General features: G+C 44.2%; 11 protein-coding genes across 18 annotated transcripts; 5 read left to right on the forward strand and 6 right to left on the reverse strand.

The window, feature by feature from the left end:
* The first annotated feature begins 15,698 nt into the window (after positions 1-15,698).
* Positions 15,699-20,735, forward strand: LOC148813981 (prostaglandin E2 receptor EP4 subtype-like). Its single transcript, XM_088907611.1, has 2 exons — positions 15,699-16,785; positions 18,436-20,735. The coding sequence occupies exons 1-2, from the start codon at positions 16,000-16,002 to the stop codon at positions 18,922-18,924; spliced, it is 1,275 nt and encodes a 424-aa protein (XP_088763737.1). The 5' UTR covers positions 15,699-15,999; the 3' UTR covers positions 18,925-20,735.
* Positions 20,736-22,049: 1,314 nt separating this feature from the next.
* Positions 22,050-35,648, reverse strand: slc35e1 (solute carrier family 35 member E1). Its single transcript, XM_088907422.1, has 6 exons — positions 35,282-35,648; positions 31,970-32,040; positions 30,714-30,851; positions 29,264-29,389; positions 27,861-28,106; positions 22,050-27,342 (listed from the first exon to the last, which is right to left on the reverse strand). Exons 1-6 carry the CDS (start codon positions 35,607-35,609, stop codon positions 27,106-27,108), a joined length of 1,146 nt encoding a protein of 381 aa, XP_088763548.1. The 5' UTR covers positions 35,610-35,648; the 3' UTR covers positions 22,050-27,105.
* A 4,793-nt stretch (positions 35,649-40,441) lies between these two features.
* On the reverse strand, positions 40,442-57,984 carry crsp7 (cofactor required for Sp1 transcriptional activation, subunit 7). Its single transcript, XM_088907423.1, has 3 exons — positions 57,604-57,984; positions 43,510-43,584; positions 40,442-42,591 (listed from the first exon to the last, which is right to left on the reverse strand). The coding sequence occupies exons 1-3, from the start codon at positions 57,673-57,675 to the stop codon at positions 40,864-40,866; spliced, it is 1,875 nt and encodes a 624-aa protein (XP_088763549.1). The 5' UTR covers positions 57,676-57,984; the 3' UTR covers positions 40,442-40,863.
* Positions 57,985-59,500: 1,516 nt separating this feature from the next.
* smim7 (small integral membrane protein 7) lies at positions 59,501-62,990 on the reverse strand. The gene is made up of 5 exons (XM_088907424.1): positions 62,918-62,990; positions 61,893-61,934; positions 61,340-61,392; positions 60,762-60,852; positions 59,501-60,313 (listed from the first exon to the last, which is right to left on the reverse strand). The coding sequence occupies exons 1-5, from the start codon at positions 62,941-62,943 to the stop codon at positions 60,298-60,300; spliced, it is 228 nt and encodes a 75-aa protein (XP_088763550.1). The 5' UTR covers positions 62,944-62,990; the 3' UTR covers positions 59,501-60,297.
* Positions 62,991-65,240: 2,250 nt separating this feature from the next.
* tmem38a (transmembrane protein 38A) lies at positions 65,241-75,692 on the forward strand. The gene is made up of 6 exons (XM_088907932.1): positions 65,241-65,585; positions 69,966-70,122; positions 72,023-72,207; positions 73,306-73,393; positions 74,121-74,238; positions 74,960-75,692. The coding sequence occupies exons 1-6, from the start codon at positions 65,462-65,464 to the stop codon at positions 75,182-75,184; spliced, it is 897 nt and encodes a 298-aa protein (XP_088764058.1). The 5' UTR covers positions 65,241-65,461; the 3' UTR covers positions 75,185-75,692.
* Positions 75,693-82,503: 6,811 nt separating this feature from the next.
* pik3r2 (phosphoinositide-3-kinase, regulatory subunit 2 (beta)) lies at positions 82,504-128,814 on the reverse strand. 2 transcript variants are annotated; one of them, XM_088907396.1, is made up of 16 exons: positions 128,572-128,814; positions 116,262-116,991; positions 101,347-101,439; positions 98,699-98,773; positions 96,877-97,017; positions 95,811-96,009; positions 93,612-93,697; positions 92,666-92,771; positions 91,785-91,883; positions 91,322-91,502; positions 90,697-90,822; positions 90,116-90,258; positions 89,459-89,635; positions 89,160-89,231; positions 87,724-87,897; positions 82,504-86,764 (listed from the first exon to the last, which is right to left on the reverse strand). In XM_088907396.1, exons 2-16 carry the CDS (start codon positions 116,584-116,586, stop codon positions 86,575-86,577), a joined length of 2,187 nt encoding a protein of 728 aa, XP_088763522.1. In that variant the 5' UTR covers positions 116,587-116,991; positions 128,572-128,814; the 3' UTR covers positions 82,504-86,574. The 2 variants fall into 2 exon arrangements, with proteins under 2 accessions (XP_088763522.1, XP_088763523.1); XM_088907397.1 differs by having other exon boundaries at positions 95,811-96,006; positions 128,572-128,804.
* Positions 128,815-132,655: 3,841 nt separating this feature from the next.
* LOC148813987 (microtubule-associated serine/threonine-protein kinase 3-like) lies at positions 132,656-189,609 on the reverse strand. Of its 6 annotated transcripts, none has more exons than XM_088907699.1 (28): positions 189,435-189,609; positions 184,171-184,260; positions 171,122-171,210; positions 167,328-167,400; positions 165,246-165,266; positions 164,417-164,495; positions 162,302-162,459; positions 160,445-160,520; positions 159,328-159,537; positions 156,126-156,227; positions 154,901-155,033; positions 153,307-153,374; positions 153,090-153,175; positions 149,528-149,736; positions 149,138-149,276; positions 148,755-148,887; positions 148,023-148,188; positions 147,590-147,691; positions 146,752-146,874; positions 146,503-146,615; positions 144,994-145,142; positions 144,391-144,512; positions 143,837-144,037; positions 142,750-142,982; positions 141,116-141,238; positions 140,312-140,448; positions 139,452-139,606; positions 132,656-138,498 (listed from the first exon to the last, which is right to left on the reverse strand). In XM_088907699.1, exons 1-28 carry the CDS (start codon positions 189,482-189,484, stop codon positions 137,438-137,440), a joined length of 4,401 nt encoding a protein of 1,466 aa, XP_088763825.1. In that variant the 5' UTR covers positions 189,485-189,609; the 3' UTR covers positions 132,656-137,437. The 6 variants fall into 6 exon arrangements, with proteins under 6 accessions (XP_088763825.1, XP_088763827.1, XP_088763828.1 ...); XM_088907700.1 differs by having other exon boundaries at positions 134,308-138,498; positions 143,837-144,034; XM_088907701.1 differs by lacking the exon at positions 165,246-165,266 and having other exon boundaries at positions 189,435-189,533.
* A 25,528-nt stretch (positions 189,610-215,137) lies between these two features.
* On the forward strand, positions 215,138-230,553 carry il12rb1 (interleukin 12 receptor subunit beta 1). The gene is made up of 16 exons (XM_088907698.1): positions 215,138-215,287; positions 216,515-216,580; positions 217,264-217,390; positions 218,605-218,777; positions 219,478-219,620; positions 220,002-220,038; positions 221,307-221,417; positions 222,171-222,250; positions 223,223-223,436; positions 224,417-224,563; positions 224,958-225,062; positions 225,988-226,137; positions 226,501-226,653; positions 226,757-226,838; positions 227,346-227,427; positions 229,007-230,553. Exons 1-16 carry the CDS (start codon positions 215,158-215,160, stop codon positions 229,382-229,384), a joined length of 2,178 nt encoding a protein of 725 aa, XP_088763824.1. The 5' UTR covers positions 215,138-215,157; the 3' UTR covers positions 229,385-230,553.
* Positions 230,554-239,387: 8,834 nt separating this feature from the next.
* Positions 239,388-241,504, forward strand: gdf15 (Growth differentiation factor-15). The gene is made up of 2 exons (XM_088907484.1): positions 239,388-239,673; positions 240,714-241,504. The coding sequence occupies exons 1-2, from the start codon at positions 239,388-239,390 to the stop codon at positions 241,502-241,504; spliced, it is 1,077 nt and encodes a 358-aa protein (XP_088763610.1).
* Positions 241,505-247,564: 6,060 nt separating this feature from the next.
* LOC148813990 (uncharacterized) lies at positions 247,565-253,703 on the reverse strand. 2 transcript variants are annotated; one of them, XM_088907890.1, is made up of 3 exons: positions 253,646-253,703; positions 251,808-252,178; positions 247,565-250,115 (listed from the first exon to the last, which is right to left on the reverse strand). In XM_088907890.1, exons 2-3 carry the CDS (start codon positions 252,173-252,175, stop codon positions 249,959-249,961), a joined length of 525 nt encoding a protein of 174 aa, XP_088764016.1. In that variant the 5' UTR covers positions 252,176-252,178; positions 253,646-253,703; the 3' UTR covers positions 247,565-249,958. The 2 variants fall into 2 exon arrangements, with proteins under 2 accessions (XP_088764016.1, XP_088764017.1); XM_088907891.1 differs by lacking the exon at positions 253,646-253,703 and having other exon boundaries at positions 251,808-252,235.
* Positions 253,704-258,443: 4,740 nt separating this feature from the next.
* Positions 258,444-265,021, forward strand: klhl26 (kelch-like family member 26). The gene is made up of 3 exons (XM_088907353.1): positions 258,444-258,572; positions 260,631-260,813; positions 261,450-265,021. Exons 1-3 carry the CDS (start codon positions 258,523-258,525, stop codon positions 263,029-263,031), a joined length of 1,815 nt encoding a protein of 604 aa, XP_088763479.1. The 5' UTR covers positions 258,444-258,522; the 3' UTR covers positions 263,032-265,021.
* Positions 265,022-269,651: the final 4,630 nt, after the last annotated feature.

The raw sequence follows: 269,651 nt of genomic DNA on the forward strand, positions 1-269,651 counted from the left end.
TCAATAAGTTTATAAGTTTATAAGCAAGAAAAGGGAATTGGACCACTCCTGGTTTTTGATTGCAGGTAATTATGTCAACAATTTAGATGTTATCATTTCTGGGCAGCAGCTCTTGGTGTAGGAGGTTTTTCAGTTTGTGCTATTCTACAAAGGGAGCAGGTCATGAAAGTGACCCCCATTGCAAGTGCTTATGTCGTGGCTCATCTGGAAAAACTCTGTGGTCAACATTGTGGGAACCATCCTACAGCTTGGAGTTCACCAGTTTGAATCCAGGCCATGCAACTCATTGACTGTGGCTGGGGAATTTCCAGGAACAATGCAAAATCGTGGAATTTGTTGTTGGAGAACAGGAAATCCCTTCGGAGGAACCTGGAAATTGGCTTCGGAGGAACCTGTTTCTAACTATAATCCCTCAGTTGCCCTCTTCGCTAAGAGACAATCTTGGAAGCTAGACCCAAGATCTCAGATTTGGGAATTACTCAGAAAATTCTCTGAGCCCGCATGCCAGCATACCACCATGTGTTAACACTTGCCTGTCCAGAGGATTAGAGCACACCATCCAGCTCAGATTCCCTCCTCAGCCGAGATATTAACCCCATGACATATTGGCTTGCAAGCAAATCAAAGCAGGATAAAATCAAAGCTTGGTAAACGTGTAACACAAAGGAATTCTCCATTTTTATTATCGTGTGGTTTTATCATGTTCCAGATGACACAGAAGGCATTTCTTTTCACAAAGAGTCATGAATGCTTGGACACAGATCTGGGTTCAACAAACTAACACACAAATAATAACAAAGGCCCCCTTGTCATCGCTAACCATCCTTGTTCTCAAAATGAACAAAAATAACAGCATCCTGTTTATAACGGCTAAACAGCTTGAAGCTTCCTGAACACTTAATTCCAATGACTGTTTCTATGCTGAACTGAACATTTGAAACTCCGCTAAAACAAATATTTGTTTCTGTTTAACCCTAAGGTGGCTCAGATTTCATATTTTGCTTTAAAAAAGCCTCCTGAACTGTGTTTGATTGTTGTAAGACACAAAAATAATAGGAAATTAAGATCCAAGAATGTGCTCTGCAAAAGGGGACCTCTTGCATGAATCCTCTGCCTAGGGTTAGAAAAACAAATCCAATTTATAAATGTAGCAGGATAAAGTGTATTTCTGAAGCGATTTAGATGCTGCAAGCTCATAATTAAAGTTGCACAGGGACAAAAAATTAAATCTCTTCTTGACCTTTCCTGAGACACTGCAAACATCATATTTAAAAATGCCAATCCACCACAGTTCCCCTCTAAAGTAATAAGAGCAGTAGAGACATGGACTCATCTTATCATTTCAGTCCCATTTCTGCAGCATATATTGCTCTGAATGTAACTGATTCCCTACTTAGAAATCCTTACAGTTCTTCCTGTATTTTTAGATTTTTACCTTCTGTGTGACATGCAATCAAGATCAGTGGTTTCCTCCTTGTTTTCTTTTACTGAAGCAGTCAGTCATATCAACCCTCACTTGAAGGAAACTCCTCAAAAACCGTGTCCTTTGAGTTACTGTATATAACTGAAGTGATCTGTGCCAGTTTAATTATAGAACTCAACTATAGACACTGAGCACTGCCTATACAGTATTTCCTCATTCTAACACAGAAACCACTGGGATATCTTGATTAAAGGGATGTAAACAGAAAGCTGCTTTAGGAAAGGAGATAAAAGCAGGTGGGTTTCACACACAGCTCTAATGCGGCACATCATAAATAATGCTTTTTAATCAGCCTGAGAAGGCTGAAGGCAAGAAACCTTAGAGTAAAGCAGGTGGTAGAGAGTCCCTGCATCAGCATGAATGCCAAGGAGTTTCCCAGAATCAAACAGCATAAACCAGCTGACAAAAACCACCATTTCTGAGAAACAGACCAACCAACCTGAGATGCAGAGTGTCCTGTGTAATAATCAAATTTGCTTTCCTCTGGAGCTCCGCATGTAAGTATGCAGCAGATGAATTTGTAGACAAATCAATGATAGCCAGTTGGCAACAACATAAAACGGAGGAGGTCTTTAAAGTGCACTACTAGTCTTTAGATAAAATGAAGAAAGGTACTACCTAGACATTGAAGAAGAGAGTCCAGAGAATCTAGAGAAAAGCTTAGAACATCCGAAACCCAGAGGGATGCATAACACACAGGCAGGAAAAAAAAAAGATATGGGGGAGGGAGAGTCTCCATTCCTCCCCATGTCTTACTTCTGACTCAACACAAGGAGGAGAAGTTAAGGAAACAAAAGCAATTCTGCCAACTGAGGACACCTGTGTAACAAAATGGAAAAGACTGATTTGCCTGGGAAAAGATGAAAACAACAGAGGGTTCCGGTTTAAGAATCACATATTAAGACCAGAATCAGTTTGAATATGAGTGGAATTATAAAACCAATGTGCTGAACACCAGGAATCAATACTTTAACCTAGAAAGGGACATAACAACAAAAATGCAAAGAACATTATAATTGATCAAATAAAACAGTCTGCGTAATTTTAAATCCTGGTGGATGTTTGACTTTTATTATCCATCCATCTGCTAACCTCTTCTTCCCATTCAGGGTAACGGGGGAGCTGGAGTCTATCCCAGCAAGCAATGGGCTCAAGGCAGGGTACAGCCTGGGCAGGACACCAGTCCATCACAGCGCAGACAGTCACAGACACACACTCTCACACCAGAGCCAGATTTACAAGAAGCCAATTAACCTCCCACTATGTTTTTGGACTGTGGGAGGAAACCAGAGCACCTGGAGGAAACCCACCCAAACACAGGGAAAACATACAAACTCCACACAGACAGCACCCCGGGTTCATAACTGAACACAGGGTCCCAACACTGCAAGGCAGCAATACAAACCACTGTGCCACCATGTCACCCAGCTTTTCTATTTTTCTTAATGTTTTTTAAAAAGATCTCAGTACATCTAATAGCTTTTTAATCGCATAGCAGTTTGGGATATTTTAAGTAGCTGCAAAGCTCAAGACCCTAATTCTACAGCCAAAAAATATTTTTTTACTTAACCCTAAATATAATTCACATTAATCTTTTTACAATCATAGCAATTAATTTTGTTAAGCTATGTTTAAGTACTGGCATGGTATCATGAGATTAGCTTATTTTGGACACAGGTTAGTCTGAAATGACTACTAAAGGAGAAACAAAAAACTGATATCCATCAGAATTCAACAAATGTCTGTTATACAGGGATGAGCATTTTTAGCCAGCAGATGGAAACTTTTTTGCTCCTTTTTCCCAGCCTTTGTCCCTAATATATACACTGCTTTTAATGTAAACCACACTGCAGAGTATTTTATACCACTGCAAACTCCAGCAGGCCATGCAGAAAAGCTCACTTTGAAAGAAAGCAGACAACACTGATGGGAGAAATCTAATGGCCTTTTCATGATTCTGGGTTCAATGCATTTTAAATATTATTCTTTTTTTGCAAGAAAAGGAGCACAGTTTAAGTTGATTAATATGCAAATCCATTCAGCCATTTTATCCAATATAGGGTCACTGGATCCTATCCCAGCAAGCACAGGGCACGGGGCAGGGTACACCCTGGATGGGATTCCAGTCCATCAGTGCACACACCCAGGTCAGGAATTGAGCATAGGTCCCAAGCACAGCAAGACTTAAAGAAAGTACTTTGAAAATCCCTGGAAAACCTGCAGACAATATGGCCCTACGGGTCCAGGATTGGGAATTCCTGCTAATGGGTTTTAGAACTTTTGCAATAGCTTTCATATTACATTTCCAATGGCAATCCATTGAAGGATATTTTTTCCTATGGGATTCCCAGTTGTTTTTTTAACTAGGGGGAACTTCAAGGAATGAAACATGCATGATGAGCTCCTAAAATAGAGTTTCACCTTAAGGTCTACCTGTGAGCACAAAGACAGTTTATTTAAAAACATGATATTAGTATTATTTGTGCAAATCAGATCTTAAAATGGAATAAAATGTACCATGTCCCATCAAAGCCAGTCGAGAAACCTCAGTTACATAAACAATCAAATGTGAAGTAGCTTGGTGTCAAGACTAGTTACTCACAACCGAGAGCATCAGACAGGTTGGGCTTAAATGGCAGTGAGCTCTCAGCTTAATGACAAGGCTTTTCCAAGACTCTAATGGTACACCCTGGCATTACCACATAAATATGTTCCTCTTAAAAAGGATTAAAGGTCAGGGGCTGTTGGATTTAACAATCACAAGGGGAGAGAAAGCCAGCAGCTCTCTAGGTCTGGCTTCACTACTGGAGGTCCCATTTACAGAGAAACACTATTTAAAACAACGAGCAAGCAGGTATGTGAAGCATAAACAGTCAATGTGTGGAGTCAGATCCACCATAAGTGCGCGGAAATACATTTCAGCCCCTTAGAAGCCACGCACTTGAAAGAATGTGGTAATTATTGTCTACACAATGGCAAAATCCTTGAACCCATGCCACATGTCTACCACATATGGTCCATTCTGAGAGCTGGTAGGCGTAGATTACTTCACAGAGCCAAGCTCCCAGAGCCCACTCCTGTTGGCTTTACGGGATACATGTTTTAAAAGTTGGGCAAAAACTAAGATCCCGACATATCAGGCAAGTAATCTGTTCAATTAAAAGAACTCCTTGAGGGCTTCGGTCTTATTCCCAAATGATCTTTAAATTACTTCATTAAATGGCCAACCTGTTTAACTGATCACAATGGAATTGTTCATTATCGTCAGAAACTGATGTTTAAATTATGACCTACAAAAACCTGCTGGACCTCAAATTGGAGATCCCTGATCTAGAGCAGCAAAAGTGTGATTTCTACACAGCCTCTGAGCCATCTGACTTCAGTCCTACCCAAGGCCTCAAGGGGTAAATTTGTGTAACGAAGTGATCCACTTAAAATAAATTAGGACTTCTCTAGTACTGGACTAGCTTAATGCCCTTGACATCAAGTGTGTGTTTTAAATCACCAAATTAAAACTGATGTTAAAAAACATGTTCATCTGAGCCACGATTTAGATCAGTTACATTAAACAAAAAAACATAAGAAAGACTCCAATAGGGGCCATCTGGTCCTCTAGCTCACTGGGGCGCTAATAGCTAAATGCTCCACTAGCCTCGTCCAGCTCCCTCCTCGTCGACACCAGGGACCATGGCAGGGTAATCTGGACTTGGCGTTAACTTTTCAAGCTTTTGTTTAACACCCCCTAGAATAAAATGTATCTAAAGTACATACCTAACAATATGGGTAATAGAATTTTTAAAAATCTTCATTTTTCTTTTTGACGTGAAAACATGAGCGCAAACATTAAGAAGCGGTTTTACATCATTACACACGATAAGGGGATGACATTATGATTGAAAACAATAAATTATACCCACTACTACCGACTCGTTTAAGAAAGGCACTATAAATACCAGCTTTTGTATAATGCGTCAGAGTGCTAATTTGTTTATAATACACAGGTTACTAACGTGTAACGAGTTATTAGTCAAGTAAAGGCATTCCTGTGGATCTTTCTAAAAATCTCTCCGCAATTCTCTATTAAGAGTCTGAAGCAATTCTGAATGTTCTGGTTCTTTTCCGTTTACACTTTCAAGACAAGTTGGTGTGACTAAGGGCGCAGTTTGCGTTGCGTTATACTTTTGAGAGGTTTATATACAGTATTTTTAATCCGATTCTCTATGTTTGGTTCGTGTTTTTGGCAGCTCGGGAACAAAAGAAGCTACGTGGCACATCAAAATAAGCGTTTATTGTGGACTTTTCAAATCCATTTCTTGCATTAAAATCACACCTAAAACAATATCGATGTTTCTGGGCAAACTGACATCAAGAAGCTCATGGATGCATTCTAGACACAGCTCGCTTACAATCATACTAGTAACGTGAAGCTATCTACACCAAGCAACACGAATGATCCGGACGTGTATGTAAATAGCCGAATTCCAATCAAAATAAAAGACCTTCAGCTACCACAGTAGCGTATGAGAAGTATAGCAACATTAAGCGAAGTGACAAGCAGCTGAAACACCTGCTTTGTTTTTTCTTTGTGGTTAACTGTAATTCCTTGAATATTCTGCCAAAATTTTAGAGGGTACTTTTTTAAATTGTAAATCGCCTCCACTAATCTTCAAGTTTGACAAATCTAACCTTATTAGAAGTTTTTATTATTTTTATAGCACCTTTCTTCCATTTATACTCCTGTAAAATTGCTATATTTTTTTAGGTGCTGCTAAGCCAGCGTCGCTTAATGTAGTTTGCATCACGCTACCCCTGAACTACAGAAATAGGGTAGAGAGAGGATACAGTCAACAGAAAAAAGTCATTGAATCGTGAGTCGGCATTTAGTCTTATTAGCCACATTATGCGATTAATTATATTGTTATATTTTAAAAATTATTAAAAAAGCTTTGTGATGTAGCCCTGAAACGATTTTGTCAGTTTTCCTTTGTGATACGTGAACAACCTGCGACAGGAACCTAATCCCATGAACTGAAAAAAAAAACCCGCTTGCTTTAACTAAAATGTCAATGAGGCAGGCATTAGAGTATTTGTTTACCCCTTAAATGTCATAAAACGCGAAACTGTCATAAGAGTTATTTAATTTGAATATGCTTAGAATTTATAGTGTTTCATTTTTTACTTATGTTCGTAAGAAGTCAAACTAAATTTATTACATTTTCGTGTCGCATCGCTTTCTGGAGGTCACGTGAGAGGGGCAGCGCACGATGGCCGAACTCCCATCGATCTCCTAACTGCGTCATCCAATCCAAGAAAAACCAGAAGAAATGGAGTAGACCTGGATTTGTGCCTGAGCAGCGCATTAGCCTTGTCAGCCGCTTCCGGAAAGCGGAGCACCCGGAGGAAACCCACGCAAACCCGGGGAGAACATACAGACTCCACACAGACAGCACCCCAGGTCCCGAATTGAACCCGGGGCCCCAGCTCGGCAAGTCCGCCATGCCGCCTGTGGACGGAGGGCTAACGGTACATCGCTTCCGCAATGCGTTTTTGATGAATGTTTCGAAAAGCACAGAAAATGCAACAACAGGAAACATTTAAAACACTGTTAAATGTGAGACTAAAGCTGAATTATCTGACTGCTGTACGTAAATCTATAGCAGAAATTCAGAAGCTTGTGACAGTGAACAGTAGATTTTAATGAAGTGCATATAAGAAACCTCATCACTACAGCCAAAGCCCTCAATCAGCCACTTGCTTCTGCAGAAGCCTAAACTGCAGAAAAATGTTGTCAAGTGAACTTTCCCATCTGCCTTTCTTCAAGGTTTTGGGGGGGGGGGGGGGTGGGTGGCTAGACGTTTTCCTTACCGTTAATCTGTAATGTGAAGCACTCTCCAAATTCTCGGGAAGTCAAGCATTACGAAACAGCTGAGCATCCACAAGGAGTCCAGTCAGCCTCCGAAATACTCAGCAGAGCTCTATCAAATGCCTTGAGAGCTTGGCCAGGTGAGCATCCTTCGTAGGCTGAAAAATATCTCAGAGAAAGCATTTCGTGCTCCATCATGTTTTGAATATTTAAAAAATTAATCTGAAGGATCTCTGTATTCTTGCAATTCCTTGAGCAAAAGCCCACTGAAGTCACCCGAGAAACATATAAGAAACTTAAAAGGAAATGCAAAGTAAATATTTGCTTTGTTCTATTTTGCTACAAAATGTACTCAATAACAGGACATTCAGTTTACGTTCATATTTTAGAATACCCCAACTCTACATTTACACAGGTTCATGTGACGCTACCCTTCCCACAACACCTCCTCCACACCCCAAACCCTCCTCATGGTCAGCTGCGTTCGTTTCTAACCGCTGTGGACCAGCCTGGCTCAAGAAGACAGCATTTAAATAAAGCCAGCGTATACTGAGCCAGAAGGAAACCAGCCTGCTCCACATGTCCTGCTCCTGTTGTAATAATTTAGACCAAATATCAAAACAGGGGTAGAAAAACTTGATGGGTGAATTTTTCCAGCGAGCGCATTAGGTCAAATACGGTATATTTTCCCTTGTTTTCACAACTACACTATTTCCTGTTTGTTTCGCCCTCTTCAGCTCTTCCAGTTACTTTTAGAAAATGAGTAGAAAAAACAGAACAGAGTTTTGGAAAAAGACCCCCCCCCCCCTCCCGTGACAATTCTGAAAGGCTCTTTCGGACAGTCAGGTCGGAGCACAGCAGCCCGTGCCCCGAGTGCAGGGTTTTCCCTGCCTGTCCCTCGGACTGGAAGGCTTCCCAGAAGTGACGTCAGGACTGCTCCTGTGACAGCGACTCTCCTCGAAGGCCGGGGCTGCCTCTCCGACTCCCACAGCCTCGCAGCGCCGCCGACGTCACTGTGACACCTCTCTATCAGGCTGCAACTGATGAGTCAGTAGTAGGGGCCTCCTCCAGCCCGACATTTCTCTCACGTCTGCGATTCCTCTCCACCTCTTTAAGCATCATGGCCCCTAGTCTAAGCAACGTCAGACGTGAAGAACTGTTTTTTTTCCCCATTTTTCCTCTTCCTTAATTTCTGACGGTCACCATCTGGACCCACAGTTCCCCAGAAAGTTTTGACACAGGAAAGGTTTTGCAATTTGAACCAAAAGCACTGAAGTAAAAATCATTGTGTTCCTCCTGCAGAACAGGACTTTTCCTACAGAACAGCTGCAGGCCCCATCAGCAGCTGGCAAACATTCACACGAATTAACAGTCAGCTGGTGTTGGAGGGGATACAGGGTAAAAAATATTTAAACATTTTGTTGTTTTTTTTGTCCTCACATCTCTACAGCCTGTCAAATAAAAAATGTTATCTGTAATGTGGCACAGTAGCAGTCCTTTCTTTTTTTTAAAAATAAAATGTGTCTCTATTTCTCATGTTAAAACATGTTTTTTTGGCCAATTGCATATATACTGTATATACCCGAGTACATACTTACAGCAGTGTTTGTTACAATTAAACTCCAGACCTTGTCTTAGAAACAAGGGATAATGATTAATTGAACAGATGTCAGATCATAAATAACCATGACTCAAAGTACATGTGCTGATTTGCTTTTTGGCAACAAAAATTCTTAACGATATCATAATGAGTGTTTTCTGTGACAGGGACATTTGTTCTGCCAACAAACAAAACAGAGCAATGCAATTAAAGCCTATGAGATTACAACAGCCCAACGCACATGTACTCCAGGGACAGAGGCTGGAGACAGAAGAAACATGGCAAACGTTCAGTACAGCTCTTCTTCTTCTGCCAAAGAGGAAATTGGGACTGACAAACCCGAAAACAGCTTTAATCCTGTGTCTTTTATATAGAAACCAGTTGAAGACAAAATAATAAAAATATTTATGTAAGAAAGGAAGAGGAAAATAAGCAAAAAGAAGCAGAAGTTTTAAACAGAATCGGGCAGGGTGGTCTGGAAATGACAGAGCAGTAAGCTGATCTGGTACTGAAATACAACAGGCCAAATTCAGCAGCCTTTGCAAAGCCCTAATGTAATAACAAACCACTCTGGAAGAAAGGTAGCTTCCAAAATCCAGTATCTGGACCAATGGGCTCTTCCCACCAAAGTGCTTTAGCAAAAGCCCTTTACTTGGCAAGTTAAAGCTCGAGTTGAGCATGGGCCAGACTTCAGGCTTTTACACACTCGATTTACCGTCATCAGGAACAGTGTTTGACGTGAAAACGATAACTGTGCTGATGTTATTAATGCAGCCTGAAGCAGCCAAAAAGAGAGGAATATACAGAATGCATTAGTCTCTTCTGAGCCTGGCTGATGCACAAGGTATTGTATTGCAGCAGTAATTCAATCATCACTGACATCTGCCAACTCTTCTGGTTGATCTGCAGAAAGCACACTATCTTCCCATAGCATTAAGGCTCATTTAAACGTTTACCCAATACAGAGTCATGGGGGAGCTGTAGCCTATCCCAGCAGGCAACTGGCACAAGGCAGGGTTCACCCTGGATGGGACACGGTCCTAAGAGACCCCCAGTTAAGCTCCAGACCTTGTCTTAGATGTATGGGATAATGATTAATTATCACCAGGCCACACACAGACACAAACACACGCACACACTCACAGCAAGACCAGTTTCCAGAAGCCAATTAACCTACAGTACCAGCATGTGTTTAGACTATGGGAGGAAACTGGAGAATCCAGAGGAAACCTATGTGAACACAGGGAGAACAAACTCTGCATCCTCCAGAACTGAACCCAGGGCCCCAGCGCTGCAAAGCAGCAATACTATTCCCACTGCCCAAATGGACATCAAGCTTGTAATTGCTGTAGTCAATTCACTGATGGCAGGTTCCTATCTGGAAACTCTGGCACTGAGGGCCGCTCTGGTTGGTGTGGACTCTAACCAGACTCTAATTCGGACTCTAATTCAATTGCCTGTCACTGCCACCTTTTCCTTGCAAGTCAGTCTTGCCTGTCTGCCACGCCAGCTGCATGCCCTTGTTTAAGTCAGCCTGCGTAGTCAATCTTGCAACAGGGAGTCAAACTCTGTTCATGCCTAACATCTTTCTCGGCTCTGCTCTCTTTCCTGGGAAAACCACAGAAGACTGCCAAGAGCTCACCTGAGCTGTGCTTAAAGCCATTGATCCCCACATGTGGAGTCGTTGATTAAATCCTACGTCCTAAAAACAAAAAAATTAACCCATCTCAGCCAACTCAGCTGATTAAACTCTTTTCCAATAGTCATGCTGGCCATCATTCTTCGAACCCAAAACCAAGCCTTGACCTTCATGCTCAGTTTGCTGCAACAAAAGCTTCTGAGCACACACAGTATTTACTGAACATAGCCAAAAGCCTTCTACAATCTATCTCTCAATGAGGAAATAATTCTGTCCCCATGACTGAACTGCGAGCACAACATCATTTATGACTTGCCAGTTCCTGGTAATGTAGCTGTCTGATGGCACTCAATATGTTTTAAAAACATTTTTCTCCTCAAACAAATAGGCCATACACACAGGTCACAGGTCATGTCTCAAACCCAAAGACTGCTAAGAAGATCTGGCATGAGACAAAATGCCTGTGTGTGTGTTCTTAGCCTACAGACCCCTAGAGTCAAATCCCAATGTTTTACAAGCAGCAGTTAGAAATCCCGAATCCTTTCATGACTGTCCAATTCTCTGCGCCCCCACTCTCTCTCGTGATTAAAATACTCTACCTTTTCTTTTCCAGAGCACAGATCTGATCATGAAAGCACTCGTTCTGATAAGATAAAGCTAAAATCTGAAATCAGTGATCTTTCATATACAATAAACTACTTGCGTGCTTCTCCATGGCTGCCAAAAAACCCATTACATAGTAATGAAAGCTGGTGTCACCACCACAGAGACTAAACTAAGATCTTTGCATTTCGGTTTGACATCCTTAATCTTCATAGAGTTTGCATCACGTTGGTGATTAGCCTTCACTTGTTTCTTTCCATTTCTTACTGCACAGTTATTGTCTCTGGTTTCTTTTATCTCTCCCAGTTTAGAGTTCTAATCTCCAGCTTGTAAAACTTGACATGACTCAAATTGCTTTATAAAAGGAACTTTGTTTCCATGCCCAGAATCAGAAAAGGGAACAGTGCTCTGAGACTGATACTGAGGTGATCGGCTTCTACTTAGTTGAGAGTGCAGCCAGAAGACAGAGGGGTTCACTGCTGTGTAGGCAGTTCTGCTGTGTGAGCTCTGAGCCACACTGAGTCCCACAAAGGCAGAGCAGTGCTCCAGACATTACACCAGGAAACATTTTAGTGTCGTGCCAAACTTCAGATTTACAAATTGTGCACTGCTGTCCATCTAACCACCACCTTTAAAGGTACCCAACTGTCATTAGGCAGCATTGCCAAGCTCTCTTCTAATAACAAGCACTCCAATATCCCCTACATCAAAAGGTCACAGGAAGTGCATGCTTTGCAGATAGGGATTCGAAAGAGAACCACTGGTGGCTCCACTCTATATAAGCAGCCTAGCGTGTTTCCCATCATAGCTGGGTGGGGGGTTCGAGGCTGGTGTCGCTGTTTAACCGCAATGCTGGTTTCTCACAGTGGAGGAAGTGAGCATCAGAAGTGTGCTGGTGAGAGATTAAAAAGCAGCGTGTGCCCTGGCATGTGAGCTTTTCAGGCCCCCAGATGGCCGTTAGAAACAATTCATGGTGAGAAAGGTGACAGGGTTGGGCAATAACGCCGAGAGGAAACAGAACATGAAGGGATATACAATGTGACGGTGGTGCAGTGGTTAGCATTGCTGCCTCACTATGTTATGGCCCTGGGATCAATTGTGGCACTGGGGTGCTGTCTATGTGGAGTTTGCATGTTCTACCTATGTTCGCATGGGTTACGTATGCTCCAGTTTCCTCACACAGTCCAAAGACACACTGGTAGGTTTAATGGCTTTTGTGAAAACTGGCCCTGATGTGAGTGTGTGCGTGTCTGACTCTGTATGTACCCCGTGATGGACTGGCGTCCTGTCTTGTGCCTGTTGCTTGCTGGGATAGGCTCCAGCTCTCCCATTGGATGAAGCGGTTAGAAAATGAGCTTGACAGTCTCACCACAGATGCAGGCGAGCATGAAGATCTCCAGTGAGGAAAGGTGGGGTTCGACATGGGGTGGAACTAATGAATTACTCTCAGCTCTGTTATTTTATCTCAATGCCCCAACATAAAAAATGGAATACTAGAGTTCAACTTAATAAGAACAGAAGAAAGCTTACAAATCAGAGAATGTAAAGCTGCCCAGTCATCTTGTTTGGTTGCTACAAGCTAATTGATGTGATCTCATCCAGCTGTTTCTTGAAAAGGCTGTTTACAGTGCTCCATACTCCCACAACCCTTTGTGTGAAGAGGCACCTCCTGTTCTTAGCCTTAAAGGCTCTTTCCTCCAGGTTCCACTTTGTCCTTAAGCTCTAATCAGGTCACAGAGGTATTTATGCACTTAATAACATTGTTTTGCCTTTCATGACCTGTCGTTTTTCATTACAGTTTAGCTCTCAAATAACATAACCGAACCCTCATTTGACCAAATAAAGAATGAAGGCGAACTCAGTTCCTAAACATGTTGGAACAGGTGATTTTTTTAAATTAAGTTGCTTACGAAACGCATATTTCTAACTTCTGAGAAGACAAAAGCCTCGCGAACGGGTCAATGAATCAATTTGGTAAGTCCATTCAGAATTCAAGGAAAGGGCTCTGCTGGAACACAAACCAGCAGGTACTCGGGGGCCCAGAGAGAAGATCGGGAACAGCGGTGATTGTACCAGCCTTGAAAACCCCCTCCGGGTAACGTGCGCAGTTCGAGCGCTCGGGACGATCGGCGAAATTCAACAAGAATCAGACAAGGCGACATTTCTCCCAGCAGTGAAAGCGGGGGGGAGTTAGGTATGCCATGTCGTATCCAATTCAGTATCCCCTGGAAATCTGTATCCCCCTCCTCCGTTATGCGCTCCACAGAACTTTCCAGGGTACTTCATGGTCTAAGCAGCTCCTGCGTGCGTTTGTGCTTTTGCTTATTACGATATGGTTAGAAAGGAGCCTGTTTGTGCGAGTTTTTATCGGTTTCTCGGCGCATTTAATGCGTTTGGTAGGGATTAGAGTAATCTATTGTTTTACTGCCACCACGTGAATGAAACCTTAAATTAACTTTACACAAGATAGGGCACACACACATATAAATGATTTCATACGCTGACGACGAGAGAGCACCGAGGTGCCGACGCATGCGCAATACACCAAGCAACTTAATCGATCAATCAATCAATCCATCTCTTCATGTCAGCGAATCTATAATTATCTCTACAGACATTCCGTCTACCGAAACAGTGTTTAGTGGGAACGGGTCATTCAAAATCTATTTGTGTCAGATTAAGTTCACAAAAATACACGGCTAAATAATTAAGAACGAGATAATTTCCGATCTTAAAATAATGAAAAATATTTTATTTGTATCCTTATCGGTATTTTTTAAAGTGGTTTACTTTATAAGGTACAAACCGTGCAAAAACAAAACAGATACAGGAGATTACATTAATACCGTATAAAGACTAGATATCTGGTAGCTGAATATATTGTGTCCAAAAGTGCACAAAGCTGGAAGTTAAAACAGTTATCATCTTCTAATCTAGAGTCCAGACAACACAATTTGCAAGGAAAGTAGTTAAATTTAAATCAATAGCATCAGAAAATAATGCTCACAAATCGTTTTGAACCGATACAATTAGCAAAAAACTAGTTTTGCTTTATTAAAACCTAAAAGTACAGTTAATCGAGTGCGGCTTTCATTACTTGTGTAGACAGCCTAATAAAGGGATAAAGAATAGTTTGAATTCCTACTATTTACCTTCAACAAAGGACTTGTGCAGTAGTCCAAAAGCACGAGTTGAACAGGCGAACAAAACAGCTTTGGCGTTAGCACAAAAGGAAAACGCTAGAAAACCATACGTTATCTTTTGTTGATTTTACCACAAAAAGCTGTTGTTTTTTGCAATTTTACAAATTTTTAACTGTATTGGCTTTATGCATTTCTTAATATATATTCTTGTTCAATGCAGTAAAACGGTAATATTTGAGATTCAATTTACACTAGAATACGTGTGATGTCAAGCAGCGCAGACACTACAAATAGACCCGCTGGCCTGTGCAGTTGCAGAACGAAAAGCATCGAATAAAACATAGACTATAGAAATAGAATCGTCATGCTCCGAATCGCTGTGTCCAGTGCATCTCTTAGGCGAGTTTAATTACTATTTTTTTTTCCAAGCACCACTTTCCCCAAATGGATCATAAAATTTGAGACCACAGCAAATCCTATGGTCTCCCACTGTCGTTTGCGTACTGGCTGATCAAGCTCACAGGTGTCCTGTGCGAGTTTGCTTTTAATTGCAAAAAGTAAAAATGGCTGTAGAGTGGGGGGGGGCACGCATTTCCGCTGTTCAGGGACCGAAGATTTAAATCAATGCTAATTTTCATTGTGGGATATTACGCTTAAATTGGAAAAGAATATGGGCTCGTAACAATAATAGAAGATAACCTAGAAGCTTAATGCTAATTGTTGTGTTGTTGCTGTTCTTTAATAATTTTGAGGCTTTTGCTTGGCATACACTTGAATACTTGTGAGCAACTGTCTGTTGAAACCAGACTGAAAATAAAAACTTATTGTGTGTACATGTATGAAGCCTTAGGCGTTTGTTCTCCGTTATGTGAGGAAAGAAAAACTCGACACCGCAGCCGGAAAACACACTGAACAAATTGATTTTTACATTACAGTTCGTTTCTCTCTCGTATTGATTCTGTTTTGCATTAGCCTCTCGGTAAATACATATTAGAGTAATTATAGGAGTCTGTCAATGCATACTAGTACAAGCCCAGCATTAACAAATACGTCAACAACAAAGAAACGGTAGAAGATATTTTCTAGGACTGGAGGGGAGACAGATTGACCGCTTTTAGATATGCTTGGGTGAATTGCCTACTGTACGTATGGACATTACGTCGTGTTAAGTTTTTATTTCCAGCAAAATAATCTTGGTCTGTTACTAGAGTGATAATTGGGTGATCTCATTCAACATTGTTGTGGAAGACCACTGTGGCTGTATTGTAGGTGGGGTCGCAACTTTAGGGGCTACAGCGCAGAGCGCAGCTCTTGCCAGCTTTCACCATTTGTCGGAGCGCGTCACTCCATACAGATGTTCACAGTGTGAGTCTACTGTACATAGTACACTGGAGCTGCGCCGTGGAGGATACGGGAATTATTTAAAGCATAAATAACTCAAAGACTCAAGTCAAACCAGTCGAACAGATCGAAAAACAACCCGGACTCAAGCGGAGAGACGGAAACTGCGGTATCCGTTTTGGACAAACAAACGAGCACGCATCACAACTGGATATGGCTTTGAAATTACCTTTCCCGTCACTCGGGCGTTCACAGCCATACAATGAACTTTAAGGCAAACTTTTTTTCCCAAAGAAAACGGAAAGCTGGTTTCTTTAGGAAGTCGCCATGGTCGAAGAGGCTAACCATACCGCCGCTTCCAATTCAACTACGACGATCGAACAGGGAATGGCCATCCCCGCTTTCATGTTCGCGATGGGAGTCGTTGGGAATATCATCGCCATAGCTGTGCTTTCGAAATCCAAGCGGGAGCGCAAGGAGTCCGCCTTCTACTCGCTGGTGTGCGGCCTGGCCGTGACTGACCTGCTAGGTACGTGCCTCGCCAGCCCGATTACTATAGTGACCTATCTCGAGGAGAAGTGGCCGGGTGGACAGGCTCTGTGTCAGTTCCACTCCTTTCTTCTGCTCTTCTTTGGAGTGTCCGGTCTGGGCATTATCTGCGCCATGTCCGTGGAGCGCTACCTCGCTATCAACCACCCTTACTCTTACCAAAGGTGGTCTATTGACCAGCACGCAGCGCGCTGGTCCCTGTTCGCCATTTACCTGGGGAACATCGTCTTCTGCTCTTTGCCCATGATGGGGCTCAGCAGAAGCGTCCTGCAGTACCCCGAGACGTGGTGTTTTATCGACTGGAGGACCACGTCCTCGCCCCACGCGTTCTACTCCTTCCTGTACGCCGGCGTGAGCTCTCTGCTCATCCTTGTGACCGTAGCCTGCAACGTCGCGGTGTGCGGGGCTCTGCTGGTCATGAGGCGGCGGACGCGGGGTAGACTTGTCGCTACAGACAGTCTGAGGACCAGATGGACTGCACGCACCTCCGGAGCCGAAATTCAGATGATGCTTCTTCTCATAGTAACATCGATAGTCGTGTTAGTGTGCTCCACGCCCCTGGTGGTAAGTAAAACCGTTTATTTGTGCAAATATTTACCAGCATAATTAGGTCTTCATTTTAGCACAACGAAAGGAAACGAACTGCCCGAACCTTCCTCGTTTAAAATGGTTTTAAAATGTTGGTTTACCAGATGCACATGCAGTATTGATTTGAACACAATTCTGCTCCCGTGTGAACCCTCGTTTACTTTCTACGCACCTTTATCTGAACTTTCCAAGAAATTAATGAAGTTTCGTCATGTGTGATTTAACCTGTCGACACTGAACAAGGGGAGGAGTACTACAGCAAGCGTAAAATATGGAAGAAAGGTGCCGTAAATAAGATTCGTTGTAAATAATGGAGTGTAGACGCGTTTCATTAAAATTAAATTATAGTGCTTTCACGAAGCACTTATGAAGCTGAAGCTGCAATTACATGGAGCTACTTTAAATGACAAATAACTTACCAGAAATGGTAGATTGCGCGGTTCCTAGGAGAATTAGAACATGATAGCATTTTCATCTAGTGACAAAATACCTTGTCATGAAGACTGTAGGAACGCAAAGCTATTTGAGCAACAGTGTGCTATTCGCAAACACTACAACCACTCTTATATCAGACTAGAAAAAAAGTTTTTGGAAAATTATAGACAAAAAATATCTATCGGGACTTCAGTACCCGAGAACCTGCTAAAAAGTATTGCAGTTTTTTTTTTACATTTCTTGCGTTCAGTGTGTTAAAAACCCAAAGGAAACAATAACGCAGAGTATTTCAGTGCGTCATCTTTCAAAATTATATATGAACGACATTTGGTGGAGTAGAGAACAAAGATCCAAATGCACGAAAGAAAACGGCAAAGAAAAAGAAAGTTTGATCAGTTTGGAATTCGTTTTTCTTTTTCGTTTTTTCCAGTTCTACCGCAGGACAGCAAAAAATACCTCAATAATCCATTTTCCGCGAATATCGAGTTTCTCTCTTATGCTCAATGTTTTTTTTAAACAAATGACGAGGTAAAGAGTGTTCTATGGCAAAGCTTTTGTAATAAACGTTATCCCTAATTAACGCGTCACAAGTTAACGTTAATGAACACATTCCGATTAAGAATTACCGCCCTATTTAAAAATGTCTATTTAAATGCAATGGAATATTAGCAGCAAGGCCGCGTTGCCTACATATTTCCAGTTCTCATTGACACACTGGGAATTATATAAGACCCCAATGCTTACAGACTAATACCACTAAATAGAGGCAGGAATTCAGCTTCCTATTTAAACGCATAATTTCTTTGCACAATGTTCTTGCATGCGTGTTCCCTTTACACTCTGTGTCCTGCTCCAACTGATCTGTGGTAGAATGATGAATCAGCATACATAATCATTTTTTAAAAAAAAAACTGCAGTGCTGTAACAGCCGGAAACGACTTCCAACACTTTGAAAAGGGCACGTCTGTTATAGGAAGCGCACGCAGTTTTTGCGTGGATGCGAATCCTGTTGGTGTCCCTACTGTTAAAGCATAGCCTACACTGCATGTAGCAGGTCCTAGTCTGCTTCGATTGAACACGTAAAAATGTGCAACAAGCAGCACTAGTATTTTTGGTGCTGTTTGTAGTTGGTTTCATCTCGAAGCCGGTGCGGATCTTAACCACACCATGCCCTTCCTCCTCCCCCATCAGGTGCGGATCTTTATCAACCAGATAGCACGGCCGGAGCCGATAAAGGACCAGAACACCAATCCCGACTTGAAGGCCATCCGCATCGCCTCGGTCAACCCCATTCTCGACCCCTGGGTCTACATCTTGCTGAGGCGGACAGTGTTTCACGGGATTCTGGCTCTTTTCAAAAGACTCTGCCGCGGCCGCACCAACTCGGTCGTGCCGGGGCAGCAGCAAGCAGTGCGCTACCTGTTGGCCGCGGACAAACACGGCGCCACCGAGTCGACGGCGCAGCGCCCTCCGGTGCCGGGTAACCACGCCGCCTCTTCCTCCGGCCCCGCTGCCGCCGAGGAGCCGAAACGAGAACCGGGGGCCGCGTCCCCGCTGGAGACTCAGGACCCCGTTAAGGTGGAGGAGAGCCAAGCAGAGCCCGCAAAACAGAGCCCTTTGTCGGCGTCTGTGGCCGGTCAACAGACGGCCGTGCTGGAGAACGGATATAAATTGAGATAGGAAACAAATGTAATTAAGCATCTTATTTACAAAAGCAGCTTAAAGGCTATTTATTACCTTCCGAGGGTTGAAGTGGATAAAAAAAACACTATAGGTAATCCAAACGGTACATTTAATGAAATTACGCACCGCCCTCAGGTGTTCAAAGACATTACTGCTCAGTTTGTGTTAAAGTATAATGTTACCGCTCTCCATTCTGTTGCTACTAAACGTTGCACAAAGAAACGTGGACCTGCTGTATCAATATATGTGTTTCACTGGACAGGAAACCTGATGTATTTTTTTATTTCTTGTTGCAGTGTTACTGTGCCATAACTCATTTCTTTAACCTACACGGGTATGCACTGTGAAACTATAGCGACCCCCCTGTCAACTTGAATCTCGGCACCAGAACGTCTAAGTTGCTTTTACGTGATGTTCTGGCACCACCAAAGAAAGGCTAAACAAGATCAAATCTTCAACGTGGAATTTAATTTTAAAAATCCGCCAATAAGAAAAAACGGGAAAGTAAAAATGCGCGGTAACCTGCGAAAGGCAGATTGCTGGTTTACTTTAATGGCGACTTTGTGAAGAAAACGATTTTTTTATCCCTTGTGCAAGAGTGGTACACGGGACTGCTCTTTAACTGGGTTTTTAGCTTTGTCAGTTATTGAAAATGTTTATTCTTAATGCAGTTGTAAGAAAGAAACTAATGTGGACAGAAGTTGAGTTTGTCACTGCACCGATCTAAAACTCCAGATCGGGTCATTTAAGACATTTGCTACAGAAGGTGGATACAAATAGCCTATCTGAAAGTAAAGCGGTGTCTAGGATACATGCTTTCAAATGTTGTCAACCGAGTCAAAGTGTTGGGTTTATCCGAGCCCAACCTATGAGCCGGTGTTGTCCCGTCCTGATCCTACAGGCTGCTGTGTTGGTAGGTTTTCATGCCAGCTCATCTGTTGCCAGGCTTAATTGGCTGGTTATTAGAGCAACTGGACTAAGATAATAGCTTCTCCCATCTCTCCAGGTGCTGCTGTTTTAAAGAAACGTAGAAAACCTGCAACCCCACCAGGACTGGACACCCCTGCTGCTCTCAACGTCATTCACAAATAGGCATATCAAAAGTATTTTGTTAGCAGCTAAGAATCATGCTAAACCAAACTTTGAAGATGTAAACCTACATCAACATAATACAAGTGCAATTTAACGCTTAGAGACATTTTATGCAAAAGCAAAAAAACAAAATCAGTGTAAAGGAACTACATACCTAAGAATTCATGCCAAGATGTGTGTTGTACTGCTAAGCACATGGTTTATCACAGACAGTACTGAAGATATATTATTTAATTTCCTAATTTAAACCAAATGATCTTTATTGGATTAATTTTACACTTATCCTGGTCATCCTAGGGCTAGAAGATTGAATATCTGGGGGACCTAATTTCCTCTGGTTTTCGTTCAACCTGAATTGTCAATTAAACAATTAACCTTAGTCTCACATCCTATTTGTGTCTAAGGTCTTTTACCGTTGAGAAGTCCAAACTTTACTTCATTAAAAGTGCAGATTTAATGAAGATAATACATTAAAAAGGATACAACTAAATAAGACCTATAAGGAATAGGTATAAGACTCAATTTCCTAAAGGTTGTGGTGTCTTCTGCTTTTGTACATCCTGACCTCGGCTGCATGGTGGTGTAATAACGTAATTAACTGTATATTGTATTTATATCATATTTATTTCTAGCCTGTGTCCAGAGTGTTTCAGTGTTTTATAATTAACTGTACGTTTGACAAAGTGAATGTTTCCAGTTATAAACTGTAAAAGGCTTTAAGGAACTTCCTTGTGCCCAAGTGAGAAAAGGTTTGCTGTTTAATTGACAGCCTGCACTGGAACACAACGCAGAAGACATGAGGCCCTGCAGAAGCTGGGTTTGACACCCCTGGTCTACGGTCTCTCTTCTCCCCAGTAGTCTTAGCTCGTGAATAACAGCGACGGGACTTTGAAACGCTTCTCTATTAACATTAAACCCTGTGAGGAAGGAATAAACGAAGTTGGTAAAATAACTTCAGAGTGAGGCTCCACCTGGGGTGATGGGCACCGTCGTTCTCACCTGTCCTGTTTCCCTGCAGCTGCCGTGAGCACACCGGGGTGCGGGCAGGACCCAGACTAGCTCAGGGGCAGCCTGTGTGCTGGCTTCTTGACTTCCAGAATTCCAGGGACGGATCAGGCTGCTGTCCAGGTGTTCCTGTGAGCTGGCCCGGTGGAGGTGCCCGAGAATGCCCTGTTCCATGGCCATCATACCCACAACACCATGGAGCGATTCAGGAACGCTAGGTGCCCACCCAGCCACCCCACCACTCCCATCTGTTAGCTCTTGCCTGTCGCGTGACCACTGTACCTCTGGACACCGGTCATTCAGATACTCCCTCCCATCATGGCGACCGTGGTGCAGCAAGGGGTTTTGAGCTAGGACAGTTGTCCACGCTGGGTCCCTGGGGACATTGACTACCTTCGTCTGAGAAATGTACTGCCGGCCCACTGCCCTGCAAGCAGTCTGAAATAAATCTGTGTCTTTAGAAACACATACTGTATGCAAGGTGCCTTCTCAGCTGGGGAGAAATCCATTGCTCTTCAAGAAATAATGGAATTTGTGGGGAGTGGGGTTGTAAGGTTGAGTTTTTATCTAAATGATCAATCTGACCAGTCAATTCTTGAAGGAAGCCGGGGTATCGTCTTTGACCGTGTGGATGAGTAGCTTGTTGCAGACCCCTACAACCCTTTGTGAAAAGTAACATCTCCTGTGCACGTTCACCAGCTTCCACTCGTGAACACCAGCTGTTCTGGTTCAGGTTTCACTGTTGATCTTTGAAGTACATTGGATTGACTCTGTCAATATTTGAAATCGGCATTGAGTTGGGTCCTGCTTCAGTCCCTTGTTCAAGACTAAGGAGATGTTTCTTCTTCTAAGCTGTGCATGTAACATTTCATGCAGTGTATACCTTTAACAAGGCCTGTCTACTAACAAGCAGGAAACTCTAAGAGGGGTTCGAAGTTCCACTAAGAAAGATTAAGAAAAAAAAAATCTGCACAAAACTCTGAACTTTTTGCATCTCTACAAAGAAAAACACCAAAATAACAGAATCAATTCCATAATTCTGTTATTATTTATTATTTTTACATCTTACTTTTTAAAAATAAAAAAATTAAATACACCATCAGTGCATAGATGCACCAATTTTAAATCATTTTTCATCTCCTTGTATCTAGACACCATAAATAAAATCTATAAACCTCGGTTCAGTAAAAATGCCATTTTGCTCTTCGATCATGTTCACATAAAAACATTAAAAACCGAACAGACTAATAATAGCAAAGAAACGTTCCCCATGAGTACCAACCCCACCATATACATTCTGATAATTCACTTACAGCAAAAAGACCTTCAAGAAAAAAAAAATCCTAAGGATATGTTTTTGAATCCATGAATAACAAATGAGCAAGTCTTAAATTGATTTCCCAAGTTTTGAAAACTGTTTCTAAAAGCAACTTCAATTTGCAAGTAGATACCTATTTAAACTAAAGCTGTGTTTTTATAGTGCAGGCCAAGTGAATCTCATAAAAAAAACAGCTTTTCAAATTAATCGTAATCAATCTCTAAATAATCATCAGTACAGTTTTCTGCAGCGTGCAAGGAGTGGAGGAGCTACTGTGATATGTTCTATTTCTTTCCATCGCTGCTGAACTGAACGGTTCACAGCTCATGTTAGAAACGCAGTTACAAGGTTACATGCTGTGAACCCTGCAGTTCTTTGAATCCAATGCCAGCTGTGAAACTTGCCGATATGAAATCGGTTGGTTACAAGAATGCTACAAAATTGGATGTGGCATCCTATAAAATCTCTTCTTTCAAAACATTGTTTTTGATGGCAGATTTGAGGTATCAAGAACAAAAAAACAAATTAATCATTGTAAGAATCCTTACAATGGGATGAAACAGTTACAGTTTTACCATAATAGTGCACCAGAATGGTTGAGTTGCGCAAACTTTAACAATTGGATCCATGCCAAGCCTACACAGTTTAGAACAGTTTTCACCATCACTGTTATTTTTAATGTTACTATGACATTAAGCATTAGAGAAGCTGATATTCTTAATACTAAGCTTGAAGAAAAAATACTGTAACCCAATCAAACTGACACATTATGGTACCTGGTATCGGATTACACCTGGGATGAAAGACTGAGGTGCAGTGGACTATAGGAGAATCGATGGGGACGTCTTTGGAGTAAATGAAAGTTAGAAAAGTCAAGAGGTTGGAGAAAAATCCAGACAATTCAGAACATGAATACAGTGGGGGTTATCCCTGTGGAATTATTATATGGGTGAATAAATCACATTCAGAGGAACTACTGAAACTATGATTTGCTATACAAAATTAAAAAGGATTTTTGTCTCATCAGAGAAACAGTGAACTCACAAGTTTAAAAAAAAAAGCTGTGGTATAACCACCTCCATTTTTTCCCCCCCAGAGCACAACATGGCAGAAGCCGAACAGCTGTCTGCTCATTATGGGACAATGCCAGTGCAGTCCAGCTCTTCCTGGGGAGCTCGTGTTGTGCTAGCAGTATCTTCTGCCATAGCAAAAAAGATTTCTTTCTGGCTAGGCTTTCAAAATATATTTATATAACCCTTTAATCTTTAAATATTCATTGCAACTTTGTATGCATTAATTAATTATCTTTAACAAATAAAACCCCACTAATCTTACCGGTAGTTGGTAGGGGAAATGAGAAAGCAGTCAAGCAAAAATATACTGTAGTATTCTGTAGCCTACATGGGTACTAATCAATGCTCAATGTTTCGTGAAACATTGCTTGACTAATTGTAGCTGGACTACATTGACAAAAGCAGTTTCAGATTCACTGAAGAAAATACAGCCAACACTATTTTAAAAATAGAACCTTGGAAACAAATTTGTGTACTGCTGTTTATAGTAGATTTTCAATATGCTTATAAAATAAGCCAGGTAGTACAGCATCTAAAACTAAATCAATTCCTAACTTCTTTGCAGACATTTTAGGTTAGCTATTAAAAACCAAATACTGCTATGTTCTAATTTCTATAAGGAAAATACCCCCTCCCTTTTTTTTTTAAGATGCTGGTCACCAACACAGGAAAAGAACTGTGATCTATCATGAACCAACATCTCCCTAGCATGTTTCCTATCCTGCACTCACTTCTTGAAGTGGCATTCAGTCTTGACACATACTGTATTCACACATTCTAGACCATATCAAGGATCAAGTTGACCTGATTGTCAGTGACTGATTGTTCCCAAAATAAAAATGCATATGTTCAAACAATGCAACCGAATTACTGTACGTACCTTGTTTAGAATTTATACCATGCTTTTGCAGGTGTTTTCAATTCAGACCAGAAACATTTCCCTGTATTACTCCACTAAGCCATGTAAGGGACAACTACAGGTGGATTTTCAACCCTACTTTATGTTCTTTATGACTTAATTAACCTAATTATGAATTTAATTGGACCAATCCAACACTTTACAAAGGTGTTCAGCAGCTTATTTAAAAAAAGACCTAGAAAACCTATTTTCCTTGTAATCATAAGGACTGGAGTCATATACCTATGCCCTTAAGAAACATCACTGCATTATTATAGACTCAATTGTCTATAATATATCAATACTATGCTCTTTACATGAATTACACGATTTAGACACTTTGCATAATAATTAAGCTAAAATACAGCTTAGAACTAGCAAGATCAAGTTCCATCTCAACCTGAGGGACAAGCAGAGCAGCTCCATTTCCATTTACTATTATTTATGCGACTGATGCTTTATTTTCAAAATGACATACATTTGCACTGATCCAATACAGCTGGATATGTTACTGGAACAATCTGAGTGAAGTACCTTGCTCAAGGATACAAAAGCTGTGCCTCTCCTGGGATTTGAGCTTGCAGCCTTCCCGTTTCAACACCAGAACCCCGGCCACTGTTCCACACTGCTGCCAATGTTCCCTGTTCTGGAGCCAATCTCTACGAATGGCTTTTTACACTCTAACTTACACCCAGATCTCAAGCTAAAGTTATCATCACCCAAGGGTGCCTTAAACTGTGAAACAGGCGAGAGAGGGCAGGTAGCTGTATTATTGGTCTGACGACATCCACTATACATTAAAAGTCTTTAACATATAGACTATACTTACACTGTCCAATCAATTATTCAGTGCTTTTTTCAGCATCAAAAATATAAAAGGAAGGACAGCCACTCCACTATTCTTCCAGAACAATACCAGAGGCCTGACTCCTTCCTCTGCCACAAGGAAGGCGAGGACCAGCTCAAACTCACACAGCCTCTTCAGCACGGAGCTCTAGCTTAGCCGTGCTGAAGGGTAACCTGATCTGGGGGGTCCCACCCCTCGGCCTGAGCACCCCAGGTCTTCTTGCCGTCATGGTAACTGAGCCCCGAATCACCAAGGCTACCTGACCCCTTTAGCAGAACAGTTGGCTTGATTAGACTGCTTTACCCGTTTCTACTCCCAGCTCGTAGTTTCTGAAGTATCTTGCTCTCAAGAAGCATTTCTGTTTTACCCAAAGACAAGAAGGCCCGAGAGAAACGACTTCTGCAGCACAAACTGGCACAACTGGGGCAATCCCGAAGCCCATTTAAAACAAGAGATATCAGACAGCATGATCGACTAACCTCAGCAATTAAGAGATGAGCTGCAAAGCGATGCAGAGAACACAGGGGACCTCAGGGCGAAGACAGAGAGCCACTGGCGAAGGTGGTGCAGGAGGAAAACTCTGCACAAGCCGTTTGCACTCGTAAAACAATCGTGCAGAAAAAAAAGGATTTGTAAGAGGCATGCTGTATAAAGGTCTGCATAAATATTCTCAATATCTATTGTTGTTTTTAGAATTTGGCCTCACCCCAGGTCTGGACCAAAGCAAATATTTCAGTTGGCTGCTTTCTGGTCTCTGTCATTTTGCCTTGAAACAAAACATGTTGAGCCTCTATTATCGGTTTTAAAAAAAAAGCAGCACAGGTGATATCAGAAACGCATTTCAAGAACTGGCCAATTGCAATTCATACACAATGCTATTTGGAAACAAGAAACTCTCCATTATACCCATACTGAGCTGGCTTTGTGGTCAAGTGTTTGGACAAGTCAGCAAATATTTATTTTGTCAACGCAAATTAAAGCCTCCATCCGTCCTCCTCTTCTAAACGTGCTTTTCATTTCCGCTCGGAGCAGGACAGCGACCTACGTCACAAGGGACATTCACGCACAGACTGTGTGCCACTGGGGCCCACGTAACAGGTCCTTTGTTATAAAGATGGGGAGCAGGGGGAAGGGATACTATAACCGGAAAACCTCCTTCAGATTTACGCCTTACAAAGCCACGTGGTTTATTCTCCTGTAACTCGAGGAATTCCACCAAGCGTCTTTATGAAAAAGACCATCTACGAAACAAAGGCTAAATGCACTGTAAACATCCTGCCTGACTGCTTACAAGGCAGCTGTGTTAAAAAAAACAGGAGAAATGTGTGAGAAAGACAACAAAAAAAAAGATCTGCCACAACGACCATTTGTATTTTACTTTCCTATCAAGACACCTGCAGCTATCTTCTGTAAACACGATACTTTTTGCATGATACTGTTCAGCACAGCCACTGTATAACCAGAGACAGGTTTTGTTCTTGAATCAAAGCATCACTTCTTTGCAAAAAAAAAAAAAGAGGGGGGAAGGGGGTACAAGTAGAAGCATTGCAAACATCAACCTCGCTCCCCACCGACAAGCAACGTGATGCTTCTGCAAGGACACTGGCATGTCAAAAAGACTTTGTACAGTAAAACAGTCACTGGTTGTTGTCCTCCCAGTTCAGAAATGACACTGGGGCGCTAAGCACCAGCACAAGATGTGTTAGTTTGCAGTCAGTGAAATGAAACGGGTAAAGAGCTGTCTCGGGACAGGAAAAGAGGGGAGGCAATGACGCCTTGCTTGAAGACCGCTTGAAGAAAAACAAATTGACCGGTCGCTGGACAGCTTGGCCACGTGCACACTGCCCCTCCCAATACTGGCGTTCCTTTCCCTTTCCCCTCTCGGAAGGTTTCCAACCGCGCTGAAGATGACGGGGCTCGAGTACAAGGGCTGACGTGGCCCAGCCTAAATGTCATACTGATTGGAGCCGTACCCCATTGTGTAGGTCTGTCGGCTGTACTGGAAGTGATCCGTTAACACGTTACTCCTGCCGTACTGGAAGTCCGAGCTCTGGGGGAAGGGGCCGGTCCCGTTGGGCTGCATTTTCTCCAAGGTCACGCTCCCGTGATTGAAGGAAACCAGGTCCTCCTTGGAGACGGGGAGCAGTTTCTTCTTGGCCTCTTGATTTGCATCGTATTTAGCCTATTGGGAAATAAAGACGCAAGAATTAACCATGGTTAACAACCCCAGCCACACCATCTAACCCTAACTCTACTCCCCAACTCCAGCCATATTCCTTACTCTAGCAATCCCTATCCTTAGCTCAGACCGCAAACGCAGAGCCAACACAGAACCAAGCTCCAGCTTAAAACTGGAGAGGCATATTAAAAATGCCAGTCCTATGCAGAAACCTGAGCTCTCACTAAGGTAAGAGTGAAGGTCCGTGTGGTCTTTTTCTCCCCAAGGAAAAACAGAAACCAGACCTCAAGCTAACCCTAGCCCTACAGCAGCCTCATCCTAAACCAGAGCCCACTGCCTGAGCTCCAGCCTCAATGGTAACCCTCACCCTAGAGGGGCTCAATCCCTGATGGGAATCGTGCAGACCTGCGATGTGACACAGCCCCACCTTGCATGATCACCGTTAAAGACTGGAAACCAAAAAGATCTACAGTAGCTGCAATGCACTGGCTTGGGGTCGTGCTGGACCAGGCGGGTGTCACCTTATTGTAGAGGAAGACTCCCAGGATGGCGGTCATCATGCCCAGCATGTTGGTGGAGCTGACGGGGTTCCTCAGCATCAGCAGGGAGACGCTGATCACCATGATCCTCTTGGTGGCGTTGGCCACGGCGTAGCTGAGGGGGCTGACCAGGTTGAGCACGCTGAAGGCGATGACGTTCTGGGCAAAGTTGCAGAACCCGCTGATCACCAGCAGCAGCAAGGTCCAGGACGAGTCTGAAACCCCTGCCTGAGAGCCAGCGGAGGAGAGAGGGAGTGAGGGGACAGAAGGGTCAGATCCAGACTCCTGAAGCACCGGGCAGAGCCCTGTCCACACCGTGCTGCCATTATCTCTTAACCGAGTGGCGTTTTTAAGCCAGAAATGTGGGGGGAAAAAAAAGAAGCGATTCTGAAAGCTGTCCCATTCAAAGCCTTGAGAGGCAAGACTTTCCCCGATGCAATAAAATTTTAGTGCTTTTTCAGGCATTTTTTGACAGAAATTTAAGTAAAGGTGGAATGTACAGGTAACCAGCCACACACTTTTACTTTTTACTGATGTGTGTTGCTTGCATTTGTTATAAATGCTTTTGTTATATTTTTAAATGATCCACACATCATCATAATGTGTCAACAGCTTTTTTTGAGTTGCAGAAAGCCTGCTCACCAAGAGCGTTTGGATTAGTCAAGGGCGACCTCTAGTGGACAGATGTGTTTATGTAACGGTTCATACATCTTCCGATTTTATCTTTTGGAAAAATAAAAACATTGAACTTGAAGTAGAATTGGAGCGACAGTGCGATTTTTCTAAATGTAATCTTCAATGTCCACAACGTGGCGACTTGCTACGCCGGCAAAACTTTCAAACAAGCAACGAACAGCAATAAAAAAAAGCATCTTGCTTAGAGAGCACTATTTAAAAAACAATATCCGAGAGTTCTACATGCAAGTGTACGTTCAGACCAAAGATACTGTGAAAATACTCCTCACGTGTTCAGCCAGTAATTCTTTCTTCTGGGAAAAAAAAGTTACAAAATCAAAAATGGAAACATTTAACTTGTCAAAGACACTAACAACTCACTACTCGGTTGTTTTCAGATCAGGGACAAAACCAAAACAGGAGCTCATTTCAGACGGTGATACAGCCTGAGGCATCAAGGGTGTAGGATGAAGGCTTGAAGAGCGATGTGGGCAGGAGCTCAGGTGTCCCACAGCATTTTTTGGGCAGATATTTTTACCCCCAAACGGCCGGAGGTTCAGCGGGCACTGTGTGCCAACGTGCCCGGGAACAGAGCAGTTCTTCAGGCTGCAGTGGGAGGAGTAATGGACTGGATTCCCCTGCTGAAGAGCTGCTCCCAGCGCGCTCTCTCCCTGCTAGCGGGACGGTCCCGCGTGGACTCACAGACTCACCGGGTCGGTGTCCACCAGGAAGGTGGCCAGGTCCACCAGGACCCAGGTGGGCAGCATGAAGAAGACGGCGTTGAAGCCCAAGACGTTGAGGAGTCTCAGGTGGTGGATCCGGGTGTCTCGCAGCACCTGGGGGAGGGGGCGGGGAGCGTCACTGCAGGCAATGCAATTATACAAGTGGCCACATCCCAGTCCATTTAAGCCCTCGAATCCCCATCACAGCCTCAGCCCCAGTCCCCACGACTAATCACACCTTTGCACCAGGCCAACGTGCAAAGCCAATCTGAAAAAGGCACAACAGCAACTTGGATGTTCTGCCGTGCTTAAAGAAAAGCGGTTTGGGGAAGCAGTCTGTTGTACTGTGTTTGTCCCGAGAGATCAGCGCGATTAAGAATTTCAATGTACATGTACATGTGGCAATAAACTCTCTACTCTGCACAGGTACCCAGGTACCCAGCTCTGGCTCCTGATGCCAGGAGCAATACCACCTGCACAGATTGGTGGCTTCCTGCAAGTCAGGCAAAAGGACACTCAGGGCACTCGGGTGGCACAGTGCATTTCCATATCATAGCCTTCTCCACCCGGTCGCAATGCGATCACAAAGCACTCTTTGCACCTCGGCGGCTGGAGTCGCAGTGAATACGCCCCCCCTGGCGGTTTAGGAGCTTGGGGAATAAGAGAACAGGAAAGGCCGACACCTCAGTTACACAAGCCAAGTCCAGGCGCAGCTCAGCTGGGCCACCTGGCCGAGCTGGAGTACAAGGCGGCAAACCGGCCTCCCCCTGCAGTGTGCAGGGCCAGCTCACCGAGGACGGAGCAGCACTGCATCACGGGGACCATCGGCACCACCAGGGGCAGGACAGGAGACACGGGGGGGGGGAAACATTTGGAAGTGGGTTTCGAACCGAGGAGGTGTGCTGTTACACAAAGGGATGTGGGAGACTGGAACAAGCAGCCCAGCTGCGTGGCTGAAGCCCGTTTTTAGGTTCTTTTAAGAGATGACTAAATGAGATCAATCAGCAATCAGCAACCAAATGAACTGTGTAAATAAGTGTTTGTGGGAGAAACCATATTAACACAAAGTACTGCCTTCATCGGTTTGAATCAGTGCTTATTGTGAGTGTTGACACTAGAGGGCAAGCTTAGCCAGGAATTGGCCTCAAAATCATATGATCCAACAAGCCCTCTTTGTTAACAAGCAACATAATACTTTTGCCTTCCCTTTCACCTCTGAGCGAAAATTAAAATAAAATCACTCTAAATGCTAATCAACAGCTGCACACAATGGTGCACTGGTTGCACAGCGGTCAGTTACCCTAGCAACAGATACTGGTAATATACAACCCGAGCTCTGTAGTAAAGCAGTAATTTGAACAGAAGCAAAGTCTCTTCCGTCCCGGCCACCCGCTTCCCAACATCACAGCTCTCCCCCGAGCTCATCGCACGGACGTACCTTCTTGGAGAAGATGTTCTGGAGAGAAAAGCACAGAGTGGCAGCCAAGGCACTGATCAGCCCTGACAAGTCGAAGGACAGCTCGGTCACCGTGGCCAGCAGCACACCTCCTATTATGGGCACCAAAGACAGGTACACCTGAGGAAAGACCAACACAGAGACTCAGACGAGGACTCTTCTGATGAGACCATGCCGACGGCCTTCTTTAGATGACCTCTGGGAGCATAGAGCTTAAAAACACATTAACCACCACATTAGGTTTCTACGTCTTTTGTTCTCTATGAGTCACTGCAGCTGATGGGCAGCTTTGTTGAAATGCAGTCCAACACGGAAACAGAGGAACGGAATTTTAATATTATGAAAGGTGCACATTTATCACAAAGGAAGTTGCCGTAATTTCCTCAATCAAAGAAAGACGCAAGTCAGACTGGATTCCTGGAGATACTGCAGGCCCTTTGATCTTTTTTCATGCATCCAATTGGTTTAATCATCTTCATTGTCTGGAAAGAACAAACACTTCTCTTCAGGTTTGAAAACCTCACTGTTTCACTTTTTGAGCAAAAAAAGGAGAAGAAATTATTCCATTTGTTTCCAACATCAGTAAAGCTCTTATTCTCTCAAATATATACCCATACAATGCATGAATGTCCTTGGCTGGTTCTACAGAGTGCCAGTTCAACAGGTTTTATTAAGTAACCATCAAATCACACATCTTAAAGGCCACTGAACACTTTTCTTATCAGCAATTAAGCAAGCAATGTGTTACATGAACAGATTTAGAGATGATCTGGAATAAAAATCTAAAAACCCTTCAGACCACAAGAATCTGAGCTGCATAATTAAAGAAATTAAAGGTCTGCACGGTCATCAAACTCAAAACAACATACGACTATACTAGGGTACCCATCCCCTGGGCTTCACCTCCCGAAAACCAGAGCGACCAAGTATACTAGCACCATTATACCTAAATTAAATGTCTATTAAATCTCCAGGTTGAGAGAGAATATTTTTTCCAATAATGTGAGGCGAGGTATGAGGGGTCTCATCAGAGTCTCAAGCGCTCACGCACGGACGGCTTGCTCAAGCGCTCACGCACGCACGCACACTCACGGCTTGCTCAAGCGCTCACGCTCACGCACACGGACGCACACTCACGGCTTGCTCAAGCGCTCACGCTCACGGACGCACACTCACGGCTTGCTCACACGCACACGCACACGCACACGCACACGCACACGCACACGCGGCTCGCTCACCTTCGTTGTCTGCTTCTCCTTCATGATGAGACGGGACAAGAGAACAACCCAGATCGGCATGGTGGCCTTGACTGCAGGGACAGAGGGAGAAAACAAACGCCTGGCTCACTGGGAAGGAGGCCACAGTTTTCTTTCTTCCTGGGCTCAAGGAGCAAGACGGACAAATTAAACCCAACACTTCTTCCGTACAAGCTGCAGCTGAGGCTTGTGGTCCAGGTTTCACGAGCCAGAGGCTTACCCATTCAGATGAACGTCACAGCTGGAAGAGCTCAAAACAAAAGTGCAAGAGTGCTGCTGTAGAAGTAATTAGTGCTAAAGGGGAAGGAAGAGAGGGAAAGGGAGCAAACGAGGTCAAGTCGAGCCTTGAGGCTCACCAGTCTGTAGCTGATCCTGGCTTCGGGAGCACAGTGAGCACATTCAGAGTACCTGACTACCTCTATGGAGCAGATGCCAGCCCATCACAATGGACCCGAGCCGCACTGGTAACCACTTACGCACCTGGGTCGATGAGCACACTTGCTCACGTTGTTTGTACAGCAGGGATCCCCAGAACCCCAGTTACAACTTCCCACTGCCCCCGCTGGAAGGACAGGGAGGCCCACTCACATTTGCATCAAGGACGAACAGCATGTTCATTTTTTTAAACGTATAATACCAGGCTTCAAGGCCTTCATCAATACCCTGCAGGTGTTGCTGAGCTTTAAAAACAACTGACCCTAAACATTATATGGTTATCTTTCAACTCCGCTATAAATGTCTATGTACAGCATACTGCATTGTAGAAAATGTTGAAAATACATCTCTGTAACGTGCAAAATTTCCACAACGTACTTTTCACAGTTCGGTTACAGGAATCAGCTAAACTATCATACCACATGAAAAGGTTTCCCTTTCCATCTTCGACTACAGCGGTGCAGGTCAGTTACAGACCATTATACATGCTGTCACAATCAAGCTGGGGCCAGGCGGAAACACAGAAGAACCTTAGAAGCTGCTACCATTAAAACAGCCACCGAAATATCAAAGACTGAGGGCGGCTTCGAAGCAGCAACACCGCAATACCACATCGGAGGAGGGTGGACTATTCTCTGCAAGAACTGGATACAGCAGCTCACCAAATGAAATGACACGTACAAAAGGGAAATGCAGAGCCCCGAAGTAAAAGAGAACAGGTACCACAACAAATGTGTGGACGCCTCTAAATGACAAGCTACTTTGAAAGAAGACTTTCAATACAGAGGGGAAAGTCAAAATCTTCCTATAACTAGTTCCTAGATTATAGTTGGGGAAGCTAGCTTACAAAAGCGAAACATTTCTTTCCACAAAGGCTCAATGTGTGCGAACCTCTACCATCATGATTAAAAAAATCAACACAAACGAAAATTTTGTTCCTCTCTCTCCCAGACTCATTTTAAAACAGTGAAGCGAGTTTTACACACTAACGCAACAGGGAAGAAGATTAAGTTGTCAGTAACGGACGCAGGGTGAGGCAAGACCGGTTGAGAAATAAAAGATTTTAAAAATTGATGCGTTTTGGGTGTCATAACTGAGACATGACCATCACTTGAAATCAGGGGCTGTCAACATCACTCCTCTAGAACTGAGAAAGTCTTCCAGGTTTTCTTCACTGAACTATTTTATGAATGATCTGCAGCTCCCTCAAGAACTCTAGTTATGGAGCAGAAAAGCCCAACCCAGCTTTAAAAGTGTTGTACAGTAATCTAGTCGACAGGAAGAAGCCATTTCCTGAACAGTGCATTGATCCCCTCATTGTCATTTCCAACCTGGCCTGTTTCATCACTGGCACTTCCTGTCTGTCCCAGGAACAATCAATCAATCAAGGTTTATTTATCAATGCACGAAAAGTACAGCATACAGCAGTGTCGTCGGCAATGAAAATGCTTTATCCACGAACAACACTGCACCCCAAAACCACGCAAAAGCAACATGTGAGATACTGACAAAAAACTGAAAAACAAAGAGGTGAGGTAATTAATTAAGAATATGGACACTTTGACAGAATGGAGTAGTAATGTCAAGATCTGAACTAAAAAGGGGGAAAAGGCAGACTCTTGACAGAAGGCAAGAGTTTGGCCCTTAAAGACATTAACCCAGCCAGCTCTGAGGGTCTTTTAAAACCAACAGCAGAAGACCTCAAAAAGAGGGAAACACAACTCCATTAAAACTTAACTGGATCAATCAGTTTAACCCTCCCCCATGGGCCATGTGATATAAGGAACAGATGATTTAAGCAGAAGTTCAAACAGCACCTCCAGGATGTTGCTCTGGGGAGCAGGCCTGTCTAGCCAGCCTCTGCAGACCACACTCCTTTAATTTATGCCCCCCTCCTCCCCCCATAACCTTTCTGCCCATCGCAAACAATGAAGATCCTGTTTCCTTTCCCTATTCAAACGAGCAGACACAGCTCTTTGATTAAGCGGGTCCGCGAACTGTAAAACAGACACTGGCCTACAAGCAGGGGACAGGAGATCTTTCAGAAATGACCTGCTAGGAGGCTGCACTGTGCAGGCTTTCGGCAAAACAGCCAGTTAGAAACCTCCGCCTCCAGACACGCAGGGTCCTTTTCTTATTATTTCTATACTGATTTGTTCTACGAAAAATAAAAAAGGGGTTTAAAAGCGTTTCAGCCCCAAGTAGAGAGCTCTTTTCCGACTATGTGGATCTGTTTTTCCTTTCACGGATACGGCTCCTAGCCAACCAGCTTGACTTCCAGGTGACGTGTGATGCCGTCGGGGAAGTGCGCGGCGCAGGTAGGTCCCAGACAGACAGCGACCGTCTCTGGGGATCGGTGTCTGAGCTCAGGTACGAGCACAGACCCCAGGAAGAAGAAGCCGGCGGAGGAGCGCGACCCTGCACACGCACCTGGAAACAGCCCAGTTCCCGATCCCCGTCGGAAAAGCGAGCAGAAATCACACGGACTGGACCGCGCAGCAGTCATTCACGTTACCCGCTGGCCTTCTACATATCCGACCCCGGCGCTGTGACAACTCAACGTCTAGGACGGTCTTGTGGCACTTAACCTCGTTGCACACTGGCTAAACAAAAGAGGGAACTGGGCGCAGGACGGTCACTCGAAGGGACTTAAAGAGGACAGACCAAATATAGCCTCGCCCGAACAATTCACCCTTAATATTACGTTACGCGATTCCCATGATAGTGGGACTAAGAATACCCCTGCTGCTCCCGCTGGCTCCTGCAGTAACTCCCCCTCAGCAGAACAGTAATACATAGCACGCCAGTATACTGCAGATAGCCAGATCTACATGCATGCCGTCTCGAAGAGAAGGTTACCTGTATGCGCGTAGGAGACTGGTACCTTCCAGATGCTGAAGTGCGCCGACACCGAGGCGAAGTACTTCCCGAAGGCTAGGGGCAAGATGAACCACCGGTAGTATCTGCCAGGCAGCTCGGTTTGAGGTACCCCCCATGCACGCAGCAGGGGAGGGAGGAAGAAGACGATAGATAAAATGTGGAACAGGGAGACGGTAACCGGGTAGGGGAATCCATTTAAAATGATTTTGTTGATGACGTTTCCCCCGGAGCTGACAGCATACCAGCACACACAAAGCAGCGCGATCCGCACTCCCTCCTTCACTTGCGGACGCACCACCGCAGCCATCTTCCAGCTCAGAGTCACCTCACCCGGCGCAGAGAGACGTGGAACGGGGCTACGTAATACAGCCGGCAGATAGACGGCTTGCATCAGACGTCACTTCCTGCATTTAAAGCCCCGGTGGTGCCTCAGGAAATGTGTGCCGCCATTCCTCCTAGACGCTGACAAAGTGGACCTAGTGAGCCGTGCCCCGGGGAAACTTCGGGGACGTGTATTAATGAGATTGAGGATGCACTCGATAGTTGTTTCATATTGGAAGTATTTAGTCTATAAATGCTCATAAGCACGGTTTCCGAGCAGGATCAGAAACGTGCCCTTAAAGATTGTTCATCGCCCGTTCTGCTTCATACGCTGTCCAACTGGTATTCTTCACCTGCTGTGGAAATGGAAGGCCCTTTGTTTCCATTAAGTCGACTTCTGACTACTTACCACATTATAACCACAAACTGGACGCACACGGCGCCATTCAGCTCCAGAATTTAGTTAGAAAAGGATCAGATATGACCTCCAAGGGGTTTTGATTTACTGATTAATGAGGGGCGCACCTGCAGTTCTTTGCAAACCCAAACGGAATTCAGTGCTTTTTTTTTGCAAATTAATGTTTACTTAATGCCGCGGTATCACAAAACTGTGCTCAGTAAAATTTAATAGATAATACGTTTTTTTTCATTTTTATAAATACACGATTAGAACTTGTAAAAATTGTGTCGATGAAACACCTGAGTTAGGTGTATGCATTGCGACGTTTTGTTGACGTCAGCTCTGCGGCTCATTGCGCAATTTAAGTTCCTATGAACAATACAGAAGTTTCCAGTTCCTACGTCCGCACCCTGAGGGAATTAGGATTATCCTCGACAGTAGGTAAGATGATCTTTCACGCTGCAGGGCTTTGTTTGAGGAATGTATCGCTTCCTGAATCACTAACACACAAGATGATGTGGAAGAATTGATCAGATACTGTATGGCTGTGTACAAGATGACAAGCTCTTAGTTTTAAATCAAATCTTCAGATAAATCTTGCATCTTGAGCCCCTATACGTTTTCACATATCATTGGTTCTATAATGTTAAAAATGGTGTCACATTATTCCATAGATGTTTCGTTATCCAGCTGGTCTTTTAGTTTCCCGTTGAGCCCGGTTTCCAGCTCCTGTTGTGCTGCATTGCTCAGTAATTGGTTTTTCCACGAGTCCACAGGTGCTCAAATGTTTCCAGTAATAATGTGAGGTCAGACCGTGGCGGTACACCCACAGTACCTCCCTGGCAATCCTTTCCACAAATTGCCTGTCGTCTAATGTACTTGAGCATACCGGGTAGCGTCTCCGAACACGCTCGCTTTCTTTTTAACGGAGAGCTTACTGCACTGGTAAGTACCGGTTGGCGAGGAGCAGAGAAACCTCCACCTGTTCCTGCTTTGGAGCAATATCGCTTATTATCTTTTAACGATCGCGCTCACGGTCCTGTGTATACCGGCTTTAAATTTACTGCACAGAGAAGTTGAACTGGGGACGCATGTGGGCACGGGGGTCAGTCAGCATTGCTGCCTCGCAGCTCTGGGGTCCCGGGTCCAAAAAACGTTGAACTCTCTTTGGTCTCTGATATTCACAGTACAATTAATTTAGATGCTATTCGTTATTTCTGCAAGCTTGCTCGGAAAACGGTTTCTAGTACTTACACTACAAACAGAGGACAGAAAAGCTAGCTTCTATGAAATAATTCATAGTTATATTTATTTTTGCAATTTTTCCAGCAAAAATAGCTGTTATGCGGTGCCGGCACATCCTCAGAAGAGCCCCTAGATGGCAGCATCTGCACTAGTGGTTTAGACAAGCTCAAACATGCTTGTGTAAGCAGATCTAGGAGTACAAACTCGTGAACAGTAACAAGAGGAGTGCCCCACAGGTCTATAGCAGAGATGGATCTCTGAGCATCATAAGCATCGCTGTGCATCCTTATCCTACCAGCCTTGCCTCGGTTGCTCCTGACTTACTCACTACAGCATTTGTGCCTCAGGAACCAAGCCCTCTGCTTCAGCCCTCAGCTGGTGTGCTTTTCACACCCATGAATCAAACACAGTGATGAGAGCAGAGCTTCTCTGCCAATGGCCTAGACCCTTCCCTGCCTCTATGTTACTTCCACCTTGCTGATCAAATCAGACACTACTGCCTCCCTTCCTGCCTGGATGCCCGTTGGGTTTTCCCAGCTGTGATCCCAGGTCCCATGTTTGGCAAGCAATCAGGAAGTCCCTCAGCGAGTTTAATCGGCAGTGTGAAAAGTCAACAGGTTTTGCCCAGCCTCCAATCCTGGCTTCCAGCCAGAGTCTCCAGCAGGGGTCTGGGAGAGTCGCACTCCAGCTGGATTTAGGACTGTTTCAACAGGCAATAACCAGAGACCTGGAAAACATGTTACAACTGAAACAAGCAAATAATTTGTCCAAGAACACCATTCTGAAGTCAACAGCAATTAAACCCCTCCACACTCTGCATGGGACCGGGTTGAATACTGCTGATTTACAGCTCATTAAAGAATCCACGTAACTGTTAATTTACTACATTTATGGTCACTCTTCCAATATGGAATGCACTGTGGACCAGGTGTTTCCTTCAAGTTATTTAATTCAACAATTATGTCTCACATAGGGATGCAGGCAAACCCTGCTCCTCCAGTCCTCTGTACTCCAATGCAATACTCCAAGGAGTATTGCAACAGCCTTATTAACACTTAATTACTTAATTGGTCTGATTCCTGAAATGTGTTCAATTAATGATTCAACGGAACAAACCCTTGCACTGGAATGGAAAAGCCAAGGTTGTTCCAGTGACAGGCTGATGCGCTCATAGTGCAGTCAACTTCAGGGGGCTTATGGCTGCGATTGCATGGTCACTTTAGAGAAAGACAGCACTTGACATCAGCACAAATTCCCCTGCTTGTTAAATGGGACAGTGGTAGCAGGCATTCGAAAGTTGCATTTCTCCCTTCTTGTAAAATATAACATTTTTAGCTCCTCTACTTCAAAATTATTTTATCTGAAGAAGGCAGTGTATTACAGCAATGCACTGGTTAACTTGTACAGTGTATGTCCTACCAGACGTCACACAACTGAAATGCTACTGTAGATCTTTCCCGTCACCCTGGTTTTCAGGAAAACAGATCCACATTATTAACCCTGACAGTTCAATGGGCTGTGTTGAAGTTAGTATTGCAAGATGGGTATTACGATCAGATTTGTTTCCCCACAATTTGTATATTAAATTCAGAATGTGCTCATGAGAACATCCGCTGGGAAAACAAATCATGGTTTCACCACACTAAACTTCCCCAAAGCATTTCATCTCTGCTTGGGCCTCGAGGGATGAAAAGCACATTTAGAAGGACTAGGTTTCAGGGCACATTTGAAGTGAAACAACCCAAGTAACCAAATACACTGTAAGAAATACTCCATTACAGCCAAGCTCCTTCTCACACCAACTCCTTCACCGGTTCACCCCAATCCCAGGCAGTTCCAAAGTCACCAACGTCACCTCGTCAGCACGGACATGCAACAAGAGTCGGCAAGACGAAATATGTCAAGAGACGCTTCGTAAACTAAAATCGATTGCATGTACAGGAGGTGCCTCACCCCCATGAAATTAGTTACTATAGAAATTACCCATCACCTTCGTGAATGGACTGTCCAAGAATTGCTTACTTTTGGTCTTCCAGGCCCTCCAGGCCCTCCATCCTCATCCATTTGTAGCACAGGAATCTCCATTTCCTCCAGCACAAGCAGAAGCAACAGAATCTCACATGACGTGACCATGCTTTCACAGTTAGCAGCCCTCCTGAAATTTTTAAAGCATGGGGACCACCACCTGTTGCTCTAGAACGTACCAAGAAGGGCTGAGGAACCATTTAGGAGATCGCCACACAGACGCGCTGCCTTTGTAAGGTGAAATAAGGAGGGGAATGTTTTTTTAGCAACATTTTTATACAAATACACTTCAATCCATACATTTATTAAAATACTCATTTGTGCATTTTTTTGTGTTTTATTTCCACATTTATATGACAACGTGTCCACTGAAAAGGACCAAATAGCAAAGTTGCTCACTTCTGCATCCACCTGAAACAGAAGTCTAAGTTCTGTACATTCACTAAGGCTCTGTTTTTTGCAAAAAAATGTGTTATGATTTTTTTCCCATAAGGCAAACGATATCTAAAGGAATGTATAAAGGAACAAGTTTAGTTCCAGCATACAAACTGATCTTTTTATTTTCTTATTTTGTCCTCACAGTACAAAGTTGCCGTCTAGAAACACCCTCCGTTTCGCCATTTTTTTCCTCCTTTGCAAGAGGGATTGGGGGTAGGAGAGGGACAAAGGAACAGCTTCACATCTATCAAACAGGGGAAAGGAAATGCAAAGCAAAAGCGCATGGCTCATAGAAACTGGGGGAAAAAATACACCCTTCATTTTTGTTTTCCTTTTTTAATACAATTTAAAAATAGATTCATTTGTTTTTTTGCAGACTGTCACTTTTCTGTACGAAAGAAGAATCCAATATGAAAGTGGACAGGAATGAAAGGACTGAGGGAGAGGAAGGGGTATGGAATGTTGGGAGCTACCGGTCTGGCCAGCCTTCTCTTATGAGGGGAAAAAAAAGAAATGTGCAAAACCATGGGCGTGCCCAATTTCTTCCCCATTGGTATTGCAGAACATGTCAAACAGAGGATGCATGGTGCAAACAGAACAGCTCTACAGTTTTTTTTTTGCACATTTTGTTTTTAGAGATTCCTTCACTGCCAAATGGAAAAAAAAAACAAACAAAAAAAAACAAAAAAGGTCAAATAAATAGATGCATATGTGATAAGGAAACTTTATTCATTTCTTTTGATGCCACATAAAGCCTCTTTTACCTGCCAACACAATGAGCTCCAGACTGCTGAGCTGCTGGAATGGTCAACCCTGGTTTGTGGCAGACTTTGCTTTCTTTCTCTCTCCCCTGCTCCCCCAGAGCCTCGCCGGAGCTGAACTGGATCGCCCCCAATCTGAACCCCAATTTGCAATTTGTTATAGTTGGTAGCAGCATACTGCAAACAGGGCGCGGTTCTGTCTCCGAGCGGAGGAACTGCACAGGCCAGCCCCTCGCTTCCCCTTGAAGGCAGCCTCATCTCGTTTCTTTAAGTGGCAGGCAAGAAGGGGGAGGGAGTATAGCAGTCCTGCCTTCCCCACTTTCTACAGCGGGCGTGCACTCCTCCATTCCTGAAGCATTAAAACCACACGCTCAGTCTAGGCAGACGTAGGGCAAGATGTGTAGTTTGCTCTCATCCCCGTGAGGGTCCAAGGATATGCACTGCGTCCAATCGTACCAGTTGTCCTTCGTGTCGAAGCAGCCGTTCACCCCCGGCCAGCGCTCCTGGTGTATCCTGTGGAGATCCTCCGTGGTCACGTCCCGGCTCACCCCCGGCAGGTCCGTTTCGGAGCTGTCCGGTACTAGAACGTGCGTCTTCCGGGACTCTTTGATATCGTGTTCCTCCTGTTTCAAATACTCCGTCATAAAGAAATGGGCCCCGGGGGTCTGAGCCCCTGAGGACGTGAGCAAACTGCTCTGCCTGCTCAGGTAGGACTGGATGATTTCGTTCCTGGATAGCTCCTTCCAGTTGGTCTGCTGGAAGGGACTGGGCAGGGGCGCGCCAGGCTTCTGCTTGAGCACATCCGTCCTGTGCGCCTCGGGTAGGGGCAGCCCTACTGGCTCTTCCCCCTGGTAAGACTCTTTGTGTGTCAAAGGTTTGATCTGCCCAGTCACGGGGTCGAAAGTGAGTTTGCGCTCTTTTAACCTCACCGGCTTTGTGCTCCCCTCCATAGCCGGCTGCCCGTCCAGGTTGACCGTGTAGTCTCTGGGTCTGTACTTCTTCTTCCGTTTGCTCTCGGAGCTCGAAGCCGCCCCATCGCCGTCCAGTTTTGCGGCCTCCGAGGGGAGGCTCAGCCCGTGCGGCACCGTGCATTCCGAGTGGTGCAAAGCGGTTCTGGAACCGTGCGGAGAGTTGTGCGGCTGCAGTTCGAGCGTCCCCGTGCTGTGCTGGAGCCGCAGGTCAGCGTCGGCCTGACCATGCCAGTGCCTAGAGCTCTCGGGTCCCGGGGGCTGGGGCCCATCGGTATGCGATACTTGGACAGGGGGAGTTAAAGGCTGGGGCAAAGGCAAGGGAGACTGCACCCGAGCAGCAACATCCAGAAACCTGGAACTCTGAGACGGGCTCGACAGAGTCCCTTTTGGTGCATATGTGGTTGGCCGCTTGGCCATTGTCTCCTCCTTAATACTTCTTGGGCTGAAAGAGGCGCAGCGGGGGCTTCTGGGCTGGGGCTGCCCACTTCCTCCTCCTCCTCCTCCCGATACTTCATCCATTTTTGCATGCTGTTGCATCACAGCAGTTTTGAGTAAGGAGGAAGTGCTGGGAGGTTTGGCAAGTCCAGGAGAACTGGTGTGAGGTCTGACGGCATTCACCGGAATCTTGTTGTGTTTGTCGTTCTCCAGATGTTCCGTTCTGCTCCTGTCGGGACCTGGGTGCCCGCTGACATCCAGAGGGCTAGGGAAAGGCTCCGGACTGCCTCCGATCCCATTCGTAGGGGGCGGGGTGGAGTTCTGTAGCCGGTCATTTGCAGCCTTTGAAATTTTTGCTGACAAATGACCGTCTCTTTGCTCTCCCTTTCGCTTGCGATTGCTGGATTTCTCCAGCTTGGGAGAGTAAGAGTTGTGAATGTCATTCCTGCTTTTCAGTTCTTGCACTGGTTTGCCCGCAGGGCTCACTGCAGGAGGGGCGATCTCCGGCCGGCACGGGTGAGAGCCGCCATTAGCCGAGCCAGGTGTGCCCGGCCCCCCTCTCGGCAAAGTTTCATTTTGGCCGGGCTCAATTAGCTTCTGCCAGTTCCTCAGGAGCTTCTTGGCACGCTTGGCGAGATCTTCATCCTTCGTCTTCTTCCTCACGTCGTTGATTAACTTCCCTAGCCGAGTTTCCTGTATTAAAAAAAGGTATATTATACATTTTCTGCCTTAAAAATCAGGCATATTCTATCTATGCTCCAAAACGGTGGTTCTCAGTCCTGGTCCTGGAGTACTTCCGTCCCTTAATCACCAGTGCTGTGAGGTACAGTAGCTCTAAGCTACCTGTTTGATTGTTTTGTTTTTTTACAACACTCAACGTGCTTTATTTCTAACAATATTGGTACATACAACTTCATGCAGTCTCTGAATTTGCCAGTTCAGAATTTCCTTGCTTATTTCAGCATTTACAAGGTGATCAATTGATAATGAGCAGACACAGGTGATAATGATACTGGGGGCTCCTAAAGCGAGTCAGTGTTTTTCCTTATGTTTTTATTCCAATTGGTCCAGTTTCTTGGTAGCACACCTCAATAAAAGCAGTCCTGAAGCTTACAAATTAGCTAAGCATTCTCACCAATTACAAACCTCTCAGCTTTTTAAAGAGTAGAAAAATAATTTTAAAAAATGCCCAAATTAAAATACCTTGCGATTACAAACCAAAAGAGACAGGGGTTACCCAGGATTGAGAACTGCTAAAGTCTTCCCCTGACAATTGATGTTCATTAGTTACAAAGGTTTAAAAAGCAACATCACATCTCTATGCAAAACACAAGATGTACAATCCTTAGCACATTCCAATATAGAATACTTTCAAAGAGAAATAGGACTTAAATGTCTCACCTTAGAATGGTGAAAAGGGCAGTTTTTAGGTGGTTAAACCTTTAGTAACTCTAAATCTATCATATTTGAAATTATAAGACATTCACAAACTGTTCAACTTTGTAAGAGGCTGAATGGTCCAAGAAGGCAGTTTTATTGAGAGTCTAAGGGGTCTCAACAAGTTAAGGCGCAGTCTGAGGTTCGTCATGCAAGGTGCATGTGGAATCTCACCTCGAGTGCTTCTTTGGTGATGGGATATTTCTCCAGACTGGAGATCACTTCCAATACGGCCACCATGTTGCGGATCTGTGGGGAGTAAAACAAAACCTCACATTAATGAGAACTGTTTGGGTACCCCTTTCTTCATCAACAGGGCAAAGAGGGGGCAGTGGAGAAGGCTGTTGATCAGGACACTGGGGTTTACTCTCCTCAATTCTGATGGCAGAAGATTTCTGGCACACATCTTTCTGTCACAAGCCTTCCGAACAGGCAAGTGTATAATATCGCAGATCAAGAAGAAGAAATGTTTTTTCCCCCCCAACTTGTTGCAAAGTGGGGACCAAACCATACTCAAACAGCATAATCAAATTATGGTCTTATTGTTCTGGTCACATTTCTGAATTCAATTTGCAGGAAAGTCCGTTTTTACCGATCTAGGACAAATAAACGAATCTTGTATACTGAGAAAACTATGTTGGGAAAGAAGGAAAAAACCTGTATAGTACATTCAAAGGCCAAATAAAAACAACACTGAGTTTCATGCATTACTCCGACCTGCTAGGTACAAGGTGAAGGATTAGATCTATATTGCACCCCATGGCGAGAGAATTTTTTAGGCAGCTGGTTTGAAGTATTATAGGCATGTTAAAATTTACTTTCACCAGATGTTTTTGTGTCTATAGGTCACTGAAGTGGTTTACATGTCCCAACAAGTTCAATCTGTGCAGGGATGACCAGTTTATGAAACAAGTAAATAGTATCATACAGGAGTCAAATTACTCTGATATCACAAGTGGTTATTTATATAATGACCCTCAGCCTGAGTGCAGATTGAGATCCAGCGGGCACATTCGGGATTCACCATCTCCCAAGTCTCAGTCCTTCCAGCGTGTTAGAACACAGGCCCCACATTTTGACAACAGCGACTCCCAGTTGTAACCACCATGCAGTTTCTGAGAGAGCTGTCCCCATTCATCCTAAATGTTTTGAAATGGGTATAGTAAGTTCCCAAAAAATTCAGATTTAAGTTCACCCCATTTGCAATTGAATGGCTGTGATGGTGCAGGTCATTATAATTAAAGTTTTTGCAAATTAATGCATTACTTTGAAAGTTTGATGTAAGGAATCCAATAATATGGTTATATACTTTCAGTTATTCATGAATGGAATGGATTTTTACCAGCTGCCTCAACAGTTGTGCAATACAGTAACAGATACAAACACCACATGGTACTGTACACGAGTATACACTTTGCTTCCATGAAGAGATTCAAAAGGTAGGGGCTTAATTCTTAAGATGTGAAATCTGCGTTTATCAGGTATGGATTAGATTAATTCCATCAACCTTGTCACTGAAGCCAAGTCCATCACTCAGCCACAGCATGTGGCACATCAGGTAGCCCAAGCTACATAAAAGTTCACCTGACAACATTTTCACTTTTGCCTTTCTTGTTCTAAAGACAGATTTTTACAAGGGGGGCATTAGACCTAAATACAGAAAAGGATTACAGCATTGTTATTTTGTACTTGCAGTATTCCAGTATCAGTTAATGTTAATCCTATAGCAGTGTGAGTCGCATTCATAGTCATCTCTAAAAGGGACTCTGTAAAATTAAGAATTGGTGGTTTGATTACAAAGACTCTGCAGCACTAGCAATTAAAAGTGGTAATTTAGGAATGACGTGCTCCATTTGTTCCTGCTGATATGATTGCAATGTTCCAACATTCAGAAAGAGTGCCAACTCCCAAAAATCTCAATGCCAAACTCTCAAAAAAAGAAACCTGGAACACTACCGACCCCTACTTATCAAGAAAGCAAAACATTAAAAAAAAAAACAAGATATCTAATGTTTATCCCCGTCTGAACTTTTGCTGTTGCCTTCAGGTTTTGTACTCATTGGTTTCATTGTGTCACAACTGTTTTCCTCAGATTTTCTGTTTTTCCTTTATGATTTAGTTAAAAGTCAGACAATGTTCTGTTTGCCCTTTTTATTACTTCCTCGCATTGTCTGGAAGATGTAATTGAAATGCCAATATAAGCAGCTATGCTGTATTCATAGACATTAAAACTAATTTTTCCCCACCTTATATGTATAACTTATGTTTTTGCCACACTTTGCAACTATACCAGAATCTAAATCACTGATATAAACTAGGACAAACAGCAGTTACAACACAGATCCACTAATTACATCAAGCTGATCTGAGTATTCACCACTAATGTGAGGATCAGGTTTCCCAGGAGCCTCCACACCAATGATCTAGCAAACACCTTGCACATTACCAGCAAGTACAGGTGTTAACCTTTCTTCAGGAATGGTTAGATGCACATTAGCAAAAAATGGAATCAACTGGTGTTGCTGTTCAGAGTAGAGGAACAAAAAGATCAATCAGAAGTCTCTGAACTACTTGGCCCATAAAGCTCTAGAAGAAAAGGCCAATCCAGAGAATTCCAGGAGCGATCGTCATGCAAATAAACCATTACCTATGAAACATCTTTTCTGCATAAAAAAAGCAATAAATCTTATTCGGTCTTTAAAATCTGACTTCTGCCTTCTCACGATCTGCATAAAGCAGGGATAAACATGTGCCATAAAGGTGAAATTAGTGGCTTTGTATGGAGCAGTGTTTGAACCACTGGCACCCAAATACATTTTTAAGAGCATGCTTCCTGTCCTTAACTCTTTAGCTACTTGGACTCAGGATTTATGTGCATGCCTATAATAGCCACTTACCATACAAGACATTAATTTGAATCATGTAAAACACTCTATATAAGACGCGACACAGAAGCTATAAAAAACACTATGTGACACTGCTTTTAAAATATAAAACTGAAACCAAGTTTGCATGGGCTTTCAGGACCACAGGTGTGCGACAGCAAAGTTCTACTGCCTCGAAACCTCACTGCGCAGAAACGGTTCAGCCAGTTTCAGTCTCTAGATCCAGGCACACCAAGATGAAAATAGCAATTGTTTCTGAAAAACATGCAGTCACAAAATGACTCGGGTTTCTTTGAGGCAGTGAAATACATAGCCTGAAACAATAGACAGCGCGATTTGTAAAGAAACCAAGACAGCTAGTACATTTTTTTAGAATGTATAAAAGGCAACAGATCAAAGATATCACTAGTTTAATAATCAGATTTTCAAATCTACTGAAATATTTTTCCAAATTGAATCATATTTTGTATTCACACATATGCACGCTTCTGGAAACTCTCAAAGAAAATCTGCAAAAGGAAAAAAATGTAAAATAAAAAAAACATCTAACAAGAGAGAACATTTAGATTCAATATGTAAATAGATCCACTGCACACTCCTGTCTTTAATATATGCGATACAAATTATCAACAGCTGTGTTGGGAGATTAGGCCCACTGGGATAGTCGTTCTAGTGTCTTCTACAGTCCTTCAAGCATACAAAGAGTTGCAATGCTAGAGAAAGCTACAGGTGCCTAAAAATAGCCAAACCATTCTCCACTACACCTCACACCTGTTTCCAGATCCCTGATGATACATGACAGACAGCACAAATTGCTGCTTTTCCCATTACAGCAACCAACTCACAGTGGTCTCCAACCCAGGAGCTGAAGAACCCAGATAGGCTTCAGTCACTCAGTAAGGATCATATTAGCCTTGACTAAGCAATATCCAAGAACTAATCCAGGGCTTGAACCTCTGGTTTATTACACAATGAACCCAACTTGCAGCTGAGGGGTGGACCTCGTTACACGTGAATGTGGCTATTTGTGACAGTTTTCTGCACCAAACCTTGTGAATAGAGGCTGTGCTGTACTGTTGCTAAAAAAAATGGTACAAAATTACATAAGAAAACATGTTTGCAGAAGTACTGCTGCCACTGGAATGGTTCTGTTCACTCCTAAATACTACACCAGTTCTAGTGCAGCACAATTGAACTATTTTTCACCAAGAGAAATTGACTCAAAGCAAAACGACCTACAGAAGAACTGCAAACAATATAAGAAGGTTTGTTTTTTTTACAAGTCAGTAATCCGGAACTGCTGATGCTAATAAAACTCCAACAGGTGTAAGCTACAAGTGTTCTCACCTCTACGGTCTGCATTATCACAGCATCAAAAAGCAGACCATCAGGTTCAGAAACGTTTTTATCCCCATTTGTTGCAGGTCAATCAAACAATTAATAGCTAAACACGCTGGCTGACTACCGTGCATTACCAATGACTGGTAAGCCTTTTGATCCACCATATCTATAAGTACTTTAAATGGAGAACAACTGAAATAACTCAACATTAATTTTAATGTGCTGAATGATGATCTTTTTCATCATATACTGCACACTGTTGTTTACTATTGTATATTGTCTTCTGCCTATTTGATGTATACCGGATGATACCGTCTTTTTGCGCTACTCACTTACCTTTTTATTTATTGTCTTCACCTAACTGTACACAGAACAAGCATGAATAAGAATTCCAAAGTACTTGTTACAAATGGCAAATAAGCTTTGAACTTGAAGATAACTGCAAAACATAGAAGATGAAATCTACGAAACCTCCAAATTATTTTAAAAGTGTATTGGACATTTTAAGCTTTTAGAGAGTATTTGGAAAGGACTCGGGTTAAGGTTAGGAATACAAGAAGGACACTCATGATTACACGTGCTGCAGATGGCTCACTTGCAGGGAAATTCCTGGCCAGAAAATTATAACTCAGAAGCAACACAAAAGTTTCACAACTGCAAAGCCGTATTTAACTCTGCTCATTTCACACTATCTCTGAAAATTTAATCCAGATAGATTCAGGCCTGCAAATGGTAGGCAGGTTCGCAACAGAATGGAACAAGCTGCCAAACCTTCCATAAACTGCAATTCATTGTGATCGTAAAAGCCAAAAACACGCCAGAGCCAAGAGTCAAAGAACGATCCCCAATAAGACCAAGACAAAGTCTTTTGATCCATCATATGCACAGGTACTTTCAGTAGAGAACTGAAATAAATCCATCATTCAGCGCATTAAAACCTTCCTAAATTTATATAACCTAAGGTTTTGCCCAAATTGGTTTTATCATGAATTTACAAAACGACGTATGCTGTGCATCAGTGAGACGTTCAATGTAGCAAAAGCAATCAGTTACCCACTCAAGCTCTTCTTTACACTGTGGAAGTCTGTTAGGTGTGGCAGGTACTAACTCTTAAACCCAGTGGCTGCCCAGTGGAAAGACCCTTCCCAACAGTCTCCTGCCAGAACAGCCTGATCAGACAGACAAATGATCCTGTTGCATAGTTGTGGCCAACATGTCTGGAAACCACCTGCATTCAAAAAATCAACATTAAATCTCAAACGCCTGTCGCCATTTACTTCTTTTTTTTTCCCCACTGTAGTAAATTAAATCATACTTTATCTAACAGACTATGCTGTAAGTCAAGTGAACAAAGAAAAGGGATAGGCACTCCACTGATGAAGGATGCTATAAAAAAAATGAAAATAGATGAAGAAATTCTCACAGCCTGCCATCCTAATATTATGAATAAGAACACAAATGTATTTTATGAAGGCACTATACAGCAAAACTTTTACACAGAAGCACTATCAGCTGTCTGAAAGCACTTTTCTGTCATAGCTGAAATGAACACATTCAATTAAAAAAAAGACTGTCCACTTTAAAAAATGGTCTTCCTCGACAGTGAACTCATCCTAAGTGTTGGTCACACCCCCCTGAACGGGTGGCTAATTTTGGAAACGCAAATGAGACTTTGATATGTGCATACACTGAAGACAACACAACTAAGAAAACAGAATGGGACAAGTTCTGTAACCCTTCTGTTGGAAAGCATGTGTAAGGCTGTATTAACAAATCACTTGATGAGGCTCTTGGATCAAGGAATTCAATGAGGCTCTGAACAGGTGCCCTTGGACTTTCTTTGGCATGCATTTCGGTGCGTTACATCTGCTTCTACAGATGTTCAGATTGAGTTGGCTCCAGGTGACACACAAACGCATTTTATTTCTAAACAATTTTATCACGTGTGTGTGGGGGTATGGTAACAGGAGCAACCCAGCCATCCACCCCCAGCCAGCCTGAAACCTCCCGAACAACACAAAGCAGTTTATACCCTGGACATATCTGAATAGACTCCCAGAGGGGGAAGCAGCAGGTGTCCTTGAAATGAATTTTCACTCTGCTGTCAAGTACTGCGCATACACACGCTTGCCAGTCAGCTCCACTAGAACAAAAAAAAGAAAAACTTTTGGGGTATCCATTCCCAACACCTTAGCAAAACTGAGCTTGTTTTTCTTTCATAATGAAGAAATTACTCCTTGACGTACAATTTGTCGTATTAATTTGGACCCCTCTTTTGTCCAATAGTTAGGAGGATTACTGTACCAAATACCACATCTATCCATGTTTTAACAGCTTCATCCAGTTCAGGGCTGCGGGGGAGCTGGAGCCTATGCCAGCCAGCAATTGGCACAAGGCAGGGCACACCCTGGATGAGAAGCCAACCCATTACAGGGCAGACATGGACATACACACACAAAACAGGGCTAATTTTTCCTAAAAGCCAATTTGCCTACCTGTACAGTTTGGCTTTAGACTGTGGGAGGAAACCCATGCGAAAAAGAGAACATACAAACTCCACGCAGACAGCACCCCAGGTCTAGAATTGAACTCAGGGCCCCAGCACTGTGAGGCCATAATGTTGACCACTGGGCTACAGTGCCGCCCAGTACACCACAGACACCACAATGAAGCTTAATTTAACACCATGAGTTAGCGGAGAACAAAATCTTATTTATAATAATAACCTGGCCAAGAGGCTCAAACCACTGTGACCCAGAAAGCAACAACAACAACAACAAAAAAAAACACTTGTGTTCACATCAGCTGACATATTAAATCTCAAGCCTGGTGATTTTCTGTTACTGCTCATCTCTTTCTGGATAAACAAAAGAGCAGACAGAGGGTGAATGTCAGATATTCACAGACTAACTGCACCTTCCGTAATCAAACCCGAAGCCCTGTACATGCTGTGAACTGCTCCTTACTTTCATTTTCAGTACACTTTTCATTATGGAAATCTCTAGAATGAAGGGTTGGCTCCAACAAAATTCACTCATTAATTTCCTTTTCTGTGTACTTTCAAGGATACTTAGAATTCACTATTTCTCTATTCTGAATCTTGGGAGCCAACTGCAGAGCTGCCAGCCACAGAGAAGAGCCAAAATGACCTGCGCTCAAGTTAAAATTTAACCATGCAGCATATGGGATCTTCAAAATTTCCACTGCACCCAAGCCAAAAAATGAGAAACAGTTCAGCTCAGTCCAGCTCTTCTACTTACTCGGGGGGGGGGGGGAAATTTAATACAGCACCTGTAATTTCCCAACTTCAAGCTGCTATCACAATAAAACAAAGTCAATATTTATTTGATGCTGTTCGTGTAGTAATCAGTGTACCTCTACAAATAGCTTACTGACATTTTACTTGTTAAAATCTACTGTGCAACTGGTTTGTTACTTTCTGTGTACATTATTGTACTTATGACCTGTAGGTGACCTCTACATGCAATTTAAAAAACTGGGCTTCCTTCATATTCTTTAGGAGGCGCTATGCACTCTACAGGAGAGCTAGGTCTTCCCAGAATGGCTTTCTGAGCAAGGGCCAAAGCAGGCAATTCTACTGTCTCCTCTCTGTGAAATCCTCTCATCCTCTAAGCTACTGTACTGGGAAGCCAGGCTCACAGTGGATAAGATCAGAATTAGCCTAAACTTGAATATATAGAGTAGACAGCACTCTGAGAAAGCAACTTATTAGATCTATTGTGGCTCTATTTGACAAATTATGGCCTTAAAAAACAAAACATTCAGAAAACAAAGTGCATAAACAATCAAGTTAACTAAAAGAGGTTTAGTCCACACTGAAAAGCAGTAAACTCAACAGTCAGAAAATTGCTTTCTACCTTTCAGCAGAAAATTAACCTCACAGACCCCCCCCACCACATCAGTCAGGTTTGTAATAAGGCATTGGAAAATACAAAAGATTTTGTCTGAACAGTGAGTAAATACTTTGGTATCGGAATACAGTTTCTTTCCTAAACTATGAACAAATCTATGAGCAAATTCTAATAAGTAATGAATTAAAATAAACCCAAAATGTTTTTAAACGGATCACGTGGTGGGGTAGGGTATTTCAGCAGATAATACTCTTCTCTACTATATGCCCCTTTTCTGGCACAGTGCTCATAAATTCTACTGCCGACGCGGCTCCCGCGTCTTGTATCCAACCTGGCTGCATTTTAGACCCAACGTTACTCAAACACGGGATTCCCTGGACTTTCCAAGGAAAAGAAAGTAGAAGGGAGTCCCCTGAAGTGAAAAGAATGTTCTTCGTTGAATCTGTGCTGACAAAAAAAAAAGCAACAATGATTTGATTTAGGACTGATCTCACGGTCAAAGTACCGAAACAGAGAGGCTCAAGCCGTAAAGGCAAATGTCCTGCGTGCAGACTGTGGTCCTTACAGCCTGGAAGCTGCAGGCACATATCCCAGCGGTGCCCTTAGTACACCTTGCTTGGTTTCCCACAGAATGGGAAGCACACAAGCGATAGAGTCACTCACGTTTGCCAGGGCATCAGTGTTTTAGCACGGGAGTGACCCTAGTTACTTGCTAAACACCCGCTACAATGACACGTAGCATTGTAGAGTTCTGTCGAACCTCTGTCGAGCTGGAGCTCGATGTTAGGAGCTCACTCCCTGAAGAAAGCCGTACAGCCTGACGGTGCATCCAGCAGAAGAGGCGCCCACTCTGGGTTCATCCCTGCGTGGCTGTGCCCAGGGTTGATGAACAAAAGCTGAAGCTGGAGGGGAGTACACAAAAAAGAAACTGGCCATGCTAAAACTGAACAATTTTTGCTTGAGCCAAACTGAAGGGAAAACTACAGATCACTTGAGGTTAGGTAGCTTGTCTTGTACAACAAGCAGTGCAATTCCATTTCCTGCACAAGACCATGTAGGTATGTTAGTCACAATGCAACAAAACCATCTACACCAGCCATGCTGAAACATACATATACTGCCATGTTGAAAAGACGAAAAGATAATCAACAAACCTAAACATCATCAATAATAATAAATATTAAGTGATTAAGGTTCCTGAATCAACCTTTACTTTTTGAACACTGAATAATGAACATTTTCCACAGGTTCATGAAAGGGGATTTTTTTTGGTGTGGTGAATTCGCGATTCATTGGTTGACAGAGTGGTATTATGTCTCATCAGGCGAGTCAAAGTGAGAAGAGTTTACTACTTCAGCGTGCGGCTGCTCTGCTCTTTGAGGCGGCAGTCTAATTCTACCATGTGCTGTCAAGTAACCCACAAAGTCAGCCATCCAGACCCTGTAGCTCTCATGATGGCTGACCCCATTTACCTGCTGTTAGCGATCCTAGTTAGCAAGAATCTGTGAAAATCACCAAAAAAATGTACTATACTCGAAAATAAACTCTGCTTTTAAAGAAAGGTACTTCTACCCGTTATTAACATTTCTATATCCTGTAATTGTCTCCAGGTTTTCACAGAATCAATTAACTACTGTATATGTCTGCCTACATACAGCACATTACATGTCAGTTTTTCACCATGCTGGTAAACCATTAAAGATGGTCTTTTACTGAACAGCATATAAACCACAATGGTTTTTAGACACTGTTTCTATTCACTTTTGGTGACTTATATGTTGCTTGGTCAGCTTGACAAGAAACCTCTGATAATCGACTCCTTCCTACATTACAGGAATCGGTCTACTGGAACACCCTTCCAGAATGAAACGGACGTCGTTACAAAAACAACGTGATCCGTGGCACTTCAGAGCCAGCTCCAGTGACTAGCTAAGTCCAATCGGACAGGCAGGGGAAAAAGAATTGAAAGGCCAACTCAGCATTCAGCCAACAGATATATCACCCTGCAGCTCACAACTGGCAGCCCACTGAAGCTCAGCAGGTGTGAACCTGGCCAGTACCTGATTGGGAGACCTACGGGGAAAGCTAAGATTGGCACTGGAAGAGGTGTGAGTGAGACCAGTAGGGAGCGCTCAGCCTGCAGTCTGTGGGTCCTAATGCTCCAGTACAGCAATGGGGACACTATAAAAAAAGGCGTCATCTTTTGGATGAGACATAAGACATAAAACGATGTCACGACTCTCTGTGGTCCTTTAAAATCTGAGGGGGTTTCAGAAAGAGCAGGGGTATTACCCCAGCGTCCAGCCATTAAGCACAAAGTGGTAGCATTATAGTTTGTGTTCACACACTGGAATAGGTGCAGTTTATGCAGAGTAAAGCTTAGGAACTCTGGATCTGTGCTCAAATCCCAAATGGGACATATATTGATATATATTTGAGCAAGGCAACTCGCTCATATTGCTGTATAAAAATGGTCGTCAGTGTTAATGACAAGTGGTTCTCAAATCACTTATCCGATGGAAAAGAAAACAGATGCCTGGATGAAATTAAAATGCCAACTCATCTGCCAATCCCAATACCTGATGGCAGCCTGCTTTTCACTAGTGGGTCCTTGTCCCTGCCTAGTGGAAACTGACCATCATGTACAGGTAGTGGACAAAAAAACAATGGTAACACCTGTGTATAGAGCTGGGCGATAATTCGATAACGATAATTATCGCAATATAATTTTCCTCTATATAATTTTAACAAAAGTTTGATAAATGTTCGATATATATATTTATGCTTTGCGCATGCACACAAAATACTGTGCGCGAGTACGCGTGCATGTTGCAGACCAGGCAGGTAACAGATTTGTTTAATGTTTCTGCTGTTTGGCAAGTGTTTGTTGTGTTCTTAAAATAAAAAGTTGTTTAATTTACCAATTAACCGTCTGTTTTTTTCAACTTTCACTCAGGAGAAAAAAACCTGCTTTTAAACTTGAAAGAAATAATGATTTGACATTTATCGCGATAATTATCGATATCGACTGATATGAAAATTTTTATCGTGATAATGTTTTTGGCCATATCGCCCAGCCCTACCTGTGTAAATGAGGGACACCGAGTATATTGAAAGCAAGGGTCTTCCACGCTGGTGTGGCTCACATTTTAACCAAGCAAATAACATCATAGCATGCTTAGGATCAAGTACAAAAATGCTGGACAGACATTTACAGCTAGCATAGCTCCAGAAGCAGACCTTTGTGACTGTGAAAGAAGTGTGCTTGTCAGGGCACACCGTGTTTGACAGGAGCTTGGTCAGGAGAGGACAAAGACAGCTCAGTGTTACACCACTGAGACACCAGCAATGATGTCAGCAATAAGCACAGGGGGGAAGACAACATCAGCAAAGCACCACAGAGAGTGGAAGCCCCCCACTCTCCAGGATCATGATATCCACGCACGAATTCAAACTGCAAGATACAAAGGGTGACTCAACAAATTTCAACCCAGAGTGCAGCAATCAGTCAATCGTCGTAAATGGCCTTCCCACAGCGAAGAGTGCTTCCCTAATGTTACGGGGCGCTTTCGCGTACAAGATGAACGTTACCCACTACTTAAAGGTATCGAGTGCTCATCTTCTCCCCATGTTGCAGCATGTCTTTCCCATAGGTCGGGGGGGGGGGGGTGTCTTCCAGGACGATGACCCCCCCAAGTCACCCCGTGGTTTGATGAGAATGACACTGAGGTTCTCCGTGTGTCATGGCCTTCTCAGTCACCAGATCTGAACCCAAACAGGCACTTCCAGAATAATGCCCGAGACAGTGTTTTCTACCCCCACCAACCTTGCGCGAGTCTTGTGGATGAATGGTGCTGCATCCCTCCTGCAGAATTCCAGACACTAGTAGACGTTATGCCATGGTTAACACGGCTCGAAGGTGGTGGCTACACACTCTATTCGGGGGACTTTTACTGGTGCTTTCATTATTTTCTGTCCACCTGTGCATGCTTTGCAACCTGCAAAACATTTTTCTTGAACGAAGATGTCCTTTAATGTGGATCTGACCACATCTTTACATTGATGTGCTGTTTGGGATGACTGGCTCATTTACTGTATATCACAGGAGCTACTCCTGAAGCACTCCAGTATGAAGACAGCAAGGACTACAAGGCCTTTTCCAATGGACTCCAGTTAAATGCGTTTTCCCTAGCCCATTTTAAGTAGGCCTTAGAAATGACTTGAAAGCATGGACAACATTAATACACCCAAGGGCAACCTCCTTCCTGTGACCCTCAGCAACTAGGAAGCAACCGAAACAAAATCACTTAAATAGACAAAGCATACAAATAAAAAACAAAGTAATTCAAAGTGTTAGAAACTTTCTTACACATGATCTAAACTCCATGTGCCCCAGCCCCATACTCTCAAATTTCGTCAAATTAAAACGTTGTGCCTACAAATGGACATCTGAAGCTCATACCGATACTTCGCCATCCAATAACCTCAGCCAAGTACGTGAAAACACTTCCCGTGTCAAGTCTAAGCAGTTACTTCTTAGTATAAACCCCTGCCGCAGTCCAACTGAAGAACTTAAGTCGGTCTAAAACACTTTAGCACGTGTCTTTAAAAGATATTTGCTCAGACATAAGCAATTCATTTCGATATAGAGTGATTGTCAGTTTTAACGACGTCGAGGGTAAATCTTACAGGAGGCAGTACAGCACTGTAAACACTGAAAGCAGATGTCGAACAAACATAAAAAGCGTTATTTTAAATTATAATTCGACTTCTAAGCAGTCTTTTTATATTCGAATTTCTTTTTCTAAGCGTTAACACAAGAAAGGAAAATATCACCTACATTATCAGCACAAATGGTTGAATCTTTATCAGTTTATTTTACTTAAAATTATTTTAAAAAAACAACTAAATTAGCAGGAGTATCACACGTTCCTAAACTCCTAACTAGTTTCTTGAATACAGTATTACATTACATTAAGATAGATAAAATGTATCGTGTTTTGAGTTTGACAAGCTAATTTCTTATCTGAAAAGAGATACGTTTTAAAAAAACTCCAAAGTGTATTTCTACTTATTTCCCACGGTACCTAACTTGAGAAAAGAAAACGAGACGGGCGGAAAAGTTTTACATTTAGGCCGTAAACACATCTACTTCAGCGGTTCCCCCTTCTCGTAGGCCCGTCAGCTTAAAACCGAAGCCTCGGGCTCGAGTACAAGCCCGAGCCGGGATGAAGGTGGCTCAAGCCGCCGAGATATTTCGACTAGAGCAAGCGCCGAGGACCCGAACCTACGAACTTTTAATAAGGTTCGTACGAAGAATCGGATTGTTAAACGTGGGGAGGCATTTTAGAAAACACTCTTTACAATAAAGTGTGCAACTTTAAGAGTGTTTTTTCTTTAGCCCCCAGATTAAGTATGGCCCTGTCAAAAGAAGAGTGCTGTAGTTTAAAGCAGCTTAGACATTCTTTCAGGCTTTCTCTCTACCCGTGCATATATGACACGCACATTAGGTTATACCCATACTTTGGGGAAAATACGAATGATTTCGTGGGCAGAAAGACTGACATGTACACATCACACACACACACAAGAGAGCTACTCTGAACAGGACAACGTATCCTGATGTATACACACACTTCCACAGGATCAGTATGGGGGGGGGAGACTACCCTCAATTTAACAACCAACACCGAACTGCTGTCCATCACAGCCTGAAATAGGGCTGAATTATGTGTCGTTCGCCCCGTGAGGAGCTTGCAAAGCGAAACCTAAGTGCACGGGTGGGGGGGGAGAGAAGAAACTATCAGCTTAGCAAACCAGCTAGTCAGCATCGAACTTGTCCAGGCGGGGACAAGTCACTCCTGCGCTTGGCTGCACATTTCCCCTCACACTGCATTTCCAACGTCTTGCACAACCTCTCGACCACACTGGACGGTGGTCGGTTCCTGGCTAGAGCCCCTCCAGCCGGGAGTCCCGATGGTGGTGGTGGTGGTGGTGGTTGTGGTGGCAGGGGGGGGGGGTCCCCTTTCGTGTTTGGTGCGCGGTGCTAACCTGTAGATCGCACCGGGAACACCCGGGCGAGCGCAGCCGGAGCACTCGCAACGCACGGAGATACGGGGGGAGAGAGAGAGAGAGGGGGAGAGGGAGAGGGAGACAGCGCCGTTACTCACATTGCTCTGGCTATCGATGGCCTGTAGCAGCCGGTCTCTCATCTGCTGCGGGGTTGCCGAGGCCGCTGTCATTGCCTGGGCTGGTGCGGATCGGCGGACCTGGGCAAGGGGGGAAGATTCCTCCGAAGAGACGGGTAGGTGACTTGCACACACTCACAGGCCTTTCGGGAGATGTGCTAGGAAGTGGCGCGGCATGTTTTCTGTGGCGCTTTTTCTCTCGCTCTCTTTTCGTGTGCGTGTGTATATGTGTGTGTGTGTGCGCGCGTGTGTGTGTGTGTATATATATATCCCGGGAGAAGGAGCTCCGATCTCGCCCGTGCTTCACTATCACTCCGGCGCTCTCCAAACTCCAAGGCTCCCTGAAATAAACTGGAGCAAAACGCTCGCCCGGCGCATGATGGGAACTACACCGGACGCACGAAAGCACTCGACGTAACAGCCTCGACGTCGTCACGTAGCCACCTGCCAGTGAGACACATGCTCAGACGTCTGACAGGCTGGGCCGGCGGTACACGCTGGGACCACTGGGTGCTCATAAAGGGAGGTGGGCCGGTTTTTTTGGGGGGGGAAATTGCAGCGTGCATCGCGGAACAATGAGATTGAGACGTGTGACACACAGGAGCACGCACACACACACACACACAGAAATACATTGCCCTGGAATCCGCGCTCACCTGGTTTAGCACAAAAGGCGCCGAAAGCATGGAGCCGAGATACAGACCGGCCTCTTGTTTTAAGCTAACGTCTCCCCTGGATTCGTGCAAGCCCAGGTCCCGATTTTCACATGAGCTGCGAAGAAAAAAAGTCACAGCCCCGCCGCGCAGTTTTCACGCCACAGCCGACATTTCTCGATTTAATGCAATTACTCGTACTTTCTAGTCATCTAGGCACTGGCTGGGGTGGGAAGAGGGAGAGTCTGCGTGCTCCATTAAAACTGAATTTCTATACTAGGATACAGTGATAAACTGGGTTTGAACATTTAAAAACAGACACGGCTTCGACTGTTGAAGAAGTGGAAGCTGTAATTAAATCAGGGACATAATACGTGGAACTGGGGTGGAAAAAAAAGGAAAAACTACCTACAAAATGACCCAACAAAACACGAGCTGTTCTAGATAAAACGAAAAGTAAATGCAGAAATCTTATGTACGTTCTCCTATTGTTTCTGAAAACAAATTTAAATCTAATTTTCGTCCAACCCGAGCAGTCAGTTAAACAATTCGCTTATTTTCTCGTGCATATTCACGACATGCTGCTCTTATTGCTGTACGTATCTGTGTTGTACTTCTATTTGTTCTGAAACACAGTCCAACCCAAACAAATGGGATTGCCTTATATCGTTTGGGAAGATCGCCCCCTGCTGGCTTCTCTATAACAAAAGGACTGCGGGTTAAAGCACTTCCATTTATGTTATACAGTACATAACCGTTTTAATGCTTCAATTATAGGAATACCCACTGATAACCAATGACAAGGTCTTCATAAGGATCATGGAGTAGTGGCATTTGACTCCATCAACAGGCCACTTTTCACCACACTAAATTGCATGGCATTTTAGAAAAAGGCAGAAGGAAATATTTGACAAATGCTTTTGAATATTCAGATTAGGGTTTTTAAAAATACAAATAAATGCTACTTTATCAGATAAGGGTATGAAGTTAATGACATCAATATACAAATTTGCCCAATTATAGTATAAAAACATAAAACCAAAATAAGGTGCATATGCTTAGAGAACCATAGGTCACATTCGGTATCCTAACAAATGACAAGATTTAAGAGCATATTTTGATTAATTTGTGTATTTCACATCTATACTGTAGTCAAGTTTTCCCTTCTAATCTTTCAACAAAAGTCAGCATACTTTAAAACAATAATGAGTCACAAATATAAGTCACAATGTACAGATTTATATTTACATAAACATGAGACAATAGAGGTTTAATAGAGATCATTGGGGATGAAGGGAGATTTGCATCATGATTATACAACCAATTAACTCAAAAAAGTTTACATTATAGGCTACAGATACAGAAGTGTAAACAATACCCTAAGATTTGTTTCAGATATCTGGTCCCTTGATGTTTGCAATGCTTTAAGATAACTTAAGTAGCCAGGTCTGTTCGATAACTAAATAATCATTGCTGTCTGCAAGGTGTGAGCCTGGCTACAGGGAACATGTGCTTTGAACAAACTACACACATGGGGATCTTGAATGGGCACACAAAGCTGGGAGCCGAGACATTAAGGAAGAAATAAAAAAGTGCCTCTGGGCAGTTCACACCCCATGAAACCACAGCAAGCAGGCTTCAGGTGTAGCTGTGTAGGGACTGTGTGAGCTGAGCACAGCCATCTAACGCTACAGAACTCCACCTTTCTCAAGTACTTACGTCTCAGGGCAAAAAGAGTGTTCCAGCTGGAAAGACTGGGACATGCTCACTTTTTTAATCTGCATCACTGAAAAAGGTGAGCATTTGGCATTCAAAATTGGGGAGGAAAAAATGGGGTACCAGAAGAGTAAACAGTGTAAGAATTCCAATTACATATATAAAGTGATGTGTGTAGCATTTAGAAAGCCCTTTAACTCTTATGACAAGTAGTCTTATACCCAGAAATGTTCATGTATAAAAAGTCTTGTGTGGGAGGTAATTCATGTAGGTATGGTTTTGTGCATCTTCTTGTTACAGCTCATCCTTATGATCCAAATAACCTGTGGAAAAAAAATTAAAACAGGACCAAATTATTCTGAGCAGTAGCAGAGGTTACTCCACAAGAACCTGATCAGAAAAGGAGAAATGTAGAACGTGGCAACAACATTTTATACTGCTGGAGTAAAAGAAGATAATATGTTCTCGTTTACCTTTGTGTGCTACTAAATATATGCATGAAAATTAAAATCATTCAAAGATTTTCAGAAAGCAAAAACACCACAGGTCAACTCAAAAATGTAAGAGGAGGAATTCTCCCTCAACATCTTGTATTTTAATTACTGTAATTGTTATTGTCAATAACTGTATGAAATCCTGGTGAAAGAACTGAAACTAATAGATCACATTCCTGTTCTTAAAACACATTCTCTGTACATTGCAATATGAGTAGTTAAAGTGTTTAAAGACAACAGTACACAGTAACAGTTACAAAGCAAAAACGGTACTTACAAGATCATGCAAAACATCATAAAAATGTTCCATAAGGCAATAAAGATCCGGAAATAGCGGAGACTCAAAAGAAACTCCCGGATGTTGTCTCCTTTAAAAACGAAAGAAAAAAATATGATGTTGTATTTCAGGTCAAACAGTGTAATATGTAGCATGCTGATAGCCATTGGAATGTTCTTCCCCACCTTGCAGCGATGCTCTGATTGACACTCTCTTTTCCAACTGCTTGGCTATAATGTAACTCTCTAAAAGCTATTAAAACCTCACAGAAACCAAACTAAATGCCCCATTTCATTCTTCAGCTACATGCACTGCATGCAAGACACGGTAGACTAACTGCAAGAGCTGTGCATCTCAGAAGTGAACTGTGCCATGAGCGCCCCCATTCAGTCAGATTCCACCCCGTCCTAAAATTCTATATTGAACACCACATTTCTATACTGACCAGATAGGACTGAACAGCATTAATCTCTCAAATTTAACTTCCAGTGGGGAAATTGTATCAAGTTGGCACTACACCTACTACTGATACACATATCCAGAGGCAACAGAAAAGCAGACTGTGGATTTCTTATTACCTGTTGTAGGGCCATGGGACTCATCTCCGAATGCTTGAGACTCTCTCTTCTTTCTGTGGCACAAGAGAAAATAGAATTTCACACACTGGTTTGTTTAATGACATTGCAGACTCAGACACAATATTTTCTAGGACTTTATCTCCTTCATTTTAAAAGAAACTGAAAAAAAGAAGTTCAAATCAGGTGAAGAGACCACAGAGATTGTCCACCTAACTGCCAATACTGTAGAGCTGGATTATATATCACTAGTAAACTGGTATTTCTACAATACTCCTATGTTTTGGCCACTGCATTATTTGTTAATATAGGGGAAAGCCATAAGATTTTTCTTCAGGATCTTCTCTTTATAAGGCCAAGTCATCTTGAAATCATTTTAACATAGTTTGTTTCACTGCTGCACTAAATGCTATAGATACTTCAAAATTCTGGACTTCACTAAAGTGGAATTACCCATTAAAACCAGGACACTGTTAAAACCAGTTTCCAGATGGTAAAAATGGCTCAACACTAATTCTTCCACTAATAACAAAAATATTGCACAAAAGTTACTTACAGTTTAAAATTTAGGACTGCTCCTGCATTCATGAGCAATGTCCTACAAGAAAAAAAAAACAGCAACAGTTGTTATGACAAACCCATTGTTAGGAATATGCCCACAACAGTAGAGCGTTTTCTGATCATAGAGGAAGACCTTTCTAAAGAAATTCCTCTTAACACACCCTCCTTTAAACCATAGCATGCAACAGAACTAGAGATACGCTGCGGAAAAAGTGTGACTGCAGACAAGAATAAAAGCTAACAATTAATTTTCCCCCTGGCCTTTACCAATCATGGCCTCCTCCTAATAATCCCCATCTATGAAGTGGCTTCATTACTCTGCTATTCTCCCCACTGAGAGCTGATGTGTGGTGAGCGCACTGGTGTGTCATCCAGGTGGGGGCTACACACTGGTAGAGTTGAAGGGGAGTCCCCATTACTTGTAGAGCGCTTTGAGTGGAGTGCCCAGAAAGGCGCTATATAGGTGTAAGGAATTCCGATTACGTCAAACACTCAAAACACAAAAGGGGTGTAACCTGTATGTGTCGGGCGGCTGTGACACTTTTCTAGTCTGTCAATGTTTCCATTTCAATGTGGTAACGAAGGCGGGTAACCAGCTGCGGATGTCAAAATGTGTCGAATGAGACACTGATTACGAGTGATCCAGAACTGCTGCATGTCACTGCAACAGCAAACGTAATATAGCACAGGCTTGAGCCTCCAGCAATGCCTTCAAAAGCCATGTTGACTACAGCGACACTACATACCGGAGCCTGTAGAGTACACGTCACTCTGTACAACAGAGCTTCCGTTGAACACTTCACTCTTTGCAAACTGAAACGTGTCACAAAATAGCGTTTTTAAAAGTTATTTAAATACCTGCGAGGCAAATAGGAACCACGCTGTTAAAAATACAATACTGACGTATAACTAGGCGATAGAAATGTTTTCCTCTAATAGCCTTCTGTGAAACTACATACCTTAAAGAAAACATCCATCAAAATCAACATAAACACACAAAAAAGTAGCAAACATTTTTACCCGAACAGCAATATATCGCCGATCATTTTCGTCCAGCTCACCAAGAAAACATCTACACCCAACCCCGGCTGCTGTGATTGATTTCCTGCGAACCAATAAACGCCGACTTTTCCATATATCGTCCAATTATTGTGGGAGGGAGGCGGGCGCATCAAGACCTTTCAGGTTTGCTTGAAAAACACAACTTCCTGGTTCAAAGCAGGAAGTGCTTGAAAACAGGAGAGCGCGGTGCATTTCGGAGACTGTAGTCTGCAACTTTGAATTGCTCGTAGTAATTGACTGTAGTGATTAGGAAGACATTAAAGCTGAACAAAGCATTTATTCGATCCATATATTATATTAATGTATCTTATTATGCATTTGGATTGAATTTAAAATATATCCTTGTTTTAAAGTTTAGTTTCTGGCCCGTGTGTTGTTACAGCAAAGCTATCCTATTCAATTTATTTTTTTCCATTCTAGATCGTGATCTATCATGTTTCTAATTTCGCACTACATGGTACGTCGCCTTAGATAAAGGTGTCAGCTGACTAAAATAAAAAAAAAGACAGAATGGAGCACTTGCACCAAAAGGACTTAACGGGCCCTTCTGACGTTTTCAAAACAGCGTGCTAGTGATTCTCGTCTTCCTCTTTCTGTCTTTCTGTCGCGTGAAATTTGCACTTCAACAGGTCGTGCTTAGAAGCAGTTCCTTTCCCTCCCTGGGGATTCGCTTGTATATTCATGGCCTGCTCTTATGTACGAGCAACACTTTCGCAGATCGATCCATTAGACTCCTACCTAAGACACGCCTCCGCCCACTACTGCACCTCCACCTGGATTGTTATCCGTGGCCTGCCGAGACAGGAGACAGGCTGGTGGGGATTTACTCGTCAGCAGTCGCGATCATGGCTGTAGGCTTCCTGTTTTGGGAACCTTTTACCGTCTTTCCCCCCAACTTAATCCTACCAGTTACTTGCCGAGAAGTCAGTTTCTATATACCCGAAGAAGGCTCCACAGCCGAAACGTTGTTTCTTTTCTTCTCTTTTCAGCGTGGAATAAACCTTTACTTGTTCCTTTGCATTTCTATATACCTGCAAGGGCTCTTGGCCCCGTGATCCCCAGATAATTTGAAAATAGAATAGAATTTTAAAGTCGCTCTGCAACTGTAACGAATTAATATGTAAACAGTAAACCTGTGTCTAATAGTCTAATAATGGACCAATTGCACAATAGTCTAATATGCATTGGAAATCATTTCTCTCTGGGAAACTTTTCGCTTTCCAGGGAGGGGACTTCGGGGCCTTTTCAGATTTCAAACTTAAGGAAAATATTCATTAAAGATGGCGACACCCACTACCTTTATTTGAAGAAGACACTGTAAAAATCTATAGAAGTCGTTATGAAGTCAGCCATGATTGATACCGACTAATGATTCTGGTAGGTTGTAGGATATGTGAGCATGGAATTTGTTTAACAAATGATTAAAAAACAAAAGAGTCGTTCTCCAAGTGATTTGCATCGTAAACGGCGCGTAACGAACTAACTAGAACCATTGTCACTTGAACTTGTGCGTGCGTTGAATTAATGATCAATTAAAAACCAAATTAACGTCTTTTTCAACCTACAAGATGCCACCCTTGAGTTTTCAGGATTGTATTTTTCTGCGTCCACAAGTGTTTATTCCGTTAATCGCTTTTCTACAGCTCGACACGAGTCGATTCTTGTCGATTCGATCGGGCAGGGTGAACTTCATCACTGCATGCCGAGCGCGGTAGCAGAATCAGCTGAGCCTTGTCACGGACCCTGGAGTGCGGACGGTGGAGAATTCCCTTAAGGTGTCTTTTATTTTCAGCTTTGGTCGTCTTGTGTATATCCCTACACAGGATCAAAATAATGTTTCATGTAGAGAGATATGAAGGTTAATCAAGGCTAATCAAGAGGTTAAATATGTTGAAAGAGTGCTGAACACGAGCCATGTTAAATAATGGTTGTCTATCCGGGTGTGAGTTACACAGCGCCTCCAATTCAAGCAGAGCACCTTAATACATAATCCCTTTGCAAGAACAGCATTGTCTCCCAGATCTGCCGTGCGCCGAGGCTGTAGCGCACACTTGGCGAGAGAATGAGAAGCCACCCTCAGCACCGCGGTTTCTCCTTCTCAATGGACAGCAGAAGGCTCCACATGGCTCGGTATCCAAACGCAGGACCAGCGGCGAATACCCGCGCACCGAGCTCGCCTTGCAGCGGGGACCGGAGCTGAACCGGTCACCCACGCTGCAAATAATATTCAGCGCGCTTGGTCGCGGAGGTGGGACTGCTCGTACCCGGAGAGTGACGTCATGCGAACGGGGCTGCCGAGACCCTTGAAGCAATTTCTACAGACAGGCAGACTGAAGCTGTATTAATAGCCGAGCTCGGGTGAAAGACTTTTTACTCGTGGAAACCGGGGGCTACGCAGCGGGACATAGACTGGGGGGGGAACCGCCATCTGATTAACAACATTTTAAAAATATACAACGCAGAGAAAGCGACAGTTACACATCTCTTCATATTTGTTAAAATATGGAAGTGCTAGGTGCTCTAAACGTGGGCGAATTTGCCCAGTATTTTGCAAAAATGTCCATGTTTCCAGTATTTGATCTTGCTTATTATATAGTATCCATACTCTACCTCAAATACGAACCAGGTCAGTAACATCTTTTAATCATTCCTTCTGCTGCTCGTGTGCGTGTGTGACAGATAACATCTTTACTAACTTCAATAACTTTCTTCCGGGTCGTCACTTGGGGTGTTATTATTTTTGGAATGTATGCGGAGGATTCTTTTTAAAGTGAACTTGCATTTAATGATAGATATTCAAATACATATACTGTATTTACATATCGTAAGATATGCGTATATGTATTACAGGCGCACTGCTTTGCAGTGAAGGCAGGGCAACGGAATTAAGCATTTTATAACTATTTACCTTAATTGACATATTCAAATGATTAAACTTAGCCTTTTTGTTGAAAAAACAAAAAAATAATCCAGTAAAAATAAAATTGTTTGAGTTCGTTTGTTAGTTAATTGCATGCATTGTAAAGGGATTGCTAAAAATTACAATTAAATCATTTTTACAATTAGGAATAACTGCCAAGCCAACCAAAATCAATGACCAAATAACTTGTGCCTGAAAACACAAAGACAGCCCTGCATGCCATTTTGTCGGTGAGGGAAATAGCATTCTAGATCGTAATTTTACGTGAATTAAAGTAATTTTTCGAAGCAGTCCTATTGAAATCGGATAGAGGCACAGCGCATTCCTAGGCTCTAGTGACAGAACGTGCAATAAATAGAATTTCCTTAAATAGAGGCACCCAGGAAACTCGCGCGGCCCAAAGTTCAGACCTCCGCCAGAGACGCTTCTTCTTGTTCAGTCTCTAGTAAGATGTAAAAGTTTTAACTCCCCGTGTCGCGTTCCTTAGAGTCTGGCGAGCTTGTGAAACCCCGTGCTGGCTCAGAAATGAACATAACCGACAAATCTAGCGCGCTTTCCTTGGCCAAAGAGGTCAGCGTGGAAAGCCAGGTCAGACTAATAACCCTGTCAAATCCTGCCGAGGCGCGCAACTATGTCCTCTGAGCGAGAGGGCATTCATGCACTTTAATTCTCATGAGCGTCTATCCGCAGCAGGAGAATAGCTCGCAAATAACCTATAGACGAAAATAACCTTTAGACGTCCTGTACGTTTCTATAGATAACTGGGACAAACAGAAACCTTGAGGTTATTTTCAGAAGGTGTTCTGCAATAGATTTGAAATGGTTCTGTATAGTCGTTTCCATTATGCTATTGAAGTGTACTTGACGATTATCAGTCAGTTGCTAGTTAATAAAGGCTATCTTCATTAACATATCTTCACTCTGAAAGTATTTTGCAAAGTCAGAAACGTAATTGAATCAGACATCTAGTGCTCAGGGAAGAGATGCCAAGAAAAGTAACAGGTTAATGAAAGTCAGGGGAGTTGACACACCAGATATCTCCTGTTTCTAATGTTGCCGCACGTTAAACAGCACTTTTCCTAAGAGTTATTCTAATTAAAGAAGAATTATTTTCTTCTGTTGCTGAAATCTGCACATCAGTTGCGTTCTCAGTTTTACCTCAAAAGAAATCTTAGAACTGAATGGTGTAGCCTGTATTACATAAAATATCACAACAGGAAAAACAGTAGATCTTTTACAGGGCTGTCAGACTATGTATAGATTGCAGGAACTGTGAGAAGTGGTATCCACACACATGCAAGTGCACACTTGATTCTGTCCTGGTTAAGTGAGCAACACACACAACACATTAAGATCGGTTTGTATTAGGTTGTTCAGTTTTCTTTTGTGATTGAACTTCCTCTGGGTTGCACTACAAATAACTCTGAAATAGGCTGCTTTTGGTGAAAGAACACCCCATTGGCTATGCTATGTTTTCAGTGGCTGCTGATTGTAATGGAAGTGAACCTGCAGATCTTGTCAATGTTGGTAATAAGCTCTGAAGGACCACAATCATTGGTTTAATCTTGTACTGTTCATTAAAGGGGAAAACTGGATAATGATATTTCAGAGGTTCAGTCAGTATATTGACATAAGAACCCCTTTGTGCTTCACAGTGGCTTCATAGCTGATGTGATTTTATATTATTGTAGCAAAAGCAAAGAGAACCAAGGTCCCTTGCTTCATAGATAAATATACCTTTAACTCTTCAGCGCCTTCACTAGCCCAGCTCGTATTTTCAGTCGGTAAGCATCAAAGGAGAAAAAAACAAAATCTGCAACTCTGTGAGATGTACCCCTGTGTTTTGGACACAAAACCCTTAAAATAATCCCAGGAACATTTTACTGTACATGCTAGTGGCCCGCATGCCACAGCTCGCTCACTCACTGCTGGAAATCCAATGAATGAGATTAGTTGGGTGTGAAGGGTCAAAGGTTATAGGCTCACCCATGAGGCCAGGGAGCCAGCGTGCGGCTTATTTTTAGACCACATTTCAGGGTATCGCTTTCAGATAAACTGCAGGGTAATCATTACTTCTGCTGCCGACATGACAGCACCTGTTTGTGTGGATCTCTGCAGCTTAAGAGACTCGGAGAAACTCAGACCCAAAACAAGTAAGATGGTGACTCACAGTTCCTTATTTTCTGTCTGCAACGCAAGACAAAGATCGGAGGGTTTGACAGACCCCAGCTTTGTGCATGTCTGGGCAGGGGCCCACGTAGAAGCAATGATCATTTATTGCAATAAAACCTTTGGTACATGTGAGGCCATTGACAATCTACCCTTTAACAAGTGTTTCAGTTACATTTCAGTGCCAAACTAAGATCAAATAAAGATCGTTTACTTCAGATTGTTTTTCTTTCCACTGCTTAACTGTTTGTGCAATTAGCTAAAATTCAGAAGATTGCTGCAGATGATCATTCTTCCAAGAAGGAGATAAAGGCAATCACTCTGCGACTCACAACTGGCAAAACACTAAAGCTCAGCAGGTGTGAGCCTGGCCAGTACCTGTATGGGAGACCTCCTGGGAAAGCTAAGGTTGCTGCTGGAAGAGGTGCGAGTAGTACCAGGGGGCACTCACTCTGTGGTCTGTGTGGTTGCTAATGGCCCAGTACAGTGATGGGGACATACTGTAAAAAAAGAAAGACACTTTCCTTCAGATGAGATGTGTAACCAAGGTCCTGGCTCTGTGGTCATTAAAAGTCCTGAGGTGTCTCTCAAAAAGAGTAGGGGTGTTATCTCAGTCTCCCAAATTTCCCCCTGGCCTTTACCAATCATGGCCTCCTAATAATCCCCATCTCTGAACTGGCTTCATCTCTCTGCTCTCCTCCCCACTGAGAGCTGGTGTGTGGGGAGCGGACTGGTGATCTTTGGCTGTTGTCGCATCATCCAGGTGGGGCTGCACATGGTGGAGGTAGAGAAAAGTCCCCATTACCTGTATAGTGCTTTGAGTGGAGTGTCCAGAGAAGTGCTGTAGAAGTGTAAGGACTTATTATCATAATATATAGTTCAGTGAGTAGGAAGACAGTTCAACAGCTCCTGTTTTCTGCTCTTGGTGCAACTCATTTATTCTATGCCTTTTTTATTTCTGGTTTCTGTGGCCACCTAGAATTCTCACAGGACAGGGTGGAGGCTGCAAAGATTAACAAACCTCCTCCCTTTGTTAGCTTTGCCTAAGGCTGTGCCATGAAGTGTGACTACACAATCCAGGGGCAGGATTCCTTTCCTATAAAGAAGATCACCCCCCTTTGTCCTTTATGTTTGCCTTGCATATCACCATCGCAGTCAGCTGTTTGCATATTAACAGACTTCCTCATGACGTCCTATCCTTGCTCATACAAAGTTTCTGGGCAGCTACCGTATTTTTGCACTCTCCCCCAGGTCCATAATTTGCCATGATGCCAAATTTGGCCAGAAAGCCAGGGTAACACCCTTACTCTTTTCAAGAAACACCCTGGGATTTTTAATGACCACAGAGAGTCAGGACCTCGGTTTTCCGAAGGACGGCACCTGTTTACAATACAGTGTCCCTGTCACTATACTGGGGCATTAGGACCCACACAGACTGCAGGGTGAGCGCCCCCTGCTGGCCCCACTAAAACCTCCTCCAGCAGCAACCTTAGTTTTTCCCAGGAGGTCTCCTGTCCAGGTACTGAGCAGGCTCACACCTGCTTAGCTTCAGTGGGCTGCAGTTGTGAGCTGCACTGCCCAACACTGTGCACAAACCCACAACCCCGAGATCATGAGTCTCATGCTCTACTGACCGAGCTAGCCAGAAACCGTAACCGGCAGTATTCCCTGCCAACAAGCAGGAAGAGGCCAAGTTTTGTATTTTCAGAAGCTGACAATACAAGTTTGATATTTTTTAGGGAAGATCACTTTCAGGATGCTGTAATCATTGCATCTGAGAGGTGTGGCGCCAGGTTGAGCATGCTAAAACTCCGTGTGCTAGGCGATTAAGTCCTGTCTGCCATTTTGTCCAGCCTGAGAAGACAATACAACTCAGACAGTGCAGTTTCAGTGGAGCCCCTGTTTCTTCACTCCCAGGCTCTGTGGAGGTGTCCCGCCGAAGCCCAGTGGCCTCCTGGCTCTGTGCTATGCTGTACTGCTTTGGGAGCTACATCCTTGCAGACATCATGCTAGGAGACTCTCCAATCGATTACTTCAACAACAACAGCCACATTCTGCTGGCCACAGCTGTCTGGTAAGTTCACAGGGGGACGAGCAGAAAGAGATTTACTACTAGGCTACCTCTCAGCCTCTCTGATTTTCCTCATAAGGAAACAGCACCACGTAGAATTAAAGAATTTGCAACTCTTTCACGACACTTACAAGTGCATTTAAAATTGTGTAACATGAGGTGAATATGGTTCCTTTCTGAAATTAAGTTCTGCGTAATAGGGGTAAATGCTGTATGTTTGAAGCAGTTTCCTCCAAATATCCGACAAGCACATTGAAGAACCAAGATATTAAAACAGTAAAGTGTGCCTGTTTGTATTAAAGAATATACAGAGAGAGCAGTGTTTCTCTGCTTTTTCAAACTGCCTTCTATCAGTCACTTTTTAAAAGTGAGATTTCCTGTTAGTTTTAAACATGATCAGGGTGAGACAGTGCTGTGCTGGGGTTCTGGGTTCAGTTCCAGACCTGGGGTCCTATATATGTGGAGTTTGCATGTTCTCCTTGTGTTTCCTCCCTCAGTTCAAAGACATCCAGGGAGGTTAATTGTTTTCTGGGTATGAGTGAGTGTGTGTCTATGTGTGCCCTGCAATAGACTGGCATCCCGTGCAGGGTGTACCCTGCCTTGTGCCCATTGCTTGCCTGGTCAAGCTTCATCTCCCACGTGATGCTGAATAAGAGGTTAGAAAGTAGATAGATGGATTAAACATGGTTATTTTTTAACAAATGGTTTTAACAAATGGGATACAATGAGAATGTTATGTCTATATTTACAAAATTTGTCTAATAGAGATTGAGGTGGATTCATGATTTTTTACGTACATTCCATTCCAGCTAATGAATATAAACATGAGCTCACTATGAGAGCCAAGCGAGATTTGGGGAAATTTAGCTCCAGTTACATTCATTATAACTAAAAGTTTGGTCGGTTTTACACTCTTCCAAAAAAAACTAAATAAATCTTAGGCAGATTGGCAAGAACTCCTGCCACAGACTGTTCATGCAGAAGAATGGATATAGAAGATATATAAGGCAATAGATTCAGGAATCAAACCATACAAGGAATTTCAGTTCCAAACAAAACTGCTTCCTTTCCACAGCCCTTGAATGCTGAATTAGGAAGTGACAGAAGTGTAACGGTTTTCCTTACACTCACTGTGAGGCTTCGATTGACTTCTGTCCTAGACGCTGTAGGCACGTCTATTTAATCTGAGGGGCATTGTTAGTTCTGTTTTTTAGTTTGCATTTGAGCTTTTTGGATTTCCTGGATAACAATTCCAACAGGATGTGGCACAATATTACTGCATTAAACTCTAGGCTTAATTCTGAGTTTGATTTCAATTAATATTATTTTTTCAGCTACCTGTAGTAGACACAGATTAGTGCAAAGGGACTAGTTCAAAGTATAACCTGTATGCAAATGAAGGCATATTAGTCACTAGCAAGCAACATCTACATTTTTCCATGAATGAAAAAATATTGCTGGATTGATTTTGAAACACAGTCAGATAGATCATATTGACATGCTTCTGAGCTGGAATTGATAGGCACTCAGGTAAATGAAACCAATTTTAATATTACCATGAGTATTGGGTGGGATTGATAAACCACAGCACCTGGAACAAAACCTACTCTAACATGGGCAGAACATACAAACTCCACACAGACAGGTCTGAGATTGAACCCGGGCCCATGAGGCAGTAATGTGGACCACTGTGCCACTGTGCCGCCCCCAGGACAGAAAGAACAAGGTGAGCATCATAACACTTGATGGCAGTCTAGTCACATACTCACAACAGGGAAGACTGCAACCCTTCTGACACGCAACAGGGCACTGCAGCCGGCCGCGGTGTTCGCAGAGCCAGGCTGTGTGCCGGGGCGAGACGCCAAGCTGTGCCAGTAACCTTTGCTTTTCCCTCTTCCGCAAGGTACCTCATTTTCTTTTGCCCCCTCAACCTGTTCTACAAATGTGTGGCTTTCCTCCCAGTCAAGATGATCCTGGTGGCGCTGAAGGAGGTGGTCCGCGTGAGGAAGATCGCCGCGGGGGTCCACCACGCCCACCACGTCTACCACCACGGCTATTTCATCATGGTCATCACCGGCTACGTCAAAGGTGGGCATCTGTCCCATGGTGCTGTGCCTTGACGGGGGCAGTTTTAATCAGATGAATGATCTGGGGTCTTGGGTCTTTCAATACAGCCTGTGGCACGTCTCGGGAAGGCTGTGCTGACCTAGCTAGGCAAATCAGCTTCAGCCAGATCTCCCACACAAGTACTTTGTGCTTGACAGGGATGCTCTGACTACATTTATTGAAGATGCTATGCTGCAGCACTGCTATTTTATTGTACATGTCATGTTTTGGGAGGCCTTGTGAAGTGGTTGTTCGTGTTCTTGCCTCACAGCTCTTGGGACCTGGGTTTTAGTCCCAGCTGGGGCACTATGTGTGTGGAGTTTGCGTGTTCTCCTCAGGACATTGACACCCTGTCTCGTTTGATCAGCTAGTACAAAGTGTCCATTTCTCCTTGGTCCTTCCAAGGACTGGAATCCTGTCGGGGGCAAGAGTGGTCTTGTGTTCTCAGCCCTGCTTTGCAACCTTCACCTTGAACCTTGAACTTTGCCATGATGGTGAATTCGGGACCTGAATTAAATCTCTCTTTGTGTCTTTTTTAATCCTCGAGATTTGGTTGAAGTCTGACACAAGAAAGGTTATAAAAAAGTGGAGGCCATTCAGCCATTCAGTTTTTTTTGCAATTTTACTCTTGCAAGAAGCTCATATGGTGGTTACTTGAAGGGTCCCTGAGATTCGGGTACTACCAGAGTACTGGGTTGCTTTGTTCCAGACACCTCCAGTTCTTGGTGTAAAGACGGTTTGGATTTTCAGTCCCAAATGCACTTAATTGGTTTCAACGTATAGCTTGAAATACTCCTCAGAAGCTCCTACGTTCGAGGACGAAGAGGTTCAGCAACTTCGATTGCTGTCAGGAGGTGGAGGCTATCCTGTTTCTGTATTGTGTTAACACCAGGAGGATGTACATTTCTGTAACAATTTGTCTGGGATGTGTCGTCCATACAGATGAAATGGCATATGTTTTAATATATATTTCTGAATCATCATTACACAATTTCTTGCATCTTTTTTAGTTGCAGATAGACTCTAGCCAAGCAAGCACGCATCAGAAGTTCTCTCTTTTCTGCTTGTACTTTGCAACAGGCTCCGGAGTGGCTCTCATGGCCAACTTTGAGCAGCTGATCCGTGGAGTGTGGAGACCTGAGACCAATGAGATCATGCACATGTCATTGTAAGTTAGGCCCCATCATCACTCTCTTTGCTGGTTGATGGGCTTTCGCTAAATTTGCTTAGCAGTTGGGGTTTCTCCCAGTGATTCAGTAAATAATGTATATTAGTCACACTGAAAGAACGAACCACTTCAACGTAACCCAGTGTGATTTAAAATACACAAAGGATCCAACAATACTACATCTTGCAATCTTATGTTGCAAAACAAGCATGCACCTGTGTTGGAGCAGCAGTGTGACTCCATGTTACTGAGCTGTATTGATAGATTATTACAGAACAGTTGCAAACCGAGGAAGGTAGAGGGTTGAAGACCTTTGTGATTCTAGGGGGTGCTCACCCTGTAAAATAGGCGTCGTCCTTCGAATGAAATGTAAAACTCTCTCGGGGCAGTTCTTGAGAAGAGTAGAAGTGCTAACCCTGTGTCCTGGCCACATTTCCACCTGGCCTTTACCAGTTACCAGAGAGCTGGTGTGCAGAGAGCGTACTGGCGGACTCTGCACCATCCAGATGGGGCTGCACATTGATGGTGGTGGAGGAGGGAGTCCCTGTTACCTGTAAAGCACTTTCAGTGGAGTGGAGTGTCCAGAAAAGCGCTACTGTACACTAGGCTTTATTTCCCTTATTTCCAGAGGGATTTTTAACACAGTGTGATCGGTCGGCTGTAGAAGTCAGTGTCAGTCGGTGTCAGTACTGCCATGGCTGACTCTCCTCTGTCTTGTGCTCCTCAGCCCCACCAAAGCCAGCTTGTATGGAGCGATTCTCTTCACCATGCAGGAGGCCCACTGGCTCCCCGTCTCCAAGAGCACCCTCATCTGCCTCTTCACGCTCTTCATGGCCACCTCCAAGGTACCTGCTTATCTTCCTCTTCCTCTTGGGGCTGAGGGACACCCATCTCTGCCCATTAGAAACACAAAGATGGCCTCAAGGCCTCTGGGGGTCCAAATGATTAAGTTTGTTCTCAGAGAATTCATCATTGTTCAGGCAGCTGGCAGGTAGGTGCATTGTCACGGGGTAAAAATCATCCATTAACCTCGTGCTGATGTTCAAATTCGGCTCCTCTGTTGCTACAAAGCATTCTCTGCCCGAAGCACGAGTGGTGAACAACACTGTGCTTGAAAGCTTCAGCCACAACATGTCTTTTACCACATTCACCTACTGTATGCACGTAGGTACTGATTTTTTAAATGAATTTTGCTAAAAGCAAGATGAAAAACTTAAAGAAATAAAGAACATTAGAGTCTAAACTATTTAGACTTTAGTCATTTTTGAGTCAATTTAGGCACTATCAGTGTTCGAATCTGTGGAACAGATTAGATTAAAACAAAGCAAAACCACTACTAAAGAATGCATTTCTGTATATTTGAACATTGTATGTACCACCGCCTCTCCTCTTGTGTTACAGGCATTCACCACCGCCTCTCCTCTTGTGTTACAGGCGTTCACGACCGCCTCTCCTCTTGTGTTGCAGGCGTTCACCACCGCCTCTCCTCTTGTGTTACAGGCGTTCACCACCGCCTCTCCTCTTGTGTTGCAGGCATTCACCACCGCCTCTCCTCTTGTGTTGCAGGTGTTCATGACTGCCACTCACTCCCACGGTTCTCCTTTTGCCCTGGTGGAGTCCCTGACCTGCCCCGTGCTGTTTGGCTCACCAGTGGGAGGCGCAGAGCACCGTGACGGTCACGACGCCGCTCACCACCCTGCTGCAGTGCCCCCTGCCCCCGCCCCTGCCGCCAAAAGCAGGGAGGAGCTCAACGAGGGCACGCGCAAGAGGAAAGCCAAGAAAGCCGAGTAGAAGCGGGCTCGATAGCAAAATGAAGACAACACCTGCTTCCCTCCCAAGATAAGCTGGCGGTGACCCGCACGGAACATGGGTGAAGTTTAACTGAAAGATGCACAGTACCATTTCCTGTGGGGGTGCTTCCTGTGCAAACACCCCTACTGCTGCTGCTGCTTACAGATGTCAGCATTAACAAGTATTGGATTGTAAATAGCTCAAAGGGAAAGAAATCGCACCCCACACTGCGGAGTGGCCTATCGTGAGTCTCTTGAATGCTTAAAATGCCTAGTGCCAATTTATTTTGGGAGATTAACATACATCTCTGTGTTCAGTGAGCCATTTTCAATAGCGCTGCCTCTGGAACATGGTAGCCTGGTTGTAATAGAGGTACCTCTGATCTCCATTGTAAGGCCATGCACAGCAAGCCCCCAGCCACTGTACTGCCAGTCTGTCACCCTTGTCATTGTTGCACAACCTTCCATTTATAATAACAGTCATTATTAAACAGTTGTTTGTAACAGTGTGCGATTTTTGTGATTTGTTTTCTGCAGCTCAAGCTGTGCAACTTGTCACGATGATGACAACTTGCAGAAACTGCAGCTGACCCTAAGGTAGCTGACTGTACAGGCAGCCAAATCCCACCAGAGCCACCAGTGTACCCACAGACCAGCTCAAGACAGGCAGATTCGAGGCTGGGATTTTATATTCCCCAATCCAAGTCCCAGTTATAATAGAGCCCATTTAGCTAGTAAAACATGAGGCACCTAAACGTCTTTAGTCCTGCTTGTAACTGGCCTTTGCTCTCTGAATTACTTTACTAGGTAGAAGATTAGGCATAACAGAGTAGCTGGGGTAGGGCTGGGCAGGCCAGCACAGTGGTGCAGCGGTCAGCTTTGCTGCCTCTTAGCTCTGGGGCCCTGGGTTCAATTCCTGCAATGCTGTCTGTGTGGAGTCTGTATGTTCTTCCCATGTTTGTGTGGGTTTCCTTCGGATGCTCCTGTATCCTCCTACAGCCCACAGAAGTAGGTTTTGTATTATTTAAATTTGTTTTTTAATTCAAACATTTAAGACTGAGTCTTTCTCTCCTCTGCTGAAGTCCAATGTAACATTAAACAAAGTTCAAGCTCATTAAATGCCAGATATATAAAATACAATATGTCCTGAAATACATGTATAAAATATGTATCCCCACTCGAACCTCATACATACTATACACATACTATTATATATACCTATTTAATGGAGAACTAATGGCATAATATGTCTTCGCCCTAAGGATGACCAGTCTTGTTCGATATTTGGTTTCACAGAAACAAAAAAAAACGCGAGCAGACCGAGTCATCACTCGTGTGAGCATTTGCCCCGTGTCTTGAAGAAATGCACAGAAATATTTTTCCTGACTCCACCAGAGGGCGCTCCAGAATCGTTTTCCGAGTAACAGCTTAGTTGTCAGGACTTCAAGAACAGAAGCCCATTGAACGTTTTTTTTTAAAACCTCAGCGTCACAAGTCATGGTGGTTGAACATCAGTCATCTTCTAGCAATAAACACTCTGAGCCTGAAGCTGAAATTTAAGTTGCAACTTTTTGTGAAAAGCAGATATCTCCAAATCTTCAGCTTGCAATTTTGTACATCTGTTCACCTCTGTGACATCACCTATATTGGAACTATACACTTTCTTACAGTTTAAAAATGCAGTGGAAAATGCAATGGAGCCCGCCTCTTATCGACAGACCAAGTATACCCCTTGTATTCAATTGCAAATGAGTGTCTGCAGATTGAATCTGATGTCATATTCCATGTACAGTCTTCCTTGTGTACTGTATCTCAGTGTGACCTGCAGGTGATCTGCAGTTGCAGTTGGTCAGCTAATAGGGGTTGTGGAATGATCCTAGGGGATTCAGAGTAGCCAATTAAAACTAATCTGGATGTAACCTTGGAGCAAACTGGAGCACCTGAAGAAATAGCGCACAGATAACATGCAAACTCCACCCAGTCTGGAAGCAAACTCGGGACCCAAGAGCTGCAAGACAGCAGCACACACAGCTACACCCAGATGCCACCATTAATGTGAAAATCTAATGCCATGGTTTTACTATGCCTTTAAACTGGGGAAAAAGATCATGGAGATTTGAAAAAATAAAGATAAATTACCATAAATATCTGCAATCAGTTATCGCTTACCTCTTTAATAGCAAAATTCACCCACCTGGCTAACGTGTGGCAGCTATTCTGCACCAGCCAGGCCACTGCACAGATTGGGGGGAGGAGTGGGGGACCACTTCACCAGTTTAATTCAGGGGATTTTAGGAAGCCCAGTTTCTGGAAGACCAGAGTGGCATTTAGCAAGGAGTACTCCAGGGAGGTTATCACCACTGCTCTAACATTCCTAGGATGGGAATATAGTTTTCCTTGGTTGTCTCCCATCACAGCACTGACTAGGCCCAACCATGTCAAACTTCTGAGAGGAGGCAGGGTCACCACCAGGGATAAATTTAGGTTTCTGAGATTTAAGGAGGTATAATTGTGTGTTAATACCAGCATTTTTACACTGTTCAGGAGAGATTTTAAATACCGAATATTTCTAATGTGATATCTTTAAAGCAATTCTTTGTACTGTGTATAAGGAACTTGTAGCTTGAAAAGTAAAAAAAGAAAATTCACTCCTACAGTAACCCATTTTACTTAGTTCAGTGACTGAAGCATGTGAAGATCTTTTAAATTGGGGGGAAAAAAAGGAGAAAACAGGTCCATTTTTTATTTTATTATTCATTTTTAAGTACCATACAAAACTTAAAAGAGTACCAGTCTGAAACAAACACATCATTCGAGTGAGCTGTACACTGTAGAAATGCTGCATCTGATACAGAACAAAAAAAATACAAATCAGGTAAGTACATAAGGATTGTGCACATATCCAACAAGTATCATACTGGATTCCAACAGTGCTCCCTCTAGAGTTTAATTGCACTTTATTGAAGATCTGGTCTTCACTACACTATTCTAAGGACTTGCACCAAACCTACTGCTCGAGAGGAAGAGACAGGCGCTGACTGTAGCTGGATGCACCTTGCGTAGATTCTATCCCAGTCACTTGCGGACTCCCAGCATGCACAGCGTCATTTCCTAGTCAGCTTATGTCATGCCAGCAGACAGGAAGCCTGCATCCTCCACCACATCAGAGTTCTGCCCGGTCTAGAATTGACAGGGGGTGATGTCACTTCAGTAAATCGCTCAGTGCGCTGGGCCCTTACATGTGCACACAGGACTGCCCCTCTCTAGGGTGGGTGAGCAAATCAGGACAGCTCTGTGTAATATCCTCTAGCTTGAAAATTACATTTAAAAGGAACTACGCTTCCTTTAATAAAGAGAGTGGCTGGGGTGTGAAGATTATGACGTTCCAAAGTGATCGCGTTCACGAGCAGATCTGTAAAGCTGCTAGCACTTGGGGAAGTACTGTAGATACCAGGCATGCACGCAGCTTCATGTAGAGTATTTCAGTTAATTGCTAGTGTCCCTTGGCAACCTTTTCCAAGTAAAAACACTTTCGAGAACTGCTTCAAGTCAACCATGTCTCAAGTAGGGCTGTGTAGAATTCTCATTTGCTTCAACGAGAAGATCTCATCAACCCTGGTTTACAAATTTATTATTTGTAACTGCTGAATTACAAATATTTGCGGAAAGGAATGTGGACTTCAGAATATTTTTAGCTATAATTATAATATATAATAAGAGGCAGAAATAGATGTTTATGATGAACATAAACAGGTTGCTGCTACCCTTGAAGTTTATTTTCATCTGTATAAAAAAGAGGACCTGCACTAATTTGGTTAGGCTACTTTGCCCCCCCCCCCCCACCCCCAAGGGACGGCCCTGCTACCTAATGTTCTACTTGAGTTCAACGTGATTTTGCAGCAAAAGGAGAAGCCTCTATTCATCTCTAAAAATACAAGGCGATACACTAAAACTTTAAAAATGTGTAAGCAAAATCACAAATGAATATTAGAAGCAATAGCATTTGTTGGATTTTTAATATGTTTATGTAGCAATTTGTTTTAAAGGTTTTAGATGCATTTCCTTTGGATGCAAAGTCACATTTTCTAGTTGACTTTGACAATGGTCTTATTTAAATCTAAATAAGAAGAAGCTCATAGCATACTTGGTAGACATCGGTTTGATTTCAGCACTGCAAGCTTGGGATGAGAGCAAATGTGCACAAGACACAGTCAAGACTTTGAGGAACCAAAAACACTCTCTCAGGACTTTAACTAGGAAAACCTAATTCAACTGTTTTTAAGAGACAATCAAATTAAAGAATTATCTTTTAAGCCAGTACAGTCATAAACCTTGGTGTTCCTCAACAACACACCTCTTACACACAAGAAAGGGTTCATACTAAACATTAGTGCAAAATCCTCAATACACTTGAGCCCGTGTATCTTGGAATTTTTATTTACTAGTTTCACTACAGTACTTCGTTTAATACAGCATTTCTGGCAGTCTGTGTGACGCAAAAGAACATTATTAGAACATAGTGCATTTCATTTCTACTGTCCAAAAAGATATTTCTGTAGTTTCTAAAGCAGGGCTACTTAACCTGGTCCCACTCCAATCTGCTAAATCACACAATTTTGTTGCAACCAGCTCCTTAATTATTTCATACCCAACAGGATTCGATGCAGCGTTTAAGGAGCTGGTTGTGTCAAAGTATTTCACTGGAGCCGATAAGAAGAGATGCAAGTTAACTAGCCACGGCCTAAAGCATACTGAAAAACTGATACAAAAGGTTTGGCTTTCAGAAGGTATTTTGTCATTACCAGGAAAATACATCTTGTTAATTGATAATCCCAGATCTCACATTTTTATAAAGATTGCACTTCAATTTAAAAAAAAAATCAAATCCTCTCGGGCTCGCTCTCGAGAACTTAGTTACTCAAATCAGCACCATATTTATAATTAATACTATAACAGCATTTAAATTGCAACTAAAACAGACACCATTACCCCACACCCTTTCGCAGGAGACTGTCCACAGAACATCATGTAACCATAGGCAAGGTAGGTCTGGAAAGTGTTTTTTATTCCAAAAGCAGTAGACTATTTAACCTACTATACTTCTGTAATCTTAAGGGAGCACTGTTTCACAAACATTAAACTAAAACCCAATGGTTTCAAACTTCAAGTTTAAAAAACAGAAGAAAAACAAAACTAGAGCCGAAGATTCTTCTCTACGTTATCTAACGACCGACAGATTCTTTTTTTTCTCAAACTCTTAAAATTCTATTTGGTTAATCAGAGATCGTAAACAAATGCATCTAAAGAATGGAAATGAAAAAGACAGTTCAAGCTAGCTTATTTTATAGAATCTGTCAGGTTATAAAGAACAAACATACAAACGAAAAAATTAAACGGCTTTTTTATAAAAGCCAATTTTATAAACAGACCCAGTCAGACACCATTGAAACTTTGACGCGTCTTTTTTCCAGATTCCACCCATATTTCACAGGCAAAAGCCTGTTTTCACCAGGTTTGCTTTCAAATGTCAGGAGTGCTTTCCTAATCTTGTCTTCCTTTCAAAATCGGTACCTTAACCATCTTCACAAAAGGTAAGGTGGATCACATAAAACAAGATAAAAGGCTCAAATTCTGGAGGGTTACTATCTCTTCCTCATTGTTTTTTGCCAACAACTCTTATCTAACTAATCTTAACTGGCATGACCAGTTTTTCCAGCTCATAAAGGGTAAGTGGAGCGTACAAGATTCTTTTCAATAGAAATGTGTGGCCAAAAATAAATCTTTGCACAATATAAAACCTGCTTTTAGTGTCGATTAAATACGCACATAGTTTTTTTTTTAAATCTAAGTATCACTCCAATTAAACTCAAATATAATACGATGCCCTTGTAATTAAACTCTCCAGTCATGATGGTGACAAGGGACGAATTTTAAGATGATGCAGCCATTATTTCTTTAGCTACTGTATGATCGCCCTGGGTAGATTATCAGGCTCAGACATGCCAAATAACTTTTTTTTTTGCTACCCCTACGCTGAAGGTTCTGAAACGAGGCATCAAAATACCTCAGCGCCGCTTGTGGAATTTCAGGAATTACGTCATGCTCCTCACCTCAAGTTTCATGTGACCCAACGCAGCTGACAAAAGACTGAAAATGAAACGGTCATACGAGGAACATGAAGAGAAGACCTTTAGTTACTGTTCAGTTAATTTTGGGGTAGAGGTGCATTTTAAAGAGCTGACCATTGAAAAAGAACCAATAGACCTTTTTGGATTACAGCCCTCCTGAAGTAACCACAAGTAACGGGCCTTTCCCAATAAAAAAAAGTCCAGCCCCCGCCACCCCCTCACTCACTGAACACGTGTCTTTGTAGTGCATTCAGCAGATTTACACACCCCACCCCAAAGACAGGCCCATCCCTGCTCAAAGTCAGGGGTGAAAATCATTTCCCCTCAAATGATTGAAAGCTAGGCTGTGTGCATATCCAACAGAAACCCAGAAGCGCAGCTTCAAAACTCAAAAGATTTTCTCGGATTTAGCTCAACAAAACTACATCCCCAACTCTCGCGCTCCACGTTCCCTACAGTAATTAGTTAAAAATGAAAATAAAAAAAAACCCACATGCTCTCGTCAAGCTGTTCCACACACTCGTAGAACACCTGTGTGCCCGTGACCAGTCCCACTCTCACAAGATCATTCTCGAGATCTGAACAGGAAATACTGTGGCGAAAGAGCAGAAAGCTTTCATCTCGCAGTGTTTTTGTATTCCCTGTCGGAATATCACCACAGAATGCACGATGGTTGTCGTACAAGCTGCAATAAAAGACGAAACTGGGTTTTCTCGGGAGGTGTGAGTTCCTAGCGTCCTGGAAACCAGTGAATGCACAAGAGACACAGTGGACTTTATTCTAGAAACGTGCAAAGTAGTGTGATCAAACCAGATTCTAGCTGCGCCAGGAGCCCACCTTGTTCGCGTCAAGCTGCAAGATCGGGAGCCTGCATCCCTCATCTCGAAGAGACGCAAGCCTCTTCCATTCTAGTTTTCACATTTCTTAACAGCAAAAACATTTTTTTTTTGCACAGCAGTCAACAGTGGAACCGACATCTACAAGGGCTGAGAAGACTTTTCCTAGTCAGGACATAACGCACATTTTCTGAGTGGTAGTTCTAAAGCAGACGCAAACCATTCTACATTGAAAATACATTTGGCCATCTTCCCCCTCTCTCTCTCAGCATATATATACATGTTTGTGCGTTGGGAGGGGAAAAAATAAATGCTAGACCTGGGAAATAAAAAAAAATAACAAAACTTGGCTGTCCTTAGCTGTTCCTTTTATATTTGACCCAGCTTTGTTTCTTAATTAAAACATTAAGAATTTCACAGTTTGTACCAATACTGGGGAAACAATGCCATTCTCTTTAAGTAGCTAAAAATCCGTCTTGCATGTCAGAGTAGTTTTCAGCTCGTTGACCCTTTTCTGCTAGTGCTCCATTCTCAATTGCAGCCTGAAAGCAGGCCTATTTACAATGCTGCAATCAACAGTCCCCAGGTTTTGCACATCGCTAGAAACAGAAAATTCTACTCATTACAAAAAAAAAACTTAACCTACAAACTATTACTTGCAAAGCATAACTGCTAATCTGAATTGTAGAACATTTAGAAGAGAAACACCCCAAGACGATTTAACACTTCAGAACTCATCGGAGTGAGGAACCTCACCAAGCTCCACTGAAGACTACATGGAGAACAGGTGTGCCAAAAAAGCTATTACTAAAAGTAAATATCATTGTAAGGGAAAACTTCCATATCCAATTTGAATTACAGGTAAAGGGAAGCACAGGTCTTTCTCTCTCAGTACACTAATGCCACTATAAATGTTTTGAATGTATTTCCAACCCAAGACATCGTATCAAAACATATACTAAAAAACAGTTACACTACTAGGCCCTAGACTTTGCAATCAAGTCTAACGTAATCTGTGCAAAATCTGTAAAATCCTTAAGTCCAGAAATGTGTTTTAACAATGGTTTCTTTGGCAAAAACAGTTTGTTACTACTTTAGTGAGCATTTTTATACATTTTAACAATTACTACAATAACCAATGCTGAAAGCAATAGAGCAATTTTTGTTATTTACCCCCCCAAAAAAGCCACAAAAAAGTTCTGAGCTCTCCAGGTTCCAAATTCGAAATACATGTTTTGAAATCACAACTCTAGAATTGTCAAGACCTAGAAGAATGTGTTGCTACTGCTGGGTCTTCTCTGCTTCCAAGACAGGACTGTAACTCTTTCCTACAGCCCAGGGGTAAGGATTTTGAGAAAGTCCACCTGAGCTGCTCCTTGTCTGATATTTCTACCAATCGATAGAGATCATTCTTGCAGAAACTGAATAGAATTCACTCAACTGATGTTTTTGTATTCTTTGCAGTGTCCAGTGGTGGTTTTCTCTTTTTTAATTATTTAAAATTGCCAATTACATGTTGCCCAGTTGGGAGAAGACAACTCTTGTATGTCTCAGCCTTGCAGTGACACACAAGGAGGTCCAGTGCGAACTGCAGAAGGGGCGCCTCCCTCATGGTGTTGCTTCGAGCCTGCAGGGGGCACTGTTCTGCAGGAAGCTGCAAGAGCCCTGGCAGACTAATCCCAACTCTACCCCAAGAGGCGTCCAGCCAAATGCGGACTGCCACTTGGGGAATCTGATTCACAGTCGGCCAGTGGCATGACCCAAGCTTCAACTTTCTCCCTCTTTCCTGCCTTGGCACGAACTGAAATGGTCTCTCACGGAATTGAAAATCCTATTCATAGTGAAAAGTCTGCATTTTTATGCTTCTGAGCATTGTGGGCGAAAAAAAAACTGTGGCAAGACTCCTTTTCTTCTTGATGGAAAGTGCACGATAGATACGCCTCAGTTACGGGTGGAGTAACGAGCAGTTTAAGTAGATGGATAAAAGCGATTTCTTCTGCTTCAGCCTCAACAAGGGTAATATATAATTTAAGGACTGGCTCCAACAAAAGGGGATTTCCTCACTGTTCAGCTAAGCGAAGTGTCTTATTTAAAAAAAAAGTTTTCCTGGTTCCTGGTTTTCCTGTACCTCCCCCAGTGTGATTCCATATAAACCAGTGCCAGCCCGTGTGGAGTACAGGAACAAACAACCGAAACAATGAAACAAGTGCTAACACCGCTTGTCGAGGAAGAGGAAGATCTGAAGATCCGAGAGGCTCGGCTGCCGGACTCACACGGGAGCAGCCGTGTGGTGGGGAAAGACGCGGGGCCGCTGCTGTGGACAGCCAGCTCAGGGTGGAACAGCTCATCGCCAGAAAGAGCTCAAACAACAGTTACTGAAGAGTTAACGAGCCACAGTAGAAGGCACTTCCAACCCCCAGTCAGTTGGTATTCATAAGCCTAAGCTTCTCACACTCAACAAACACACTGTTGTGGTTAATTCTCCAGTAACTTTTTTTTTCCTGAAGGATCCCTTGAAAAAGCACCTGAAAGCCCACGTGATCACAAACCTTCGCAATTCAAGGTTTTTATTAGGAGCACCAGATCCTTGCTTCAGATGGAAGAGGCCCTTTCTTCTCCCTGTCCCCCCGCGCTGTGGCAGCATTTCAGCAAAAAGAAAAAAAAACCTGTCCAGACACCAGCTTCGTAAAACATCAACTGTCTTTGCAAAACGCAAAAAGGCATCCAAATCTGCAATGACTGACAGGTGCCTGAGGATATCTGATTACAAAAAACCCTACTATTCTGCAAGGCGCCAAAACTACCCCCCTTTTAAAAACAGACTAGTTTCTAACTGCTCCTCCTTCTCCTCTCCTGCTGCATTTACACCTGTATTGCAAGACGAACGCTCCTGAAGTTCTGTATTTCCTGTTACAGTGCCTGTAGTTCAGGGCCATTAGTTCATCTGAAAGGAGCTTTTTCCAACAGCCTGTACAAGAAGAAATTTGACCATGCAAACAAAGATACCTCCTCAAGCACTTCTATGGAGATGGGGGATCTAATGTTGTTTGTCTTGTAAATATATATCAATCTATATATATATATCTCATCTTTTAACAGTACAGGTATTACCAAGTGCTAAGATATTGTCTTGGTAAAAAAAAAAAAGTTTCCATGCATATTTTTTATGTTGTATTTTTGTTTTTTTTGCTAACACCGATGTGTTCAAGCTTATAATAAAGGATCAGTTCTTTTGCTACATGAAAGATGTCCTTCATTTGGTTAACGTGTCGTTATGCACCCTCCAGAGGATTCCTCAATGAAAAAAATAAAAATATTCGTGGGCTGATTCTATATACTGATCAGCCCTTTGATGCCAAATCACTTACATGTTGCATATTTCAGTAATCGCCTATAACATCTTTCTGATTTCTTTTAGAATTGCATTGCTACAGCTCTGTATATCAGCTTGTGTCCCAAAAAAATAGCGTCATACGTATGAGTTTGCGAAACAAGTTTAGCAAATGGAAAGTGTCTCTGGTCAGCACCGCATGGGAAGTCACGCTGTTTAAACTGCCCAGTGCCACTGCTGCTGCAGGATATAACACCAGTGTCTGTTCCTTGTTCACCGTCACAGGCTCTGTAGTGTTAAAAAAATAAGATATCTGGACCACTAAATAAAAGTCAAGCCCTACTTTTCCCGAGACTGAGCAACACAAGAGCCCAGGCTGCAGTCTTCCTTTGCCATCAGTGTCAGCCGACAGAACTGGGAGCCCAACACTTGCACATTGTTAAGATCCCCTTCCCAAAAATGGGGTCGAGCAGGAAAAAAAAAACATCTTCCCCCAAAAACGTGCCGCAGCATGGCTCGTCCTGCCCACTGAAAAGACAGCATTTCTGGTTCCTTTCCTTTTTGAAGGAAAAAAAAAAAGTTGAAAAAAGAATTGTGGAACCACTTTGAATCACAGAAATGAGAGATTATGCACAGCAGCCGATGGAAAAAGAAAATAAAAAACACTATTAAGCTGTATATTTCAAGGCTTCTGTTACCCCTACAGGCATCGCTAAGGGCAGGCTGGGTGCACTCTACTACTCTAAGTAGCAGATTTGAAAATGAAAGGGTTTCACACACCCTTTTGCAATCCACAGAACATAAAACACAGCGCCTTCTTTACTGGTGTGCTCCCGTAGCAAGGCCTAATTCACATCTTTTTGTTATCTGAAAGACAAGGATCGGAGCTGTTCTGCTTCCTTGGGTGTTACTGTTGATGTTGAGGACCAGGAGTGCAAAGAATTTAAATCCAACCCCCCCCCCCCCCGTTCGGACCCAGAGTTCAGCATTTACTCGGGGAGGGGGGGCATTTTCTGCAATGGACGTGCTCGGTGTCGCTGCGGTTTTGCGGCGTCCGTTTTTCCAGGCCTTCTCAGACGTGGGTGTGTGGCGCTGTTCACCTGGGCTGTGGGGAAAGAACGGGCCAGGCCAGAGTTACATTCAGGGAGTCGTTGTGCTGGACCAGAGAGGTGTGCTTGTAGTGAAGAACCAGCTCTTTCAGGGAACCGTAGAGGTTGTAGGGTTCAGCGAATCCATACCCCGTGACAGTCTTATAGATCACACAGTGCTTGATGTCCCCATCCACACTAGAGATCAAAACAGGACACAAAGGAAAGACAGTGAGACATCCGCACAGAGCGTCTGCTTGGATCCAGAAAACACAATACGAGAGGTAAGCAACCGTGGCAGCAAGACAGGCGCCGTCTCCTGACCCGCCTGGGGGCTACGGCTTTATCCTTCCTGGAGACCGGAAGCTCTTGCGAGACACAGTGTGGCAAATGCCATCATTAAAGATTAAATTATACATCATGCAGATACCGAGCGGGATATAGATGCAAGAAAATAAAACAAAGGAAGCTGCAAATCCCAAACCTATAGGCTCGGTGGCTGAAGTACCTCATGTACAATATGCACTGAAGCCTCTCTGTTTCGGCCCATGACGTGCTCTGCCTCTCCACGGCGTGTCGATACTGCGCATTTACCACGCGGCTCCGAAATCATTCATTCACCTGCCCAAGTTAGGCTAAAGGGGCCAAATCAGGTGGACTGGTAACAGGACTGGGACTTTTTCCAGCGGTCGTTCTTTACCTGGGGCGCACACCCCCCTTGGGAGTGCGAGACGTGCCAGATTTGGCAGAAAGGAAAACCAATCTTGACAAGCGGTGCGATAATGTTATTTTGAGGCTGCAGTAAAGGTTAAGAACCACACTCCTAGAGTGTGTAAAATGTGCACAGGAGCATTTCAATAAAAAGGAGCTCCATGAAACACATTCTGGAGTTGGACAGAGGGAATCGTACTGAAGATTCAAAGTCTGAATTCAGAACAGACAGGAAAGAAGAGGTATCCGTGGTCACTTTTGCAGGAAGAAAGGTTCCTGCGATTGGTTGATTCACCCGCATACAGGAGTGCATTCATGTTTACAAACATATTAGTGGTTGCACATTTGTACGAGCCTTAATCAGACTTTTAACTTTTTACTGAAAACATTCAGTAAAGTCGTTTCAACAGCGGGAGAACTGGACCAGCGCTCCCTGCGACACTTACACCACGGAGCAGGCATAGGAGCCCTTCTGCGACTGGCTGTCGCGGATCAGGAAGGTCCCGTCGCGCTTGCCCCGCAGCAGGTCCTCGGCCTGCACGCGCTTGATGTCGCCCACGTACCACATGCGCTCGTCGTGGTGGGGCAGGTCGTCCTCCTCGTCCATCAGGGAGTACAGGCTGGGAGAGGCGGGGAGACAGGCGTCAGACGGGGGTCAGGGGGGGGCAGCAGGAGCACGGGGCCCAAGACACAGAGAAGTGTCCACGGGGACAGTTGCCACCCCACTGTAGTGCATTTACAGAACTGACGATTTTCAGCCGCCAGTCAGACTTCAGAATCTGAAACTGCTATTGGTATAATTTAAAGGGGAAAGGCAATGCTAGTTTTAGATTTGGGGGTTAGAAATAATCGGCACGGGTGAGTGCATTTCAAGCCACAATGAAAGTAAAATGTACATAGTAATGTGTAAAACCTCCAATGTACATAGATACAAAATAGATGAAATTTTCAGGTATGTGCAGCAACATATTCTGTGATTCAGAACAATGCAACAAAACTTCCAGTGAGGTGAAGCTCTCCAATTACAATGTAAACAAGCAGGCTTGTGAATACATCGCTTTTAATCCCATAGAAATACTGCTCTGGACTTTGAAATGGTTTTGTCAACAAATACTACTTATTTGTTAACTCTGCATGGAGATCATGTTGGAACATTCCTGCAGTGAAATGTCTGCTGCACAACCTGTACTTATTCGCTCGTACAGCACATTACATTAGTCATTACAGTGACTAGTGAGCAGGAAGGGCTGCATCATGTCACAATTCTCGCCTATTGCAAGACCAGAGGTTTACAACAAAATGTAAACCACACATTACTTTCACAAAAAGGACACTACCTTCGGAATTTGGAATTTGTTCAATTTTGTGGTACCGTCAATTAATTGATTTTATTACCAAGATTTAATAACCTGACCGAGAAATCGGGACTGCAGTTTCCCCTTTAATAATGAATAAAACACGAGGGATGAAAAAGAATGGGGAAAACGCTTTGTAGAAAACTGACTGCCTATGGCAAAAGCAGATACTCCAGATGAAGCCAATCAAGGAGGTGTCGCAACACAAGCCAATACAAGTAACGAGCTGGCCGCTCGACTTCAAAACCTTTTTATTCAAACTTGTGTACATTTCGGCGTATACAAGCCTTCTTCAGGACACAGATAGAGATCTTATATAATACAGCAACACGAGAGGACAGAGACTGTGCCCATCTCATCCTGCTACTTTTCACCACATCGAGGTCACTCTTGGAAACTAACTATTGGGAAATCTCTACCCTTACTTGGGCTTTTAAATCGCTTTATTTTCACAGGCCTGGTAACGACGTGCCCCCCTCTGAGATCCCAAGGCTCGACGTCAGATGCACATCACAAGCAAGACTTACTCCTCGGCCTCATTGGTGATCCCCAGCCACTCATTGATCCTCCTCTGTCTGGTGCCTTTCTGCGTCAGCCACCTGCAAGACAGGGAATGTCCTCATCAGCCATGCTGCACTGCGCTAACAATGCTGAAAAAGACACCTCTGCATGATCAAGCTAAACTCGATAACCTACACACACACAATGGGTCAAAGCAAATGCATTTGCATAGTTTTGCATATCATTTGCGTACACATCCACAGAAAAGTGAATCCACTGCTGGAGGCGAGTCCCTGACGATATGAGAACGGAGGTGAACGCTTACACCAGGTACTGGTCGCGAATCTTCCTCAGCTGCATCAGGTCCGGCTTCAGGCTGTTCATCCTCTTGTCAATCTCCCGGTTGTCCGTGGCCTGCTTCTTCAGGTCCTGCTCCAGCTTCCTCTTGCTGTCATGGATTTCAGTCACCCGGGACTTCAGCTTCTCGGAGTTGCTCTGGATCCTAAGAGGTAAAACACAAAGGCTAGGTGAACAGGTCCGGGGGGGGACCAGAGATGTTTGGTCTCCCCCACCCCCACCCAGTGAAAAGGAAGGGATTTCACAAGAAAGCAGCACTAGGTGCCAACCAGATCGCTAGCTCTTGTTCTTCCCAGACGGCGGGAGATGGGGTCACGTCACTAGCACACAGGTCATCAACTGGGATTCTTCCAAGACCCAGAGCCCAGGGTAGGGCTGGGATCAGTCAGCCAGCGCTCTCTGAGCAGCAGCACCTCCTGTGGCCATGCCTGACACCCGCAGGGTAGCACCGATGTCACAGATATGACCATTAGCCTATCCACACTACCTATCCTGCTAGGTGCCAGGGGAGTCTGTCCAACGATGAACGGAGCTGGCATGTCAGAAGTGGCTGCTTGCTAAAAACTGCAGATTATTCACCGTTTCTTCCGAACTCGGGTGGGGGAAACCCGCCCTGCGTACGTACCTCTGGATCTCTTTGTCGTTGCCCTCCCGGCGGAACTTCTCGATGTACTCCTTGCTGTAGCGCTCCTGCGTCTCGCACTGCTCCTCGAAGATCTTGATGGTCTCGTTGAAGGCCTCGATGGCCGTCCTCTTCATCTGCAGCTCCTGGACCAAAGGATTCAAGTTAGGACAACTCCACGACAGCCGATATGACCTCGCCTCCTGTCCACAGCAATGAAGTCTCAAGACGGCTGCCCGAAACCTGGCTTTCAGTGTTAACACCAAACAAGGACATCTGAAATAACTTGGCTTGCAGCTGCCTGAGACCTCAATATCCTGTGAAGCTTGCTGCCACATCAGTCACACCTGAAGTAATGCTCAGGTTTTCTACCATTTCGGATTATTTACTCTACATTAAAAGCACTACAAATGCTCATTATAGTGGTCTACTCAATTCTCGCAACCGGGCAAGTGCTTTTGGTTATAGAAGCCGCAGCGTAGCTGTTAAAATCTAAGGAATGAAAGGAACAAGGGCCTCTCCCACGTCTGGAGAGGTGGAGAGAGACTTGTGCGCTCTACCAGGACTTGTGCAGACAGCAGTACCTGGGACGTGCGGGTGTACTCCTCGTACAGGACATCGTACTCGCGGCTCTTCTCCTGGTACTGCTCATGGTAGACCCGCAGCTGCTCTCCTACCGCCTCGATGCTGTCCTCCTTCACCACCTGCTCCTGTGGAGGGACAAGGCACCGTCTGACAACACGCCTGCTGATATCGACGCCCCCCCCCCAGGATTCGAGGAGGAACAGAATTCAGTTCTTCGGATCAATGAGACATGAGCAACCAAACCAACGGGAGAGCACGACCTCCCTTGGATTGCGACTCATCCTGTACTCTTGAATCGAACGGAAAGGCAAATGAACAGGAGACATCTCGGCACTGAATAACACACCAGGCTGGTTTCTCATCCCTTCTGAACATAAAAAATCCTAGGTAAAAACGAAAAAGTTTTACAGGATCGGCCAATAAGTGCCAGTACAATCCCCGTAAGGTTCAATCTTCAGGTTTCTCAGCTTCAACAACAAATTTAAATCAATCTGAACCAAATCAACTGGAACCGTTACCAACAGAAGGTCTTTCTCAGAAGACTTTCTGTTTTGCTCTGTGACTGACGGCACCACAGTGCTATGATGTTGGTCATTAAGAAGCAGTGACCTCTGGTCCTCCTACCTGCTGGTATTTGGAGACGGGGTATAGCAGCCGGGTATCCAGCTTGGCATTGTACTGCGCCAGGGACTCGTGGCGGTAATGACTGATGAGCTCCACCACGGAGAGGAACGTCAGGGGCTCCGAAAAGCCATACATCCCACCACGATGGAAGATCTTGATCAGCTTGTTGTTCCCTCCTTTCCTGCACACATGAGACAGGGTCATGAAAGAGAGTTAGCCCACGCTGTCGGATGTGCCGATAATGGTGCATTGGACTCCATTCCCCGATTTCCCAAAAGCACGAGTCAAAGCCCGGCTGCGGAGATCCAGAACGGAACCAGATGCCTGCAGAGATCCGGAGAGATTTTCGTTTTCCCCTTCCGCTCCGAAAGCTACGGAATTCGTCTCCGTGAGGTCCGATTTGGATATAGAGGAGCGAAGCGTTTCCCGAATTAACGGTTGCAGCCGCGGAAATCTGACGAACCTGAGGGTGAGTGTGTACTCTCCTTGAACTTTGCTGGAGGCGTCTCGGACCAGGAACGTGCCATCAGGGGTATCTCTCATCTTTTCATTCACCTCCTCTCTGGAACACAAAACGCCGGCTGTTACGTAAAATATGTAACATCGATAATATATCCAGTTTTTCCTGGGGTCATGCAGTTATGCGGGCAGTGCGGTGGCTCTGTGGCTAAGGATCTGCGCCTGTGGCTGGAAGGTTGCCGGTTCGAAAGGAATCCTACTCCGTTGGGCCCCTGAGCAACCTGAGCCCTTAACCCCAGCTGCTTCAGGGGCGCTGTATAAATGGCCAACCCAGCGCTCTGACCCCAAGCTTCTCTCCCTGTCAGTGTGTCTCATGGAGAGCAAGCTAGGGTCTGCGAAAAGACAAATTCCGAATGCAAGAAATTGTATATGGTCAATAAAGTGATCTTATCTTAAAACTTTTTTTTGCTTTAAGATCAAAGACACACATGAGAAGATGAAAGGTCCTGATTTTCAAACAACCCACTACACACAGCGCAAATCTGACTCAGATTATTTTTACTACCCAATAATATCGAATTTAGGTTTTTGAATTTTATGCTCTTTTGCCTCTTCCTTCGTTATTCTCTAGCAGTGCACCTCACCGTCAAGCTGGAAAAGAATGTCAGTTTGCAGACTTTATACTCATTCACATTTATGGTACCTGATGTTCTGCGATGACTGGCAACTTGAGTTCTGAGAATTCTTGTGTTTTGTTAGTTTTCTTTTTTTGCCATACAAGTAAGAGAAAATCTGACTCTGCAGAGCTCGTGGCCTTGTATTGAAAGGTTGTGAATATGGATCCTGACAGCATGGCAATCGAGAGGTTTCATACAGGCTTCTTACCTGGAAATATCCCCCCAGTACCATTCTGCATCGGCCAGCAGGCTGCTGTTCCCATTGGCCACCAAGTTGGTCAAGGCCTTGGTCTTCGGAGGCTTCGGAGGCAGAGCTGTTAAAAACACAATCAAGGGGTCAACCAACCACCTGATCACTGAAGTTTGCATCCTCACTACAACTGCAAGCACTCGTCTTCCCAAGAGATAGTCTCTGAAGCTCACAGAGCAGCACCTTCCTAAAAAAAAATGCATCTCAAAAATTGGGACAATATAGCTTTAAGCTCTAGTGGATGAATGTAAAAGAATGAAAACGATGCAGCGACTACAGTTTACAGTGGCTGTAAAGAACCAAAATGTTAATTCACAAGTTTTCCTAGGGATTAAATCTAGCTAAAAAAAAGAACCATTTTAACATGGTTTTGAAAATAACATCTGTTACATAAATAAGCAATGTATCTAAAAAAATATGAATGTAGCAATGCAGGCCTGCTATCCAGCTGACTGTAATATCTAGAATGGATGCATACAGGACGATGTCTTCTATTCATCCAAATTCCATCAAAGTGTCCGCTGGAGCTGGATCAAAGCACTTAGATGGAGCTGTGAAACCCCAAGTAATGCATATAAAAATACACTGAACAGACACGCACTGTGGCTCTGCCTGAGCATAATTGGATTAGTAAATCAAACTATTTTTAAAACTTCCCAAATAACGTCTGCTTGCTTAACTCTGATGGTTTTCTTGCACTACTCTCTTTATATTTCTCTCAACCTGGGATATATATATTTTTTTTGTTCTTCAATACGCTTCAGAAAGATGCGGCGATGCAGGTGCCAGCAGCGAACCGGGCCAGAGGGAGCAGGGAGGGGTCTTGTGCCGACTGCCCCTGCAGAGCCCCAGATCCCTCCCTCCCCTGCTGGCCCACGAGTCTCGGTGTGTGGGGCGTCTCTACCTGGTGGAGGCCTTTCCTGCTCCCAGCTGCGCTCCAGAAGCAGCCTCTCCAGCACCATCACAGGGAAGTCCGAACTGCCTTCGAAACTGGGGAGCGAGCGAAGACGGGAAAGGGACAGTGTTAGTGCAAAACGTGAGCCCCAGGCACATGAGCGGAGTGCAACCTTAGATTTACTTCAACACCGGACTGGACAACTCGGTTATCAGTCTGAACACGGAAGATCAGACACTAGAGCAGAGCGTGCCAGGCTTCTCAACGCATAAGGTTCCTTTCAGAGGCCTGGCTCATGTTTCAAGGTTATATACTACAAATCCGAAGAATGCACTCTCAATTACATGAACAAGCAAATTGACTCGCGGCTTGAAAATTAGCTGGGCAATTCAGAGTGTGCTATTTTAAGATTTTGTAGGAGTCCTGATCTGCATCTTTGTTTTTTCTCGTGAGGTTTTAATAAGTATGTGCGCTGCGTGCACAGATTAAACCCTTTGTGTTCCGGAAATCTTAAAAGAAAACTTAAATTTAAAGTGATCTGATCGATTTACTGAAAGGTGTAGCTGGGGAAAAAAATCCCACAACAAGCTGAAAATCACACCCAAGTGCAAAAATTTAAAACATACATAAAAAACCCATTGTTTCCTTAATGCTAAATGACAAATTCTCCCAGATTTTAACTATGCATCCGATACGCAAACAACTGAAAAACACTTGGAAGCATTTTGGGGTTTTGAAAGTTTCAGCTGTGATTCCCTAAGCAAAATTTAAATGGCTATTGCAATTTAAAAAAAAAGTAATAAAAAAGGCACAGGAAGTTTCAGTTTATCTGCTCAAAAAATGTTATCCTATTACAATTACACACATTGAATGACACTTAGGAAAACTTTTCCTCAACCCATTTTCTTTTTAACACACTCTTCTTCGAAGGAAAACGCAGACTGGTGTATGATCCTCCGGCCGAGCACAGAGCTGGCCCTCGAATAAGCTGGCCATGTCAGGACCCCGTTCGGGCAGCAGGTTTGCAGGTATTTCTGCCTCTATTGACTTCCCCTGAACTGTGCGCATTTAAGCCATTTTCTCTACAAGTCTACTTTTATTGCACAAAGCACAAATAGATAAGCCTTGTAAAAGCTGCTGAGCAAGGTTCAAATAGGTGGTACTATGCTCATAGCTCACATAAGAATTTGTGAGCTCACATTTGGCTACAGACACCTGCCTACCCAAAGCTGCACATTTCACTACTATCTAGGGACACCAGTGCAACACTCAGGGTTAAGTCTAAAAACGCAGCTTTTCTAGGTGGTGCCAGGGTTACAAATGTCACCTGCTGCTCAGCTACGCATGCCTGACCACCCAAGCACCAGTCAAGGTGGAGTTTTCTTGATTTCAGTTATTAGAACAGAGGGAAGCAAGCTAAGAGCATACAAACAGTGAGAGATCAGGATTGACTCAAACATGATTTTAACTTAGGTGTTTGTACATTGTGTTTTTTAGCCAAGACGGGTGTTAGTGTGCTACGGTATGGATAGCCGTTTTGAGACTATAATTAACTATTTTATAGAGTGGCTTCAAAAGCATTTTCTCAAAACGCTTTACAGGAAAAAGTTTAAAAAAAAAGTAAAAAACGGCAACTAGCACACAAACAGCAGGGTTGAGAGGGTTGCAACAGAAGATGCAAAGGGGCAGACAACAGACCAATAAAATAAAAGCCTTTCTAAAGAAGAATCTGAAAATGCTCAGGGAAGGTGACGAAGGCTGTGAGACGGGGAGTAGGAAGACAATAAGTCAGACAGGTACTGATGTTCCAAGCCATGTAGAGCTGGATGCCAGTGCAAAGACGCCAGGACAGGAGTAATGTGATCACCTGCACGTGACCAGGAGTCTGCCTGCCGAATTCTGGACATACTGCAGTTTGTTAAGAGTCAAATTTAGATGCCCCACGTTGCGAGTAGGGTGCTACAGTAATCAATTCTAGGGAAGGCAAATGTGTTGACCAGCTTTTGAGCTACAGTTGGAGACAACACAGGACTTCTAGTCTAGCGATATTTCAGAGATGGTAGAATGATATTTGCACATATGGTTCAAACGTCAATCCTGGATCGTATACCACCCCCAAGGTCTTTAATTTAGATTGAAATTTAAGTACACAGCCATCTACAGATGGGGTTACTGCACTGGCTCTTGCGTAGTTCAGCTGGTACTCACCCCATGCTGGGAACCCGAAGAACCAATGGCCCAAAGATCTGGCTGAGCAGGTGGATGTCCAGGCCGTTCCTCTCCGAATTCTGGCACACGTTGCACAGGTGTCTCAGCAGGTACTGCAAGGTGAGGAGGTTCTGCAGAGGAACAGCAGGCTGCTCCAGAACCAGCATCAGCTGCTTGCAGCTTTCGGCTGTGGCGGCTTCTGGGAAAGAGACACGAACGTGCGTCTCTGAACATGCTTCTGATCCAGAGGCGTGACTCCACTAGAAATGAACCCACACTTGAAACTTTCATTCGCAAAGATTTTTGCCTTCAAGAAAAGGCTCGGATGATTGATCCAACAACCGGTTCGATAAATGGATCAATAACCTTCAGGAAAACAGATCAGAAGGAAATTGGACTGCGTAGCCTTCTCCTCCTTGAAACGTTTTTTTAAATTCCCAGATTTGACAGATTAAGGCAATTATACCTCTGCCACGGTCCGATTTATCACATTAATGCCTTTGTTCACATGCTTGATATTGACAGATCCTTTCAGAAAAAACATTTTCTGGGACACCCCTCTTACAATTTATAAGCGAGTAGTAGCTACCATCCAGGATCACAGATCTACCACACAATGTGCAAGAATATTTTACCCTTGAATCAGGCAAGGGATAGCACCAAATACTACACTGCCAAGGATATCCAGAAAAATCACAATATTTCCAAATCTGGTCCTGCAGAGGCCCAGTGCAGCTCGTGCTGCAGGTCATCCCAGATCCCCTTATTTTTTTAGATTAAGTAAATTACTGTTAGTAAGTTACTGATCAATTAAGCATCTAATTGCTCATCTTTGATTCTTCAGGGCCAGACAGCCTTTAGCTTTCCTAATTTAAATAACTAAGGTACTTTTGAAACACAAATCACTGTTTTAAACACAGATAATTTGCGTCGCGTCTTTAGTGATGATTTAAAGATGCTGCTGGCTGGGAGCTCTGCAGGACCAAGGTTGCAGAGCCATGATGTTATAGAAAGGACCTGATTCATGTGTGTCAGTCTGTTCCACGATCACTGTTTCGCTGCCTACCGGTGCCCTGCTGCGTGGCCGCCTGGAGCTCAGAGCAAACTGCTGGGGGGATGACCGGAGTGGGCAGGGCCTGCAGGTATCTCTTCACAGCCTCGGTGAGCACCTGGAGGTCACACTGTCCCATCTCCCCTGCGGGCAGCTCTGCTTCGGGGAATGAATCACAGGTGAGCACTCCTGCCCCTGTCTGCCACCTGTCCTTCAGGTTATCCTCAAGAGACACCGGGGGTTGTAAAACGGACTTTACAGGGAAATTAGGAACAATCCCCTTGCACAACAGTCTAATCCATTTCATACTCAATGAGCATTTACATGTTATTACATGCATGACACAAAAAGTAAAATGGCTGTAACTCAGCATGTCGCTCGTTTTGCTTGAAATAATCTAAAAATATTCCTGAGCTTATATAAAAAATATCTCAAAAAACATGAACAGTCTGCTTTACTGCCAGGTCAATTCACAAATAGATTAAAAGCTCACTGCAGCTTTAAACTTGTGATGTTTATGGCAATGTCATTACTGACAATTTACTACTGTAAATAGTGTTCATTTACATCTTTCAGAAACCAAAACAGAAACAGAAGGCACGTGATATGTGTGCTACAATTCAAGTACCATAATGTTCAACACAGCTTCTCACAAAAAAAAATAACCAAAAAAGACCTGAAGGAAAAGTACAGGTAGCTTCGACAAGTTCAATGTTCTAAGGAATGGGAGTGAAATACTATACAGTATAAAGAATGAGGTCAAATGACACTGGAGAAACACCCCTGGTATCTTTCAAAGCAAACAGAGGATTTATGCCTTCTTATGTAAATGCACTGGTGAATTGTTATGTTGAAAGCCAACAGGAGCCAGATGAGATTGCCAGCCCGTATTTAATACTGTACTCCAGCTTTGAAACTGCTGAAATAAAATATACTTTAAAATAAAAAAGTGTGTCTGGACATGTTCAAGGCCACAGCAGAAGCAGTCACCCGATATCAGCGGTTCCTGCAAGCTGCAACCTGCCCCCACTTTCTGCACGCCCTCACCAGCCCTGGCTGGGCACTCCGGCTTCTGGATATCAGTGTGTGTTGATAAGGACCCAACTCAAATGCCCTCCTGCCTACACACTGAAGGCTTTCCGATTACTGCCTCGGTTTTCAGCTGCAGACGGGCACTTGCACACACAAAACACTTTGCCCCTTTTTGAATATGCAGGAGTAGGCCCACTGGGGAAATTTCATTCTGCACGTATAGATGTCAGACCCTGAAGAGCATCATATGGCAGCGTGTACATTTGTTACCCTACTGCTTGTTCTGTTGGGTGCACTGAAGCAAACTTAAGAGTGGTTTTTGCAACACACCTCAATATGACATGATGAAGGTGGCATGGTGGCACATCGGACACTGGGTTCCCTTCTGGACCTGGGGTACTATCTGTGTGGAGTTTGTATGTTCTCTCTACATTTCTGTGGGTTTTTTCCAGATGCTCCAGTTTCCTCTCCACAGTCCAAAGACAAGCTGGTAGGCTAACTGGCTTCTGGCAGAATTGGCCCAGGTGCGAGTGTGTGTGCATCTGTGTGCCCTGCGATAGACTGGCGCCCTGTCCAGCGCGTGCCCTGCCTTGTGCCCACTGCTTGCCAGGGGAGGCTTCGGCTCCTCCACAACCCTGAAGTGGAAGAAGCCGTTGGAAAATGGACAGATGGTGTAGCTGGGCAGTGGTCGCTGCCGAGGGAACCGGAGTTGTCGCGGCAGGATGAATTTGGGAAAACGCAGCCCTAGAGAGGTCTGGAGCTTTCCAGCACTGCCGTGCAGCGATCGGGAGGGAGGGGCTCTTACCGAAATTCAGTGTCTGTCTCTGATCAACGGCAGCGGAGAAGCCAGGCGTCCTGTACAGTGTCTCGCAGTCTAGACCTGAAGGGAGTCAAGATGTTAGCTCATCGTCTAAAACAGTCTTTCCCTGGCCTTCTATCAGTAGGTCGGTAACAGATATAAACACCGAAAGCACAGCGGAGGATATAAATACATGTGGAGGCGCGACTCCCGAGACCTGAGGAGCTCTGGAAAGGAACCCGGCTGGACGGTGTCACCGGATCCCCAGGGTCCCTTCGGAAACATTACGTCTAGAGGCCGCAGGCCAGACAGGTTTATATTTTGAACGTCTGGCATTTAATATAAGAACTGTGAGAAGCTGTTACGCCCCATTTTAAACCGGGTTTCTGAAGCGGGGAGTTGAGGGGAAAACATGGAAGGAAAAAAAATGAAGACGGCTGAATGCAAGCTTTCAGCTCTTCCAGTCCTGTTGAATTAATCTGAAGGCCTACAGAACTGCAGAACAGGTAGAGCCTGATCAGTATTCAGGTAACCTTTGCCACATCCTGCTTTAACAGATGAGCTACTCAGATATGACATTTGTGTAACAGAATTGTTTAAAAATTGAACTTTTTCTTGGGCAGAACAGCACTGAGTCTGCTTCTGGAACAGAGGGTCACTGGTTCAAGTCCTGGCTGGGGAGGGCCAATAGCCATCTGAATTAATTCTTTACACTGCCGTGGAAATGGAGCTCTAACTTGCCCCCTGAGGAGCTACATTTAAAATAATTGAGCTCCTGCCCTCATTAGCTTTTTTTGGATGTCTGACACAACCAAGGGGCATCATTATGCTAATAGGAGAGACTGCTATTGAAAGACAAAGCTGGTTCCCAAGGTTCCAGCAGAGACATTCTATCAAGCTTTTGGGGCAGAAGTAAAATTAAATTTTCCACGCAGAACGTATGCTCCCATAATCCACACTAACAGTTAACATTCAGCTGAAGCTGACCTACAGACGGGCTTTATAACGGACTGCAATCGCCAACGTCAAACGGAAAGGACTTGACCTCTCCCGTAGTGACTTTTGGCGACAAATGCAATAAAACCCATCCGAAATAAAAACATGTATAAAAGCCACAATTCAGCTAAAAAGCACAAGGCTCAATCGAGTGAAAATAAATGAAAGGGTTTGAACTGGTCACGCTGGCCCAGATACAGCCCGTGTTAGTGTTTTGCTGAGTCACAAGGTTCTTGAAAGCTGGATGTCGAGTTAAAAGCCACCGAGACGCACGCAGAGGCGTCCGGTCTAATCTCTCCGCGAGAGCTAATTTCATACCAGGGGTTTGCGGACACAGGGCTGCACTCCTGCCTGTGTTATTACTTTCCGAAATCCCAGAGATGGGACTCCATGGGAAACCATGCTGCAATGAGAAACTCCGCAAAAGATGTCATTAGCCTCCCATTGGGCATCATCCAGAGCCATTCTGACACCGTTCATTTGCTTTGATCGCGAAGGATCTGGACTGACGTGCTCGGAGCGCTCTCTCGGTCCCGGAGAAGACGAGGTGCGTGTGTGCCAGCAGACCAGCACAGCTGCAGGCGTTCCGAAAGTTCGGACACTGCTGATGACTAATAAGACTGCGGGGCATCATATGCATTATAAGAAGCTAATGGCTCGGCAATATTCCAATTTAGAACGGAGGTTCCTAAGGACCAAAAGGAAATGGGAAGACAATTCCATATTCTCTGCAGGATATGTGCTTATACAGTATGTGTGAATAACATGGGTTCAGAGGAAATAAAGTTAGGTTTAAGTGCCTCTTTGTTCCCATTGTTTTGCTGTAAAATAAAAATGAATTATATGAACTATAATAATTTTTAATGCTGCACTAATGAATAACATGGGAGAATAAGGTAATTCCCAGATTTCTCCAGCTCTATGTGCTCCATCATGACTTTCCTCTTTAAGGCTGTTTCTTCCCATATCAATGTAGCCAGCGGGTGTGAACCTCCGTATCTTTAGCTGAGAAAAGCAGGCTCCCTTGCTGAGTCACAAGACCGATGTTTCTTTACCAAAGATTAATCCATTTTCCAGCACCTCAAAGTGCCTCCTGCTTACAGAACACAGAACGTATTCTTTGGCAGGCACCTGCGTTCAATTGATTGTCGCAGTCCAAACACCACTTTTATAGGAATAACAATTGTTTGCGAAACGAAAATAAACACAGAGGAAGATAACCGATTCCATGGAAAGGAACATAAAAAGAATAAGTGATAGCGATCAGAAAATGCTCTAAGGAAGCTGGCAGAATCAAAACGTGCATTTCACCATGTGATAAGAACAGCACTGTGAACCTCTCACCTTCCTAACCCCCAACACCTGCAAGGATAGTAAGGCTTCCATCTTTCCCAACCAAAGCTGCACAAAACTTTCCCGTACTTCTGTCAAGACGGAGTGGCGTAGTATCAGGGCAACAGACTCCTCCAGGCTGGTGGGGAGACACCTGGTGTATCTCTGAACACAGTGCTTGACCCAGGTTGCTCCTTAGATAACCTGGTACCAAGGCTTGTGTGTTAAAAGCAATTGAGAGCCTTGTTAAGTTGCCCAATAGCGTACGAATAAAGTTGAGAAATGTCATCTTGATATCCTGTGATAGTGCTGTGGGACATCTTTACCTTTCTTCTCTATGGCTTCTACCAACTTGACCAGGACAGGGGGAGCACTTTCAGGGGGTGAGAACTGCTCAGTCAAGTCCAGGACAGAGAGAGCTGAAAAAGAAAAAGAAAAAAAAGTGTTAACTCCTGACATCGCACCAAGAGTTCAGAAGGGTCTAGACCGACAAAGATGTGACATTTTTCCCAGCAAATGAGATGTTACAAAGCCTTTTCTTATTTTCATTCTTGCTTAAAGCATATTTGCTATTCAACATCTGCAAGTACACAAACAAAATGCTCTACGTCACAGAGGAGGCTGTACAAACAACTTTCACCCGCATGTATTAAGACAACACAAATGAGCTGACAAGCTATACATCTATTTCGATTATGTAATGGAATAATAATCATGGATACAAAATCGTCACTGTAATGCTCATCTTCAAAACTGATTTCATTGGTTTCGCCCGTTTCTCATCTGAGAATGTGTTTCAGTGGTCTAGAAAACCCAGCTGTGTAACAGGAGAACATTATGGTTCCGAACGAAAAGAAGTCGTGCAGCATCTGGGCTGAATAAACTTGAATGAAAAACTGCTTCATTCTGGATTAGCCTGGGACTAATACACTGCCTCAGTTAAACACAGCTATTTAAAGAACTAAGAAAGCAGGGAGGTGGGGCGATAATTTAACAGTACTATTGCACAGCACTTTGAGTCATCCCAGCTGTTATTCTTTAATTACCAACTTAATTAGATGTGCCTTTTTTGCACACAACCACTTATAATTAAGGCCAACGGAATTAAAAAAAAAGGTCAGTCTACTTTGCTACCCAAAAAAGCTAAAACAACCAAATGTACACAGGACGTAAAAGACGGACTTTGTCATTATCCGCTTCGGATTTCGAAAGACTTACTTTTTTTAATCGACTTCAGAAGACACTACTGTCCTTGAAAGTAGGTCTTTCTAGTATTTTATTTCCCGGGTTGTTTTTTTTTAAAAAACTGTAAAGTGGGAACACATGCATGGACACATCACAACGGTGAGCTCTGAAGAGGAGAAAGCCTTCTCCTTTAAGAAGCCAGCTGCAAATCAAGTGGCCTTTAAATAATTACACTCTGACTGAAACAGGCCTGCTTCCTACTATTTTTGGGCCTGTTCGCTGAGGCCTTTGCGTGAGGAGTCTGAGAAAGCTTCGACAGGGCACAATAAAGGATTTCAATAAAACTCCAAACAGGCAAAACCCCAGTGGCTCTGAGCCAGAGCCTCTTTTTCAGTCGAAACCACAAAGCACAGAGCTTGGCAGCGCAAGGCTCCTGGCAGAGCAAAGCTAAACCACGTCTGATTATTAATTTTGGAGTTCAGACAAAGTGCCATGTCAGCACATTCCTGCGCTCCGCTGCACGTTAAACATGGAAACTTCTCTCCTCTCCGCTCACCGGGGGCTCGCTGCTAATGCCCCGAGTGCCGATTCCTCCGCAGAAAAAAAAAGGATTTCTTTCCTTTCTTGTTGCAGTCTGACCTTCTACCACTTCCCCAAGTCAGATTATTCCTCACAACAAAATTAACAGGGTCAACAGAAAGGGCTGATAGTAACGCAATAGAAGACAACATAAAGAAACACCCTCTTGCCCCAGCCCTGCATTCTACACCCCTCAAAGAGTGGAGGGGCAAAAGTGACAAGAAGCCAAAGACGGCCAGAGACCTTCAGAGACAACACAACTCTTCACTGGCAGCTGCTGAGGAACTGTTATGGCCGACCACTTCTGTAACCATGGTTACCCCTGCCCCTTTGTCAGCTGGACCTGTAAAGCAGAGACTGGGAGAGAAACCCTATTTGCTGCCCTAAGAAGAGTTATAAAAACTTCTGTTCTTTTTTTAAAGATTACTGCATACAGACAAGGTTGCTGATAATCTGCTATTGCAAGAAAAAGTAGTAGGTCTTTAACAAAAAAGGGTTGTGGGTGACTGGAACAAACTACAGAGCCTTGTCAAAAGTGTTGAAAATGACATCCTGGCTTCTTTAAGGAAATGAGATTCTTAGCTGAATTAGCTATTAGCAGTCAAACACAATAGATGGGTGTGTTCTTAGCTGTACAAGTTAAGAAAGTGTAAGGAAATAATTGATGATTAACTGTTCTTCAGTGTTAAAAATCCCTTGTCAGTCTTCCAGCTTTGTTTTAAATTGAACACCTGGATCCATTTACTATGGACAGTAAACGTCAGGTTTTAGTTAATACGTGCAGTACTTAACATCATGAAGGATGAAGGTTAATTTTCAGGATTATCCAAAAGAGGACAAAGAGCCCAACTAAATCAAGGTCATATTGCAAAAGCACTTTCAAATGTAATAAATAAATGTGTCTGCAATGGAGTTAGGGCTTTGAATTAAATGACCATCTTTGGATCTTACAAGGTGCTTCTGTAGCTTCGGAATGTGCAGCGTGTGCGAGGTAAGCACTTAAAAAACAATGAATGAATACCGCACCACGTTTTGTGCTCTGCCTGGTGTAGTCCAAAAGGAGAAAGTGCTAATAAAGGTATTCCCCAGAAGGAGTCACTTTGAAGCTACAGCTCCAAAAACAAACAAACAAAAAAAATATTTACGACATAAAATATCGGCAGCAGGAGAACAGTAATATTAGCGGTCAGAAGAATCAAAGGTATGCATAACCCTTCTTCACAGGGTATGGACAATACATGTAACGGGTCACTACGTATGTACAGCGTAAGGAGAGCAATGCATTTCCAGCTCAACTGAAACGGATCCTCCATGCATGCAATCTCGCCAGTGATCAATCTAATGACTGCTACACCATGCAGGCATGCAGGCCAGAAAAGGGCTCTGCTTCATTGAAAGAACACAAGCTATCAGAATCTAAGAAACCTCTTGACACAGCAGATCAAAACGTGTAAAATGTGACCAAAACTCACTCCTGGATTCCAGATCACTTAAAACCAGAGACACCTCTCGGGGTTTTGATCTGTTATGTTCATGACATCTTATCATTGCCAACCACTGTAAGCTCTGGAAAAATTGTCAAGAGAGGATGTAGTCGATTTTATTTATGGATTTAACTGCATCTTTCTGGAATTCTGATTGTGGTCATTGTAATTAAAAGGGTGTAAAAATGAATGGGCAAAGGGATTTTTAGTTCAACTGGGAAAAGGTGAGAAACTAGGCTTTAAAGTTTAAAACTGATGAGAGATCAGAGAGATGGCCAAAACGACTTCTGCGAACTTTTTAATATTGATTTAGACTTCACACGAGATGAGCTATGAAAGCAACAAATTCCACTCACGTTCTGCAGCTAAATTATTTTTTTCTGGTCAAAGCTCAATAAACAGCTCTGGAGGTGTTCTAATAAATTTGCACATTACGACACGTTAAAAGCTGGCCGAGGAAGAGCTCGAACTCCAGTCTCAATTAAATGTACTTCAAACTAGGTAAATTGACTTGACAACTCCCAACAGGTAACTAATTAATGACCTGCGGACTTAGGTGAGACTGTTTCCTGGCAGTGTGACAAGTTCTTGGCACAATGTCCTGGTGTCTGTGCTTGATTTATAGTCAGTCTTGCACAGCCAGCAGCTCGGCTGCTGAAATCTTCCAGATGTGTGAGTGACAAGACGGAAAGTAGGGAAAGAAATGCAATCACGCTCCAGGCAGGAGTGAGTGTTACTCAAGACTCTGAAGCCTACTGGTGTAGCACTGATGTACTTCCCCTGATCCCTTACTCTTCTCTACCTTTAAGCGCTCCTTCTGAAAGCCGTTTTCCGGTTTGTCTAAGAAGGGCAGATAACTTGAGCACCAAGGGGAAGTTCACCACAGATGCAGCATCATTATGTTTTCCAAATAATAAATGGAGCTTCATTTCCAAAAAACTTCAATGTAGTCACTCCCCCCCCATTTAAAAAAAGTAAACTTGATGGAATGCATTTCATGCCACACGTCCTAAAAGCTTTTTTTTTTTACAACACCATTTGAGCAAAGATCATTACTGCTAGTACCACCTATTGTGTTGGTTTCTGGTAAAGGTCATGCTCGTATGTTGGTAAACAGATCTGCACACTCGTCTACCTGATAAAACTTTTAAAAAGTGTTATTCTTACAAATGCCAAATATGCATAAAAACCCAATATTTATCCAGTACTTTGCACTCTGATGCCTGACAATCAAAGCACAGGTTCTGACGCTTATTTCATACCACACTGACATTCTGAAAGTCCCCACAACTCGTATATCTTTAACCATGGGCAAAGGACCGAATGGATCCTAGATGCCAGGTGTTGGAGAAACAAGGGCCAACAAATAGATCTACAACAACACCATCCAACTGTATTACCAAACTGGCAGAATTAAAGGACAGGAGATGACTGTGATGGGTTGGGGGAGAGAGTGCTGTCATTTACAGACTAGCTGCACAAATCCCAACGCAACGCAACGCAACGATCAGGCAGGAGAGAGACCTGCTACCCCTTTAACTTCCCACCACGACCTTCGCTCACTGTTCGGGCAATGCGGCTCTTACAGCCAGATTCCGTGCAAAAGTATAAAGATCTTTGGAAATGCAGCTGTAGCCCTGAAGTCATCCTTGGTTTCTGGAGAGCAAACCAACTAATCATTACCCAATTATAGTTGCCTAAGCAGTCTGCGTCTTGGCGTGACTAAGAGTCGCGACTGAACATGCCTCGGGAAAGAGCAAACGAAAGCATAAAAAAAAAACAAGTTTTGTAGCCATGGAAACCCGTATTTACGCCTGCTACTTTTTCTGGTCTCTTTCACATGCCATCACCAACTCATGTATCATGTGCTTCTTATAGTAGCCTTGGTTGGTCTCTTAAAATCTTCTTCCAGTCCCTCAGAGCATCTGATCTTTTTCGCCAACATGCCTAGGCTGCAAAGGACCAGGTGAAATTCTTCTCTTTTCAGCAAGCAAAGATTTTGGTCAATTACCGGACTTCACTCGCTTCACTTCAGCCATCTTGGAAGCTACGTCTCGAGAGTGTGGTCAACCCACCTCCTTCACAGACCACAGATTTGCACAGCACCACATAGGAACAAAAAATGATAGTGAATTATATGAAAACTCTGAAATGTAAGAACATGATGAATATTTCAAGTGAGCAGAGATTGAGCTCGTTTGGCTACTAGTACCTAAGGGATACGAGGATCTCATCCAGGCATTCCCTGAAAATTCAGATAGAAACACCTTCAACATAGTGGACAAACCTGTGTCCCCCCCACAAGAGTTGGGGACAAAAAGTTCATTAGCTACAGTATTTTGGACTGGCTTAAAAATGTGTGACTGTCCAACGTCTCTCCAACATACTTTCATCTCCTCTTAACCAGCAATCTAACGCAATCACATGGTTCTGAGAGCTGCACATTTCCAACTTGTGGCATCCTGCGATTTCACCCCATTGAAGTTGCTTCTACCTTACATGCTTTGTCAGAATGACCAATGATGCTTCCGCATGCATTTAGCACAAGGACAAGAGCACAATAGTCACTGTTGGATTGTTCACGTTGACTTTTCCTGGGATGGCGTTAGAATGGCTTTGCCTGGGGTTGACACTAAAATACACCCTTGCTTAGCACTGCCTCACTGCCTTCGTTTCAATGACTCCAAACACGCCTGCAGACCAGCAGAACGCTCGACTGTCTGCGATTCTCATACAGGCCAGGCGGGAACACCTAGAGCCCACCGAGGCAGGCACTTCTCCCTGCTGTTTGTACAGAAGGCAAGATGCAGTGAAAAACAGTAAAAAAAAAAAGCTCTCAGCCCATGAGAATGGAGCATTCGGGGAATTTTTACTTTACAGCGAGTGCCATAATTGCTCATCAAAAAACGTCCCATGCTTCCCAGATAAGCCAATCAGGCCCATCCAGGCAAATGTAGGTTCTCCCATCAGTTCCCCACTGCTATCGAGAGGAGGAGTGAAGACAGATATTGGATCATTTACACAAGCCCTGACTGAATGTGCTGGGGCAGAGTCAAAACTGATGTACTTCTCCTGTAACTATAGCTTAGAAATGAACTCTTGTCTGCATAAAATGGATTTTTAATTATATTCTGTAGTGAAATATCAGCAGTGCTAATACTGATACCCCCTCATACATAAGAAGTAAAACACCTAGAAAAACACCCCATCAAACCAAACAACTACAACTGTCTCTCCGAGCACCGATTCTCACAGTGCTTCCATTAAGCCAGGCCCTGCAGTATTGATTAATCAGCCGCACAATTAAAAATGACTGATTCACCTCATGAGAGAGGAAAGGAATCCACATAATCCTTCACAGACTGGCTCCTTCCTCGCACTGTTTCTGAAAATCATCCTTGACTGAAAGTTTAGAATACCTTTACACTGAAGGCACATCAAATGTTTTGCTTCTCTGTCAAGGGCCAGCTAACCACTTTTGAATTTCTCCACATAAACAAACTGGAAAGAGGGTTTCACATGGGTGTACCAATAACCAGCGTCCACAACAATATGCCTCTTTGGGAGCAAAAATCTAAGCTCGCTGGTTTTGACCTTTTACTGCACGTGTAACACAAGACATCTGTTTTTGTCCTGTGTAAAAGAGGATCACAATTTATGCAGGCTGTACCGACTGCAATCTTCCTACCCTCCTGCTAGCTTTGCACATTAATTTTTTGCACATTTTTTCACAACATAAATGCATGAACTGAAACAAGCCCAACTCCGGGGCCATGTGTTCCATGCATGCAGAAAGCTCCGAAGGATTGCTCAACACCAGCTCAGTGCGTGCCTTCACGGCTGAGTTGTTCGTTTACATTAGCGTGGACTATTTTCAAGCCAGCTATTTTTGCTGCTTATTCTGATTATTTTAATAATACACACATGTATAATTAGTCAACAAGAATGCATTGTGTATTAGGTTCTTGTGGCCTACTGTCTCCCAAGGGCAGATACAAGGAAGGGATCTGAGCGAGTATACCGATCAACAAGCCAGAGGAGTTAAATTCTTTGATCCCTTCGCCTGTTTTTTTTTTGCTGGGGTGGCGTCTGTTTGGCCCGCGCATTTAGAATGTTTACACCACCCCTACTCGCTGAGTGGAACAGCTGTTGGACCGGTCTATAGACCACTGTTGTCTAGTATCTGGCATTTTAATTGATAAGCCTTGCCGCAAGCAGATAGACCGCCTAATTTCACTGCCCGATCAGCCTGGGATGCGGCCATGCTTGCCTAGGTTATGCAACTGCTGGAAGAGCTTGCATGTTCAAAGTCGGGACTGGGGACTTGAGAGACACACACAAAAAAAAACATCAAAACTGAGACACCTTCAAAAGCCACGCTCTATCCTCACGCGAGCTCTGCGTCTCTGTCCGAGACGTGCTGCTCTGTGCTGCTGAACGACGAGGTTGTCTCTTGATTGCGCTGGTTTGATCCTACCTCCCTTCTGTGGGGGGTGAAAGTACTAGGCCGTGGGGAAGTACCAGACCAAGGATCGTCCGGGATGATCACTTCACCTGTGACGCCATTCCTTATTGATCAGGCTATTGCATGTCACACTACTCTTCCAGACAAACACGAGTATATACTGTAGGACTTAAGATGATAAGAAGTGTCTGTGCTGGACTATCCAGTAAGGATCAGACAGTTCTCTGAACTGATGCCTTTGCAAAGTGCACACACTCCCTCATTAGTAATCCAAGTTATCAGCCTAGAATGATACGAATCCACAAGGCAAGTCAGCTGGATCATTTACTTCTAAATGGGCGAAATCAGAATGTAAGAAAGGTTACAGACATTACAGGGTTGATAGGTTACCTAGTAGGTGACTGAATCAAGGATTTTCTTTTACAATCTTATTATACGTCTTGAAAGGATCAGCTTTAACAACATGGTAGGATAGCGTGTCCATTCACACCTGGCGCTGTTACAAAGGTTGGGGATATAAAGCAGAGCAAGCATGTAAAAGCTTAATTCCTCCCAAGCATTTTTTTTTTTGGAAAGCCGACACAGACCAGTAGCTGCCAAAAGACTGGGAGGGATTTCTTTTTAAGGGATTCTGGGAGTGGGTAGTTAAGGGACATCAGCAACAGGATCAGATGGGTAAGTTAAAAAAGGCTGGGGGGCATGGGGGGTGGGTGGGGGAGAGATTCTTGCAGCAGTAGACAGTGAGAGGGAGTCTAGCAACAACAAAAAAAGACTAGTTCACCCTGAACAGAAAAGGCTACTGTGAGGCTTCAGCTATTGGAAAGACAGACAACAAAAAAGAACTTAAGTTAAATGACTCACTTGAGGGGATTACCATGCAGCGGATTCCTCCCTGCTTGGCAAATTGGATTTCATGTCACATTTGCTCACACTGTCCTAACCGGACACTTTTTGCTTACAGCCTAATTATAACCAGGCCCTTGAACCCAGCTTGTAAGTAGTCGGGCGTTCACGCTCGGCAAAAAAACTCCAGGTGGGAGTTCCACTCCTGCCCCGTGCCCCTGAGGCTTGAGGAACACCTTCCAGATGGCCAGGTTTGAGAGCACGGGCTGCAGTCTCCTTCTGCAAATACGCCCTACAAATTTTCAAAGAAACATCTTAATGGGGGACGGGCTCAAGAGGCGCAGTGCTGGAACCCTGGATTGAGTTCTGGACCTGGGGTGCTGTCTGTGTGGAGTTTGCATGTTCTCCCTGTATTTTGCATGCGTTTCCTCTGGGTGCTCCGGTTTCCTCCCCCAGTCTAGAGACACGCTGGGAACAGCTGTCTCTGTATGTGCCCTGCAGTGGACTGGCGTCCCATCCAGGGTGTACCCTGCCTTGTGCCCGTTCCTTGCAAAGATAGGCTCCGACTCCCCCACGACCCTGTATTGGATAAAGCCGTTGGAAAAATGGATGGACTCCTCCCCAGCCTTTTCAGATTAGAACATCATCCTCCGGCACTGGGATCAGATCCCGCCATTCTCCCCTCATTATCAGAACACAAACCAGAAAGGACAAAAACAAGGTCTTCCGTTCCATTAGAAAGCTAAAAATCTGCATGAATAACTGACTTAGGCGGGCATGCTGGCTGATGCTTTTATCCAAAGCAACTTACATTTGCATCCAATTATACAGGTGGGTATTTTTACAAGACCAGTTTACTTGAAGTATCTTGCTCAAGGGTATAACAGCACTATCTCACACACGTTCCAGCTGAACACACCGGAGCTCCACACTACTCTTTCTATTGAACTGCTTTTGTTCCTAGCCTCTGCAAAATGTAGTTAAATATCGATTTACATTTTCATTGTGGCACTTGTAAAACCATTAAGAGTGCTCAGTACAGTTCAGCATTCAGCAACAGAAAAAAGGCAACCAATTCTGTACTAAACTGTCTGGCAATGCTTCTCCCTCGGCTGTTACTGTTACAAATTTCATATTCCTCCGCATCTCAGACAGACACTAAAACACTGAATGCCACTGAACACCACAAAAACCTTGACTCCCGGCGACAAAAACAAGAGAAAAACACAACCCTTCTGAAGTGAACACTGTTCCTTGTTTTTAGCCTTCTTATTTTTAGTGGTACCATTTTAACAACAAGAGGATGAAAGCTAAATTGGTTGGTGATCATAATCATGACTGCCCTCCCCAAATAAGGCACTTGAGGGTTAATTCTTTATGTAAAATTAATATTACAGCCCCCCAAAAGCCTTGAAACACCTTTATTCCATCTGCAGATGCTGAGCCCGTGAGGTCAGTAAATGTGCAGCACTGATTCGTTAACATAAAGAGCTCAGTCCCCAGAGTTGTATTTCACCTTTAAGGCAGAACATTAGCATTGTGTCTTTCTCAAGTTTGATTAACCCGCTGTGACAACCTTCTAAAAGAAGCCTCAGCAAAAAAAAAAAAGTCAGCATTGATTAGCCATCTGATAATGTAGGCTTCAAACTCGGTTGACAAATTCTGTGCGTGGAAGATCTGAACCATACGGAGAAAGAGCTCCAAAGACACCCACTGCGTGGGATTGATTGCTAGAGAGAGAATAAGATAACAGGGAAAAAGAGGGAAAAGACAGGCCAAGCAAGGGAGCCACACGGAGCAGGAGAGCAAACCACAGAGAGGTAGAAGTATAAAAGGAGGCCCTAACAGCTATAAATTTCTTGGGCAGCTGTAGGTGCAATTTTCATTTCTCCCTGAGCTTGTGGTCTGGAAAGGCACTGAGCTGACCTGCCCCCTGAAGAGAATGAATAGAAGGCAAATATTGAAGTGGTGTCACGTGACTGCTGGGGAATGTGCCTGCTCAGCAAAAGCCCCCTACCTGATATACAAGTTCTTTCTCCAGATAGGGCTGGCGCACTGCCCGAGCTCCCAGCAAATTACAATTTACTGCTTCCTTCAGGGCAGGGGGGGAGAGCAACAGAGAGAGAGAGAGCAGGAGAAGGATAGAGAGAGAGAGAGAAGGGGTGTGAAACAGAGAGGAGAGGGGAGAAATAGAGGGGGAAGGAGAGGAGGAAAGGGAAAGAGGGCGTGTGAATGAGAGAGGGGAAAAAATGAACAGAATGAACTTTGACGAGATGCACAGTCAGTAGGTACATGTGGAACTGGGCAACCAGCTTCTTCCACTGCAGATACCTTTTCACCATTACACGACACCAATGATTGTTTTTCTTTGCTCGAAGTTTGTTTCCTGCAGGGATTCTCCATGAAAAGTCATCTCCAGGCGCACGCGTTCTTCACTTTCTCTCCTGCACGAAGGATCGCCGTTCGTAATGGGTGACTGGAAGGAGAGGGGTTACTGGGGGCAGCTGAAGTTCTCACTTCACCCGAGCAGTGAAGAAACAGGCCAGACACACGCGAACCCATCGAGGGTAACCTGAGGCACAAAGATTCAGCTCCGCTGTGGGAGTCGGCTTCCTAAACCACTAAAAATCATTTTTGTAGGGCCGTTGGAGGCATAAACGATCAAGTGTTTTTGTGTTGATTGAAACGTGCAGCCTTTGCAGAAGCAGAAGCTGTCTCTGGCTTCAAGTTTTTACGAAAAAGCTTTCATCTCCAAATCACCCTTTCTTCCAGTGCTACAGCGAGGTTTTTGTCAATAAGAAGCCAACAGACATTTACTCTTCAACTAGTAAACGAAAATAATGCAACAGGGAGCAGAAACTAGAAGAAAATATCAAGACCAGAGATTTACAGCACAACCTGTTGTTTTTATGAATTATGATGGCCGTTACAGTAATGGTCTGCCAAATACCAGCAAGAATTATGAAGAAGTAAACAGGAATCACCACGCATTAATGCCAAGCCACTGGAAGGACTAACTGTCAGCACAACACAACCGTATTTGTATGAAGGTGTGGTCATGAACCAGGCACTACATTACTCTATCACTGTGCAACAGTCAGAGACACGTACTACTGCTCTGAAGTAGCAATGGAGCACCTCTCCTATTCTCCTTCCAGCTCCAAACAGTGATCAGACCTTGTTTTATACAATATTACCCCGTTTCCTGCTGTCCCTAAACAGAGAGTGAAGCACGTCTTAAGCATGTCAAAGGTCTCCCCGCTTTTAAACACCCGTCACATTTTGAGAAAGCGCACACACACGGCCTCGCAGGAGCGCGGGCTGTAAACACAAACGGACAGGCTGTTCCGACTTCGCCTCGGCCCCCCCCCCCCCATTCCATTTTGGCTGAATTCGCCAGATTTGAAATGGAAAGTCTGCGCCGAAGCGAAGTCGGAAATAGCATCTGCGACTCCTGGACTTTGTTTAATCCGCGCAGACGGCAGTCTCCCGTAATCGCCCTTGACGGATCCCAGCAAGCTCGCGCTGCGAGTGACGCTCTGCAAGAGCCCCGACAGGTGCCAGCTGAACGGGACAAGCGATTCGGGTTCGCCTTTGGCACGCCACGCAAACCTCACAACGAGGAGAGAGCTGCTTCTCCCGGTGGTGCGTTTACGGTCTTTGACACGTCTTAGTCCCCCCCCCCACCAAGTCAGCAGTTTCACCAGTACGACAGTATTTGTGAATCGAGAATGCAGGTAATGTTCAAATGAAAAAAAAACAACACACTAATTCATTCATTCATGGAACATTCTGCACTTAGCTGTTGTATGAATTTCTTTCTCTGTCGCGCACAATTGTCCAATTAAATCTCCTACAGAAGAGACTTCAAGAGAATAAAATCATCAAGGTGCTATGGCTTCAGCAAAGCTCTGCATGAGGTGTTCTGGGAGAAGAATATTCAGATAGTCCAACATGAAATTATTATTGACTGAGTCTGATTAATCTGTTCATTTAATTTTTTCAGTAATTAATGTAAGAAATAAAGGCAGACCCACTATGTACTAAATATTCTACAACACTCACCTTTTTGCCAGTTTTGTTGCCTTATCTGGTCTCATTCTATGGCTTTTACTTCCTTGTAATTTCAACAGAATTATTTTTATTTGCTACAAAATGGTGTACAATTGATTGATAGTCTCTTACAATGTGTTTTCTCTGAACAGTCCTGAAGTGTAGTTCTGTTTCTGTATACATAGAACTGTAAAAACATTTGAAAAATGTGTTTAGTTAATGCACAAGCATAAGTCACAATCACATAAACAATGTAACATAGATATAACTGCTAAATCACACATTAAAAGGTTGTTTGTCAGCATCAGTGAAGTGTTTATAGTAATACGTCTATACATTTATGTACACAAAAATATGTAGCTTAAGTATTCACTTTTTCTTTTATTGTTTATTAAACAAAAAAAACATATCCAACATCTAATAACATTTAAAAAAACTGCTCCTAAAAGGAAGTTCATTTCTTTTACAGTAGGCTAACAAATAAATGCTTTGAAACAGGTTTTAAAAGTAACAACGAAGGAAAAGGACACACCACATACCCTACTAAAAAGTAAAGTAACTGCCCATCCACCTCTTGTCTAACTGCTTCATCCAATACAGGGTCATGGGGGAGCTGGGGTCTATCCCAGCAAGCAAAGGGCAAAAGGCGAGATTCCCCCTGGATGGGACCCCTGTCCATCGCAGGTCACAGACACAAGCACGCCCACACTCTAACAAGCGGCACGTTTTCCCAGAAGCCAATTAACCCCCTCCTCGTCTGTCTTTGGACACGGGGAGGACATACAAACTCCATGCAGACAGCACCCCAGGTCTGGAATGCAATGCTAACCATTGCGCCACCCTGTCAGCCTTGAGTGTCTGATTTTTGTTCAATTTCACACGGTTTAAAAAAACTTGTCATTTGTTTCTCAACAGCATTCAGCTGTAGTCCAGGCCTGTTCTGGAGACAAAAATGCACAAACTAATGCTGTCTGGACAGTTCTCTGGAAAGCATGTCCATAGTTACACAGCAGACAGCAGGAAAAGGCAAACAAGCTATGATCTTTATAAATCCTCCTGCAAAAACTGTGGCTAAATCGGCAAAAGCAGAAAGGGGATACATAATCATGTTAATTTTATAAAAACCAAAGCTTTTCCTATGAATCAACAAAGTGTTTTAAATATAGTAAGCTCCTAAAATTCTAGGATAATTCTGCTATATTGTTTCAATTTCTCTTGATTGATTTTTTTCTCCAATGCATATCATCTAAAATGCACCCTAAGGGGGTGCACATTGGCAGTTTTTCAAAGAGCATGACATCATCACACAGCACGGAATCAGGACACAGGCTTTAATATTGCAGCAGACACCAGAGACCTCTGTAAGTGCCGGCTTATTCCGATAAGGTCCTTCACGACGTCTCCGGGGGTGTGAGTGAAAACCTTCTCTCGGAGATGGGGAAGTGGGCAAAGTCCAGATAACAAAATGACAACAGGCGGGGGCTGTGGCAGGCAGGCCGTTGGGTTGCTCCTGTGAGAAGCCTGAATCGCTAGACTACACAGATGTGCAGCAGGGGAAAGGACGGTATCTGTGGGGCTCCTCTCACACACACTCTTCCCTGCATTTCTCAGACTTAGCCACAACACGTGCAGGTAACTCTGGTGACCCAGGTAACTCTAAAACCTCCACTTCAAGATTTGCAGTCCTAGTGTAGTGGCAGCTACCAAGGATCTATGTCAAAGATTGAAAGGGTGGATAGACACTGCGTAGCACTTCCAACCTGATCACAGAGGCACGATGGTGATGGAACCCTTCTTTTTCGATTTGGCTTAATGTAACTGGCATTCACACACACACCGCCCAGACCTCCCACTGCTTCCCAAAACTACTCGGCTGTTTGCTGGACAGCCTTGAGCTTCCTACTGAGGACTTTTCTGAACCAGCCTGCTACAGTGCATCACAGCTCACACAGGCCAGCCTCTGTTCAAGTATACTGGGCATTCGCCCTTTGCTAGGACTCATCCACTCTTGGAAGGCTACCTGGAGCACCTTGACAAATCACTCTCCTTGACAGCACTCCAGAAAACCCACGAAACTAGCTGCAAACATCTCTGACTGCTCCCTTTATCAAATTACTACTTGGAATAGGCATTTTACTTTTCCATTGTAACCCGTTATTTAAGGATTTACTATAGCCTCTCAAGTACAAACCTCTGATACAGCCCCCACGCAGGCCATAAACAAACATGACAATCACTCAAGCTTGGTTTTCAAACCAAAGATATCAAAAGGGGCCACCTATTTGTTTGCAACATGAAGAAGCAGACAGATCAGGAGTGGAACAAAAGGACAAATTCAGTGCAAAACACAGAACCTAACCTGACACAGACAACCAAAACTTTGCCCTACGTAACTCTTAACTTTCTGTTGCTACTGTTAGTGTTACTGGTTGGCATTTCAACCTTCAAAGCTTTGCTCCAGATCTTCCAGCAGTTCACCGGCTCTTTCTGCCCCACTTGAGTCAGCTCACGGTGGACGCGCCCTGCCTGGTGCCACACTAGAAGTCGCCCGAATGACCCCCCTCCCCCCGTGATGAGGCCGCGGCGTGTTTCAATCCCGGGGGTGAGCGATGGCGGTGTGTCTGGGGCCTACCTTGCCTCACAGGAGGGGGCTCGGGCCTGGGGGCAGCGGGCAGGGGTCTCTGGAACCGCGGCTGGTTGAGAGGCAGCGACATCTTGACAGGCCCCACGTACTGCACGTAGGTCCCGGGAAAGTCGCCTCTCTGCTTCGTGCGTTCGTTGACCCCCACCATCCAGCCCAGCTCCCCGGGTCTCTCCTCATCTCCCTCCTTGAAGCCCAGGGCCAGCAGTGAGGCCTTGTTGACGGTCAGCAGGTCACCGGGCTGGAGGTCAACGTCCTCGTCCCAGTCTTTGTTGTAAACGTAGAGCGCACGATACTGGAAGCCCTCCGCAGACATTGGCGAGCGCTGGGCCGTGGGGGTTCGTCCTACAGGCCGGAGGCGGGCGGGGGCAAGGAGAGAGTCTCTCGACGGTCGACGGCGCTATGAGCCGAAACTAAGGAGCATGCTAGAGTGGGCCGAGGCAGGGAGGCGAGAGATCAGTGCTGTCCTGTGTTGGACAGGAGAGCTTTCCTCAGTTTGAACCCCCGGTTTAACCACACAATGGAGCAGAGGGACAGCGTAGGCAACATGCTCCTCACAGGGGCTGGTGGCGAGGGTCTGCGGGGCGGGGCTGGAGCGTGGCAGGCGCGGGCGACTCCCGCTTCGTAGGCATGCCAAGGGCGGGCGGGCGGGGCCGTGCGTTTCTCAGTCCCCCTCGGAGGCCGCGGCCTCGACTAGCGCCTCAAAGTCCCACGCCGACACCTAAAAAGGAGAGGAGGGAAAGGAGGAGGAAAGGTGAGTTTCGGAGCGGGAACATTCTGCAGCAAACATTTTTTAAAAATGGAGGCTTCAACTGCTGGGAGCAGAAAATCAGCCCCAGAGCATCTTTTTCGCTCCTGTCCTTACAGGCTGGGCAATCGAGTTGAAAAGGACATTTTCATCCTTGAAAAAATTCACATTCACAGGGCTTGCGGCTCAGAAGTCGGCTGAGGTCCCTCTGAACTTGCAGCCATTCTGCCTTTCACTCAGTCCTTGTGACAGCACACATCGCATTAGGACTACTGCACGCTCACAAAAAGCCTGTTGAGGCAGCTGGAAGTAAATATAAATAAGGGACTTCAGTACAGCTGTCGTAACTCTCTTCTAATCCCCACTTCAAAGACTGTACATTCGGATTCGCTAGTTAGCACACACAAAAAAGTTTTGTTTTTTTTTTAGACTAAGGACATAGCACTGGAGGCCTGTGTACTTAAAGGACCTCTTTTTCCCCGAGTGAGTTTGATTTATTTATAGAGGCAAAGTGAGCTACAAATCTAGTCTAGTTTAGTCTAGTTTAGAGCAGTAGGATTTCTAAGGTTGAAAATTTTCTTCCAACAGTAAAACTTTATTTTTGTACAGTTGATACAAATAAGAGCTCTGTATTCCTCCCTCCACCTCATGATGCCCACGTTTCAACTTCTCCTTTGAATTTTAATTTCAAAGCCCTGTTCCAATTCTTTGATCTTTTATTTTTCTACCACCTTGCAGCCCCTAGTTCACTACTCATCAAACTGGAGCATTTAAAGCAGACCGAAGGTCAAAAAGTCTAGAGCTTTGGGTGCAATTCCAAAAAAAACATAACATTCTGCAGACACTAACATCTTCTCCAGAATCTCCCGAAAGCCTCTCTTTGTGTCCAAGGCACTGCTGGTACTCTGCACTTTTCTGCAACACCCAGACACATGTGAACGATTCTTTGACCCATCTTGGACACTTCGGAGTTTCTACACCACAACCCCCAACTCATTCAAGCGCAAGCATGCACGTCTGATGAAACATCTACTACAGCAACATTTTGAGCAGTAGTCATGAGTGAATGTAAAGCCAATCAACAGTGGCCATTTTTCTTCTTGATAATCGTATCTATATAAACAGATCCTGCTAGCAATCCCACATAAAGGTGAAAAGATTTTACACTCTATATACAATCTTGTAGATGTAATTCAGATTACAGGTTGGCATCCTGGTATAATTCTAGAAAAGCGGCACACAATGTGCAACTTTAACCGAACCATGCTATAGAGAACCCTGCACGCACCTGAGCCTGATACTCAACAGTTACAGAACATGTGCCTCTCCAGACTGATGACAAAAACAGAAAATCCCAGCCAGATGGAGCTTTTTGAGCACACGCTCTGCTGCAAAAAAGAGATCTCCACATACACTCAGCGTGCGGCCTACCCACTTCGCTTAGTTTCAGCCAGTTCCCTAGATCAGACAATGCAAAGACTTGGGAAAGTTCATTCTGAAGAGGGGCCCGGCTGCACCTAAAAGTAACCAACCGTTAAGAAAGTAATGGCAAGACCGCTGGGCACACAAAAATGTAAAAATAACTACGGACACGTACAGTAAAGAGATCAATGAACGCAAAGAAGTGAAGGACAAAAAAAACCTATCAGACTTGAATACCTTCTCTTTTATAAGAAGAAACTCTGTTCAATCTGATTTTGGCTTGCGCCCAAGAGCTATAATGGAATGCAGATCCTTTACTTACATTCGCTACACGCCAACTGCCAGACAGTCAAGGCAATAAAATCTCACTGGCACAAAGCCACACGCCCAGCCCCCCCATATACACACACCACTGCTTTGCACACAAGCCCTGTTTCCTGTCAAGCCCAGACTCAGCCCTCTCAAACTAGCATGCCTAAACCCATACACACAGTTCTGTACAACCTTCTTTTTTAGAAATTGTGATCTGGCAATTATCTTCCTCCCTTTGTGCTCCCAATGTGGAAACGCTAACAGCTATTCAACTTCCAGAGGAGGATTCCATTAGGGATCTAAAAACTGACCACCGGCATCCTTAAGACGCTCGCCTGTCCCAGTTTTCCAGCAGTGAATCCAGCTAGCTAGTTCGCCTGAATGTTGTGGCCGGAAAACGGCAATGAAGAATCGCTCCAAAATTATCCCCCCCCCCCAACAGCTGCCCATATAAGCAACACTTTTGGATGGTTTATATTTCCCCAGGTCTAACTAACTTCTGAAAAATGTAAGGATGCACAGTGAGTACATATTTCTTCTCACTTGTCACTTTTACTCCAATACAGAAGAGTCCATTAAAAGTTACAAAGTCATTGGTTTAGTTTTCTGCCAAGTAGACATCATATGAAATGGTCTTTGTTTATGATGGCAGATTCATATAATTTTTACGCTCTCTAAGACACTGACAGCAAATGATGAAAGTACCCATTTCAACTTTATAAGGCTTTGTACAAATACCACACATATTAGTTGGCATTTGACCCTTGGCTTATAGCCGCTCACGATCCCTGAAAAGGTATGGTACAGCAGACCTCGATTTACACATTTCTGAGCCCAGATAGATCTACAACTGTCTTCTCAAGCACACAAATGTCAAACATAACAGCTTTGTACAAAGCTATTTAGATAGAGATAAAAACGTTTGCTGACAAGAGTATGGGGTTCACAATATGGGCACTTACCAGATTCACACATCACATGTCAAAAATGCATGTAATACCAAGCCCTAAAACCAAGGAACTAGTCCTCTTCCTTACCTTATGAGTTCTTACCATAAGGAGGGGGACACGCTAAGACAGTAAATTTCCACTTGGGGAGTAATGAGTGCTATCTTCCCCAACAGAGAAGCATCAGGACAAAAAAAGGGGTTAAAACCATCTGTAATGACTTCACATCCATGCCTCAAATATCCCATTTGCATTGCAATCAAATATCTTCAGAGTATACAGCAATTAGCTGCAAGCGCAGCCAAAATTCTAGTGGGATTAGTAATTTTGCATGAAGTTTGGCACCGAGCGTTTAACTGCAAAGTATCAGCTTACATCATTCCAGCGTCCTTAATTACATAACATTTAAATGTTTACAGTCGCACTGCACTGCACGCTCTGCCAGCACAGATTCTGGATCCGGCACAGCGAGCCCCTGTCACGTACGGGCCTACGGTACAGCCCATGAAGGAAAGAAGTAGAGAAAGATCTGGCCTAAACAAAGACACTTTAGAAATCCTTAAAGTACAGAAAACAACCTGTAGGCAAGACAGAGCTATTAAGTGAAGGAATAGTTCTGAAGGTAGAAGAGAACGACGGGGGACTTTCATGATTTGTTCTGACTGCCTGAATTCACACTGTTAAGGGATCTGGAATGAGACAAGATGGCGTTTTGCAGTGAAATGTTCGATCCCCGCCTTGAACCAGCATTTCTGCCTTGTAACCTGATGAGGTCAGATTCCAGCAGCTGAGCAATGCCGGGCCTGGTCGGCACAGGGATGCGAGACCGCTAAGCAAAGCCACATTACAACCAGTGGCTCTGATGGACCAGTAGGTGCCATGCTTCCCTCTGAACCAGAACCACCAACCCAGGCTCCCCTTGTGACTGGGGACACGTTCAGAGTGGGCGCCATTCTTCAAGAGGCGTTAATTAAACCAAGATCCTGACTACCTGCTACTCGATCATTAAAGGCGTCACAGCAATGATCATCAGAGGTGGGCTGCTGCCTTAGTGCCCTGGCTAAATCCCACTCTAGTCCTGTACAGTCTGGCCTCCCTGAACCTCCCCTTCAATTCATCGCTAGAGGAACTGCTCACTTCTCTAGCTCATCTGCTATGCTGTGGGGCTGCTGGAGCAAAATTAATTATTTGCACTTTTGACTGTGCACAACATGTGCCGATACTATGCATAGAGCAAGCACTGGACTCCATCTGGTGAGCCAGAGGTGGGATACACCTCTTCTAATGAAGACATGAAGACAGACAGAGAAGGCTTGTGGGTGTTGAAGCATAAGCCTGGATTTGGTTAGGGTCCAGCTTATGCCTACTCAGATAAAAAATGATTTTTAGACCGTTAGAGGGGTACAGAGAACAATGACGGACCTAACAACATTCCTTCTCTGTGAGGACGGTAGGACGTTTTAGGAAATCCTACAAGGAAGACTGGAAAAACGATGTCAATTCCTGGATCCGTTCCTGGTGCACAACAGAAAAATGCCATTAAACACGGGAAGCAAACGACTCCAGTTGGCCGACCGCTTTCAAAGTGTCGGCAAGGATGCCATCAGCAATCCGACTCCGCACAGCTATTAGGAATGGCGGATTTTCTTTTTAAACCACTCCTTTCGAAACGGTCCCAAAAAATGTCAGGCGGGAAGGTTTCTCAAGCTCCTCGTACCCAGACTGCCGTGTTAAGGGTTTCCTCGACCCGTTTCTGGCTGGGTTGTGAGTTGTTGTGAGTTACGGTACAGACAGGGATCACTAAAGAAGCAGCACTGCCTGCACATGCAATGGAACAACGAGCCAGAAAGCCTCTGGTTAACCCTGACATTTACTGTACAGCGGTTGGCTAATTTGAGTTAAATGCCTAAGAGTACAGTATTTCTAAAAAACCCCAAACTCTTGGCTGGGCCTCAGCTAATTTCTTTCCTCACAAGTAAGGGAACTTTGGCAGGATTCAAAACTGGAATCAGTGGCTTCGCTTTTCAATGTTTGATCCAAAACTTTTTGCAGTAACAAAAGCTCCAAGGCTCCGTTATTGAACTGCCTTTCCCACCGGAGAGCTACACAGCAATGGAAGGTTTAGGGGGGCAGTGGTAGGAGACAGAGAGCTCTCACGGCTCTCCGATTCGGTGCAAGGAGGTCAAAGTCAGTTTAAAACGGCAGGAAAAAAACTGCCCTCCTCATTCAAAAATAAATTACAGGGGGGACATAAGAAGATGTTTGAGTTAAACCACAGCTGCTGACGCACGGCCAAGTGCCAGCGAGTTCATTCCGACTGCTGCTCGCCGATCACACGCACAACGTCACCGCGCGGCCCCAGCGCAAGCCACCCAGCATCGGCGGCCAATCAGAGGAGCCCGCTTCAAGTCTCGCACCGCAAGACGACCAATCAGAATGCATTCCCAGAAGGCACTTGGTGAGATCAACTAAATCGCTAATTTTTCTGCAGCCAATCACAATCAAGGTCTTTTAAAATATTTCTCTATACTAGGCAGGAAAATATGAAGTACAGGACTTTTTCACCAGGAGTTCTCAAGTCTTCTTCTTAAAATCTTGTGTCAACGTCAACGAGTGAAGGAAAAACAAAATTTACACTAGAAAAATACTAATAAGATCAACTGCCACTTGGTGAAACAAAATAACTTCAAAACACCTAATTTCCTCCCAAACACCTGGTTTGTAACAAACAAAATGACCATGTTGACATGATTTTCAGTTATAACACTAGAGTAGACTTTACAGTTCTTAACTAACAGCATGTTGGCAAATCTTCCTCTCTCCTGTGAAACAGTGTGATGCTTTCAGAGCCCGTTTGCGCCTATTCATATACAGCAATACTTCAACAGATAAAACACCGCCAGGGGCCTCCTGAGTGTTCCATTCTGGAACGATGCTCTGCAAAGCGCAGGTTAAACACTTCAATCACCGGGTCGAGCCTGGGCCGTGCCGACAGCCACCTACCACCGCATCCACAAACGGCCAGGCGCCACCGAGGACAGGTCAAGGGGCTCGCCTCGCCTTTCAGGAACACAGCGCCTCCTGCGGGCAGTGTGGCTGGTGATGGCAAAGTGCACTGTCTGGACAGAGGAAGACCTACTCTTCCTCTCCCTCCCCTGGTGAAGTCACAGGAATCACAATAGGAAGCCAAGACACCAAAAAGACAGCTGGCCACTTCAAATCAGGTGTGCACTCTGAAAACAGTCCCCGGTTTTTTATTTTTCTGAACCTTTTCTGATTTTCTATTAAGTAAGCCTACTCTGGTCACAGACAGTTAAGTCTAATTCTTTGTTTTCCTCACGAGAAACATGACTTAAAATGCCCTCCAGCTTTGCTACTGCAGTCCCCTTGGTGCTGAGGAGTTCAAGACCACAAGCTCATATGAGTACCAGGAAGATCATGCAGAAGAACGGAAGGACTCAAACCGCACTGCAGCCCAAACAGATTTCTGTGAAGCCCAACAAAAAACTGTCAAAATATGCATTTTCAGGTCTCAGCAACAAATTCAACTTCCTATTTATATTCTTCTTCCAAAAAACCAAGTACACTGTCAAACTACAGTATTGTATGCCACGTTTCATTTTCTAATGAACACTGTCACATTAACGTTTAAGTTTTAAATCTAAAAGCGCCCAGTTTCAGTCGAGGTATAAGGCATCAGAACTGCCAAATACTGCAACACGCAAAAGCAACGACTTTGCTTCGACAAAAGCTTAACCATGTGGATTTTTCCTGGCAAAATATCCGTGACAGCTTAAATGTCACACAACTTACACACCATCTTTTAATCTGTCCACGTTAATTTAACACCCCGGTCAAAACTGCAGACTTGAAATAGCCCCAAATGAAAGTATAACAATACAGGCTGACCACAAAGCCTTTCAGCTTATTAATTCCCAGTCCTAAGCATGTCAGAAATGTGGACGTGCTCTTCCTCATCAGGAAAAGCCACCGCTCCGTGTGTCCTAGTTAATCATCGACTCCCAGTCAGATGAAATAACTCCAAACCCATGTCAAGCCTCCCCTGCCCGACTCCCAGATCAATGAATTCGCAGCGCAGCGACGTCACCCACGAATATTTTATCAGCCTCTACTGAGCCACAGGCAGCCGAAACCATTTACACTGCCAGCCCTGCAAAGCGGATCAGCAGCCCGGCGTACTAAAATGGAACCGCGTGACCAAATCTCTCCCCCTTCCCCCCCGTCTCAAACCCGAAGTCCAGTGCAAGGTGGAGCGAGGGGATTGCTTTGGGGGAGAGGTTCTGTGCGTCAAGGGGCAGGAGACTAACTCTGAAACACTGGACAGACGGGGGGGGGGTATTTTTATTTTTTGCGGGTGCAGCGGACTCTCGGTAAAGAGAAAAGGAAAGGGCAAGACGAGCAGCCCGGAGGAAGTCGCGTTAGCGGGCTCGCCAAGCAAGAGGGTCGGATCACGCCCGTGCGCCAGCAGGATCGGCGTAAAATACGACAGCGGGCTTGTTAGAGGCACACATGGTGATGCTCGAGGACTTCTCAAGAGGGGGGGCAGGGTGGTCTGGAGATGGGCTGTGTTCAGGTGAACCTTCAGACGTCACAATTCACCACTTTCTTCCAGGGGAAAGGGAAACCCACCTGCCCCGCTTTCCGGTGCCAGCCTCTCATTCAGCTGGGCGCTCCCAGGGCAGGGCAAAAGGGGATGAAATTAAGGCTCCACTTGAGAGCCGTTTCCTTCCCTGGTGCCCTCCCCTCCTCACCCCTCTCCTTACCTTCGGGAAGAGTCATCCGACCTGAACTGCAAACTCCGACGCGCGCACCCCTGACCACCTGCAAAGCCCCGCTCCGTGCAATATGAGCGCTCGCACTAATGACACAATTACTCTTGTACACCGGCACGCACTCCATCTCCGGACAGCACTCACCCCAGCTCTAGGCAGAATGGCCACTCGGCTGGCACAGCAGGCACGCAATTTGACAACCCCTGTGTGCAAAGTTGCCAGCACGGGCACGTGGCACCGGCAGACCCAACCACAGCGCAGATCCCTCACGCCATCCATCCCCAAAATCCTTTGCTCCCGATTTTTTTTCTCCCAAATTCGCAACATTGCTGCAGACGCTGGCGTTTCTGTGCTCCTGTACCGATCTATTTCCATTTGAAAAGCACCCCCTTGTCCCCCACTCTTCCCCCACACACACACACACTCTCACACTAAACTTAAGCAATTAAAATAATCATAATCATAATTACAGCCCGGGAAAGTAAGTGCAGCAGACTTTCTGAGCAGGAGCTGCAGACCTCCGGTTTTTGCAATTCTTTTTTCTTTCATTTTTTTTTTGCAGTTCAGAGGCGCAAACAGGCAAAAAAAATAAATAAAAGAGAGAAACTCGCTGTTGCCAGAGAGAGAGAATGCTAAATTGTATCCTAGCCTCCTATTGGGTGGCCTGCCAACATGTGCTTCTAAATCACCAGAGAAGCTCTAACAAATCAAGGAAATGTTCTAATATTAGAAAATGTATCTAGGCAGCGATCGAGTGTCTGACCCCACAACTCCACCTTCTTCACACTTCAGTTACTTAGAACTCAGAGAGAGCACATATTCCTGAATTACTGCAGGAGTAATTACAATAACATTGTGGCTTGCAATAATGCACGTCCAGGATTGAGCATACAAATCCCAGCCTGCTTAATGACACAGCACATTAGCTCAGTGCACATTTTGTTAACGAAAAGGACGAAACCAAACATTTTTCAACAAGCTGGCACTGGGGACACTAAGCGATCGTGCTCATCTCTGCCTTTGAAGTGCTGCATGAAGCCCCCCAAAAAATGCACAACTTTTTCTTAACCCCTCAGATAACCTCATCCAGCGGCCTGAAGGTAAAGCTGGGACTGCTTAGTGTTGCTGTCACAGGGCTCAGTGGTTACAGAACATGTGGAACATGAGGAACTGCATCTGCTATGAAGGACAGTTACTGCAACACAGAGGGCCTGTGTGTATATGTTCCTGTCAGAACTGTAAAAGGACCATACAAATATCTACTTTTCTTTACATATATACCTGCACACTACTAAGTAATGGATTCCAAATAATTTACCCATTACATTGCTCTGCAGAACATGTCAATGGATTTTTTCCTGGGACTGTGCATGTAAAAAAAAAAGTCATGCAGAAACAGGACTGCACTGCAACAACTGCACCTGAAGTCTGCAAAAAGGCTTTTTCAATGCACAGTAAAACACACCGACACTTGACACACTGAGAAAAAGACACATTTAAAGATGTCTGTATGAAATGCATCATAAGTCATTAAATCATTTGTCATTTGCAAATGTGAGCAGCAAAAATCAGACCTGATGCTCTGAGAAGGAATGCTGTGCAAAGCTGGTCGGCTGCTTGAAGCTCACTGACCTCCGTGACAGACAATCCTGAACATTTTCGGAATTTAGACAATGGGAAAACACGCCTCTTCGATGAGGAAGAGATCTATAACTCGTACTTGAACACCGAAAGACCTGGTGTCAGCATTCGCTCAAATTCTTCACATTTCTTCGAGGCTGGACCCTTTGCAGCTTCATTTTCACGAACGACTCTGAACTCGCACCTGTGCCCCGGCCACAGGGAGGCGCCACTGTGCCCCACTGAGCTGGGATTTCCATGAACTCTTCTTCACGCTCCATGAGCCTGCCTTGGTGCCCCTAGGAATCTTCTGCCCAGTGAAGGCAATGCTGTCCTGCCCTGTCTGCCCTGCCGGTGGTCTTTAACTCCGCCTTCTCTTTGAAAGCTGAACGCTGCCCGCGATCAAGGCCTCGCTGACTGTGAAATACCCAATGCCAAGCTGTGGCTCGGGGGACAAACAGGAATTCGGCCCCATGAGACTGGGTGCTTTCCCCAGAAGCGAAGGGCACCGTCCCGGACGAAAAAACGGTTCATCAAAAAGCCACACCTCGCGATTTGGGTCTGCCAGGTGTGTGCCCCTAGAAACAGGAGATCCGGCCACCGACACCAGCCTGCGGTCCAGACAGCTCACCGGATCACGCGCCAGCGAGACAGGCGGGCCTGGACACGCACAGCGGAGGATGGCCCGCCCCCCCCAGCATCAAGCTCGGGATCGTGACCCCGGGCTCCCCGTTGCCACGGCGACGCCCCCACTGGAGATTCACCGCCGCCAGCATGAGGCAAAGGTGATGAAGGGGTTAATGCCCTGCACGGAGAATCTGACACCCGTCTTACAAACACGTTTGTTTTTATACAGTCAGATATGCACAATATGCCTCCTTTCGGATCCAATATCCCGCACCAGACAAAACAAGCCCAGCTGACATCCCCGGTTTATTTATTTTTTTTTAAAAACAGATATAAATGAGCTTCCTCTCGCCTGACTTGCAGTGACTCGGGCTGCTATCATGTGCAGTTCAATAGCCTGCTTCCTTTCACAAAGTGAAATATCTGAGCACCCTTGAAGTCAGAAGATGGTTTAACACGTTCAGCAGGTATTTAACAATTTGCAGGTTCCTCCTTCAGATAAATACTAAACCAAACTGACCAAAACTTTAACCACTGATAAGCCTTGCTGCTGCAGTAAGTTATATTTAGGAATGATGATCACGATGATAATCACCATGATAAATAGGTTAAACATTCATGTCTATTAAAAACGCTGTTTGCTTTTAGGGGATCAGTCAGTAACTGATTATTAACGGTCTATTCACACCTGTATGATAAGGCTCCAAATGGGTTCGCATGGGCTAAACACAGAAATCTAATAAGGAATAGAAACTTGTATAAATAAATCCGAGTCTGTCCTATTGCAGTAATTGCACACTTTTTTCATTTCTCATTTCAAGAGAATGCCACAGTCTTTACACGCAACAGAACCCGGCAAATACCTACCATGCTTTAATTTCATATATATGCAGCCAATATATATATATATTTTCGATTAATGTTGCATTATTCCGACAGCTTTCCTGACAAATATTTTTCCGTTTAAAAAAAAAATCGGTCGGTCGGCTTAAAAAGAGAGAACAGTGAAAGTTCTCCAAGTTGGGACACGAATATGCACGAACTGTAATAAAGATAAATATTGTTACACTGCATGGATAAATTAAAAACTGTTCCAACAGTACAGGATCAGCAGCTCTATGCGAGATACGGGAGCTTGCAAGAGCGTTCGAGCTGGGTCTGAGCACCGGGCATGCAGCCAAATTGCTTTTGGGACGAGATACCGAAAAAATGCAGCAAAGTTAGTCCAAAAGGGCGAACAAGTAACGGATTTGATATGATTCGAGTGAAAAAAGTTTCAAAACTGAAAGTCGCATTTAAAACGTTCAGACAATAATCGCAAAAAGACATTCACCTACCCCCCCCCCCCCCAACCCCTATCTTTTCAAAGATAGTTGAAAAAACTCAAGTAACTATGAAACAACGAGGTATCTTGACTAGGGAGGTTTCCTCAAAACCCCGAGATCATCCACCTCAAAGAGTTCAGCTAAAACTTCAGCGATCGCAAACGGCGAAATATTTCGTTTCTTTTTTTTTGTGTGTGTGTGTGCGGTACATTTCAAGAGCTTGAAGTACCTGCATTTCTCCATTTGCAGAACAGCTCGACGGCTGGAGGGGCTGACACGCTCAGTGTGCCGACCGGCGCAAACTAATAATATCACCGTTGCAAACACGGGTCTGACACAGTCGCGGATTTTGTTTTCCGGACTTCTCCGCAGGCACCTCAGCCCCAGCCACTTCTCTGCGCATAGGTCCTGCACACTTGTAGCTCGGCAGCACTTCCTTCCACCATTTTTCAGTTTCGCTACACTACAATTTTTTGGGAGGTAGAGAAGAACTTTAGAGAAACTCACCGACGAGCACTTTTTTCCCCCCCCCCGTCGGGCCGCCGGGCGCAGCGGAGCTCTTCGCGGTCTCGCCGGGTTCTCAGCCACGCCGTGCAGCCTTGCGCCCTCGCCCAGACATGGAAGCGTCGTTATTAAACCTCCCTTTTCGCTGCCTCGCTCGCTCACCCCTCTCTCTCCAGCCGAGCAGCTCCCCGCACAGCCATGTTCCAGCACAGCGCCGACACGAGCCCGTCGGAAAGACACGAACGCGATCGGAATGCGCCGGAAAAGTCCGGGATGGGGCGGAATGACGAAAGCGAGCTCTGTGGTTTCAGTGGGACTGCTGGAGCCGAGCTGGACGCAGCTGCGTGCTTTTGATTTTTTGGCAGATTTTGAGTGTTTAGGATGGTTTCTACAACCTTTTGGATCAGCAGAATACCCGCGCACATAGACACCCTTCATCATCTCACCATTTGGACAGAGAAATTAGAAGCAGCGAGATTTTTCAGCTTTCAGACTTGGTTTTCTTTACTGTGTACAGAGCCCATATTTACAGAGCTTCATTATTTGTTGGGCCTTTACATTGTAGTTGGCTTACTATAAATTAATCTGAAATGTATGATTTCATTTGAATGGCTAAGAATTAGGTATGTTGTCTGCAAGCTTTAAGGATAATGATGGTATAAAATCGCATTGTATGCAATGCCACATCTATCAAATACATTTGCATAATAAACTATTTGTGCTTGGTTGTTTTTTATTTTAAAAAAAGTATATGGAGTTTGGTTATGAATGGGATGGGATATTATTATGGACATCTGAGAGTGATGTTGACCATTGCACAAGCACCTAATCACTTTAATCAGTGAGAGAGCTGATTGAGGTGGAAATCAATTAAGAAAAACTTAAGAAAGGAACCCACAGACAGCATTTGCAAAGCTGTGCCAAGCCTGCATTTGTATACAGCTTGTTCTGTTTTCAACAGTGTCCACACACTGCTAGCCTGTAGATCTCCTGTTGGTTAACCCTGATGACAAATGTTAATCAGCTTAATGAACTTTGCTCAGTGCTGGAGGCCTGCAGTGTCTGTCTCCTTCCACTTCTGCCTTTAATGATATAATTCATTCATAGTTCATTAGCGTCACTGGACTAGTTTAACACTTTTCAGACTAGCTGGTGATGATTCACGTGATTCATTTGGCTGTTGGTGATTTAAAAAGACCAGGAAACTTGGTGGATTATGTATTTTGAGGCTAGAGTTTCATGTCTAAGCTTTCATTGAACACATTTCTTTGACCTATGCAATTTACCGGACTGGGGCTCTCTAGGATCGGGCTGGGAGTTTCCAAAAGCATACACCCTCTAGATCCAATCCTGTGGCACGGAGGTTTCTAAACGTAACATTATCAGAATGGACAAAATTGGCCATCAAGGGAATAAAAAGAATCGCTTCATGCAGTAGTTACTCTGTGTTTTCTCTTGAAATCGAACCCAAAAAGCAAAAACACAGTCAAAGCTGGGGGCAGATCCAGCATGAGACATCGCCGGCCTGTACCACAAGGGGCAGCGTGAGCTCCGAGCAATACAAAACTGTCGGTGAAGACAGAGACTTTGATTCACAGCTAGAACACGAAAGAGAAAGATTTTAGAGGGAACAAAATATTAGTCCCTGGTGCCACTTAACGGGTGTTCTAATAGGAAAGTTTTACATCATATCCTCTTTCAGACAGAGTGTTAACAGGTCTTTGCCTGTACGCTCTAAAGTGCCGCTTTGTTTAGTTTATTCTGAAAATATCGCTGGAATTATTCATATTTTCTTAAAAGGAGCCGTACCTGGAATTTGTAGGGAGTCAGCCCTATTAACATCTCCGCTATGGTGGAAGATGTTTGTTTTCCTGTAAAAAAAAAAAAGTCCCCATTCCAAAGGGAGCCAAAACCAAAAGCAATAAAGGACTTGGATGGGAAGCAGCTGGGCAGGGCAAGAATGGTTCGACTGTAAATGTTTTTTAAGTGCTGGTTGAAAGTGCTGACCCATAGGAACTGAAGCTAAAGCCTTCAGTCTTTTCGCAGAGCAGGTGCAGAACAGGAAATTTGGCAAAATTCAGAAACGCACGCAATTCTTTCTGTAGGACCTCCCCCCTTTATCCCTGGGGGACGAGGGGGACGGGGGGAGTACGAGAGGCTGGAAATGTCTCATGTTTGAGCCAGTTCCTGTAACGGGCCTGTAATGTGGGAAATCAAACCTAATGCTGTTGAATGGAGACACACCCCGTTTCTCAGATTACTGGACAGACCCACAAAACCCTTTCCACTGAAACAAAGTTTCACTAGCATTCAAAGGTGGAGAATGAAAAAAAAAAGAGAGAGAGATCTACTGTTCAACATGGGGCTACATTGAATCAGGGGTTCTCCCACTTTTCAGGTGGTAGAGACACTTTAAGAAAGCTGTTGCTTCCATCAAAATTTAAATTGGATATAAACCCATGTAAAAACAGGCCAATTATAATCGTTTGATCAGATGTGGCGACCACTGGTGAACAATCTACAACAAGCAGCCTCAGCTTTTCCATGAGGGCTCCCATGCAAGCAGTGGCCAGACTCACACCTGCTGAGCTTCAGTAGGCTGCAGGGCGATATAGCTGTCATGGAGCCTTCCGCATGCAAAGATGACACCCTTGTCGTTTCCCTTTGGGGATTCTGAATACCTGGCTCAGAAAAATCTCCTCTGTTCTGGGATGAAGTCTGAGTTTTTACAGATAAAGCTGGGGTCCTCCTGGGGTGAATCCAACGCCCGCCACCATTCTGGACACGAGCACAGGGACGAATAACTGCAGAACATCTATGAAAAGAAGGAGCTTTCACGTGGATAGAAATGAAAAAAAAAACTGGATCTCTGCAATAAAGGAAACTGGGAGTTTGAGTAAGACCAGTCAACCTCAGCAAAGTTTATTCCTTTAGTCAGTAAAGACTCTAATTCAAGCGCCCGTAACCTAGTTTGAGTTTTGAAAAGTGTGTTGGAGCATCTGATCTAGTGTCAAGATGTCAAGGGTAGGAGAAAAGATAATTTGTTGGGTTTGCTGAAAATAATGCTCATTTATCATTATTTCTTCTTGAATGGTACATAAACAATGTCACAAGTAATAGGTTTATTCCATGCTGAAAAAAAGAAGAAAGAACACAACGTTTCGGCCGTGGAGCCTTCTTCAGGTGTGTTCAATGCTCCACGGCCGAAACAGTGTGTTCTCTTTCTTCTCTTTTCAGCATGGAATAAACCTATTACTTGTTCCTTTGCAGCCTACACATGCTGACGCAGCTACCCACTTGAACATAAACGATGTCTACTGACACTACCTTTTCTCTGTTCCTCTTGGGCCTAGGATGTCTAGAATGACGGTCATTAAAAAATTAATTCTTGTAAAGATTTGGGAAAAACAATTCAGAAACAGAAGGCTAAAAAAAAAAACTTCCCGACACCAGGAATTCAGCCTGCAAAATCTCATGTGCCCTCCCATGGTGAAAATGTGTATTGCGCTCATTTTCTGTGAGGACAAGTCTCCTTGTCCTAAACGACTAAACCTTTTTAGTCATGAATAGTGAAGCTTAGAAGGAGGGGTTGATACAAGCATTCCAAATCTCTTAAAGGCACTAACTGCCACAACACAGTGAATGAGTGAATACTGTTGAAGCTGATACCCCAGCTGCTTTTATGAAACTAATGGATGAGATTCTGGGATCAGTTAGGAACTACCATACAGGGTGGATGGACTGAGTGGGTTTTAACCTCTCTGATCTTCTCTTAACATAAAAAGTGCCGAGAAATTAAACGAAAACATTGGTTTCCATGAGGCAGCAGTGTGGAGGAGTGATCAGGGCTTTGGGCTCACACCTCACAGGTTGGCAAGTCAGTTCCTACAGTACATGGAGAACTGCTGCTGTTGTCCCCCTGAGCAAAGCACTTCCGCCTGATCACTCCAGGAAAATACCCAGCTGTGTAAACGAGCACAAATGCAAGTCACTTCAAATAAAAGCATCAGCCAAAGAAATTAATGGCAAAATGTTGAATACAGATACTGCAGGTGACTGTATAAAAAATAAAACACAGGACGCCATGTGCATTTCATACCAAACTGCATCTGTACATAATTTATTAAAACATGACACCAATGTAAGAATGCAAAAAAAAAAATCAAGAAGTCTCACTACCAAGTGGTGTTGAGATTACAACAGGGATACTAGATGCCTGTTGCATGTGTAAGCAGATAAATTATGGAAACAGGCCAAATAAAATAATCCTTTAATCTAGTCATGAGCACTCAAGCATAAACAGTGGTTCTATATTTGACTGGTAAAAGCAGATCCACAGTCAGCCTTGCAGAATCCATCTGCAGTATTTCTCCACTCACGATAAAATACGGCCCAATCTTACAGCATTCATATTTTTTAATTGCGTTTTTGGAAGGTATAGGCATGGCACAAATGTAAGAAATGGGAAGTTAAGCATTCGTTTTGTTTATACCCCCTGGATTGTATGTTGTTCACAACACGACTCGAAGCCAAGAACCCCGTGACTGCACACTGCCCCCTGCTGGAGTTCAGCTAACTGCAGAAGCAGCACCTCCCCTACCGACAGCACCTCCCGCCTCCAAGCTCCCCCTGGCGGCTACTATTGCCAAGAGCCAAGAGACCCCCACACTGGCCCGGCAAGCAGCCGTAATCAACTAGTGACATGACCCAGACTCGAACCTGGGCAAGCAACTTCCTGAAGCACTAGGGAAGCTCCAATACACAGCTCTTAATGAAAAAGAACGCTCATCATCAAGAACTGAAGGAAGAGGAAGCTTATGCGTGATAACATTTGCATCAGTGTGTCACAAGGCAAACGCAATCAGCAGAGCATAATGGATAAAGGGAATTGATGCGACCAGGGGCCTGTTCACATGAGGGCATGAACCGGCACTCTCTGCAGCTGGGCTCATTTGGAGCTCAGTGTGAACAGCAAGGTTTCACAGGAATCAAACCACACTCGCTCCACTTCCGGGAGGAATGGCTGACTGGCCGGGGGTGGTGTGCTTTAGCTCAATAAAGCAAGCAATGTGGCTTGTGTGTGCAGACAGGAAATAAACTGTCCAAGCACTAGAAGAGAATGAAATGGACAGGAGACTCTTCCAGTCCCCCCCCCCCCCCCCAGCAGGCTGACCATCTCCGATGACCTGTAGCGACATTTACAGGGAGAGACACGCGGCTCCTCTCAGCACCTGCTGTCCATCAGGCATCGTGGAGCTTGTGACGGGTCCACTGACCGTGGGGCTGTGCGGGTGGGCGCGTCAGGTCAGCGGGTCTCATCCTCTCCCGCATTGTTGCCACAAAACCAAGTGGGCAATGATTTGTATAAAAAAAAGTGCCGATTCCTAATTAAACAAGTATAATTTCACAAATGCTTAAATGATACAAGGATGATTCATTTTTGGTGTGAGATTTAAAGATGGGGAATGCAAAAGTTGTTTCAGGGTTTCTATACAGTTCAGGTTTGCGATAAGAACAGGAGAGTCACCCTTACACATCTGGCCAGTGCATAACCTTTCTGACCCATGCCACAAATTACAGGCTTCCTCTAGACCCACAATGCCCTGTAAGCAAGAATAATGTGCCTGTATGACTTGCCATGCAGCATGCATCAGACAAGGAAAAAGAACAGTATACAAATTACCCTCATCATATCTTAATAGTGTTCAGATGCAGATGTAATACAGGAGCCACATAGTACGGTACACCACAGGGAGTGGTTTTATCAAATAAAAATAGATTACAAAACGCAGTTTTCTTTTCTTAAAAAAGCACATGCTCCTTTTTTAAATATTTTTCTTATCATTGTTCCAAATATTGTAAACACTTTCTGACACTCCAGTTTCAGGGTTTGGGGATACGGGCCTCCAGGGTTTTAGACAAAGAAATGGATCTGCGCCTTCACTGCAATGGGACACAGACTGTGCACATACGAAGAATTTATCTTGAAAAAAGTGAAATACTTAGTCCAAAATCCAAAATCTTTTCTTTCAAAGTCTAAACTGGCAGCTTCACCAGATAAGTTAAATTAATGGGCACTACAGTGCCACTATAACCCCTACCCAGGCTGTAATGCCCAGTGAAATGGCAGGGCCAACCTCTGGGCACTAAGTTATCTCTGGAGGCCCATTTCTCTCTGCCTTGCACATCTAACACTCCCAACCCTCTCCATTGCAATCCTAACACCGACTGCAACACGACTCTATGCCTCGGGAACATTGATCCAGGTAAATCAAGAAGCCTATGGAGAAAAAGTCCATCACATAGCAATATAACAGACTCCATATCAAAATATACATCCAGAAATACATGTACAGTACAAAAAGATCGCGGATCGGAACTCCCAGCTCCTTCGGCTTTGGAAAAAAAAAGTATTTTAAAAATGTTTGAAAACTCTTTTTTTCCCCCCCCGTGAGCATAGTCCGCGTGCTGTGTGAGCATGTTCCGAATGTAAACATCAATCCGTATCGAACAGTACAGAAAGGGGAAAGGCTTGGGCGACGTCCAGGGTGGAGCAGAGGACAGGTACGACACACAGTCAAGTCTGGGGGGAGGGCAGGTGTTACAGGCCGGTCAGCCTTCGCAATTTGAGACAGCTGCCCGCACGTAGGGTTGCAGACTGATTTTGCGCAAAAGGCTGTCATTGCCCTCTTGCTTCCGTTCAGCAGCTTCCAACCGTGACCCTTCTCAGCACTCCGCTACGGCGATTCTCGACTGCGCAGCAGGTTTGATATGTATGCCACCTGGATTCCTGGGAAAAAAAAGCTATTGTGCAGATTTTTTTCGGAGGGCGGGGGGGGGTTCATTTTCAACAAACCGCACAAAACACTCCACCATCCATTTAAAGACAAAACTCTTGCTTTTTTTCACAAAACCGTTATACATGCCCTGACCTTGCAGCCTGATGCAGAGAACCTGCCTCAGATTCTTCAGCAATAGCAGCAGCCTTTAACAGGCAGTTCACAGGAAGGTACACTAACACACTCTGGTGCATTTGGATGCTTGAATATCTGATATTACAATTTTGTTCTAAATCATCTTTAGAACAGGACAAGTGTATTTTGTACATGTAGGGCCAATCATGAGATTTCAGACACTGTTGCCAGGAGAGAAGATGTTAACCCACTCATTTATCATAACTGTTGCAATTTAAAAAAAAATTGCAACTAATGAAAGACTTGGACAGAATTAATATTGCACTAAAATATTGTTTAGTGCTAAACATCTAGCTTTAAACTACTAAAAGTAAAGGTCACAAGCAAAACAGGAGCCCTTTGAGGTGCAAACTAATGCAGTTTGCTTCAAACCCTGTCACGGAACAGTTTAAAACGTGCAAAGACAGAAAAGATACAACATCCTACTGCTCTTCACTTCTTTAATTCAGAATGCCAGGCATCTAACATTGGTCCAATGGTACAGTGAGCTGCTATTAAGGAGATGCACATAGTGAGTGTTGTGACATACTCTGGTTAAGCACAAACATCTGAAGATATTAAAATTCTAATCTAGCTGGGCAACATCAAAGAGCAGGACTGGTACATCTCTCATTGCCATTTACTTCTGTGCAATTTGGACTACTAAATTTCACTGTTTTCTGTGGGTCAGGAGGGAGGACTTATGCATGAATTTGCATCTATAGCATGTCACCTTCTATCACACTATAAAGTTAAGGTTGTTCTTCAAATCCATTACTGCAGTTGTTGACAAGTTCCTTTTTTTTTAAAAAAAAAACATTATCAAAAGGTAATATTCACCTATTTCCCATTTCTATTTCTGGTCACTGGGTGACCATTCAGATACATTCTGTAGCCTCAAGTCATTTCTGCTGGTACCCCTGCCGAACAGATCTGAAAAGTCTCGCTTTCCACACACAGGCTGGGAACAAAATCGCGCCAAGAGAGGGAGACGAGTACGAATACGTTTTCTGACAAATCTCAGAAGGCGCAAAATCCCATCTCCTTCTTCTCCTGAAAATTAAGTGGACACCACCTCCCCGCCTCAAACGGATCTGAAACGGTGTACTGTGTGAGCTCTGCCAGAAAGCAGGGGACTCCCCTCCTGACCATCGAAACACTGCAAGGCTGCTGAGCTGGTCCTGGCTTGCTTCACCAACAGCACAAAATGAATGTTACCATGGTAGCCGCATGGCATGCATCATAGCAATGACCTAAACCATTCTACTTCCTATGAAGTATGTCCTTTTAAAGTGCCACCTTTAAAAAAAGTAGATAGCATGGACTTCCAATGTTGATTTTGTACTCCTCCTCCAATGCAAAGATCTCCCTTGGCAAAAGGTTACTTTCAAGCATTCTGCTTAAAGAAAATCTGTCCTATTTTGCTTTTTAAAGCAAAGTACAAACAGTAATGGCAGCTTTAGTATTTAGTACCATGACATCTTCTCTATGCATTTATTCCTGTTTATAAACACCCACATAGAAAAGCAAATCAGCAGAGGTAATGTTTTCACTCCACATCCGATATAAAACACTTAAAAAAAATTATGCGTAATAAAACACATTCCATTTAAAATACCATGTGAATTACCTTTTTTTGGCCCCATTAAAAATCCTTTTAGCTTACAAAAGTAATAAATATATTTGGAAAACAGTCCAGCTACACCACAATAGCTATTTTTTTGTAAATATTTATAAAGACTTAGAAGGAATCCGAGGGGGAGGGATGAAACTTTTTAAATAAAAACAAAATGACTTAAGGAACACTTTCTTTTCGGCAGAAAACGCTCTCCGGTCAAAGGATCTCTCTCGCTGGAGCTCCTCGCTTCAGTAATCGGGGATGGTATCCTTTGGGATATGGCTGTTCTCTTTTTGCTTTACTCCTTCCGCTGGTCTTTTCGATGTCCCGTGCTCGGCAATCCCTCCTCTCTGCCTCCGGGGGCGATCCACTGAACGCTCCCGCTGGTCGATGCGGTTTCCGCTGCGTGGCTGGAGCTCCCTGCCAGGAGTTTTCCCACCTCCTGCCGCCCGGCCGCCCCCTGCTCCTCCCCCTCTTCCTCCTCCTCCCCCTCAGATGGGCCCTCCCACTCGTCCGAATGCTCGTCCAGCTCCTCACTCTCCGACCCCTGCACCGCGATCTGGGGCACGAGAGCGGCCCTCCTCCCCGCTGCCTCTTCGCCCTGCTCGGCTCCGGCCTCGACCCACGAGGCCTTGAACTGGGGCCGGCCGCCGGCGCTGGGGGCGGGGCCCCGGCCCGCCTTCTCCTGCATCTCGGCCGGCCCGGGCTCGGGCTCGTCGAAGCTGACCTCCTGCACGGCCTCCTGCTTCTTGAAGGAGTCCCTGCGCTCCGAGAGGTTCAGCTTCCTCATCACCACCACGTCCTCGGGCCTGTCGCCCGCCCAGTCCCGCAGCCGCTGCCCGCCCAGGTACCCCAGCCGCCCGTGGTCGCTCAGGTACGGGCCGCTGCCCGCGCCCTCGCCCTCCGAGTCTCCGAGGGTCTCCCCGTCCCTGTTGGGCACCTCCAGCGTGTGCCTCCGAGGGGTGTAGCTCTTCTTGTCCCGCTGCAAAGCCCCGGACAGCTTCTCGGCCGACTGCACCCTCTTGAGCAGAGGGGAGCGAGGCGGCTCGGTGCTGCGGGGCCGGACGGCGTGCCGCGCCAGGGTGGGCGGGGACAGCGCCTTGCCGTGGAAGGAGTGCAGCGGCTTGGCCAGGCCGGGGAGCGGGGAGGGGGAGCGCTGGGGCGAGGGGGGCTGCGGCGAGGGGTTGCAGGCCAGCGGGGAGGGCGGGATGCTGCTGGTGGACTTGCGGCGGCCCGCCTTGACGTAGCGCTGGCCGCCCAGCTTGGGGGCCAGGCCATGCAGAGAGCTGGGCCGGATGTGGGTGGCCGGCGAGCTGGGCGAGCTGGAACAGGGCGAGGTGCTCTGGGGAGAGTTCACATCTGGGGACAGAGGCAACATCCAGAGAAAGTCAGACACCACCAGAAGCAGGCAACAGCACAGGCTGTGAAATACGGGCTGCAGCACAGCTCCGCAGTGACAATTTGTATCGGCACATGTAATACTGAGGAATCTGGAAACAAGATGTTCAAGGAGGGAGCTGCGTGAACATGCTTAGACTGCACAGAAGGTTTATTCCATGCTAAAAGGAAAAGAGACATTTTGACTGTGGAGACTTCCTCAGGTCTTCACCTGAACCTTTTCCTTTTAGCATGGAATAAACCTTTACCTGTTCATTTTAAAACATTTTTCTAGCTCCAGATCTTTTTCCTAAAGTATTTTTCTCTATGAAGTCTGTTCCTGGTTTTAATCTCCTCCACAACATCACAAAGAGAATCAAAACTTGCTCAGCAGGTTTTCTGACAAACTAGGCCAGATTCTTCTTTACAAAGGCTGGAAATACGGCTCGTCTGGAGACTCCCTACATGTGAGAACGAAAAGTGAGCGAACTGGAGGAACAGGCCCTTGAGCGTGAAGCACGTGGGGGGTGACAACTCATTGCTATCCCACAATCCTATAGTTGCACAGCAACGTATATCATGCCCCGACATGAACAGCTCAAAACGCTGAACTACATCACGTGACTTCACCTATTTGACTACAGAGATGTCATATACAGAATGGCTTCAAAGTGCTGTTGGGAAGCTTTATATTTTGTACCACACAGTAGTAAGATTTGCAACTTTTGCAACCTTTCAAACATGCACAAAACCTGTTTGACGTTTCCCTCAAAACAGGAAAACTTCACGATCCCAAAACTGGAATTCGCAGACCCCAGACAAGCTCAGCTCAGCCTCTCTTCATATCTTTGAACGAAACCCTGTTTGTTTCCAGCGCCACCCTCCCTCACCCGGGACAAATAGTGCCCCCTGCGCTGCGGGGGGCGGGGACTCACCCGGGGCGGCCCCCTCAGGGGCGGGGCTGTGGGTGGGGGAGCCCGGCAGGCTCTCGCTGGAGGAGACCGAGTGGTGCAGGCCGGAGGAGAAGCTGCGGCTGGTGTGCATCACCGTGGCCTGCTTGGACAGCTTCTTCAGGATGGCCCGGCGGCGGCTGCAGGGCACAAGACACGGGCTTGGAGCCGGGGTCTTACAGGACTTTGCGCCTAACTAAACTCACATCATGGAAAAAGTCTGGACAGTTTCTTAGTCTCATAGAGGCACATAGGATGCCTACATTAAACCTCCAGTGAGGTTAACTGAAGGTTAGATATTGGTAAAGTTAATACATTCTGACTCATACACGCACAACATCCATAAATGAAACAACGAACTCTGTGACGTTGCCCTTTTAACTTCAATTTCCACTCATCCGTTCTAAAAAAGGAACATTAAGACAGGCCCGAGTGTTTCACTTTGAAGTTCTGTTAAGAAAACAACAAAGTAGCAAAGCAGAGCATAAAATGATTTTAACGTGCCTTCTAAGCAGTGGCAATGTTTCTTTTGGACGCTGTGATAAGGGGAGCTTGTTTCCTCGAAAAGGTGCAGTTGGCACAGCGGGAGAAGAACTTGAAAGTGAATTTCTTCATCTGTGTGAGGAATTTCAAGCCTAGTTACAGGTAACGCAGATGGATGGATGTCTCAGGGCCTGGAATTATAGTCTTACTACTTTATTGGTACCCTCATCACTAGAATAGATTATAACAAGGAATGGAAAGGGAGACACATCTGAACAAAGGGAAATCGACTTGCAAAACCCCAGCTCAACACTAGAGGGAGCCGGTGTGCCAGCCTGTCGGCGCTGTGGGCAGTGCCTGACCTGTCCTGGCCCTCTCTCTTCCTGCTCTTCTTGCTGCGGCGTGCCATCTTCCCCTTGCAGCTGGTCTTCCTGGCTGGCCCGATCTTGATCGAGGTGTCCTCCAGCGCTGTGGTCTGTAAGGCCACTTTGTTTCCACTCTGTGCCACAGAAAGACGTTCAATTCATATGCTTGACCTTCACTTACACCCTTTCATTTAATTAAGTGTGGTCCATGCTAGTGGTCAAGGATTTTTACCTTTTACGCATCTTAAAAAGCACAGATTCGCTAAAATCAAAAAGTTGTTGGCACTTAAAACTGCTTAATTAAATCAGTGAAACAAAAGTGACTGCGGTACTTTATTGTCGGTTTTATCAAGTGTTAAGCTGAACAGTTGGCGGGGTCTGGTGGGTGGTATCACATGTGAACATGCTGGCCAAGAGGGGTTGTGGAATTGTGGAAAACAAGCCACAATTTTAAAGATCCCAGTATTTAAAGTTTGTTTTAAGAGAGAAAGCTTGTTGGGTGAAGTTAATTTAAAGTCCTTAAATTTCACTTGTCAAACTTACCTGGGGCAGAAATGAATGGGACTGGCTTTATTCTCTTATCATAGACATGATAGTTAAGATAACACTGTAGATAAACTGTACGCCATGCCCTAGGCGCACGCAATAATTTTTACAGCCTGTTATGACTTCATTAACAACATGGTAATAGACTAATTTATAGATGGATAATAATAAATGCCTCATCTTAAGCGTTTAACACTTGTCCAGTTCTTGCAAGCGAGCTGCAGAAAGGCTGACCTCCCCACCCTCAGCTCGTACCTTCAGCAGCAGCTCCACGACCTCCATGTGCACCAGCCCCTGCACTGACTCTCCGTTCACGTGGGTGATGAGGTCTCCAGCCCTCAGCCCTGCCTCGTGGGCCGGGCTGCTCTCCTCCACACTCTGCCGAGGCAAAGAGCACAGTGAGATTCCTTCAAGCCGGGCTCCAGCTCCAACGAGCAGCCCATTGCATTGCCTTATCTGTACACTGAACTCGGCAGTGACAAATGACATCCACTGCTTAATCCTGAACCTGTTCAACCTGCACTGTGTTTGTCAGTTGCCTTATTTGACCTGGAGTTCTCCATTTCACACGCCTTCTGTCAAGAGGCACTCCGATACATTTCCTACAAAGCAGGAAATTGCATTATATGAGGTTTTGACTCACACATAGAGCATTTACAAACTTAATGGCCTGATAAAAATACAGCGGTGCAAGGAATATGCCTCATTAGGATCTAGAGGTGACTTAACTGTTAATTACTGCGGAGGGGGAGTTATTTAGCTGGAAATTGCAAACTAAAAAACACGGAGCACCGTGTGTGACCTTAGAGAGTACCGCAGGTCTGGGAAAGAGGAACTGTGCTGCCATCCTCTTTAAAAGGGCAAGACAGCCCAATTGGCTTGGAGAGGTACTGAAAGTTTCCTTCAAAATATGCAAACAAAACCACTAGCTAACCTCGTCTAATTTTACAGTATGTCCCCTTTAAAACCTAATTTATCCTTATGAATCGAAAAATAATTTTTAAACATCAGAAAAGATGTTTAGCTTTCTTTTATGAATAAATGTTTTGCAGGCGAGACCTTTCATCAAAAAATAAAAAGCAAAAATCTGGAATCAGCTACTTTGTTATGCATATACCCAATCTGAAACTGCCAACTGTTGTCTCTGGAGTGCAGAGTGCATGACTTGTAGCTGCTGTTTGTTTTATTTTTTATATTGCTAGGTCTGCACTGTGTGATGCAAGAACTGATTGGAAGATCTGAGCTTTTCTCCCAGACATCACTGGTGTAATCCTTCAGGCACCAGCTTAAACTGCCGGAGTCAAGGCCGAGCCAGGGGCTGAGAGACACAGGTGGACTGACTCGGCTCTCGAGACACCCAGTGCAATGGTGTCTCCGCTTGGGGAATCCTGGCCAGACCCGCGCAGCCACCTGGACCAGGCGTGAACCAGTGGTCTCTGGTCTGCAGAGCCCCACCTTCTCAGAAGATGGGGAAAGTTTCAACATCCCAAAGGAATGGTCTTTAGATGTGAAACGTAATACAAATAAACTAGTGTTAACAATCAAAGCAGAATCTTCTACATTCTGGGAAACACAGTAAGAAGGAAAGGAAGGACATCACACGCACACACTGCCCCAAGTGTCGACAGCTCTGATGGGCAGACTTTTCCCTCAGTCGTATCCACAAACGAGAGCGTGACACTACTGATCCGGAGCACGCGTCATGAAGCTGCAGCTTACAAAGACTGCACAGCCGAAACAGAAAAGACTCATTTATGATTTTTGCACACAAGCTGGCAACACAGGAAATGAAGCACTGCACGATGGCAGGCGTGTACGTTTCTCCTGCCGTGCTGTGAGAAACGACGCCGGAGGCTCACGGGGAACAGGAAGCACTGAGGCACGCTCACCCAGACCATGTGGTGCACCGTGTAGACGTCGCTGTCCCCCATGTAGACGCGGATGGCCCGCAGCGCGAAGCCGTACTTCTTGCCCGAGCTGTGGATGATGATGGGGGGCCGCAGGCTGCTGATGCTGAGGGAGAGGTCTCGGCTGGGGGAGGAGTCGCGCGAGGAGGGGTTGGAGGAGAGGGAGTGGGGGGAGATGGGGCTCGCCAGGGGGCCGCCGCCGCCGCCGCCATCATCTGAGCAAAGAGGCAGAAACAAGGGACGGGAACATGGGTCAAAGGGCACGACAGGGCGATACTCCTCCACCACCAAGTGGATGTTCAGATTCTGGAGGACAGGAGGCAGACTCCTCTCCCTCTAGATCTCTGAGCAGAGAATTTCAGACGAGAGTCCATCTGCACCCACTGAAAATCCCCAAGGAAAGTAAAATCTGCTATCCCAAATCACTTTTACAAATGATCACATCTTGGTATGCAATTGTGAACAGTGGAAAAATCTGCAAACATCTGCTTTTGGAACTACAGCGCAGGAAATGTTGCAGTGCAGGCGTGCGGGCCCCCCAGCCAGCAACGCTTCTGCTCCAGTGCCTGCTCCTGTGCGCACTTCAAGACGACGTGCCTCAGAGCCGCTGCTGCCGGACGGGCAAAATCGAGAGAAGGCTGCAGCGCAAAACTGTGCTGCAAGCATGCACTGACACATGGCTAATAACAGGAACCTCCCATCAGACAGGGGCGGAGCGGTGGCTCTGTGGCTCAGGACCTGCGCCTGTGGCTGGAAGGTTGCCGGTTCTTATCCCGGAGCCGGCAGAGGAACCCTCCTCCATTGGGCCCCTGAGCAAGACCCTTAACCCCATCTGCTCCAGGGGCGCCGTATAAATGGCTGACCCTGCGCTCTGACCCCCAGCTTCTCTCCCTGTCTGTGTGTCTCATGGAGAGCAAGTTGGGGTATGCGAAAAGACAAATTCCTAATGCAAGAAATTGTATAGGGCCAATAAAGTGATCTTGTCTTATAACTCTGAAGACAACAGAAAGGGCCTCCACGCTCAGGGGCAGCAGTTCGTTAGAAGGCGGGTGGCGGGTGCGAGCGTTACCAGCGGTGATGATGAGCGACAGGGCCGACACAGAGGCGGACTTGGGGACCTTGCCCCCCGAGGGCACCCGGGGCTTCTCGGGGGTTTCCAGCTGGTGCCCGAACCGACGGGGCACCCCGCCCTCCCTTGGGGACGAGTGCTTGGTGCCAGTGCTGTTACTGCGGAGCCGGATACGATGGAGGTTTGAAACCACCACCTCTGCTACAACAAGAGGGGGAACAGGACAGGCTTCAGGTCAGAAACACCCAGGCGGCCTATATAATACGAGATGTTTCATCTGGAACTGAGATCCTTCAGGCTTTTCTAAAATGGCGAAACATACGGGATAAATAGCAGAAACCTAAAAGTCCTTTAGGGGGATAACCAACTGTTTTTGAGCCAGACCCTCACAGGAGAAGAAACAGCTGCATCCAGGAGATCACGGCCTGTTTTGCCAACATCCACAGTTCATCTTGCGGGGCAGTGCAGTCTGGATCATACTGAGCAGTTACTGACAGCCGGGACCTTACTCAGGCGATCCCGAGCTCCTGAGCGCGGCGGCCGATCCTGCTCACCCTCATCCTCGGTGGAGAAGGCGAAGCGAGGCATGGTCTCCAGGCTGTGGGTGCTGGTCATCACCAGGGGGCTGGCACTCCTCTCCGGCTGGGAGGAGCTCGAAGATGCCCTAGGCCTCAAGCTGGAACACAGCACACAACTCAGCATGCCGGCCCCACAAGAGCCGACTCCGAACGCCGATTTGAGCCATTTAAACCCAATACATTCCCTAGAACTGCAACTAGAACTCCATCACTCGACCTGCACAGTTACTTATTAGTGGCACAAAACAGGCCGCATGATACAACTTTATTATGACTTCAGAAAAAATGATTTCTTTACTCCTATCCACATTGCTGGAACCCCACAGCTTGACGCTGGCTGTGTGGTCTCCGCATAAAAAAATTAACATTAGAGTTTCAGCTCGCACCTCAGAGTGCAAAGAGAAGGAAACTACCCCTCGCACACAAAGGAAAAGCCTGTCGCAGTGAAAAGATAACTGCAGGAAATGAAACCCAAACACAGATGATGTCAAGATTTTGGCAGATATAGTATCACTTTCCAAAAGCAGAAGACATGCCATGAACACGAGAGACCAGTTCGCGGGGGACCCCTGGACTGACCTCCCCCTGTGTCCAGCTGGCTTCTGGTCAGCGGTGCCCGCCTGCGGCCGGCCCTCCCCGCGCTCCTCCTTCTCCTCGCTGTGGCTGCGCTCCGAGGACGAGAAGCTCAGGTTGGAGGGCGTGGCCAGGTGCTCGGAGCTGCTATACACCTGTAGCACCAGAGCAGGGGGGATCAGTACATTCTGCAAGTATTCTATCCACCCATCCATTATCTAACCACTACAACCAGTTCGGGGTTGCGGGGGAGCAGGGGCCTATCCCAGAAAGCAACAGGCGCAAGGCAGGATACCCCTTGGGCGGGACGCCAGTCCATTGCAGGGCACACACATTCACGGCAGGGCCAGCTTTCCCAGAAGCCAATTCATCTACCAGTACGTCTCCTGACTGTGGGAGGGATCTGGAGCACCGGTAGGAAACCCACATGATCTCGGGGACAGTATACAAACTCTATGCAGATCGCACCCTAGGAATTGAACCCAGGGCCCCAACGCTGACAGACAGCAGCGCAAAACCACTGTGCCACCGTCCCGTCCCAAAGGTGCACGAGCAGGGAGACAAACACCTGTCGTGTTCATTTTTACTGAAAATGAATGTCGCATTTAAGCTGTGTAAGGCACATTGTTAGCTCATATATAGAAATCTGAATGTAGCAATAAAGATTAATTCTAAACCTAACTTGGTATTGCAGCTTCTCCTAATCGACATTTTTGGTAACAGAGAGATGGTGTAAAGTATAAAGGCTGTGTTGATGTTTGGGTGCAGAGCATTTCAGGAAAAGGCACTTTTGTTTGTTCCTGTTTGTTCACCGGAAATGGTTTTAAACTTTAAAACTCATTTCAGGTCTTCACTGAAGAGTGCTGTGACTTCTGTTAACCCTACAGCTGCCTGGTATCGAAATGCTCCACACCAACCTTTTCTCATGCACTCTGCACTCCAGAGACAACAGTTGGTGGTTTCAGATTGGGTATATGCATAACAAAGTAGCTGATTCCAGATTTTTGCTTTTTATTTTTTGATTAAAGGTCTTGCCTATCATTTTTTCTACTGTTCGAAGGGGTTTCCTCTGGGTGCTCTGGTTTCCTCCTACAATCCAGAACCATACTGGTATGTTAACCGGCTTCTGGGGAAGTTTGCCCTCAGTGTGAGTGTGTGTCTGTATCAGTGTGTGCCCCGTGATGGACTGGTGTCCCATCCAGCGTGCGCCCTGCCTTGAGCCCGCTGCTTGCCGAGATAGACTCCAGCTCCCCCACAGTCCTGAATGGGAAAACACAGTTAGAAACTGGATGGATGTGTACACCCATCTCATTGGTTTATTATAATTTCTTGATTTGACGGAAAACGAAAAGAGCTGCATGAAATAAATTCCAGCTGAAAATTGTAAGCATCAATGTGATAACAGGTGTCGTTTGCACTTATGTACAACATGTTTTACAGGAACAGCACAGAAACACAGGCCTGCTCTTCCATCTGAAAACAACGGATCTACAGCAGCTTTCCCAAAGGATGCACCTTGCTGAAGCGATGGGACCAGGAGGAGAACTGTCGGATCTCCAGGGAAGAGTCGTCGTCGTTGGTCTCCTCGTCCTCATCGGTGTCCAGGTGGCGGTAGCGTTCGGAGCGAGCTGGATGAGATGGGAGGGGGGAGAGTGGGAGTCAGCCAAGTAAAGAGAGCAAATGCACTCGCAGGACTGTTTACAGTTATTATGATTTGTTTAAAATGTCTTTCATGTGCGACTGGGGAAGAGCGGGGCCACCTACTGTCAAAATAGCTGGTGTCGTCTTCAGCCTCCAGCTGAGGAATGAACTCTGCCTTCTGGCGCAGGAGGCCATTCCAGTCCAGGCTGGCAAAAAAAGGGTGCTGCTTGACCTCGCCTGCCCCTCCTGAAAGAGAGTTCCCCCTGTCAGCACAGCCCCTGCATGCCCTGTGCACACGTGCAGCTACAAACCCAGGACTCAGGGCAGGCAGATGAGACTTGTCCCTGGTTTCATCTGAGACGTCACGTTTAAGACCATGCTTGTTAAGCGTTAATACTTCAGCCAACAGCTACTGTAGCACCCTGCAGCTCAGCCAACATCTATATCACCCTGCAGCTCACAGCTGGCAGCCCACTGAAGCTCAGCAGGTGTGAGCCTGGCCAGTACCAGGATGGGAGACCTCCTGGGAAACCGAAGGTTGCTGCTGGAAGAGGTGTTAGTGGGACCAGTAGGGAGTGCTCACACTTGGTCTGTTTGGGTCCTAAGCCCTGTACAGCAATAGTTACCCTCCCCAGTGTCCTGGTCCAATTTCCCCCCAGCCTTTACCAGTCATGGCCTCTCAACAATCCCCCTCTCTGAACCCTTCATCACTCTGCTCTCCTCCCCACTGAGAGCTGGTGTGTGGGGAGCGGACTGGAGCATCATCCAGGTGGGGTGTTCCCATTACCTCTAAAGCACTTTGATTGGAGTTTCCAGAAAAGCATTATATAAGTGTATAAGTGTATGGAATTACTATTAATTATTATTGATACAAATGGTTAAATACTTGACATTTTTCAAAGCACAGGTAATGGAAAATGAGACACATGCATAAAATTTAAAACACAAACACTGTTGGTACCTGTGCCCAGACGCTCCAGAGGGCTTTGCCTCAACAAACGCGTGATCAGATCCTGGGCGTCTGCAGGCAGGGCATCATCACCGTCCGGCCACATGATCTCATCTGACAAACGCAAGAGAAATCCACACTGTTCCGTTAAAATTTATACCTTAAATCTGAGGAGGTGATGAATTTCCTGCTCTTTTATGAGCCTGACTCCTTTTCGCCATCCTTATGAGTCACAACTTCTGTCAGAATAACATTCTGTAATTAAATCAAGAACATGTTTGAGCAACACGTTATGTACCCAGGCTGAAAACGAGGAAGTTCACATTCCAGAATTCGGTGTCGGAAGACAACAACAATTCCTAACAAACCGTCTCATTCCTGTCTATTGTGTGCGGGGGCTCCAAAGCAGCCTCCAAGCCTAGAGATGATCTGAACTCCAGCTCACCACTGACGACCTGTCCGAAGAGCTCCTCGGGCGTGTCTCCGAAGAAGGGAACACAGCCCACCAAGAACTCGTACAGGATGACCCCCATCGCCCACCAGTCCACCGGCTTGCCGTAGCCCTGCCGCAGAATCACTTCTGGGGCTATGTACTCAGGCGTGCCACACACCTGTAACAGAGTGCGGGAACACGGCGGTGAAGCTTAAGGGCTAGGCCTCAGTGCGGTATCCATGGTAACAGGAAAAGTCACAGTTCACCCAGCACAAGAACACCCCCTTGCACACCACTCAGCAGTAAGGAGAACACATAACATAACATCACTTTATTAGCCCTATACAATTTCTTGCATTAGGAATTCGTCTTCTCGCATACCCCAGCTTGCTCTCCATGAGAGACACAGACAGGGAGAGAGAAGCTTGGGGTCGGAGCGCAGGGTCAGCCATTGTACAGCACCCCTGGAGCAGTTGGGGTTAAGGGCCTTGCTCAGGGGCCCAATGGAGTAGGATTCCTTTGCTGGCTGCAGGATTTGAACCGGCAACCTTCCAGCCACAGGCGCAGATCCTGAGCCACAGAGCTATTGCTCCGCCCCAAGGGACACCTCCGTTAGAACCTTGTTGCAACACAAGTGAGGCTTTTCTAGATGTAGCCCATCTTGCAGGTGGATGAAATTAAAGCAAAAGGATACCCCAATTAAACCGTGGAGAAGCCCGTGCTGGTGACCCACTAGGCACTCACCTGCTTGTCGATGAACTCCCTGGTGTCCTTCTCGATGTGCCCTTCATAGAGGTTGGTGGTCATGTTCATCAGGCCGATCCTAGAGAGGCCGAAATCCGTCAGCTTGATGTGGCCCATGGATGTGATCAACAGACTGCCAAGATAAAAAAAAAGAGTCTTGTTTAAAGGAAAACAACGATTTCACGATGAGATCTTATAGGATTGTAACTCAGAGTGCCAGCTTTTGAGAAAATACATATTATTCATACATTTTACATTGCTGGGCTCTCTCTTATGCTCTCTTTCTTGGATGATGTTTCCAGGTTCTCCTATTCCCGTTTCCCCGAATGATCCCCAATGTCCTGCCAGAACTCTGGAGCACTGGCTTGTGTGTGGAGGCTTACTTGTCTGGCTTGAGGTCCCTGTGCACAATGCCATAGTTGTGCAGGTACTCCAGTGCCAGGACAGTTTCAGCGAAGTACATCTGCGCCATATCTACTGATAGGGGTCCCATGTTCTTCAACAGGTTAGCGCAGTCCCCACCTGAGGGTCAGAACCGGTAAAAAGAGTGTGACAGCAGGAACACACCTCCCAGTGCTGGGTATCCCTCCCTGCAGAGGATCCCCATATTCCCTGCTAGACCAAAGTTTCCTTCAGAAACAAAGAAAACAAAATCGCATGTTCATTTTTCCACCCCCTCCCTCCGATTTGGAAAATCCTTTCTCCAGGCTGCAGCCTGTAAGCTCTGGATAACAGCTGGCAATGTGATGACTGTACTGAAGGTGATGACTCGCCTTCCACATACTCCATGACCATGCAGAGGTGGCGGCGCGTCTCGAAGGAGCAGAACATGCTGACCACGAAGGGGTTCTCGGCGAAGGTCAGGATGTCCCGCTCTACGAAGACCTGCTGGATCTGGTTCCGCAGGATCAGGTTCTGCCGGTTGATCTTCTTCATGGCGAAGCGCTGCCGGGTCTCCTTGTGTCTCACCAAATACACCGCCCTGGGGCAAAAGGGGACACCGCTAGCTCAGCACCGTGCACAAGCCGCAGCAGCTGCTCAGTTTCAATTCTGTCTCCGAGCTACGCGACTTGAAGTTACTTCTCTAATGCTTTGCTTGGGCAGGGGCAGTCGTAGTGATTTTTCAGCCCCGGGCAACAGTCCCAAAGGGTTGCCCAACCCCCCCCCCCGACTTTTAAACAAGAATAAAACACCCCATTTTCACAAAGTGGGCACATCACTTCAATAAGGCAATCTACAGCAATTTCAGTAACACGACATGACGTTTTCCCCAGTATTCACCAACCATTACCGACACAGCTCAGTGGACACACATGTAACCATGCAGTGAAGGTATTAGTGTAAAAAAGAAATACGTGAATAACATCTGGGTGTGAACGCATTCTGTCAGTCTCTCGTCTCTCTGGAGTGACCATTTTGCTCCCAGCTGTGTCACTTCATTCTGATCTGTACTTTTGAAGAAAGCCGTGGATTTGGGAAATGCCGACTTTCCAGGAATTTCTTTTCCCACTCATTTCGTTTTGTGCCATTGCTACTGGCTAATTTAGTTCGGGCAGGCTACAACAAAGCCGTTGGCGAGACCAAGGACATGTATGCTTGTCTGGGAAAAAAAAGACGACCAACAAACAGTGCTGGAGCGATTAACCATGTGAGTGCCTAACCACCACTGTTTCTGTGTCACAAGCCTGTCATAACACTTTCACAGCAGCACCGTCTACAAAAGACCGATTGACTGACAGCAGTTTATATTTAAAACCCAGTTGATCCTAGGAACAGTACTACTCGTGCACTTTACAATTGCTTTCGCTTTTTCACATTGTGCTTACCGACAATTAGCTGCCATAAGTCTGTTTATACCAGGTGTACAAACACCAGGTCTGTTGCAAGGCCACATTAAATAGGATGGAAACACAAACACGAACAAATGAGCTGAATGAAGACCGTTAGTACTTGTCAATGAATCCTGCAGAGCACACATGTGAGATACAGTTCCTGTTTAGACACCTGCTGTGCAGATGGCTTTTGTATCAATGACCAGTAACATCTGATTCTAACTATCAGAAAAGCTCTGGGTTGCTGGGGGTTGTTGAGTCATCAAGCTACAACAATCCATCTCTTGAAACTTCATCCACATGACTATGTGGTTCCAGTCCCCCACCGCCCTCTGGATAAAGAAGCATCTCCTGTTTTCTCTTTTATGCTCCCGAGTTTAATTTCTACTTGATAACTCCAGCCAGGCCTACCTCTCTCATTAGAGTGGCAGGACTTCGTTGGTGAGCAGGGCAAACAACAGCCTCTTCCGTTACTACACTGGTCTGGGGATTCAGCGAGGCACTCAGCTCAACAATGATGCCTAAAGTTTAACGGGTCTCAACCAGCCTGGACACTGCTCTTTCTGGAGCTTACTCGAGCCACAAATACTGGCAAGACCGACTCTCAAGCTTGGCAATAGACAACTGTTTAAATAAAGGTTTTGTTTTACTAGTTATCAGCTAAAATACACACTTCAAGATCCGAAAAACTATTTTAAACCACATGTTTCTTGCAAAATAAAGAACCAAATAGCACTGTGCAAAATATTAAACACTAAAAGGAGAAAAGGGATTACATCTTTCATCCAGCAGAATTTGCTCGTTCCTTACAGTGCGAAAAGGGCAAAACAATGAAATAGTCCTAAGACTTACTTCCCTGGGTATGGATAAGAACAATACGGAATTAGCTGACAGCATCGCAAAGTGCTCTAGTGAGTTGACAAACAAGTACTCAATATTCAAGAATCATACACTAGACACCTCAAATGATCTGAGAGGGCTAGCAGTTGATTTGACACTATGACCTCTGTCTACAGCAGGTGTTCCGTTACCAGCCTACGGTTTCTCTGTGTAGATTGCCAGGAGTCAATAGCACAGGAGGAACTGATCTGAAATCAGTAATGTAGCTGGTCTCAGTCCTAGATCCTAGTACACGTCCTGCTGGGAGGTAGTTAAATATTACTGTCTGTGCAATGTGTCTGACTTTTCCCAGCAGAATCCACTTGAATACAAAATAGGAAAACCAGGGGGTATTCAACTGTATTGAACTCAACTGAATTGTTGGTTTGTAGTAGCAGGTGTCTTGATAAAGCACCTATAAATAAACACACATTAAACACAGAACAGTGGCCTTTGCCAAACTGAACTACAGCAGTTTCTGTTGTGCTTTTGGGTGTATGCCACAATCTTACACCTCCTTTGATAAGAACGTCAAGGCATGCCAGCACTATCTGCAGGGCTGTAATCTTACAACAGGCATCCCCCACAAAACTTGTGTAGTGTTTACAGCTACAAAACTTCAAAAGGATTTAAGACAGGTCCTTCAATCACAGAAAGCAAAATCACTAAGCTCATCCTGCTATTTGGACATTCAACTAAACAGCCCTTATAGTGATAAAGCTAATCCAACAGACAACATTAACATCAACAAATGAATATCATGAGACCCACATAAAAGTTGAATTTACAACCCAGAAGAGGACACACTTTATACACAGAATATTGTGAGCATCTGGGACAAGCTGACTCTGAAGCCTATTCCATAGGATCTTTCTAGAAGTGACTGGATAAGACACTGAGCTCCTGGTAACCAAGCAAAGCATGGGTTTGTAACCTCTCTCATCTATAAAGATCTCCAGCAATTCGTTAAGGGTCGGTCTTAAGGATGATGAGTGTCAAACCTCCCGAACCCTGACCTCCGTCATGAAGGTCTGCTTTTGGTCCAGAATCCTAGCCAATGGGGTCGGAAAACTAGCAACGTCTCCAGAGATCTGTTGAAGTCAACACTTCATGACGGCTGGAGAACAGCCAAACAAATGCAATTATGCCTTCAACTGGACTAATTTAGTCTTTCATCAAGGTGCGAAGGACCCATAACTAGAAAGAAAGACCTCCTGCTGGACTGTTGGGCTTGACAAGGACTGGAAACCCTTGGATGAACAAGTGGCATGAAAGCCATCATCTTAACCCAAGACCAACCCTGGCTGTCATGACTACAGTGGCCTTAGCTCCATCTCACCTCCCAACGGCTTAACAAAAGTCATCACTTAAAGTAATTATACTGCTTGTCTACTAGCTTTTTTACTGTAGTTTTTAGCACTAGGGAACCACTCTTGATTTCAAATGATTTGCAAAACATTGGCATGTTCTTGCAATCTGCAACTTTGTCTGAAGAAGCTGAATCTACAAGGATGGTCTAGGACCTTTCTCTGTGCAGTTAAGGGCTCAGACAAGGTAAGAAGTGCCCTTCTGCACTGCACACTGGGCACAGGGTAATTCAGGAGGTCTGCACACACTCACTTACCCGTAGGCCCCATTGCTGATGAGCTTAATGGTCTCGAAGTCACTCTCATGGGGTTTCTTTCGAGAAGGGGTGGAAGTGGCCCGATTCTGGAGGTGGTGGGGAGACAGACGGAACACTTGCAGGTTATTCACAGGATATATAGGGAGAGCCTTCAAACCATGGAGCAGTAACATTTGGGCCCATGTGAACCAGCCAATGAGAGTCCCTGGGGACTTACCTCCACAGACTCGTCCACCTCCGGGGTGAACGTGTGTCCAGAATCGTAGTGTTCAAACTGCTCCATTTCTGCAGGAGGAGACAAATGCTTTACTGACCAGCTGCACTCTGTGTACATCGATCAAAGCCTGACTCTGTTTCTTAAACATCACACTGTTGGTCACACTGCCACAGCTCCCAGTGTGTTTGAAAACAGAAGACCTACAGGCGATTCGGGCACAGAAAGAAGCAGCTGCACCAGAAAGCAGAAAGACAGTGAGCTTTGGAGTGTGAGAGGTGTAGCTGACCACTCTCATCCATAACCCCCACGACATGCTATTGATCTTCAGCACGATGTATTTTACTGCAGTGTGGCTGAAAATATCCCAAGGATGGTTAGAGATTAAGACTCCATAAGATCAGACCTGGTCCGATTGGTGTGCAGAAATCATTCCCATGGAAATATTATATGACTTTATTACATTACATTTATATTATTAATATATTTTATGGCTGCAACAGTACTCCTGGCTTCATCTTCATAACTCATTTAAATTTCTTTATTTTTAAGCTTGCGAACTCGTTTCTGGTGGTTTTTTTCCCCAGAGCCGTTGAGGCCTTTTTTTTTTTTGATGTTCTCAAAAAATTTGTTCTTTTAAAAAAAAAAAACCTCATATCGCTGCCCGAAGCACAAACCAAAAGAGCGCCCAAGCCGATACTCCTCAACCTCAAGGACATGTCCCAGTGCCCTTCCAGAGATCTTCCAAGGACAACACTCCACTGTGAGGTCTCCGCTTGCAGTTAACACTTGCCTCATTTTCCAATTTTTTCCATCACCTATAATCTAATGAGCCGGTATTCAATGCCAAACCCTGGCAGCCTGTGCACCATCGCTGCTCAGATTCTATTTCTGTTGAGCTGTTTGGAGGGGGGGTTGTCTTTTACAGGACACCTCCCCCCCCTCTCCCCAATACTTTCCATGCCTGAGAACAAGCTGGAAATGTTTGAGGTTTCCCAAGATGGGGGAGCAGCTCCTGCCTCCCCCTGATGTTCTCATACGTGGAGAGCAGGCTGGAAACGTTCACTGTGTTCCAGGATGTACAGGAAACCATGCCCTGCCACTGTCCGCTCAGCGTGGAAGATTACCACAGTGCAGTGGCAGGGTAATTCTGTGTCCTCACCGTGGGATTCCCCTAAACTTTCTCCCCTTCCAAACACTAGTGGCCATGGGAAATTACAATAATTACCGGCAGCCAAAGTGCTCCAGTCCGCTCCCCACACACCAGCTCTCAGCGGGGAGGAGAGCAGAGTGATGAAGCCAGTCCAGAGAGGGGGATTATTAGGTGTCCATGACCGGTAAAGGCCAGGGGGGAATTTGGGCAGGACACTGGGGTGACACAACAACTATTTTTGAGAAATTCCCAGAGATTTTTAATGACCATGGAGAGTCAGGACCTCAGTCTTGTGCCTCACCCAAAGAACGGTGCCTTTTTTACAGTATAGTATCCTGTTCAATGGGGCATTAGGACCCACACAGACCCCCTACGGGTCCCACTAACAGCTCTTCCAGCAGCACCTCTGTGGCAATGTCCACAGAGGCCTCGTGGTGGTCTTACCCTCCAAGGGGTCGCGCGTGAGGCCCAGCTGGTTGATGATGTAGCGGGGGATGTCTATCTTGACTCCCTGGCCCACCTTGGCGTGACCTTCCGCCGCCTCCAGGAGGTGGTAGAACTCCTCTGGGTCGAACTCCTGCACAGGGGACATGTCCACACACACGCAATCAGAGCCCCGCTCCCTGCCTCCCTCCTCGGCAAGGCTGAAGGCACCAAAGGCTGGAGACAGACACTGCTTCTTTGTCGGGCAAATACTCCCTCCCCCCAACCTCGACATGCACATCTGTCTGCAGGGCTTCCAACACAGGAGCCTGGTGCAAACTGGGCTTCAATCCCAGCCTCTGACTTGCAGTTTGTTGGGCTGATTTGGGGGTCTAGGAGTGGAACTCTTTTTTAAGAGGGGGCTTGGTGTCTTTAAAGCCTGCACATGTGCTTACACATCACAGTTTTGTGTTACAGTCAAAAGACCCTACACAACAAAGCATCCTACAGACCAAATGCAGTGATGGTCACCTGCAGTGCACACAGAGGCCACTGACTTGGGGAGTGGGGCAGTGTTTGTCATAGGAAGCAGTGCTACTGCAGACACCATTTCCCAGTTAGCATGCAAGGAGGCACCATGCCAACATTTGTCACAAGACCACTTAAAAGAAACATCCCACCTAATGTCACCAACAAATTACACACCCTCCCCCCCTTAATAATAACTAATAATTCCTTGCAATTATATAGTGCTTTTCTGGACATTCCAGTGTTTTTCAGGTAATAGGGACTTCCCTTCACCACCAATGTGTAGCCCCACCTGGATACGTGACAGCAGCCAGAGTGCACCAGTACACTCCCCACACACCAGCTCTCAGTGGGGAGGAGAGCAGAGTGGTGAAGCCAGTTCAGAGATGGGGATTAGTAGGAGGCCATGACTGGTAAAGGCCAGGGGGGACATTTGGCCAGGACACAGGGGCTAACACCCCTACCATTGAGAAATGCTCTGGGATTTTTAACGGAGTCAGGAACTCAGTTTTAAATCTCATTCAAAGGACAGCACCACAGCACTTAGCTTTCCCAGGAGGTCTCCCATCCAGGTACTGACCAAGCTCACACTGCTGAGCTTCAGAGGGCTGCCAGTGATGAGCTGCGGGGTGATATAGCTGCTGGCTAATAAACCCAATGAAAGACCAATGGCTTCCTTAACGGGAATAACTGGTGCGTCAGCCTCCTTTCTCCTTACCAGACACTCCAGCAGCCTGGCAGGCCGGGCGATGACGATGAGGATCTTCTTCACCAGCTGCGTGATAACGGGCACCTCCTCACTCTCCGAGCGCTCGTACGCCTGGCACAGGGGAAACGGACAGGCTGAACTCCAGTGATATATCCTCGACCACCTCCTACCCACCTTTATTGTCCCAGAAGGGAAATGCACTTTGCAGGTAAAAGACACAACATAATACGCAATACATTTTACATAACATGAACCGATCACCAAATAAGAGACATATGCTAAAAACAAATATAAGTAAACTAAATATACCACCGATTGACCAAATTAAGCAGGTTAATAGCTGTGAGAGTAACAGAGAACTCAGTATCTATTGCATTTGATTCTTGGCAGTTAAAATCGGCACCCTGATGAAGGAGCTCAGATTCACTGTGCAAGGGGCAGTCATGACAGGTGGTGATTATATCAACTATTTGTTTGATGTGGATGTCTGGAAGCTGTAGCTGCTGTTCACCCATAATTTTGCTAACTACCTGCACTATCCTGTTCAGTCTGATTTTATTGTGGGCATTAAGGTTAGCAAACCAGGCTACCACATTCAAGGAAAGTTCTATAGAATAAAGCCATTGCTGTAAGACAGGCATTAAAAGAGCTGAGGTTTCTTAGGAAGAATAATCGCTGCTGGCTTTTCTTACACAGGGCACCCATGTTTTCCCCAAAGGTTAGCTTGTAATCAACAATGGTTCCAGCTGTTGACATTTTACATTTCTTGCTCCTCCTCGACTGTTGGTTTTGCAGCCGATGGTTGCTTTCTACAATCAGTGAAAATCTGGAAAACCAGGAGTTTAAAAAAAACACACCTAGAAGAACTTACACAACTAATTCTGCAACTATTTTATTAGGCACTGCCCTGCTCCAATAATGACATCTCCTATTTTAATCCTAGCAGCAAAGCTCTAAGATATTTGCAAGCCTTTCTCATTCCCACCAGGAGAAGCTATTGGATATGTCAGAATCACCTCCAGCACGACTGTGACACCAACAGCTACAGCTAACCTTCAGCTTTCAGTGGTTATCACATCGGGCAGGGCTGTATTCCAGCACCCCACCATGAGTAATGGAATAAGTGTTTCATGCAGATATGACCACTATCCACTTCTGGTACATCTCAAAGTGACCAAGCTGGCTCAGACAAAAGAACAAAGCTGCTGTCTAGCGGGAAAAGGTTTTGAAAGGGAATTTTATGACTTATGAAAGGTTCCTGCAGACTATGAACGTGATTTTATGTATTTTATCAAAACAGTGCAGTGCAAGAACTGTACAACGTGTGCAGGATCACAGGACGTGCTCTGAAACGCTGGTAGATTCAGCAGTCATGTGATTTTCTCAACGCTGATCTGGTCCACAGGCCACAAAGAGGACACAGCCGGCTCTTGGTAATTGTGACTGGCTTTACCATGACAACATCTGTCTTACCCCAACAACCCCCCAGCTCACATCAGCAGCTCTGACGGCTCAGCCTTCTAAAACACATTAACAGGAAGCCAGCTTCGCCTGCTGTTGAGAAAAGCAAAGCAGTGGGCACTTTTGGTGTTTGGTGCTTTGTAAGACTGGCAAGTGAGGGGTGGGGGTGTGAAGTTGGCGCCACGTTGGCGCCGCCCCCTCGCTCAGGCCTGGTGACCCAAATAAAAAGAGCCAGTGGCCAACCATCCTTCACATGAGGGCAAAACACCCTTAAGCAAATCAGAAACCGATTAGTTCATAGATACGGCCAGCAAGACTGCGGATCGGCCCGTGTCCACTTCAAGTCCTGCGCAGTGTTCGTGTAGTGTACTCAGTACTCACTACCCTGAAGCACTGTCACAGGCCCCTCACCAGCTCCCCAAAGCACACAGCCCCAGGGCCAGCTGAACACGACACACCAAGAGAGTGGATGTGGGGGATAAAAAAAAACATCGTAGCCCAATGGAGCAAAGGCGGCATCAACAGGATTCCTGCAGGCTATGGGCCCTGTTCTTACAGCCACTGTCCTGCCTCCAAGAGCACAAGTCTGCCACTGTCAACAAGGAAAGACCCCTCAACACAGGAAGACCAGCACCACCCAGCCACAGACACCAGCACGCGCTGAGAGAGGTGACGGCAGGTTCTATGCTAGAGGACTGGCCACTTCAGCCAACCGATCTTCAACAAAAGCAACCTAACTTTTGAAATGAACTGGCTTGCACTGATGCTGGGTTGTCCTAGTCGAACTTAAGCGCCGTGAACTGATTTTTTTCAACGAAAACAATAAGTCTTGTGTTTCACAACTCCGTCCACACAGTATCAAAGCAGCCCACTGACCTGGCAAGCAAATTAAAAACACAGAAGCGAGAGTAGAACAGTAAAGTTACAGACAATCCTGATCCTGTTTTACTGGAAGCAGCAGAATGTGGAAAGAGATGCATCATAATGGGAGGAAGGTAACACAAAGTAAGGGCCAGAGCAGCACGGTGTCACTGTCGGCGATTCCTGGCTGATCTCCGCTAGCTCTCTCCACCTCGCCTGGTGATAATTATCCCCCAGCGTCGTGGGGAACAAAAGGGCCTCTAAGTCACACCAGCAAACGCAGCGAAGCCTCTCGCTGTTGCTATGGAGACTAACATTCCCCTGCTGCAGACGAGCCCGCAGTGCCAAGCAAGGGGGCTGCTGCCATCGCGCAGCCCGGTGCCACACGCGCGGGTCGGACCGAGTCAGCGGGCGCAGGTTTCATCGCGAGATATCGGGACCACTGGACGCACTTTCATTTATATTTTTAAACAGGGCTGAAATAAATAAAGCCCCTTTTGTCCTTCAGCCTCCCTAAGATTTTCTGCAGTAAGCTCAGCCAGGACTAACGATTCAATTAAAATGTAAGCTTGCACAGGCGCAAACTGTCCGAGCAGAGACTGTGGAATTCAGAAGAGATACAAAAGAGTGGTGTTTTATTCAACAGACTGGAAATGTAGTGGGCTGTGCTGCAAAACTGTCATATGGGCTGAAGAGCACTGCATACCACTAATTCGCTTTCCAGCACCTCTCAGCACAAGTCTCTCAGAAGCTATCAAGGCTGCCCAGAAGAGGAGTGAGAGCAAGAGCACAGAAAAGCTAGAAAAATGACTTGAAAGCTGAATTGCTCCATCAATAAGTTGAGACACTTACTCACACTCGGTGAGACACACTCAGCTCTGAGCCTCACCTCATGCAGAAGCTTCTCCAGTTTCTCCTGCAGCTCCATGAAGTAGCGGGAGGTCACCAGGCCATTCTGGGACTTGTCCAGGCAGTCTCTGGCCAGCTCCACCAGCTGGTGATGGATGAAGCCCAGGACTCCGTCAGCCAGAGGCAAGGTGCTGTCCGGGGAGCAGTGGGTGATGATCTCTTGGAGACGTTCCTCCATCTGGGCCGTAGCCTGGAGAGGGCAAAGGGTGGCCCTCAGTCAGATGAGCGATGGTCACCCTTATCCTTCCAGATAGCCGAACCTGAACCCAAAGTCCCCACCCCACTCCCCTCCCCCCTCCACAGCCACACTAAAGCCTGCCAGGCCACCACCACCCAATGGCTTCCTTCACCTTTAAACTGACAAGTCATTTTTTACACAACCCCTCAATTTAGAGCCGCCACACAAAATTACATTTAAACCCAGCCCAAAGACATATATGAAAATGAACAATGTTTACATTTCAGGTTCCCAGCAAACAAAGTCATGGAGTTCGTTCACAATATCTCAGAGGTATTCTGTCTATATTTGCATTTTTTCTAGCATCTCTGACCTCAATCACTAGTTTTGTTTTGTCATTTTACACTGCAGTTAATTCTATAGTTCCTACCAGAGATCCAGACAAATTCCAGACCACTGTACAGTGTTGGGTTTATTCTAATTCAGACAAGACACTGGCCAAACAGTAGAATTCCACACAACCTGCTGCCATACTGGAAAAGCAATATGTCCCGTGCTCCTTGTGACAGAGCCCAGCACTGATTTACCCTTGCAAGTGACCATGGCAAAATCACACACACAGGAATATTCCAGATCTTCAGGACGGGAAGGGCCACTTCACGAAGGCCACTCTCTTGGCAAACACGGCTGCAACATCTCTTGAAGGAAATGATGTGCAGATGTTTCTCACTTTAAAACACGCCATTATGATGGAAACATTTTTAACAGCCTATTTGTTCCCCTGTTGTGGCTACACCAGCTGATGAGCGCTAAAGAGACAACTAGGTACCTGCGCTGCCGCCGTATCTCAGGAGACCGGCCGACGCACAAACACACGACTCCCCCAGGGAAGGTTTACAAACAGCTGGAGGAGACCTACCTTGGGAAAGCGCTCCTTGTAAACATGGTTCATCATAATGATCTCGTTATCAAAGGAGCCACTCGTCCGGCCGGGACTACGACAGAGAGAAAAAAAAAATCAGCAGGTTTTTTTTGTGCTTTAAATCAAAAAGCGCGTCTTCACTGCTCCCCCGCCTTACCCCTCTACAATGTGCTCTGTGTGCCTGCAGAGGACGTCAGGCTTTGCACGCTGAGGATCTCTGCCTACATGAGTAAACCTACGGATGGCAGAGCTGTGGCTTTGCCAGGAAATGAGATCAGTGATCATCTATTTGGCAAAGCTGTGGGAAAATCAAGTTCTTAGAATATTTACACAGAAATTAATCCGGAATAAAGAAGCACTCTCAGGTCAGGGACTGATGGGCTTCAGGTTTTTCCTGGGATTCTGACTGTAAGCAAACTCTGGATTCATTATTCTTTCGACCCCATTAACATTTCATAAATTAACATCTGACAAAATAAGATTTACTTTGATACTAGGTGAAGGACTCGTGATGGACTTTGAATAACGCTGGAATTGGAAATTCGATTTTCTTCTATTTACTTGAGGAGTATTTAATATAACCTTGCCATATTCGTACGCCAAATACATAACTGAACCCGTGATAAACCTTTTACTGTAGAACTGGATTCAAGAAATCCCGGCATATTACTTGTGACGACAACAGGTCACTAACTAGAAGCAAATCCGTCCGGACAGCCGGGAATCCTGATTTTGCAATCCGTATGAAAATGGGGAAAGGGGGATTAGCTGAAAGGCTTCCTGCTAGGGCTGAACTTTTAGGTATGCTTTCTTCCACTTAAATATTCTATTTAATCATGACAGCAGGCTCAAGGCACCACACACTATACTAAAAACATGTCAATCTTGCATCATACTTCATTTTTAGCACAGAATAGTTAGAAAGGCATTAGAAATCAGTATTTCGAACATGTTGCTAACGGGTTCTCCCTAGAACATTAATTAAATGTTGAAAATTTAACAGAACACGGATACTGTCCAAAATGAAGAAATCAGGGAAGGCAGTGAGCGCTGCTGAATTGGCGATCCGAGGTCTGGTGAGGATGCAGCTCCGTGTTTCCGAACATAAAGGAGCTTCTGTTACAGCAGGCTTCAGAATTCACCAGCACGCCTGCAGCCTGGCTGGCCTGCGAGCGCCTGCGCCCACGCACTGCTGGCAGAGAGAAGACACCGCCGGCGTCCAGCCCGAGAGGAGAACAAACCGGCAGACCTCCCAGCCGTCAGATTCTCCGAAGCACCGGTTCAATGGTGCAGCCCCTGCACTCCCAAAGCAACTGCAGGGTGGAACCAAGGCCTGGTGGGTTATCCTTGTGTGGGAAATGGTGTCTTTCACTGCGCCTGGCTAATCTGTGAACTGCGAAGCGAACGGGGTCGCCTGCATTCTGCCTAGGAACTCCAGTCCCTGGCAATAATCCCTCAGCTACACACCTCCCTGAGCTCTTCACTAATTATTGCTTTTTAAGTGATCCGTGTGTTCTACTAAAATACTCCCTGCTCCCTATATAGGTCTTTTCCTATTTCCTAACAAATCAATAATCAAACCTCTTCTGCAGTTTGCGGGGAAAAACAGCAATAATGAAATAATGAATCCACAGGAGGCTGAATGAGACAAGCAAGAGAATGAAATCATGTAAGGCAGAAGAAGACCCAGTCACGTCACGTGATCAGAAAAGCAGCCAGTTCCAGTGCTTTAAGCAGCCGAGTTACATGCTCTAATTCCAGTTCCCCGTGGTCAGCAAGAGGACTTGGATACAAAGGCAAACTAGTCGGCCTGGTCTGAGTGTCACAAGGCAGCAGGCCGGAGGGAAGGGGTACCTCAGGCTTCGGGAACGGGGGCGCGCCAGGGGCGAGGGCCGCCCCTCCTCGTCCGCCACGCTCTCCGTGCTGCGGAAGTGCTTGGACAGGAAGTGCAGCTCGTCGGGCGTGGGCTGGAAGGGGAGCTGGTGCAAGCGTTCCTGAGAAGAGGATGAAGACTGTAAAAAACAAAAAGAACAGATTACAGATTGTCCCCCCCCCACAGCCACACAGAAACCACAGGCCACTGCAGAGCCGCCGGCCCACCCGCCCGCCCGCCCGCCTCTGTGCGAGGGGACGAGCTGCAGCGCACACGCCGACACGATTCCGCAACATTAAAAAAAACACGGCGCTTCTTCGGGCTTTTGGGGGAAAAAAAAAATACAAAGAGCAGTCAGAAGTTCAAAATAAAGAAGGTTCCCCCTCTGCTCATGTGGTCCACCAAAAAGACAATCTTGGGCCCAAAACGGACGAAGCACTTTGCATCTTTGAACGCGACAGGATACAGAAAGCAGGCATGCGCGGATCCATTCTTCAATCTGAAGCTTGCAACTGAAGTTTCCAAAAGAACACGCATTCCGTCGTGTTATACTTGAGATCTATACCTGGAGATCTTGATTCAGATTTTACATTTATATGGTCCTAAACCTCTGTGCTCTGGTTTAAGTTAGGTAATAAATGATCAAAGAGCCTCTACATCCACTCCATATTAGGCTCCGTAGGTTGCCTGGAAATTATAACTTGTGGAGAAATATACAAACAGAATATGCTCCCTTGAATTACTCTATCATACCTTTTTTCAGCTTAACCTATGGGACTCCTAAAAAAGTGTTTCATTTCAATAGTTCTACTGGAGCGTGTTTTGTTTCAGAATATTTTTCAACCCAGCAAACATGAGAGACGGCCATGGTGTTTATTCAATTCAGTCCGCTACAGTCTTATTACCCAATACAATAACAAAAGGAAATATCAACCAGAGGGAGTGTGGATACCTCGTGGAGCCCAAGATATTCACATGACCACGTCTTCAAGAAAGGCTTCTTCCTGCCTTGTGTGAATTCTAGTTACCATTTACAGTTTTTAGGTTGTGTTTGTCCTAATGTTAGACTGAAACCAACAACACTGGGAGGAGATACTGCCGAAGATCTGATGCCAAAATTACTTGAGTGCCGTGACTCCTGGAGGGGTGAGGGAGGCGTTCTGAAAAATCAGCGTGATTGGTCACGTGTGGACATGGCTCCCCGGTCACACTAATCCGATTACAGCTCTGCTGACGCGAAATCAGGGGCAGATGTAGCCAGCGGGCACTTTCGCTCACTTTTGTTGATGTGTAAGATTGCAGCCTGCAGGCCTTGAGCAACGGGACTCAATTTTCTGGCTCGATTTCATCAGCGAAAAAATAGCAAAAGGATGGGAAAGTCTGCACAACTCAAGGAGGAAATCTGAAAAGCTAGCCATGTCTCCTGCTACACAAGGAAGGTACAGATACTGTCTGAACATCTGAATGGAGTATTGTTGGGCGATGGCAAGGAATGACAGTTGCTGAATGCACTGTGTGTAACAAAAAAAAAAAGAACTAGATCTTGTCATTGCACTCACTAGATGGAATGACAATGCTTTGTCACAACAACACAATGACTGCATCAAGACAAACCACATTACCACAAGGTACTCTGTTAACCAAGTGGAGGACAGCCATTTCAGTTTTATACATCTGTTTCGTTCTTGACTGTGTTAAAACAAATGTGCGACAGTCCTAATGCTGTTTAAAAACACATGGTCTTGCATGACTTACGTGATTTTTTTTCTATATCACTGCAAGCCATTTGGTCTTTAACAGGAAGTGCGGCTTTATACCAAGAGATGTGGGAGTATGGAACAAACTTGCCAGCCATAATGCAGCCTTGGCTTCTTTCCTTGAATAGGTTAACTACTAGAAGGGCAATGTGGGCTGAACGGCTTCCTCTCCATTTGCAATCGTTCTCATGTTCTTCGAAACGATTTAGAGTGAAACGTTCATCTCCTGAAACATGCGGTTTCTACTGCTTGCATAAGGCACCCCAATCCCACACCCTCGCAATGTCCACAATGCCATTTGCGGGACTCCAGCCCAGTTCCATTTCACATGTCACTTACAGACACCGTGGAGCTCGGGGTGTTGGTTCCATAGCCAGAAGATGGAAGGGAAGCCAGAGACCATCTACGACCATCCGCTCTTAAAATGAAAGAAAAAAAGGCACCATTTAAGTTAGCCAAAAAGCCCTACGTAAAAGGAACAAAAATGTTAGTCTGAAGGGAAAAGATTGATTAATCCGAGGCCAAGAGAAACAGAGAAGGTTATAGTCACCGAGGGTTCATATGTGGCTCAAACCATAATGGCATTTCGGTGCAAGTATGCTTGAGCTCTATGATACTGACGCCACAAGTCTGAGCCTAGCGTAGTTAGACTCCAGGGGAAATAGCTGGCAGGGATTCTCTGGCCTTCCCTAACAAACGGTCACTCAGAAACCCTCCCATCACCCAGGAGCCCACAGACTCACGATGACATCACTAAGGGACATACTTCTCCTCCAATCAGCGCTGACCCTCCTGTAGGTCACACTGAAGCTGCTATCATGGCGGTTCAATAGAGCACATTAGCAATCCCTTATTTTCTCTGGCTAGATGTAAACCAAGATGTAAAAACAACAGGAGATTCCAAATTGGACAAGTATTAAAAAAAGAATTGACAAGCAGCATGAATTAGACTATCTGGGTTTTTTTTTTTGTTCTTTTTTGTCCATTTGACTTTTTCTGAACGACTTACCGAGCCTTTAAACTGCAAAATTAAAGCTGCGAAAGTTCCTACAGGGAGGCAAACGTGCGGAGAAATAAAAGGTTTGTAAAAAAATTAATAAACCGACCGTTCTTTTTTCCTTTCATTAGAATGGAAGAAAAATATGAAGAAAAATAATGGGCACGCTACCTGTCAGTTCGGGGCACATGGCTAAGACATCGGAACAGCAGGAAGAGAAGTGTGGAAGAAAAAAAAACGAAAACGAGAGAGATCTGATGAGTGATAAGATTTGTACAGTAGCATCTTCAGGAAACAGGCTGCTGTTTACAGTGCTGCAGCGCTCTGTGCATCAGGAGCCCTGCCCACGCACAGCCCACGCCGGAGAGGAACGTTTGTCACACAGAGCGCCTTTTTAAAGGCCACGCTCCACACAGTGCGCCGGCTCTCTCGGGCCCCTGCGGCTCCGGCCTGAGCTCCCCTGATTTACACGGTTTAAAAAAAAACATCAGCTTTAGAAACTACCGATGCACCAGTTAACCTTGCGTTCCAGACGGGCTTGACCTGTGCACACTGCGGCCTTTTGTATTTCAGCTGCTTAAAGGACAAACAAACAGAACCCCAGCTGTAGAGGAAGCTCGTTTACAGAACAAGGCTATTTGCAGGGACCTGAGACACGGGAATCAGAACCAATTATAAGGGCACAAAACAGTCAGGATCCGGAATGTCTTCGGACTGTGGGAGAAAACCGGAGCACCTGGAGTAAACCCATGTGAACAGGGCAGGAACATACAGAGTCCATGCGGACAGTACACCAGGGCCGGTAGTGAACCCAGGGCTCCAGCCAGCGTCGTGAGGCAGCGATGGTAACCACCGTGCCACCATGCCCAGCAGAACGCAATGGCTCAAAAACACCTTCAGGAGCTCCTAAAACAGAACCCAACCCTTTGTAAAAGGCTGGACTACGGCTCCCGGAATCCCCTGTGGAAGATGTGGTGGGTCAACAGGACTTGCTTTCCTCTGCATTTCCTTCTCCTGGCTCCCCAGGGTTTGCGGCATGGAAAAACAGAGGGGTGTAGCTGCAAGCCATGACTCACTAGACTGGAAGACGTACTGTACTGCACCACGAATCGGGGTTAGCTGACTCAACCACCGCACTGACTGGAAGAAGCCCTAAAATAAAAATCAGGGGGGTGGGGGATGATTCAGAAGAGCCTCTCGCTACAAACCCTTCTGAACAGCCCTGATTTTCTTTTTTTTTCTTTCTTCCTGCAGACGCTGGTAACGTCTCAGCATTTACAAAAAGTCTCTAGAACTTGACACCACTAGCGGAAACTGATGCCTCTGTCTCCCCACAGACCAACCATAACGTGACATGAGACTCCCCCACCAGGGTATCTGACCTTACAGGTATCTTTGCATCACTCGCTGGGAGCCTGCAAAGAGCTCGGCCTCAGCACACTGCAGGGCTCCAGTCAACAGTATGACAGCATCTCATAGTGTGTAATGCCACCTACAGGGAGGGGACCAGTCCCAACACTGCTGTGGAGCTGCATGCGAGTTCATCTTTAAAACAAATGATCTGAGACAAAAGGGGTGCCATTTCACACGACTTGCACCATCGTTCTGAAACGGCGCTAGAAGACTTTTCACGTCCTGTGAGAGACAGCCCTCACGTGATGCTCCCGCGTTCCTTGCTCAGCTCAGCTGACTGGCAATCCTGTCAAGGCCACCAGATGGGGAGAAGATCTACATACTGTAACATTACATCCATTAGCAAACAATGATAAACGAAAACAACTCCTAGATGTATAAGCAGAAGGTGAGATTCAAACAAGGGTAAAGGTCAATACCAAACCTAAAGTATCTTGGAACGTTCACACACTGCTTTTGCTCAAATTAGTTTCTTGTTTTTCTACACAGACATGGAAAAAAAAAACACAACAATATTCACTTTATTTGGCTTCATGTGAATGTGTTTTACAGCCTATTAGTGCAGCAACTTGAAGTCGATATGGTTATGCCAACAGCCAACAATCATATAGAGATTTCCAGGAAAGACACTAAATCTACTTCCAGGAAAGATACTTCTCATAACTGCTATTATGAGAAGATACTGAGCTGGAGGCGATTAACTTGCAAAGAACGAACAATGCTTTCATGGATATGTATTCACAATCTACCGGAGAAAGAAATCCACACACACACACACACACACCTCTCACTCCACAAAGATCACAACCAGCCAACAGGATGGAGGAAACACGAGCTTACCTGCGAGCGAAGGGGAAGTTGAGAGACGTACTGGTGGACACATTCCTTGGACTGTCCAAGGGACTGCTGCCAGCTGGAAAACAGGAAGCACACGGCGTTCAGAGAGAAGGAAGGGAACAGGGTTGCGAAACACTGAGAGGAAAGAGTACAACAGTGCACTGCAACCAGCAACATTACACACATCCTTATCAATCTGTCCCCAACAGCCTGCCCCAATTACCAGTACGAATTAATGGCCTAAATTAATGTCAACAGTTGGTCAGGTGGGAAAGCACAAAATGTCTGTACCCTGATGCAGGCATGAAGCACTAGTGCATTCATTTGACTCATAATGCCTGGTACACAGTACCTTCACATAGCTGCAAATTATAGTGATTTTTGTTTAACAGCACTGCTTGTCCAGCTCTGGCTCATCATAATGGGTCACATTTGCCAGTTTCTGCTCAGTTTACAATTTGAATCAAGCCTGATTCAAAGGTGGAGTTCTGGACGTTTGTACAATCAGACAATCTCGATATTTTTACATTAAAGGCAAACGTTGAGAGAAAATTACTAGCAAATATGGTTATTACTTGTGCTGTTTAATCACCTATGTTAATACACTGAAGAGAGAAATTACTGTTAAGCTTGGTTGGCATCAAATTAGTCTGACGTTCCCAAGACATCTTGAGTTTCAGCCCCTCTGTTTTTTCACCAAATCAAAATGACAGATTTGGCGAGGCAAGCGAGGCAAATTTCCCTTTTTATAATCCATCAATAAAGATGGAGCTTCTCATCTGTATTATTTTTAATCTCACATTAAACCCATAAACAGACCTGTTTCCAGCAAACATTTTACCCACATTAAGTTTTTTTAGACTGCTGGAGATTTGGGATTTTTTCCCCACTCGAAGCACAGATGCATCCGAAAGGCACTGGCAGACGAGCCGAGAGGACTCTGGCGCAGTGGCACCAGCGCACGAAGCCCGAGGCAGAGGGCAGGGGAAAGGCACAGGATTCCTGGTGTACCGACAGCGGGTACGTGCCAGCTCATCGGAGTTACAAGCGCTTCTGTAAATCTCACTGGCGACGCAGAGCACGTCACCGACGCAATGGGACCTGGGCCTCCCACAACTGCCCTTGTAAGAATTACTCAAGACAAGGCAACGCTCTCGACACGACAGAAGGAAGAAGTTCAGACACGGGAAGAAAGCTTGCTTGTGTTACAGAAAAATGAGCAAAACTAGAAAGTGGCGAAAAGGATTAAACTAATACAACCCCTACGTTAGAGCTGGGCAGACAACAAAAGGCCCAAATGTGAATATAAACTGACTGATGAGGATTTGCAGTGGTAATAAATTACAATTATTTTTTTTCCCTTAACAGGAGCTGTAAACAGGTTCTTGTTTGAAAAGAGCAGAATATAGCCAAAGTAATTCGAACGTTCAACAGCTGCCTGTGCTAAAAACAAATCCTTTGTGGCTCAAATTAATTAATTCAGCCTAATGACTCACTTGCAGGTGAGACTAGAAGTGGGTGTACAGGTTAGCAGATTGAAAGCTAACTGCGTGCTTCATGGCCTCTTCAGGGCTCTCCCAGACAAGGGAGGACAGAAACGCCAGCAGAGCACTGAGGAAACTGAGCTGTGGAAGAGCGCGTCACTCTTGAGCTCATGCCGCAATGCCAGCAAGCTAGCACTGTGAGGAAAGCAAAGCCACAGATTCCACACAGGCAGGCAACCCCGAACTACTCAAGAAGAAAGTTCACCATCCTCCAGGCAGTGTGGTAATCGGGCATTTTTTTGGCCCAAGAATGCCCTTCAAAAGTCATGCACTCATGGGTCCTAGGTCACTTGAAGGGCTTGTTCCAGACACCCACAGTTCTTTGTGTAAAGACGTTCCTTGGAGACAAGCTGGGTTCCACAGATACCGTGCTGCTCTTAAGAGACCAGAAGCTGACATGATCGGTTATAAACTTATTTCTGGACCTAAACAAAAGAGGGAGATGAAACTGGTCCAAAATGGAAAACACAGCCCTGCAGATACCCGTAGAGGAAAGGAACTGAAACTGTTTTGGCAAACGGTTAGCGTTTTCTTGCTTTTCAGAAGCCTGGAAAAGCCCACTTCTTGTGGTCTGATTGACAGGCTCAAACAGCACCTGAATTGATCCTCACATTTCTGGGACTGCGAGTGGGCTGGCACAGCCAAGAGCTCTTAATCCAGCTAATGTCAAAAGAGCAGTTCATTAAACATTACGCAACGGCACAGCCAAGTGAGCCTAATTTGAAACTATAATTAGGTCGCTTGCCAGCAGTGTTTTGTCTTAGTAAGGGGTAACCACCAGCTCCTGATAAATGAACAAGTGCTTTCAACAGTGAAGGCTTGGCAAGGACACTCACAGGACTCACCTGCAAGGCTGACTCTAATGCATGCTAAAGCATGTGCTTCTTAATGTGGATGTGGTTAAGCATTACAAAAGCATGAATTATCTCTACCTGCCACTGAAGTCTGGCACAAGATCACTTAACACAAAACAACCATAGTTTTATCAGATAAGATGATGTCCTGATCGCCAGTCTGAATCTGTTCTATTTAATACTCAGCAGCAAAAAAACAGCTAAAAATTAACACCCCTCATTACTTCGCAGTGGTTGGAAGGCAGCCCTAGGCAGCATAATCTGAAAAACTGACATGTATGAAGAAAACAACACCACCCAGGATTACTCTAAATTGTCAATTAATTCCATCTACAATAATACAAGTAGCAAAGGTTCGGCTACTTTTTATTTTAAAAAGAACAGATGCAGTTTAGATTTTTTTTTAAATCTCAAATACCTTAAAGGTTTACTGTATTTCTGTGCTACACTACTGTCACAAGAATCAGACTGTCTCGGAATTCATAATGGGAAACTCTCTGGCAGATCACACTCTTCTTTACAAAATTCCAAAATTCAAAAGGAGCAGTAAATGTGTTCTGTATCATAATTTTCCCATATTCAGGGAGAAGGCCATGCTCACGGCAAACTGCAATCTCTTCCATGGAGGAACAATGAAAACACAAACCGAAATAAGAAGGGAAAAAAGAACATTGTTCTTCATCACTGACAAAGGATGTCCAGTGTGCTCATAACAGGTTCACTACAGGAATGTGAAATATTCCCATATTTTAGCCACACTGGAAAATTTCCTTACAGGCATCTTTGTGTAGCGGCGTGACTGCAATGCCATGAGTCAGGCTCTACATATTAAACAGCCTCCAAAAATGAAAAGCCCACAGCTCAAGACAGCCCAGGCCCTAGGCCAGGCCAGCCTCTTCACGTCTTCATCAAAATGCCAACAACGAAATTCTCATTCGGACCTTTCCTACAAAGAGGAGAATATAAGGTCCCTAGAAATATGTACTTCCTAAACAATCTAGAATGTTTCTACCTAATAATCGAGACTAAACCAGGGGGATTAATATCAGATTTCACCACTAACTACAATTCACTACTTCACTGACGCTAAGGCTGGGGCTCATGTTCAAATCAATCAGGAGCCAGCCTGGGATGCGATGCAACATGAGTGACCCCCATTGCCGAGCCATCTGACGTCTCAATAAATTTTTTTAAAAAAAGATGATCAGACGGGGGGTCTAAATGCAGCCGACAATAATTCACCCGGAGCTCCATTCACCAGGAAAGTCAGGAAGCAGGACCGTGAAGGAAACTCTGAAGGGAAGGGAAGGGAACGACCCGCGGACACCACTACAGCGTCAAGAGGGCCTGGCGTCACCCGGGACAGAGAGTGGCGGAGGCCGGGTCTCTCAGCCCTTACCTGTTGGGATGGAGAGGGGAGACAGAGGCCGGGAGAGCGTGGGCGAGGGCGTTCCCACAGCCAGGTTCTTCCGAGTGCTGCTGCGGCAACTGCAACAGAAAAAAAAAGCCACTTGGTAACCACGGAGACGCACCAGCGTGGCAACAAGGCAACGGTCACGGTCCTCATCTGGTAGCTCTGCAGCCGAAATCCCCCCCGTCTCCAGATGCCGGCGGCACGATTAATCAAAGCTACACATTCCTTTCCAGCTCACTGAAAACATCTTTAGGGATAATTACTGCTACCAAAAATGATAGTTCTTCAGCTACAGGAACAATTCTAATTATGTAGTCTTAATCCATCCATTCACTCATTTTCTAGCCACTTCTTCCAATTCAGGGTCACAGGGGAGCCAGAGTCTATCCCAGCAAGCAACGGGTGCAAGGTGGGGGTACACCAGTCCATCACAGGACACTCACAGACAAACAGACACGCACACCAGGGCCAGTTCTCCATGAAGCGAATTACCTTCCCAGCATGTCTCTGGACTGTGGGAGGTAACTGGACCGCCTGGACAAAACTCACATGAACATGGGGAGAACATACAAACTCCAAAGAGACAGCACATCAGGTCTGGAATTGAACCCAGGGCCTCGGCACTGAGAGGCAGCAATGCTGACAACTGCACCACCATACTACCTCTATGCAGCCTTAATTTACACTGAAATGGATGCCAGAATCACACATACAAGCATATTTGCAGTTCTCCAGTGCATTCAATCAGATATGTTTAACAGAAACCTTGTGTGTTAATAATCCCAAAACTAAGAAACTGTTCAGCTGTAGAGATCTGGTGTCAGTTTGATAGTCCTCTATGGTGTAATAGTAAACACAAGATGAGCTCATAGCTCACGTTCAGTCTAAAACAAAAAAGCACATATGATCATTAGACAGAACTTATCTACCGTATCAGTTAATTACTTTAAATCAGGGTCTGTCACTATTATCTGCATCTGTAAGGGAAAGCGCGTCTGAAACCTTGATTTTTTAAACTTTTGCAGCTGTTTCAAGATATTTTCTGCCTAATCATACCCAGTTACGAAGGGCAGTGTAGTGTTATGGTCTGAGCTCTAGAACCGTCATAACTTGAAATTATAGGCTCAAGTCTAATATACAAGGCGTTGCTGCTGTTCCCTTGAGCAGGTGCTTCAGCCCAGTTGCTCAAGTCACCCAGCTGTATAAGTGGGGACTGGCATCACTGGGGAAAACCCTGCAAGACACTAGCAGGCCACAAAGGAGGGATGTTTTGTTCTCTCAGTCCCTTTAACACTACAGGAACTGAGATGAGCTCCATCCAGACTCACGTAGGGTCTTTTTTCTTACCACGTCACCATGCATATTGAATAGATGTCCAACTCCAAAAGCAGGAAAGTGGCAAGATTCTTAGATTGCCCTATTTTTTTAATCCAGGTACAGTTTTGCACCTGACATACACCAGGGTTTGTAAAAAAAAAAAGGTGCAAAAGCTTCCGAAACTGCTTCTACCTCAATCAGCGCACTCTGCAGAGGCTTAAAGACCCGCGCTGCCAGGGTGAGTCAGACGTTGACGTGTTCTTCCTGCAGACTCCCGAGCGCGGGGCTTCCGCCAATCGAGAGAGGGGCCAGCAGAGCGCTGACAGGCGACGTCGGGCTCTGCCCTCGCCGAGGCACGTACACCAGATTGTGCACTGGCAGCCTGCGCGTCGCTGGGCAAAATCTGGATCTCTCGATCTTCCCACCACGTGCCGTCGAGGCTTCCACACAGGTGCCACACCTCACTGCCCTCCTGACGTGCAGGATTCGCTGGCCAAGTCACTGCAGAGGGGCAGAAACCACCCCCTCGGGGGAAAGGGAGTTCTCAGACGGCCAATCGCCCGCTGGTTTAGAAGGACAGTTAAAACGCTGAGCTCTGAGCGGAGAGCTGTGTCAGCATGTGGGCTACGAAGGAACACGCAGACCTAATTAATGTAACTGAATTAATTTCTTTTTGTTGGTTAAAACATGGGATGGGCAGAACCAGCATAACCTCATCGACAATAAAGTAGTACAACATGTACCTTTACTTATCTGGAGAAAATGAACAATTGTTCAATGTACAGAAATTACTCTGGTAGACTTCATACCTCTTTTGTCAACTATGCTTCCATTCTGCGGCACCCAAAACTTTTATTTTATTCTCTTAAAAGTACAATAATTTCCCTCACCTCATAAAGAATAACATCTGGCATTACCGGGATATAAAGCAAGCAGCCTGTCATCGATGTGAAGTCCAACACATGCACATCTGGCTTGCTACACTCTGAGGAAATCTGCACTGATAGAGCTCCAACGAAGACACCTCCAGGCCAGAGGGTCCCAGGCCTGGTCACAGGGCATCACACACCTGCTGGTTTCACTCCAGCCTACCTTAAATATCTCATTCAAGCCTCGACTGAACCAACAAATGGCCTGATTGGAATATTTGCAATTGGGATTGTACTTTACTTATGAAACGCAATCACTAAAAGTTAATGTCAATCCAATTTAAGAGTTGAGAAGAGTCCAAGAGTTCCTATTAATTCTATTATTGTGTAACTGAGAGCTTGGCTGGATCAAAACCCAGTAGTTGTGTGGGGCACCAGGACCGGGAACCACTGCTCGAAATAAGCACAGGCCATCAGAAATTGAAAAGGTCACAGACCTGGGCACGCACCCCACACTAGATCACAACTAGGGCTCACACTGCAGTCTGGGAGGATGTCAGTCGACTAGTGACTCGAGCTAGGACTCTTAATTAAACCTACAGCCCTCCTGGCCATTCACAACCCCTGCTTTTCATACAGAATGCTCCTTTATCTCATAGAGCTCGCCGTTTTAATCCTACAACCGTCTCGTTGTGAGAGTGGTAAGATCTGGGTCCAGTTAAATGGCTCCCATCTAGAACTCATCTCCTTACTCAGGCCATTGTCTGACTGACCTATATTCAATCTGTATGAGACAGAACCTGTAGGTTCTTGTTTATTCTTTCTTTTACTTTTGATTGTACTTCTTTTTCAGGTGCTTTATAAGTAAATATTACGATGATGCAAGCAGGAGATCTGTGGCTTCAGAACCCAATAGGATTAGCCCCCCACACTCAGTGTGTGCTATCAGCCTGGACCAGAAGCCTTGCGGCAGGAGAGCTGCACAAAGCCAGCGACGTCAGGCGAGCGCTCCTGAAACAAGCCAGCACACATTATGCTCTCATTTTTTCTGTACATCTAGACAGAATGAAGTCATCCCAGTCACTTTTCCTTACATGCTGACAGAAGAAATCACTTCAAATACAGAAACCGAGATACTGTGGTGCCCACAGGCATTTCGCAACAGAGGGTACTATCAGTAGGAGGAACACTTCACTTTCACATGACAGATTTACAGAAAGTCACAGCGAGTACGTCCCTAAATCCTGCCTGAAAACAAACATCAGTATTCTGCCACTCGAGGAGAACATTCTAATGTTCTCATTGGGTAGATGGAGGTCTTGTACACTTGATATCACAAAAATGTTGCAATCCCACTCATGATGTTGGCAATTTTAATGAGCTGGCCTTAATTCCCTGCCGTCACATAGCTGAGAATCAAGTGTGAACAGAAAATACAAGACCAGGTTCTCATTTAGGAGCCTGGTGTCGTAAACAAACTGCTAAAATGTGTTGCGACTGTGGATTTACAAAATCCATTCCAGGAATACTTAATGATGTTCACGGACCACTCAAACACTGACTCTTGGGTATGTATATAGATATGTATATGTAATATCATCCCTAACTTTGCTATATTTCCAAGCCATGGCCTATAGCACAGAAAGGAATGAGGAATTGTGTTAATAGATTGGGGTACCCAGCTCTGCTGTGGCCACCATCTCTCCAGACTTACAATGCAGTTCAACTCTTAACTACCTAGTTTACTAGTTATAGTCTTAAATGGATTGAACAACTTTTTCCAGTCCTTAACATGTTGGCATGTGCCACGAAAGCAGCACTCAGAAATATTAAGATATTTAGATATAAGCGTAAAATGTAAACCGAGTTGCAACTGTGTGTTAAAATTGCACAATACAGTAATAACACCGCCTTAAGAAAAATTTGGTCAGATTGGGTCACCTCACTGCAGAAAGTGACTGCTGCTTTTTAATCAGGCCAGAAAACCGGAATCGGATCATTTACACTGCTTAAAAGGAGAAGTTTCAACAGTGGAATATTTTTATATCTGGGATAGAGAAGACTACCAGGGAGGGCTGGTCTGGGTTGTCAAGGCACTGAAAGTCAACCCAGGGGACTCCTTCAGAGTCAACAGAGAAACACAGTGCAGAGGACATAAGTGAAAACCGTGCATGAGCTCCAGCCATGTTGCTGAAGCAGACACCTGGCTTTCTTCAAGAAACAGCCGGATGACATCCACGGCTCGATTAACTTACTAAATACCAAAAGGGCTAGACGGGCCGAGCGGCCCTGTCTTTTGTTTCCTCCACTTACATGCTGGAGAGCGAGGCCATTAAAATTGCTGCTGCTCATTAGGCAGGGCTGTCCAGACCTGGTCTGGGAGGGCTGGACGGTGCACAGGGTTTCAAGCTCTCTTAAAAGCAGCAGCAGCAGCAGCAGCAGCACCTGGGGTGCTGGGAGAAGCTGCTCAATTGGCCCAGTCGAACCAGTGGCCAACTGGTTCAGCAGACTAAGAAGGGAGTTAGAATGAAACCCCCCAGACACATTGCCCCTCCTGGACCAAAACAGGCTTCTTATTTAAACAGAACACTTTTCTAAAGTTAACTTGAAAATGAAGACATGTTTCAAATATCGTTTCCTCTTTCCTAAAATTGACTTGCTCCACAGCTTCTAATGCCACATGAACCCAGTTCATCTGCTTGAAAACTACAAAGGTCTCAAGACAGATCTCTGACTCTACAGTTGTAACCCAGAGCCTTGTGAGTAGAATACCGTCAGTGACATGCTTCAGAAAACAACCGAAAACTGGTTAATGTTCAGCACATACACTGATTTTAGTTAAGAACCCCAGCCTAGTCGGCCACACTGAATTGTCTGGCGGTTGTCATCAAGTTACAAAGTGACAAAGCAGGTCCTGTAGCTATTGAGGTGAAACGACAAGAAAACAGTCCCCAGCATGACAACAATTGTATTCGGTGCGGCGCTTAGTTGTTATTGCTCTTGCAGACTCGTACTGAAAGCAACAAGCATTGAAGGCGCGCATAAACTCTAGGAAAAAGCTCTTGGAAACTCGTAACGACACCTGTATCATTACAGGGGCCCGGCGGGGAATTCTAAAGCAAGAAGGAATCAAATCTGAGAAACGCAGACGTTGTCAAAGTCAGAAGCAAGTCTCCCAACACCCCCCTTGACATCTTCCCGAGGGCGAAAACAAAGAGGCGAGAGCGCTGCTCGCCTGTTTGACTTCCCTTAAGCTGCTGGCACTGGGTAGGCAGCCGCCTTTTCACCTCACACTTCGGCATCGCCATGAGGTTTTACGAGGCTCTCGAGTGCCTGTGCGGGACGGCAGTAATAAAAGCAGCTGCTCGGCGCTGGCGGGCCGTTCCGCTGCCAGGAACCGGTCCTGGCGATGTACACAGAGAACACGTGCTCTGCCAGCCAGCAACAGCAGGCGAGGCGCTTCAAGGACAGCGATGCAGAGTCTCGACGCGTAGTCTGCTTTAAAGATTTTCTTTCGGCCTCGGCGCTTAAGGTCTTCCAGGCTTCGCAAAGGCGGTGTTAGGACTGAGCTTTTTTTTTTTTTAGCCGCTACAGTACTGTTGAAACTGGAGAGAAAATCTTAACGAAGGAGAACCGTGCAAATGTTACACTGCCACGATTTTTGTTGTTTTTTTTTTCTTAGAACTGAAACCGACGCGGTCTGAGGCTTAATTGTGAGAAAGGCGTGACGTACAGCGCAGTTTTTCTCCACCGGCTGTGTTCCTCCGTCCGCGGGGCCAAGGAAGACGGGTGACGACAAATGATTTTTTTTTGTCCCCCTGAATGCATGTTTACATCATAATAACGACAGTAAAAGAAAGAAATCTAGTTCCCTTTACCGCACCGGGGTTATAAAAAAAAAATCAAGATCAACACTTTTACCTTTTCGAGCGCTTCAGCATCGCACCCGTCACAAAATGCGACTTGTAACTTGGCGGTGCCGTCCAGTAACTCGGGTCAGACATGGTAGTGACGGCTAGATGCACAGCACCAGAACCTCCAGTGGAAAACCCCCTTGTTTATCACCAGATTAAGGAACCGTGCAGGGAAAGCCGGACCCCACATCTGTGTACAGAGGAAGTCCCGGGCACTAGCTCCATCGCCTCTGTAGGCTCCTATTGTGTAGCTAATTGTCCCGGCGTTTTGTGGCTTAAAGCACAAAATGCATCCTTGATTTACAGCAACGAGCATCCGGCTGAGTCTCCCTTACTCCAAAGTCGCTCGGAAAGCCGTGGAACGGGAACATCTGAACAGCCAGAGACCCGTGCCCGAACTAACACGGCAACATTTTTGCAACAACTACCAAACGATGCGCTTACCAACGCAGGGAAACTTGCTTACCGGTGACGTCATCACATCATCGGAAGATACCATTCCTCCCAAGGAGGGGGTTGAGGGGGAGTGAAGGGGTAGGAGCTCAATTGGACAGAAATCAACATTTTTTTCCCCCGAACCTGTATTTCAAATAGTAGTAGATTTACACGGTACGTTTAGGATTGCGTGTTTTGACATTTTACAACACTATCAACAAATGAGTTATTAGCTTGTTTGATGCAACCCAAGCAATCCATTGGCTTTATTTGGGTACAGTTTTTTTTTAAACTCACATTAAAGGATAACACTTGCGTTACAAGTTTTGGCGTAGATGGGGGTTTTTATAGCTTTTTTTTTTATTCGTCACTGAAAACAACAACTCGGAAAGACAGGACGGTGCTGTCAACGTGCAATGTAAGCTGAATGGATACAGTGCTCCGATAAACGCGACACACTTGCTCTCAGCTGCAGAAGGTTCGCGAGAGTCACTCAGAATTATTGACTGCGGGGGTCGAAATGTGCGAACCTTGGCTTTAGCAGCTGAACAGTTCCTCCCCGGCGCAGTAGGACGGGGGGAGCAGCCAGCAGTCTAAATTTGACTGCGCAATAACGCAGTGATGGGTAACTGGGAGGGAATCTTTGTTTTTTTTCTATGTCGTTATCCTCCTTAAGCGCTCCCATTATCTTGAAAATAAAAAGTGACCTGTCCTGCGGTGGCACGCCAACGGCACCACAACAAAAGCAAAGACAGGCTGTGGCCCTTCGGCGATGCAAACGGACCTGTGCAGACTTGACTTTGCAGGCCCACCCCCCGCCCCCGAAAGGGCAAGAGACCCCACAACACACACAGCTCTCGCTCTCAGTGAAGTCGATTGAACCGCTGTGCTACCTGGCCTCATTACCCACACGCGAATGGCTTATTAAAGTTGATCTCAATTAAACAAGAGAACTACACCGTTACTACATTGCTATCGCCACCGAATTAAAGCCTGGGTCATGGGAATACTATAGTCTTTCATGCATGTGAAAAATAAAAAAGGTACCTAGAGCCATTTGTATTTTCAGTTCTGTGTTGCAGTTATCCGTTTGTAAAGGGACTCGTCTTGGTTAAAGCATAATCCTAATTTGCATAGACCACCAATCTAAAGTGTCCATCTGCCAAAAGACAGATGCACAACGGATTAATCCGCAAAATGTGCACATCAGTAGTGTGAAAACAATTTATATTAGGATTGCTGCAAATGATAGGAGTCAAATGAAAATGAAAAAAAAACATACATATTCAGAGTGCTTTAAATTTGTAAAACTTCAAATCAGACTGCTATATAGTCAGGTCCACAGGGTAAATTAGCAGTGTCATCAAACTGTGACACGACTTGATTGAAGTTCAAGGCAACTCTAAAATTCTGTTCTGTCTCACACTATTCAGGGATAAGGAGCTATCAAGTATTAGGCACTTTGCTCAGACTAAGATAGTATACTCTGACAGGTATCAGCTTGACAATATGCAGTGGTTTCATTAGTGTCAGACATGCACTAAATATAGAATTAATTGAATGAACCTTTATTACCTTAAAGGAATTTGACTTGCACATCAAGAGTTTATACAACATACAACATATACAACAATAATACGTTCAACTATAGTACAATACCATAATACAAGATAACATTTAACAACATTGCTCAAACAGAACTCTTCTAGTACCAGAACATAAAAAACAGAGAATTAGCCTGTAAAGTGCAACATTAATAATAATATTCGTACCTGCAAACATTTTTTTAATTGTGCAACAGATGAAAGCTTTTAGGTATAAAGGACGCAGATGCTCTCTTAGTCTTTATACAGGGGATCTGGTAGAGGACAGAGGACATACCTCTATCCCAGAGAGTAGGAGAAAATATCCTAAAAAGACTGGGATGATCTAAGATTTTATGGGCAAGGTTAATAATATTTCACTCTGGTAGACATGTTATTGAGTCCTAGGATGCAGCAGTTATCTTTCCACCAGTCCTGATCACTTTGTTCAACTCGTTTGTGCAAAGATAAGGCACCTCCTTGACTCTGAGTATGAAATGTTAAAAAGCTCTGAATAAAACTCTTATGAAAAAAAACGCTGACACTGTGCTTTCTACATTAAAACTCTTAAGTAACCTCCAGAGCTTTCCTCTCCTTCTCCCTTCTCCTTCTAATTAATTTTAACTTTAGTGTAAGCTAAAAACATCCCTCCCAAATTTCGCAACAGAAAGGTAATACCAAGCTAACGAAATCTCACCGCCAAACTGACGTGGCGTGTCAGGATAGGTACGAGGTGTTTCTCAATATAGCACACTTCACTGGCTGTTTCCACATTTACGCCTCTTACTGGCTCAAAAACCGAGAATAACAAACAACAACAATACATTGGGCGGGTCTGCTGGCGAAGATGTTCTATTAAACTTGGCAAACGTTTTTTTTTAAGTTAAGGTGACCAGCCCTAGCCTGCAGGGTGTTAGGGTTAGGGTTAGGGTTAGGGTTAGGGTGTCCATAATTCCCGTCTTCCTCGCTCCTTCCTGGCATCACCACAAAGGGCAGATCCACACAATGTTTGACTCTCTTCAACCTTTTCTTTCCTTTTTTTCTGTCCCTCTTTCAATATCTTCTTCTCTTTAAACACCACTGTCTATCCATCTATGTCCTAAACTGCTTTCTCCAGTCCAGGGTAGCAGGGGAACCCAGAGCCTAACCCGACGAGGAACAGGTAAAAGGTGGGGTACACCCTGGACGCTACTGCAGACACACAGACACACACACACGCACACACTCACGCCAGGGCCAATTTAAGAGAAGCCAATTAACCTGCCCGTGTGTTTTTGGACAGTGGGTGGAAACCAGAGCGCCCGAAGGAAACCCACGCAAACTCGGGGAGAACATGCAAACTCCACACAGACAGCACCCCAGGTCAGTAATTGAACCCAGGGCTCCAGTGCTGCAAGGCAATGCAGACCACAGTGCCCCCATGCTGCCCTATAACCAATGTAGTCATTTTTTAATATAGTAACTGCCATGTGCTTTTTAACACTACAGCTCAAACTGGACACAGTTCATATACCTGTCACTATTGTACTGAGGTTTAACAGCTACACTGTATACACAAAACGTAGCTGAGTAAAAACTATGAATGTGAATGAACATGCTATGATCTAATTCGTTTTCGATTAATCTTATTATTGCAGCAAAACCACTTTATACTTATCAGCACAAAGGCAGTGCACAGTAGCACATTTTAAGTAAACCGTGTTTACTTTAAAAAGTGTTCTTAAAATGCTTGTTTTTAAAAACTGGAGAAACTTTAATTTATATATTGTCAAAATTCAAATCTAAAAAAAAAATCTAAAAAAAACTTCTGAATGCACAAAACCATCAAAGCAAACAAACGCTGTGCGTGGAGTTGTGAAGAAGGATCGAGTTTTCTGGACTGGGATTGTAAGCAGTTGTTTCAGGATACAGGGAGAGAGCAGCCTGTGTCGGCTTGAGTTAATATTATAATGTTTCCAGAAAGAGATGGGTTCGGGAGCATGGCTCCAGGCTCTCACTGCCAGTCTGTGTCTTCAGCATATGAGCTAGTGGCCTTTTCACTCACTTCCTTCCTTTCCTTCTAAAACTATCACTCCTCCAGTTCGAGATTCCAGCCCACGCCCTGATATCATCTACCGTTTCCTGTTATTCCACTCTGGATGTGTTCGGCATAACACTCTGTGACTACTTCTCTGTGCAAAGTTAATTCTACCCCCAAAACTGCGTTACCCATGCCCTGCCCTGGAGAGACCTGCAGGGGCTGGAGCTCATTTCAAACCCTAAATGGATCAGGACTGGGACGCAATGGCAATTGGGCCAACGAAGACACCAATCGAGTTCAGGAATCTATCCAGAGCTGAGTTAGAATGAAAATCAGACCAGATTATTCTGCAGAACCGATGTGTGGAGTGCTGCAACAACATAGGAAAGGAGGTCTCGCAGCTGGTTGACAGGAAGTGCACAGGGGAGACCAAATGGTGTCGCACAAAGTAAGAATTTTCCAGAGAGGCTGCACGCACCCGCTTCAAGGTTCTAGATCCAATCCTGCTCCTCTTGAGTCCCTATCTAGCTGATTTTAGAGACAGCAATTAAATCAGCAAGTTCTACAGATCTGGAACGAACTGTGATCATTTGAAAGGACGATGCCTTAATTGAAGTACTTTAGAGATTCAAACAAAAAAAATATTTCAGAGTTATCAAAGGATATCAAAAATAAAAAAGGGTTTTCATCAAATATATTACGCCCAGAGTAAACTTCCATAATACCTTTGTAAATTTCATTTCAGTCAGTGATTTTTAGTCACAAATATTGATGAACTCTAACAGCTTTTCAGTATGTGTTTCATCACTCAACAGCCTAAGGTAGACTGAATCTAGAATCGCATACAAAGATGTGCTATAAGTACACTCATAGGCAATGTCCTCTAAGACATAGAGAATGGTGGAAAGAGCACAGGATCCAGTGGTACCTGTTTAGCCTCAGCGAAGTTTAAGAAATTGCAATGTCGCCCCCTAGTGGGTCTCCAGTCTCCACAGCAAATGACACTTTGAAGGCATGTCCTGCCTGAGAAAGAACTATTCAGTACCATAAAGTAGGTACAGTACGTTATAAATAGGGATGACTAAGGACTGTTTAAGAAAAAGTGTAAAAAACACTTGGTGAGGCACAAAGTGCTATGAAAGTGCAATTTATTCAGACCATTACTGGAAACTACGTTTCACTGCATTTAAATGCACTGACCTCCTACCATTTGCGAGATCAATGCCTCCGGGGAACGTTCTCTGTGTTAATGCAAAGTGCCATCTACTTCAACCAGCACATTAATTAGCACCCTTCCCCTGTGAGGTGGATGAGGCTCCATGTTGTGAAAAATCAATTAAACTGAATGCCAATTTAAAAATAAAAGTAACCTGTTTATTACAGCATCCCAAGGGACTGTGTACAATGATCGGGGCAGTGGTGTACTCACAGAGGATGTTATGTGAAAACTACTGGGCCTGTACACTGGAATTAACCCTATGAACACCATGATAACATTCCTAATCCAGGCTTCACTCCTGTGATGTGTTACTAAGATACAGAAGAAGCGTTACTGCTGAAACTTGTCAGATCTCAGAAGATAAGTAAGTCTGGGTCTTGTCAGTACTGTAGGGTCTCGACATTCGTTATGGTTCAGAGCTGAGAACTGTAGCCAAATTCGGACACCGCCAAGCCCACCCCTATACCTGTCCTTTATCCCTGGGCGTGTGCCTGAATATGACTCTGTTGAGATTTTCTGAATCATTGAGATACTAGAAACTATATGGGGTAACTGGGCAGAATGTCCACCTCTGGTTTCTAAATTTTCTTGTGTTCTAAACACAATAGACCTGTCACTCAGCGAGATGGCTTGGCTCGATCAACACTGGAGCCTGTCCTGTGGTGGTTCATCAATAGATCAGGCTTCCCTCTGCGCTGCTGTATCTTCTAATTGAGCACAAATAGTGCCAAATGCTTCCTGGCTACTATTGACCTTGTTTTATTGAAGTTCTTTTTTTCCACTGTATCATTAGAGGTTGCTAGGCAACCCATGTAATCATCGGTGAAAGTCTGCAAAGTGAAGGAACGTGCTGGGCTTGACGTTTCTCGAATTACAAACACAGGAAAATGTTCTCGACATGCTGCTTCTTTCACACAGATCTTTTTTTTTTCTCATATGAGGTGTCATTTCTCAGGAGACTGGTATTTATGATTAGAGAAGTGATTCAGGGCACACAGAATGTGTTTAGCAAAATGCTATCTCCCTCCTCTACGGCGAGTTGTGGGTTCGAATCCCTGCTGTTGTACCCTGAGTAGCTCCAGTCCACCCAGTTGTATAACTGGGGGGTGATCACTGTCCCATCCAGGGAGGGTGTCACATGCTCTCTGTTCTTATTAACACTATGGAAACCAGACTAAGCTCTGGCCCAGTCAGCTGCTGTGTCCAGTTTATGGAAACTTCCTCTACTGTCTCTCTATCTTTGACTGTGCATTCAGTAAGCATCTGGATCTGGATCTGTTGATCTTACAATGTATCCACATTATTATGATGTCACAAATGAATAATTCCGATACTCCATTCAGGCCGAACCTTTGAAGGCCCAGACTAGAGCATTTTAGGTGTTGCTCCACCTTAACCCCCTATGGAAACTCCAGATGGCTCACTCAGGTTCTCCTGGCTGTGACCAGCTTGGCATCCAGGGGTTCATACAGGACAAGGAAGTAACCTCACAGTAGATTGTTTTAGGGCTCAAAAAAGCTGTCTGTCTGTTCTTAAGACATGGACCTTCAAGGCTCGGCCCCCCTCCCCACTACCCCCAGAGTGCATGATGGAAGCTCAGTGTTTCACAATCGCTCGGGAACGACCAGGGCTGCCCGCCCCAGTGCCAGCGTGTGCGATGGGGGGGATGCATCTTACCTCCAGGGGTGCAGGGTTAGTAACGGGCTGCAGGGGCTGCAGGGACTGCAGGGGCTCAGCAGAGTAGGGCTCTGGCACGTAGGAGACAAACTGCAAAGCAAGATATGTCAGATCTGTCAGTCCACTGACTCACGCCTCTCCCAGCACACATACAGCCACCCACCACCACCACAAAGTAGGCTCTCTGGTCTCTAGTGCAGCAATACTTTTGGCCAACAATATCAACGTTATAGTTACTCGCTCCAGCAACCTCACGACCACACCGGAATTAAACTACAACAGCACACCCACTTGCAAAACCCCTGAAAGATATCATAGATTTCTCGATTGCCATTAAGACACAGGAGTCCAAAATTCTTACACATTCCTGCGCAACTTCTCTGGGATTCCCAGGGGAAACACACTGGAAAATGTGGCTTCCTGTGGGTCGGATACAGGAATCCTCAAAGATAATGAAGTTCAACAGGGCAAAAGATGGAATGCTATTACTTTCCAGGAATTCACATTTATTTTGGTGCCGATATACTAAGCGTCGTAAACACCTGCACTTTTATATAAAGTGTTTGGACAACAGATGCAGTAGTTCTTTTTAGAAATCTTTTGTTGCCAGTCGAGTGGCAGTTCTGAGTAAGATGCAGCGATGTTCTCTACAGGAAGTTGTAAACAGACTCAGTGGCCATTACAGTCTTCATTGCCTGCTCTAAAAGATTGTTTCCGGTTTTGGTTCATCTTTTATCTGTACAAAACCACAAGCCAGTGCATGTTTGTGTTCTTTGGGTATAAGATTTCCACCTCACGTCATTCAGTTCAGGAGTCATCTGTTTTTATTCTTCGCTTAGCTCTTGCAGGGAGAAACAGCATTGTATTTCTTTTCAAGATGCCTTTCTTGCAATGATGCAAAATGATAGAAGAATGATAGAAAAAGAACACGTTCTTCACAAATATGGTTTTCAGTGGCAACGTGTCTTTGTTCTGATGTATTTAATGTCAGCAAACTTTTAAGTAACATTCTGAATTTTCAGTTTTGTACTTTCAATTTTGTTTACAAAAGCAGGAGGCACTAAGGTCTGAACACTGGTATCAGCTATCGGTTAGAATGGTCTGGTTTATTGTCATTGATGAGAATCTCCTCCTAGTCTTATCCCTATTTATAGCAATACCAGGCTGGCACAACCTCCGATGTCCATAAACAGCACCCTACGTAATGAGTACTGTTACGTCTGAAGTTAAACTCCGCAGTAAAAGGTGCTGGTGGTGATCTGTCTCTGTACGCAAGCAGAAGCACTTGATTTTCCAGTAAGTAAGCCGGGACCAGAAGGGTGCCAGACAACGCTCCGCATGATCTGGAGCTGGCAAGCTTAGCAAACGGGCGGACGTAAGGATGACTCCATCTGGGCTAACAACGTCTGGGGGAGCAGGTGTGAATGAGGACCTTAGTCCTTAATTACCTAATCGAGCCCTTAATTGTTTAACTGGACACGTGAAAGCCTTCCCTTGTTCTTAAGAAGCTGGAGAGATCTTTAAAACCTGTTGGACAGCAGTCCTTGAAGACTAGAGCTGGGGCTCTCCTGCACTGAAGAAGTCCAGTCCAGTTCAGCAACTGAATTGAACCAATTAATTAAATTGAACCCAAAGCATTCGCTCCCGGGCCACGATATCGGTAGCCTTGGCTTGGATGTGAGTCATCTTACACCTTGCATAGGGCCACAGAGGTGTGTTTTTTTCATATTTTGTGGAAGCGTGGCTCAGGCTGCTAGAAGAAAAGAGCAGCGCTGGGCAGCGCGTGTCAGGGAAGACCGCACAGCCAGAGCTCCGTGGGCTATGCACCTCTGAGCACCTGGCAAAAGCCAGAAGCAGAAAGGGAGCTTTTATTTTATTTTTAAGCTTTTCTCTCATACAACACGGGGTGAAATAATTCATCTGACACTGCTCAGGCTGTGTCCAGGGCCAAGCCTAAGGTGTTGGGCATGTAGAGTGAGTTACCCAGTTTTTGAGGCTGATGCTTTTGAAGCTGAAATCCTGGCTTCCTTTAAGAATTGGCTGGATGAGATCCTCCGATCAGGAGAGCGGGCACCTGTTTACACAAAGAGTTGTGGGAGTGTGGAACAAGCTGCCCGCCCATGTGGTTGACACCAATATCCCGTTTTCTTTCAGGACTTGCCTGGATGAGATCCAATTAACTTGGCAAGTTGAACCGATTGGCCTGGTTCTGGGTAAAAAATAGAACTAAAGAACTCAAGGCTGCAAAAAGTTGGTCGGGCAAAGCACAAGGTAAAATGAATTTTACTCTGCTGCAAAACCAACCCTGTATCTCCTTAAAGAGGCAGCTGAAGGATGAGAAAGGAAAGATCAATTAAAGCTGTAGTTCCCATGGGATAGTGTTTCATAATTCATTTTGCTACAGATGACACTGTAGCCCAGATTGGTATTATCTTTTTTTAAATTGAATATGGCTTCTGTGCCAGACTTCATTACAGGCCCAAGGCCACTGGCGCATTAAAGTGGACACTGTTTCCTGGCATGCAGAAGAGAGGGTGTTACTCTGCCTGTGCACTGAGCTGAAAAAATTTCCACTGGGGCTTCCAGGGAACACAAATATCAAGAAAACAAAAACATTTGGCCATGACACTATCTCAACAAGGCTAAGGCCAAAATTGCTCACAGGCTAGCAGTTGCATCTACCTTGAGTTCCAAGTTCACAGCTAATCGGAGGAGTGGGTTATTTTAGTCTATATTGATTTACCCACTTAGAGAAAAACATTTTACACATGTATGCAAAAGCTTTGGCTCATTAAGGATTATTTGTACTCTCTTCCTCTTTCAAGCAAATCCTACTGATTCATTGGTGTGGAATTTCTATAACATTCTGCCCCAGACTGACATACAAAAATTCATACTGTTTTAGTTCCATTTTATGTCGGTTCAGTTTGCAAAGGCTTTATACTGTGTAAGAACATGAGGCAGTTTGTAAGTGATATGACACTTGGCACATTATGCTTGTAGTAACATCCAGCCGTTTTTTCAGAGGGGAAAGGGTGTTATATTCTAAAACATTGCCGGGCAGTCTGTTCCAGATTCCCACAGCCTTATTCACCCTTTGCAGTTAATGAATACTATTTGTGTGGAAAGTTTGGTAATGACAAATCTGGAGGAGTTCTCACACATCTCTCTTTCTAATTCCTTGCAATGTTCATCCGAGTACCCCTGGACTCTGAGTCGGGGTTTAATAAAAATGAGCAAGAGCCACATGGTCTTTGGATTTAGGAGCCAGGTCCCTAGAAAAGGATTTTAAAAGATCGCTTACATGAGAAAATCTGTCCTTTTTAAATCTTTTCCGTGAACTCATCTTATGGTTACAGGCCGGCTGTGCTAGGTTAACAATTTGGAAAAAGCTGAAGCATTCCATTGCGGATCGCCCCGCTACAGATATTCCAGGGATCAGGGATCAGGGAAAGCGGTTTCGTCGTGTCAGACTGTCAAAGAGCTGCCGAAAAGGTAGTCTCTTCTGTGCTTCTTTCTTTGCTGCAATCCTGCACAATACTAGTTTCCCTGGATTCCAGGGGCTGTGGCACAAAGCAAGCCACTGTGCACTGATAGCACAGCCATGGCTGCAGCAGCCAGATGGAGGGGTTGTCATAGTAATGGAAAAAGAAGGAAAACAATATTCCACACAAAGAGTACAGAGCAGAAACAGCTCCCATAGTCTGGGCTTCAGGCAAGAGATTTTGTTCAAGTTAAAAGGGAAAAGAGATTTTTTTTGTTTTAATCATATTTTTATTTAAATTTCTATCAATTTAATTTTTTTTATTTAACCATTTATAAAAAAAGTATTGTTTTTCTGAAAGCTAGAGAGTTTTAACTGAAGCCGGTGAACGCATGCTCACAGACCCTAAATCAGGGCAGACACCTCATTACAATGACCTGTTGTAACTGGGATATGATTTAATATGGTGAATTAACTCCCTGGGTCCAGACAGAAACATAGTTTAGGACATTAGTCCAGCCATGAGATCAAGATGGAATTACATGTGGAACAAATTGCTCTCCCTCCACACTGGCACACTGAAGCTAGGCTGAGGCCACCTGGGTTGAGCCCCTCCATCTTGTCGGCTAGACAGTATCTGACGGTAAACCACATGAATCCAGAAAGGCCCGGCAAGATCAGAACGGCTGTCCCAGAGAGGGAGGAATTCAAACGAGGCACATCGGAAATGGGAGAGTGTAAGACGACACTGCCTGGCCCTTTTTAAAACAACACGATGCAAAATCCATCTGTGGGTATTGATCCGTAATTAAAATATCATGCACAAAGGACGGACGGGTACAGACATTCTCTAAGCATCGTTCTTTTCCTTTTGATCTGAAAATAGGAATTCGATAAGAAGCCTTGCTTGAGCCAGTAATCAAGTAAGAGGATTTAGTGATGTCTGTTTGCCTTATTAGCGGACACACGCCGTCCTGGTGGCCATGATAAGGGTGAGTCAGCCTGCAACTGCTGGTGAAGAGCCCAGCTGTGCGGGTCCCCGATTATGCTGTGAAATCGACATACCGAAGACTGAGGGAAGCTTCTGCGACTGCTGCTCTAACCCTATACCTGCTCTTGTCGACCGCTTGGGGAACCTTTCAGCGTGCGCTCAGACCTCTGCTCTCTCGTTGCTCGGCAAGTAAATGCTAAGCGAAACACATCATAAGATATCAATACTTTAGAATCATACATGACCATGTGCATAATTAATATGCACTATATACAAATATTTTGAGTAAATGTCTTGGGTTATGTATACACTTAAATTTTTTAACTACAGGCAAGCAAGCTACCCAACTATTGTAGTATTTTGAGAGAACACTGTTTTATTGTAAAACGTATGGAACATTTAATCTCATAAATTATGTATATATCCGTATAGAGCCCGTAGAAAATGATTTTTAAAAGTTTCGTTTCGCTAAAAATTCAGTTTAGCCTAAGAATAGCAGAGTTTCTCGACGCACCTTTGCGAAAACGAGCTCTGCACCGTTTTCACGCCACTGTTTTTGGTACTAAAACACTTTTCATACGATCTCCCAGTTCTTAGCTCCCGAAGAAGAAATGCGCTGTTTTTACCCAGTCAGAGAGCATCCTGGAATCACAAGACCAGTTTATCATACAGGGGCTCGTGATTCCTCTCCCTGTCTTTCACAGCTCGCGGCTCCCAGCGCTCCTATTTTATCGCACGCAGTCACTCATCATTAATAGGAAATGTAATATTAATCAGCGGCATACTTACTCGAGTGTGAGGGATGGGATTTTAAGTTTGTCTCTCCTGGACTTCATCATTGCGGCGAAGCGGACGGCTTCCCTGCTCAGCCTGTGTCAGCCCTGCTCTGCAAGCGCTCTCGGCGCAGCTGAGGTAATCGCGCTGAGCTTGTGTCAGTCATCACATGCAGTATCCAAAACTAGAGGCAGCGGCTCTCTGAGCGATCAGGTTGATAAATACCCCCTAGGCATCGCCCCTGACTGAAGCTCACAGCCCACGCCGAGCCACGCAGGGCGGATTTCAAAGCTTATCCAGCACGCGTTTTCTAAAAGCAGAATCGACTCCGTGCATTGCAAACCGTACGTTGCGCTCCCACAAGGGAAACGGCACAACAAACGCGTTCATGAGCACTGGGAGACCGCTCACTCGTCTCCCTATGTGACTGGCTGGTACGGGGGCGGTTTGGGCGGGGTGTGGACGGGGAATCGATTCTCCTGCTCCTGGCTGGGGTCAGGTGTCAGGGTGAAAACCAAGAGAGAACAGAACTAGCGAGTCAGGATATTAATCTTGGAGGATCCCTGCTCAAGTCGCGCAGTTCTCCCATTGTGCTTACGAGTTGCTTAAAATCTTAGAAAACACACGTGCGTCTTGGATAGACAAGTTTCCAGCATTTGTTTTGGATGACCCTCGTTACATAACTGTTCAAAGGATTTTCACTCGACGCCCCAGATAACAGTTAGCTGCAAAGTACTGAGCAGTTTAGACACAACCTGACCAGTGTTGGAATGCAGAAGGTCGAGCTCTTACCAGCTATGCCACTAAGATTTCTGTACTGTACAGTATAGATTTAGAACACGTGTCTACACAGGTACACAGTACATGTAAAAAATCCATTCCAAAGAATGCACAGATTTCAAAGCCCAGAGGACAACACTGGCAGCTTTCCTGTTCTGAAGACTAAAATGATTTTGTGGGTATTGAAATTATTCAGAATCACCCCCTTAGGCAAGTTGATCATCAGCTGAAGCACACATTGGCACAGACAGAAAGAGAAGCTGTAGCTGTTTGGTAATGTGCGTAAGAGCCAGTATTCTCAAGAGCAATTAGCTGGTTTTTAAACCCCCCCCCCCCCAGCAGAACGGGACTTTAGAAACAACAGGAAACCAGGCAGCTCAGAATGTTTACTATGAGATTTCCTCATAATGTGTTTCATTTCCTGAGGCAGCATGGTGGCACAGTGCTTAACATTGGTGCACTGCACCTCTGGGGCCCTGGGTTCAATTCCTGGGGTGCCGTCTGAGTGAGTCTGTATGTTCTCCCCATGTTCATGGGGGGCTTCTCCAGGTGCTCCAGTTTCCTCCCACGGTCCAAAAACATACTGGTGGATAAACCGGCTGCTGGAAAACCTGACCCTGGTGTGAGTGTGTGTCTGTGTGCCCTGCGATGGACTGGCGTCCTGCCCAGGGAATATCCTGTTGCACCTGTTGTTTTCTGGGATAGGCTCCGGCTCCCACGTGATCCGGTACTGGATAAAGCACTTAGAAAATGGATGAAATGTCCCAGGTGAAAAAGACTAGAATGATGATAATCAGGCTCCAATGAGCCGCAATAAGACAACGTAAGCAATGCAATCTATAAGACAATATATTGGCAATTAAATTTTCTTTCCATAAAATTCCATAAAATATTCACTAGTACAGTACTGCAGAACCATGACTTGTTGCAGGAAGGAGGAACACAATATGTATCACCAGGGTGAGCAAGCTGCAGGAAGCTAGGGATGAAATGGATACGCACAAACCTTTGCAAAGGTTACAAACAGGAGGGATTTAGTGCATTTCTGATCTGGATGTGTGTTTAGATGCAGTAACAAGCAAGACAACGAGAGGTCACAATAAAAAAAGCAAACACAAAATGAAATGAATATAAATTCAGGACGTTATGCTTAAACTTTACGACGATTTTCATTTATTTAGAATTTTATCTTCTGGTTATGTGCCACCACATCAAAAAATAATATTACAGCCTTAGAGAGAGTTCAGATAAAGAGCAACAGGAATGATTCGTGGTATTCTGAGGTATTTGTCATAAACAGGCAGGATGAAAGAGATAAATCTCTGCAGTATCTCTTGTAGTAATTTCAGCAAATTGAATTGAGAGGGGATCTGATTGAAGGACAGGATCCCAAGGCGTGTAGACCTGGGGACTCATTCAAGCTAAGCAGTGAAGCAAGCTCAAGGAGTCACAGTAGGAGCCTAAAGTAAATTCATTCAGGACTGAGAACAGGAAAATCGTCTTTCCACCAAGGGACGTGAGAGTCAGGAACAGACATCCCAGATAGGTGAGGCCACCTTTAAGGTTTCTTCCAGAGTTTCTTTAGAAGTGTCTGGCTGAAATTTAAGATTCACTTATCTGCCAAACTACCAAACGACAGACTGAATGGCCTATAGTTGTTTTCAGTCTTTCCTCTGTTCTTATCAAACACACAGGACTGGAATATGAACAGTTTACTCAGTGATATTAATTTGGTAAAATGATATTTTTTTACCTTGAAGCACAAAGAACATCACACAGCATTCACTCTCTGTAGACCATACACTCGACGCACAGATAGACAACTTGTCATTTTGATATCGACAAAAATATGTTCAACATGGCTTACATCATGTAAGCTGCCTACTAATCTTAGAAGTTTACCACCTTTCTAATGCAGAATTACATTCTCCACTACATATTGTGCTATAAGTACAGTATAGTCTCCATGGAGAACTCTACATCCAGCAGTTGCTAAGGGAGCAGGGAAACTCATGGTTGCTAGGAGCCACAGTGGAGTCTGACCTGACCCCCTGCGCGAGCAGTCAGGGGAGCCAGTCTGCCTGGGACATCACACGGCAGGGAGTGTTATTCAGGCAGACGCGTTCCCAGTTTTCAGAGAACGCAGCTCTGATCAGATAACGCCCACCTCCAGCTGTACTGCAATCTCCCAGAGTCTACCTCGTGTGGCAGCCCGATTGGAGCAACGGTCTCTGGAGCAGCCGCTCAGACTACTGTCTTCCCCGTGAATGCTTTGGAATGACTGAATCTTCCCAAGCTTCAGAGGATTCAGTGGTGGAACTAAACCCTGAATTTATTGTCCTTTATTGTTGGCACTGACTGAAATAAACACGTAAATAAGCAAGCAGGTCTCCCAAGTTATCTGGCAGCCCTGCAGATTTTTAAATGCTCAGCTGGAATGAGAACCAGCAGAAACAATGTTCCCCCAGTGCAAGGGCTGGGAACCACTGGTATAAATATTCATATACGAATATATGAATATATTAATATAATGAAGGGCTGCAAAATTAGCCCATACACATATTTTTTTTAATTCAGCTACCGTGAAGAGCATTACACTAGAAATGAATAGATCATCTAAAAAGAGCAGACTGTTTTTTCCTTTCTTTGATTGTCTTTTTCCTAAAGCTGTGTTTTTGTATTTATGATGGTCAGCCGATTTTGTTCAGGATATTGATTTCTGGTTACAGTACATTGGTTACATTGGCCTACTGAAGGGAAGCCAGACACTGGGCGAGTAAAAAAAAGTTGTGGATTGTCTGTGTGGATGAGCTGCCTTTCTTTCTGCACTCCACAACAGAAAAACAAAAGAAAAGGCTTCCCTACAGAGTCTAACATTCAGTGTCTAGCTGTGTTTGGAAAAAGCCTTCTGCACCAGCACAGCAGCATCAACAACTGAGGTCCCCCAGTAACCATGGCGATGAAGGCTTACCTGCTCTACTGCTTGAGGTGCAGGCTTTTCTAATCAGTCATTTCAAATTGGCATTTTCTTGGGGGCACCAGCAGCCAAGAAAACGCATGACTCAATGGTGCGGCTTGCTGCTGTACAGTGCGTACTCTTCATTTCTGTTTTCAGCAGACCATACAGCAGCATGCAGCCTGACAGTGAGCACTGACAGGAAATCTCGGTACTCGCTCAAGATATCCAAGTGTTTCGCGCAGGTGGTATGGGACAGTGCTGAGCTGCCGTGGCTCAAACTCACCTGCTCTCTCCGTGTCCATAAGCCCTGACTGCAAAACATATCCCCCCTGTTCTTCTACATGTGGTTTCCTGCACTGCAGAATGTGAATGTGAAATCCATCCTGAAGCTACATGATGTGATATCCCCGTGTGCTGTGGTAGTCGGCGCATTAAGAGTAGGCTGAAATTGGCCAGAATCGTTAATATTGCTAGTAAAATAATTGTCTGACCACATAAACAGCTAAAAGAGCTGTACTATATTCCAGTTTGAAGGAAAGCTGACGTTGTCGTTGATGACCCCTCCCATTGACTTCATTCCCATTTTCAACTGCTACTGTTCCTTCGGGGAGGTGTTTCAGAATGCCAAGAAAAATGCAGACAAGAAATCTGCGGTTCCCTGTGCAATCGGTATATTGAATCCAGCTAAGTGACTGTTCCCTGTGTGGAGCTATCGGGTCAGTGTAATGATAATGTATTATTGTCAGAGAGAGATGTCTGTTTATGTATTTAAAAACATGTATAAAACATGGATTTATTTTGAGTGTTTTTTTTTAGGCCAAAGACATATTTCCACCCCTTTTGGATGGAAATAAAAATTGTATTTATATGAACGAATGCACTTTCTTACACAATGTAACCATGTAAAGTTTTACTTCTCTCACATGTAATATTGCAGACATGCCCGTGCTTGGAGGAGCTGGTGTTTGTGTGGCAGGGGTAGAAATGTGTTTCATATCCATGGAAACACAGCACAGATGGGCACAGTTCCCTTTAGACCCTGCAGGGACCCATCACATCTCTTTGCTGTCTTATTAGTGCATGGGAAGCTGCTCTGTTTTTCCTCTATTAAACCCTACTGGAAAATGTGCGGCTTCTTGGAAATTAATGTTCTTCCATTCCAGGACTGCCTGAAATTCAGCCTGCGTCTTCCTTTCACTTCAGATTCAATCTGAACTAATGTTTGTTTAGAGCCTGGAGGACAGCCCAAGTCCTGAGTGTACCCCTTTTGTGTCATGACATATGGCAAAATTAGTGATCACACTAAAAAGTTGATTTATAAAAACAAATAAATCAAATCACCCATTGTCTAATAGCAGTTTCTGAATATGACTGTTCCTCTTTAGTCTCTTCTCCTTATACTGTTGAGTGGTGGGAGCAATCAGTTATATTGATGGCAATAGTGTAACTTGTTTACAGATTTATATGTAATTTCTTCTAGTCATAATTTTATTATATTTTTTTTACAAAACACAGTGGCAGAGCCAGGCAACTGTCCTACATTTACTGATGCATCCAGTTCATAGTGTCAGTGCACAGTCTAAATTGGAAGAACTTTTGCCTCTGTATTTAATCACTCAATAATATATTTATCTGCTTCTCCGCAAAAGCCTGAGTCACCATGTCGGAAGCAATCTGTTCAGCCATTCTGACTCGCAGCGCACTGCTACATCAGATCAGAGGAGAAAGTTAAAAGATAATTCAGTCAACTCCTTCATTAAGGGAGCTGGTGTTACTGATGCTAGACATGTGCTCAGAGTCACATCTTTACAGACGCCACTATAAAATAAAAGGCTTGATTTCAGGCTCTTTCATAGAACACTCACAAAATGCACCAACAGAAAAGCAAATATGAAATTTGGAAGTAGAAAATCAGCATGTGAAACACACAGCACTGCACGTTCCCATCGGAAATGTTGGCCTTCGAATGCAAACACATTATCTGATAATGCACTTGTCAACAAAGGATTTAGGGTATCAAAAGTATGAATTTTGAAGGGAGAGATTCTTCCATTCAGCTGGTTATCGAATGATAAATGCAAATACATCCACTAATTTGTAATACCTGATCAGGGATATCTGATGGAAACTTGGCCAACGTCTCTTTGTAAATGTTTGTGTTAAATCAATAAACACGTAAATGAACAGATAAAGAAATGTCAGTTTCTATCTGCTGACAAAAATTAAATTTGGCGAGTTGATGTGTGGGAGGCTGGAGCCTTTTAGGGTCTGGGAAGATCCAAGATAATTAAAAACTCTGCAATTATCTGCTAAATAGGTCAGCTAGAAAAAAAAGAGCTGCTTTCAGGACATTACCTTCATGTGAACCTGCCCTGTTCCTGTTAATTGGCATTCTTTAAAAATGAGCACAAATAATGGACGTGTCACCAGTTGCTCTGGGACTGATCTTCACAGGCAGAGCAGCAGATATTGCTAGGAGAGAAGTTTGCACAGAAGAAAAAGATTCACTTTGACTGGAAAGTTTAGCTCAATAGAAGCACCAAGCCACAAGTATTTGAAGGATTACTGCTGTTGCTTTAAGTGTTTCACACATCCTATAATGCCACTCTTTAAGGTCTAAAGTGCAAACCTATGAACAAAAAAACAGAACTCTTTACGTCTTCCCTTCCTGGGGGGATGATAATACTTGAATTCAATAGGTATAAATATAGCAGAGTATCCTTCTCAGTCTTCTCAGTCATTGCCCAAGCATATTGCCTCATCCCTTGTGCTTCTGCAGTGACCTGGCTCGTCTCACGCCTGCCTTGCCATCGTGGCCAGGCTGCCATCCCACAGGCCGAGCAGACTGAGGCCACAGCATGTCCTCAATCACTCATTTAGTGAACACTGGGAGGCCTGGGGCACTGAGGCATGATCTGTATCTTTAACAACTAGACTGGAGCATGTGGGGTGTCTGACTGTTAATATTCAGAATGAATCGACTGCTGTATTAGAAGATACAGTTAACATTAGTATTTACTGCTCTTTTGTGGTCACTTGTATGCACTGTAACTGCATGGAGAGAATACATCAAACCCATAACTGGATTTTCTATTGAAAAATGAAATCTTTAAGAACAATTCTCAAATCGGGACTAAGTGTTTCTTTTTTCCCTCGTGGCACATGTTATAGGCTTAACAAGGAAAAGAGCTGTGCTCCTGCCATTCCAGCTAGCAGCAGCTTCCTCAGCTCCTCTGTGCTGGCTGCTGCTGTGGGTTGGCTTTCACGCCTGTTTTTCCCACGCCAGCCACATGCATTCAATTCAGGCTCAACTTCCCAGATGCCCCTGGAGGAAACTCCCCAACTCCAGCCCCTCCTGTTTGCCGCGACAGGAGAAGAAGCATGGGAATTTCCAGTCCTGGATCCAGAGACTCCAGGTCCTGCAGATTTCACAGGGAGGACCATGCTATCATGCTAATTAAGCAAATAATTAATCAGGTTCACCCAGGGCTCAAGTGCTCATAAATCACTAGCAGCTTGATGCTGCAAAGACTTTATTGAGACTGTAATGGGAGCCTTCATACAGCAACACCCAACATCGGGACTCTGCACTAGATGGCAGTCTGGTCACAAGCAGAACTCTGCACAAAACAATCACAAATCCTGGCTCCGAGAGCTTAGATGTAGTCTCAGGATGAGCTCCACTGCTGCTCAATTCAGGCAGACAAACTACTTTCCCCTCACGAAACAGTCTGGCTCCATTTCAGGTTTTATGAGTTGCAGTCTCTTGTACAAATTGTACAAGCTAATGATGCAGAAAGCCGTACCAGTGGCATTATTATAAAGCTACATGTGGCTGTGCAGACTGGCTCAAGATCGCAATACTGAAATATGCAGAACATAGCATCTTACAGTGCCTTGCGAAAGTATTCGGCCCCCTTGAACTTTTCAACCTTTTGCCACATTTCAGGCTTCAAACATAAAGATATAAATTTTTTATTTTATGTGAAGAATCACCAACAAGTGGGACACAATTGTGAAGTGGAACGAAATCTATTGGATTTTTGAAACTTTTTTAACTAATAAAAAAATGAAAAGTGGGGCGTGCAAAATTATTCGGCCCCTTTACTTTCAGTGCAGCAAACTCACTCCAGAAGTTCAGCGAGGATCTCTGAATGATCCAATGTTGTCCTAAATGACTGATGGTGATAAATAGAATCCACCTGTGTGTAATCAAGTCTCTGTATAAATGCACCTGCTCTGTGATAGTCTCAAGGTTCTGTTGAAAGCGCAGAGAGCATCATGAAGACCAAGGAACACACCAGGCAGGTCCGTAATACTGTTGTGGAGAAGTTTAAAGCCGGATTTGGATACAAAAAGATTTCCCAAGCTTCAAACATCCCAAGGAGCACTGTGCAAGCGATCATCTTGAAATGGAAGGAGTATCAGACCACTGCAAATCTACCAAGACCTGGCCGTCCCTCTAAACTTTCAGCTCAGACAAGGAGAAGACTGATCAGAGATGCAGCCAAGAGGCCCATGATCACTCTGGATGAACTGCAGAGAACTACAGCTGAGGTGGGAGAGTCTGTCCATAGGACAACAATCAGTCTTACACTGCACAAATCTGGCCTTTATGGAAGAGTGGCAAGAAGAAAGCCATTTCTCAAAGATATCCATAAAAAGTCTCGTCTAAAGTTTGCCACAAGCCACCTGGGAGACACCCCAAACATGTGGAAGAAGGTGCTCTGGTCAGATGAAACCAAAATCGAACTTTTTGGCCACAATGCAAAACGATATGTTTGGCGTAAAAGCAACACAGCTCATCACCCTCAACACACCATCCCCACTGTCAAACATGGTGGTGGCAGCATCATGGTTTGGGCCTGCTTTTCTTCAGCAGAACAGGGAAGATGGTTAAAATTGAGGGGAAGATGGATGCAGCCAAATACAGGACCATTCTGGATGAAAACCTGTTGGAGTCTGCAAAAGACCTGAAACTGGGACGGAGATTTATCTTCCAACAAGACAATGATCCCAAACATACAGCAAAATCTACAAAGGAATGGTTCACAAATAAACGTATCCAGGTGTTTGAATGGCCAAGTCAAAGTCCAGACCTGAATCCAATCGAGAATCTGTGGAAAGAGCTGAAAACTGCTGTTCACAAACGCTCTCCATCCAACCTCACTGAGCTCGAGCTGTTTTGCAAGGAAGAATGGGCAAGAATTTCAGTCTCTCGATGTGCAAAACTGATAGAGACATACCCCAAGCGACTTGCAGCTGTAATCGCAGCAAAAGGTGGCTCTACAAAGTATTAACGCAAGGGGGCCGAATAATTTTGCACGCCCCACTTTTCATTTTTTTATTAGTTAAAAAAGTTTCAAAAATCCAATAGATTTCGTTCCACTTCACAATTGTGTCCCACTTGTTGGTGATTCTTCACATAAAATAAAAAATTTATATCTTTATGTTTGAAGCCTGAAATGTGGCAAAAGGTTGAAAAGTTCAAGGGGGCCGAATACTTTCGCAAGGCACTGTACTTAAATTCTAACGGTGAAGATCTGACCTGGATCAAAGTGCTCTGTAGTGGAACTCTTACTTCCCTTTCCTGTACTGTGTGTTGAATATATTAAAGAGCATGGATCACAGGGTCAGTCACACACAGAGGGAGGTTTCCCATGGCAACCTGAGAACAGTCCCCCAGCAGACAGTGCCCAATGGTAATGTTTAACTATGGCATCTCAGCTACAGCCTCATTTCCTTGAACTGGGCAGAACAGTACGCTGGTAAATGTTTGCCTACTGAACAGTTTGCCCTCTCAGATTGCTTCCAGTCCAGATGTCCAGAAAGTGCTTGACTCTCTTGGCTGCCTTGTGGAGCTAATCAACAATTCACAGAACACCTATGGCCGAGAAGATGGGTATTATGAACTGGCTAGTCAAACTGTCATAAAATACACGTACCTGTATATTAAAATAGCCAATCAGTGCCTACTGCACAGCTCAAAAAACAGAAATGGCAAAAGGGATAACAAATAGCTTCTAGCTACAAAGCATATAACTATTTTGAGAGCTATCTACAAAACAGAATGACATCATGCCTCAGAAAAGCAATAGGGAACTAAATTGACACATCAGACATATTGCGCAATGCAAAACCATAAATAGCTTGCATCTCCAGGAGCAGCATGACTCTTCAGCTGCCACAGTGCAAGACCAACTCAAACCATAAATCACAACAAGGCACCGGCACTGGACTGTAGTCAGATCGCCAGCAGCCGCACAGGGTTCCAAAGCCAGGAGCCCCTTCCAGCATAGCCAAGTGATGAACCAGCTCTACTCACACACTGCCTCTTCTGGGAAGGCTCAGCTCCTTCTGCAATTGGAAAAGAGACAAGGAACATCATTGTAATGATAATACATTGCCACAAGAATTACTTGCATCCTGTGGAGGCTTGTAAGATTGCATTATTTAAAGCCTACACACTGTGAAAGGCACAGCACATTGGCAGAGGAGATGCACAGAGGGCCCCCCCTGCACAGCATAAAGAGCACAGAACAACAGGGAGGGATGAAGAATGAGTCTTGTTAGATGCCACAGAATATCCATCTATCATCAGCAAGACGTTTATCCTGGTAAGTGTTCCAAGAAACCAAAGCTTGTTTAGGCAGGACTACAGTCCATCACAGGGCACACACCACACAGAAGGACAATACAGTCTCTCCTGATCTTGTTCTGATCCGGATCTTTAGAATTTGGGAGGAAATGCCACAGACCGTTGCACTTAATAAATATTTAATACGCATCCCCAATCACAAGGCTTGCACTATACTGTACATCCATCCATCAACAGCTTTATGCAATTCAGGGTTGCGGAGTAGCCAGAGTCTCTACTCGTAAGCACGACAGGACACCTGCCCACCGCAGGACACACACAGACACACACAATCACACCCGGGCCAGGTTTCCAGAAGCCAATTAACCTGCCAGGACTGGGGGAGGAAACCGGAGCACCCGGAGGAAACCCATGTGAGCACAGGGAAAACATACAGGCTCCACACAGAACATACTGTACACACAGATAGCACCCCGGCTCTTCAATTGACTCCAGAGTCCCAGCACTGACTGCAAGGCTTCATTGTTAATCTCTGTGGTGCCCTTAAATGATTATTTCAGCATCCTGCTATGCATCAAAGTGACCACACGGTGGCAGTGGGGTGGTGTTTATCTCACAAATTGAAAAAATACAAATAATAAAGGAATCCTCATTAATACAGAACGGCTCAATAGTCTAAGGTGCTATGATATAGTGGCTTTTTGATGATAATCAAGTTAATGTTTCGTAAGTGTTATTTATGGCATTTTGGACAGGAACAAATTCATTTTAGACCCTTAGGTAGAATTTCTAAACAAGAAAAAAAAGTAATATAATCATGAGATGACAATTTAATCCAGCAAAATGAAAACAGTTGGGAGTTTTTTTTTTCATTCATTTCATTTGTGTTTATCAGGTAAACAAGACCCAGAATCCATCTGGAATTCGTTCCCTCCTTTCCTGTTTCTTCCACGACCCTGCGCCTAACCACGAGAGCATTCCTCCCTCACTCACACACTCAGAATCCAACTTTCCATCTGGATCCTGAGAAGAAGCCAAATCACAGCAACAGCGGCAAGATCTATTTCTGCTAAACCCTTAAACTCGAACGCTTCTTGACAGCCGTGGAACGCTTCTTAGCTGTCCTCGCCCCTTCATCAGGACAAGTCTGTGATTCACAGTTTGCTGTGTGCGTCACCAGTAAAGGGTTTCACTGCCTGGAGATTTTAACAGGCGCATCTCCACGCTGTGCCCCTTGATGTTACGTGGAGCTGAGTTTCATTCACAGGCAGCGCGTGATACACTATCAATGGTGCCCTGACACAGTGTTCTGAATGCGGCAGATCATCTCAGGCTTAGGGACTGCCAGGTGGCTCTTGAAGGCTTTGTATCAGTTGCTGCTGATTCTGAATTGAAGAATGGAGACAACGCTGACAGAGAATATCACATTAATTAGGAGCCAATAAACATAACAACAATGTCTGGGCATGACAGAACAGGGCAACTAAGCCCGCCTCAGTTCTGGAAAGCGTCATTGTTATTTCAGCATTGCAGGCAGCAATTAGCTGTTTTTTCAAAAATGGGGATGCACACTGTGCAGACTGCAGATGCATGTCACTGCACAGAGACCTGCGCTTTATATATACAGTTATTGAGAAGAAGCACACTGCTTTTATCAGAGTGGATTAGATTCCTTGCAGACCTCAAATACACATACTGTAGACCTTCCTGCAGGTGTTCCAGCCTATGTGAGGCCAGCAGTTTGATTGTGCCCATTACTTGAGTGCTAAATCAATTTAAATGATCATTATTAAACATCCTTATTAAAGAAGCTCATTGAATGAAATCAGCTTAAGCTTTTATTTACTAAGTTCACTAAGTTAATTAACTCTTCCATAATGAACACCAACTGAGGAGACCCGCCAGCGTACAACAGGCTGTAATATGGGGAATTATTTTAGTGTTGCACTCAAATCCAAAGCCAGTGGGTATTAAGGCATGTTGCAACATTAATGTATGTTCCCTTCACACTTCCCGACCGGTGTTTCTCCAGACCCTGCGTGAAGTATTTATCTTTTCAAGTCATAATCTAATCAGAAGGATTGAATAGATTAGAACTCAACTGTAGATTATCTGTATCAGGTAAGCGATATATCACAAGTAGTTCTATTCCTACAGACAAGAACAAAGACTTTTACTTTCCCAAATGAGCTCTCACATGCTTAATTAAACTACTTGTCTCGTGCTCAGGATTAACCTCATCTTCAGCCTCTCTCCCTCTGGAGAATATTAAAACAAAAAAACAAAATGATAAATGAAACTAACTCACCTGCAAAGTTTAGATAACAGCACAGTAATGGTGCCCATCAAGTGATAAGAATAAAATTTATTTGATGTAATCTGTAATGGTCAATCCTTGAGAAAATGCGGGATTACAGTTCAGAATGTCGGGAAAGCTTTGGAAAAATTCCTGCTCACATTCTGAACTTGGAGACAAGGAATGTGAGAAGACAAACTCGAAGAAGGATGTCTCACTGTTTTATTACCACTAAAACATAATGGCTTAAAAATGTTCATTTGTAAAGTTAGTGACATTATTAGATTTATTTATAAAAGAGGAAGCTTTTTTTTTAACCCAATGCTTATGTGCATATTAGAACGTGTTACGTTACAAAGAGTTCTCATTTCTAAGGCAGGTGTCAAAACCACATGTCCATTTGTATAGCCAGGAGGGTGTGGAAGTCTGTACTTGGTATCTGTAGACACCAGTTACAGGAACTGGGGGCATGAGGGAAACAGCAAAAAGCAGACCTAAAAGCAATGATGTTACTTGCACTGTGCATTTCATCTTTACAAGAACAACATACAGCAGCACAACAATTTACTTCTTTTTAGCATGGTAAATGTTGTTACATTTTGCCTTTTCATTAATTATATCACCAATTTAGAAGATCTAGCAGTTCTACACAGATAGCCTACGTGTAATGCCTTATCTTTTATGATCTTTAATTGATTTGATATTACTTGATAGGCCTTGAGCTCACAAGTGGAAGGTTGCAGGCTCAAATCTTGTGTGGCACTGCTGTTGTGCCCTTGAGCAAGGATCTTCACTCGGATTGCTCTAGTCAAAAAGTCTTCCCATATAAAGGGGTGAAAATGTGAGTTGTTTGTGGACAGCTTAATAAATTTCAGCCAAATAAATCAATACATTAAATATAAACTTGAGCATAAATCAGATTTCGATCATAATTTGCATTTATATTTAGGAGATAAAATACGATCTTTGTGATGAATCTTTAAGCTTTACCGTAGATGTAAAATAAATTGCTTGAGATTTGAAATACCCTTGTTACTGTGTTTCTCTTGGTCTGGAATCACTTTGAGTGTCAAAACAGAAAGCATGAGTGGAAGTTATATCTGTTCACCCTTGGCATCTCTGAGTCATGTTATTGGCATGAAATTTCTATTAATACTTGTTTTATCCGTCTGCCCACAAAAGCCAGTGCTACTGATATATTTACACCCACACTCCACTACACCTACAGTTACCTTTTAGATACATTATTTAGGATCCATCTCCTCAGGAATCCATCATTGATGTAACTTGCTAGTCTCTTTTAATAATGTTTTTTTTTCTGGTGGTTAATAATTCAATCACATCAGGCACAGCAATCACAGTCTGTTTGGGTTATTACCGAATTCACAGAGTTTGAGATTAATGGCCCAGCTTTCCCCTCTTTTGTATTTCAAAAGGTTTTGAATGAGGACTTACAAAAATAAGGTTAGCAGCACCCAATGGAGCAGATTAGCTAAAATAGTTTAGAAAACCTGGATCAGTACCAGCATAAAACACAAGGGTGTTTGTCCCTTAAAGCTTAACATCTCATTGATGACAAAAATGGATCAGGATTTTTTTAGACTATTATCATAATCTTGCTGAGCAAATAAGGAGCCTTTGACTTCAGTCCGGCACATTCTCCTCAAAGCTGATGACATTGCAGGTCTATCTGCACTACGATCAGGATATGCTGAATAATAAGTGACTTTCGATGAATGATAAACTCAGCGGATGTTGGTGAACCTGTGTGTGTGTGTGGGGGGGGGGTTATTTCCTTATTATCCAGCTAATTCATGTAGAACAATATTCAAAACAGGTGATACACCAGTAATCAAGCATGCTTCTCAGAAACTGTGGTAAGATTAGCTCTGATGATTTACAGTATGGCTTGTAAAACAACTAAATCTGCACATTCCAGCCACATCTCTCTCCAGAGAAAGGACCAGGCTGCTTGAAATCATACACTGTACTGACACAGATGTGCAAACAGACAGAGAAACCCATGTATGCTGCAACTAAATACCCTAACCACGCCCACCCAACCAAGCCAACCAAGGTTGTACAATGTACTATCTGGTCTGTCACTCCTTTTCTAAAACTGTTCTGACTTTTTTTTTTTTGCAGAATGTGTTTTAAACCCTAAGACATCATCTTTAGAATTACAATTCAAGGGGGGGAAAAATAGAAAAATACAAATAAAATGCCCTGGTAATTCTTTCTGAAGAGCACTGGTGAAAAGAAGCTGAGCTGCAAAGACAAAAGGACACAATCCTACAGCCTTGTGATTAAAAACAAGTCTTCTGCACTCCACGTCTTAATCTGGTGTATGTTCCAGCAATCTATTTGAATGTTAAAGAAATTCATTTTCTTTTCTATAGTTTAGTTTATGTTTTACCCAATAACTGGCTCATAGGAACCTCTGATCTTTTCAGTCCTCAGTCTAGCTCAGTGCCCAGGACTGAGTCTACAGTATAATGTGGTTTGTCTCTTAACAAGTCTTGTTTTTTTGTTGAATCTGCACACTGCATGTGGTGAATTTCAAAGGCATATTGCTCCTTTCCCTTAAAACAATAAAACCTTTACCTGCAATCTTCTTCTCTTTAGGTACTTCATGCTGGCCACTACCAGTCTTTTGAGCTGTCTTTGAGTGTCCTGCTGAGTTAAGGGTATATCTCTTTATCCTGACTCCATGTTATTTTGTGTGTGTGTGGGCCGATCGCCGGGTCTCTGCCGCCTGAGCAGTTGCAGGAGTCTAACTGGCTCTTTTAATCATTAACACGCTGGCACTTCTTATTTTAACTCTCACGGCTTGTGTTCTGACTGCTCTTCTACGCGCAGGTCCTTTTGAAAAGCTTTTCCTTCCTCTCCCACACTTCACGGTCCTATCGAAGAAAGTGCTCCGACTGAAGGGGAAAGATTTGAGGTGCAGTGCATTTTCTAACCCCTTCTTCCTACACAGGGTCGCGGAGGAGCTGGAGGCTATCCCAGCAGGCAACGGGCGCAAGGCAGGGTACACCCTGGACAGGACACCAGTCCATCACCGGGCGCATAGAGACAAACACAGACACACACACAATCACACCTAGGGCCACTTTTTGCAAAAGGAAAACATAACCTACTGCGCCATACTGGACTGTGGGAAGAAACCAGAGCACCTGGATGAAACCCACACAAACATGGGGAGAACATGCAAACTCCACACAGACAGACTGTTTCAATCAAATGAGCAGAAAGGTGGGCTTCCTTCCAGCTTGCTGCACCTGTATGTGTGGAGCTCATATATTCTCCCTGTTTTCTAGTTCAAGTTTCAATTAGGTTTGATTGAACAGTCCAACCTATCCAAACGGTTTGATGTTTTAAGACTATTTAATATTTGAGTATTTTATTTCCACTACAGTCAACTTAGCTTTGAGACTATAGTAGAACCAAATGAGCTAAAGTAATTGAATGTTTACTCTCATTAATGACTGATTTCTGATATAGTGTCACATTTAATGTGTTCATCTTTCTGCCGCCCAACATGGGGTGTTTTGCTCCGGCACTTACTCTGCGTGTTTTACAAACTGAATTGTGTTTCTACCATTTTTTAGTCGTCAAGACATGACGTCTTCAAAATTCAACTGAGTAAATAAAGTTTTTTTTAAAAAAAAGAAAACTTTGAGGTACTGGGTTTTGAGTTAGATCCTGCATGTTCGTGCTTTCTTTTTATCTGTTCACCGGCGTGGTGCAATATTCTGCCTGTGCCCTCCTGTTGCGGCATGATCGCAATTCTAATGGTCGTTAACGCGGAAGCATGCTAATTAATCCGAGGGGGCTCCCTCGCGGAGACAAAGCAGTGGGAAACACGAGCTTCTCTCAGCGAAGCCTCGCATCCGCCGGCACCAGCCTCCTGGAGCTGTTGCCGGGGCAACTAGCTGCTCCGCTGCAGGGACAACGGCGCTGAAGCTGGCCGACAGAGCCGCTACTGTCCCGACTCCCGCCCCATCAAAACACTCGCCACGTCCTCACATCCTGACATAATCTCACCCGGCCGGCGTCCAGCGCTGAAAAATAAAATCTCTTTTTTTTTTTTTACTCTCCCCAGAGCTGACGCAGTACTGCCGGTGTCCTTACTGTACATTGACATTCCCACAACACGACCGCGGCAGGGAGCGCCCGGCGTACGCGTTTCATTTTAATGATAATTAGCACGTCTTTAGCACTCCTGGAGAACCGACGCCAAAAAAAACCCCAACAAAAACAGGCTTTTCTCCCACTTAAGAGTCCACGCTTTCTAAAGACCTTCTTCTCTGGCGTGCACAGCTTTAAGAGATGAAACTAAAAAGCAATACCGATGAATGCATGAATGTATGATGAATGAATGTCATCTTTTAATATGGTTAACTCAAGTATTCGAGCACTAAGAAAATCGTTTACATGAATTCGTTTGGACTGTGTTTTTAATATTTATTTCATTGTGGAACGATTGAAAACCAAAGACTGTAACGGACTGCAAATCATACCACGCTGTCAACAACGAGGGGTGAATTGGTTTTTTTTTAATCAGGCACTGCTTTGCGTAAAACGGACACATTGCTTTGCGCACACGCATTGAAATACACGACGCCTCCAGTTTAAGTCATACAGTACCTCCAGACCTTGTAAAACCCAATAAAACATCACATGCCTGCAAAGATAGTTTATACTTTAACACTAATAATTAAGGTACTTTTACGGACACAGTCGGATTTTTCCCTAGTCTGTAGGACTGTGTTTTAAGGTGGCTTGGACTAGGAGAAATTTCACAGGCAACGCACAGCAGCAGGGAAACCGTCAGCATATTTGCTTGGCTGTATCCCTGCAGGAGAACTATTTAACGCGCTCTTAATTCAACAGGTGCATTTACACACCATTCACTCCAACCACTTCAACAGACGTGCTCTGGGGAGGCGGTTTTGTGTTGGCAGCGCTGAACATGTTGATATCTGCGAACTCACATGTTTTTAGTCTTTTAATAGAACGAGACCCTTATATAATACTACTATAGAGTTAGCCTTCTTTAGTATCTTCGCGTTCTTAGTCTGCTACTATAGTTCACAGAGCCTGTTAGCCAGCATCACATTTCAAGAGGTCGAACAGCACATCATAAGTCTTTCCAGTTATGTTCCTGCCTGCAGTCTTCGGGCGCCCCTGCCTGCCTTGCTTACCTGCAGCCCACGGCGTCTCAAAATGTTTGGCTCATCCATGCCGAGGGGGGGGGAAGAGTTGCTGCTTCCCTGCCCAGTTCAGCCCATACTGGGACCCGCTCTCCACGGGCGCTGGGGGCAGCCAGCCTGCGCTCGCCGCTCGCTCCGTGACGAAAGCCTGGCTCTCTCCTCTCCCCATTCACACGCTTCCCGAGTCAGCTGACCTGGGTGAGCTGCTGAATGAACTCACTCTGGCCGCTGGGCTACCACTCGGACGGGGCACGAAGGGTAGGGTTCACCCCCGACTTCTGCAGATGGACGGCAGAGAGAGCATGGCAGACCACGAAGGGTCAATGAAATTTCATTTAATCACCCAACGCATCTTTGTATGACGAAAAGTCCCGTTAATTAACCCTCTTAGTTAACCGACAGATCCGTGAGGATTATTTTTAATCTCTCCTCACGCAGTGTTTTGAGATATGGAGTTTAATTAATAAGCGTTCATTCTGAGGCTCATCAAGGTATGTGCACACTGATATATGAAAGAGTGCATCCTGGAGGGATTAGCTTTGAACCTCCCGGTGCACGGATGAAAAATGAAAGCTGGAAACCCAATCAAGCAATGCTCTTATATAACGCTGCTGCCACCACGGATAAAATCAGTAAGTTAAAAAGGGTCACCGGTTTAAGAGCAGACAGGCTTGCTGTGAATAATTTGATTTTATTTATGAAGGGAAACGAAATTAGAAACTATAAGTCATTGCATCTACAGGAAGTGTGCCTGTGCTCTGCTTCCCAGTGCCTTACTCAAGGGATCAGGGAGCAGAAAAAGGCCTCTTGGTCACTTCAATTCAGGCTACCCCCTTTAAAGCCCACAGCTCCTCTCCGTCAGGGAGCTGTGATGCTCGGTTCCTTCCCATCTCCGGGCGCACGAAGAAGCCCTCTGGCCATCATGTGGACGAGATCTCAGTTACCGCCAGACTCGAAGTGGCACCAGAATTTTTCCCACAATGCCCGGCTCTCCCGGCGCACAACACGGCCATTGATCCAGCTGCCCCAGCCGAGCAGCTTTGTTCTATCTCTCCATTGGTAAACAGCGCTGCTCCAAGTCCCTGCTCACAACGTCCCAGTGTTTTCGAAAGCCAGAAGAAAAAAACAACACATTTTTCTCCCCTTTTGAATCTGAAAGCCAAGCTGTACACATCAAACACATTTTGTTTAAAGATACCAGACTTGTGCAATTCCTTTCTTCCGATCTTACATTCTGTTGTAATGGCAAATATACCGTCCGTACCAGTAATATGTGCATCTCGGGCTGTCTCAGTGTCTCAGTGCTACACAATCTAAATCTGTTTTGTGTCGCTTCTCTCCTTTTTTAGCCTTTTTGAAATCATTGTGTACTTGTACTGGCACACTTTGGCTGCCGTCGCATCATCCAGGTGGGGCTGCACACTGGTGGAGGTGGAGGGGATCCCCATTACCTGTAAAGCGCTTTGAGTGGAGTGTCCAGGAAAGTGCTCTATGAGTGTAATTAATTATTATAATTATTGCTCTCTGCTTATCCCCTGTGATCACCCGGACAGTCCTTGTAGAAGTCCCAGAGATCACACTTTCCCTCTCTTAGCCCGTGTCTTGCTGTAGGCCGCCGGGGCATGGGAGAGTAAGGGAGGTGTGATGGAGCAGGAGGCCCAGGGACAGCCAAGACAGAGACGAGGAAGATGCGAGTGAGGCAGCTGATGGACTGCGCTGATGGTTTTTGTGGAGTGCAGAGGGTAACAATCCAGACCCGGGCTTTGTGTGTGTTTTTGACTTGAGAGGGCTTGTAGGATATGTGTTGGTGTCTGTGGCGCTGACAGAGAGAAATGGGACCGTGCAGTGCACAAAGAATGCTCCCTGGGATCATCAAATTATTTTTTCTCGTCTTGCAGGGGACTTTAATGTTCATTGGCATTGTTGTTCGGAGCGCATGGATACTTTTAATCCTATAGAATTACTGTGCGGGTCTGGGGGTGCGCTGGTCATTCCGGGGGATCTGACAGCCTGTGCGATGGATGAGAAGGCTTCAAGCACCTTCACAATAGCTGGCTGGTGTAGTCGACTACCGGACCTGGAAGTGGTCACTACTACTATGACACATACGGTTCCAACAATGACTCCTCTTCAGGGTTTCTTTGACATTTGCAGGTTAACCCTTTTAAAGGTCATCAACAATGCACATCGTCGGCAGCTCACGGTCGTTGTCTTTTGTTTGTCGTTTTGTCAGAAGCTCTTACTGCAAAGTACTGCTCTGACAGCAATGATTAAGATCAGTTCTGTTTCAGGAGTCACTGCAGCAGAAAAGCCTCTCTGGGAGAATATTTATCTGCTAGGCATGTAGGACAGGACCCAGTCATGCAAAATTAGGAAGAGCTGGAAAAGTATTCAGCGGTGAATTATCGCGTCAAAGCATGCTGGCTTCCAAAGTAAAACAATTATTTCCTTTTCAAAGACCCATTAAACAAAATCAGGCAGACACTAATGGTCTACCTTATTACTACAGTCTCTACAGGGACTGCTGGGGTGCGTTATAGTCTGAGATACTTGGCATGAAGCAATGGTAGAGCAATGAACAAAGGATCCCTAATTACTAATTTATTTTTCCAAAACAACTTATATGGGCATCATCTTACACTGTTGGGTATTTTATTAGAGCAATTAGGGTGAAGCATCTTGCTTGGGGGTGCAACAGTAATGTCACACCTGTGATTTGAATCCACATCCTTTCAACTTCAAGGAAGAACCCGAACCACTAATCCACATATCTGGCCAGCAAAAATCAACTCCACTAGACCCAAAGAAAGAGTAGGGAATTCGACAGTTAGTCAGCATCCAGGAGAGCTCATTGCATATGCTCTGCAGTTGAGCAAACATTTCCCACAAGCTACTTTTAACAGCACAAACTGACATGAATGCAACACCAATAAATCAGGCAGGTTCGATTCTCCTGCATCGTTGTAAGGGGGGGACTGAACGGCGTCGTGTCCCTGAAAAAATAAGGCGCTATATCTCGGAAACAAAAGCTAATTTCAACGGCACAAATTGGCACAGACGCAGCACTAATGAAGGCGCTGGGTTCAATCCTTTGTGCTGTCTGTAGAGGGGCCAACATCACAGAGCTGTCTTCTGCCTGAGGAATAGGGGGGAGACACAGTTGGTAAGGTCTTGTAAACCAGACTGAATTCTAGGCTGAGGGGTGGGGATATTGAGCAATTTCATTTCCCACATTTGTGTTTCTCATGTATTCTCTTATGTGGAAAGAAGCTGTTTTCAGATGAAACGTTCTGTGCTGGAATTTTTCATTGCTTTATTATTCTATACACTGTATGAGAATAAAGGAATCCATATGGGACATTGAGTACGCCACAGGTCTCCAGCCCTGGTCTTGAACAACCCCAGTTCAGCAGGTGTTGTAAATAATCTATCATAAATTTGGCCTGCAACAGTTTAACTATCATCAAAGTGGTGTGTTCAGTTAGAAAATTAGAGATCATTAGAAAAAAAATTAGAATGGCCCACAAGGACCAGTGTTTTCTTCATTGAAACATTACTTGCTTAACTGATTAATTGCTTAAACAAGTCTTGCTGATCTTTAAATAGGTGGTTTAAAATGACCTATAAGAATTACATAATTGGGGCTCTCTAGGACCACAGTTGGTGTATACAATACGTGCCATTAGATACTGAGTATACAGTACTCAACACTGACCTGTGAGTTCACAGTACACAACACTGACCTGTGAGTATACAGTACTCAACACTGACCTGTGAGTATACAGTACTCAACACTGACCTGTGAGTATAATGTACCTTAATTCAGTGTGTATTTATTTTTTTGAGTGGGTGAGGAGATTGCAGTGGTTTTGGTGTGCAAATCAGATAGACCTCATAGAATTGAAAATTGACTGCAGAGAGCCAATGAAGAGGAAGCATGTTCAGCTGCATTTCATGGTCCTGGCTCAGCGATAAAGGCCCTTCACAAAGTTTCAGTTCTGACTGGCTGTTCATGTTGCTGTCTTTGACTTTGGTCTTTGGTGTCTAAATATGTTTGAGCACGGATGTTACTGCAAACCACAAAAAGGTAGCTCGTGTGAAAGCAAAAGGAAACAGACGAGACCTACAGAAGCTTTGAAAGCTGCGAGTTCATGCTTGAAATGTTTTCTACTGTGTCTGCTGTTGGCGAAGTCTGAAGTGTATTCAAGCTCGAATTACAGTCCCCTGACCTCCTTCTCAAAGGAAAGTTTTGAAAGAGCTGAGTATCACCCTCATCAGATGCAAACAAAGCGGGGCACAGTTCATCTTATGTATCGAAACTAACATTAGACGCCTTCGTTAAAAACAGCAGACTTTTTGCACTGCAACTATATACACTGGCATGGTGCTGTAGGGATACCAGAGGTCACAGTGCAGTTCAGTGTAGTTTTGAAATAAATGTCCCCTGGAGAGCAAAGTAGACATACCTTTGCCTCCTCTGCTCTGAAAAAAGGACATTTTATAAACCAGGCAGAGCCCAGCTCATTCTCTTGTGTTACCCTAAATGTCATATTTAGGACAAGGACACAACGTATAAACGCACACTGTAAAAGGGCACGCGTGGTATAGGAATATTATTAAACACTAACACAGAAAGTATATTCTGATGTCCAGTTGACCGAAAGTGTTGCACACTCTTTCTAGCAAGGTGACTAGCGGCTATGAACAGCAGGTGTGCTGCCTGCTTTCATAATAAAAGGGATCTGTAACTGGATTCTCAGCTTGCAGTCAGGAAAGGCTGTTCAATCTTGTGTGTTTTATAGTTTAATAATAACACTTATAGTAGCAGTGATAGTGAAAGAAGCCAATACCGCGTGTTACAGTTACTTGTACATACTCTTATTAACTCTAACCACTTTGTTAACCACTGTCAAAAATGGGAGGTGGGGGGTTCTGTATTTTACGCTTGGGATGTACAGAGCATGTCTCTTCTTCAGGTCTTTCAGGTCTCTGCCAATATGGGCATTTTCCTGTTTCTGCAGGAGTAGGTGAGTAGAGGCTGATAAAGTTGAAAGAGGTTCCTGAACAAGAGCAGTGTGAAAGATCACATTCTGCACCGAGGACCAGCCTTGAAACAGATCCAAGTCCTGGTACATCTGGTGTATGAACAACACGTGTGTCTGAATCCTTCCCGCCTCAAATCGTTTTTTGATAAGCTAACCGCCTGCCTTGGTCTCATTGCTGCAGTTCCAGAGGATTCAGGTGTGCAGCCTAGCTCATCAAAGCTGCCACAGCAGTTGTGTTCTATTTCTCATTCATGAGTGTTTGCAGAGGCTTTCTGTGTTTCAGTGCTCTGACGTCCTATGAATCAGGTCACGAGAAAAATCAACATGTTTCATGCACACCTCACCTAATTTCACCACAGTCTACAGTATCTACCGGACCAACGGGTTGGCAGTAAATGTATACATGCATTTGGGGTAAAACTGTCTATGTCCCCTCATACTGTTCAATGCTAATAAATTCACTTCAGCGCAATAGGACAAGACGCATCAACCTGATCAAAATGAGTGTCTCTCTGTAGCTCTTCTCTGTTTCTCTGTAGTTGGTGGTTGTTGTTTCCCCTAGTTGGGGCGACTCAGACACCATTCATTCCTACCACAGCACCTCAAAAAATAAAAAGCCAGCTGTATAGTTAATAAACAATACACCGCAAACAAATTAAAAGCTACAAAAACCTACTAGAATCAGGTGCAGAGTTGGGATATGGTCAGAATTAAGATGCTGTTACTAAAATGCTATTCGTTTTCAGCAAAAAAAAAATATCTGAATTCTTAAGAGTTTATTTTTATCGAATTGCTGATTGTAAGATACAGTTACAATTGCCACAAACGAAAAAGCTGAAAGGTACAGATGAACAATAAAACTTGGTGTTTGTTTTTGGAAATTGGCAAGTCGGAATTTAGGGATGTAAGACTGAGGTAGGGAGATTTTGCAGTGCTTTGTAATGTCACACTGAAGCTGTAAATCTTTTTACTAGAAGTGAAACTTAAGTAAGCCGCCAGATTTACTGATTTTATTTTGACTTTCCTACTTGTCTTCTGCTTTAATACTGAAACTCTTTCACATGACGGAAGTACAGTAATTGACTTTAGTTTCTAACCTGCTTAAAACATTAAAGGTTTTTTACAGACTCCAGAAAACAGGGGTGGTTCTAACACTCCCATTCATGATCCCCCCCCCCCCCCAACACACACAGCCAAAAAACACTTCAGGATAAAGTGAAGACACCCCCCCCTCCGCCTCAGCCCTCCGCAGAGACTCCTCCCCCTGGGAGCCACCCTAGCTCACCTCACTCCCCCCTCCCCCCCAGCTGGCAGAAGGCTGAGGTGCATCTGATGCAGCTTCTTCAGGCATTTGATCAGGGCACCAGGGCAGTGACAGTGCCCTTGGGCAAGCATATTGCCAACGTCTGGGTGTGTAAAAACGATGCAATCACAGGCTGACAGATCCTTTGTAAGCGGGCTTCAACAATGGATCATTAAAAAATGCACTTTGCAATAAAGGATACCCCAAAACCAGGACACTTGGAAAGCAGTTACATGTTAAAGGTGGCAAAAAGAATAGAACGGGATTCTTTGCCTTGCTGAATCACTGCCTGGGTGTCATCCTGTGCATTCATTGTGTTTCTAATTACATTCATTGTGTCTCTTAATTACCCACAGCTGCAATGACGAAGTGCTGGTTATGACACACAAGTCTTCCTAAATTTCCCTCTCCATTTTTTAATTCTAATCAGTCTCATATACCACCCACCTCTTTTTTCAGTGTTTTCTGTGGTTTTAAACAGTGTGTGGTGAGCGTGTGTGAAACAGCTACAGTGCATCTGCTTCAAAGAGGTAACTACGCTGCTCTCTGTACGCAGGCACATGCAGATCAATGGCTGGGGCTCCATTCTGAAGAGTCCTGACATCAGGCTGTGTGAGAGAAACTCCGCATCAGCGTGAGGTGTTACTGTTTTCTCTCAGTGCCACACGAACAATTCACCGCACAGACAGGATGCATACCTGATCCATGAAGAAGATAATAGTAATCACGTTAGGGAAAAGAACAAAGCTTCAAACCTTGTATACCCTTTCAGAGCCTTAAATTCTGGTACTGGATACATCCTGTATATATCCAGGATTGTTTCATCCTGCAGGACTTTGGTTGTGCAGTAGGAGTCCATGTGCACAATGTTTGACCCACGAGAAGCACCTGCTTCCAACCTGAAAATGATGCACAGTTGCAGAAATCACTCAAGCTTGTTCACCAGGGCAGTTCAGTCACATGCTAGCTGACCACAAGCATGTTTAATAATGACATTACCACATATTCACAAGGTACCTCCTTCCTTTGTGTGCTGTTTTTAGCTCTTTCGGTTTGCGAGACCATTGATTTGTACAGAACGTCACAGCACCCAGGCTGCTGCCCCTGTGTGAGAAAGGGTTGACTTGCAGAGCAGGAAAGTGGGCCACGCTTGATAGCAACAGAGGAATTTAAAAGTTAGCTCTGGCACCTTTTGTCCCTCAACCAATGACTTTAACAGAAATTTTCAAGAACAGAAGCAAGTCAGTTAGGAAATAGTATGTGTGCTGGGATCTCATAAATACATCCAGTCCTGTTGATTGGGTAGCTTATCTGCTTGTCACCGCCCTGTCTCCTCCTCCAGCCCCCATCCACAGAAGTGTGGTCTGTGGTTTAACAAGACTCGCAACACTCTACCTGTGCAGTCTTTTTCTCTTCTTCTGGTAAGAATGAGAACGCAGTGACATTATTCATCATTGCAAAGGTCCCTTTTACCAGAAAGGCAAGTGAAACACGCCTGAAGGTAGTTTTGCTTTCACTCACAGGCAGCTGAGTTCTCTGGCATGGCAGGGACAAAGCGCCTTTCTCTCTTCCCCTTGGCCATCTTCAGGATGTCCGCCGGCCCTCCCGAAGCTGAGAGGGCGATGAAGGCAGCGGTCGTTTTCACGTTGCTGGCTGTGGTCGCGGTGGAAGGTAAGATAAGGGTGCTCGCTCCCAGCGTGTGGCCGTTACATCTCAGTCACCCCACTCGTGACAAGTAGAGATGCTGTTATCTTGCGATCGGTGGTGGCGACTGCTGTGATAACCAAAAAGTCAGATAAAGCCCGTGTGGAGCACAAGAAAAAGTGTTCCGGGGAGACTTTGGTAGTAAATGTTTGTACAAAAACACAACGGGGAAAAGCCGCCGCTACACTTTTCCAGCCAGACCATCAATAATGACAGAAGACAGAGCCGTGAAGACAAGATCACAGTCAGCCCTGGCGATCGGAAGGATGTGGCAGAAGTGGTCCCGAATTTTCTGATCCCTAGTGTCAAGCATAGTGTCCTGGTGTTGCCATTGTTAGAGAATCTCAACATCTTCCAACAAATGACTTTCCAAGAAGCTGACTCACATTCCACCCACAGAAGAGATGCAAGAGTAGGAAGTTGGAGATTCAGCAGTTGGTTGATTTCTACTACATTATTTTTAGAAATAGACTTTCCCAACGATACTTTGAACTGACCTTTCACACTGTGTGGGTAAGGGAATAAGTATGGTACTGCAGAGAGGTAATTAATGAACAGCAAGTCGGCCATCTTTACCTGCGGACTTGTCAGTGTGTTAGTGATTCAAGACCCCCCCATGAAAACGCTTCTTGATGGATTCTGCAATAATAATGGGATTTTAATAAAAAAATATGCGGGAGATTACTTTAAAGCCTATGTTTGCACAAAGAGAAAAACGGTCGTGCTGTGCTGTGCTTTGGTTAGCTGGTGTCTTATCTGTAGTGGAAATGTACTGGAGGACGTGGATATACAACGGCTGTGTATTTTGTTGATCAATACTTGAAATGATATTACTTAAACCAACTGTTTTTGAAAAAGTAGGAGGGCTGCTTCAAACTGCATCACTAATACATTTTTAAAATTAATCATTTCCAACACATTGTCCCTGAGTGGGAAAGTCTCGCCTGTGCTGCAGGCAGGATCGAAAGCATTTTTTAAAAACTAAATTACTGTATAAGACAAAAATCCATACAGTACATACAGAAAGAGCTGTGCTTTCGTCAGAGTTTCAGTGAAATGCACTTTGGTTGTCAAACCCAGCGAATTTCCCAAAGGAAACTTTATCTACCCAGATTTTAAATTATTTTCTATGACTTAATGGCACAAACCCAGCTTTTCCTAATATTGAATGTTATTCCCAACCTCTTCCCACAGGAAAGAAGAGTACTGAACCTCATAAGTGCAAGGCAGTCATAAGGAGCCCCACAGAAAATGCAACAGGTACTTTCCTTTTAAAACCTCAGCATTACGGCATCGCTCAGTCAAAACAGTTCTACATTTTCAGGCACATGAAAAGCTGGTATCATACTTCATATATCATATACGTATACATCATATAATACTGCAAATCTTAGTAAGGTAATGATGCGAAAACACAGAAGTCACCAAGGAGTTCAATGAGTAGAATGAGTAATAAATGGATTAATAATGCAAATGGTTCATAAATCCGCCCTTGGTTATACATAACAGATAAGAGCCAACTTCCTTTGAGGTGTTAAATTCTAGAGTATTGTTAAAATGTGGGTACAAATTACTGATAGTATAGTCACTGGAACTCGCTCAGCTGGTCAGGTAGCCTCTTTTCTTGGGAGTAGGTGGTGGGGGCAGCTAGCTCCCTCCCTCATGGGGATCAGACAGGGATCGAACCCCAGTCCTTAGCTGCTCAAACCACCTGAGGCACCTCAGGTCCCGAAGTATCACATGACTGCTTTCGTTGTGCACACATATGAGTTCTATTTTAGTGTGCAGGACGCAAGTATGAAGCTTTAGACAGCGATGCCTGCTGTGTGCTTCCTGCTGCACCTGTCATTTAGTAACATATCCTGGATGCCAGTTGGGAGAATCTCAGTCTCTGTCATTGACGTTCTTTAAACTCCCCCACCCTGGTGTTTCTGTCTGCCAAGGAGACTCACTCGAGGCTCCATCTGACCTCCACTGCTACAAGAAGACCACTGATCCCAATGCGGACTTCACCTGCAAGTGGACACCTGGGATGTCCGCTGTGAACGCCACATACATCCTGCATTACTGGTGGGTTAACAGTACCTCTTCCTCCAGGAAGTGCTGTTGATGGACTTTGACATTGGAAAAGAATAACAGACATCCCAGCTGTCACTCCTCAGTGTTTGTGGATGTGGTGGATGTAGTTAGGCAATTCATCCATTTTCTTACCACTTCATCCATTTCAGGGTCACGCAGACACTCACACTCACACCAGGGCCAGTTTTCCCAGAAGCCAATTAGCCGACCAGAATGTCTTTGGACTGTGGGAGGAAACCAAAGAGAACATGGGGAGAACATGCAAACTCCACGCAGACAGCATCCTGGGACTGGAACTGAACCCAGGGCCCCAGTGCTTTTTTAGTCCTGCCACTCATTAGTTTATGTTTGACAAAATATTTTAGCAAGGTTATCATGACATTACCAAAAGAGTGTGGTTCAGTTATGTCAAACACATTATTTTAGGTGCTAACAAGCGAGCATCGCAACAGCATTTTGCTAATGTTGTATTTGGGATGGGACACCACTGTGCAAAATGTCTGGACAATGTCCCACTAAATTACCGTGTTTCGGCTCTTTTGTAAATGTTACCGATGTGGACAGTGTTGGTTAGCAGGCATTCCCCTCTTCACTGTAGCTAATGCACTCTTGCAAGTGAGCTCCGGCTATTTTGACTAAAAAAGACTCTTTTCTCCTTTATCCTCACTTGTCTACATGAAACATCATCTGTCAGGTGTTAGGCCAGTCTTGAATTTGATCTCAATCATCTTGAATTTCATTTTCTGCTTCAAGTGTTTGCCAATCCTCCTAACTTGATATCATCTGCAATAGTCTATTAACTATCCCACAATCTAGATCATTTACCTACAGTAAACTAGGAAGAGCACAGTATAGGCCTAGTCCAGATCCACGTGGTACACCACGAATTATATCAGCCCAATTTGAGCACTCACTCATTCACTATGTAGTATGTACTCTGTTTTGTCAATTCAGCCACAAGCTTTTCCCTGAACGCCTTCTCCCTGCAATCTAAGAATTAATATTTAATGAAGAACTTTATCAAAAGACTTTTGGAAAAAAAACTGTCTAACATCGCAATATTCTTCTAACATAACAATGCTGTATGTTGACATCCTTTCTAATTTGCTGATCTTAACCCAGTAGCATGCCATTGCTTTCTTATGGATAGCTTGTGATATACATTTTGCTCACCAAATCTTACAAAACGGTTGGGTCTGTTCCAGTGTCCTGAACAAAACGGAGGACTGCCACAGCTTTGATGCTGGCCTCTCGCATTCCTGCTTCCTGAATAGGGATGGCCTACACACTAGAATGAGAATTGGGATGTGGGTGGAAGCCCACCAAGGATACAGAACCTACAAGTCTCCTGTGTTTTCTGTGGTTCTGATCCATTCAAGTGAGTTGCCCTGCCTCTGGTTTTGATTTCCTGCCCTCATTTTTCAGTGATAAAGGATCTGGGCTCTTTGCTCTAAAAAGTTGATCGCGCTCTGGGTTACAGGTTGGTGTGGAGTTATTTAATTGGAGTTTAATTTTTATTTATTTAATTGAATTTAATTGCTAGGAAATTAGTGCAAAGGATCAGTCATACGTAATTTGAATGTGGCCCTTATGTGACGAGTTTACGTACCTTCACAGATCGTTAGGACACTATAGCAACATTAATACTGATTTATTACTATTGTTCCAATACGTCAGTTATCACAATAATACTCAACAGCTGGCACATTAGAGGGGACAGCATGTTTTAGGGTTAGGGTTAAGAGTAAGGGTGAGACTGGGTTTTGGGTTAAGCACATAGTCAGTTGAATACGTACATGCTCTGGAAGACAGGGTTCAAAGAATCAAATGAATGGTTTTATCACACCATGTGCAGCCCCTGTGAAGGTCTTACGCTGACTACATAAAACCCCAAACATGGAATATGCCATTTAAATTGGCTGGAAGGTACATTTTAATGGAAGGACCATTAAACAATCATCCTATATGAACACAATAAGGAATGAAGTATAGAACTGAATTAAAAGATTTTAATAGAAACTCTTCCATGTGTGTGTAGAAATGAATTTCCTTGTGTTTTTCTGTCCCGCTCATGACAGCCAAGTACGATCCCCCACAGATTGAGAAGATGTCGAGGTCTTCAGGGGGCCTCGTCTTGAAATGGAGGAAACAAGTGGGAGAAGACAAAGGCTCAATGAATGAGATCCAGTTCAGACAACTGGGAGAACTGGAATGGAGCAGTGTAAGTCCGCCACTGGCCTGGATAAGCCACCAATGGCAACACAATGTCATGACATTAACATGGAAAAAGTGCACAAATACTTTTTCTTGGTGCATGTGTGTAAAGGGACACAGTAATGCACTTACCCACAGCATTAAAAACATGGTGAATTTACCACATATGAAACATGAGCTGAAAGAATGAGACAAATTTAATTTTTTCTCCTTTATAGTAACACAGGATCCTCTTAATCAATTTAATTGAAAAGACGAAAACATTTGTCCAGCAACACAAAGAGAAACAGACAATAGCTTTGTTCTTTTACTCATGACCTTGAAGTGTATTTATCTCTAGCCTGGGTCATTCATGCATATATATATATACCTTTTCATTATGTTTTAGATTATGTGCAATACTTCAGATGGCAAACACACTGAAGGTAAGACTGGATTCCTCTCTTGTTATTTAAAATATTCACCTTAGCACAGATGAAAGTTGGTTATTCTTTAAAAAATTACATAAAAAGGACATATGGCTGAATCCAATCCAAAATGCTAAGGAAATGGAAGGAAAATTAGTCCATAATAGACACATACAACTGTGGGTGAAAGCTTACAACATTTTTAAATAATGTGCCAACATTTTTAAATCAGTGAAGGACCTGTAATAGAGTTAACATTAGCCGCCACAAAAATGTATCTACTGTACATTAACTAGTCTGTTTTAAGCCAGCAAAGGTCATAAAAGCTCATACAGACAGTCTAACAAAGTGTTTATAATGCATCAATGCGTGCAAGTTGTGTAACCTACCGCATGTTGTGGTTTGAGCTTCGCAAACTCAGCAAGATCTCTGTTCACCTCAGAAATAGAAATGTGCTCCTGCCTAGAATGCTCATCTTCGGAACTGCTTATCTCTGTGGCTTTGGGTTTCGAAGAAAAAAAAGTCTGAACATTGTGAAGAAAAATAAATAAAAATTGACACACACAGCTGTTTACCATAATTGCTATTGAAAAGAATTTCGGAACTGTTGAACTGTTCCTGTTATGCAAAACAACTGCGCCTTGATCAATTATCATGTTAAAGTTTACTTGTAATATTTCCCCATGATAAAAAGAGAACACACAGTCTTTCCTCCTGACTTAATTCTTTACAAGTCAACAAAATGTGAAAATATAATAAGATTTCATGATATAGCTTTGACTAAGAAAGACAAACCCTCATGTCCTGTTGTTGCCCTGACCTACATTAATTCGAGTCACTGCCTTTCCTTCCTGCATTTATTACACTACAGTATGTCCCTCAGATACATTCACTCACCACAGCAGCCCTTTGCTTGCTCCAGTGACTGGAGGGATCCGTCTCTTTGTCAGTATGTTGAAGGAAGGCGACACAGTGGCACAGTATTTAGTATTGCTGCCTCACAATCCTAGGGCCCTGTTCAATTCCTGGGGTGCTGTCTGGGTACAGTTTGTATGTTTTCCTCAAGACTGTTTCTCCAATTTTATCTGGGTGCTCTGGTTTCTTCCCAGTGTCCAAAGACATGCTGGTAGGTTAATTAGGTTAACTGGCTCCTGGGAAAACTGACCGTGGTGTGACTGGTGTGAATGGGTGTACATTCCACTTGTTTCTGTTGTTTTTCCTTTTCTGTGCTCTTATAATAAAATATAGTTGTTGATCTCAAAAAAGGCAAAACCCTTTCTCTGCAGAGAAATGCACTCTGACACTACACAATCTGACTGTGTATGAAGTCCGTGCGAGACGCACTAGCAAAGTGATCAACTGGAGTGAATGGAGCCGAACCGAGATTGTCCATGCAGGTAAGCCCCCAGGGTGTTTGTGTTTGTGGTGATACAGCAGGAAAACATACTGTATTATTGTGACTGCAGCACTACCGCCTCCTAGTCCAACCTGTCAAGTCTCAGAGGCTGAGCAAGGCTGGGCCTGCTCGGCACTGTGAACTGAGACCTTCAGGCATAACTGCTGCTGTCAGTGGTGTTGTGGGACCAGCAGGTGGCGCTCTTATCCAAAAACAGAATGTCCAAATCATTGCTCCAGCAAAGGGGCCGGCGGGGTGGTGTATTAGCATTGCTGCCTCGCAGTGCTGGCACCCTGAATTCAAATCCAGACCTGGGGTGCTGTCTGTGTGGAGTTTGTATGTTCTCCCTGTGTTCCTGTAGGTTTCCTCTGGGTGCCCGGGTTTCCTCCAAAGACATACTAGTAGGTTAACTGACTTCTGGGAAAACTGGCCCTGGTGTAAATGTGTGCGTGTCTGTGTTTGTTTGGCCCTGTGGTGGACTGGTGTCCTGTCCAGGGTGTACCCTGCCTTGTGCCTGTTGCTTGCCAGGATAGACTCCAGCTCCCCCGTGACCCTAAATTGGATGAAGCAGTTAGAAAATGGATGGATGGATGGATGGATGAATTAGTGTCATTGGAACTCCTATAGTTAATGGTTGTTATTTAATTCAACATGAATGTCCACTCTTCCCTACATGCTGCGTTACTCATGACACTGTGGATTTGAACTCCAGCCGCCTCACAATCTTAACTGTTCTCCTCCTTCCTGCTCACAGAAATTCACAAGGAGCCTCAGGTGAACATGACTGTGGGTAAACTGCTCAAAGGCGTCCGCAAACTGAGGTTGTCCTGGGAGGTAAGCGAGTGCTCCGAGACAGCCAGAGACACTTCTTATGCGTTCAGGTTTTTGTCAGCCTCTTCAGTTTTACATCTGGACAAATGTAGACTTTGAATGGATTTTGAATATGAATTTTGATATTAAACCAAAAGCATACTGTAGGTCCTTAAGGATGCCAAACATATCCTTAAGGGCTGAGTGGGAAATCCATCTGTACCCTAGAGGTTTTAGATCGAATTTTCTATTCCAAATCCTATCCCGAATCCAAAGGAGTTTCTGATTTTCACCTCACCTTCCCTCTTAGTTTCTTAATTGAACTAGTGATGATTGATTAACACATCAATTGTTCATATTGAACTCATGTCAAATCAGAATATACCTAGGACATCTTCCTTGTTATTCACTTTGCTCAGCATGGGTTGATCACAAAAAGATATGTATTATTAAGGGTTGCTAAACAGTCCGACAGTCTTACTGCTAAATTAGTGCGCTTTTTCTCCTCTATTTTTTTTACAATTGACTTTCATATTTGACAAGCACTTAAACATTTTTTGCACACAAGTGATTCATCTAGAGAGAGGAACCAACATTTGTACAAAGCAGATGGTACCAAACGTCTGTGAACAAAGCACAGAACTTGCCCTTCTGAAAGTGGACAGTGTCTTTGTAGAGAATTGAAGCAGGAAATGTCCACCTCTTTTAGGGCCTTGTGTCCAATGATACCAGCACATTCACACTTCCTGCAACGCGAGCCCTACTCACTCTGAATACTATATTTTAGATTATATTCTAGATCGCCTTCTTTCTTGTTTAGTTTATTCTCAGTGTGTAACAATGGACAATGAAAAAAAATTAAAAGGAAAAACTATGCTCTAATCTAATTTTATACTCATATCACATACCAAAATAGTGTGGATTTTTTTTTGCATTTTCTCATGCTACAAACTTAGTGCCGAAGCAGCATTTCATTTAGTTTATTTTTTCCTTTAGGTTCCGATTGCTCGTGCTCTACTGGGAAATGTACAGTACAATCTAACGTTTCACAGCCCACCATGTCAGGAGGATATTCCCACAATGACTCTTAACGCAACAAGGATAAAAAAACCCATCTCTGGCTCAGAAGTGAAGGTGTCCATTGTAGCATTCAACAAAGTAGGGTCATCACCGCCAAAACTGCTTAAAATTCCTGCTGTGGACGTTAAAGGTAAAAACAAAATCAAAATACCCAGGATGTCACTTGCACTGCTAGAATGAAAATGCACATGTCTCAATATAAGAAGTTCGAGTAGGGAGCCGTGTCAGCATGTGTAGGCCGCAAAGGAACAGGTAAAAGTTCATACCATGGTGAAAGGAAAAGAGAAGACAGTTAAAGTTTACACTGTGAAAAACACTGTTCTTTAACATACAGTAATTAAAGTAGTTTGTGTCAAAGTTTAAACATTTTCAAATGATTCAGGGTTAATAAGACTGAATTGAACATAACAGATTCACAGGGCCCACTCTTCCTGGGTCTTCTAAGGAATACTCTAAGAAATACTTTTGGCTTTGGTGATATTATTAATATTAAGTATTAAAGTTGAGAATCAGAAATTCCCTGAAAAACTCGCAGGACTGTGTCTGATTTAACATGCCATTTATACTTTTACGACAGTTTTTGGATAAAACACAGCTTTACATTTTCTCTTTACGCTATAATTGATGCTAGACATCATTTTTCAAATTACAGCCTAATTTCATCTGGAATACGTAATTAATTCATGGTCATTTATGAAACACATACAGTATGAAACACCTTTAAATATGACGGTCTAGACCATATTACAAGACGTTCTAGAAAGTCTTTGCTGAAGAAAGCAGAGAGAAATAACTGTTAGCCACAGATATAGGTTACAGCTGTCATTCCTGTTCAGAATGCAAAACAATTTTATATTCCTTAGTAAAGGTCTTATGCTCTGTGTTGCAGTAAAGCTGTTTTTCCTCTTGCAATTTACTGCCTGCTCCTTTTTTTTCCTATTTTAAAAAAGAAAGAATATGGAATCTGTGATTTTTCAAGCAATGCCGATACCTGTCCTCCTTCTTATCAGTCATAGATTTGTGTAGACAGACCTTGGTGTGGTATTATATTATAGTGTCCTAAAAGTTCAGGATGAACTAAAACCCTTCATCTTTTCTTGTCCTGGACAGATCTCCATCCCTTTAGCTTCAAGAACCTCACCAAAAACACGAAATGGTGTGTGGAGTGGTACAAGGCAACATCACCCCGAGAGAAGAGTTGGCATTTTAAAACACGCACTCCAGTCGATTTTAAAGACATGATTAATAGCACAGGAGGTAACTACTTTAATGCACCTACTATTTTATCTTAACTTCATGTCTTCTGTGCAGTACACAGGAGTACGTGTTTCAATACCAGAGGAAAATTACGTGGGCAATAAAAAAATTAGTTAGTTAAAGGGACTAATTAAAACCAGAAAAAATAAATTCAGAAAACGAATTCACTCTGCAACTGTCCTAATATCTTAACTCAAATATGGTGCAGCTGCCCCCTGGTATAACTTGTCCCTTGGCCAGGAGGCTGACCCTCAGCCTAACAGGTTGAGCCAAATATCGCTATACTGAAATATTCATTAATCATCCTTAAATCAAGCTGAGATGAGAAACACCTCATAACTAACTGACCCACCTGTGTTTTATAAAGTATTCTCTATTCTGCCGTCTACTGTAGGAGAAGCTGAAGACTTCAAGCTCTACTATTTCATTATTCACCAGCTGACCCACAGAGGCACGATGAAGACAAGAGGATGGTCTGAAGGATACCAGAAGGAAGGCAGTAAGTTATGACTTGGCTTCCACCAGACACACATCTGTAGGACGTCCCATGCAAAACGCAGGCAGTGTGTCCTCACGTGTGCACTCTGTTAAGAAACAGCCGACCGCCACAAGAAAAAACATCATGTGTTTTTTCCCAACTTTGGCTCATCAGTAAGGTTAAGATGTGCATGTATTCATATATGTAAATATAATTAGACAGGACTCTGGGTTCAAGTCCTAGTTTGCTACCTGCATGAAAATGTTATGTTTCCCCGTGTTTCCCTGGGCTTCCTCCCACAGTTCAGAGACATGCTGCTACTGTAGGTTAACTGGCTTCTGGGAAAATTGGTTTGTGTCTGTGCCCCAGCGCTGTGAGTCAGCAAAACTAACCACTGCGCCACTGTGCCACCCACTCAAGAACAAAAAAATTTCCTGGCACTTTTGTGAGGCGTCTGCTATTGTAAATACTGTAAGTTACTCTGTATTGGGTATGTATCTGTCTTACTTGTTGTGGATCCACAGTCCAGTCTTGTCCTTTTCCGTTTATCCCACCATCTTGTGTCAAAGTTACAGAGCCAGTCTCACCCCTTGATTAAACTGAGGCTTCCTAGCCATCAACAAGAGCCCAGGGTGGAGTTTAGGGTATTGAACCTGGCACTCATGGTGCAGCAAGTCAGTCTTGTCTGAGTGTAGTAACCTTGTCCGCGTGACTGTAACACAGCCTGCTGTTTGTCAATACAGTAGTAACTTTAGTAATAGAAATAGATGTTTATATAGTTTGCAGCACAAGAGCACTTCATTAAACAGACATTTTCTTCGCATCGCCTTTTCATGAGTTCCTGTGGTCACTCACAACACAGGCAAGCTTTCTGCAATGTCTCCACTGCATGCATCATTTTCAGTTTGACATTGTTTTAAAACATTTTGGTTGTGGTTTATCACAGCACCTAGGAGTAGCCCCAAGAAAGTCACAGTGTTCAATGTAACAGTGAACTCCGCCGTGGTGAAATGGGCCCCCATACCTGTTCCAGACCGGCAGGGCTTTCTACAGCACTATGTCATCTACATCACAGCAGGCAACCGCACCAGGGAAGGTAATAAAGAAGCACATGTTGCCCAGTTCTGGCTGTGTAACGTGATGTTGTGTATGACCTCTTCTGACTGAGCCAGCCCTGTGCAAACTCTATTAAACTGGACAATCAAAACTGCAGATGAGCAGTATCATTGATCAAATCTGGCAATGCCATGCACAGAAAAGCTGAGAGAGAACTAATTTTCACTTCTCTTTTTCCTACCGTGTGAAATGTGTCTCTTCCTTTATAACATAATACATATAAATATATACTGTTTCAATGCTAATGTTGTCTAAATGTGTTTTCAGTCTAACATGGAACATGGAACTTTGGAACCTCCTCAGGGCACCTTTGCTCTCTTCACTTATTTCTCCTTTCTTGCAGTTCAGGTTGATGCCTCAGAGACTCATTACAAAATTCAGGAACTCACAGCTGCCACCACCTATAGTGTCCAGATTGCTGGGAAAACAGCAGCAGGTCTTGGACCGAAAAGTGATGCAGAACCCATCCTAACAAGCAATATACCCCCCACCAAAGGTAGGCTCTTGCTATGGCAATAAAGTATGTGGTGTAGGCCTTTCTTTGATAAGCTGAGTTTTCCCTCAATTGAACACTGTCTAATGCAAGGATTTTCTCTTAGGTTGGAATGTGATCTGGATCACCATAGCCATTGCTATATTTACACTGATTTTCACAGGCTTGGGGAGCTTTGCAGCCAAGAGGTAACTGAACATTTGCTTGGTATTACTTCTGTAAACTCACATTTCTGTGCTTCAAAGATGAGTTGGCACATTAGTTGGTCTAAGAGGCAGAACTGAAGCATTGGCTACGAATTCATGATGAATTCATGAACAGCACCTCACTATCGACTTCATTATATGTTTGAACCTTTAGCCAGTGTTTAACAAGTTTGGATTTGTAGTACAAAGAAAGGGGGAATTCAAATCACACAACATCACAAACCACATAAAACATTCTGGTGTTATTCTCGTGCCAATTCATCAGAATTTGATGTGCAATCACGAGTGTTACCTTGACATCTCACTGTGGAAATTGTCCTCTATGTTTCTCCCTATCTTTTTAAACTATCTTAGGAAACCCACTTCCGAAAAGTGTGTATAAAGATGAAAAGGTTATGGCAGGTGAAGCAGGTGTTTAGTTTTTCATAAAACGTCATGAATTATGTACAGAAGAGTAAAGACAGTCCTATTGATTTTTCAACATTTCAGGCTCAAAAGAAAGTTCTTTCCTGCTGTACCTAGTCCAATGAGCACTGAGGCGCTGACCTTAACCAATCTGAAAATAAAAGAGGTGAGAAAAAAACATTTCATACATGGAATTCATTTGCAGAGTATTCCTGAGTATTTCACTTTCCAGAGGACATTATTTTAGAACATATTAGCTTTGAACTGAGGTGAACTGACACCCATTCTGTCCTTTTAAAGTACAAGAAAAAGCTCATGATCACAATTGGTCCATTCAGCTAACAGCAGCTGGCTCAATCTGCATGAGAAGTGTGTAGCGTCTTCAATGGTTTTTTACAGCCTGAATTGCACTTCCTGTTTGCTGTTTTGTTTTGGCGTTCAGCAGAGCTCAAATCAGCCTTCTATCTTACGGCACAGAGCCCTGAGGAGAGCCTGGTCTGCTGCTACTTCACAGTCCTCAAAACCCATGTGGCCTTTCAAGTGCTGAACTATTCCCACTGTAGAGAACAGCCTCTTTGCTCTTGCAGGGTGTATTCACATCTTGGCAGTGGAGTGTGCGATTGCCAGTGTAGTGTATTACGATGTACTGTAGCAAGGAATGTGCTCATCCATTTTAAGTTGCAAAACAAGAGAAACAAAAGCAAGCATTTTTTACTTGAGCGGTTATTTGAATGCTCCAAAATTATTTTCATGCCTCGCACAGTTATAATGGTAATGGAACAATTTTTGCTGACATCACGATTTAATATCCAATGTCACAATTATGTGAAATATTTAAAGGTGTGTGTGACAGCTATTTCTTCAAGTACTTCATAAACCCAAAAGCACTGTGTATTACAGAACCAAGAGGGATTGTCTGTGTTGATCTAGTCTAGTCTTTTTAAACACTTGAGATTTTGTAAATTGGAATTACCCCTAACAGGGGCATCTGCTGACCCTGAAAAGATAACAATAGTAGTAAAAGTAGTAACAATAGTAAAAAGACAACTATTATTTTTTGACTAATGGACACTTCTTTTTAACATATATCAATGCTATAGATTCTTTTATAGCTAACGAACTTTTCACAACTGCAGATAATACAAAAATAGAATGATCTGTAAATGCTGTAGGAAAGTAAATTTAATAAAAATCTAGAATTCAAGTTTGGGTGAGCATGCAATTCCCAGAAATACACATTCAAGATATGCATAGGAAATTAAGTAGCTTTCTATGAAAAAGACTGTGCTGACACATAAGTGAAAAATAAGACAATATGACACATTTACATCTTAATCCAGACAATGTGGGCATGCAATAAGAAATGAACAACAGTGTTAGGATACATAGTTGAAAGTGTAGGACTTATATCAAGGGATTTGGAAATTGTATGCATTCATGCATTCATAAGATCTCTTTAAGAATGTTATTTCAGAATATTCCTGCTTTGAAATTAGTATAGAGGAGAGCAACCAGGTATTGTACATTCCTGGGGTCAAAAGAATGTCCTACACTGAAAGTCTAAAATACAATAATGTCTTTAGTCTAGAACAGAGAAGATTGTGAAGGGCACTGATTTAAATGTTCAAACGCCTTGCCTTGTCAAAGACATAGACCAAACCAAGCCACTGGCTGACTTGGTCACACACGAAGGACACTCTATATGTGAGAGGGGGGGCTGATGGACACCTCACTGCTCTCCACAGGAAATTTTTCCACAGGATGAAGAGGTTCTCATGGGAGACTTGCAGGTGGTGCTCCAGAAAAGCACTGGTCTGCCCTCGGAGGACGTTGTTTCGATGGAGCTTGGAGAGACTGAAACGTGCGAAGGAGACACCGAGACTCTCTCGGAGTCGTGCCGCACTCCAGATGTGGAGTTCTTCTTAAGCTCTGATTACCGGAGGCAGATGCTCAACATCCCTGCGTGTGAACCAGACCAGGAGGCGCTGGAGCTCTCGGAGAACATTTGCAGCTACGGAGAAACTGCTTGCGAGGTGACGACACCCACCTACAAGAACGGCCTGGTCTTCGAAATGAAAGGGGAAAGTAACACCAGTGAGGAGAGTATTCCCATGAGGCTGTAGGAGTTTACAGTGAAAACACAGCTGTGAGAAATGCATATACTGGTAGGATATTCAGTGATCTTAAAGACAAAAGGGCACCAACTATAAGCATGCATGGTACAGCATTATCATGCCATGGTACCTTCAACTGTGTGGGTGAGAGGAAATAAACATCTACAGAAACCAGCCAGGCAGAAGTGCGGAAGAGAAGACGGAAAGGCAAGGTACAGCTCTGCATCTGCAAAGGAAAAGAACTTGGGCTTCTCTAACCTCCGAGACTGGAGGGTTCTGTAGGGATGGATGAGAACTACTGAAGGCGCACTCACCTACTGTATGTTGCTGCCTCTAAACAGTCTGTGGCTCATGAGTCAGCAAGTCTAGGAGAGCTCCACTTGACGTCTAGTGGCACGGAATTAACTATCTCAACATGTAACAGGAGCCAACTCTGTGAGGTGCTTTACAACCACGCAAGACCATGTTACCGTACATGAGTTTTGATAGGTAAAAAGTGTAGTGGTACAGGGAATGCAGTAATGTGCAGCCTTTTATTACTACTGGCTAGTCAGACACTTTTATCCAGGGCAATGTGTATTGTATACAATGTTACCTTTTAAAATTTTTACTGGATGAGCTTTTCTATAGGAGAAGAGAAATTGAAGAGAATATTGCAATAGCCTGTTGTATAAGCAGAGAGAACCCAGGCTACAGCCCACACTGTCTGTGTTTAGCAGATAAACAGGATTTTAGAAATGATCTGTTTCATATATTTTTTAAGAGGAAAACTTTATCAGTTACAAATTGAGATTTTTTAAATAAAAACTGTGTAACTTTGGGTTTAAGGGACTTTCAACATGTCCTCTAGTCGTGTTGCAAAATACAGATCGGGTGTTTTTTTTCTCATTATCTGAAAGGTACAGGCTGACCCAAAAAATAAAAAAAGTCACAACCCAAGCAAAACCGCCTTCCGCTTCAAAGAATTAAAAAGCAGTCATCTGGTTGAACATTACAGCGTATTTTGAAAAGGGATTTTACTCAAATTTGTAAGCGGACAACATTTCACTTATAGTCCCACTCTTAATTAATATCATTCCTTCAAGATAAATGAGTATTATTTTTGTGCTTCCAGACCTCAATGGTCATGATATATAAGTTCCACCCATTCTAAGTCAATAAAATTTTAAGCTTCTGAATCTGAGCTGCCTGCTCTCAAAGAGTGACAAATCTTACTCTGTGCTTGAAGGACCAAACGTGTACAGACTTCTGTAAGTTTGACTACGGTTTTGCTCTTTACTAGTGTGTATGTACAATATACATCTGTGAGGCTAATAATTCAATCATGTTTGATCGTTCAGAATCATACTGACGCAAAGGAAAGGTGTTAAGTTTTTACACCAGACTCATAGCGAGAGGAAACTTTGTGTGGGGTCAGGAAGTGACAGCGTGTTAAAAAAGTTAAGGAAAGTATCAGAAGCATGTTTTTGTGCCGGTGACAAGATTTTGTTCTCATTTCTGGTACCTTGTTTTGTGGTTTTGGTATCAGTAGTGTGTGGTTTGACCTATTTAAAAAAAACCTACCATAATGTATTTTCTTTCTTTTTTAAAAAAAATCTGGAAATTACATGTGGGTTTTACCTGAAAACCAGAGAACTACACTTAATATTTCTTTTTGATGTCTAAAAAACCAAGTCTGGGGTTTGTGCAATTCATAATGGATGAAATTCTAAACGCACAAAAATCTCAATGAGCAAACCATCTTTCCTTATCTGGACACGTGGCCAGATGAATATCATTGCACTCTCGTTTTATCAGTGCCTCATGCTCTGTGGTATAGTTTGTAGATAAGCAGGTTTGTCTTGTTGTGACATGCAAAATGATTTCATTGAATTTTTTTAAGAACATAACAGAAAACCAACAGAGTTCAAAGTGCTACTTGGTCATTTCCTTTGGTCATCAGGAACGATGTGCACTGAATGCAGTCGTAACTATTTAAATTATATTAGCACCTTACTGATGCACGGCAGAACGGTACATCAGGGTCATTTTAATTTATTTAAAAAGGGGGAGAAGGGGGTTCTGGATATTTTTTTATCAGTCAGACACTATTTCAATATGTCATCCAAAATAGTGAAGACAATACTACACAAATGAATGTCTTATTGAGCTCGCACAGATCACAAGCATCACATAAATTATGCTTCTCTGGAATAAGTCCAAAAATAAGTGACCAGGCTACATTACCAGGCTCTAAACAAGATCTTGCACTGACAGACGGAAAGAAATGATCCAGTAAAAGTTAAGTCCGTGCTGAAAAGTAGAAATATGACACTACGAGGAGACCTGATTCAAGACGTTAAAATCCTCAAAAGCACTGACAAAGTCAATCCAGTGAGACACAAACTAGAGGACACCAGTGAAGACTCAAGTGAATTTAGAAGTGAGATGAGGGGGCACTCTCCTTATGAAGATGGTGGGAGAGAGGAAAGAGCTGACCAGCCGATACCCTTGGCCTCTTCCAAGAAACAGCTGGATAAGATTCACAGATAAAACAACAAAAACGCTCTACACGTTGTTTGTCATTTTTCTCATAACCTTGTCTATGAGTGCAACACCGCAGTCTTTATTTGGTCATTTGTTACATCAATAAAGAGGAGTTGATGACAAAAACAAAAGATTGAGAAACTGAAGAGATGGGGATGTGCATTTAGGAAACGTCTCTATGATTTAGCCACAATATTGATAACACAACCAATAAGCATCAGTATGTGTGTCACCAGCTACTACTGTTACTGTTATACAACTACATATTATATCAAGTTTTCCGTGAATTAATGTTTTTCTAACTCTGAAAGCGTGCAGCTAACATAATATACTATTTAATACGAATTAAAAACATTACAGCAAACAAAATCAATAGTTTTAGCAAAGCTGCAGAAATAAGTCATGAAACAATAGCTTATACTCAAACATTAGTTTATACGGAAAGCAAAGTTTTATTGTGAGGTGCAGAAATGTTTCTGTCAGTATTACTTGAGAAGGCCACAAGGTGGCACCAGTTCACGCAGATGGTGGTAGAAGGAGCATTTTGGATAAAAGCAAAGCTACATGCTGAGAGATCACTCCCGTCACTTGATCATCGGCGTTTTTCTTCTATTTTGTCACTAAGACACAATATCCATTTTCTTTAGGAAACAGACCTTAGTCATAAAACCGGGAAGTGATCAATGCTTTTGAGGGGCTCACAGATTAGCTGTGCATTACCTCTGTGGTTCACACTTGAACTAGTGTTTGTAATGCTTGTGTTGGGGTTTGTTCCTGTCTGGTGTTTAAATACACCAACTAGTCCTGTCCAGGGTGCACTCCACCTGTTGCTTGCGAGGATAGACCATTGGCAAGGATGAAGCCATTAGAAATCTTAATGAATGGATGTATTCCTTTAGATCTCGCAGAATGACACTGACTGGATGTGCTTGTAATAACTGCTTCATTTCAGCTTCATGTGCTGAGTAATTGTTCAGAGGAAAAACTAAAGAGTAGCTACAAGGCTCATTCCAAGGACTTAAGGTGTTTCAGTTCTAAAGCCTCAGAGCGTATCCCAGCAAGCAATGGGCGCAAGACAGGGCACACCCAGGATGGGACACTAATCCATCCCAGAGCACACACAGGCACACACTCACGCCAGAGCCAATTTTCCCAGAAGCCAAGTAAGCCACTTGTATGTCTGTGAACTGTGGGAGGAAATCAGAGCATCTGGAGGAAACCCACACAAACACACAAACTCCACACAGACAACACTCCAGGTCTGGATTTGAACCCAGAGCCCCAATGCTGCGAGGCAGCAATGCCAACCACTGTATTACCGCGCCACCCACATTAAACTATATATCCATGAAATTCAAAGTTTCATGGTCTGTGATCCTGTTTGCCTATAGCCTTGAGCTCCCTGCTCCCTAAGATCTCCAAAAAATCCCATATCCTCAAGAAGAGCATACATAACAAACAGCATGTGAAGGGTTAAAAAAATTAAGCAATGGAAAGACTGTTTGCACCTGAACTGCAACTCTTCACTGCCACAGAGTCAGCTGGACTGCAAGAGACGAGGCCTGGAAGTAGTACTACTGGCTCTCAGAACTGTTAGGCTTCAAGGGGGCCCTGTCAACATAACATCCTCAATTTTATGGGTTTTGCAGAGAAAACCCTACAGTTGAGCACAGGCTCTGCGTCAGTTCATTTCATAAACATGCCTAGGCTTACTCCGATCCTCTAGGAGGGAGGAAGCTGACCTTATTCAATTGCCAAATGTATAAACAAACACACCTCCTCTGCCTAATGAAATATAGTTGAAATCAGTTTTATGGGTCTGTCTGTGGGTACAGGGAAATTTAAGAATGTGACTCAACTTTGTTAAGTGAGGTGAAATAATTTATGTTCCGTGCAAAGGCATTTTATACATTCTACATATTTATGCATTTTAGACTTTGAAAGGAACCTGTCGAGTCATGATGTGTTAAAGTATTGTGAAATTATTAGAAACAGATTTGCAATATTCTGATCTATGACCTCACCTCTGAAATCACAATGTCTTGACAGTTGTTATAAACCACATGCTCTGGGAGAGGATACAAAAAAAAGTATACTGAATACTGTATGAACACTTTCATTGCCCTTGCTTGACTGCAGTAGCCAATTTAGAATTTGGCTTCTGATTGAATTATTCCTCTTTTTGTACAAAATGTGGATTTAGCAATTACTTACTGTAACTCCCCAGCAGTGACTCCAGCTCATGTGGAGGAGCTGCTCTGACATGCTGCCCACCCATCTGTTGGTATGCTGCAGGCTCCACAGCCCCCAACAGGAGAGTGAGTGTTGATTGGAGGACAGGCCTGTCTCTCAGTGATGTCACTGTATGCCTGCAGGCACCCGGCAGATCCCAGAAGGCTTTCCTTAGTTGCTCATGCCAAGTAATCCCAACTCTATCCTCTTAGTCAGCTAGTAAAATGGTACGGGCTTGATCCAGTGACGTCCAGATCATAGCCTTCAACCTGGACCGGCCACTAAGGATCTCAGCCTTTTCTTTTTCCCCCTCCAATCCCCGACCTCTCATTTGAAATGTGCATGTGAGAATTAACATTCTTCCTCTCAGGAAGTGTCAGTCCTCAGGATAACCGTGAACTCAGGTAATCCCAGGCTTTTCTTTGACTTCTTGTTTAAAACAAAGGCATTTCAGACAGAGCGGACAAGAGTTCAAATCTCAAAGCTGGGCGCACAGTGTTCAATGAATGACATCTTGAAGAGACTTCAACCTTTCACTATATGACACACTTTTACCAGATTCCTAGACACGCTGAAGGGGTCTCAAGGGTAATGTTCTGTATTGTCCAGTAATGTATAAGCCTGGGTAACATGCTTGCGTATCCCAGGGTTCATTGCTCTACGCGCAGACAGCAGCTTGGTAGCTCTTTCCAGTCAGCAGAGGGATGGGGTTACATGAGTCTCAACCTTTGGAAAAGCTTTGGTTCTCATTAGAGTCAATGACAAACTCCAACCAGATCCTCACCCTATCGTGCAACATTTTAGTCTTTCAGAAACCATTCCATATACATAGTAATGTATTATCATCTGGAAAATGGAAAACAAACATTCCAGGATTGTGATGTGTGATTATTTCAGTATTCTTACAAGCCTTTCTGTTTGTCTTTAATAGTGTAATGAGTAAGATACCAAACAGAGGAGTTGTTGTTTAATGGTAAAGGTGTGACTCTTTTCAAAACCCTGCTGACTCATTCATTAAATTAATTAAACCAACATTAATTCACATTTTCTCTGTTTCTGCAGAGTTAAACAGAGATAAGTGCACGTGTCTGTGTATTCTAGGGAGGTGGTCTGAATCATGTCCTTAATGCAGGTGCACGAGGTCTGGCTCCAGCGGTAATTGGTTTTAAAAGTTTCCCAGTGTTTCAGTTTCATAAAAACTTAGCGTCTGTCCATCCATTCTCTAACTGCTTCATCCAGCTCAGGGGGACTATCCCAGTCAACAATGGGATACAGAAAGGACGCAAGCCAACATAAACTCACGTGAACATTTATTAGATGTTATTTTTATTTAAAAAACAGAATAATAAGCCCATTGCATATTAGCAAGTGTGTGTCTTCAGGCCGCAGACCCCGAACCCCTGCTCTACCAGCACTAACTCTACTGCAGGCACCGTGTACATTTCAAAGAAAAACACACAGACGTCATCTGACTGCCCCGCTGGCGCTAGAGCTGTAGTGGAGTACTGAGCTGATGCGCAACAGGAGATTCCAACAAAACATTAGAGGAGGACATTCCAAGAGAGTAATGGACGATTCTTTCCAAATAAAAACTATACTGAGAAACTGCAATAACTGGAGCTCCGAAACTCCGAAATATCTCCATGGGATTACCAGCAAACAAATTGTCATTTCTAGATAATTCTGTGCTTGGAATGTAACCATGGAAATAATACAAGAGAAATTCAGGGAAACATTTGTAACAGGGCAGCAGAACACCCCAGCACAAAGCGTAGGTTCTGAATAAATCAGACTGAGCGCCGTGATTCTTTAATCTTCCAAACAAATTTCAGGAAACACTTACATCACCCACTTTGCCTGTTACAGTGCAGTGTGATCACTGTGGCTGTGTTTCCTCATGGAAAGCAGTGACGGCCTTTTGGATTCACTATGTAAGCAGAGCTAGAACTCATGCCACAGATCCTCATCAGATTTAACCTCTTAAAATAAGTAAAAATTATGTGCATGAAATTCCAGTCAAATGATGTTGGTGTTATATACGGTACTTCATAATGAATTGTACCAAGAATGTGTGTAGGTCTAGAGCCATACAAGATGTACAGAATAAAGTCTACCCTATAGACATCAATTCTCGTTAAAAATATATACTTTCTATATAATATTTCTATACAATATTCTATATTAACCTTGTCAATTTTAATCCATGGGGTTATTCAGTCACCACCATGCCATTGTAATAATCTAAATTATTAGCAATCTAATCTCCACAGGCATCAAAATTATTTTGTTACTCTTTCGTTTCTATTCATTCACTAAAACGGGTTAACTTCCACTTGTTAAGAACGGCCGAGAGTGAAATCAATTTATAGGCAGATGTACATTTGAAGACAAGATCTAAAAAGCACAGTGTATCTATCACAATTAATAAACTCACGAAGCTCCAGTTTCAATGCTTCAGTAGACTATCTACCGACTGATGTAATCACAATGTACTAACTACGCTGTACGGGTATGAAACACAGAGCCATGAACACAAGAAGGCAATGGAACATAACCTCCACACAATGCAAAGAGGGCTGGAATGCAGCATGCACAGAATAACAAGACAAGGCAGGAGAAGAACACACAAACAAGAGACATAGCTTAAACATACATAGGGTGACACTGCCAATAATTCTATCAAGGTATGGCGGTGCTAGAGCTCCGTTATCCATCCATCTGTACATACAACCATTTTCTAACTGCTCTATCCAATACAGCGTCGTGGGAAAGCGGGAGTCTGGCCCAGCAAGCAGCTGGACAAGGCAGGATACACCATGGATGGTACACCAGTCCATCGCAGGGCACACAGACTCACACCAGGGCCGATTGTCCCAGAAGTCAGTTAACCTAACAGCATGTCTTTGGCCTGTGGGATGAGACCAGAGCACCCAGAAAAAACCCATGCAAACACAGGGAGAACGTGCAAACTCCACACAGACAGCACCCAGGCAAGTGAACCCAGGGCCAGATGGCTGCAAGACAGCAACACGAACCACTGTGCCCCCATGCCGCCCTCTTCTATTCTGTATTGGAAAAAAAACAATCCCCTATTAACAGTTCTGCAAATAGCTGCTGCCATGTATAGCCCTAACAATATTAGTATTGCCCCGTTTATCCAACCTGTCCTTTGGAGCATGCCTGGAATGGCAGCCCCCGAGCTTTCTCAAGATGACTCATACCTGCACGTTGGAATGATTTACATCTGAGAAAGGAAGTGGACTTGGTTCAACACCAAGAATGGTTTGACTTGTAGGGCATGCAGATAAGTGGCCCTTCAGCTCTTACCTCTTTTCAGCTCTTACATCACTGAACAAATAAAAGGCTGAGTTCTCAATGGAGGACTTTAAAGTGAGATACAAGGCTTTAAAATAGCCGCTGGGTTTGCTAAACAAACTTCTGCCCTTTGTTTTAGTACAAATGTTTATCTGCAGCCTGCAGTCGCTTTGTTATCTCTGGTTTCTCTGGGAAAACAGAGCCAGTGGATCCAGCCGTGTCTAAAACATCCACGCATGGAGATTGCGAAGAGGAGTATCGCTTAATAGGGCCATTTTATGTAAGGAGATTAAACAGCTACATTTTCTGATGGAGAAACAAATGCTGGGAAAGACAAGACAGTAATCTATAGGACGTACATCATCCTACCGTGACCCCACACGACTTTTCCTGGACAATGTTAAAATTATGACAATAATATATCATTGTTTAGATATATTCCTCTGATTGTTTGTAACAGTCGCCGGAAAGAAGAACAGTGAGCCCTAATTTAAAGCATTTTTTGCTCCCTCATTAACTTAATAATATTATTTCAATACTTAAAATAAGATTTAACTCAGGTTAATAACGTACACCTGATGCTTGAAACAATCCTCATGTTTATTTGCATTGTTTGTGCATTTGTCTTTATATTCTTTGCTGTTGTAAAACTAATTGCTCCTTAGGGATTACGAAAACACTCTCTCTTCTCAGTTTTTAAATGTCTGATAATGTTTACAGCCTGCAAAGGCACTGAGGAGCTCGTGATGTGTATAATTGCAACCTTCTTGTCAAAAGACTCATTTCTGTGCTTTGCTGGCATCTGGATTGTAGAAAGAGTTGAGTTGATTCCTAATGGAGAGTAGTGTAGAACTAAAAACAAATTTTAGATTTTACCATGAAACTGGCAAACAAATAAATATTGCTGCCAGTGACACGTTTACCACGGTAAAAACCTTCATAATCAAGTCATTTCATAGGAGCAAAAGCTGATGACCTTAATCTCACATGCTTCATAACTTTCTTATTATAGGCATCGTGGCTTGGTGAAAGGTACATAGCTAACATTTGCACGTTCATCACGAGGACCTGTTGAGCTACCATTATACTTACTCATTAACGAAGCCTGCACATATTTGAAGAGGAGGCAAGATATTTGTTAAGTTAAGGGATGCCAAGATATTAGTAAGCGGGTGGAGAAAAAGTAACTCACTACTTTCGTATTGCGTCCGCAGCTTAACAAGTTCAGATTTCTTGTGCAAGTTCTCACATGAGCATACAGTATATCTACAGTACACAATAGTAACACATTTCATTTATAAACTGTAGCACATTGCATCGCAGTGAAATGTGCTCCACGTAAAAATGCTAAAGGATTACTAAGAAAGAAAATGATGGGTAATCAAACACTTTATAGTACTGCAAGTTGATATGCTGGCAGAGAAGGGTTTTACAATATCTATATCTATATAGAACCACATATATATTAGATATATATCTAATTTTCTGTCACTATATGAATAAATCCTTAACCACATTGCTTATGATATAACTGAAGGAGTCTGGTAGTATAATTATATACATAAAATAGTCTATGAACGCACACAAAAGTAACAACATGGTTTATAAACTTTGCAAGCCGTTAGGTGTTTTAAGTATATTACTGCACCTAAACATTCATTACTGCACCTATACAGTTCATTTATGAAGTTCAAAGAGATATATGCTACTGGTAGCAGTATTTGGGCAGCAGGTATTCACTTAGCAAACCCCAGATACAAGCCCTCTCCTCCCCCCCCCCCCCCTTAATGGAAAAGATGCATTTCGGAGAACAAACGAGGAACTAGGAGGCGTGGTCAGGCCGCGCTGGACTTTAGCTCCATATAAACGAAGGCAGGCCTGTGGAATTTCATTCATAGGGTTTCCACTGAACTCTCGGCTGCCGCTGGAGACACTTGTCATGCGCTCACCACAGAGAGCAGGACGCCTGGGGTACTTGGTCTCCTGTCTGGGGCTCTTGTTTCTGGGGAGGGGACAGTGCCGCCCATCGCCCACCGAGGCGCAGGAGGTCCCGCAGCTGGAGGCGCTGAAGAGGGGGATCCTGGACGCTCTGGGAATGAGCAGCCCCCCAGTGCCCAGGCAGAAGGCGAGTGAGAGGGAGCTGAGGCGGATGCGCAGCCTCTACGAGGAGCAGCGCGAGCGGCTCTGGAGAGACCCGCCGCCCGCCGTCCTGCTCCCAGAGCGAGGTGAGTGGGGAGCGGGTTCGCAGAAACGGCCGGGGTGTAAGCAACATTGGATCGCAACGTCAGTGGAGAAAAATTAAAACGGGTCATTAAAAAATTCAATTCCAGGCATGGGGTGCTGTCTGTGGGGAGTTTGCATGTTCTCCCTGTGCCTCCTCCAGATGCTCCAGGTTCCTCCCGCAGTCCAAAGACATGCTGGTGGGTTAACTGGCTTGTGATAAAACTGGCCCTGGTGTGAGTGTGTTCTTGTGCCTGTCTGCCCTGTGATGGACGGGCGTCCTGTCCAGAGTGTACCCTGCCATATATACTGTATATAAGCCCATTGCTTTTCCAGGACAGGATAATTAGGTCAGAAAATGGATGGATGGATGAAGCTGATCTTTGTGTGCTATCAGATGTTTTTGTCATTTATTACAACTTTAAAATTCAGGTTTCTTTTTTTTCAGGCCTCTGAACCGATTCTAACCAATAATTCAAATAAGTCTACAGAATAATTGAGAAAGCACTACCATCCTGTTTACAGGCATTATGCACTCTGCAGCGTTTTCATGTTATTGTGCTTTGATTAAGATCCTTAATGGGAACAAGAGTTCAAAGTAACCAGGCCTGAATCTGCGTGGTCTTTAAATTTTGGAGAGCCTCATCACAATGTCAAACTGTCAAAAGAATATATATATATGTACTAAAATGTATGTAACATGATTTACATCATGTTAAATTTTCAGAATAGGCTCATACCATAATAAGCCACTCTACAAAACAGACAATGTTCAGTTATAAGGACAGTTTCCACATAAATAGAGAAAACCTAACATTGTGTCAAAAAGCAAATAAATGAAGTTTATTTAATAGTTTTTTTTAAAAGTGTTATATCAAAATCGGCTCAAATGCAGCTGGTGTTCCTTCACAAGCGAACTTCCAGAAAGAGTGAGGTTTAAATCGAGAAGCTCCCTGGAAAACCCACTGGACCTTATTGCCGCTCGGGGAGACCGTGCACTGACACCAGTTAACGGACTTTCTTTCTCCTCTGTGGCTCAACCCAGTACAGCTCCTGCGCACGCCGGTGGAGACCAGCAGCAACGCCTCGGGACTCAGCACTCAGAGATTCCGCGCGCTGTTCAACAGGACCGGCCTGATGACGGAGGAGCTGGGCCTCGTCCGGGCCGAGCTCAAGCTCTATCAGCACCTGCTGCGCAGCCCCGCCCCCCGAGAGCCAGGCCTGGCCGGCCCGATACGGGTGCGCGTCTACCAGCCTCCCCAGAACCGCTCAGGGGACTGGGCCCTCGTCGCCTCCACGGTCCTGGACTCGCGACACGGCGGGGTTGACCTCAGAGGCCCCGTGGACCGGTGGAGGGCCAGCTCCCAGGAGACGCTGGAGCTGGAGGTGGAAACCATCGCACGGGGCCCGCGGCCACCACCGCCCGCCCCTCACATCGTCCTCAAGGCGGAAATTGGGCCGGGCGAGGGGGGCGGGAGGGGGCAGAGACACAGGCGCTCCAGCCCCGAGCAGGGCTGCGGGCAGGAGGAGAGCCGGTGCTGCAGAAAGTCGCTGACCGTCTCCTTCAAGGAGATCGGCTGGGCGGACTGGGTGCTGGCCCCCGAGACCTACACCATGTACTTCTGCGACGGCTCCTGCCCTCACAACTACAAACCCGCCAGCATGCACACGCAGATCAAATCCCGGATGCACCACGCTTCCAAAGGGGCTGTGCCGTCTCCCTGCTGTGTTCCCTCTGCTTATGACTCTATGATCCTGATGCACTACGACAGCGAGGGGAAACTGACTTTAAAGATCTTCAACGATATGGTCGTCACTAAGTGCCACTGTGCCTGAGCTGGACATTATGTATCTGGACGGTATGCTATATGGAAGACAAGGGCAGAGTGTACGTTTATCATTTCAATGCATTCTGTGTTTTTTCTCTTTATTTTTGGAAGAGGTGAGTGTGTTTTGAGGGATATAGAAAGCAGACATTACCATTCCGTGTAAATACCGAACAGTGTTTTTTTTTCAGTGTTTTTTGTATCCACTTTGTTAAATCTGATTCCAAATTCCAGGACAGGTCAGAACAGAGGTTTCAGGAAAGTCAGTAGAACAACATAAGCACTGCTTGTTCTGTTACTGTAATTCAGTAATTACTGTAATTCAGAGGTATTGTATTATTTACTGGTCGAGTGTAGTTCGAATCATTTTTAAACCGTGCATAAATGAAGACAACATAAAAAAACACTGGAAAGGGCTATACAGAAGAAAACCTTATAGAAAGTGATATAAGACAGTATGTCTTTTGAAGAGTAAACCTGTACAGTCACAGACAGTCTAAAATTCAGAGGCTGTATTGAAAATACTCCCCAAAGGGTCACTCGTATGCTTCAGTCCGACGCAAATCTTGGTTAGTGGTGAAATACTTTCTGGAATGGGATTTTAAACACATGTATTGAACGCTCTAGCATGCTGGCAGTTTTATTCCCAGTGATAAGGGCTTCATGCTGATGACATCAGGGCACACTTGAAAATGGAAAGCATCTGACTCCAAGTGTTATATAAAATAAGACAGCCACCAGATGTTTCTATCTTAAGGCAAAAGATCTGCAAAACAGGTTATCCTCCTATTTGTGGATATATTTATTTTAATAAACGGAATATGAATCCCCTGTGTATTTCTGAAAGCATGGATTTCAATAACAGATGGGTAGTTTGCTTGTATTTATGTGCAATAACTGTCAAGTGGCTAATTGGCTAACATGTTTGTAAAGTGGATAATTTATTGTAATTTATTTTATATTTATAGCCTAAACTCTATTTATCATTTTTTATGTTGTTATCTATGCCTGTTTTGTTAATTAAACATAGTTTGGATTTTCTAAAGGCGTGCCTTGTTTGGAAATACATGTTTTTTTTTAAAAAAAGAAAACATCCTGCTGTTGTTTTTGAAATGTGGGGCAAAAAAGTACAGTACATACAGTACATAATGATCACTGCCAAACACTGTGGTATCAGACATATATTGGGAGTGAAGACAGGCGTGTGATTTATACTTTACATCAACATTGACATCAAACAAATATCTTTCACTTTTTAGTCTGCCTTTCCAAGCTTGTGACTTTATGTGAGAAACAGGCTTTCATTATTACTCATTCATTATGACTAATTTGACTGAAACAGCCACTTACCGTACATTCGCACTCATTTATACAGCTTGGCATTTTACTGGAGCAGTTCAGGGTGAAGCACCTTCTCAAGAGTACAACAGCAGTGTATCACATGGGATCTGAACCGGCAAAATTCCCACTGGACACACCCAGGATGGGATGCCAGTCCATCACAGGGCACGCATAGACACAGACACACCAGGGCCAATTTTCCCAGATTTCCAATACCTCTCGGGCCCTAAAGAGTGGCATCAGATCTATGATACATCATTTAGAAAGACAAAAATCATTCATTACACTCATACGTTCACTGCCACGCGTGTGCATTCAATGCTTGGAAATGGACAGGCTGTTCAGATCATGTGCATCAATTCACATACAAGGTTCCATCTCTTGGTACCTTTTGAGCTGCAGGTAGGAAAAGTGTAACAGATTCATAAACTTTAAAGGACAAATGTCACTCACACTGGGCTCCCCGGGCTGGTCAAATCTCATTTCCAGAGGCTGACCTTTGACTCAGAAGACCGGACGCCGGTCTGGGCGGAGTGGATCAAAGCTGTCCGGCCAAAAAACAGCTGTAGGGTCTGCCACGTACGCAACAACAGCTTCTTGACGTTGTGGAAATATTTAAGAAGAGCATGAATTGAACGCACCATCTTAATCTACCTTACAGCGTGGTGCTCTATTTACGACACTCTTGTGTGGTTTTCTTTTTTTTTCTAATTCTGTAATTCGTCACTCGCAGTATTTCGAGAAAAGGTCGTGTGAAATCTCATCGTGCTACAGAACAAATGCATATAAATCAGTTTATTTGGATTCCGTTTGCCCGGCTGCGAACACTCATCTTCTGACACTGGCGAGCCGGAGAGAAGGCAGCTGAGGCTGTGTTTGTTTTACCGGAATCGTTGGGAGTATGAGTCACGCCGGAGAGGCACGTTCCGTACGCGTTGCTGTTGTGGCGAAAGAGGCGACGAGGCGGCGCTGGAATGCATGAGTGTAAGTGTAGCACTAAGACGCTGGCACAGGTTAGTGCGCAACGCTTCAATATTTATACTGCTGTCGAGCTGAAATTAACGAGTGCGTCCCGTTTGCAGAGAAGAACCAATTGGTTTCCCTTGGGGTAAAGAAAAACACCAGCAACCCTGTAAAGATTTGTGAACATGTACACATATTCCCTGCAAATTCTTCATCTGACTCAGATTCTTCAGCTATTCTTAACTTGACTCTGTCTTCATATATACTGGTCTTCAACTGGACATATTACATATTAAAAACGTTAGTGTTATTGATTCTTGATTTCTTTTTGGTTTTATAACGTTTTAGTGTTTTTGTTTTTTAATGATTGTTAAAGATGGGGTAGAATTCTGTGCGATCTAGGATTGGAGGGAGTGATGTCTCTCCTGTAACATGCTTAGTGCTCTGAGCCCTGAGGACAGGGACAGTGTTAATGTCCCATATCAGCAGAGCTTATCTGTAGATCAGTACACTAGTTGGTATAAATGGTATAAGTTGGAATAAAACAACAACCAGGTCTGAGGGAAACACGACAAACACCCTGATACTGTATCATTAACTTGAATTCTTCTGTCTCCCAGGCGGAGACTAAACATTCCTTCCCAGAATCTGAAAAAAAGCTCCTTCCCAAGTCTGCAAACATGTTGATCCAGATCTTCTGAGACCTGAACAGCTCCTATATATCAAGAGCACCTTCCCATCATGTTTCATATCGTTACTATTAATTTTATCACCTCACAGAAAATGACCGTCCTCAGATGCCCATAAGCATGGCCTTTTTCATATTATCAGTTCTTAATGGCAAACCTCCCCGAGCCCAGCCCTGCTCTCAAAGTCTTACAGCAAGATCCCTGATTTTGCCCGATTTTCCCTTGGACAAAGTGCGCTGAATATCAAAAGACGTTTGTCACGGGTTCCTTCGAGACGAGACTGTGGTGGTTGTGCTGTCAATGCCCCACTCACCTGCCTTCAGGCCCACTGAACATTTGTGGGATGAGCTGGGGCAGCGTGTGGTATCTAGGCCGCACAGACCAGTAACCAGTAGTGCCGTCTGTGTACTTGCTTAAGGAACAGCAGGTGTGAGGCTTGCCATTGAGTTTCTAATAGCACAGCTTCACTTCTAAATTACCCTGGTTCAGTATCTTTAGAGAAATGTCTGGATGAGATCCTAGGATCAATTAACTACAGGCACGGTGGTCAGCACTGCTGCCCTGCAGCTCGGAGGCCCTGAGGTGCTATCTGTGTGGAGTCTGCATGTTCTGTACAAACCCCTGATTGCTTGGGTTTCCTCCATTTGTTCTGGTCGGCTCTGGCTCCCCCTGGACGCTGAACTGGATATAGTAGTTGGAAAATGAGTCCACCCAGAAACCAGGGTATTTGAAAATCAGTCCTGGGCCAGAAACTCGTCCATTCCTTCTGAGTGAAGAGAGCTGTTCTGAAGAAGCAGAGATTTTTCCTTTTTTCAAGACCTCTTTCCTGGCTACACACAGTCCTGCATTAGAATCCTCACAGAAACAACACACAAAATAAAAATAAGATTCGTTTCTAAGGATATGTTTAATCCAAAAGTTGAGTCAACACACAGGGAGATGAAAATAACGGGAATCGCATTTCCAAACCTTCTACATGTTTTTGTGCTTCAGTGTTGCTGTTTAAAAAAACAATTATATATTCCTTTAAAGAATGTCTCCGCGTCATTCCTTACTAATTTCATCTGTGTTGCTGGCTTTGCTTTTTTTCCATGAAATCTGTGATGTCTGAAAAAATAATCCTTGTTTGATGGCAGTATCTGTTTTATTAACTCCTGTACTTTCAACAATAAAGACGTGAATTGCACTGTAATTTAGCTGTAAATCAATAGCATTCCTACAGAGAAATTCCTCATGTGTGCTGTGTGTGGAGTGGTGATCAAGGCACCTGTGAGAGAAACAGTTTTTTTTTTAAAAACAAATAAACAATCTTGGCATTTGCAAACTGAAATCAACTACATTAATTCCATGCTGTATTTGAATTGTGAATACATCACACTCTGGCCTTTGGATGTGAGCAATTCTTTCAACAGAAGTAGCCTGTCCTCGGTTTTAAATGCAAATCCATGTTAAGAATAAAAGTGGAAGCTACGTTGAAGTGCATTTCTAACTGAGAACAGGAGACACCTCTGTACTGAAAGGGTTATGGGGGTGAGGAACAAGCTACCCAGCCATGTTGTTGAAGCCATTAAACTGGCTTCAGTCAAGAAACAGCTGAAGCGATCCCTGGATCAATTAGCTACTAACAGCTAAATCGCCGAGTGTTCTCCTTTCGTTTGGTCTTCTGTACTTATGTCGGCATCACATGTTAACGGTAAACTGTAAATCCACTGCCGAGGGCTTCAAACATTCAGACTGCGCGGTTTGTTCATTGTTGTCACAATCCTGCCATCTTGTGGACATGTAGGGTAAGGCACGGAGACAAACAGGCGCCATCTCCTTCCATCGACGTTCAAATTACCTTTGTCACTGCGTCGAAGTGAATTGGGGAAGTCCCGGAGATTTCTTTTATCTGATCTTCTGAACGATTGCAAGTGTCTGAAACCAGACTGTGGCTTCCTGAAGACGGAGCAACCTGCTAGCACTGCCACAACATAAGAACAGTCATAAACGAGAGGAGGCTCGTCTAGGCCATTCGGTAGTTAGTAGCTAATTGATCCCAGGCTCACATCCGGCTGTTTCCAGAAAGGAGCCAGGGTATTGATTTCAAGAACATGACTAGATTGCTTGCTCCATACTCCCACATCCCTTTGGCTAAATCAGACCATCCAGCATCTAGTTCGCGATTGAAATGCACTCGGACAAAGTCGCGACTTGTGCCCTCTGCCGAGGAGACGGGGGCTATCTGAAACTCAGCCGGCGTGCTTTCAGAGCTCTGTGGATGCTGAGGCCACCATTGAGCACCCCACCTGCTGCGCCAGACCTGTTGATATTGAGGGTGCTGCAGGAATCTTCTTAGGGGACCTTGTGCAGCAGGGCCACTCTTTTGCAGGTTCCTGGTCCTTTTCCTAATAGACAGAATGTGGGTACGACGAGCTTCCAGTGCAGAATACATTTGGCACTTCGTGTTGCTCAGAAGGTGCGGACAGCGGGCTGGGCGACCACACTTCCTGGAAGGCTGGGTGGCATGTGCGGATCAGAAGAAGGTGCAGAGCACTTCACTTTCACTTCCTCCTGTCCCTGCAGCTGCAGCAGCCAGCGGCTCTGAGCTCGCTCCTCCTCGGGGTCTGCTGGTGCCGTCATGTGACACAAGACCCACCGTCCCTTCCTACCTGCACAGGTGCTCTCCCCACGTCAGCCTGCGCTGGGGCACCTGCTAAGACACCTGTTTTACTCTCCGAGAGGGGCAGGGCCATTCTGGGCCCCGGTTTGCTCAGCCACTTCTTTGGCTCAATTACAACAGAATAAGCCGTTTTGTTTTGGCTGAGACCAATATATATAATAAGCCGGACCAGTCAAGGGAATTATGGTTAATCGTCCTCCTCTGGCAATGTAGAGTATTAAAACGTGTGATACTGAGATCAGACAACAGGTTGAAAATGCGTTGATTGCTAAAATATGGAATATAATTTTATTTGCATTCGCCATGCAGATGTTTGATGGAGACAGCGTTTCAGGTATAGACATACAGTACACCTTGCTTGAAGCACCTCTTCCATGATTTACTGTCAAAATGGAACATTTAGAAATACACACGTGTTGATCGTTAGCATTTATTTGAACGTTTAAGTACAACACAAGTGTCATTACACAATTGCATTTAAAAATAGCCGTCAAAAAAATAATAAGTTGCTACAACCGAGAATAAGGTGACATGAATAAGAAGCCAGTCTACAGCTTGTCAGGATGGTTGGATCTTGGCGTGTCTGTTACATTTTCTCTAAGAAAGTTAACTCTTAAGAGGAAAGCTTGAAATACCTAGCATGCACTTTGAAAGAAGAACTTTTGTTCACACTAACACAAGCCCAACCAGATATTGCCAATTTAATATTCTAAACCTATGGTCTTTTCTCTCTAATAAATATGTTTTTTTAATAATTCCAATCTAAAGCTTTGTTTCAGTGTATATAGGCTTTTTATGGCTGATTGAGCTGAAAATCAATAGACCGCAATAGTTAATTACAATTATAATGAACAATTAAGCTTTTATGTTTTATGTAGCTAATTTAATTTAGCTGATTCCTGCATTTCGGTATATACATACAGAACGAATATAGCAAGCCACTCTACCCAGGCCGATGTCACTACAAAGAGGGAAAAAAGAAACTCTAAATTTGATCTAATTATTTTAAAAGTTTAGAGCATGTTTTTAAAATGTTAACAAAGAGTTCAAGAACCTTTTCAGTTTTCAAAGAAATAAAAATGAGATTAGCTTAAGAAGGTTCAGGGACCATAAGTGAATTTCAAATTGCTTTTTAAAAAATGCTACTTTCACATCTTGGTACTTGACATTTTTAAACTAAAACATGTATATTCCTTCTAACTAATATACACAATAAATAATTCTTCAAGTATCAATTAAAACACAAATACATCGATCATGGGAACAGAAGCAGGTTATCTTTTTTACCATCAGCTGTACCATGTGTTTTTAAACTTTGTTACACTCAAAAGTAAGTAAATGTATAAGATCGTACTTATGTAACACCAGTTTTATCATACAAAATTAAACTGCTATTGCTAAAAATCAAGACAAGCTGCCAGAAAAAATATCTAAATGGTCCAAGTGATGAACAGATTTGAAACATCATACATGCACTTAATTTAAATAGAATATCAAAGGGAACTCACAAAATATCAAATTCACGGAACTACGAAAACTCGGTGCTGGTGATCTTCACAGAGTAGTTGGAAAAAGAGAATTACAAAAGTTAAAAAAATCTTTGTGCGTGTGTAAGAAAAAAATATTGACAAACCCTAAAGATGAACCTATAGGAGCGCTGGAAAAATAGAGAAAAAAAATGTTTAAACCTCAGTCTAACTCTAACTTGGGCATTATGTCTCGTAGAGCTGACGGGAAGCTGGATGAACCCGGTGAACGGGAGTAGAACTAGCGCAGTCCGCAAGAGTCCAGTTTAGAGACCCTGTCTCTGAACCCAACAGCTGTGGGGGCGCAGCGCTTAATGACTCGCCATCTCCAGCTGATAATGTTTTTGGCTGTTTTGCATGCGGTTAAAGTGTCCTTTGCATAAATATTTGTCACCACAGGTCATTGCTTACAAATGTAAAATGAAACTTATTTCTCTGTGTCTCTGTCTTCCGTTTCTCGGCGTTTCTCGGCAGTAAAAAGAGAACTTGAAATAATGTTATCAGCAAGTTCACAGTATAACGCTCCATCTTACACAACCGAAAGAGAAGTATTTCAACACGGTGTGCGGTCCCCCAGACTTCCAGATTTTACTTTTCGCTGGCAAGGAATATAATTTTTGCTAAATGTTTTATACGAATCAAGTTGAAAATAAATGCTGGAATTGTACGTCAGCACAACAGCGCTGTTTTTAATGTCATACCTTTGATTACAAAAACCCCAAATCATAGTATTCCAAGCATACCAGAAGCTACAGAAGGATATAAAGTTAATGTAAAAATTTGTAGTGTTTTTTAGATTTTTTTTGTTGCAATTTTCGTTTTTCTTCTTTAGTAAAAAAAAGAACAGAAAAATTACAGAGTTCCAAAAATCATTTGTATTATGCAGTTCTGTAGGGGCTTTTGAATGAATATAACAAGCTTCAACATAAGACATTCTTGTTAGGTTTTTTTTTAAACAACGCCCTTGTACTAATTAACGCCTCTGTGTTAACCAGCTGAAACCCATAAACTAAGCTGTTCTGACGACTCTCTTGCAGTGTGCTACTAGACCAACAGCTCGGTTTGGGGACGATTCGCAAAGCAGCCTCGAGCCTCTGAAGAAGTACAAAACCAAAATCACCACAAGTAAAGCAGCTGAATTTCATCACCATCTCCGACGTTGGAGACGTGAATCCTCGCTCTTTCTTTGCGAATCGGTCTCTGTTCTCGGAGTAGAAGTGCGGGTCCCTTTGGGAAATCATGAATGATGAGTCTAGCCTGGACCTTAATGCATGACTTCCGATCTACTGCGAGCAGGTGTCCGGCACGATGTAGAGCTCATCGTCAGTGGCAGCCGTCTGGGAGGAGTAGTTGAAGTACAGCGAGGGGTCATTGCTGTAGATGGCGTCGTCCTGTTGGTCACACTGCATGTAGAGGTCTTCGCTGTTTTGGGTCTGTAATCTGCACAAAACCCAATAGACAGATGTCATTCAATCTGCAGATGCATTTTTCTCTGCTTAAAAAATATGTATACTTTACAGTATCATGGTGAAAGCAGAGAAAGTAAGGCAACACATCATACACAATGACCATTCAGTCTATCCAGGCTGTTGGTTAAGGGATTGGAGGATCTTATCCACTCTTTCTTGTGGGAAGCAAGGTCACAGGCTTGAATGAAATGGCTGGGCAGCAAACTGCCCTTTAAATATACTTTCACTCAGTGGGAAAAAAACTAAGGCCAAAACATTTTCATTTTTTTATTCCCCTTTGTTTCTGGTAGTCCTCTGTTCTGCTATTTAAATGTCTGTTTCTGCCCTTATTTTGGCCTTAGCCAAGTTTTGCATGCAAGGATATTCAGCTGAGAATTCAGGACCTCTGAACCCTAAAATCATTGTGCATCATGACTTAAATCATGGGGTCTAAACCCACCTGCGACAGTATAAATTGAACTGACAAGTGAGCACGTTCATCAGTAAGTACAGAGACTACAGCTGATTTTGATTTTGTACTGCTATCATTTTTAATACTTCATTTGTGTTTTATTAATTTAGATTTAAATATTACAGTTTATATAGTCCAAGTGGAAGGAATACAAAACAGATAGAAGGACAAGGACACGGAATGCAAATTCAGGGTTTGTGTGGTGCCTGTTAGTGCATTGTTAACACAATAATGCCTTCGTAGTTTAGTAAATACATCTTGAAGGACTCAGTAGTTACACCTTCAGTTCTGTGCTTTTTAATTACAAATTTGTGCACACTGACGTGCTGTTTTTTTGTGTTCACTGACTGTTTTCTGTGTTCTTTGCTACTATCATCATGCTAGTTCCACATGGTAAAAGATTTTTTTGTATTTGAGTGTAACACCCTTCTCATCTTCTCCTCTGTTAATGTGGCAATAATATGACAGTTACTGATTGCCTCCACAGCCTAGCAATTGAGATGCTGGTTAGCATGACCCTGACTCAGCAGGAGTACAAGTACACCACTTTGACACCCTCCCCAAGCCAGCTCCACATGGTGCTCATGACAGCTGTACACATGATGACCAGGACAGCCCAACCACAGCCAGGAATCCCCCTTTGCAAACTCTCGGTCTTGCATGTCCCATTGTGCAATTTTCAACGAAGCACAATCTTAGTTTCTGAGCAAAGTGCTCAGATCAAGATCACTCTGAAGTAACTGTGAATTTCCCCTATTGCAATGTATTGACTTTTCAGTGTTCCCTTGCAATTGAAAAGTCAGTTGTGTACTGACGGTCCTACACGTAACGGCTACATAGCATTAAAATGTCATGTGTGAAGACTCAGATGCCTTTCCAATCACTTTCAATGAAAAGGAAACTTTCTTTTCAAACACGAATGGTTTAAAAATTCTGCTTTGCATCTTTGGAGGCACTAATCGCCTGTTCACTTTTCTTTTTCCCAGACCTGTCTCGGATCTTAAAGGGAAGCTGAACATTTTTAGACTCTATGACTCTGGCTGAACCCAGACAGACAGATGCTTTTTGTCAGACGACAACCTTTATACCAGTGTCTCCTTTCACTTTGAGAAAGATGTTGTTAAGAAATGCATTTGGTGGCAGCAGTGCGCTTCTGTAGAAAGTGTAGCATAAAATAAGATGGATTCTATTCTTATTTCCTGTTTTTCTTACCTATTTGCTCCACTGCTTGCAGCTGCATGAAGAGATACTTGCTGGCCTTTTTGCCCCCAGTTTGAATTGCTGATCTTCACATTCTCATAGACTGCCTGGTGCTGGGGTGGAGGAGGTCTTGCTTTGGAGGCTATGTATCGGGGACTGCCGGGTTCTGGGCCACTGCTCTTTGCATCTTTTGTGGCTTCTGCCTGCGCAATGTTTGCCGATCTCCTCCTCCACAGAAACAGCACGGCCGCAATCACAGCCAGCAGCACCAGTGGCAGCAGGCCGAGTGTGAGACCCAGGACCAGGGGCAGATGGGCATTAGCTGAAGAGATCCCTGTGCTATTTCCTATGGCATTTCCTGAAGTGATGTTTTTAGCCATGATCTAATAGGAGAAAAAAAAACGAAATGTGTGTTTTTCCGTCATAAGTTTCACAGTGTCCCTTTAAAAGCATCGGCAAATGTGGAATAAACAGGACAAAAATTCTCATCAACAGTCAAACTCAAATTCACATGCTGATGTTATTCTACCTTGCAGACATACTGTACACTCTGTACTGAATATATAGTATTATTCCTCTATAACCACCATGTCTTGAACCAGAACTCTGACTGGCCGATCAGGCAGTTCAGTCAACAATGGCCAACAATTAGGAGACAAATAACTGCTTTGATCACCGAAAGTTGAACATGGTTACATTTAAAACTATTGGACATGGAAGTCCAAAATTGAATCCAAAAGGTGAAAATGTGTTTATGGTTAAATCTCCATATCTGATACTGTATTCTGTATTTACATACAATATAAATTTGATTTTGACCCAACTGTCGGTGCTGTGCCATTTGTTCCTTTCCAGTTCATGGCAGATAGTTCTTCCTAAAAGCAGTCATGCATGATGTCAGGACTTCTCAGTTTGGGGATCTCAGTTTTCAATATCTGTAATGTTAGTCTCCTGAATGGCTTTCAGTTCAACCTGGTCTTTCCTTCATATTCCTTTAGCAAAAAAGTGTTAAACTAGGCTTTCTGAATTGATTTCTGCTTTGAAATTGCTAGATACATGTCAGTTAATTAAGTTGTCTCTAATGCAAACCAGAAGGCAGAATGCCAAAACCTGTGATTCTCTCCTGTCTTGTTGTTGGGTGCCATGATAACCTGAAACAGTCTTGTACTATCTTTGGAAACAATCGTGAGGTTTACAGTCAGTGGCACTGATTACAGCTCATAACAAACCTTTCGGGTAGAAATCTCTCCAGTCACCAGTTCTATCGTATAGATACAGGACCCCCGGACCACAATGTACATTCATCATGCTAATAACTCCACCAACTCCAAAACTGCCACCAATACAGCAGCCTCTTAGTTTAATGTGGGACAGGTCTCTGACCCCCTATTCCACATGGCCAGTAAGGTGTCTCTCAGTCCCTCAGCAAGCTGGTTAAAGTCAAAATATCAAGAAACAATAATAATCAATAACATTTTGGGGTTTATCTTCACATATCATCGTATCTTCATAAATCAGTTTAAAGTAATGCAACATGCTCACTTTGGTAAGACCTGCAAACCAAGCAATGTGTCACGAAGCTCATACTTCAGAGCAAACAAAAACTGAACACTAACCTCCATCCTTTTAATTTTTTTCATTACATATGCAGGACTGCAATCAAGAGAAAACAGAGACAGAAAGAATACCAATATGTTTTATGAGAAATAAGCTGATTTTGGCAGGGAAATCTATGTGAGTAAGTCCCTTTACTGTGTTCTTATGTTCTGAAATAGATCATAGCAACATGTTTGTTCTCAGACACCCTAACTCTAGAGAAATATAGAACTGAAATTTAGTAAATGACTTACCAGACACACAAGCCCGAAGCACTGCAGAATTCACATCAACTGTCTCTCTCGGGTATGAGCAAAACTGCCTTCTCAATATCCTGATATTCTTGCCAAAAAAAGGAAATAAAGTCACCCTTGTCCATACGCCAGTGCTGGTTCCTCTTTTGGCTTATGTTTGTATGGGTGCACGATTTCTCAGAATGACATGCTGAAATCAAAAGGGAACTTCACACAACATGCACTGGAGTGGTATCGGTGTCTAACTCAGACAGATCTACACCAGACAGGAACAGATGGACTGCATGTTATTCCCTACCTCATCACCTCTCCAGCAGACCATTTCCTGTCATTACAAATTCATTTGCTTGAAAATTGAACGTGCATTTGGCTAATCGTGTGCTTTGAGCTGAAATGCATTTATTGGTCCCAGCACTTCACCAAGTCAGATTCCTGCAGTCCTGGTATTTATGAGGACTGCAGCTTTGTAATTTGTTGTGTACAACCTTCTTAGTGTTACAAAACAAGATGTTGCAAGTTCATGGCATCATCCATCCATTTTCTAACTGCTTCTTCAATTCAGGGCTGCTGAGGAGCAGGAATCTCTCTCAGCAAACAACCACTTCAAGGAAGGATACACCCTGTACAGGACACCCGTCCGTCTTAAGGGCACACACAGACTCAAACACTCTCAGGGCCAATTTTCTGCTTTGAATTGTGGGGGGAAACTGGAAACTGGAGCACCAGATGAAAACCCACACCAACACCAGGGAGAACATGCAAACTCCATGCAGACAGCACCCCAAGTTCAGAATTGAATCCAGGGCCCCAGCGTTGCAAGGCAGCAATACTGACTACTATGCCTCCATAGTTGCTTGGGGGGGCAAGGACACAAGGCGGGGTACACCCTGGATGGGACACCAGTCCAACACAGGGCAGAGGTTCATTATGTTTATTATTATTTCAAAGACAGCTAAGGCAATTTACAGGGATTATAGCAAGAAACATGCAACACATTCTAAACCAAATCACGTAAGTGGAATAATTACAGGGTTCAGCAGTTTTGAAAATGCAGTGTGGGGGTTTACGTAAAACAGGCAGCGGTCCGATACATAGACAGAAACACAAACGCAACAGGGCAGCAGCTGTGGTAGAATGGAGCAGCAGAAAACCGAAACAAGGTGGATGCAAATGTCAGGAACAACAGAAGACTGTTAACACGCTTTATTCTTCATTCTGATCTCTGACCAGCTGATGTTGTGGTTTCACTGAACAAATAATCGCTGGTGAAATTGTGAGATTGCTGAGAAGAGTCACAGGAGATCAGCACGTGTTGTATTTATTACGACAGGCCCCAAGGAAACTGAGTAAAGAAATAAAACAAGAATCATCCCTGGTCTCAGCCACCCTAGTGATCCCTTGCTTTCATACAGTGCCTTTCATCCCAGAGAATACCAAAGCACTTTATATCCCACTTCTGAACTGTTGTATGCAACTGGGGCACCAGACGCAGCACCACTACACAACAGATCAGGTGGAGAATGAGCACTCCATTGTTAAAGTGAGAGAGAACTTCAAGAAGGCCAGAGATCGCAAGCCTAGACTTGAACTGAGCCAGGACACTGGTGTGAACACCATGCTAACAAAGTCAGGATCTCAGTTTAACGTTGCATCAAAAGGACATCACCTCCTACAGCACTGTGTCCCCTGTCAACATACTTGTCCCCTGTCAACAGAGGAAAGAGCGCCACCTGCTGGTATTGGTACTGGTTTTCTTGGGAGATTTCCCATTCAGTACTGGCATGATGATAATGCTACTGCCGCATTTCGAAAGGCACAGTGCAGGGTACACAGACGGTGTCATACAAGTTAGTGGATTAATGCAGGTGAAAACCAGCTGAGTCTCCTAACTAATGCTCATCAGCCATGGATATGAAACTTGGGGGGAAAAAGATGTCGATTCTTGTGAAGTTGCTGACTCCCACAAATGGCAAAAGACATCTGCGGAAAAGGGGAAGGAAGACCCAAACCTAAGGTGCAAGCCTAGACAGAAAAGAGAAGATTTTGAAAATGTGAGTTTTATGCAGTATTGACGAGCTCATCGTGCGAATCATCCAATCAGTGGATGAGCTTAATTGTTTAAAGTTAACCAGTTCCTTGGAAGACCAGTAATCTGGCTAAATGCTGGATGTGCCAATAATTAGTAGGGAAAAAAAGAAGAAGATGGCAGATTAAAATAGTTTAACAAAGTACAATAGAGTCTGAGGCCATATGAATCTAAGGTCAGGCATTATTACTAACAATGCACTGTCTTCAGAACAGTATCTTAAATGTTTCCTATTTGTTCATTTCTGACTCATTTTGCATTTGCTGCATTTTGTGCTCTTTTATTTTCTCATCTTCTCTGCCCAGTGTCCAATAAAGTTGTACTGATGTGGAAAACAGCCGAACTGACCTTTTTCCAGCTGTGACAATCTGGACAGTATGACATCATGACGACATCATAATGAATACAAGACCACAGAGATGGAGGCAGCAAGAAGGAGAATATAGGGACCCATCTGCTGGGCTCCCCCACCGTGAGTTGGGAATTTTCCCATGACCGATAACCGCTTCAGTTTGCTCAGTGTACTGAGGTGTGTTGCTTTGCAGGGCAGTGTTTTACCTGGTCTGGGCCGGATGAGCAAAGATAACTGGGTGAAACTTGGAACCCCGAAGGATGTCTGGATCAAACAGCTGGTGAGACACAGGTTTCTACACTGTAGTCCTTTTATTATGAGATACAGTACACTGGCACAAAGGGGGCACAGTTCAGTGCACAAATGTTAATTCAGGTGGTACTTTATAGTGAAAAGCTGTACAGCTCCTGTTTGATATGAAAAGTGCCATTACAATAATCCTTTCGGTAACTAGAATAAATTCATTTACACAGACTGCGAGCGGCACGGTGACGCAGGAGTTAGCATTGCTGCCTCGCAGCGCCGGGGCCCTGGGTTCAATTCTGGACCTGGGTGCTGTCTGTGTGGAGTTTGCATGTTCTCCCTGCGTTTGCCCAGGTTCCCTCTGGGTGCCCCAGCTTCCTCCCACCCTCCAAAGACATACTGGTTAGTTAACTGACTTCTGGGAAAACTGGCCCTGTCGTGTGTGTGTGTGTCCTGTGATGGATTGGGGTCCTCCCCGTGATGCTGTATTAGATAAAGCAGTTAGAAAACAGACAGGATTTTACAACTGCCCTAAGACTGAACTGCATCAACCTTGGAATCAAACATTTTACCTGCACTGAAATGCAAAAGCATTTTCCTGGATTGATTATCTAGCCTGGGGAAGACAAACCTCTGTACAAGCATGAGCTGGGAAATGAGAAGAGAGAACCGATTTTGCACACTAGTTACACCTGAGCTGAAGAGGGCTGCTTAATTCAAGAGAAAGCTTAGACTTGGCCCCGTGTGCGGTAGATGTTAGATGCCTGTGACAGATGATACCCTTGATTTATCTGGTAGATTCGGTTTTCCACAGTCGAGAGTCTATTTATGACAGTCATATACATTACCTGTGTAGCTTAGATCTATTTTTCACATATATTCCAATCTGGGATTCTGGCAAGAACAGGCGACGTTGCTCTTTTCAACCCAAGTGAAGGCCCCTGCCCAGGTCCCTGTATACTATTGGTGGTGCTGGCTCTGGCAGAGTGTGAAGTAAAACACTGTGTTCTTTGGTTTTTTATCCCCTGTTTGCCCAGCAGGGCCTGCAGAGATACAGTTTCATCGCTACCCGTCACCGGTCAAGGTGGGAAGTCAAAGGAGATTTGTGGTAAGAGAGTCATTATAGGCAAGGTGACCAATACACTGTAGAAATAAACATACCGTTAATGGGAAGACAAGCAAGATTTTTTTTCCCCTCGTAAGAGACGATAACCTTTCTTCCTCTCTTAAATCTGGTTTGTACAGTTTAGTCAGTCTGGTGGGACGTCAGGCTGAGGATCGAGTGGCACCAGTAAGACCAGAGCCTGGTTTTGTGAGATGTCAGAAACTCAGCAAGGCTGGGCCTGGTCAGTACTGGGATGGGAGACCTGAGGAAAACCAGGTTGCTGCTGCGAGTACTGTGGGTGGACCAGTAGGGGGCACTGTTCCCTCCAAACCAATATCCCACTATCGTGACCATATGGTCTGAGTGCTGTTAGATGAGCTGCCTATTCAATGGCACTGTTAGTAAGTGGGTTTCCTTCCTGATTTGTCCTTACCAGCTTTGGTAAGGCATCTTACGAAATACAAGTTTGAAAAAAAAGACGAATTGCTATGCGCTCGACTTTTTACACAGCACAGCACGGGGGTTTTGTTAACTTCCTTAACGTGATTCTAAAAAAAAAAAAAAGTATTTCAACGCTGCCCGTTTCCCCCAAACCCTTATGCTCTTTCTAAAGCAATACACCTCTTAACACGTTTTAAAACGTTTACTTATTTTCAAACGTGGTAACATAATATTCCCTTACAAAACGGGCAATGTGCTGTATTATAATCACGCATTACGGGGATGCACAGGTGTCCACACAGTGTCGTAAATTATTACGAATTACATTATTTACATTATTAATACTTATTTTAATGCGCGGAAGAAGGTCATGAAAACAACTCTAACGCATAGTTGGATGCTTTTGGATATAGCCCCCTGCTCAAAAATAGCAAGCGCCCCCCCCCCCCCGGCACTACCGCAACGTGTTCGCCTCGCCCCGTTTTTATACCGGGCTGTCCGCGACGTGACAGCAGGAGGTTTCACGGTGGAGATGTGTGTCTTAGCGTGGGGTTAGCCAGGTGACTGCACCGAAAGCAGAGCGCCAGCAGCACTCGCGATGAGCGTCAGCGGTGTGGTGGCTGTGTCCGCCTGTGTGTGTGCGAGTGAAGATGGCGGAGTCGGGCGGTGGGGAGTTCGTCCCGGACAGCCCGCAGAGCAGGTGAGGATGAGCCGGGCTGGCGGGGCGGGGAGGGGGGGAGCAGACGGCGAACGAGCCCGCACCCCGGCTCTTTATCTGCGGGGCAAGAGCCGCCGACTCACAGTTATCAAAATATCTGTCCGCCAGAGAGAGAGAGAGTTAGAGAGGGGAGGGGGGTTGGTTTGCAAAAACGAGCCAAAAAAACTGAAAGTTTGGCAACCGCTTGCTTCAGGAGGGCATCGCGGTGAGTGTGGCAGGAAACACCGGGGACTGCTCCTCTAGCTAGGCCTTTGCGGGGAAGCGGAGTGCACGTTCTTCATTGACGTAAATGTTGTGGTTTTTTTTAAATTAATATCTCTGTTAGTGGTGGCATCCCCCTCCCCCCGATTAGGATGCGTCACAGGCCAGGACGCCCTGCAATTCCGATGCTTGTTTATAGCATCCGTGTGCCAATAAAGTACTTGTTAACGGTTGCTATGCATTAAGTAACACTGCAGCGAATTATATCAGAAAAGCATTTTAATCAACCCAAAGTCAGATAATTTCCAAATAACGTATTGTCGGATTTCTCCAGGATCAGATGTAATCTTTAATTAAAAAAAATTAATTACAACTAGTTTCTGTACGCCGTGCATGTTTTACAAGTCGCTCACTAAGAAGTGAAACCCCAGATGTCAAGTTGCTTTCAGACGCCGATACTTGTCCCCCTGCCGAATCGGTGTCCTTTTTTTTTTTTACGTGTGAACCCTTTGAACTTCACTGTTTCCAATATCGAAACAAAACAGCACACTGTTCCTGGAAAAACGCGTGGACGGAGGAGGGAGGCGGAAGCGGGTTTGAATGAAACCGCAGAAACTTCATTTTATCTCCCCTCCCCACACACACGGTGTCCTTGCAGGCCGGGTACCTACAGCGTACAGGAAACCCCCGGTTCAACGGACTTCGGATGTAACGGACAAGATCTGCTCAAGGAATTGCGAATCTATAAAAGGCAGAAATACGACCTTTCCCCGCTTAGCTGCACAAATAAAACAAATACAATACAAACACCGGTTTGAAATTAATCAACAGCATGGCGCCCTGTATAGTGACAGGTCAGTTAGGATAGATTTGTGTTCCTTGACGGGTTGTTATACGGTATATTTACGACGCATGAAATGAAGGGTGCGTATATTTATGATAAAAAGCACAGGAGCAATTATCGTTGTGTTGATTGCAATTGTTAAAAAAGTCAAAAGACCTAGTATGCATATATAGGGTACGTATATTTTCCTATATAATTGTGTTTTGGGGTTTAAAAACGTCATTCGTTATTTAACATTTACATTTCTGCAGTAACACAGACCCCTTCCTCCCTGTTGGTCCTCCAACCGGGTTTACTGTATTTTTATGTTGAGAAAGTGTTTTTTTTTTTCCTGAAACACTTTCAGTGGGACATTTCTCCAAGAAAGCACGTATTTCCAACGCCACAGTGATGCCCCTTTGTCTCGACCTTTTCACTTTTAACAGTCCTTTGTTTCTGCTCATTGACGTTTTCCCACTGGAATTAGATAAAGGCTGTTAAACCTGTCAAGGATAAGAAAGTTTACACTGGACCCTTTGCTCACAACGTGCCGTATCAGTCTAAACGTAATTGGAATTTAACTGAAAGCTGGCCGATGCTCTTGAACTTAGAATTAGACTTTTTCAGACCTTCGCTCGTGCCAGCCCAGTTTCTCAGGTAGTCCAGTGAGACTCCGCGGAGCTCTGGAGCATTTTAAATTCCATTTTTCAAACGGGGCGATGTCAAACTGGCCTTGCCCTTCCTGGTATGTAGTTAAGCCACACTGACGTGTTTCAGAACACGTGCAGACTCTTCCTCCCTTTGGCGGTTTTACCTTTTGAATCGTGTGGATTTGCACGCCTTAAAGAACAGAAAGCATGTGTGCGGAATACTAACAGGGCATCATCGCTGCCAGCGGAGACGATGAATTATTAAATGGTACGGGGAAGGGAAGGATTTGCTGTGCCAGAATGATGATGATAATGACGATGACGATGATGCAGGGATGTGTGTGTGGGGGGGTTTGTCTCTTGCAGCATGGCTAACAAGAACAGCACCCTGCGCTGCACCTTCTCAGCCCCCAGCCACAGCGCCACCCTCCTGCAGGGGCTCTCTGCCCTGCGCGCCCAGGGCCAGCTGCTGGATGTGGTGCTGGCCATCAACGAGGAGCGCTTCCAGGTCCACAGGGCTGTCCTCGCCTCCTGCAGCGACTACTTCAGGTGCCTGTATCTTAGGGGTCCTTTGTTAGAATCTCGGGGGGCGCCCGTGAGATTGGGGAAAATCTGAAATAAATAAAACCTGGTTTGTGAAAATGAGCTGGCAGGTGGATTGCCAGCGAGAGTGCGTTCTTAGTCTGTCTCATTTTACACTGCTGCAATAAAAGACCTTTCCATTGTTAAGGATTTAACAGCTAAGTCATTTCGGATCATTGAGCGTGGTGTACGTGCATTGTGTTCAGGTCTATTGTCTTGCACATTAAAGGGAGACTAAAGAAAGTGTCAATGCAGCAGAACAAAAAAGTGCTCGGGGAATTTACCTTTTTGTGTCCAAAGGAGACTCTCAAGTGAGCTGTACTTTGCTGGAAAATCAGCCTTGTTTTTCGGGTTCATTGCCTTCCTGCGTAGATTCCTTTAATCAAAGAAATGTATTAAAGTACAATTTTAAGCGTACTTCTCATTCGAAGTTTTGTGAAGGATGGAGAAATCATATTTTAAGAAGTGTGAAAATGTAGGGCAGATAACCTGAAAGATGAATGGGGTCCCTAGGGGTTTGACCATGACTTCTTAAGAGCTCCACGATTCTTGCCTTTTGCGGCGTGAGTGCTGATTGCTTGTGTTCTCGATCCTGCCCTGCAGGGCCATGTTTACGGGTGGGATGCGGGAGGCCACCCAGGATACGATTGAGCTGAAAGGCGTCTCGGCGAGAGGGCTGAAGCACATCATCGACTTTGCCTACAGTGCGGAGGTCACGCTGGACCTCGACTGCATCCAGGACGTGCTGGGGGCGGCGGTCTTCCTTCAGATGGTGCCCGTGGTGGAGCTGTGCGAGGAATTTCTGAAATCTGCCATGAGCGTGGAGACGTGTTTGAACATCGGGCAGATGGCCACCACCTTCAGCCTGTCCTCTCTGAAGGAGTCGGTGGACGCCTTCACTTTCCGCCACTTCCTGCAGATCGCGGAGGAGGAGGACTTCCTGCACATCCCCCTGGAGCGCCTCGTTTTCTTCCTGCAGAGCAACAAGCTGAGGAACTGCAGCGAGATCAACCTCTTCCACGCCGCCATCCGCTGGCTGCAGCACGACGAGTCCCGGCGCGCCGGGGCCAGCCAGGTGCTGTGCCACATCCGCTTCCCCCTCATGAAGTCCTCGGAGCTGGTGGACAGTGTCCAGACGGTGGACATCATGGTGGAGGACGTGCTGTGCAGACAGTACCTGCTGGAGGCCTTCAATTACCAGATCCTACCATTCCGGCAGCACGAGATGCAGTCGCCCCGGACGATAATCAGGTCAGATGTGGTGTCACTCATAACATTCGGGGGCACGCCCTACACGGACAACGACAGGACAGTGAGCAGCAAGGTCTACTACCTCCCAGATATTAGTGCCCGCCAGTTCAAAGAGCTGACAGAAATGGAGACGGGCTGCAGCCACGCCTGCGTTTCAGTCCTGGACAACTTTGTCTACGTGGTTGGAGGCCAGCACCTGCAGTATCGCAGTGGGGAGGGTGCGGTGGATGTGTGCTTCCGCTATGACCCACACCTCAGCCAGTGGCTGCGGATTCAGCCCCTGCAGGAGAGCAGGATCCAGTTCCAGCTGAACGTGCTGCAGGGGCAGCTGTACGCCACGGGGGGGAGGAACCGATCGGGGAGCCTGTCCTCCGTGGAATGCTACTGCCCCAAAAAGAACGAGTGGACCTACGTCGACTCGCTGAAACGGAGGATATGGGGGCACGCCGGGTCGTCCTGCGCAGGCAAGCTGTACATATCTGGGGGGTACGGTGTTTCGGTCGAGGACAAAAAGACCCTCCATTGCTATGACCCAGCATCGGACCAGTGGGAGTTCAAGTCCCCAATGAATGAACCAAGAGTGCTGCACGCGATGGTCAGCGCCAACGGGCGCATGTACGCTCTCGGAGGCCGGATGGACCACGTCGATCGCTGTTTTGATGTTTTGGCTGTGGAATACTACGTTCCGGAGGCTGACCAGTGGACTACGGTGAGCCCCATGCGTGCAGGGCAGTCGGAAGCTGGGTGCTGCTTACTGGACAAGAAGATCTACATTGTAGGGGGCTACAACTGGCACCTAAATAACGTCACAAGCATTGTCCAAGTGTATAACACGGAGACGGACGAATGGGAACGGGATTTGCACTTCCCTGAATCTTTCGCGGGAATAGCCTGTGTACCAGTCATACTTCCACAAACAACAGCTCAGCGGTAACCGTTCACTGGAGCGCATCTATCCCATGATGGTAGCGTGAACGTTCTGGGAACATTGCAATAAAGACCAAATCTTCTCCACTTCAAGTAATCCTGCTGGTTTCTAAAAACAGAACCAGAACCTAAGCAATTTTGGTATTTTTTTCTTAACGTCTTTAAATATGTTTTTCAAGAAAACTGAACAACATTTCAGAGTGCTGAGTTTCTCCCTTCAGATTTAAGAGCATTTTACACTGTACAGCAGGGTGCCCTTTCAGGTTTATTGACTAATTATGTACTAATGTACTAATTCGTAAATTATTTTGTGTGATAATTAATTGAACATGTCCGTTTCAGTAAGAAAGTAAGCTTAATTACAAGACATAAGCTGCCAAGTGTTTATGTTGGTCATAAAAATTTAACACCATGCAAGCTGTTTTTGCAGCATAGCTTCCTGGAATCTGCAGCTTTGCTCTTTGAACAAAATGAAATTATATGTGAGATATGATTTGACGATAAATGATAGCCTCAACCTTTTTAAAATGTGCATGACTAGCTTACCAGTTTGGTTCTGGTTTAATAAATTGTATCTTATCTGGTGAGATTCAAACATACCCTTGCCCTAAACAGTTCTGATCCGAAGACGAAATCAGAAAGATTTTTTTTTTCTCCACTCCTGTATCTGTCTTTGTTCTTGCCTTTTCTTTTTCTGTGACCAGTTTTACTTTTCATTGCTGCAGATCTACTGCGTGGGCATCAGCTCCAGCATATTCTAAATGTGGCAGAAGGAGATCTTCAGACCACCCTTTAAAAAAGGAATATGAAACAGAATAAAGTATTCTTCTGCAGTGTAGTGCCTGGAGGTAATGGAGCCACCCAATTATTCTTCAGGAGACACTACAATGGATGAAGGCATGGATTGTTAAAACTGGAAAACCCGAATGATTATACCCACAGAGATAAAGCCGTTTCTATGCTCTTGAGCTGTTGCAAAGTAGAGCACTTATTTGGAACTAAAGCCTCTCGTCTTTCACACAGGAACGGATATCTTGCGTGAAGGAGCGAGAGGCAGCTGGGGGTGCAGTCTCTTGGGTACTTGAGATGGGTGGAAATTTCCGAGTTTGTTAGCCTGTCACTTGCAGAACTGAAGTCTGTCGTGGTACATGAAAGAATCTCGGCTTCTGTATTAGAAGGATCATGCATTTTGAGTTATTGCCATCCCTATGGGATATAAAAAACACCTTTTTTTCCCATGAGGCATCACGGTTTATTGCCAAGCACAAACTTGTCCTTGAGATTGGTCTGTCTGGGATGATGGTGTAATGGTTAGCGAAGCTACCACACATGTCACCAATTATTCTGATGTCTTCCCATCTTCCAAAGACATACAGACTAGGATGCACTAAATCCATCTTTTCTGGAGATGTGTGACTGAAACAGAGCCAAATGCACATAATTTTTTCCCCTTTCTTGCACATATTCGCTAAGCACATAAACTAATGAAAATGGAAAGATGTATGTACAGTAGATGATTGATGACATGTGAAATTCTGGGAGGTTTGTATGTGTTAATTAAAGCAGTTGAATCCTGCTGTACCAAGCTGTGATGAAATTGTTTTTATTCAGGCAAGATCAGCTGTCAACTAAGCCTACAGTTTTCTGGGGTTATGGTTTTAAAGTACTGATCCAGGAAGACCTGATTGTAAAGAAATTTTCAGCCTGTCAGTATGTGCAGTGTCTTAGTGGTTTGGACTGGTATCTCTGTGATTTCCAAACTGGGAGAGATTATTGTATTTGCTGTATATTTTGCATGTTAAGACCTGGAATGTATGTTTTATCAATTTAATCCTGCTTCTACTTGATATTCTTCCAAAGGGAGAACAGTGATTGATTATCCCATTTTATTTGGGATGTTTTCTTTGGGTTCTTTGCTGTTGGGCCAGATTTATTATAGTTGGTGGTTGTTTTTTTAATTTGTAACTAAATAAATCAGTTCTAAATGTTTTCACCAAGGTGAACAGAAAATCTCAATTTAATTTTGCAAAGCATTTCAAGTTACTGCAATATATTTACATATTTCATGGGCAGTTGTGAATTTATTTTTAATTTGCGCAGGCATTTTTTATTTCTGTACAAATTCCTTTTTAAATCTGGCCCTGGTCTTTCATTTGCATGATTTGCAACTACCTGAGGAATGTATTATGATAGTCTAATCATGTTATTTACACCAGATTGCGTGCTATTCTTTGCAGATTGATAAAGCTATAAGCTAAGTTGTTTTTTTTAAGTGTTTTAAGCTAATTGTTCTAAAACCTAGTCGTTGCCCTTGTATATACTAAACGTTTTTGTAAACGTTTTTTGTCACCACATGGCTACAATCTCCTGACGTCAAGGGAGTAGGACATGAAAGGCAGTCTGCGTGTGGTGGTGTGATCATCTTCAGCTCTTTGACTGTGATGGGTTAGATGGTGTTGGAAAAGGGACGTTTCATATCTAAAGTTGGAAGTGGTTAGGGCTCTAGAATCGGAGCCAGAAGGCTGTGAGTGTCCCTATAGCAGACGCTGCTGTAGCACTCCTGAGTACAGTCCTTCATTCCTGCTGCTCAAGTCCACTGTGAAGCCTGTAATGGAGTAGCCGGTGGTCTTGACACCTTCAGTCCACTGGGATCAGCTCAAGGCTTTTGAGTCTCTGTGCTCGAGTACGGGCTTAAATCTGTACAGTACAGCTTCTCTAACAATTGTATGTTTTTTCAAGCGGATGTTCGACAATCATAAAGGATTGTTTCTCTTTTGGGTAGAAAGTACTGTAAAGCTGCTCTGTGATTCTTCACCCTTAATAAGCTCATGTAGGATGGTGCTATTTCAATCACCTTTCCAAAACTACACCTGAACACCTCTCTAAAACACACTTTTGCATGCACTGAAAGGAGCACAGTCTTTAGTTTAGAGATAATCAGGGGTTGTCCTCAGTACAAAGGTGTGCATGCTTTCTGTCTTGTAACTTGTGACAAAAGCAGCATTCCTTTCCCTGGAGCAATAACCAGCTGCTGCAGTCATTTGTAATTACAATTATGCAACACATGACGAGACCCTTATCTGAAATACAGGATGCAGATCCGTGTTACAAATCCCAGAGGGGGAGCAATTCGGAATACACCTCGTTATACAGATAAAATAGAAGAAATGCTGAATTACACTGATTGCCAAATGACTGGATGTGGAAATTTTGGTCTCTCCTTTTGAGTGACTTTTGCCATATTGCAGTTTTTCCTGTGCAATTGCAAAACAAACTTTGGCATCGTTTAAGGACTACATATTAATTGGGTGTTAATTTTACAGTTGTCTGCCTTCATACTACCCATTAATCTTCAGTTGTGTTAACCATCTTGAGAGACAGCGGTGGCTTAGAAGGGTGGAAGGCTGAAGGGGGAAGAGATTTAACATTGCACCCGCCTTGTGATGGGGGAAGTGATTTAGTGCTGTACCAGCCTCACGATTCTAGCATTCTGGTGGCGTGGGGGTAGGTCAGGAAAAAATCCACATTCAGCTCTTCAATGCTTTTCTATAAGGCTTCAGCAGCTAAATTGAAACGTGAGGCGGAACGCCTCTTCATGCCGAGTCATTTTACTTCCCTCAGAAACCCAGTTTGACAAACTGAACAGCAGATGTTAAAACCATCTTTTAAAGTAGCTTTTTGACCTTTAAAAATACAAAACTATTACATTTTATGATGATTTATAGATTGCATATTTGTCCATTCTTCAACTAGTTCTGCTGAAGATATAGGATTGCTTCTGCAAAAGTGGTCCAGTAAACCCACAAATTTAATTCCTGGTTCAATGGCAAGACTTACATTAATTAAAGTCATGTATAAGCTAAGCTCTCGTGTTCATGGGAGCGCTGTGAACTTCCGAAGGTTGTTAATGAATGGACTTTTGATGTTAAACCACCATCTGTCTGCATTTATCTGTGGCCAAAGACTGAAACAGCCTTGGAACATTTGCCTGCTCTGCCTACTATCATTGATCAGCTTGCAGTGGAAGTGGAGTGATTGGCATGCCTCTTTCAGCACTCTGGTGCTTGAGCTCTCAGCACTTTTCTCATCGTGTTAAAATAGTCAGTATTTCATAAGTGTCTGGAAATGGAACTTTGTCAACTTTTTTATGAATGGAAAGTACTGATCTTTTGTCATACAAAAACAACCAATTACTATTTGTCACAGTATTTAACATAGAATGTGCTTCTTTCACAGGCAGGTTTTAGATTGAGTGGGCTTCTGTCCATCTTGTTCCATTGTGTATTGAATTGTTTTAATCCATGTTGTCAGTACGAAGCTCTTGTGTGTGCAGTTGTTTCATTTTTTTCCCCCAAGATAAAACTGTATGGGTTGCTGGCAAGTATTGTGCAATGTTATTGTCAATTGCTTTGGGTTTGAAATTGCAAATCTATTCTGTTTTGATTTTAATTTTGAATTGAGAGATTTAAAACTAGATCTCTAGTTATAAATGAGATCAGTTGGTCTGGTCCTTCTGTGCAGTCCTATGTCAGAACATTTTTTTTTGGCCAGATTTTTATGAAGTCCTGTATTTGCAATCTGCTCTGTTTGCGTCAAAAGAAGCCCGGAATGTGACTAATGACATCAGTCACTTGACAATAACTTTTAAAACCTTGAACAAGGTCAGGGTAAAAATAGCAGTTGCATAAATTTAAATCATGTTTGCAGTACGGGACCTAGCAAATCAATTTGCATATTACAGGAATTTAAAACTTAAAACTGGGCCACTGTCTTTTTTTTCTCTAAATGGAGAAATTAGGAGCATTATAATCATACGTCATCCCTGGAACCAATCCATGTGCTTCAGTGTATTTATCTGGATCAGACAGAAAGGACAATATATGAAGGGAATGTTGGCTGTTGGTTCTATTAGTAGTACTCTGAAGGACAGGTAGATTTCAGAAAAATTTCTGAGGATAGCAAAATTATCCTAACAATACTTAGAATTTGTATGTCTAAAACTAAATGTGTTTTTATTAGCAATTTTATGGAATATAAATATGTTCTGAGTTAGATGTAGTGATTGTTTTCAGATGCAGGTAATTTCTGAAGTTTTGGACTCCTTGTGCAGATGACCCCTTTTTCAGGATATATGAACAAATTGTATCCCATGTTTTCCTGTCTCTACAAAACATTTCTGCCTGAGTTAGTTTCTGCCTTCACTGACTGCACAAAGCCCCCTCAAAAAACACATTGTCTTTTGGTTTTCTGTTCTGGGTATTTGATACACGTGCTTTGTGGATGTCACCATTTGGGAATGCTTTTCTGTGTTTCTATTATAGTAGCTTTTGTCTTATTTATTAGATAAAGATAAGGTGGTTTTGATTTTTTTCTTTCTGTAATAATCATCTTAATAAAATGATACACCTTTTTTGTTTTTGTGATCAGTGGTCCAAGGTAGTTTTTTATTCTGAAATTTTTGTGTAAGTGCTACTGAAATACACAAGGTTTTGCTTTCAAGCTCTAGTCCTTGGTGGCTTGAAGACTTTTCTTCTAATGAGCCCAATTACGTTATTGAACTAATTATTTCATTAATTTTACCACCCCCCCCCCACCCATTTTTAATGCAGTTGATTTAGAAACACGCTACATGGCCCTCTGGGTTGAGAGCTTTTGGAAACTAATTAAGTGTAATTAAGCTACTATGAGTTCTAATTAAATCAGAAAAGCACAGTATAAGTGTAAGGATATAATGTATTATTTTATTCTTCTTATTATTAAATGCAACAAAGTCAACACAACACAAACGTATTTAGAACTATATTGTCGTTGTTATTCGTGATCCAGGGATCAGCTTGCACCAGGCTTATGCCATTTTGACTTCCTGAAGTAATTGTAAGTCCTCTGGTCGCGGACGACATATTTGGGTCCAGGAAGCTACAGTATCAGGCTTTCCCCGAGTGCGGCAGCTGCCCTCACAGCTCCCTAGCAGCAGGCGGAGAAGACTGGAACTCCTTGCTTTTTGCTGCATCTGTCTTATAAAGCGAGAATTTCCCAGTCCCCTGCTGCCACATCAGACTGTTCCAGATGCTGATTTAAACTGGTCTTTAATCCAAGGGAACGCACGGGCTGGGTATTCCGGCGCTCACTGCTGCTGCTGCCTCCTCCTGTGGCCAAGGATCTGCGCGTCTCGCATTAGGAGCACGAATAACGGCTTTATTTAAAGATGCACCCCCTGGCCGTGGCCCTAAATAGCGTTTCGGGGAAAGAAAAGGCCGACAGGCGGCTCAAGACACTGGTGTACCGCGTACTGCCCACTCCAGGCGCCCCCGCTCCGCCTCAGGGGGACGCTTTGCCCACTGGGCTGATCTTTTTTTGGGGGAAAAGAAGGGCGTTGTGAAAAATTACTCCGAGCGGGATGTCTTTGCTCAGATCATTTTAAGGTCAGGGGGTGGGGAGACCTAGGAGCTGGCCTGTCTAAATCCTGAAAGGGGAAATGAATAGGCGTGAGCATCAGGGTGAACCCCAGATCGTCCCGGAGAGCCCCAGTCTAGTCAGTATTACAGATGGTGCTGAATCAGGTCTTTCTAAAGACAGGCATTCAGTCCTGTGAATCATCGCCCAAACTGAGTTTACCCAGGACACCAG

This window comes from Atractosteus spatula, chromosome 28, assembly GCF_055471065.1.
Source record: "Atractosteus spatula isolate fAtrSpa1 chromosome 28, fAtrSpa1.hap1, whole genome shotgun sequence".
Lineage (NCBI taxonomy): Eukaryota > Metazoa > Chordata > Actinopteri > Semionotiformes > Lepisosteidae > Atractosteus > Atractosteus spatula.

Excerpts from the sequence above, each read along its gene's own strand:
- LOC148813981 (XM_088907611.1), top strand. The coding sequence starts at position 16,000 with ATGGTCGAAGAGGCTAACCATACCGCCGCTTCCAATTCAACTACGACG. Across the intron at positions 16,786-18,435 it reads TGTGCTCCACGCCCCTGGTG|GTGCGGATCTTTATCAACCA; the intron begins GTAAGTAAAACC and ends CTCCCCCATCAG.
- slc35e1 (XM_088907422.1), bottom strand. The coding sequence starts at position 35,609 with ATGGCTGCGGTGGTGCGTCCGCAAGTGAAGGAGGGAGTGCGGATCGCG. Across the intron at positions 32,041-35,281 it reads AGTCTCCTACGCGCATACAG|TCAAGGCCACCATGCCGATC; the intron begins GTAACCTTCTCT and ends CTGTCCCTGCAG. Across the intron at positions 30,852-31,969 it reads AGGAGAAGCAGACAACGAAG|GTGTACCTGTCTTTGGTGCC; the intron begins GTGAGCGAGCCG and ends GTCTTTCCTCAG.
- crsp7 (XM_088907423.1), bottom strand. The coding sequence starts at position 57,675 with ATGACAGCGGCCTCGGCAACCCCGCAGCAGATGAGAGACCGGCTGCTA. Across the intron at positions 43,585-57,603 it reads CCATCGATAGCCAGAGCAAT|ATCCGCAACATGGTGGCCGT; the intron begins GTGAGTAACGGC and ends TACTCCCCACAG. Across the intron at positions 42,592-43,509 it reads TCACCAAAGAAGCACTCGAG|GAAACTCGGCTAGGGAAGTT; the intron begins GTGAGATTCCAC and ends TTTTTAATACAG.
- smim7 (XM_088907424.1), bottom strand. The coding sequence starts at position 62,943 with ATGATCGGCGATATATTGCTGTTCGG. Across the intron at positions 61,393-61,892 it reads GCAGTCCTAAATTTTAAACT|AAAGAAGAGAGAGTCTCAAG; the intron begins GTAAGTAACTTT and ends CTTGTGCCACAG. Across the intron at positions 60,853-61,339 it reads GTCCCATGGCCCTACAACAG|GAGACAACATCCGGGAGTTT; the intron begins GTAATAAGAAAT and ends TCGTTTTTAAAG.
- tmem38a (XM_088907932.1), top strand. The coding sequence starts at position 65,462 with ATGGAAGTGCTAGGTGCTCTAAACGTGGGCGAATTTGCCCAGTATTTT. Across the intron at positions 70,123-72,022 it reads CTGCTGGCCACAGCTGTCTG|GTACCTCATTTTCTTTTGCC; the intron begins GTAAGTTCACAG and ends CTCTTCCGCAAG. Across the intron at positions 73,394-74,120 it reads GAGATCATGCACATGTCATT|CCCCACCAAAGCCAGCTTGT; the intron begins GTAAGTTAGGCC and ends TGTGCTCCTCAG.
- pik3r2 (XM_088907396.1), bottom strand. The coding sequence starts at position 116,586 with ATGTCTGCGGAGGGCTTCCAGTATCGTGCGCTCTACGTTTACAACAAA. Across the intron at positions 92,772-93,611 it reads GCAGGAAAGGCCTCCACCAG|CTCTGCCTCCGAAGCCTCCG; the intron begins GTAGAGACGCCC and ends TGTTTTTAACAG. Across the intron at positions 91,503-91,784 it reads GAGTACACACTCACCCTCAG|GAAAGGAGGGAACAACAAGC; the intron begins GTTCGTCAGATT and ends TCATGTGTGCAG.
- LOC148813987 (XM_088907699.1), bottom strand. The coding sequence starts at position 189,484 with ATGATGAAGTCCAGGAGAGACAAACTTAAAATCCCATCCCTCACACTC. Across the intron at positions 184,261-189,434 it reads ATCCCATCCCTCACACTCGA|TTTGTCTCCTACGTGCCAGA; the intron begins GTAAGTATGCCG and ends CTTGCTTTGCAG. Across the intron at positions 144,513-144,993 it reads CCAGCTGGACACAGGGGGAG|CTTGAGGCCTAGGGCATCTT; the intron begins GTCAGTCCAGGG and ends GCTGTGTTCCAG.
- il12rb1 (XM_088907698.1), top strand. The coding sequence starts at position 215,158 with ATGGCAGGGACAAAGCGCCTTTCTCTCTTCCCCTTGGCCATCTTCAGG. Across the intron at positions 220,039-221,306 it reads AGATGGCAAACACACTGAAG|AGAAATGCACTCTGACACTA; the intron begins GTAAGACTGGAT and ends CTTTCTCTGCAG. Across the intron at positions 222,251-223,222 it reads AACTGAGGTTGTCCTGGGAG|GTTCCGATTGCTCGTGCTCT; the intron begins GTAAGCGAGTGC and ends TTTTTCCTTTAG.
- gdf15 (XM_088907484.1), top strand. The coding sequence starts at position 239,388 with ATGCGCTCACCACAGAGAGCAGGACGCCTGGGGTACTTGGTCTCCTGT. Across the intron at positions 239,674-240,713 it reads CGTCCTGCTCCCAGAGCGAG|TACAGCTCCTGCGCACGCCG; the intron begins GTGAGTGGGGAG and ends GGCTCAACCCAG.
- LOC148813990 (XM_088907890.1), bottom strand. The coding sequence starts at position 252,175 with ATGGCTAAAAACATCACTTCAGGAAATGCCATAGGAAATAGCACAGGG. Across the intron at positions 250,116-251,807 it reads GCAAGCAGTGGAGCAAATAG|ATTACAGACCCAAAACAGCG; the intron begins GTAAGAAAAACA and ends GGTTTTGTGCAG.
- klhl26 (XM_088907353.1), top strand. The coding sequence starts at position 258,523 with ATGGCGGAGTCGGGCGGTGGGGAGTTCGTCCCGGACAGCCCGCAGAGC. Across the intron at positions 258,573-260,630 it reads CCGGACAGCCCGCAGAGCAG|CATGGCTAACAAGAACAGCA; the intron begins GTGAGGATGAGC and ends TGTCTCTTGCAG. Across the intron at positions 260,814-261,449 it reads TCCTGCAGCGACTACTTCAG|GGCCATGTTTACGGGTGGGA; the intron begins GTGCCTGTATCT and ends CCTGCCCTGCAG.